Source organism: Vicugna pacos, chromosome 10 (genome assembly GCF_048564905.1).
Source record: "Vicugna pacos chromosome 10, VicPac4, whole genome shotgun sequence".
In the NCBI taxonomy this organism is placed as follows: Eukaryota; Metazoa; Chordata; class Mammalia; order Artiodactyla; family Camelidae; genus Vicugna; species Vicugna pacos.
This window is the reverse complement of record NC_132996.1, coordinates 34,651,761-34,929,663: the sequence shown is the minus strand read 5'-3', so window position 1 is coordinate 34,929,663 and position 277,903 is coordinate 34,651,761. Positions and strand designations below refer to the sequence as shown.

General features: G+C 41.1%; 2 protein-coding genes, 2 long non-coding RNA genes, 1 other non-coding gene and 1 pseudogene across 7 annotated transcripts; 2 read left to right on the top strand and 4 right to left on the bottom strand.

Moving 5' to 3' along the window:
- Positions 1-29,697: 29,697 nt before the first annotated feature.
- Positions 29,698-40,304, bottom strand: LOC140698719 (uncharacterized). Its single transcript, XR_012076579.1, has 3 exons — positions 40,186-40,304; positions 37,948-37,994; positions 29,698-30,111 (listed from the first exon to the last, which is right to left on the bottom strand). It is a non-coding gene; the product is annotated as an uncharacterized lncRNA (long non-coding RNA).
- Positions 40,305-63,187: 22,883 nt separating this feature from the next.
- DKK3 (dickkopf WNT signaling pathway inhibitor 3) lies at positions 63,188-104,672 on the top strand. Of its 2 annotated transcripts, none has more exons than XM_072969510.1 (8): positions 63,188-63,355; positions 63,943-64,175; positions 70,247-70,384; positions 72,933-73,016; positions 99,889-99,981; positions 101,088-101,232; positions 102,172-102,328; positions 103,162-104,672. In XM_072969510.1, the coding sequence occupies exons 2-8, from the start codon at positions 63,963-63,965 to the stop codon at positions 103,379-103,381; spliced, it is 1,050 nt and encodes a 349-aa protein (XP_072825611.1). In that variant the 5' UTR covers positions 63,188-63,355; positions 63,943-63,962; the 3' UTR covers positions 103,382-104,672. The 2 variants fall into 2 exon arrangements, with proteins under 2 accessions (XP_072825611.1, XP_072825612.1); XM_072969511.1 differs by having other exon boundaries at positions 63,194-63,322.
- Positions 104,673-111,865: 7,193 nt separating this feature from the next.
- On the bottom strand, positions 111,866-224,271 carry USP47 (ubiquitin specific peptidase 47). Of its 2 annotated transcripts, XM_006203535.4 has the most exons (28): positions 223,987-224,270; positions 175,970-176,173; positions 173,208-173,321; positions 171,652-171,790; positions 166,961-167,057; positions 162,689-162,834; positions 162,064-162,143; positions 159,862-160,011; positions 143,282-143,377; positions 143,047-143,199; positions 140,788-140,955; positions 138,847-138,978; positions 138,330-138,406; positions 137,701-137,756; positions 135,453-135,565; positions 134,659-134,763; positions 132,033-132,240; positions 130,105-130,220; positions 127,975-128,094; positions 125,401-126,181; positions 120,622-120,797; positions 120,183-120,263; positions 118,612-118,727; positions 118,137-118,255; positions 116,131-116,261; positions 113,467-113,514; positions 113,247-113,377; positions 111,866-112,421 (listed from the first exon to the last, which is right to left on the bottom strand). In XM_006203535.4, exons 1-28 carry the CDS (start codon positions 224,023-224,025, stop codon positions 112,247-112,249), a joined length of 4,071 nt encoding a protein of 1,356 aa, XP_006203597.2. In that variant the 5' UTR covers positions 224,026-224,270; the 3' UTR covers positions 111,866-112,246. The 2 variants fall into 2 exon arrangements, with proteins under 2 accessions (XP_006203597.2, XP_072825610.1); XM_072969509.1 differs by lacking the exon at positions 127,975-128,094 and having other exon boundaries at positions 223,987-224,271.
- Positions 217,580-217,654, top strand: TRNAG-ACC (transfer RNA glycine (anticodon ACC)). Its single transcript has one exon. It is a non-coding gene; the product is annotated as a tRNA-Gly (tRNA).
- Positions 224,272-258,080: 33,809 nt separating the features above from the next.
- On the bottom strand, positions 258,081-262,259 carry LOC116282024 (ferritin light chain pseudogene; annotated as a pseudogene).
- A 6,792-nt stretch (positions 262,260-269,051) lies between these two features.
- On the bottom strand, positions 269,052-272,403 carry LOC140698973 (uncharacterized). The gene is made up of 2 exons (XR_012076982.1): positions 272,168-272,403; positions 269,052-269,122 (listed from the first exon to the last, which is right to left on the bottom strand). It is a non-coding gene; the product is annotated as an uncharacterized lncRNA (long non-coding RNA).
- Positions 272,404-277,903: the final 5,500 nt, after the last annotated feature.

Genomic DNA, 277,903 nt, shown 5'->3' with positions numbered 1-277,903 from the left:
TTAATTCTGACAATGGCTCTGTAAGGTATGCATTTTTATTATCATCCCTGTTTACAGATGTGGAAACTGAGGCTCAGAGAGGTAAAGAAACTTGTCAAGGTCATATGGCTAGTAAGTTTCAGAGCCTAGATTTGATTCTGGGTTCCAGAATCTACATGCCTCACCACTGTGCACTGGGGCCTCTGCAGCTCTGCTCATACCTCTAGAATACCTCACAAGCCAGGTGTATGCCTGAAGGAACTGCTCTGGGGCCTGATCCATCCTAGTCCATCCGAACCTTCTGTTGAGCTCAGGCCTGGGCACAGTCAGGGACAAGAGATAAGACCAGCATGGTCTTGCCTTATTTATAGAGTGACATATAGGAAACAGCATTACCTCTGCCCCTAGCCCAAGTTCTCACTGGACACAGGCCTCTTGCCTGTGGCCTGGGCCTGAGACTCCCATGCTAGGGATGGAGGTGGAGACAGAGCCTCATTCATTTCACAGATGCTACTGTGAGCTGGATGTGGTACTTGAATTCATGTAACGTTATTCAGCTGATAAATAATCAGAAGTACACAGTGCCACGGGAGCTGTATTCTTTATCACCTTCATTTTTTATAATTACCATCACCTATCTACAGCACATGTTCTCCAAATTAAACAAATTTAACACTACTTCAGGAACACTGTGGGCCCACCAAGTCCTACAGAGATAGCACTACTCAGCATAGAAATTCTAGCAACTCAAAAACTAAAACTTATCAGTGTGTTCCTAGGACCTCTGCCTCCTCTCCCCAACACTACTCCCAAGTAAGAAATACCCCCACTAGATGGGTCTGAGGGCTGATGAGTGAGCTTTTCCTTGGATGGAGGGCAAGCTGAGAGCTGGTGGAGGCTGACTGCAGGAAGGGAGATAAACGTTGAGAACTCTTGAACCTGTGGTCTCAGCACTTTGCCACCACGTACAAGTCACCCTTGCTGGCCATCTCCCTGGGAGGTGGAAAAGAATGAGGACAGAAGATCACAACTGCCACTGCCCTGGACAAAGTAGTAACCATCAGATATCCTGCTGAACTCTGGCTGTGTCTGTGGGTTTATACAACTAAGACCTTCAAAAATAAATCATGATATGTTTGAGTGCACTTAAAGGAAATATTACCTAAACCCCTCACTGAACAGATAAAAGAAATTTTAAAAATTAATGGAGCCTCAGAGAAGAGAAGGCACAGAAAGTCACAGAGTACAGAAGTGGGTTCCAGGTCTCCAACACCCCTGCTTCACTCTGAGCACGTCAGGCAAACTCAGCCTCCTTGTGCCACGGCTCAGTAGTCTATATTTAATAACTATCTCTCCCCAGCCCACTCTTCTGGGGTGGTGAATGTGTGCCTGTGAAGGTTGTCTGGGAGATGCAGATGGCCACATTAGCATCAGAGGGAGGGAGAGAAGGAAGGCCCAGATTCATCCCTAAAAATATCTACATCTCAGACTGGAAGCAATGGGTCTCAACAGCACCATGCATGCCTCTTCTGAAAGAACTCCAGGTGATGATCTCCATCATCCTGGGCCGTCCACCTGGTGGTATTCCGGGAGGCTGCAGGGGTGTCAGGCCTGGCTTCTTTGTATTTCCAGCCCAGCAGTTGGCTGGAAGAGAAGTCAGAGTTGAACTAAGTGGATCCCCCATGTGGAGATTTTCTGCAGGGACTCCAGGGTGCATCTCACTGAGTTTGAATGACAGGGAAAAGAGTTACCACCTGTGCCTCCTCCTGCAAATGAAAAATGGTCTGTGCCCTCAGACCCCCTCCTTATGTGTAGATGTTCCAGGAAGGGGTGAAAAAGTGAGTGTGTCTCACCAGCCTCCTCCTCAAGACACTATTAAAGGGCTTTGGAATTTCAGAAGGAAGAGGAAGACTGGTATCTATACAGAATCTGGTGACCTTGTTAAATGATGAGAAAAGGCTGATTGGCCCCAGTCTACTTTGGACGCTATTTTTGGAGAAGGGCTTTCTACGCCAGGAAGTGGAAACGTTTGTACCTCCCTTAAGCGGACTCAGGAGTGTGCAAGAAGGAAGATTGCGGGGGACTTGTTCCAGCCCCTTATCATCCTGATAGGCCTCAGAATGCACTATTTTTCATGGTTGAGTCATAGACAAGTTTTCAAGGTCATTAGAAACTCATCAGGCCTACCACACGTTCAGTGGATCTTCCAGAGACAGTTTGGAGAAGAAATGGCACCTGTCAAAATCAACAATGCCCTCAGAGCCACTGCAGCACTTTGGGGAATGTGTGCATTTGGCTGCAATGATGCAAAGGTCCACAGGCAGGAGGTGACATGACAACCGGAGCAAACAGAACAGATGTGCAGAGGAGAGGGGAAGAGACACAGGGTCACGAGTGGTCTGGCCCCAGCGCCAAAGAGCCTAAGAGATGGAAAGGGCAGAGGTAGAGGTATACAGACACATACTTAAAGCCAACTGTGAAATCCAAGGGCATGATTCTAGTCCTCAGAGACACAGGAGACTAAATAATAGCACAAAACCCTTGATTTCTCTCTCTCCAAATCCACATTTTCTTCTCACCTGCCAACTCTGCTAACCGACACAACTTCAGGCTCCAAGTAGACACCGAGGCAACAGCTTTCCCAGACCTCTTCAACAGCTTCCACAACTGTGTGAACACTACTCCCTATAAACATTCCTTATTCCATATCACAGTAAAGTCCTGCTTCTCTGATCCAACCCTCACGATACAATAGGCAAATAAAACTGCTTCTTCCATGGGCCTACATTGGGCCCGTGTTACCTGACTAATCTTCACATCATCCATACAGGATTACTTCTGAGAATTACGGGCTGAGATGGGTAAGCCAATTTTACACTTGGTGTATTAGTCAGGGTTCTCCAGAGAAGCAGAACCAGTAGGAGATGAGATATAGATGTAGATAAAGACATAGACAGATTGATTATGAGAAGTTCGCTCATTTGTTCTGGAGGCGAAGTCCCACGATCTGCTGTCTGCAAGCTGGAGACCCAAGAAAGCCAGTGGTGTAGTTCCTTACGGAGTTTAAAGGAGTGAAAACCAGGGGAGCCAATGATGTGAGTCCCAGTCTAAGGGCCGGAAAAGACTGAGGTTCCAGCTTAAGCCATTAGGCTGAGAAAGTGAATTCTCCTGTCTTTTTGTTCCATCGAGGCCTTCAGCGGATTGGGTGGTGCCCACCCACACTGGGAAGGGCCATCTGCTTCACTCAGTCTACCGATTCAAAAGTTAATCTCATCTGGAAACATCCTTACAGACATTCTCAGAAATAATGTTTAACCAGATATGCTGGCACCCTGTGACCCAGTCAAGTTGACCCATAAAATTAACCATCACACTTGGAAAAACCAAAGATCAGGAAAGTTAAGTACTGTGTCCTAGTATCTGGCAGAACTAGGATTCAAACCTTGGTCTGTCTAGCTCCTGAGTGTCAGCTCTGGTCACCTAGTCACTCTGAGGCTTGCCTGAAGCACGTACCTCATTAATTATAAAAGCACTGCAAATGTGATGTATACTTACCAGAAATAGGGAAGATTCTTAGACATGTCAGTTTAAAATGTAAGGATACCAAAGACATGGCAAAAAAAAGGGACGGATATACCCCCAAAAGACATAAAAACACTGGCAAGAGGACATACATGATAGATCTGTTGGTCACCAAGCAAGTTGCACGTTAGGCAACCTGGCTCAGGCCTTGTCTCATCTGAAGGGGCCTGATCCCTCTCTGCACACGCATGTTTGGAAAAGACATTTGACTTTTGGCCCAAAGAAACACAATCATTGTTTCTCTGCACAGTTCACCACTCAGCACCCTCCCACTGGCCAACAATCCCTGACAGTTCAACTGGGAGAAAATCAAAGAAGTGATTGAGTGAGGGCTGCTCTGGGCTTGTGCCCGAGAGTCACAGGATCCCAGGACAAAGCAGGAAGCCATGGCCGCAGCGGCCTTCTAAGAATGCCTGAGAGGCCAGCCCTCGAGGTTTTCGATTCCCCTGAGGACTGAGGAAAGCATCTCAGAACAAGGCTGTGGCTGCCCCATGGACAGTCTGGAGCAAAACAAATTTATGTTGCAGGGTTCACTCAGGGCAGAGTAAGAACAGAGGGACCTGGGAGGGGGGCAGAGGGAGGCCCAGGAAAGAGGCGCCATGAGAAGAAACATCACCCAGTTGTATTCTGACCCCATCCCTCCTGGCCTCGGGGCTTCATGCCTGCTTTTCTCCCTCTTCCTTTTCACCTCGAATTACTGTCACTCCCTTGCAGACTGTGCTCTGGGTCACCACCTTGAGCAGTCTTCCTTATTGCCTTGGTGCTTCATTCTCCTTCAACATTCTGCAGACTTGTCTGTGCCTCTGTGAAGTTTTACATCCATAACATCTCCTTCAGAGAAGTACCTCTAAAATCTGTTTCTTCCTTATAAGAAAAATAGGTTTTATCTTTCTTTTTAATAAAAACTGTACCCAATCAAAAGGAAGAATATAAACTATATAATCTCATCACCCAGAGATTTGTACCATCAATACCTTGAATATGGATCTGTTCATACTATCAATATATACACCTACAAAATCGTGTAGCTGTAGAGGCAGTATAAAAGAGAGGTTAAGGGTTTAGGCTTTGGGAGGGGGAGGGGAGAGGAAAGGAGGGGGAGGGGAGGAGAAAGGAAGTGGGGAGGGGAGGGCATAGCTCAAGCGGTAGAGTGCAAGCTTAGCATGCATGAGTTCCTGAGTTCAATCCTCAATACGTTCTCTAAGAATAAATAAACCTAATTATCTCCCCCAACAACAATAAAAAAATTTTTTTAAAAAGTTTGGGCTTTGTAGTAAATCAGCTTGGATTGGAATCTCAAATCTAGTTGTGTGATTTTTGGATAAATTAATCAATCTTTCTGAACCTCAGTTTCCTCTTGTGTAAGATGGGAAAAATGAAGTACTTATAAAGTTGTATTAAGGATGTTTTTAGGATTAAATAAAGTGATCCACATAAAACCCACTAAGCAAGATACATAAAATCACTGTGTGCGTGTGTGTGTGTCTGGGAAAGGATGGACATTTAAAATACACATAACAAAAACTTCACCACTTCAACCATTTCAAAGTATAAAACTCAGTGGCATTTAGCAAATCTACAGTGTTGTACAACTATCACCATTCTCCAGTTCCAGAACATTTTTATCACCCCAAAAGGAAACCCCACACCCATTAAGCCATCACTCTCCATTCCTCTCTCCTCGGCCCCTGGCAATCACTTATCTGCTTCAGTCTCTGTGGCAAATCACTTTCTCTTCAGCCTTTCTCTCTTTAAATTTTTTCCTGACAGCTTGGTCACATGTCTCTCATCAACCAAATCAAACTTAAAAAAAAAAAAAAGAAACAAATAAATCTAAATAAAAATAGAAAACTACAAAAACAAATATATAAAAATGACTTGGCACAGCTCCTGGAGCCACAGCCCTAGAAAGAAGTCTCATCATAAAATCTGAAGAGTGATCCGGCCATGCTTGGTCTGTCTGCATCCTCCAGGGTCACTCACCCTACACCTTATAACCTGGCTCTTGCTGGAGTGCCAGGGGCCTCCCAGTTGTCAAATCCATGTTCTGTTTCCAGCCTTCACCCTCCTTAATATTTTGGCACCACCTGATGCTATGGACCAGCATCCTTCTTCAAACCCTCTTTCCTTTGATTTTTAAACACTCCCATCCATCTCTCTGGATGCCCCACTTCAGCCTCTTCCTGCTCTTCTGCCTCCACCTCTCTCCTTGGGCGCTCACATCCGTTGTCCCTTCTTCCCCTATCACATAGGCAGTAGTGACTTCGAGCTCTCTCCTGAGTTCCAGGGTCATATATTCATGTGCCCATTGGACTTCCTGGATGTCCTCGAGACATCTCAATTTCAACATGTCCAGAAATTGTCCAAAACCCACTTAATAATCTATGTTCCTAATCTCACTAATGGTATTCCAACAACCCAGTCTCTCAAACAAGAATTTTCAGAGTCATCTGTGATTCCTCTCTTTTTCTAAAATGTTTTTCCTGTGGGATAACAAATCCTGTTTATATTCAGAAACATCTTTTGAGCACCCCCCTCCTATTCACTCTTACTGCCACTTAGTTCAAGTCTCCAACCTCACTTCTTTCGACAACTACACTAACTTTTTCAGTCTCATATGTCTTTTTCATAACTATCAGAGTTATATTCTTAAAATACATAAGTGATCATCACATTTTCCTATTAAAATATCTCTAGCTCCTTAGAAAATGTAGTTAACCCCTTCACCCTATCTGGCTCTGACTGCCTCCTGACCCTTAGCTCCCAGAACATGCCAGGACCTGCCACAAATCCTCCACTGTCCACCACGGGCTTCTAATTTTTTTTTTTAATTTTTATTTCTTAATGGGGAGGTAATTAGGTTTATTTATTTAAATTGAATAATTGATTGAACCCAGGACTTCATGCATGCAAAGTGTGCACTCTACCACTGAACTATGCCCTCCCTCTACCACGGGCTTCTAAATGAAGCTGCCTTCAATTTCTGGACCCAGAGGTGGGACACATGACCCAGACTGAGCCATTCAGCAACCTCTACCTCTCTGGCCCCAGTAATTGGTTCTGGCCCAAGTCAGAGCCAATGAAAAGCAATCTTGGGCTTTTATTTGAGCTGGGAGGAAAACAGACCTCTTCTTCCCACTGGACATGAAGAAAGAAGGTACAGGGACCAGAACTGCTGTATCTTGCAACCAAGAGGAGCCTGAGAATGGAGCCATCACTAGGGAAAGGAAAATCTCACCCTGCTGACATCTTCTGAGATATCAATCAAACCCTACTCAAAACCATATATCCTTTGTCTCTCATTCCTTTTTTTTTAATTGAGGTATAATTGACATGTAACATTGTATTAGTTTTAGGTTACAACATAATGATTGATTATTTGTATATTATGAAATGATCTCCACAATAAGTCTACTCAACATCTGTGACCACATATAGTTACAAAAAACATTTTTCTTGTGATGAGGCCTTTGAAGATCTACTTACTTAGCAACTTTCAAATGTTATATGGTATTATTAGCTATAGTCACGATGCTGTACATTACATCCCCATGACTCGTTTATTTTATAACTGGAAGTTTGTACCTATTGCCTTTTTTAATGTAAGCCAATACGTTCAGCCGGCGCCCCTCCTTCTTAATTTTGCTTAGGGTAGTTTGACTTAGGTTTTGTGTTACTTGCAAACCAACTCATGACTCTTTAAGCCCATACTTCCCAAATTCTGCTGAACATTAGAATCACCTGGAGAGCTTTTAAAGTTCCCAGTGCCAATTAAATCCTAATGTCTGGGGATGGGAGCCAGGCATCAGTCATTTTTTAAAGATCTCAGGTGATTCCCATGCAGCGTGAAGTGTGGGAACCACTTTGAGCAAAGCAAGTTGCTTCCTCCATGCTTCCCCAGTTCCCCATCTTCCAATCGACCAGAGGTCTTCACACCAGATTAGTGGCCTGCCTCCCCCTTTGGGCTCTGAGCAACTTAATGGCAGATTCATGTCTTTCATCCACTCTGCCTGCCTTACTGGTAGGCCCTCAGTAAATGTTAAATAATGAACAAATGAGGAGGGAGGGTATAGCTCAGTGGTAGAGTGCATGCCTAGCATGCACGAGGCCCTGGGTTCAATCCCCCATACCCCTATCAAAATAAATAAATAAACATAATTACTTCCCCTGAAAGAAAATGCACAAATGAGTTAATGACATCTTCTTATTTATTTCTTTCCTTCAAGGCACTGTGTACTGGGTACAAAATATAAGAAAGTTCAGGCTCTGGAGCAAGAGTGCCTCTGCCTAAATCCTGGTTAGATGTGACCCAAGGCAGGTACTAAACTGCTCTGTGCCTCCTTTCCTCATCTATAAAATGAAAATAACAATAGTGCTTACATCACAGTGACGTTGTCAGGAGTTCAAGGTTAATACATGTGAAATCCTTAGAACATTGCTTGGTAGACAGCAAGTACACAGTAAATGTCAGCCTTTATCTTCATTCATTCATTTTTCATACACAGAGAGCTGGGTCTCTCTCCAGGCAAGAGAAATCACAGAGAGGATGGATGCTGAGATCTTCATACCTGAATGCACTGTGGAGGTGGTTTTGCTTTGCATACACGCTGTCAATAAAGATGAAATTTATTCAGGTGACTGGAAGTTTACTATGTTGGGGTGGAGAGCAAATTACTGCTTGGTGGCAGAACAAAAGACTTGTAAAGTTCTCACTACTGCTGGGCTTGCCCGGCACACAATGCCAACGCATAATCAGGTTTTTTCCAAGCCACCCAAAGCCTGTCATTTGGCCCAAGGCCAAATGAAGGGCTATTGTTTTATATTATTCATCTCAGGGAATTCAGCCTGTTTTAAAGTAACTTTTTATGCCTAAGGGAAAGAGAAAGCACTTCCTTATGATAGAACACAGCTTTATAATAGGATTTCTTGTAATAGAACTTTACCAGTCTAGGCTTTGTCTTTTTATTTTTTAGCATTTCATTTTTTTGTATTTTGTTTGTTTGTTGTTGTTGTTTTGTACGGGGAGGAATTAGGTTTCTTTATTTGTTTTAACGGTAGTACTGGGAACTGAACCCAGGGCCTCATGCATGCTGAGCATGCACTCCACCACTGAGCTATACCCTTCCTCCTCTAGCCTTTGTCTTTAAAAACTTACATGCTGATCAGTTTGTTAACAGAGTGGTTGCAGGGCTCTTTGCTGTTTTAGGGAAAGATAGTAAGCTTTCAGCTAAGGATGTCCTTGAAAACATCACTCTCCATCTCTTACTGTCAGCCTTCTTATCTGTAAAAGGAGGGGGTGGGCTGCCTGCTTCCTCCCTCCCTCTCTCCCATCAACTTACATTCATTGAGCTCCTATCATATGCAGGGTACAGCTGGAAGAGCTGTGGGATACACAGAGATAAACAAAACCCTATTAAGCCATTGTCTCATCCTCTGTTAATTTGCAGTTTTGCAGGAAAACTGCAACCAAAAATCATTATGTTGTAGTTAAGATTTTCATCAATTCTCATTGAAACATTTCCAGTGGTTTTCTAACCAGTCTCCCTGCTTTTGTTCGGGTTTTTCATCCTCTACCACGGTCAGAAGGTCCTCTCTGAAACACATGTCCTGTCAGGATGCTGCCCTCCCGCCCCATGACACAAGAGAAACTCCATGCCTTGTTTTCTCTACTCATGCTATACTCTCCTCATCCCCTTTGTCTTGCAAACTCCTAGTCAATTTTCAAAGCCCAATTTCTTGCTTTTTTCTGTACCTATCCCCTTGGCAGAATAAATTATGAATCTCTCCCTCCTACTGTGTTATCCCACACATTTTTTTAAACACACTTCAGTTTTAGCGTTTATCACAGTAAGATTCCCTCACCTGCCTGTCTCCTCGAATAGCCACAAGCTCCTGTATAGAAGAGGGAGAGATCTTAATTTTTGTTTCCTGATGTATGGCACTGATCTGGTGCTGAACTGATGATTTGGAAGGCATTGAACATCACAGGTGAGAAATGTGTTAAGGAGATGCATAATCTCTAGGAAAACTGCTGGTTATAAATAGAAGGGCAAAAAACATTTCTGCCTTTTTCTTTCCCAAGCCGTAACCATGCACTGGGGGAAAGTTGGAGACCAGGGACCTAAGGGCTTTTCCCCTAATATTCCAAACATAAGGAAATAAAGTATAACACCCCAAACACTCATGTACCCACCATAGAGCCTTAGCAAATCTTATTTTGCCTTACTTGCTTCAGATGTAATTTTTTTCTTTTTTAAAAACAGAAATATTACAGTAAATGTTAAAGGGATCCTTTTCCTATCCTTATGAATGTAATGTTTACCATTCTAATGTATGTTTTTACACTTTTACTACATAGGCATTTATTTCCAAACAACGTTTTGTACTGTATTTCATATTTTAAACATATTAACTTGATATAGACTCATAGTATATGGAATTACAGTTTGTTTTTCCCTGCAACATTATGTTTTTGAAATTTATCCTCGTTGATATTTGAGATTTACTCATGAAGATGTGCTAACTTGTTTCAACTGTTGAATAGCATGCCATGGAGTGATATACCATGTTTTATTTGCTCATTCCCCTGTTGATAGATTTTTTTTTTGCTATTATAATTGATATTGCAAGACATTTTCATATGTCTCTTTGTGTACACATATGAGAGTTTTCCTGTGTGTCTAGAATTGGTTTTGCTGGGGCAAATAAGAAATATCCATTCTCAACTTCACTCATACACATTGCTCTCCAAAGTGATTGCATCATTTATTCTCTCATCTGTGCTGCCCTGTCTAGCATGAACCACTGCCGTCCACACTTGGTATTATCAGACTTTAAAGGTCTTGCCCATCTGATGGGGATGGGATGATACCTCGTTGTGATCAGAATTTGCGTTTCTCCAAATACGTGGAGGTGAAGCTTCTTATGTTTATTGGGTCCTTGGGTGTCATTTATTTGTGAATTTCCAGTTCACACCCCCTGTTGATTATCCTCCTGGGTGGCCTTTTCCTTACTGATTGTAAGAGTTCTTGGTATGTTCTGGGTATAGTCTGTGACAAGTTTTTCACTTGGTTTATCGTTTTTTTAAACAAATGTTGTAATTTTAATTTAGGCAAATTTATTGTTTCCTTTATGGCCTGTGGGTTTGTTGTTCTTGTTATTCTCTATTTAAAAAAATATTTCCTTACCCCAATGTCACAAATCTATTCTTTCCTATTTATAGTCTCTTCCAAAAAGTCTTACATTCTACTATTAAAAAATTGTTTTTATTTTGCATTCCGTCTTGAATTTTAACTTTTCCATATGGATAACCAGTTACTTAACTATTGGTTATTGAATGGTCTATCCTTTCCTTATGAGTGTCACCTCCGTCATATGTCAGGTATTCGGATACCTGTGAGTCTATTTTGGTGCTCTGTCCTATTCCATCCATCTATTGGTCCATTCCTGCACTAATGCCTTTATATCAATGGCTTCGTAATAGGTCTTCATAACTGGCAGGGTGAGTCTTTCCTCTTTGTTCTTCTTCAAAATCATTCTAGCCATGCCTTGGCCCTTTTTCTTCCATATGAATTTTAGAATCAGCTTGTAAAAGTGTAGGGAGATCCCTTCTTGAGATTTTGACAGGAATTTCATCAAATGTATGTATTAATTTGGGGACATCTTCATATTTGTGGTACTGAATCTTCCAATCCATGGGCCAGCTAGAGTTCTCCACTGATTCAGGTTCCCTTTTGTGTGGGATGTGGCAATCCAACCCTGAGCATCATTCCCAAAGGAATTCCCAATGGCAGTGTAAAGAGCCTCTGAGAAAGCTATCACTGCGTGGGAGCAGAGCCAAGCCAGCAGGAAATGAAAGTAAGCTCTTCAAACCCATTGCCAAGATTTGGCTAACCCAGGGGCCATACACAAGCTCCTGCTTCCTAATCTCACTGTGCCAGGGGGTCCTACTCCATCAAAGCAGGACCCCCTAGCCTGGGGCTTTCAGCTCTCTTCCTAACCTGGCCCTTTAGGCAGCCTGCAAACTAGAACTGGCATGACCAGTGAAGCCAGCCTCAGCCTCTCTAACCAGCAGGCATTTTTGGGGACCCTGTGACAAGCCAACACCGGTGGCTCTGCAGGCCTGCACAGAGCTCTGAGCTTGCTGTCTTCCAAGACAGAAGGGCAGGTGCATCAGATGTGTGACCTCCTCCTGTTTTTAGAGATTGCAACCGCCCGGAGAAATGGTAGATTTTAGGCAAACCAATTAGCTGAGCAGACTGAATGGATATATAATTTGCCACAGGGTCTGGTTTTGACTTCATTCCAGCCACCAGGCTACTCTGTGTTGTTAACGCATGTAGAAGCCCTTGGAATCTGGTCCCTGAGTCCCAGGTAGTGGAAAGCTACTTAGTTTCCTTACACGGTTTATAAAAACAATCATTACATGACATTATGATGAGATTACAACAGAGGCTTTTTTGAGGGTCTTCTCCTAGCTCCCTTCTGCGCCCTTTGCATTTGGCTCACAGTAGGTGCTCACTGCTTATGATGCAGATTAGATTTCTCAACATCCCTTAAGCATCTCTCCAATGTCCGGGCTAGGGGTTAAGTGCTTAAAATATCTGAACCCATTCAGTCCTCACCTCCGTGGCACTATCATCTCCCCAAAGGCTCAGGGAGCTACAGTGACTCATCCAATCAAGGTCACACAGAGTCAATGACAGAATTGTGAGCCAACCTCTGTCTACCTGTGACTGTGGAATCCGGGTCCAGTGCCATGGACTCACTTTTGTGATGGGAGGGAGGAGAGGAGGGAGGAGGGGGAAAAGGGAGAGACAATGGGAGGAAGAGACAGGAAGGAGGAAGTTGAGAAAGGAGGAGGGAAAGCAGAGGGAGGGAGGGAGGCGGGTGGAGTTGGAGGCTGCAGGCCTGCCTCCTCCTCCCTTTCCTGGAGTCTGTGTCCTGGGGTCCTGGGAGTCTAGAAGCCCCACTGCAGCAGTCTTGCCAGAGTGCTCTTGTTTGCCCTTGGAGGAAGGAGAAAGGAGGGCACACTTTCACAGCTGAGGATCGTCTCTGAAGAGGGAGGCACGGTTCTTTGGGGCCTAGTGGATATAGGGCTAAAGGGGAAAATCCTGAGCCCAATTATCCTTTAAGATGGGGATAGAAAAGCCGTATCAACCCCGTGACCTCTGTAGACTGGGAGATGGGCTCAGCTAAAGACCACGGGGAGCACCAGAGAGATGATTTGAACAATATAATTTGGTTAAACATTATTTTAAAAAAAAAACCCAAAACAGAAAACCTCTTCTGGAATATAGAACTCAAAGGGTGGAACTCCTGAAATTTTCTTTCCTCTGTTCAGATATTCTGTTATATGCGCATATTACAGTGGATTTAACTCCCTTTATCTTGCTTGACTTGCAGGATGTTGTTCAAATATGACCCCACCTCGCAGTGGACGGGCGGGATGGGTGTGTATTGCAGTGGGTGTGGCTGTGGGCACAGGCAGGCCTCTGCGGGGAGGGGCTGGCCCTCCTGTGAGCACAGACGGAGGATGAACTGCCCGTTAGTTACGTAAGACGCGTTACCTCAGCCAGGAAGGAACTACTTTGGATTTTTGACTTCACTTTCACCTTCCTCTTTGCTGCCCCCAGCTCCCCAGAACTCCACCCTGTTCTGAATGAAGGCTGCTGAAGGAATTCTGTGCAGCCCGCTCTTCCTCCAGGCTCTCCAGGGTATGCACCTAATTAAAAACCAGTCCAGTTTACCCCTCAATAGGAAATAGGGCAGACAGGAAGTTGGTGCCAAAGCAAGCCAAAACCCCAGTCAACAGAGGAGGCATCCGCATGCTTCCTGTGGTGACCCGCTGGGCTCAGCTGCAAGGCACATGGGACGGGATAGAAGGACCTGGGCCCTCAGGGCTGGTAACGACTGGCCGTAGAGCTGGCAGGGACTCTGGCAGGGACTCTGGCCGGGGCTTGAGTCCTTTGTCCTTAGGTGGGCAGCAGCACCTCACTTCTGAGGGGACTTTCTGTCTGAAGTAGGAAGTCATTTTGGATTCAGGAACAGGAGCCAGTCTACAAGGGGACAGATGGGAGAAGTGAGCAAGAGCTTACAGTCCCAGCCAAATGGGGCCCAGAGGACTCCCTATTCACTGGGAAACTGTGAGAATTGGAGCAAAAGCCTGGTCGCTCAGATTGGGCTGGTAAGGGCTGGAACTGAGAAGAGAGATGGGGGCCCCAGGTGGCGGCTTCCCAAGTACCACTTGAGTCATGAACACAGATTTGATCCTCCCTTTCCCAGTACACAGAGGGGGCTCTTACTACTGAGTCAGGCCTGGTTTCACTGAGCGATGGGCCTGGGAGAAGCTAAACAGAGGATGTCCAGGCTCTGCAGCTGGGCCTGACATCTTCGGCCTCCTCATTGTATAGGTAATAAGTTGAGCATCTCAACTTGAACCTGTTAATCGTCTGATTTTCCCCTCCGTAGCACCTGGTATTGACAAAGCACTTAACTAGCATTGACTCTATTCATTCACTTTTTAATTTAGACAGTTGCATTTCCTCATTCCCACACTGAAGAGCCCTTAGGAAAATGAAAGACAAACCCTAGGTACAGAAGGGTTAAGTGTACCAGCGAATACTTCCCAGCTGGGCATGGTTTGGGGTATTTGTTACTTAGTAATAGATCGCTGGAACACAAGTAGACTACCCCAAAATGTATGACTTAAAACAACCACCATTTATTATTTCTCATGTGTCTAGTTGCCCACGTGTCTTCAGGTAGGTGGCGGGGGGCTGGCTGCTCTGCTGTGGCCTTAGCTGGGACAAGTCGATTCTGCTCTATGTGACCTCTCACTCCCCAGCGGCTAACCCAGGCCAGTCTCAGGGCGGTAGCAGGGGCTTAATAGACAGAGAAAAGACACAAGACTTCTTAAGACCTAAGCTTGAAGCTGGCATGCTGTCACTTCCACTAAATATTGTTCAAAGCAAACCTGAAGGCCAGCACACGTTCAAAGGGTGGGGAAACTCATTCCATCTCTTGATGGGAGGAGCTACAGTAGGTCGCATTGCGGAGGGTGTGGATACTGGGTGAGTGGAGAATTATGTCTGTTTTGCAGTCAGTCCATCCCCATATCCAATGAGGATAATAAGAAGTTTGCTAGAGGTTATGAGATATAAATCCCTCCTTTGTTTTGACGGAAGTCTTTAGCTAAATCTCCATGACTCAATATTACTTTTCATTATTTTAACTTTCCAGCCTCTACATGGAGGTGAGGAGAAAAGGGAGGAGTAGCATTGGGGTGGCCAGCCACCCTTGTCAAGGGCTTTAGATCTGTGGTTTTCAAATGGTGCTCTTTGAAGCCCTGGGGTTCTCTGGTGGCTTCTCAGCAGCATCCACGAGGGGAGTGCATGTGCCTAAGTGTGAGGTCCCCAGCTTGACCAGGGCAGCTCTGCTCTGTCTTGTGATTTTCTTTGGAGAAATGTTATGCAGCTTTGAAAAACACAAAAGAAAAAGATTTAAAGTTCCCATTCACTGAACTAGACCAACCTCTCCATCTTATGGAAAAACAAACAATCTTGGTGAAGTCAAAATGTCTACTCCAAGTTACTCAGCAAATGAGTGTCTTGGCTGGTATTAGAGACCCAGTCTGCTGATCCACCATTCAGTCCAAAGCTAGAACTCCTAACTGTTTTTCCCCTCTCCTTACTGTGTTCAAGATAAAAGAAGACTGCAGTAACTGAATGGATAAGGGGGAAACTGAGGCAAGCAAAAGGGATATTCCTGACATGTTTTCACATCTCTACTTCCCCACCCTGTGAGGTCATTCATAGTCCTTGAGCTCTGAGTCTCAGTGACCCCCATTACACACATACACACACACACACACACACACACACACACCCTCACACACACACACCCTCACATGATCCCTACAAGGCTTGACCCCAGAACCACAGACAATTCAGGGCATCATATTGGCAGGTAGGCAAGGCTTACTGGTCAACCTCAGGGCTGAGCAGTGTACTCTTGGTGGAGCTAACGCCTACCAGGGCAGATAGAGCTCCACCTAATCTAGGAAAAAAGCTCATTTCCCAGGAGACATCTTGGTCTTGCTTGGAGCCTGTGATCTCCTTGTTCTCCTTCCAGTGTGTTAATTCCATTTCTTCCTAAGTTAGATTTTTTAGGACATGGGCTATTTATAGCTCCTCTGAATCCCTTTCCAGTCTGTTTCCTGTTCAAGTACTGCATTAGTCACCAGAAGCTGTCTCAAGCAATCTCCGAGTCCCTGCCTGATCTCAGCAGCAGGAAACAGTGATGCTGATCAAACTGAGGGTGGTCCTGGTGGTCCAAGCAGGAGGCAGGAGGCAGGAGGCTGGGCAGGGAAGCAGAGGGAGCATCTCTTGTCCCCCATCCTCTGTGGAATGAAGCTCTGAGTCCTTATGGCTTCCTGGAGTTTACTTAGCCCTTAGAGACACAGAAGCCCTTCAGAGGCACCTCCATTTAGCTGCATATTTTTGCCATTACTTGATGACCTATTTGCATGCAGCTCCTTGCAGAGAATTTCCTCCCAAGCCATATACGGTGATTTCGTTGCACCACAATCTGAGGCTTCTATTTGCAGCGATAGAGGCTCCTTCCTGACTTCCTCCTGCCTGTCCCCACATCCCTCTTTCACACTGTAGCCTGCCTAGACTACTCGGAGATTTCTCCAAGCTCGGGTCTCTCTGAATGTGTTTGGGTCCAGGAGTGTACCAGCTGCCTCCGAGGGCAGGACCCCTGAGCTTTTGTATCCAGAGACCCAGGGAGCAGTGAGCTCTGAGGCCAGGGGAGGAAGAGGCAAAGGGAGTGGGTGAAAGGGGCAGCATCCAAGCCTCCCATGTCTTTTCACCTGTGTTCACATGGTTCCCTTGCCAGGAATGTGTCGAGGTGACTGTGTCAAGGGATCTAGCACTGGAAATCTTCAGCAGGTCACCATCATTCCTGGAAGCCCCTGGCTATCTTGAATACTTGGATCGACCTCTGCAAATCCCTAATGAAGGAGTTGAGTGTGGGGTTTCCGACCCTACCTTGCTGGGAACTTCCCCTTGAGGGAAGTGTGAACTTCTATTCACATAGTAAGTCATCAGGTGACCAGCATCCCGGAGACTAGGGTCTTTCCAATTATAGCTTCACCACTCCCCAAGCCCCAAACCAGGGGATTCTTGTGCCTTGAATAAAGCTCCTGGGTTTCACAGGTGACTCAATCTAAGCTGTCCTTGAGGGCAGTAGCCTTCTCAGTCCCAGACTCAATGTTGCCCATCTCAGAGCAGCAAAGAGTCACCTACCACCGCAGGTCACTGAGCACCTATTTCTTTATGCTGAGCTGCCTGGTGAGTGCTGTGGAGAAAAAATTCCGAATGCTCAGAAAGGGTCTTGATGAGAAGGTGCCTGAGCTAAACTCGACCCTCCTGTCTCACTCAGAGAGCAGGCATGCACACCAGCCCCCTGAGTGGAGGAAGTGGAGGAGGAGGATGAGGAGGAAATCAGACCAGAGATGTGCATACCAGGCGGCAGCCCAGGCCAGGCATAGCAGGCTGCTCCTCATCTGTGATGCACACCAGCAATCTGGCACAACTATTTTGATTTCCGTTCAGTTTCCATCCTAGGAAATGCATTACAGACTGTCTCCCACAGAGCACACTCAGTTACATCCTTGGGATGTGAGAGCCCAGAAGACGCAATCAGGGACGGCTGAGTCAGGCTTAGTCAAGGATGAGATTGCTTCTGCCAGTGCTGGTGGTCTTGGGACTGATTCCCAGGAGCAGGGCGGGGACGCAAGGACCACGCAGGGATGACCCTCCTCTAGGACCATGATTGTGGGTTCTGAAGCAGAGAGCATCAGAGGGTAAGACCCTCACTCAAGGTCCTCTTAAAACAAGGCTCTTTCACTCTTTTTTTTTTATAATGAAATTAACATACATACAGAAAAGTACATAGAACCTTATACATTCTAATAAATAACTATAAAGCAAACGCCCATGTACTCACCACTCACATCAAGAAATGAAACATTGCCAGCCCTCTGAAGCCCCTTGCATCTGATCACACCCTCCTTCTCCCTTAGACTTGTATGGCGTTTACTTCCCTTTCTTTGAGTTTTACCACTTCAGTTTACGTTCCTAAAGAAAATAATTTTGCCTGTTTTGAGCTTTGTGTGAATAGAATCTTCTTTGGGGTGTTTGTGTCTGGCTTCTTTTGCTCAGTTGTGTTTATGAGAGTCACCCGTATTGTCGTGTGCCGCTGTAGTGGCTCATTTTCATGGCTGTATAGTATTCATGGCTGCTATATGGGAATGCCATACTTATTTATCCATATGACTGCTGATGAACATTTGAGTTGTTTTTAGGTTTTGACTATTACGACAGTGCTGCAGTGGGCATTCTTGTACATGTGTCCTGGTGGCATGTGCATATATTTCTCCAGGGTTTATACCTCAGCGTGTAATTGCAGGGTTGAAGGATGTGCATGTCTTCACCTTTCTGAGGTGCTAACAAATGGTTTTCCAGATGGTTGCCCTGCCTCTGGCTCTCTTCTGTTGCACAATTGTAGCAGCTGTGCTGAGGGAAGAAAGCCACAGGGTCAGAACTGCTGGTCCCAAGAGATGCTCCAGAACAGAGAACTTCTGTTGAGAAATCAATCTGTGTGTGCCTTTGTTTCTTTCTCATTTATGGGGCCTGTCAACCCCTTCCTCACTGTCCCAGCCCTGCTGTTACAACTCCCCATTACTCCCCTGACCACAAATTCATTTCACTGTGGTTCCCAGACTAATCTAGTCAAGGACATGGAGGGTAGTTGTCCTCTGAAGGTTATTCCAAGGGTAGTGGAACCCCTGCCACCAGATAGGGAGCCAGGGCAAGGGTTTAAGCAGGGCTGGTGGCAGAATGGCATTGTCATGTCTGGAATCTGAGGGCTGATGGTTTCTCGTGGCAGCCTGGGATAAGCAGAGAGCAGGAGATATTAGGTCCCTCACTAGGGCAGAGACCTGGCGCAGATTCTAGGCCTGCCTTCAGCATAGCACATCACTCAGGAGTCTTTATATTGCAGCGAGGAAAAACAAAGCAAAACAACAACAACAACAAAACACTTGAATACTCTTAAAGCAAAAGGGGAATTTATTGGCTTGTAACAAAATACAGTGATAGGCTGCCTTCAGGAGGAGCTTGATTCAGAAGCTCTAGCAATGTCATCAGTGGAATATCTTGCCTCTGGTTTAGAAGAGTCAGTAGTTGCTAAGACATGGTAAGAGGAAGCTCCAGAGAAAAAAGAAGTTTCCAGAACATGAATGGAAACCAGTGGCCCTGGCTGAGGCCAGGTCTTGGCAGGATCTATAACTGGAGACAACTTGGGGAGTGATCCCCCATTTCTAGATAGCGTGAGTGCCCCCAGCAGGCTCCTAGTGCCCAGGGAACCATTCTTAAACTTGGGGATCGGCAGACTCACACAACCCTTTAAAAGCATGTTTGCATCTTCAGATTCTCAAAAAAAATTAATGTACTGCTGCTATTCTGAGCACCTGGGAGGGTGCGCTCAGAGAGGAAAGTGAATGTTCTTACTGGACTTGAAAATTTTGAATATATTTTCTATGCTAGAAATTAGGAACTGAGGTCTGATTTTGAGATTTGGCATGACTTTCAGATACGTGAGGAAATTTTGATTCTATCACGCTATCAGAATTTCTGGGACATTTCTATGGTGTGTGAGACCAAAGGGACAGAGTATTTGAACTCGGGGCTGTCTTGGAAATCTTAGAGGTACAGTAGGTACATTGATTTTTAATAACATTTATTATTATTTTTAAAATACAGAAATAAACTGCAAACCAACTGATCCAAAGTTCCATTGATGAGACAACCATTTGGCATTTTTCAAAAATCACACCACTGCATGCTATTTACACAAAACAGTATAAAATGAAAAAAATGAAATCCTCTTCCTTAGCCTCGCCTACCCACAGGGACCCTCTAGTGACAGTTTCTTATGCAATTTTCAGAAAATTATTTCTTCAGCAGTCAGATCCAGAGTAAGAAGGGTTGGAGACCTGCTCTGTCAGCTGTCCCACATAAATGAGGGGCAACCCGAAGCATTCCAGGCCCTCTGGCCCACTCTCTAGTGGGCCTCGGGGCCCTTGTTCTGGGTGATGGATTCAGCCACCTGGCTCCCGGAAGCCTCCCCTAAGGGCTGGGGTACACCGGCCCTCCTCCCATCCTCCAGTCCCACTCCTCCCTCGCCCACTCCGGCTCCATCCCTACTCTTCACCAGGGCATCCTCTCCTGAGGAAGCTCACAGCAGGAGAATATTAACTGAATGAGAACACCCTGAAGGGAAGGATTTTCCTGCTGATTACATGTCTGGCTCTCTGGAACATCTCTGTTTTTCCCACAGTGATTCATCAGGGATGATCAGAGACAGGCCTGTGGGGGAGATGCCACTGCTCCTCCCCAGCTTTGCTCGGGGCCACACACTAGTGCTGCCTTGTGCTTGAAGCCTCCTACCTTCCCCCTGCCGCTGGTCCCCAGAATTTAGGGAAGAAGCCTGGGCAGTACCTGCTTTTAGTGTGAAATCCTTTTCCTTAAGCATCGCGTCCTATGTCTCTGTGAATATACCTTTGTATGCCATTGGGCCTGGAAGTGAGGTTCTCAAAAATTCTCATTTACTCATTCATCTGTGACTGCTGAGAGTTTACCATGTACTAGGCACGGTGCTAGACCTTCAGTACCTTTGCATCAGGCCTTAACAGATAGCCAGGTTTTCTCGAGGCTGAGAGAGAGGGGCAGGCTGATCAGGCATAAAGAACAGTGTGCTCAGAGATGCAAATATCTGAAGGTAAATACAACCAACTCCTTATAATTAGATTCTAGAGGAAGGGAAGGCCAGTGGCAAGAACCAGGCAGGAAAGGTAAATGGGGGCTGGATGACGAGGGATCTTGAATCCCGGGATTATCAATATGGACTTTATTTTAAAGGCGGTGGGAACCTTTGAGTAGCAGAACTGAATCATTCAGGGACCCAGCAGAACGGGCTGGCACGCTTAAATGAGGATAATTTGAGGAGTTCTAAATGGAAAGGCTTTTTACTCAGGTTTGGGCACCATGTGCTAAAACCACAAGGTATAATGCTCTACCTGAAGCAAGTAACAGGAGAGCCATGGTAGGAAGGGGTGAGGGGAAAGAGCATTGCTGGGACAGTCATGAGAAGGTCACCTGGAGAGGAGCCGTGGCCTTAGTCTAAGGTGACTCCGCAGTGAGGTGGGTAAAGACCCAGCCTCACTCTCTTCCCCCTTTGACCTCCTGCTGCTGCTCCCCATTGGCCGAGTCCAACCAAAGCAGAAGCCAAGGGAGGTTATCACTGTGGTCCACTCAGGTCAGCCCCCAGGGCCAAGAGCGGGATAGAAGCGGTTTGCAGGGGTAGATGCACAGGGTGGGGTGATGAGATAAGCAGTTCACCAAGACCACTTTGAGTAGATGGAGGATGAGTCAGAGGCAGAGGGATGGGACAGGTAGAGGGTTGCAGAGATGAGGAGGAGGAGAAAGATTTGAACAATATGGAGGAGGTGGAAGTGTCATGACCTGTTGACAGGGACGAAGTGCTGTGTGCACAGCGGGGTGGGCCGGTAACACAGGTTGGTAAGAGAATTTACCAGAGGTTAAGTATGAGAATAGAAAGGAGTTAATTAGGGTACACTGTCATAGGAAAGAGCGGGCCACACGGGTGAGGGGTGCCTGTGTGAGCACTGAGGGCCAGTTATTGGGGACTTTGATAAAGTAGGGTCACAAGATACCTGATCAGCTTGTGTGCAAGGCTCTGACTGGTTGCAGGTGAGGTAAGAGGTTTAAGGTCCAGGAAGGGTGGTGGGGTCTATGACTCTGATGAGGTGGGCTGAAACAAGCCAGCCGAGCTATTGTGAGATTAGGCATTGCCTAGGGCTATTAGTTTGCTAGGGGAAACGTGCCCAGCAAAGAATGTCAGACATCTGAGAGGCCAGGGATGGGGGGTCCTTGGACTTTGAAGAACGGCAGTGAGCCCAACACTGAGCACAAGAGAGGCGTCTGGAGTAGCCTGGGTACTTCGGTGGGTGGTGACACCATTACCTAGGAGAGGGTTCAAGTTCAAGGGCAGGAGCTGCTACTGGAGAAAAACCACCCTTTCCTAGCAGCAAAAGCGACTGTGGACAGAAGTTGTGATGGCCCCCTGGGTCCCTGCTCTGGTCAGAATCACAGTGGCTTCTGGCATCCTTCTCCTTCCGTTCTGTACCCTTTTCCTCTACCATCTACAAGCCCCCAAACACCCACTGTCACGGAGGTCTGCCCTTCTCAAAGTGTCCAGGTTGCAAATCGATTTCTCTGACTCCACTGCTCTCCTGTCTCCACTGGTCAAAAACCAGTCCTTATTATCAGGGAAAACAATTGCAGTAAAAGGTGACTGACTGCTAGCTCTCTGTGGAGATAGACACATATTGTTAAAGGATCCACTGAGAGAAAAAGAAGACATGCAAATAGCCAATAGGTATGTGAAAAGTTGCTCAACATCAATAATCATTAGGGAAATAAAAATAAAAATTTAAAAAGCCATTAAAGGATCTACTGGAATGAATTTCTAATTAATAGACTATGCGGGAGAGATTTTTATTTTTGACTCTGGCCCCTCCCAGAAACTCTCTGATACCCCAATTCCACCCGGTCCCCCACCCACTCAAAAGAACAAGGTAAGTGATTTAGTGCTTCCTCTACAATGCTGGCAACCCCTAATCTGGCATTATGTATTACTAAGGACTTTCAATGATGGTGCAGATTTTCAGTTTGGCTTCTAAGAAATATATGGTATGTTTGGGGTTGGGTAGACCTAAACATATTTTAAAACAACAAGGCAACTCTGGTAAATTTTGTGAGTAGGATATCCAGAGTCCCCCCTCCCTCCCACAGTGAAATCCAACTGTCCTGCCCTCGGAGAGCTGCCTTGAAGAGGAAAGCAGTAATGGAAGGTGGGAGCCAGGGAGGCAGTGTTGCTAGGCAGCCGGCTGCTCTCCTGGGTTGCCCTGGTGATGATGGTCTGTGTGTACCAGGTGGGTGTTTGTGGATACTTGCTGAGTGTCTATATAAGCAGGCTGGACGTTTTCACCACAATGTATTCCTGGAAACCATGTCGTAATGTGGATTGTCAAAATTTCCCAGAGGAACAGCATTTGTTCTCCTTGAAGGGTTGCATTCTCGATGAAAGATGCAGCCAGGGATAAATCATAACTGTGATCAACAATCTGTCATAAGCAGAAGGTACAAGTGCCCAAATATCCTCAGTGAGTTCTGGGGCTAAAATTACCCCACAGGCTTCACCACAAAGCCATTACATGACTCTACATGCATCCCCACGTACCGTGCCCATTCATTCACTCATTCACTCGTTCGAGGGCTGCAGGGGTCCTTGTGGTCCACTCCCAACACCAGCTGCACTCAGATGATTAGTCTTATAAGCCAGCGTTATGAGTTGCAGTCCCCCTCAGAAAACCCCTACTACCTCAGAATGCGACCTTATTTAGAAATAGGGTTGCAACAGAGGTTGTCAAGTAAAATGAAGTCATTAAGGTGGGCCTTAATCCAATATGGCCCATGTCCTTATGAAAAGGGGAAATCTGGACTCAGAGACAGACATGGACAGAGGGAAGACAATGTGAAGACACAGGGAGCAGGCCAGTGAAGACACGAGGTTGGAGGGGTGCATCTACAGGCCAAGGCGTGTCAAAGACTTGGGGCAAACCACCTGAAGATAGGAGGAGGCAAGGAAGGGTTTTCCTTCAGGTTTCGGAGAGAACAAGGCACTGCCAACACATCGATTTAGGACTTCTAGCCTTCAGAACTGTGAGACAACACATTTCTGTTGCTTTAAGCCACCCAGCATGTGGTATTTTGTTTTGGCAGCCGCAGGACACTAAAATGACCAGCCATGGCAGTCCCACCCTCTTGGCCCAATGCTGGCCAAGGAGCTCTATGGGGAAGACTGCTGGGCTGGGTTCTGAGAACAGTTTCTGCTTCTCCCTCTACAGGTGCCTGGGTGTGGCTCTGAGACTGGCTGCCGTCATTGTACTGCAAGCCTAAAGGGCCAGCCCTCACTGAGGAGGGCAGAGAGTTGACGGTCAGGACCTGGGACGGGTGACCTTGTTGAGTTGCACCTTTGGCCAAGCTGGAGCAAGCCCGACCTCTGCAGTTTCGCCACATGAGATGATACATTTCCCTGCAGTTTAAGACAGAAGGTGAAGTCAAGTCCCCTCGCTGACCCCAGTGTCCTCCATGTGTGGCACGTGTGGATTGACTGTCATGTGTGCTCCGCATTTCTCCCTGCCACTTCCCTCATGGAACTGAGCCTCCAGGCCCCTCCTCACCTCTGTCCTACATCTCAGTACTGACAGTGGTGGGTCATTTGTGAAGATGGCTGCAATAATTCCTCCTGTCCTGTACTTTGCAATGCAACTTTGCTGTCCCTCCTATCAAAAGGCAGAGTTTATTTCTCCATCCCTTAAATCCAAGCTTGGCCATGTGACCTGCCCTGGACAACAGAAAATAATAAATGAGACACAAGCAGAGACTAGAAGTGCTTGTGAATTAGGACTTCTCTTTTGGTAGCACCTGGAACCCTGGGATGGTGATGCAATTGGGCCTGAATAAGTCTTTAGGATACAGCTTCACCTTCCTTGTTGATTCAGTTCCTGCTTCACAGGTTTGCTTTGTTCCCTGTCAAACTCCATGTGAAAAATACCCCTACTACACGTACATTCTGCAGATCAGACACACAGTGGGGATGAAAGCAGAAGGAGCTCTGCATTGGTTTCCTATGGCTCTGTAGCAAATAGCCACACACTTAGTGACTTAAAACAACATAAATTTACTCTCTTACAACCCTGCAGATCAGAAGCCTGAAACGAGTTTCATGGGCTAAAATCAAGGTGTCTACAGGGCTGCATTTCTTCTAGAGGGTCTAGGGGAGACTCATTCCCTTGCCTCTGTAGCTTCTCTAGGCTGCTTGCATTCCTTGCCTCTATCTTCAAAGCCACAGCATCTTTAAACCTCTCTCTGATTCCCGCCACCCTCTTCCACTTCTAAGGACCCTTGTGATTACACCCAGGTCATCCGGTAAACTCTCCTTATCTCAAGATTCTGAATCACACCTGCAAGGTCCCTTTTACATGTCAGGTAACAGATTCACAGATTCTAGATATGAGGACATGGACATCTTTGGAAGGCTGTCGTTCTGCCAACCACAAGCTCTCTGAGGGGCCTCACACTTGGGTGAGGGTATATATTTATAGCAGACACTGCTACCCCTCACCCACATTCGTCTTACTGGACACACACTTCCTTGCCTTGTATTCAGGTGACAGTCATGCAATTGAGTTCTGGCCAATGGGATGTAAGCAGAGGGCACTGCTTACAGGCTGGGCCACAAAACCCCCCACAGAGGCTCCTGGCTTTTCCCACTTGAGCTGAGTGACAATGACTCCGAGGACCCAGGGGAAGGTGGAACTGCAGGGTGGAAGAAGGCAGAAGCCCTACATGACAGTAGGACTGTCTTCCTGATGACTCACACTATATTTGGATATACATTAAGACACTGAAATTTGAGGGGTTTTTTTGTCACAGTGATTAACCAAACACCGATAATGCACAAATACTTTTAAAGAACTATGGTATTGAATTTCATAAGGAAATATCGCATTTACTTATTATAATAAGTTGATTTGTGACATAGACTGAACAAGGTTACTTGCTAAACACACACAAAAAAATGAAACCAGGAATTATGTGACTCAGCTATGAGCAGCCCTCTGCATCTGACTTGTTTCTATGATTTGTGTTGATATTGACTGGGTGTACCTTATTGAACAAGTCTGATTCACACTAATAAGTAACTGCAAATGATAACCAGTATATTTCAACCTACAGAAATCTCCAGGAACTCTTCACTAAACAGAGACCTCCAGAAAAGCTTGATTCCGAGGTCAGCAGAGAAACTTTTTACTGCGTGACACAAGTCAATGTTTTGAAGAGCTTCTACACCGATTTACTTTTGTGTTGTTTACTTTCCAAAGACTCAGAGACAGTTTCCCCAAAAGCTGCAGGATAAATGAAACCAAAACCAGGCAAACAAGAACAACAAGATAGGAGCCCAGTGGTCAAGCAACTGGAGTTAGAGATTTCACGGGTGGAGAAGCAGGGGAATGTGTGTGTGTGTGTGTGCGCGCGCGCATGTGCACATGGTGGGGTGGGGGACAGGAGTAGGCAGAAAGATCCTGTGACCTTGAAAACATGTGCCTCTACTGTACAAAATGGTCCTTCTGGGCAAATGACAGGAGGGTCCCATGTCTAGATGGTCCTGTGCCTCACCAGAGTAATGAGCTGAGGGTTCCTATAGTTGCTTGAACAGAGAGCAGAGCCTGGGACCCCCAGCACTAATGTACACAAATATTGATAGAGGCTGGGGAGGGCCTGGGGCCCCAGAGTGGTTACATCTAGGCAGTGGTCAGCATCTCGCCTGTGATGTATTATGGGAGATTGGTTCTGTGGCCTCACTGAGTGGGAAGTGAGTCCAGGGAGCCCCTGTTGCCTCTGGCACCAAAAGAAGTAGAAAGCTCTGGAATCCAGCCAACAAGCAGACAAGGCACTTATAAGAAGTGTCCCCATTTGGGAGCCCAGGACTGCAGGAGAAGGCAGCTCCTCCCAGGCCAAACTGGGAAGCCTGCACCAGGAAGAACCCGCTGGGGGAAGAACGCTCCCATTGACAGAATACACATTCTGTGCCAAACTCTATGCTCTGCCCTTTACATATAGTTCAGTTGAACGACAGCCCGGGGTGGCAGGTACTTTTAATTCCCAGTTTAGAGATAAGGACGAAGCTTAGCAAGACTAGGAAGTCAGCCCCGAGAGCACATGGCAGAGCTGGCACCGCAGCTCAGTGCTGCCGGAATCAAGCCCATGTGCTCAGACACCTGCAGGGAGGGGAGGGCTCCGGCTGCACACATGCCACCACTGTGGGATCCCTTTCCTCTTGAACTTTGCCTTGACCAAAATAGACCAGGAGAGGGAGGCATTGTGGCCCTCAGCACCACAATTAAAGCTGTAAGTGTTACCAGGGGTTACCACTGACCTTGGCCCACACAGAGGGAAACAGCGAGCTGCAAAGCCAGGGTACACGGCGTGCACTGGTAGCGCTCACCCCAGGCATCGGGGCAGCAGGCACAATATGCTCCCATCTTCCTTGCCTTTCGGGCCTCAGATTTCACAGACTCGGTGACAGACCTTCTGGAACAACTCAAGGGCCCTCAGAACACTCTGAACCGCTCATTGTTTACAGAACAGTGGCTGCTATGAGCATCCCAGGGTTAACCACTCTGTAACTGCCCACGTTAGAAGTGGGGAGGCTGAGGCACAAAGAGGTTTGCGCCTAAACTAGGATTCAGAAACTAGTGAAAGCTGATAAACTGTTTGGCCGTGGTCCCCAAGCATGTCCACCGAATATCTGATGCACCAATTGTGGGCTCTAATTAATAGTGGTTCATGGGAGTAATAAACATCTTCCAAGTAAAACATTGGCTTCACCTCTGGGTAGGCCCTCCCAGGTGTGGACCAGGGGAGCCGTGGGGAAGTCAGGGGGTTGACTGGGATAGAAAAGACTCTCATCTACACCGCAAGTCTAACAGTTCACCCACCAAAAGACACCTCACACACTCGCCTGGTCGCGTGTGCAAAGTGGGGCTCCTCTCTTCCTTGGGACGGCAGATGCCGGTCCTCACCAGCCCCCAGACAACCTGCCTCCTTGGTTTTTGTTTATTGTGTGTTTGCTCTGTGACACGGTGGGGTTGTAAGTCACATTTTCTCTCTAACAACGTTGACAGCTGCCTGAGTCCTAGCAGTCCAATCAGGGTCCCAGGGATGATGAAACCCATTCTGTTCTTTTCTTTAATAAAGTTGTTGCCCAAACCCCTTTTCCCTCCACACTTCCCTATAAAGCACGTCAAGTCAGGAGGACTTTCAGAACGATGTTTATGTGCAGAGACTTGCCATGAGAAACGACTTGGGGACATTTAATTAGACTGGAGATTGATTGATGAGAATGTGGACTTTTCTCTAAAACTCTAATTTTGGTACTTTATTATTAAAAAAAAATTTTTTTAATTAAATAGCATTTTACATAGTTGTCTTTTCCTGGGCATTTAGTTTTCTTGTTGAATTACTTATTTATTATTTATTTTTATTACTTATTACTTAATCATTTATTTAGAAATTTCCACAAATTCCTTAGAGACAGAGGGTGGGGCTGCAGGAAAAGGGACGGATGAAGAAGGAAGTAGCACGAGTCCTGGCTGCGGTGGGCCCAGAACACGTGTTAACTGAGTAAGTGATGGATGGATGACTGAATGAACGAATGAATGATATTTTCACCAAGCAGTGGATCAAAGTGACCCTTGCTCCTCCCTTCCCTTTTTGTCACCTGCAAAGTAGTATCCAGAAGTCTTATGTACTTCACCCAAACATTTACCTGTTCAGGCCCCAGGCCCATCTTGAAGGGTTGGGGACTCCCTGGGGCCCAGGCCAGAGCAGTAGCTGACATGGGCCAGTTGCCCCCGGCAGCCACCAGCCCTTCCCTGCCTGGGTTACCAAGCCCAGGCATGTGGTTCCCTCCTGAGTTCCCAGAACACCCTGCCAAGAAGGCAGAGTGGGGTTCACCTCTGTTATGCACTTGGGGTCCAGTACCTGCAGTCAAAAGTAGCCAGCAGGGGAAGTGCCATCAGGATCAACATACCAGCTGGTGAATGTGGGGAGGCCACCCCAAGCTCGAGGGAGTGCAGTGGGTGCAGAGTCCCAGCCAGTTTCCCCACCTTCACAAACTCACTGCTCAACAATACTTGGGCACTTCATTTTCTCTCCCCACTGGCAAAAAAGTGTGTTGAACTTTGACTTGTAGATTAAATCATGAGAACAATAAGAATATTGTATATCCACTCTGAAGTGCAACATCCCCTTCATCTCAGACTCTGGTATTGTCCCCTAGGGGGCCCACTTCCCCATATCTCCCTTAGGTGAGCACTGCCCTTGATGGAGGGCTGGTCCCCTTCTCTGCTGCGTGAGACCACGCAGTGCAATCTGCCTTCAGTTCCATACCCCTCACCCTGGTCCTAAGGGTTATGGGGGTGGGGGGCAAAGTCAGTAGAGCCATGGGCCCCCAAATCTGTCCCAGGCTGCCACAGCTGCTGTTCACTGGAAATTTGAGCAAAGGAGCAGAGTTGGAATTCTGTTAAATCGATCCTCGGTTAAATACACTGACTCTACCTAAAAACTCTGAGAATGAAGAAGTAATCTGAATGTTTGTTGGGGGAGAAGGGTCTCAAAATCTGCAAGCTGCCAGGACTTGCTAAGGGTCTCAAAAGAGTTATCCTAACGTATTAAGGGACAGTGACCCATTAGAGCCCTTTGGAGGAGAATGGCTAGGATAGCACTGATGGGTGAGAGACAGCCAAAAGAAATGGTGACATTCGCCTTGGAAAGCATGTAAGTGACCACTGTTTTCAAATCTCTGAACAGCTCCAATGGGGAAGAGGAGTGGGCTTGTTCCTAGGGGTTCTACAAGTGAGGACAATGGAGGAAGGCCACACTGAGGGGGGGTGGCAGCAACCTGAGGAAGCACCAACAGTCAAGAGCTACCCAGACATAGGACAGACTGGCCTGTAAGGCGGTGAGTTCCCCACCCCCAGGAATATCCAAATATCCCTTCTTTCCTTTCCTCTGTCAACATATATGTATTGCGGTCCAGCAATAATTAGAGTGCCAGACAGGCAAGGCTCCTGATGTCAGGGAGCTTACATTTTAGTGGGAAAGACAAAAAAAATTTTTAATAATAGCAAAAAATTAGAGTTATGGAAGACTACATTCCGGGTGTCTCCTCTGGATTCAGTCAGAGGGGTGAATGTCAAGCTGAGGCAGAACGGCCTCTTAGCAAGGAAGGTTAAGGGAGTATCAGGTGGGTGCCTTTAAAATCCCCTCCCTTCTGCGTCCAGAATCTCACATAATACTACTCACCTGTTCCTTCACCAATGACACCAGGAGATCCTCCCCAAAAGGCAGATGTGGCTGAAGGAACCTTGACCCGAGCCCCCCGCCCCAACCGTGGGTACGTGGCTGGGGCCGGGGTCCCAGGCACAGTGGGGCGGTGGCTTCCAGTGTCTCCATCTGCCGCCTTCTCACCGGCTTGATTGCATAACTGCTGGGCTTGGTATGGAGCTTGTAAATCTTCTCTCACATCATGAAATGCCAGCAATTTCACAGCCAGGGATTCCTGTTCTCATAAAGTCCCCACACCAGCAGCCTTGCGTCTAAAACTGTCTTCTGGACTGATGGATTGATGTCAGAGCTGCTCTGGAGCCAAACACGGAGCAGGCAGCCCCTGCCACCTGCTCAGCTCCTCTGAAGCCCCAGAAGTGAAGGTCGTGATTGCCAGATTCTGTTGCTGGGGCTCTGCCGGCAAAGCGCCCCTCGGTCACAGCTCCTGGGGAGCAGAGGGACAGAAACAGAGGCCCTGTCTTGGGAACCAAGGCACACTTGTGTTCAAGCCTATTTGAGGGGGAGACACACTTCTAAGCAAATCTTCACAGTTGTAACCCATGCAGGGAGACATCCACTTCTATTTACATTTGCCAGTGACTCTCAACTCTGGCTCTCATTAAGGTGACCTATGGGATTTTAAAAGATAGGTTTACAGAGAGCCAGTTCCCACTCAAGGAGATTTGGGCCCAGTAGAATCTAGACTCTAGAAAGGGTCCCCTGCATCTGTTTTTTCCACAAGTAAAGATTCACCACCTAATTCATAAGAAAAACAGAAAATGAGCAAGGACATTGTAAAAACCTTCTGAGGTGGTCCTTGATGATCCTCACCTCCTCAGACTCATATGCTTGTGGGATCCGCTCCCCTGAGAGTGGGCTGGACCTAGTGACTCACCTCTATGAATAGAACAGGGAGAAAAATAACGGAATGTCACTTCCAAGACCAGGTTACAAAAAGACTGTGGCTTCTGTGTGGGCACCGTCTCCCTGACTCTCCCTCTCCAGGCAGCCAGCTGCCATGTTGCAAGTTGCCCTGTGCTGAGATCCATGTGGCAAGGAGGTGATATCCCCAACCAACAGCCAGCGAGGACTTGAAGGCTGCCAACAGCCACATGAGTGAGCTCAGAAGTGCTTTCTTTCCCCATCAGGCCTTGAGATGATGGCTGTCCCACTGACATCTTGATTGCAGCCTTGGGAGTGATCCTGAGACAAAGGCACCCAAAGAAGTGCTCCCTGATGCCTGATCCACAGAAACTCGGAGATAATAAATACGTGTTGTGTTAAGCTGTTACGTTTTGGGGATACATTTTTATGCAGCAATAGATAACCAGTACAGACGTATGTGACAAAACATTACTGGTGGCTTATCTCAGGTAGTAGGATTGTGCCTCATCTGTATTTTCTCCCTTTTGCTCACCTAAATTTTTAAAATCATCATGGACTATTTTCAAAATGAAAAAACAAATAAAAATCATTTTCAAATGTTCAAAAAAACTTCTAGAGGAAAGCATGGGAGAATATCTTCATGCCCTTATGTTAGGCAAAGATTTCTTAGACAAGTCACCAAAAAAGGTGATCCAAAAACAATAAATTGGACCTTGCTAAAATTAACACTTTTGCTCTTCAACAAACATGTTTAACAAACATCATTTAAAAATATGAAAGACACGCCCCAGATCGGGAGAAAAGATTTATAAATCATATAGCTGATAAAGGACTTGTTTCCAGAATATATAAAGACCAACAATAGGAAGACAAACAGGAGGGGAGGGTATAGCTCAGTGGTAGGTTGTGTGCTTAGCATGCATGAGGCCTTGGGTTCAATCCCCAGTACCTCCATTCAAATAAATAAATAAACCTGATTACCACCCGCCTCTAAAAATGTAAAGAATGAAGAAGGTTGGTGAGAGGGGAAAAGAGGAATAATGTAAAATAATAAATAAAAAAAAAAGAAAAGAAGACAAACAACCCAATTTAAAAATAAGCAAAAAATTTGAATAGATGTTTCTCCAAAGAAGACACAAATGGCTAATATGCACATGAAAAGATGTTTAACATCTTTAGTCATTAAGAAAATGTGGATTCAAACCACAAAGATATTAACGCATAGCTATTAGAAAGGCTATAATCAAAATGACAAGTGTTGGTGAGAATGTGAAAAAAAATAACCTTTATACTTTGCTAGTGACAAGGTAAAATGGTGTAGCCATTTTGGTTTTCTTTACTTTGTTTATTTTATTTAATTTTTATTGAAGTATAGTTGATGGACAAATTATATAAGTTACAGGTAGTGTGGCCACTTTGGAAAACAGTTTGGTGGTTTCTTAAAAAGTTAAATATAAATTTACCATAGGGCCCACTCCTAGGCTTCTACCCAAGAAACATTGGTAAAAATATGTCCACACAGAGACTTACAGGTAAATGTTCACAGCAGTATTATTCTTAATAGGCAAAAACTGGAAAATATCCATATTTCCATCCATAGCTGCATGGATAAACAAAATATGGTATATCCATATAATGAGATACCACTCAGCATAAAAAAGGAACAAAGTCCTAATTCATGCTACAACATCACTGGATCACAAAAACAGTATGTTAAATGAAAGCAGCCAGGCAGAAAGAGCACATATTGTATGATTCTGCTTATATGAAATGTCCAGCAAAGGCAAATCTCTTTATAGAAAAAGTGAATCAAATCAGTGTTTGTCTAGGGCTAGAGTTGGAGTGAGTTTGAGAGTAAATGAACATGACAAAATGCTTTCAGGTGACAAACATATTCTAAAATTGGATTGTGGAGGTGATTGCATGACTATAAATTTATTAAAAATCATTGACTTTTACACAATGGGTGCATATTATGGTATGTAAATTATACCTCAATAAAGCCATAAAGCCTGTTATGTTCATAACCTTGAACCCAGTAATCTCATGCCAAGGGAATAATCAGAAATGTACACAAAGTCTTATGTCAAGTATGCTCATAACAGTGTTTCTTTTAAGTTAATGAAAAACTAGAAAAAAAACCTGAGTGCTTAGTAACAGATAAATGATTAGTAAGTGATGATTCACTTGGTAGAATAGTATGCAGCCATTAAAAATAGTATTTACAAAGAATGTTTAACAACCTGGGGAAATGCTTAGGATAGAGTACAAAAATTGTTCTTATGGCCAGATTTCTCCAAAAGGAAAATGTATAAATGTGTATATTTAAAAACACAGCTGAATTTGTTCTGTGAATGTATATGTCTATAAATGCAGCATAACCAGATGCATATATGATCAAAGTTTTGTTTTCCTTCTGGGTATTTATAAAAAAGAAACTTCTGGTGCCTATAAGTCATTTCTGTTTTCTTCTTTGTCCTTTATTATCTTTTCTGGTTTTTTTTTCTTTTTTCAAAAAGCATGTATTCACTGAAAAGAAAAAAAAATATATGTATGTATATGTATAACTGAATTGCTTTGCTGTATGCTTGAAATTAACATTGTAAATCAACTACATTTCAACAAAAAAAATTGAATTTAAAAAAAGCTATCAAATTGAAAACTGAAAAAAAAGCATGTATTTATTTTAAAATCTTGAGAAAAAAATTGTTTAAAGAAAAGAAAGCAACAAGCCGCTCCTTGCCTGATGAGAGAAGAGGCTGAGGTTTCTTGAGTGAGGGGTACACCCTGGCCTCAGTGAAAGTGTTCTCAAGTCAAGCCCTGCCCTGTTCTTGCATCTCTAATAAGTGGATGAGTCCAAGCGAGGTTGAATGGGACTCAGACAGCTGTTTTCAGGTGTGCTCACTGCCATTTATACCTGTAGCTGCTGATAAGCCCTCTATATCATTTCACAGCGTGGCCGGGATATTGGGTGACACTCCTGACTCTGAGGGGCATAGGAATACTGCTGCAGAGCCAGCCACCCACTGTGGGCAGGATGAGGGAGATGGGTACTAGGAACCCACTGACAACCAACAAAAAAACCCCTCAGTGTGGACATCTCCCACTGCCTCACTGCCCCCATCACAATGTCTGACACCAAACACCTTCCTCATCCCCAGGGAAAGGGTCAACACAGCCCCTCAACTGGCAGAGAATAATTTCCCTCGTTTGGCGAAACATGTCTTAGAATAAAACTTATTTCAGGCAATGGAAATGAGTTAACAGACTAAAATTTGTACCTGCTACAGCCATACACCATACACAGTGTTACAGTCAAGTTTGACAAATCTACATTTATATACATTGATACCGACATCCCTCAACTCCTTGTCACGTGCCACACTCAGGCTATAATCAGTCGGCTGGGGCACCGTATCTAGCAGTTGCAGGGACAGAGCATGCACTCCAGAACAAGGCTGCCAGGCTTTGCCCCCTAATGGCTGTGTGTTCTTGAGCAAATTACTTAACCTCCCTGGGCCTCCATGTCTTTATCTGTAAAACGCAATAACAGTCTTAATATCTCCCCTGTACCATTGCTGTGAGAGCGAATTAAACCTGGCCCACAGTTACGTGTTTTTATGCGTTAGCCATTGTTGTTGCTCTTTGTGCATTTAACCAGAGATTGTATTTGGTACTTACTATTTTATAAAAACCAGTGGAAAATAGAAATGTAGAAATGTTAATACTAGTGATCATTAAACCGTGACAAAGATGGGAAATTTTCATTCTCAAATGAGTACCCCCTGGATTTGTTTGTCACATGTAGGTTCAACTGTTAAAGAAAAGAAGAGACGAAAGAAAACCATAGAAAATCTAGAAATGTAGCGGAACAGACCCTATCGGTGCCCCAACACATCCGCTCCACGTTTACCGCTTCTGTGCACTCCAGCCTGGCTTCCCACCCCAGCCGCCGGGACTCTGCCTCAGTGCTTTCTCTGGGACGCCCCCTCGGGAGTAGTCACAGCCAGTGACTGATGGGAAGTGGTGGATAAATACCCCAGCTTCCCAACCCCTCATGAGAGGAGTGTTCTGCACAGTTTACCAGGGCCCCTGGGGAAGGTAAGCTCCAGTTACCCACTGTGGTTACTTGCTGGAAGAATCACCCTTTCTCAGCTTTCTGTCCTTCCCTCTCTCATTTCCCTGCCCCTCTGTACCCATTAGCATCTCCTGGGGTCATTTCTCAAATAAACTACCTGCATTCAACTTTTTGTCTCAGGTGTTACTTTTGGGGAAACTCAACCAAGACACATTATTAAAGACCATGTCTACAAGGTTAGGCACATGTGGTGATTTAATAACGCTTTTAACCTGGGGAGCAGTGGGGACTATAAACATCTCTCATCACTTTAAAAGCTATTGTTTTGAAAAATAAGCAGGTGTCCAAGTTTCAAACGCTTGACATTTAGATGGATTTCTGGGAACACTCACTGTGTATGAAAGCAGAGGGCTGCTGTGATCAGTCACTCCTTCTCTTGATGGACATTTGTTTTATTTTCAGCTATTGCTGGAACAAACAATGCTTCCACTAACATCCTTCTGGCAAAATCGGTGCACATACCCTTGATTTTCTCTTAAGCGCAAATTTCCTAGTGTGAGACCCTGGGTCAAAGGTGCTGTGTTGCCAAATTGCTCTCCAGTTATTCTCCACCACTTCCCTAGGACTGGTTTCAGAAGTGTTTTCTCAACTCAATTCTCTGTTCGCTGTGGCCAAGCAGACACTGCCTTTGGCCCCAGCTGAGGACTCTGACAGGCAGGTAGGCTGCAGGCTGCAGGCAATGAGCTCTTATACAGTGGAGACCAGGCAGGGCCACAGGTCTGGGTCCTGCCCCAGGGTTAAGAGACTGAGTTGAGTAAGACTCAGGGCTGAGAGTCAGGTCAAGACTGACCCTGGGAGCAGGGCTGTAGCTACTGGAGAGCTGAAACTTTACCCAGGGACACAGAGGGTGAGTCCTCGCCGCATGGGTGGTGGCAGCAAAGTCTGTGTCCCCGGGAGCCAGAGCAGGACCTGACTGGCTCATATGGCAGCTTTGTGCAAAGGAGGAAAAGATGTCTCTTCTTCAGGGTAAAAACAAAAGACTGGGAGGGGCTGCAAGATGGCAGAATAGAAGAGTGCAGATCTCAGCCTCTCCCACAAATACATCAAAAATACATCTACATGCGGAACGATTCTCACAGAAGACCTACTGAACTCTGGTGGAAGAACTTGCACAAGTGGAACTACAGGGAAAATCATCATAAAATGGGAAAAGTAGCAAAATCTTACTGTATAGCACATATAAAACTATATTCAATACCTTGTAAATAGCCTATAACAAAAAAGAATATGAAAAGGAATATATTTATACATTTATCTACATATAACTGAGTCACTATGCTGTGCACAAGAAATGAACAACATTGTAAATCGACCATACATCAATTTAGAAAGAAAAGGTTGAGTTAGTGTATTACTGCATAACCTGAATGGCTCTGCCTGGTGGGCAGCATCCCTGACTCCATGTGCACCCACACCAGGGGGGCACACATGTACGTGGCTAGCAGCACACACACTGAGTGCCTGTCTCCCCACCCCCAGTTTCAAAGGCTCAGAGGCCTGGGAATCAGGCATTAAAAGGCATCAGGTGGCAAGACTGCAAAGGGCAGCTGCAGTGCAGGTGGGACAGGATGCACATGTGTGTGCAGAGGGTGTGCACAGGCCCAAGTGCCACTGTGAATTCAGGGCAAAGGTGGCTCTCCCCTGCTACGTGTCTGGAGACCCAGAGTCTCTATGCATCAGTGTGCTCTCAAATTAGGGTGTGTGTCTACCACGTGGATGACGCCCCTTAGATGTGGTGCCCTTGAGCAGTGCACAGCATGAAATCCTGAACATGGGCCACAAGGCTCCATCCATTCTAGGTCTGTGAGCTGTACCCCACCTGGTGGTGGGTGGGCTCCTCAAGAGCTTCTGGCCTGGCTCCGCCTAAGCTCAGGGATGCAGCAGAGACTTCAGATCTGAGTAGGGAGGGGCTGAGGAAGTAGAATCCAACTCAGGCCTCAGCCATCTCCCAAGGTAGTTCTCCAGGCTCAGGCTACCAATTAAAGGCCTTGAAGATGAAAGAGGAAGGCTTCGGTAAGCAGCCAGGCAAGACGAAAGCCAAGCCCAGGTAGTGCTTTATGGCCTCCTAGTGGGAGGATTCATGTTCTCCTTATTATGCTCAATCAAGAGCTTGTGATTACAGAAACGGGGGAGAGTCTAACCAAGGCGGCCACCTGGCCCTGGCTTTCACTCCTGACTCACTTTGACAAACCACACATTCTCATCTCCCCACCACCGAGCATCTTAGGAGTACGCTAATTGCTCCAGGCTTCTGGCAGCAGGCCCCACCCACCCTGGACAGACACTACACCCAAGCCCCCTCCCCGGCCCAGGAGCCTGAGCCTCCGCCGCGTGGCAGACCAGCGCCTAGAGGTGCTGGGGGCAGAGCAGCCTGGCCCTTCCTTCAGCTGGGCGCTCGTGGAGGGGCAGGAGGAAGGGCGGCGCCCCTGGCTGGGGGTTGGCAGACTGACAGGCCGCATCCAGCCCGCCGGGCCCCCTGCTCCCTTGACCCCAGCTGTGCTCAGCAGGCTGGCTCACCACCCCATGGACAGGAGCAGAAATGCCCATCCCACACTCCATGTATTTATTTCTTTATTGTCTGTCTCCCCCTATAAGAATGCAAGCCCCATGATGAAGGGCTTGTGTTAGTCATCCTCCTGCTGCTGTGACAAACTCCCGCCAACCTGGTGACTTAAGATTTACTATCCTACAGCTCTAGAGGTCAGACACCTCACTGGGCAAAACTCAAGGGCAGAGCTTCATTCTTTTCTGGAGCCTCCAGGGGAGAATTGGTTTCCTTTCCTTTCCCGGCTTTTAGACGTGGCCCACACTCGTTGGCCTGTGGCTCTTTTAATCGCTTCCCTCTGACCTCTGCTTCATCATGTGTCCTTTCTGCCTCTGCCTCTCCTGTCTCCCTCTTCCACTTTCAGGGACCCTCGTGGTTATGCTGGGCCCCCCGAGTGATCCAGGTTGGTCTCCCTATCTTCTGGTCAGCTGATTAGCAACCTTAATTCCCCCTTGCCATGTAACATAACACGTTGACCAGTACTGGGGTTTAGGATGTGGATGCCTTTGGGGGGCCCTCATTCTACCTAGGGTGCATTGTCTCTTGTTCACTGCTGTGTTCTCAGTGCCTGAACAGTATCTGACAGCTGTTGAATGAATAAGCAAATGAACAAATTATTAAGAACAACATTTAATAACATAGGAAACAGTAATTGTGCTTAGTAAGTGCCAGGCACTGTTCGAAGTGCGTTATGTGCACTTATACGAACTCACCTAATCCCCAGCAGTTCGGTGAGGTACACTTGACGACTGCCTCCGTTCTGCAGAGGAGGAAATGAAGGCACAGATGAGTTGCCCGCCCCGGGCTACACAGCCAGTTAGTGGTGAAGCCGAGATGTGATCTCAGATTTATTAAGCACTTACTTTGTTGCTGGCCCTGGCTGTGCTTGTTACATTTCTGATGTCATTTCATCCTCATGAGAGGCCACAAGGAAGGTGGGCAGAATGTGAACCCTGGTCTTAACGGACCCAGAACTAAGTCACTGGTTCAGCTGGGGGATTCGGAGGGGTTCTTCGGCTCAGTTGAGGCAATAGATTGCATGTTGCTTCCTGGGTCTCCTTACATTCTAATCAGACCCGGACATGGTGCTCAAGTTCCCATCATGATGCGGGGCTCCTGCCTTGGACCCTCCTCTCTAGTCCTGCTTCTATTCTATGCAATTAGTACCCAGACCAGCAGCAGGCATGCAACAGACCATGAACTTCACCTGCAACTGGGGCTGGCAGCTCTGCCTCCTAGAAGCCTGTCCTTCTCCAACGACACGAGCCTGCTTCCAACCACACCCAGAGTGAAGGCTGCATTGCCCATTTCCTTGATGACAACTCTGAGGACCCCCATAGCTGGGCCCCATCCATGTTTTGCACATGCTGGAGCTGCTTGCTCTCTGCATGCTAGCCCCTGTCACTGGCCTCTGTGACGGGCTCCTCTACCAGAGCCTTCTCCTTAGCTGCCCTGATTTTCCCTGCCAGCCTGCTCTTCAAGGCCAGGAGCTCTCGGGCCGGTGGGAAGCCCCCAAGGACTGCCTCCGCTTCCCTGGCTCTGCAGGGAGAGGGCCACTCAAGCAGGGAGGCGGCCCTGCCCCCAACTCACTTGCATCTTAACCTTTGTAATCAAAGCCAAGAAGAGTGAAACTCACTTGTGCCTGCCAACATAGCGGGGCATCGCATTTTCTGTTCCTGCCAGCACATTTTTCTAGGTCAATGTCAGATCAGGGAAATCCAATGCCGCATGTCCCAACTTTCTATTTGCAAACAGAGAGAGGCTTTCCAAAACAAATAGTGTTTACAAGCAAAGCCTGGAGACGTTTCTATCAGAGACACACTCAGTACCGCAGCAGGACAGATGCTTCCTGCCTTGGCTGCTGTAAATCCAACAGCAGCCCCAGCTCCAGCCCTAGAAGGATAGGCTGGGTTGAGGGAGAAAATATGTATATACACTTATGTGTTGATGTGTGCCTGTACAGATGTGCATATGCATGTTTCCTTAATGATCTTTGGGTGTGTTTAGCATGTGGATGTAAATTGAGGGTTATGCCTACGTACTTGTGTATATGTATATGTGTATGTATACAGGCATGTGCACATGCGTGTACATGTGTTTCTGCCTAATCATTTTGCACCCAGCCCTGTTCCTCAGACATCCAATCCTCTCTGTAGACAATTTCCTCTTCTCACTGCTACAGTCCAGCCCTCATCCTGTTCTTTTTCTCATCTGAGTGAGGAGCTGAGGCTCAGGGTCTGATATGCTGTAAATGCGTTTCCTCCATCCTGTTTCTTCTCGATGTCCACCTGCTGCCTGCTCCTAGTTAGATGTGGACATTCTGTCCAGGGCAGCTGAGTGCCATTTCTGCTTGCCACGTTGGGATCCAGCAGTCTGAGCTCCCAGCATGTTAACACCTCTTGGTAAATGGCACCTCGTACTGTCCTAGGAAGGCCTCTGTGTCACATCTCACGGACAGTCACCCTGATATCAGGATGTCCCTCACAGACTCTCTTCCTGGCGCCACCAGCACAGTCTTCCCCCAAGCACTGCCGATTTCTCAGCTCACAGCCCCACCTGCCTGGGAAGCACCGGTTTCATCCACACAAGCAACTCAGCCTGGCTTCCAAGAGCAGAGTGATTTTCTTAGCAAACCCTCCTGGTGCCTCCAGGAAAATCTCGGTAGGGGGGCTCCCTCGTGGTGCGTTAGCTCAGGCCCCTCCCTGAGCCCTTCAGTCTGGTCCTCGGCCACACCTTTCTCCACTGCCGCTTCTCTGCCATCGGCCCACACCCCGTGCTGCCCACACCCCGGCTGCCTTCCAGACCAGCTCCACGCCCGCCCCACCCCGAGGAGGCCTGCTCCCAGACACCTCCCGCCCCGCGGTGCCTTTCCCACCGGTCCTGCCTCACTGAGTGACACGCTGCCTGTGTGTTGCCCAAGGATTGTTTTCAGGTTGCCTCACAGCACTTACCTCGCCCTCCCACCTAGATTGCAATCTCCTGCTAGAGTCAAGGCCTCCGCTCCCTGTGAATAAACCATGGAACGCGACACAGGTCTGGACATGGTACAGACCCGTCTTACCACTGTGGCTCGTGGGTGAGTGGATACAAGTAGACAAGGCTGGGGTGGGGGGTGTTCAGGCCATAAAACTGCGTGCCAGGCATGGCGTCTGGTGACTCATCGGCCCTGCCTCATTTAACCCTCCCGATAACCGTGGGAGCAGGGTAACATTATCCCCATCTCAGAGATGAGAAAACAGAGGCTGAGAGAGGCCACACAACTAGCAAATGGCAAAGTCAGGACTAGTCCTAAGTCCGTCTGACTCCACTTCCCTGTTACCTTGAGATGACCACAGCAGTGGTAGGCAGAGTTCTAGAGTCCAGAGCTTCCTGAAATTTTAAAGCACACCCTACCAGAAGAGATTAGAGCAAGCACTAGATTAGCACTATCCAATAAAACTTTCTGCAATGATGAAATGTTTTTCTATCCTGTCCCATAGGGTAGCCCCCAACCACGTATGGCCACTGAGGACCTGAAATGTGGCTAGTGTGAACTGTCTAGGGAACTGGATTTTAAATTTTATTTAATTTTTATTAACTGAAATTTAAATAGTCCCCCGTGGCTAGCGGCTCCATGTTGGGCAGTATAGCTCTGTGCAACTACTTCCCAAGCATGTTCATGCTGAGCAAACAGAAAATAACAGTAGTTGTACAATGAGTGAGGCTGCTTGTTACTGGGGGCCACTGGCTCAAGGAGTCCTACCCTCTCGGTCCTACCCAGCCACCCCAAGGGCTATGACCCTGAGGGTCAATGTTGCGATCAACGTGTAACCCATTCCAGGCATACCAGCTCTTAATGATGGCAGAGTTCCCTGTCAGCTCCAGCCTCCAAGCCCAGGACACTAACGTCATAGTGATGATGAGAAACTCAGTACAGGACGTGCACGGGACCTGTCAGTCCTTGCATGGCCTCCTGTCCCTCCATTCACCACAGTCAGTGCCAAGCCCTGGGCTGGGGCTGCAGCACAAAGGGTGACTCAGAGCCCAGCTTCACTGAGCGTGGGGCAGCAATGATGACGAACCAAGCAGCCTCCCTGACCTTCACCGTCAAGGAGCCTGTGGCCCCATGGTTGTCAGAGAGCAGGACGCTGGTGGGCTCTGGCCCTGTGCAGGGGAGCCCAGGTGCCCGGAGACAGGGATCCAGGCGCCCACCAGGCTATTATTGGCAGCACTTTGGCGCCACCTCCTGGGCAGCTTGGAGAGTGCCAGTGGGTACAAGCTTGCCCAGAGGAAGGGAGGACGGGCCCTGCCCACCAAAGAGGGTTGGTTGTCAGAGACCTCTCAGGCCCCACCTGGCAGCTCACCGAGGCCCGCAGGGCACAGCAGCGGGGTCAGCTCTCTTCCTATAGGGAAAGGGCACCTTGGATGGAAGGAGGGGTGAGGCCAGCTGCCCTGGGGAAGGAGACGGGGAAGGGAGGCAGCTCAAGCTCTGTGTGAGTCTGGAAGGAAGACATTTCAGAACCCAGGACCTCGTTCACACCTCCATCGTACAACAGTACCAGGCCCTGGATATACTGGGAGAAACCTGGCAGGAGCTTGGAGGTGGCCAAAACGTGACTGTGGGAAGTAGGCTGAAGGGCGTGATGTCTGGGCAGGTCTTAGAGGATGAGAAGGGTTGGCTGCACTCAGAGGAGGAAAAGGAACTGAGTTCACAGAAGTTTGTGGCAGAGGGAGCCGCCCCAGGGCCCAAGCCTGGAGGTGAGAAGGGGGGAGGGCCTCTGGGGAAGTGAAGTGGCTCCGGGAGGCCAGAAAGTGGAGACTGTGGGGGGAAGGGCACTGGAGCTGAAGCAGCTGGGGTGAGGCTGCGGGGGCAGCGCGGTCCAGCTCACCCAGGGCCTTGTTTTCTGCAACCCCCACCCCCTCTGGCAGACCCCAGGGTCCAACCCCCAGGGACTTCTGAGTTTGAGTGGTTTTCTCCGGGGCTACCCAGAGCAGACCTGGGGCAGCAGGTGCAGCAGAGGAGCTGCGTAGTCTGGAGATGGGGGGAGGGGAGGGGACAGCCCCAGGCTGGGAGACAGGAGACTCTCCGCTGACTAGCCCTGTCACCTGGCAGCATTCCTCCTCTCGGGCCTCAGTTTCCCCGGCAGAAAGGGGTTGCCTGAGGGTCTCCATCAACACTGCTTAGCCAGTCTGAGTCCCAGAGTGCAGGAAGGGAGTGAGGTTTGGAAACATCTGTGCTCTGGGGAGTGTCCCCTGCCCCACAACGGGGTGGGTGGGGCGCTCTTCAGCCAGGCCCCAGTTATGCTCAGATGCTGAGTGGGGCTTCTTAAACTGACTGAGTCTTGAGTTCCCTCAGTGGGGGAGCAGGGGGAGTGGGGCCCCCATGGAGGGTTAGATGCCAGGCTGAGCCTCAGAGGCTTATGGGGGAGGGGTCTCTTGGTCAGAGTTCAGCCTCACAAGTTTCTTCATGGCCCCCACAAAGGGCCATGGAGGCCATGCCGGGGGAGCCCGGGGCTCTGTCTAGCTCCAAAAGTCTGAGGAGCCCACCGCAGTTTCTCCCCAAGAGATTGCTGGGGGGCAAAGTAAGAAGTCCCCAGCTGAGACTGTGGAGTCCTTTTCTGGGAGCTGCAAAGTCAGCAACATCTTAGTACTGAAGTTTCTGGGTGAGTGAGTCAGGAAGCTGGGATGGGAGACAGGGCGTGAATGGGGGACAGGGAGGGGGACAGCCAGAAAAATGGAGGGGGAGGGTATAGCTCGGCAGTAGACTGCATGCTTAGCACGCATGAGGTCCTGGGTTCCATTCCCAGTACCTCCATTACAAATATAAATAAATAAATAAAAATAAACCTAATTGCTTCTCCCTAAAATAAAAATTAAAAACAAAAACCAGGCATGAACAACTGAAGTCCCTGGAAAGCACACTGAGCCTCTTATCTGAGGGAGGCAGGGCAGGGTTAGGGTGACGCCTCATTTTATGACGGTAACACTTCCCTCAGGGAAGAATGTCAGAGGTCAGCAGTCCAGCCCAGTAATTCACAGAAAAGGACATCAAGCCGTACATTAGAGAGTAACGAGCACTGGGCCAGAGGGTACATTGGTGACTAAGTGACAGAGAAGTAGCTCCTTAGGGGAGGGACCTGAAGGTTCCAGCAGGCTTTTAGTGCCAAAGGGCAGAGGGAGGCATCCTGCAAGTGTGAAATACACACAGAATTTCAGGATTTAGTGCAAAAAAAAAAAAAGATATGGAATATCTCATTACTGATTTTTATTTTAATTATATGTTGACATGACAAGATATTGGATATATTGGGTTAAATAAAACATATTAAAAAGTAATGTCACCTGTTTCTTTCTCCTTCTTTTAATGTGGCTGTGAGAAATGTTAAGATAAATAAGCGGTGGGCATCTGTGGTGTATATTTATTACACACCAGGCAGTGATTTCCAACGCTGGCTATGCCGGGTTGGTTCATTGCTGTCACCCCCAGACCTAGTCCACAGAGTGGGAGAAGGTGGGGATAGACAAGGGAACCTTAGAGGACTTCCTACGTGCGAGGCACTGGGCTAAAGTTTAGCATCTCACTTTGTCTTCAGAATCCCCAGTTACAGGAGTTCATCCCTCCAGCAGCCGGCCCTTCGTGCTGGGACTCCCCAGGCCCTGCTCAGGAAAGTGACCCCAGGAACCACAAGGTGGCGCTGTTCTCACAACCGTCCAGTCCCCTGAAACCTCCCGGCACCTGAGCCTAAAACATACTCCAGTATTTGGAAGAAGAGGCTTTCCCTGGACCAGTTGTTGAATTCTTTCTCGGCCTTCAGCTGCCAAAGGTTGTTCAGACTCAGGAATGCGGCTACGAAAAACACTCTGCGCTGAGTGCAGTGCAGGCTGCAGCTCCTCGCCAGTTCTCCTCTACAAAGGAATTCAATACCCAGAGGCCCTCGGGCACGCCTAACACATACGGAAGGAATGCGTGCACGCTAAGCAGTAGCACGTGCGTCGGCGCGTGCGTGAACAGGGCAGCCAGAGCCAGAGGACGCTGGTGTCAGATTGTTTAGCAGTGGGTTTTATTTTCCTTTCTGTTTTAGCTTTAGATTTTCTTAGGAAGGAAGGAAGGAAGGAAGGGGGGGGGAGGGAGGGAGGAAGGAAGGAGAAAGAAGAAAGAAAGAAAGAAAGAAAGAAAGAAAGAAAGAAAGAAAGAAAGAAAGAAAGAAAGAAAGAAAGAAAGAAAGAAAGAAAGAAAGAAAGAAAGAAAGAAAGAAAGAAAGAAAGAAAGAAAGAAAGAAAGAAAAAGAGAGAGAGAGGGAGGGAGGGAGGAAGGAAGAAAGGAAGGGAGGAAGGAAGAAAGAAAGAAAAAGGAGGGAGGGAGAAAAGAAAAGAAAAGAAAAGAAAAGAAAAGAAAACCTACATTTAAACCAAATACGTAAAATTAAGGGGAAAATTTTAAAAATTGTGCCTGTTCCAGTTGCAGGTGTGGAGGCAGAAGAGTCTCTCCCCGGTGAGTAATTGTCTGAAGCATCGTTTGAAACCCACCAATCTAATCCCACAGCCTTGTTTCACGTATGAGGAAGCTGAGACTCAGGAAGGAGAAATGACTTGTTCAAGACCACACAGCTACTTTTAAATGTTTTTATTTTAAATCTAAGTCCCCAGGGCAGGGGTTTCCGCTGAGAAATAAAGGCAGTTTCTGCTTTCTCTGACTTCTGCCCAGATTCTCTTCCAACTGTGATGACAGCCCAGGGGAGAATGATGGTCATGCATGACACGTCCATCCAGCTCTGTTCACCACGAGCCTTTTCAGCAACTGTGGTCCTGCATGACGCTCACACTGTCCCTGAGAGTCGGGAAAGGTAAGAGGATACCCCAGGGATCTGAGAACAAACCAAGGCACAGAGAGGCCGCCTGACTTACTCTGGAGCATAGAGCGAGTGAGCGAGTGTCAATTAAAAAAATAAAGTAGAAGATTAGCACCCAGGTCTCCTGCGACAATTCTACACTTGTAGTCTAGAGCTGAGTTTATTCTAGGCTTGGTGGGAAACACTTTAAAAAAATGAAGGAGGAGGCTGTTAGGTATTGGTTCCCAAGCTGATGGAAAAAAAAAAAAGTGAGAGCAAGTCTCTGTTCCTTAAGAATAGGACCCTGACTTCCTCATTTTTATATATTCAGAGCCAGGCGTCATGGCTGGTCCATTGTAAGCCTCTTAACTCTTCATTGACTGAATAAATACATGTGACACAGACATTGAAATAGATACGCTTGGTTCCTGAGACAAGTAATTAAGATGCTGCAAATGTTACTATCATTTCCAAAATCCACATAGACAGAAACCCTGGGCAGATGTCTTGAGAGGAGGCAAGCTGACAGCACACAAGGATTCGCTGGTCTTTCTTTCCTGTCACTCTGAACGGTAACCCTCTAGGGGAAAGCAGGCTTCCGACAGTGCTGGGCTCCTGGCAGCATTCTTTTGGTTGGAATCATCCATTTAGCTAACATTTCCTACCTACCTACTAAGGATCACTGCACGTTAGGTCCTGAGGCATATGGAATGGATAAGTTGGATAGCATATTTAATAGTATAATATATCAGGAGTTAGATTTAAAACGAGAACCTTTAAAGGGAGCTAGCTGTGTGATCTTAACAAGCGCTGACTCAGTGTTGGTGAGAACAGGGGAAGCAATAATTAGCAATTCAATCTAGTGGCTATTTTCTAAACTCTAATATGCCCAAGAACGAGTGCTGGGGACTTGGAGAAACAGGGATGAGCAAGACAAGCCACTGGAGCTCTTCAGATAGACGGGGCAAGCACAGAAATAACCACTTAGCATCAGGTTTATCCATGTTGGAACATGTATCAAGACTTCATTTCTTTTTATTGCCAAATAGGATTCCATTGTATGGATATGCTACATTGTGTTGATCATTCATGGTTGCTAGACATTTGGGTTTTTTCTACATTTGGGCTGCTATGAGTAATGCTACCACGAACATTGATGTACAAGTTTTTGTGGGAACATATGTTTTTCTTTCTCGTGGGTAGATACCGACCTAGGAATGAAATTGCAGGATGATTTGCTAATGCTATGTTGAACCATTTGAGAAACTGAGACACTCTTCCAAAGTGCTTGCACCATGTTACATCCCCACCAGCAGTGTGTGCAGGTTCCAATTTCTCCCCATCCTCTCCAACACTTGTTATTATCTGTCCTTTTGATCACAGGAGCCCTTTTGAGAGTGCTCTTGTCAGATATTTTTCTCCTGCCTTCTGTGGGGCTGGACGCAGAGGAGGGACCACCAGCCAGCAGGGGGAGAGGTGGCTCTGGAGAGGGACTGTTCATGGGGTCCCAGTGCAGGTGGTCAGTGGTGCAGGGCACGAGGCTGCACTTCCCGGCTGGGTGTGGTCCTGCCTCACCTGTGAATCACGGCAGCCTGCTAAGCCCGAATGACGGGCATCCTCACCTGTGCTTGCAGCACCCAAAGTGCAGGGGCACAGGTAGGCAGCTGACGGAGCAGAGACTGGGCAAGACCAGGTTCTGGAAGGTGGACACTCTCAGGCAGCCGCCAGAGTGGAAGAGATCTTACTTTCATTGCATGTCTGCTGCGTGCCCACGCCTCCCGTTATCTCATTTCATTCTCACAACAGGATGAGGAAAAGGAATCAAAATCTCCATCTTAAGACCTGTAGATTCTGACTTCTTTACCTGCTCCAGGGTTTCTCGGGCTTTTTTGGTAAGTGTCTCCCCTACAAGCCCTTTTAGGCAATGTTTTCTAACTGCCTCCCCCCATAAAATTTTAGTACCACATATCTGTTTACATACTGTATGTACATCTATGCTTTAAATATAAACATAAGAATATTTTTGTCCCCTAAGACCAACTCTTGCCCCTTAGGGATGACACTGCCTGTGGGGAAGCCTTGGCCTCCTGCACAATGGACTGAAAAATGATGATAAGACAATGCACCTGCCTTCAAGATGTCGTGGTTCACTGAGGATGATTCAAAAGTTACAAACCAAGGGACAAAGCCCCAAGCACTGCAACAGGAACTGACAACACAACGACCATGTGTGCTTGAGGTAAGAGGCTGACACGCCAGGGGCTGGGCAGAGGCCACGGACCTGCTCTCTTGGGAGCTACCTGAGTCATCCAAGGCTGCATTCAGTGCATCTCTCCTGATCTTCTCCGGTCTGCTGCCGAGCTGCTGAGTAAGCCCCCCTTTCAGGTGACTCCCAGGAAACTGGTTTAGCAGCACAGCAGAAAGTCCAGGCAGCTGGGGGGGGGGGCAGGAAGCAGAAGATGGGCCTCCATTCAGAAGCCGGCAGCTGCAGGAATCTTTCGCTGCACCACGAGGCTCGTCCTGTCCCCTGACCTTGGGCTCCAGGAGTGCATCCAGGCTGGGCAACAAAGAAGGGCATGCCCCGTAAACTTGAGTTGATTTTAATGTCAGCTGGCTTGCTCAGTCCCTCTTTAAAGGAATTTCATGTCCACCTGGCCACAATTTGGTTTTACTCCTGTGTGTGCTGGTGGCTCAGGACGCTGGCTGTGGCCACCTAACCCGGCCGCAGAGCGCATCACGACAGAGTCTCTGATGCATGAGCTCCCCTTCGCCGCGCGCAGAACTTCAAGGGCTCTTCCAGCCGTGCATCTAGCAAAAGTAAGAAAGCATGCTTAGACCCAGGGAGCAAGGTTTAAATTGTGTTTTTCTTGCTCTTTCTCTTTCTTCTTTGAGGATCTGCCTAATAACCTGCAGTACCATGGGAGATACATATTTGGTCTTTGCCCCCAGTTCCTGGTACACATCTCCAAAAACTCTCAGAATCTCTGAAACGATGAGTGTCATCTTGGTATAAGATGACTGGTGGCTGGGGGTCCCTAGACAGCTACCGGGTGGGAGCAGGTCACCAGAAAGACCAGGGCTTGATTAGAGGGTTGGAGCTTTCAACCCCACCCCCTGACCTTCGGGGAGGGGAGAGGCTTGGATGGAGTTACTCATCAGTGACCATTGATTCAGTGAATTGTGCCTCTGTAGTGAAACCTCTGTGAGAGCCCTTCAGTGACAAAGTTCGGAGAGCTTCCCAGATGGTGAGCACCTCAAGGTGCTGGGAGGGTGGCCCGCCCAGAGAGGGCTTCACACCCCTCCCCACATACCTCGCCCTGTGCGTCTCTTCCATTGGCTGTTCCTGTGCTGTTTCCTTTATAGTAAACCAGTAATAGCAAGTAAAGCTCTTTCCTGAGATCTGGGAGCTCTTCTGGCAAATTGTTGAACCTGAGGGTGAGGGTCATGGAGCCCCAGGTTATAACTAGCTGGTCAGAAGTAGCTGGGACTCGTGACTGGCATCAGAAACGGGGATGGTCGTGTGGGCCTTGACCTGAGGGTCTGCACTAACCCCCGGTGAATAGCATCAGAATTGATCTGAGTTGTTGGACACCCAGTCAGCATCCAGGGTGTTGCAGACTGGTGGCTGGTGTGGGAAAACCCTGTCAGAAGTGTCAGAACCACTTGTACGGTTCATTCACTGTTCGCAGTATCCCCAGCCCAGGGCCCTTTACCCGCACAATCTCATTAACGCACCTGACAACCCCAGGTGGTAGGTACTGTCATTGTGCCCATGTTACAGATGTGAAGCCTGGGGCTGAGAGTAACAGAAGCTGAGAGCTGGGATTTCAACCCTGGTCTAACTCTGAAGTCAACATTGTGTTTTAAAACAACTCATTTGTTTGCTTTTAATTTTTTGCGTAGGTACTACGTCTACAATTTGCAAATTTCACCAGGTACAGAGGGTTAACACGGGACAGTCCTCTGCTGACAAACGCACGGTGCTGTGCGCACACTGTTTTGCACTTGTTTATTCAGCAAGGATTCGTTAGGTGCTCCCACGTGTGAGGCTCTGTTCTAGGAGCTGGGAACAGAGATGATCGAAACAGCAAAGCCTCTGTTCATCTGTTTTTATAGAGCTGACATTCTGGAGGGCAAAGAGAGACCTTCAAACCTACACACACACACATACACATACATACACAGAGGGAGAGAGAGAGAAAGAATATTCTGTGTATTTTAGGAGGTGATAAATGCTATTAAGAAACCAAAGCAGAGGACAGAGAATGATGAGGAGAGTTGCTATCTTAGATGTGGTTTGGAGATCCCTCAGATAAGGTGACATTTGAGAGACACGAAGAAAGTGAAGAAGGTACCTGATAAGGGTGTAGCATCTGGAACAGGTAAAGGGCTCTTCTAACTCAACAACAAAAAGACAAGCAGCCCCACTTTTAAAAATGGGCAAAGGACTTAAATAGGCACATCTCCCAAGAAGAAAAACAGTCAACAGACATGTGAAAAGACATTCAACAGTTTACACCTTACATCCAGTATCATCAGTCACTGGAAAAATACAAATCAAAATGACTTCACCCCCATCAGAATGGCTATAATAAAAAAAAATGGAAAATAAGTATTGGTGAGGATGTGGAGAGGCTGGAACCCTCCTGTGTTGCTGGTAGGAATGTAAAATGGTGCAGTCACTGTGGAAAACAGTTTGGCAGGTTCTCAAAAAGTTAAATATAGAATTATCATACGACTCAGCAATTGCAATCCTAGAATTGAAAACAGGTCCCCACACAAGTACGGGTACATGTATGTTCACGGCAGGACTATTCGCATCAGCCAAAAGGTAGAGGCAGTTCAAGTCATCGGTGGATGAATGGAGGAGCAAACTGTTGGGTATTCACACCACGGAGTATTATCAGCCTGAAAAAGGAACGAATACAGATGCATGCTACCACCATTCGTTTTCTTGAGATCTTTCACCAATTTCTCCTCTCTTGGTTCTCAGTTTGAACCCAGTCAAGAAAATTTGAACTCAAATTATTAAAAAAAAAATGTTTGGTGGTGGCTGCTGGCAGAAAGTAAAATACAAAACTCGGAAAACTCTTCAGTTTTCCGTTTGATTTTAGCCACAGTCATACTGTCTCCTTCGCTTGGGCTGGGGTGCTACCAGCAACACTGCCCCGCCTTCTGATCTCCGGTGAAGCTTGGTATCTCCCCCAGCAATGATGAAGGTTTGGTCCCTGAACAGATAGTATTCGGGTCACCCAGGAACTTGTTAGAGATGCTGAGTTGAGGGCCCCGTCCAGGAGCCTGTGTTTAAGACCCGCTTCCCTGCCCCCTGCAGTTCGGACGTTTGCTGAAGTTTGAGAACACCAGCTAAAAGGTGGTGAGTGCCGGCATGGGCTGCCCGGCAGTGTTGGTCAGCCTCCCGGCCAGCGGGTGAATCTCCAAAACAACACAATCAAACTAGCAAGGGTCTTGCAGGGATAGTAAGCAAACAGACCCACTCCACGTGTTTGCTTTAGACTAAGAAAGAGCAGACACAGAGTGACGATGACAGAGGGATGTAAATGAAGAGACACAATTCTAGCAGTATCTATCCAAGTTGCTCCCAAGGTAGGACGTCTTTCCCCTGTTAACAGTGGGGCTTTGGGTAGGTCCCTTCATTTGAATCTTGCTCATGTATCATGAGGGGCTGGATGGAAATCATACTGCAGGAAGGGATGTGCAGACCATGAGAAAGAAAGGAAAAAGAGCTTAAAATGTGACAGCCTCAGCAGCAGGACCTAAGTGTGGATGGGAGCGTGCTCTGGGTACAGAGCGTGTTTATTATGTGAACTTCTTCTGACCCAGCCGTGCTGGCGACACTGCACCGAGGCAGACAAAAGGTTTGCCTTCGTAAACAGAGAAGAGCTGTCTGCTCAAGACCCTCCATCACCCTCCATGTCTAAGCAAAATTGCCAGGGACACTCCCCTCACCCAGCCTTCCCTGGAGCCCCAGCTGAGTGCACACAAAGGGAGCTCTGTTCCCTGTCCGCTTTGCAACAGCTTTGTTGGCTGGACCCTGCAAGGATGCGGAGGCGATCATACCATAATAGCTGACACTCCCTGGTGCTTGCTCCATGCCAGGGGCTCTGCTAAGTGGCTTAAGGAGCTATTCCTTGTAAGACTCACAACAGTCCTGGGAGGTAGGTGCAGTTCCTGCCTTCCTTTTATAGATAAGGAAAGTGGGGCTCAGAGATGTGGAGAGACTTGTCCCAGTCACCTGACTGGAGAATAACACAGAGCTGAGGTCATTCCGGGGCCCCTGCCCTTTATGATGCCACGGCAATGCATCTCACAAAGGAGAGATTGGTTAAAAGATGAGAAAACTAGAGTTTAGAGAGAGAAATTAGCTTATCTAAGATTATAAACCTAGACGGTAGCAAAACCATGACAAGAACACAGTTCTTTTGCCCACACCATGATGCCCCCACTGCAGGCTTCTTAATCTGATATTCCTGACCAAGGACAGAGCGTCTCCCGGGAGGTGACCCTTCCCCTGCAAGCTGCCGAGGTTCCCGAGGTTCCTGAGCCGCAGGCTGCAGAGCAGCTCAAAGTCTGGATTCAGGAATCCCACACCCCCACTTGAATCCCTGACCTAGACCTTGGGCAAGTTATTTTACCTCTTTTTCCCCCCAATTTCTTTTAATTTAGGTATAATTTACGTGCATTAAATTCAGCGTTTTTAGTGGACTGTTCTACAAGTTCTGACAAATGTATACCAATATTGTATGTCTACCGCCACAACCAAATGTCCCTGTGCCCCTTTACAGCCAGTGCCTCCCTCCGTCCTACCCTCTGGCAACTAATGATTTGTTTGTAGTCCCTTTAGCTTTGCTTTTTCTAGAACATCATATAAATGGGATCAGCATATAGCCTTCTGAGTCTGACTTCTTTCACTTAGCATAATGCATTCAAGATGCATTTTTGTTGTTGTGTGTATGTTCATTCCTTTTCCCTGCTGACCAGCCAGGATCTCAACATGGCAAAAACCGACAGTAGCCACCCCACTTTAACTGGAAACACCCCGCAGGCTGCTGAAATCTTCACACATTAAGTTTCGGCTCATTATCTTCAAGATGACACAACTCTCTAGGAGACAGTGGTAGTGGACTGGATTGCAGATGCAGATACATCCCTTGGGGACTTCCCAGATTATCTTAGTGACAGCAGGTGCGGGCAAAGAGCCCTGTGGTTTAGGCAGTAATGTGCCCATAAGCTAGAGAATCCTGGGATATTCAGGTCATGGCAGTTAGGGTCAGAGCCAGAACTCAAACTCAGGACCATCCGGATCCAAGTGCAGCCTTCCTCTCTCCAGCAGCTTCCAGCCACATCATGGGGACGCAAGTGTTGCTGGCTGTTGCACAGGTCAGGGGACAGGCTGATGGCATGAGAGGAGAGCTTTTTGGTAAGCCACGATGCCAAAGCCAAATGACAAATGAATCCTCAGTAAAGCTCATTGCAGAATGTACCCCAAAGTGCTCCCTCTCCTACCTACTTAATCAGCATGTCCAAAGGGCACCCAGGCATCTGCATTGTTTAGCAAGCTTCCCAGGTGATTCTATTATGAAGCCATCATTGAAAACGGCTCCAGGGAAGAAATAAACACACCACCCTGCCCCCGGGCCATGGAGAGAATTGGGTAGAAATGCATTTCTAGATGTTCTTCCTCTATAGTTGGCTAATAACAACAATTCTTCACTCACTTTTGGCACTGGCTCTACCAAAATTCTCTTGCTCCTGAGTCATCCTCCACTTCAGATACACATGCAGAAATTAACAGAGCATATGAATCCACCTGCTAAATTCGAAAGGAAGACAGCTAGGCTCGGGGCTTATCCCTCAGGTGCTGTGTTCCAAGGATGATGGCCAGGATATGGTCCTCTGGGTCTCTTTACCCACCCACGGAAACTTGGCAATTGAAATGTATGTTTTGGATATTCAGGGGCAGTTACTCATGGAAACCTTGAATCCACATGAACACTTTCCAAAGCCAGATGGAGTTTCCATTCAGAAAAATCTTGGCATCCATTTCTTCAGAATAATCACAATTTGCAGGCAGGAGCTGGGAGGTTTTGATGAAATTGGTGGCTGGCACTGCCGGTCAGAGGTCAGCTAGCAAACGAGAGGAGGCCCCTGGCTGACTTGTCCCTGTCCTGTCGGACCTGGTAGCCTTCTATTTCTAATTCAATTTCTAATAACCTCCTCTAATGCAAACTTTCCTTGATGAGGATTGCCTTGTTAAAATATAGGCAGACTCACCCCAGACATTTAAGGCAGCCTAATAGCTAGTAACAGAAACCCAAAGGGAAGTGTATAAGAAGAATCCCAAAACATCTCATGGAGTCTCAGGGCAGACGAGGCAGCTGGGTCTCGGACGCATGAAAGAGGAGAACCAAGAACCAGAGTGACATCACGCTATGAAGCAGCTCCTCTCTTCCCATCACCCACCTCTCAGGCTCATAGAGTCTCATTTCTCTAAATCTCTCTCCATCTCTCTCATTAACTTTCTCTTTGTGTGTTGGCTTTTGTCCTCAAGCAGCTAAACAGTGGTGTTCCCAGCCTAAAAATCCAGGAAAGAATCTGATGGGTCAAGCTTTAGACAGGAGTCCATCCTGGTCCAGTCGAAGGGGTGGGAGAGATGGGCCATCCATGGGGGTACCACAGGCTCTCCTGCTCCCACAGCCAATTGGATCGGCAACAGACACTGCCCTCTTCCTACGGACATTCTAAAAAGAGTCATCCTCTTTTGTCTTTTCCTCCGTCTTACTGTCCTGGCTTCATCTGCTTGCTTCTCTGTTTCTTCATACGCTGGAGATTCTTTGTGGGCAGGGACCCCAGCCCTTAGCTGGCCTGCATTCATTCAGGGTATCCTTACTGAGTGTGAACTCCCTGCAGACCCTGGGCTGGAATGGACAGGAGATGGTTGCAGGGACAGGTATCTTGGGCCATCTCATGGGGCCTGAATTCTAGCAGGGAAAACAGATACCAAATACTAAATAGATACTAAAGAGCTGTGCAGAGACATGAACTCTGAGCCAGCTCTTCACGTCTGTTTCCAAGTTATGTTCAGTGTTGTCTAAGATGGAAGGAAGAGAAAAAAGAGGAGTGTGTAATCAGTCCTTCCTTGGCCTTATTAATTATTTTGAACGGTTAAAGTGTGAAAAATTGGTACGTAATAGTCACCTATACAGACCTGTTACCGAGTTCAAACTCATTCAGCTCACCACACGACAGGCCAATAAGTCGGGAGACGAGGTGTTGGGGCAGGGAATAGCAACTTTATTCGGAAAGCCAGCAGACCGAGAGGATGGCAGACTAATGTCTTGGAGAACCATCTTCCTCAAGTCAGAATTCAGGCTCCTTTTATACTAAAAAGGGGAGAAGGTGTGGTTGGTTGTTGCAAACTTCTTGGTGTAGGAATTCTTTGTTATTGCAGCTGTCTAGCGGGGTCAGGTCATGGTGCCCCTGTGAAACCTCTATAAGACAAGTGTGATTTTCTATTCTGCAGCTTATCTTTATATAAGTACAAAAGAGTTAATATTCTTTAAGGTCAGAGCCTTGAGAATAGGCTCTCCTGTATATTTCAGGCTAAAGGCAACATTCTTTTACAAAAGGTGCAGAGCTAGCAAGGCTAAGCCTGGAAAGCAGGGTGCACAGTTAAAGCCAAAGAAACAGATTTAATATGGAGTCAGATTTGTTCTTTACTGTTACAGACTGAGCACCTCTAAGTTCTAGATGCCTACAGTTTCCTTGTTTGCAAACTGATCCCTACTCTGTAGTAGTGGTGGTGGTGGTGGTGGTGGTGGTGAGGTGGGGCAGAGGTGACAGATAAGCCCCATCCCTGCCCAAATTACCTGGCTCCAGCTGCCCTACCCTTCCACCTGCCCCAGGAGGAAAGCACCCAATCATTGGTGTAGGACAGAAGGGCCTTTTATGAAGAGAGATGCCCCGGGCCAGGCCTAGTGTGAACTGTCCACTCCTCCCTCTCACCTCACAGTGATAGAGAGCATTTCTGCCAAGAACAGATCTAAGAAAAGTCTGTTTGACTTTAAGAGGTGTTTTGTTACGTTTTATTGTGGGGAGGCATGGGATGGGGTGGGGGGGGCTTGCCTTTTTCTTTTTTCTTTTTTTTTTGGTTTTCATTTATTCACAAACTATTTGAAATACACAGAAACAATACCAGGCACACACCCATATACCCATGTGTAGTTAATCAAGTGTGACAATTAAACAGATGTGAATCTTTGGGCACTTGTTCCTCAGAACTCCTCTACACTGGTACATTCTCTTTCTTAAAGAAATAAAATGTTACAAATACGACTGAAGACTGTCCCCATCTCCCCACCCCTCTTCCACCTCAGGGCCAGTTTGCACGCTCCTGCGGTTTTTACTGTATTTGTAGCACCCATGAACAGTAGATACTGTTGTTTTGTGTTTTTAAAATAAGCACAAATAGTAAGTGCGGTGCCAGCTAGTGCCTGCCAAGGCCCTGCGGCCCCCAGACTTCCAGCCCTTAGGCGTCTGCCTGCTCCTCTTTGGAAGATAAAGTCCTGAGGGTGTTGGCCTTGGCAGAATGAACAGCTCTGGGAAGTGACTGGCCTCGCCATAGCTCAGGCTGACTTGTCTCAGCTCGCTTTCCCCCTTACCGGAGTCATCAATTTCTTGCTTGTGTCAGCCCATGTCTCCATCTTACTGGAGTCGTAAATCCACTATCCTCCCGTGTACCAAAGCCCCTTTCCTCACTTATAGCCGATCAGAAATCTGCTCCCTCATCCCTTTGTGTTCACAGCCCCTCCCCTAATAAAAGACCCTACACATTCACCCCAGCGGACACGCAGGTGCCTCTTAACTTGTGTCCTGCCTGTAGCAGCAAATTTATTAAACTTCCCTTTGTTCTTAAACTTCCCCTTGCCTTTGGTAAATTCTTTTTGCCAACCCTCATCACCGGCCACCTCGCAAAGTGTCTCCCAACAGTAAGTGCATCTCATTTTGCCAATTGCCACATTACTTTTTTTGAAATTTATACTTATGTTGCCTAGAAATAGTGTCTCTTTCTTTAACGGCTGTATTCTACTGTTTCTGGAAACCAGTTTATCCATTCTTCTGCTGAAAAAGTCGTTTTCACATTTTTGCTTGTGAGTCTTCTGTAAACATCGTGATACTTATCTCCTCAGGCCCATGGCCGTAAACTTCTGTAGGACAGACAGACCTGGGTGCGTGATAACTTTGTAGGTAATTTTCAACAGGTTACAACTAATTTGGGGCCACTTCCTCAACGATGAAATGAGATTCCGATAGAGAAAATGTGAGAACTTAGAATTTTTGAACGATAATTCCAGGAATTTCTTCCAACACCCTAAAAGAAAAAGAAAATGTCCTTAGTGGGTACAGAGCTTAGATTAGTGTATGATGGATATTGTGGCATTTTAGAAAGTTCCTGACCCTATTGGATGATTGATCTGGATGGCTCTGGATGACTGTGCCTGCTCTGTGTGCCCCTGGGCCTGTCTGCTCACAATGACCACCCAGACTGTGACCCTTTCTCAAGTCGGGCCCCAAACACAGAGGGTTTCCCTGTCTTCCCTGACTCCTGCCTCTAAACTTGTTGGCACCCAGAGCATGTGTGTTTGGGGGCGGGGGAATCTGGTTGAGCTCCATCTGCTTGTCTGTGACTGCCTCAGGTATGAAGCTGGGCGGGGGATGCACTTGTATTTGGGGACTGTAGATTTTCTTATCTTTCCTTTCTTTCATCTTTTTTTTTTATCTCTTTCTTTTTTGCTAGCTTCACTTAATAATGGCACTATTGATACATTCTGACATTTAGGAGTACAGAATTTAGACACACCACTCCCCCAACCCCACCTCCACGGGAGAAAACACGTAGCCCTTCACCCATCACTTGGGGCAGCTCAACATTCTTCTTTTTTTAAAGTTCAGTCTGAAAGTCAAGATCTCCAGACTTCAGGGCAAGATACAAGGTAGAAGTCTTATTCAGGGAAATTCCCTGGTTTTTAAGCCAGCAACGTGGAGGAATGGAAGACCATGGTTTGCTCTGTAAATCTGCATCGTTGCAACCCTTGGCTGAGCCCCAAAATGCGCCCTCTGGCTGCAGCCTCCATTCTGCTTTGGTTTCTTTTTAGTGTCTGTGCCCAGAGTGGCAAGGTGGGGTATCTGGAGATTCAGCTCTGGGCTCTTTGCATGGGATTAGCCATGATAAAATAAATTTTCACATATTGAGGTATGGGGAAGTCATTATGGCTTATACATGAGTTAACTTGAATTTTATGCTAACTAAAACAGCCTGTTTGTGGCTTATCAAACATACTTTGTATATCTGCTTTAATTATTAAAGAAAAGGGCACACTGACCAGAAGTAAAGAATGTCCATGTTAAAAATAAAGATTAAATGCCTCTCGTATTGGGACGCCAGTGCTGGTCCTCCTCTGATGATAAGACTCCCTTCCCAGGTGCCAAGGCCACATGGCATGTGCTGGACGTGTACCTGTGGTCAGGTGTTTTTGAAACCTTGAAGAAATGTATTCCTGACTTGTTTGTTCTGACAAGATATAAAAGTGTGCCGAAAACCCTGCTTCTCTGGAGCAGTTTCTCAGAGGAACCTGGGAATCGGGCTTCCAGGCTGGTCCTCAGTTTGGCTCAAATGAAACTCTTTTCTATTCTTATTATTGATTGCTTGTTGATCATTTTTGTCGACAGCCACCCCTGGAAAGCTAATGAATAGCTGAGCCAGGTCTGCCAAACAACCAGGGGACAGAGCAGGGGATGTTGGGAGTGAGGAGGCTTTCCCTGAATTTTTAGGACGGCTTGGCCCAGAGACCCAGAAGTTGAAGAGAACATGGCTAGAAGCCACATCTTGGTGACAAACGATGATTTTGAGAGTTCTGGGGGCAAAAAAAAAAAAAAGGCAGTCACGAGAAAGAAAGCGTGAGAGCACTGGCTTCAGAGTCAGCCTCACGCGGAGTCGCCTCCCAGACCCACTCACCTGCTGTCTGGCTCTGGGCAGATGGCCTAATTTCTCTGAGTCTCCATGCCCTCGCTATAGATTTGGGGTTTGCACAGTGCCTGATTCTAAGGAGGCCCCCAATATGCTTTCTTCTCCATTGACACTTTGCTGTGGACTCAGCTGTATGAAATACGACAAAGAGGCCCCTGCAGGGGAGGAAAAATTTAGCATCTCCAGCTGGGCCTAATAATTAAACTGACACAAGACAGAGTAACAGGAGAAAAACATCCACGTTTTGTTAAAATTTTATGTGTACATGGGAGCCTTCACAAGAAAATGAAGACCTGAGGAAGAGCCCAGGGCAGAAAGCTCATACACCTTCTAGACAAAGGAATGATAAATTTATTAAGAAATGACAAGGCAAAGGGGTGGAGGTAGGGACAGTGAATTGTAGGGAAGTGACTGGGTGCTAAGTAGGGGAAACTAGTAGAAGATACGGGTTATTTTAGTAAGTGTGTTTGTACAGATCCGTCTTGGCACCGACTCCCCTCTGGTGATAAGGATGTTCTCTTCCCGCTACAGGGAGGGCACCTCTCTCTTGTGGGAAATTTTAGGGCCTATTTTAAGGTAGAAAAGGGCAGGTCAGAGAGCCTTTCCTGCATCTGCTGTTTCTCAAGTGCCTTCAGTTCAAAATCATCAATATGCCAAAGTGGCATACTTTGGGGGTGGCCTGTCCTGAATTCCTTCCCCAAACACATGTCTTCTAAGTGGTCACCTGCAGAAATTGCTTCTCATCCTCCCAAGTCATTTCATAATTCCTGGCCAGGTTGATAGCAGAGGAGTTTGGCAGTGAAGGGTCAAGGCTCTGGAGCCAGATTCCTAGGTTCAAATCCCATTTCAACCACTCAGGAGGTATGTGAAACTTCCTTGGGGAAGTTTCCTTATTGTGAGCTGGGAATAAAGGTAGTAGCACTAACCTCAGAGGTTGTTTGAGAATTAAATGAGTTAATACCTGCTCCTGGCACACAGTGGGTGCTCAGTCATGTTACTGCTATATTGATATATCAATAGCAATGGATATAAAGAACAGCCCAGCCACTTCTCAGGGGCCCAGTGTGTATTATAATGGAGGCCCTGATGACACAAAGGTGAGCATGTCAGCCTCTGCCTCTTAGGTGCTCCTGGTTGCTGGGGGGAAATAGGCCAGTGACTGGACAGACCATGGCAAGTCAGGGCTGCCATGGGGAAGCATGTGGTGCTAGGGAAACCTAGGGGAGAGATGGGATGGAGTGGGAACAGGTAACGAGAGACTCTGAGTCTTGAAAGATGAGGTGGAGTTAGCCAGGCCAAGGAGAGGAGGGAGGGCTGTCCAGACAGAAAGAGGAACAGGAAAAAATAGGAGTTTTTGACAAATAAAACACAGGTTCATTCAGAAATTATCTGAGTGCTCCCTGTTCTAGGTACTAGGAAGACTGCTGTGAATAGACAAAGTTCTGCTCTCATTACGACGGCTAACGTTTATAGCCCTCTTATCACATGCCCTACGCTTCCCTGCGTGTGCTATGCTCGTGACCTTCGAGGTACCCCCATTCCTTGTCGACTGAATTAAAAACAGACAACATGAGAGCTGTGAGTTGCAATTTTACCTGGGGACTTGCTGAGAACTATAGCATCTCAGAAAGCTCTGAGGAACCTCTCTAAAGAAGGGGGTAAGATCAGTATATCTGTGACTTTGGCAAAGGGGTTACATGCAACCAAGCACACATTTCCGTAGGGAGATGGCTGCTAGCCATGAGGAACAGATACCTTGCTTAACGGTTTTAGTGCTTTTCCAAGCACAGGAAGATGCAAGAGTTTGGGCTTGTATAATTTTCTCCTGAAAATACCTAACTATCTGAAGGGCCTGCCTGCCAGTTTTCCCAGAGCATGAGCACCTCGTTCCTGATCTCTGCCCGCACTCTGCCAGGTGTGTTGACGGTACGCGACTGCAGAGTCTGACTTCGTTCTTGTAGAACTACACGACAAGCGACATTTTTTTTCATTCTTTTTTTTTTTAACATTTTTTATTGATTTATAATCATTTTACAATGTTGTGTCAAATTCCAGTGTTCAGCACAATTTTTCAGTCATTCATGGACATATACACACTCATTGTCACATTTTTTTCTCTGTGATTTATCATAACATTTTGTGTATATTTCCCTGTGCTATACAGTGTAATCTTGTTTATCTATTCTACAATTTTGAAATCCCAGTCTATACCTTCCCACCCTGTACCCCCCTGGTAACCACAAGTCTGTATTCTCTGTCCATGAGTCTATTTCTGTCCTGTATTTATGCTTTGTTTTTGTTTGTTTGTTTGTTTTTGTTTTTTAGATTCCACATATGAGCGATCTCATATGGTATTTTTCTTTCTCTTTCTGGCTTACTTCACTTAGAATGACATTCTCCAGGAGCATCCATGTTGCTGCAAATGGCATTATGTTGTCAGTTTTTATGGCTGAGTAGTATTCCATTGTATAAATATACCACCTCTTCTTTATCCAGTCACCTGTTGATGGACATTTAGGCTGTTTCCATGTTTTGGCTATTGTAAATAGTGCTGCTATGAACATTGGGGTGCAGGTGTCATCCTGAAGTAGATTTCCTTCTGGATACAAGCCCAGGAGTGGGATTCCTGGGTCATATGGTAAGTCTATTCCTAGTCTTTTGAGGAATCTCCACACTGTTTTCCATAGTGGCTGCACCAAACTGCATTCCCACCAGCAGTGTAGGAGGGTTCCCCTTTCTCCACAGCCTCTCCAGCATTTGTCATTTTTGGATTTTTGAATGACGGCCATTCTGACTGGTGTGAGGTGATACCCCATTGTAGTTTTGATTTGCATTTCTCTGATAATTAGTGATATTGAACATTTTTTCATGTGCTTTTTGATCATTTGTATGTCTTCCTTGGAGAATTGCTTGTTTAGGTCTTCTGCCCATTTTTGGATTGGGTTGTTTATTTTTTCCTTATTGAGTCGTATGAGCTGCTTATATATTCTGGAGATCAAGCCTTTGTCGGTTTCACTTGCAAAAATTTTCTCCCATTCCGTAGGTTTTCTTCTTGTTTTATTTCTGGTTTCCTTTGCTCTGCAGAAGCTTGTAAGTTTCGTTAGGTCCCATTTGTTTATTCTTGCTTTTATTTCTTCTAGGAGAAAATTTTTGAAATGTATGTCAGATAATGTTTTGCCTATGTTTTCCTCTAGGAGGTTTATTGTATCTTGTCTTATGTTTAAGTCTTTAATCCATTTTGAGTTGATTTTTGTATATGGTGTAAGGGTGTGTTCTAGCTTCATTGTTTTACATGCTGCTGTCCAGTTTTCCCAACACCATTTGCTGTTGGGAAGAGACTGTCTTTATTCCATTGTATATTCTTGCCTCCTTTGTCGAAGATGAGTTGACCAAAAGTTTGTGGGTTCATTTCTGGGCTTTCTATTCTATTCCATTGGTCTATATGTCTGTTTTGGTACCAATACCATGCTGTCTTGATGACTGTAGCTCTATAGTATTGTCTGAAGTCTGGGAGAGTTATTCCTCCAGCCTCTTTCTTTCTCTTCAGTAATGCTTTAGCAATTCTAGGTCTTTGATGGTTCCATATAAATTTTATTATGATTTGTTCTAGTTCTGTGAAATATGTCCTGGGTAATTGGATAGGGATTGCATTAAATCTGTAGATTGCCTTGGGCAGTGTGACCATTTTAACAATATTGATTCTTCCAATCCAAGAGCATGGAATATCTTTCCATTTTTTAAAGTCTTCTTTAATTTCCTTCATCAATGGTTTATAGTTTTCTGTGTATAATTCTTTCACCTCCTTGGTTAGATTTATTCCCAGATATTTTATTACTTTGGGTGCTATTTTAAAGGGGATTGTTTCTTTACTTTCTTTTTCTGTTGATTTATCGTTAGTGTAAAGAAATGCAACTGATTTTTGAACATTAATTTTGTAACCTGCTACCTTGCTGAATTCTTCAATCAGCTCTAGTAGCTTTTGTGTAGACCTTTTAGGGTTTTCTATATATAGTAACATGTTGTCAGCATATAATGACACTTTTACCTCTTCTTTTCCAATTTGGATCCCTTTTATTTCTTTCTCTTGCCTGATTGCTGTGGCTAGGACTTCCAGGACTATGTTGAATAGGAGTGGTGATAGTGGGCATCCTTGTCTTGTCCCAGATTTTAGTGGGAAGCTTTTGAGTTTTTCAACCATTGAGAACTATGCTGGCTGTAGGTTTGTCATATATAGCTTTTATTATGTTGAGATATGTTCCCTCTATACCCACTTTGGCGAGAGTTTTTATCATAAATGGGTGTTGAATTTTATCAAATGCTTTTTCTGCATCGATTGAGATGATCATGTGGTTTTTGTCCTTTCTCTTGTTGATGTGATGTATTACATTGATTGATTTGCGTATGTTGAACCAGCCTTGTGTCCCTGGGATGAACCCCACTTGGTCATGATGTATAATCTTTTTTATGTGTTGTTGGATTCTATTTGCTAAAATTTTGGTGAGGATTTTGACAAGCGACATTTTTAGTTGTCATACTATAACCTCTATTTTGCTTTGGGGTTAACTGGTGAACAGACAAATCTGATAACTTGGTCAGACTGGTAAAGTCCTAAGGAGCAGAGCTGGGACTGACACTGGGCAGTCTGGCCGCAGGTGTCTGGCTGGTCTTGACTCTGTTACGCCCGTAAGGAGCTTAATATTCTGCGGAGCTACAAGTGAGTTTTCTTGGCTGGAGTATGGCGTCAACCATGGCAGACAGATTAAGGCCAGCCTGTGATGGGCCTTGAATGCCAGGTTAAGGGGCTTGGATTTTATCCTGCCTGCTGGGTAGAGGACGCCTTGGAAAGAGCAAGGTGGAACACAGGAAGAACACTTCCCCCCGCCTCCCGTAAACTGTGGCAAAAATCTGGGCCAGAGATGATAATGGACTGGGATGCGGCGGGGCAGTGGGATGCGGGGAAGGGGACAGCTTCGCGTAGGGCCACGCTCGGTGGTTTCAGGAGGCCGGCCTGGGGCGGGAGGGCGCCGGCGCCCGGGTTGGCCAATGGCGGCGGGCTGGGCCGGGCCCCTCCCGCGGGGCGGGGGCTGGCGGGAGGGCGGGGCGAGCGCTGCGGGCTCGTTCGGGTACCAGTGCTGCCGCATCCCCGCCGCGCTCCCCGCACCGGCGGCCAGCCCCCAGCTCGGTTCCTGCTCCGGCTGCGTAGCCCCGCGGCGACCCGCCGGCGAAGCCTAGCAGGTCCAGCCCGGAGGGCAGCTCGGCCCAGTCTGGGTGGGTGAGGGGCGGCGGCGGGGAAGCGGGGTGGCTCAGCTCGGTCCTTCCTGACTGGGTGAGGGACCAGGCGCTGGACTTGGTTCCGACCCTGCGGGTGGGGGTGGGGGTGCTGACCCGTTCTCTGCCCACCCCATATGGAGGCTGGGATAGAGATAGGGTGGGAGTAGGTTGGGCTTCAGAACTGTGCTCTGACCCGGTCCGGGGGGGGGCAGGGCTCGAACCCGGGACCAAGCCGGGCTGGGAAGATAGTGGTGCTACAACCGTTAAGGGGGGGAGGGGTGTCCAGGTTCTGTTGCCCTCGGAGGGGTCCATCCCTTGGTGAGGGGGTCAGAGCCCAGCCTGTGCCCAAGAATGGTGGTGGGGGTGCGGAGGGGATTCTGGCGTGGGGCTGGAGCGGGCAGGGGGCTTCCCTGTCCAGAGGAACTGCGTCCGGAAGGGACTCGATTTCGTCCCATCTGGGGGTGGGTGCGGGGCGCCAGGGGCGGGTCGGAGCTCAGAGTGCCCGGGGGCGGTGGGCGGGGCGGGGCGCCGGCGCGGGCGAGAGGGTGGTCGGCGCCCCTGTGACAGCATTCTGGAACGCGCAGGCGGCGGGCGCAGAGCGGAGATGCGGCGGCTCGGGGGTACCCTGCTGTGCCTGCTGCTGGCGGCGGCGGTCCCCACGGCCCCCGCGCCGGCTCCAGCGGTGACTTCGGCTCCGGTTGAGTCTGGCCCGGCTCTCAGCTACCCGCAGGAAGAGGCCACCCTCAACGAGATGTTCCGCGAGGTTGAGGAACTGATGGAGGACACGCAGCACAAACTGCGCAGCGCGGTGGAGGAGGTGGGTGCGTCCCAAGGGCCCGCGCTCCTGGGAAGCCGGAGGCTGGCGACCGCGGGGGCAGGGGAAGCAGTGCTGCGGGGGCTGGCCAGGGTCCTCCGGTCTGCGACGGGCTGGGCAGGGCCGGCAGCAGATTCCGAGAGATCTGGAGCAAGGTGATCCCAACTGCCACCTCATTCTGCCTTCCTGCCAAAAGATCTAGATCTGAGGCTGTCCATCCAGGGACTCCTCTTGGACCCACCCACGGGCAGCTGGAGGTACCACCTGCCTGCAGGCTGACCGCCATCACCCCACAACTATCTTCAGGTGTGCAGTTGGCCTCATCCTATTTTAAATGGATGCCTGTAAGGGCCCTGGTAGTCTAGCGCTTTGGTTTTGCAGAGGAAGCTCCAGGCATCTCAAGTTCTAGCTTGTCTGTTGGGCTTCGAGCTTGTCATGTTCCCAAGAAACAAGGCGCCATAAGGCGACAAAGAGCCCTGAGCTTGGCTGGGTAGTCTGTCTGGGCTTTCTCAAGTGCCATGTGGGGCTGAGAAGGAAACTAGGAGCCCCAAAGCCCAGCAGTGTCAATTGTTAGAGGGTGGGTGAGAGGAGGAGGGGCAGTGTGAAGGGCAGGCCCCCAGCCCAACCCCACCCCAAGAGTGCTCTGGAGTCAGTCCTGGGCTCAAGGCCTCCTCTGTCCCTCAGCAGCAAGGTGGCATTTGGCAATTCCCTTAAGATCCTGTACCTCAGTTTCCCGTGAGAATTAAATCTACGATATGTGTGGCCCCTGGCGTATAGTAGCTGCATGATATACAGCAGCTGTTAGTATCAGAGACCAGATACCTTGGGAAAACTTTGCCTGGCTTCTTCCTTTCATCGCCTCCCAGGTGCAAACACTACAGATGGTATCCTCTAGGGTGGGCACCCACACATTGCCAGGGCTGCTTGCACAGGAGGTGTAGCTGGCCCAGCTCTTGCAGCCAGGTAGCCCTGCTGCCTGGGGTGGGTGGGCATGGCCACCGTTGGGCCTGGCTCTGGCTACAGCCTGTCTTTGGAGAGAAACCAGCCATCCTAGGGAAGGAGTCAGTGAAAGACCAGATGTCCAGGCTGGTAGGTCAGGCACCTCCACATCCCTGCTTCTCCACGTTGCATTTGGGCAGAGCCTCAAAGCTGGCTCTGGTCAACCAGGAGAGATGACTTTCTTCCTCCAGCCCTCTATCGTTTGGGGCTATTTCTCCTTCCTTCCCACAGCAGTCAACCCAGTGGACACTAGTGAAGGGGACACTAGATTGGGAGGCAGTTACGTGGGCAGCTGTACCTGAATGCCCACTGGGCAGGCCAGATTCCAAAACCCGTGGACTTTGTTTCCTGTGAAAGCAGAAGAATCATGACATGGGACAATGAAAGAGGTGGGGGAGTCAGATAGGCCCCAATGTCTCTTAACTCTGCACCTTCAAACTGAACTGAGCTCATGAGCCTTCTAGTCCCAGAGCAGGTCTCTGCTTTTCTTCTCTGGGTTCTAGAACTTTCCCTGCTGCACATGGATTCTTAGACTGACCAAGTCACCTCCACATTCTTACTCAGTGTGACCTTGCCCGTGCAGCATGGTTCTCTGCCGGCAGCCCCCCGTGAGGGGGATGGGGGAGTGGCAGGAGGCTCTTCAGCCTCTTCGTTGATCATAGCAGTTTGGGGCCCAGCGGGACATGGGAAGTGGTGTCCACTCCGAGGGAGTTGTCCGCGTTGGCTATGCCTGGGCTCCGGCCTTCTTTCTCCAGACATGGCTCTGCTTGACTTGTGCAGATAGGCTGGCTGCAGTTTGCCACGAGGGGAGACATTGTCTGCTACCCCTACCCCTACCCTGTGCACCAACCTTCCTTTATCTTATCCCAGCTCTGCCACTTACTAGCGATGGGATCCAGGCTCTAAAATGGGAAAAGTGTACTCCTAGGGGTAAAGGGGAGAAGTAAATGAGGGGATGCAAGTAAAGCAAGTTATCTGACCATCTGAAATGGGGTTAAGTAAAATTGGTGTCGTGTAAGTTGCCCGCTTGTGTGGTTGTTATAAGGACCGTGGGAAATTGTTGGTTCTCAGTAAACAATGACTATCATTATCATCACGTTAATAGTACTACTATGAATAATAAAAAAGGACCAGCAGGGTCCAATATATAATAGATTCTCAATAGATCACGGCTATTACTATTAATTTTTTAAAAAAAAGACTACCAGAAAGCCCCTTAAATCTCATAAACACAAGATAGTTGCTATTTGCTTGTCATCCCTGGGAAGAGCCAAGAGGACCCACGGCCAGATGCATTAATTGTTTGCATAGTTGCATCATGAATCTGCTTTCAAGTAACTTCCTGACATTTAAAATATTCAGCTGACTCAAGCTGTTGATTTCTCTTAAGGGGAAAAAGTTAACTCTACTTGTAGCATCATTATTGAAGGGAAGCAAATCTTTAAATGGTGTGGTTTGGGCTCTTCCTGTCTTCCTGCTTTATTATTCTATGTGTTATTGATAAATGTATTTTGAGGCTAAAATCACTGCCCCCTCCGGTCATTGCCTTATCTGTAACTGGCATATTTTGGAATGCTCTGCTCACCCCTCCTATGTGAGGAAGAACCCCAGTTACCTCTCCAATTTTTCTTACTGTGCTTCTTTAACAAACACAGATTCAACCAACCTCAGATGTTATTTTAAATAATATTCACATTCCTTCTCTATGAAACAAGTCCTATTGCTTCAGGCTTAAGTTTCTCCTGCTAGTGGCAGTAATAGTTGTGGTTGAAATTTCCATTGTAAACTGTACTTTAGTTCATGGTGCCTTGGAAGAGCTGTTAGCTCATTCTGTGGAAATAACTACTGGTTAAGAGAGAGATGGTTTTCTATAAAGACTGTCTGCTCAGCCCTGAGCAAATTCCAGATTTGGTAACTTGTCAGTTACTTGAAAGCCGAACTGCAGGATTCCGATTCCTATGGGAATTTTGAAAACATTAAAACACTCCCTTCTCCTTCTGGATATAGCCCCCCTCCCCAGCATCTCCAGGCTGCTGTTCTTTTCCAGCTGTATCTTTTGTGTTGCTACACATGCCAGGATCTCTTGCTTAAAACAAATTTAGAAGCCCTTTTCCTAGTTTTAAGCATCCAATCTTAGCTTCATTCCATTTCTTAGCAAGCCCTTCAAACACACGTTATCCACTATGTCCTCTTTCCACTTCTAATCGAACATTCCCTGGCAAACTAGCTGCTTCTAGAACCACTTTCTTCAGGGACTATATTATGCAAGTAGCTATGCACTGCACCTTTGCTGGGTGGCAGATACTGTACCAAGCACTTGGATTTCGTGGTCCTCAATCTTACATCTGCTCAACAAAATAGAATCACCCCCATTTTACAAACAAGAGAGCTGAGGTTTAGAGAGGTATTTGGTGTCTTGCCCAAGGTCACGTGGCTACTTTGTGGCAGAGCTGGGACTTGGCCCCACGTTCCCTGACTCTAAAACCTGGGCACACTCTACTGTGCTGCCCTCTGATGAGGCTGGGGGCGACTTCTTGCCTTACCTGGTGGCCAGCTCTCAGCGGCCCGGTCCTTGTAGATTTACTTGGAGCCTTTACCACCTAGGAGGCCCCTCCCCAGATATAAGCTCTGACACCCAGCCTGCTTCTAGCCAGTCCCCTTGCTCTGTTCTCTTCCTTCCTTGGACTCTGTATTGTCTCCCAGCTAGTCTTCAGAACTTGCTGCAACCCCCCCATGGCTTGGTGCAGAGTTTCTTACCCAGGGAAGAGCAGAGGGGAGGGAATACTTCACAGTCATCTGGGAAACGCACTGGTATGTGGGGTCCCCCCTGAAATTGTAATTCAGCAGGGCTGGAAGGGATCCAGGTATGTGTTTTTTCTCTCCTCCCACGTTTTGGGCAAGTGTTGATTGGGAACAAGGCCAACACCCTCTGCTTTAGAACTGCCTATGGCTCCACCTGTCAGCCCATCTCTACTTCATCAGCCATCACTTTATCCAGTGAGGGTCCAGGGTGTACCCCCTGCCCTCGCCCAAAACATACCGTTCTCATCCAGGTGCCACAGTTTCGCCTCCTCTGTGCTCTCCTCTGTCCAAATCATTCCTGTCCTTTGAGACCAGTCTAATCATGCCTCCTCCTCCACCTGGAAGCCTTTTTTCTCTCTTCTTTGAACCCCTGACTTGCTTCCAGAGACTGTCATGATCATCCTCAAACTTGCTTGCTTGGGGCTGTCCTATTTCCCCAGTAAAAACATGAGCAGAATGATACACTGGGATAGACACGTAATTTGGAGTCAGACTGCCCTGAGTTCTAATCCAAGCTTCGCCACTTACAATGTGATGACTTTAGGCAGATTCCTTAGCCTTTGTCAGCCTCGTAGTTTTCTTCATCTGCCAAGTGAGAGTAATAACACTTCCTGCTGTGAGTAACTGAGGAGATACGGAAGGGTCTGGGGTAAGGGCTCAGGCATAGGTGACGCCCAGGCTCGGCAGCTGTTGTGATGAGAATGGGGATCATGGGGACGGAGCCAGTGATCAGGCTTCAGACATCTCAGGAGGTGTCGTTGGGTCAAACCTGGTGGTTGCTGACCAAGTCCTCATTTGGTTATCTGAGCCTTCATGCTGACCAGACTTTACTAACACTTCTTTGTGCTACACTGAGATGTGGGAATTCTTTCACCATGTACACCCCGCTCAGCACATCTGGTTGGGAAAGGCAGGAAAAGAGGGGCCTCCTTTTGTATGGAAGGGAATTACATTACATACGACAGTGATTTTTTTTTATTTAAATAGGAAAATATTTTTGAGGATTCGTTTTAAGGAATAAACATAGCTCAAAGATCACCCTGTTGGAAAATCGCCAACCACCAACTACCAACTACAACTTCTCTTTGTGTCTCTCATTTTAAATTCCTAGAGAGAGTGTCTAGTTGGCTCAACTAGTCCATGACGTGGCCTCTGTTTGAGTCCAATCAGCTATGACTGGTCATGTTGTCACCTGGGCATTCCTCTGGGCTTGGGCTGGGAGATAAATCCACAGCAGGACATTGAGTGCAAATTCGAGTGGACTGACGTATCGGGGATAGATGTCATGGAGGCTCAGGAGACTGACGGTCTGAAGACAGTGGCCTCGGAAACCTGCCCCAGGAAAAGACACATGGGCAGGAAGAGCCAGAAGGAGGGTGCACCCTGGGAACTAGTCACCTGACCCTCACAAGGGTCCCTCTTGTCCTCGGGGGTGGGTGAGGAAGGAGACATAGCTGTAGCCCTTCCTGCAGGGAGGAAAGGGCTGTCTTAAATTGGGTCCCCTCCCCAACCTGGCCCTGCCACAAGGATGTGGGTGTAAATACTTTATTGCGATGTGATCCCAGAAACACTAGGAGGAAGTAGGAAAGTGAGATGGAAGAGAAGACGAGCAGTAAACCCTGTGCTGATGGACAGATTACTACTTGGGACAGCTAGGGCTCCATCCTGCCAGAGGTCCTTGGAGAGAGGCTATCCCACTGCGAGGAGAGGGAGCCCCTGTACCTGCCCTTCACTGGTTGAGGGTTGTTCCTGGGGTGTTCAGTCCTTGACCCTCAGGTCCTGTGCAGACTGAGCACACTTGCACAGCCAGAGAATGCCCTCAGAGAGAGATAGGGTTGGTTGTTGGCACGTAAGGGAATTGAATGCAGGTGACCTCCCAACCAGACCATGGGGAGATGGGTGGGGCACCAGGAGAATTCATATAGGGGTCAAGACTGTTCAGTGGAAGCTTCTCAGATCCCAGCTCTGCCCTTCACTGAGAATCTTTGAGAAGTTAACTAGTTTTCCTGAGCCTCAGTTGTCCCATTTGTAAAATGGGGACATTAACACCCACCTCATAGGGAGGTTGTGAGATTTAAGGGAATGTTTACATAAACATTTAGAACAATGTCTTGTCCTACTGGGTACTCAAGTAACAGTACCTGTCATCACCACCACCATTACTTGTCACTGCAGAAGAGGAAAAGAGACGTGGTTCCTTTTTTTTCTAATGGACTCTGATTTGTATCAAGGGAAAACAATATTGCTCAATATTAAATTCATTGATTTAATAGATGGAGGCAGAAGAGGCTGCTGCTAAAACATCATCAGAAGTGAACCTGGCACACTTACCTCCCAGTTATCACAATGAGACCAACACGGAAACCAGGGTGGGAAACAACACCATCCACGTCCACCGAGAAATTCACAAGGTAAGGGCGGTCGTGGTCCTCCTTTCTGCCGCGCCTAGTCCCACCAGAGGACTAAGGTCTTGCTTACATATTTGATACACAAGCCAAAAATACATGTGGAGATGGTGAAATACAGGTTAAAAACCAGAAGGAGTGAGGGAGCTATTTAAAGGGGAAAGATATGTATCCAAAACATAAATTGCTTTTGCATTTAAGCAATAAAGTTGATTCTGATCTTCCTGCTGATCCAACTGAGGGCTTTTTATCATCTGAAAAAAGGAACAAGTATCTAGAGTGATACTTTTCTAGCACTGAGTTTGAGGAATTTATCTCACAGGCTTTTATCTATATTTCAATAGAGAGTTGAAATAGAGATCATGTTGTGGTGAACAGATCTTCACGGTTTCCTTAGGAGGAACTCACATGCAATATACTCAGTCCCCAGAAGGGAAAGCCTCTGTTGCCTCAAGATTAAACATTCATCCGTTTGCTGGTTATCCATTCAAAATTCTATGGCGGAGTGTTTTCCAGCCCACCACGCGTCTAAGTGTCTCTTCATCCAGTGTCCTGTGCAAGGGACAAGCAGATTTGTTCTGTCTAGAGGAACGTGGCATTAGCGTGCCCTGGTGTGAGGTGTCTCCTGTGTGACTCTGGCAGGACTCTGAGTGCAAGCCGTGCAGCCTGTGTTCTCTTGGAGAGAGCCTGGCGCGCGGATGTTCAGGGTCATTGCTAGAGGCTGTAGAGCTGACCTTCTGTTGTGCCAGTCAGGGAGCTTGACCTCTGATCCCATCTCAGCTCCTCCACGCAAGGCCGCAGTGGCTCTCACAAAAGAGTCTTGCTTTTGTTCAAGTGCCCAGGTAATGACTGGGTTGAAACAATAGCATTTCTGTGCCGTAGAGGATAAAGGGGTCAGTTTTCAGGGGCTGCTGCCTTGACTATAAAGTAGCCTTTGTGTGGCTCTCCTCCCACTGCATGCTGATGGGCCCAGCTCCAGGGCGTGCCCTCCCCCATCCACCCCAGATAAATGAATGAGTCACCTGCCAAATAGGATCCTTTAGCATTGCTCATCGGAAGCCTAGAGAATGTTTCCAAAAGTGATTGCCTTATTCTTGTCAAAACCAATCTGAAGTCATCCTTTCTGACAGTAATTAGCTCACAGGTTCAGCTGCTTCTTAAATCTGCTCCCTGTAGATACCGGAATACCCAAGTGTGAGTCCTACCAGTAACTGATTGTGAAAAATTATTTCAGTTTCATGACCGTCGCTAATGAAGTAGGGATATCAGCCCCTATGTGACGGATTCCCGAGGGTCAGACAACTTAAGGTATACGAGAGTCATGTAAACTGTGAAGTGCGATGCAGCAGCAAGTTGTTCTCATTATTACTGTTGTATTATGGTGAAGTCATGTTATCTGCATGGTGTAGTAGCGGGTTCAGTGGAGCGTCTGTCCTCTGCGATGCCTTAGGAAAGAGGGGCTCAGTGGTGAAATGTATTTGGAAAACATTGTACACAGTTCTCTTCCTAGACGCACAGTATAATAAAGACATAGTATAATGCTGTAGGATTGTAAAGGCTCTGAGGAGTTCTCATTCCTGTACATACAGAGCTGGACAATGAACAATATATATAACGTTGGCCAGTCCTGTAAGTATCTGGCATAAAGGAAGAAGACATCTCTTTGCTGGAGAGAGGAGTTACTTAGATAAAAGATTTAAAGTCTGTCGCTGACAACGTGATGATTATCTCCTCGGAGCTGGAGTTAGAGCTGGAATGTGATCCACGGTTGCACGCTAGGCTGACAGTTTCCACTTGGCTTTGGCTGCAGGCACTTGTGATATTAGGACTGGCAGGAAGTTTAAAGATGACCTAGAAATGACAAAGCTGTGAATCAGAGAACAGAAGTGACTTGTTCCACATTACATGCTAGACAGTTGTCGGTGTCCGAGCCAAGGCCCGGGGAACACAGATCACTTAGCTCCTGGGCCAGCGTTCTTTCTGTTGTTTTCACCAACACAGACATTAGACATGGCCTTGGATGGAGTGGAATGGCCTGGCTTCCACCCCAGGATTCTGAGGTTCAGCTTTGTGGTGCCTGCTCCTGATCGCAGAATCTGAGGCAGATAACCGATAGCGGAGGAGGGGGCCAGGCCTCCCCTTGTATGTAAGCACTTTCTTGATGAAATGAAACTGTCCCCAGAATCAGGAAGAGGGCAGCTGTGGCTCAAACCTGTTTTCTTCTCCTGAATGTCATTCGATTCCATACCCAGACCTGGAGTAGTCCAAAGGAAAGTGGACGCTGAGTTTCAAGTGAATGGGCCCCAAGAGCAATACAGGTGCTGAGTATTGGCAGGGTGACAGGCCGTGTGCTGCATGCCTCGGGGTGCCCCGTGCTGTGCTCTCGTGGCCACACCGCCGGTGGAGCTCAGGGAGAGGGGGAGTGGGCATTCTGCCTATTTTAGCAGATGCTCCTGCTTCAGCAAATGGAAAACACCAAAACAAAAAAAAACCAACTTGTGGAATTTGCTCAGAATTCCTTCTGTTTCACTTTCACTGTGCGGTTCTCCTGCAGATCACCAACAACCAGACTGGACAGATGGTCTTTTCAGAGACGGTCATTACGTCGATGGGCGATGAAGAAGGCAAAAGGAGCCACGTGAGTCGTTATCCTCCCTGCACCCACACCCGAGGCTCACACTCCTGAGCTCAGCCTGTCGAGGGCGACCCAGACTGCGGGCCGCGGCAGGAGGGAGCTGGCTCCCGTGCACCTCTCCTGCCCTGTTTCTGCCAAGGTTCCCCAGTTCCTCCTTTTCTGGCCAGACAGATGCAGCCTGGTAGCAGGCTCTGCCTCCGTGCAGTCGGCCCCAGAAATGACAGACACATTCAATTCCACTGTCATTTGCATAGTTGCATCTCAGCCTTGGGAGGGGAACGCGGAAGTGCCGGGCGCATTGTTTGAGGTCCCTGGTAACAAGAACTGGTGAGCCTGGACTGGAAATCCCCTAAAGCCTCTGGCCTGGCCCATGTCATTTATAACCCCAGCCCCGGCCTGGCAGTTTGAGAGCCAGAAAGGGAAAGGGGCCTGCTACTCAGTGGCCTGTTGCTCAGTCCCAAGGCTGGCTGGTTTTCAGAGAATGACAGATTATGAACGTGGCCAGGGGTGTCATTTCACAGACAGAAGGTCTGGCATGGGTCGGGGGCTTACCCAGGCAGGATCACTGGCCTTCAGACTCCCAGGCCAGAGGCAACTCAGTGGACCTTCATCTTTGCAAAGGGGCCCAGCTTTGGTTGCGGAGACCCGGTGAGACAACGACCAGGTGACCTGGTCCACTGCAGACAGTGCCTCCTCTGTGGGGCCTGCAAGGGCCGGCCTCTCTGGGCGCAGGTGCCTTAGGCAAGTTTCCAACCACAAGGGTCCTCCCCTCTGAGGTGCAGAGTGCGTCCCCGGCTTTCTGAGGGGATCAGGGGTTTCCCCTGACCCGCTGGGCCTTATTGCAGGAAGAGAAGCTGCGTACCTGTAACCCTGAGGGTGTTGCCGTGGCTGGCAGTCGATGGGTTCATTTTGCTCGTTTTTGGCACTTTACTGACTTTACTGCAGGCTGGGGCGGGGGGAGTCCAGTCAGCTGCATGTGATGGTGGACTTTCCATGCAAGGGACCTCAGGGGTGGCAGGGGGCAAGCCATGTGGCGAAATGGCAAGAGACCTGGTGGCAGAGGCTGGAAGCATGAGTTTGTCACTTATAAACTAGGTCACCTTTCAGTTTCCCCATCCTGAAATAAGACAGTGGCTTTTGCCATCTCTCCCAACTCCGAAAGTACAGAAGCCCATGAAACAAAAATAGACTAAGGGCAGGAGGGAAGAGAGGCTGGCTTTTGAAGGTGGGAAAAGAGAAAGAGAGAAGAAGAAAAGGAAAAGAAAAGCCCAGACAAGCAGAAGGTGTCAAGAGGGGAAAGCTTTAGAGTATTCCAGATTTAAGTCTCCGTGGAGGGGCAGGGGAAACAGCTCTCAGGGCTGTGGGTTAGAAAAAAAGCCTTTGTCTTCAAGTGAAAGGAAAGAAAAAGGTGTGTGATTGCTCAGTAGTATAGCTGTGCTGGGGGCGCCTCCCAGAGCCTGGACGGCAGCAGCCCCGCTGTGAGGGCCAGATGCACATCCCGGGCTCCCCCTGCCCTCCAGGTGAGGTGGCTGTGTCACGTGTTGAGCCCTGAGGTTGGAGGAACCAAAGCTGTGAGAGTGGCAGGTGGGCGAGAGACAAGATCTCAAAGACTCCAAGAGTTTGCGAGGGTCAGGGAGCAGCTGCCTGCACTTGTGGGCTGCAGCCTCTGTGTTTGCCCAGTTTTGCCAAGTCTGCGTGGCCCGTGTGTCTGTGCCCCAGACTTGGCCGCAAGGCCCAGAATCCCCATGTGTGCCCACACAGGCACATGCGTTCATCATGAGATGGAGGATGTAAGTGGCACCTCCGTGCAGTGCAGAATCTGACCCCGTGTCGATGGTCCTGAGAATGCGAGAGGTTGACCCAGAGGGCAGAGACTCACCAAGTTTTTCCAGATTCCTGCTCAGGCCCTTGGTATATTAACTCAAGAGAGTTTTTCTAGGAGAATAAATTCCAGTTCGATTGTCTAGGAAGGAGACCTGGGGCACCTGATGCTTGACTGGCCAGTGCCCAGTGAATCCCATGGGTCTTTAGAGAACAGACTGGAGACTTTCCAAGCCACCTATGAAGGATGGCAGTGGGTCACAGGGCAGGAGCGGTGGTGTGTCCCCTCACTACACAGCCTCGCTTGTTGTCGGGGCGCCTTGCCAGGAGTCCGAGAAGCGAGGTCTAGTTTCAAATGCCCACAGAATCCTTCCATCCGACTCCTCTGTGGTTCCTGGGTTACCATTGTCCCAGCACAACTGAGCAGGGGCTCAAGCATCATCTTTACAGAGTCGTGGGGCTCCTTTTTCTGAGAGGGAAGATGTAAAGGCTAGATTGCCTTCAAAGGGCTGAGGACAGTCGGACATCGTCACTGCTATCCCATTCTGTGATTTTACAACTTAATGACTTTTACAGTTGGCTCTGAAAAAGGCGTTTGGTGCCGATGAGCCTCTCTCTTAGGTGGCAATGGGAGGCTTGCCGTTCAAAGGGACAAAATCATATGCTGCCCAAACCTTCTGCAAATGGCAGCTAAATTTTCGGGATTTAAAATTCCCAGGTGAAGTCAATTAAAAATAATCACCAAGTGCCCCACATTTTCCTTTCGTCAAGCGCTGGGATGTGTATGCATATGTATGGTAACCGGAGGAGGCCCACGGCCAGTCGCAGGCAGTAAGATGATAAGCCCGCCTGGAAACCTCGCTTGGTGCGTGCAGGGCGCTGGTCTGTTTTCACTTTCACGTGCAGAGGGGGAGAGGCCGCGGCAGCCTGTTATTTCACCTGAGCGCCCCGGCGACGGTGATGTGGCCTGACGTCCTTCCGTGAGGCTTTTGTGCGGAGCCCTCGGCCTGTCTGCCTTCACGGGCCAGTGGGTGGGCTGACTGACGCCGAGCTACTTTCGTGCAGGGGGTTAGGAGGAAAGTGGCGGGTGGGCAGCCTGAGAGCAGACGAGCCGTTATGCACACATGGGAGGCTTTTGTTCATAACTGTGTCCCCAAACAGGAAGCATCTGACCCAGTTAGCCACTGCACCATTTTGAAGGGACTTGTCCTCTAATTGAAATACAGCTCGGAGCTACCGAGCTTAGCATGTTGTGCATTTGTTGTCTTCTCTGTTTTCACATTAGAATAGGATCTAAAACAGCAGGTCTGTTTGCTTTCCCAGCTGAACGTACCTCTCTTGAACCTATAGATTCAATCACATGTAACCAACTCCAAGGTACCACTCAAGGCAGCATCTACTTCTGAGGGCACAGGCAGACAGATTTCACTCCCGGATTCAAGATGGCAGTGATCTGAGTGACCCGTGATTCCCTTGTCCAGGAGAATGGTCAGAGCAGGCAGCGCACTGCAGACAGTGGCGGTGGAGTTCTCCGCCAGTGCGAGCCCAGCGTCTTCTCTGCTGGGAGGACGCTTTGGCTGTTACTTGTGTTGAAGTCTCGGGGAAGTGGGATGGCAAACTGTGCCGGCTGAACTTGAGGATTTACTTCTTTGCTTCCCATTGAACCGTCAGCATCCTGTCACTTCGGAGCCCGAAGAGGCCCAGCAGGAGTGTGGGCAGAGGAAGCGGGTTGATGGCCTCTTCCCCTGTAGGCCTCAGGGTCTCCTCTGCCCCCAGCTGGTTCGCTCAGTACGGAGTAAGCTTTGTCTGCTCCCTCTGCTCTGATTTCTGAGGCTGGAGCCACCTTTATGAACCTCACGAAATTGCAGAGGGCACAAAGCTCATGAGTCATTGGGTTTATTTTGGCAGAAATGCACGAAGGGAGGACACGGGTCCAAAGGCCCAGCCTCCTGGAGAGTCCTGCTGGGTGTGTGTGTGTGTGTGTGTGTGTGTGTGTGTGTGTGAAGAGGGTGATGGTGAGGGGGCCAAATCCCAGGAAATGCAGCCCTTCCCTGTCTATCTGTCTGGGGGCAGGAGGAAGTCTGAACAAGGTGTGAGGCCCACCTGGGTTCAGACCTGCCCTGACTCTTACAAGCTCTGTGATTCAGCTCGCAAAACTGAGTGAGAGTCTAGTAAGGCGCAGTTTATAAAAGCTCTTTGTGTAAGGCTCATAATTATTGAAAAGTAATTAACACTGACTTCTGATTGGCTTCTCCCCTGGTTCCCAGCAACCTACTGCAAAAAGAATGGAATTTCCCTGGAAGCTGAGGATGTGTTTCAGGACTCCAGGGGCCTCTTCCCACTGTTTGTGGCCTTGGGCTAAGTTCTCCAGAGCCCTGCCTCGCCCTCTGAGTAATGCGCTTGGCCGGAAGCTCTGTGCTCTGAGCCTGAGCCTTGAGCTTGACTCACCCTGGGCGTCTTGTCCTCTCGAGTCCTGCGTGTCTGGTCTTGTGCTGGGGATACAGAGGGAAAGAGGGGCCTAATGAATGACAAGAAGCACAGGGGGTGGTCATGTGCTGACAGGTTACAGGATGGGCCTGGGTTGGCAGGACGTATACTGGTTTCTATAGAAACCAGCTTGCAGATCTAAGAGTGATGACAGTCTTGTGTGACTGTGTGATTCCACAGCCTATAACCAGACATGTGGGTACTTTTGTGTTTCTAGATGTGCATTGACTTTGTAGTTTCTGGCCAAGTCTCATACCGTAGTCCGGTCAGAAAAAGTTACAGGGAAAATGGAGAAGCTCTGGATCATTCTGAGAAGTGGATAAGCATTCCTCAAATAAATACAGTTGATGTGGGTAAGCGGTTTTTAAGGAGTAAGCATTTCTTTTTGAACTGTGACCTGGCTATATTAAATTGTACTGTCTTCAACCTAAATATCCTTCAAGAAGGAATTAATTAAATATACATGATTCCACAAGCAAAATCAAAACACTGTGAAGTTTGATAAACGAGTTTCGTATAAGTTAGTATAAAAGGACATCTTCAATAAAATGTAAAGTGAAGAAAAAGCAATTGCAGAGCCGTGTTATTTACTATATAAAGTATATGAGGTATACTTTATATGCTTTATACACTGTATAAAAATACCTCATTTTTAGAAAAAAAGTATGCATAGAAGAGCTTGGCAAAATGTAAAAAAAAAAATCATTACTAGTAGATATCTCTGGAGGAATTGAATTTTGCAGACCTTTCCTTTACAGATTTCTGTGTGTTTTGAATGTTTTAAAAAGATCTTATGAATTATTTACAATTTTGCTATAGATATCTATCTATATTTTTGAGCAATATTGCAAGTGTTTTCATCATGTAAAACCTGGAAATCAAATTGCTCTGTCAAAGGGTGTCCGTATCCAAGATTTTGAGAGATGTTGCCAAATTTTCCTCCAGGAGGTTGTACTAATTTTGCTCTTAGCAGCGGTTTCTGAGATAATTTCACCAACCCTCCCTCACCTACAGTGGGTAGTGGTGATCACCTCTGTCTTCTCTTTGCTTCTGTTTCTTTGATTATTAGTAAGATCAGGGGGCATGGCTGTTTGAGAATTGTAAGTTGTAGCAAACATAGGGTGCTTCACAAATAAATCTCATCCTTTCCTCTTTTTCAGAGAGAAAGGTCAGTTTTGCATTCCAGGCTGTTCCCGAAACCAAACACCATCTGGCTCAGCGTGGGACAGATTAGGAAGGTGTGAAGTTCCAGTGGGAACTGTCTGAGTGTTCATGTCCGTGGAGGTGGCTGATGGGCTGTGAGTCACATCAGGGAGTAGGTGATGGTGACATGCAGGCCACTGCCGCCACCCACCCCAGTCAGCACAAACAGGCACTCCCTCCTTCCTTCTCTGGCCACTTCCACCAACACTCCAAACCCAAGCTTCGATGCCCTTGGAGAGGAGGGGCATTTAAGTGGGCGGCTATGGCTCAGGTGCAGGCAGACCCAGTTCAGGGTGCTGCTGTGTTGCTGTTAGCCATGTGGCTGGTTAAATCCCTAACTGCTCTAAGCCTCAGTTTCCCCACATGTAGAGTGGATTCATCAAAGTACCTTCCTTCCATAGAGCGTTTCATGAGAATAAAATGAAGCAATCCAGATAAAAACCACCATACAGCACCTTGAACACAAGAAGCAGCAGTGAGTCAATGTCATCCCTGTGTTGTTATGATTATTTGATTACCCCCAAACCATGGCTGTCAAAATTCGGAATTTTAATTATTCAACTCATCCATTTCCATTTATTTGCATATTGAGCATGTAATGTGTGTCTGGCAGATAAATGTAAAAGACAGTCCCGAACAGCAGAGAGGACCCAGGCTAGCAGTGGAACAAAAAAGTAAACAGGTCATTACAACGTGGATTCATATTTCCTAAGGCAGAGGTGGACAGGGCATGGTGGGAGCGTTGTGTGGCTTCCCAGATCAGGCAGCCAGGGAAGATTTTGTCGATCCTTCTTGCTCTCTGGAGTTTCTGCTTGTTTTGTAAGCAGAGACATTAATTGCCCTTTTGTTCCAGACTATCTTTCCAAGGATGTTTGTACAGCAAGCAGCCTTGGAAAACAGAGATAACACTTCCTGCCTGGCAGAAGGCAGGTTCATTTGCAGCCCATTATACAACATTTGGGTGCTTGACAGTTCTCAGCTGTGATGCACATACTGCACACACAGCATCCACCTAGGTCCCTCCACGTTGTCCCCTGGGACTTGGGGGCGAGGGGAACTGTCACAGACATGAGGCTCGTGCTGCTTTGGTGCTGTCTCTGACCCGGGAGTCTCAGGTCTCTGCTGGCATCCAGGAAACTGTGGAAGGCTCACTTGTCACCTTGCAAATAAGGTCTTGGACCCTTTAGACTTCTTGGCGGGCTTCCTAGAATAGGTGGCGGTTGAGCTGTGTTTTGAATGGTGTCTAGGAATTCTAGTTATGGGGAGGAAGGGCATTCTTTGCAGAAGCATTCTTTGTTCAAAGTCAAGGAGGCATGTGCAGCTAAGAACATGTTTGAGGAGCACCACGTAGTTGAGAGCGCCAGGGCTGGAGGTGTGCTTGGGGGAGCAGAAGATGAGGCTGGGGAGAGGCAGGAATCAGATCAGGAAGGGCTCCGAGAGCCCCGCCAAGGAGCTGGAAATACACACTGACTTAGGAACATACCCTGCGTCTGAAAGGCTGTGTGTATAGCGCATCAAGGCTCTCTGCCATCCCAGAGGACACAGCTGGGAAGACATGGTTTGGATGGCAGAGACGTTGGTGGGGACAGGGTTTTGCTTATTCCTGCTGAAACTCTAGGCTGAATCCTCTGTGCTCTGCAAAAAGCCTGGCTTTGGGGCTTGGAATCTGGAAACTTTTACTTAGAAACGGAACACACCTCTTCTGCTCGGTGCTAGTAGGCAGGCCAGATAAATGACAGTGATTGAACTTGAAATTTCATTAGGCTGACGGCTGCAGAACAAGCCATTTCCGTGGTTTCAGGGTTGCCCAAGCATGTCAGGGGCTGAAGAGCTCCCTGTGCAGGTGGGTGGCTGTCCACTGCTGTTAGGGCCTGGAGATCCTTCCAGACCAGCCTGGGGGCCTTTTCAGCCTGTGGCTCTGCCCTTCCTGGACCTTTGGCATAGTTCTGAGAAACTCCCAGGGCTCGTGAGTCCATTTTGTTTTATTTTTAAAATAACATCGAGGACCACAACGCTCCCTCATTTGGTCACTGACTCGGAAAGTGACCAGATTACCCATCCTCTCTCCAAAGCCACCGCCACCTGTTTCTCCTTCTCAGAGTAAATCCTGCAACAGTTCAGACCAGCTCATCAGTGCTGTGATACGACTGAGTGCTCAGTGATAACAAGTGGCCATGGTGACAATGCTAGTAATAGCCGATGGCGAACGTTAAGAGCTGCCATTTATGGGGCCCTTGCTGTGTGCCAGGACTGGGATCTCACCAGCTTCCCTTCACATAATCCATGTGACAACCATTTAAGTCACATACGCTGTTGATCCCATTTTATAGATGAAGTAACCGAGGCTCAGAGAAGTTCAACAGCAGAGCTAGGTGGCAGAGCCTGTACCAAGAGAAAGAAGCAAAGCAAATTGCCTGGGTGTTGTCGATTACCAAATCTCTAAAACCCATGCTCTTAATGGAACGTTTTTAAAAATTGTGTTGAAATATATATACATAAAATTTGCCATCCCAACCATTTTTAAGCATATAGTTCAGTAGTAAGTACGTTCACATTGTTGTGCAGCCAGTCTCCAGAACTCGTTTCATCTTGCAGAACTGAAACGCTGTGCCCATTAAACAGTAACCCCTGTTTTTCCCTCCCTTTGGTCCCTGGCAACCGGTCTTCTGTTTTCTGTCTCTATGAATTTGACTGTTCTCGATCCTTCATATGAATGGAATCATACAGGTTTTTTTTGTCCTCTTATTTCACTTAGCATAATGTTCTCAAGGCTCACTCACGTTGTAGCACGTGTCAGAATTTCCTTCCTTCTTCAGGCTGAGCAGTATTCCATTTGGTTTGTGGAAACTACCTTTTGTTTGCGTCCATCTGTCGGTGGACACTTGGGTTGCCTTCACCTCTTGGCTGTTGTGAATAATATTGCGATGAATGCGAGTGTACAAATCTCTCTTTGAGTCCCTGATCTCAGTTCTTTTGGGTATATACAGGCTGGAATTGTTGGATTACATAGTAATTCTATTTTGATTTTTTTGAGGCACTGCCATACTGTTTCCTACAGCAGCTGCACCGTTGTACACGCCCACCAGTGGAGCACAAGATGGGATGTTATGTTACCCCTTGGCATCCATGACTGTAGGCACTGGGGGACTCAGGGTCCAATTTGAGCTGAAGGGCTGTACAAAAATCCCCGGACTCAGGTGGGAGGATATAGCTCATTGGTAGAATGCAAGCCTAGATGCACAAGGTCCTGGGTTCAATCCCCAGTACACCATAAAAAATAGTAATTATAAATAAATAAATAAGTAAACCTGATTACCACCCCCCCAGAAAAAATCCCTGGGCTCTGCTGCCCTGGGTCCAGGCAGTGCCTTCCCAACGCAGGTCCCAGTGATTGCCTCTCCATTTCGGCAGCCACAGCCTCAGAGGGTGTCTCTGAGGTGTAAATGACACCACTAACCGGAAGTGTAACTAAGTAGTAACTCACGCCCCGGCCTCAGCCAGCATGCTGGAAACTGCCCCCAGGCTGGGTGTAGGCAAGCTCAGGCTGCGTCTTAGATGTTCACCTCCAGGATCCAAAGAGGTGGTTTTCCTGATTGTTAGAAATCTCCGCCCCCTCCGCACCTTCCTTTATGAGATCCCCCAGCGTGTCTCACAGAGAATCCCAGTGGCGTCAGGGAGCTTCCACATCCCTGTCAGGGCTCCACAGACTCCTAGGGGCTCGGCTGGGCTACGGCCTCAGGGAGGGGGCTTTGTGGTGGTGGCAGCAGTTTTTAAATCCCCACCAGTGGTCAGGAGGGCTTCCTGGGAACAGGGTCAAAGGACAGTGCTTTGGTCATGCCCTCCCTTCCTCTGGGGTCAGGGGCAGAGCCAGTGCAAGGGAGCTGGGTCGGGATGGGGGGTCGGGATGCAGAGAAATGTATCTAATGCCCTCAGTCATGCCCTAAATCTGATGAGCTGAGCTGGTCTCCCAAATAGGCAGGAACATCTACTCTTGGTCCAATCCCCAGCAGACTGTAGAAAAAAATGATGGATGGGGATTGAGTCATCTAAATGTTTGTCCAGATCTCATCGCTCTGTCTGGATGCTCTGTCCATTTCATTTTTCACCTCTACCTCCTGGAAGAGAAAGAATAAACAAGGCATTTGGGTTCATTTTATGGGAGCACAGAGCAGTGGGGTTTGGAGTCTGAAGTGTTATGAGTTGGAATCTCTGCTTCTTGGGCAACTTCCCCCAGCTGCTCTGAGCACTGGTTCCTGTCCCATGAAAGGAGGGTTTAGTGACTGCCCAAAGTAAGAGACAATGTATTGACAGTATCTGTCACTTAATAGATGCTCGGTACATGTAAATTCTCCTTTCTGACCTAATTTCCTTGGCCTCTGGGGCAGGAAGCAGCAGTTTACTGAATATGAGTGGGATAAATTAGTACATGTGTTTATTTTGTTGTAAGGTTGCTGTCCCTTGAAACCCAGTAACTGAGAAAGTTTCTCAGGTGATACTGGCTATAAGGTCCTAGACCAAACAGATGTAAAAGCTGTTGTCTGGAAAGAAGGTCTTGTGCCAACGATAAAGTAAAGCAAGACTTCACCAAGTCACAGAATTATAAATGGCAGAATTCACAGGGTCCTTTGAGCTCCTGTATACCAGGGTTTAAAGCATGGGGCACATACACTACCACTGTCCCTACCACTGTGCTCATGGCAGACATCACTAATCAACTGTTGTTTCCTAATGAGCCCAGATAGAGCTTCAGAACTTGAGATAGCACAGCCCTTCAAGCAACCACTGATTATCAACTGGAAAAGCACTGTGTTTGAAATCCATTTCTTGTTCCTACTCTAGACCAAACCTCTCATTTTACAGATGGAAAAACAGAGATGAGGGGCACATAATGTTCTCCGAATCATGCAGCTGTTGAAGTTGGGACCTTATATCCAGTTCAGTTGGGTTTTTAATACACTGTGGACTTGGAGTTTCCTGTTTAGGAAGCAGGGCGGTGGTGCCACCGTTTTTGTGACACCTTGTAAGTTTGGTAACTGGGCAGGTGGTCTGTCTGATGCTGAGAAGACGGTGACCGCGCGTGGGGTGGGATGAGGCTTCTCAGATCTAGGGGGCAACACCGGAAGTTGGTGAAGTGGCAGCAGAAGTGTCTGTAAGACCGTGAGCCCTGGAAAGGCAGGGGCTTTGTCATGTTTACCTCTGTATCGACATGAGGTAGGTGCTTAGTAGTTTAATGGATACGTTGAATGGATAAAACTATTGACCAGGGAGTAAACTGGGGACTATAAATAGAAGCAGAAGTCCCTGAAGATTAGATTCAGCAAAGGGCTGCCAGTACAGAGATGAGTTTTATTTGCTTGAAAGAATGGCCTCATTTGTTCATCTGATTATTGAATACCTACTGTTTGCTGGGCTCTATACCAGGTGTTTTTATGTGCTTTATTTTGTAATCTTTACAAAACTGAGAAGTAGATATTATTTTACAGATGAGGACACTGGAGTCTGGAGAGGTTAAATTCAGTTAAATTCCCAAAGTCATGGTAGGTGGTTGAATGGTTCATATTCCTCTGAAACCAGATACAAATTTTTCCCTTTTCAGGAAAAAGATATATTTCTGATAGAAGTAGTCATGGAAGTTTGCAGCCATAATTTTGGGTGGTTTTGAACCTTCTGCCACCTGGCTACACTCCTGTCATTTATATTGAGTCATTGAACACTCCCCCGCCCCCCACCAAAAATGCTCAAAATGAAAAAACAAAATCACCAAAAGACCACTGGGTAGCAATAAACACAGGCATCTTTCCCTCCCAGGGATGGTGGAGCCCCTGGGGTCACCAGGGGAGGCTGTTAGGGTTAGGGAGCTGTGGAATCTCTCACCCTTTTTCTTTTGCTCCTGCCACTGGTCATGTGAGACCTGTGCCCCTGAAGGGGACTGTTCCAAACCACCGAGGAGGGAGGGGCATTTTAAGTGGGTGGCAGGCGCCCGTATCTGAAGTTTAGCCACTGACACATTTCAATGTGATGTGGAAAATACAGCCACAGGGAAACAGCCCAAATTTTCCAGTCTCATAATCCATGGCCTCCAGGGAGAGGAAGCAGGTACAAAAGGCAGGGAGAGCCCACTGCCTGGTGAGCTGCAGTCAGGGTGGAAAAACATCTTGGCTCGCAGATGGAGGAGGCCTGCTCCCCAGGCCAGTGGGTCCCCGGTGGCTCGAGGTGGGCTGGGGCCAGCAGACTCCATCCGTAAGTCAGCCCCAGAGGCACAAGTGCCCCCACCCAGCAGCCTTTTGCTTTTCCCATTGCTTTGAGGTCCTGTTTTGCCCCATGAGGTCTGCAGGGACCTCTTTCCGCGGAGACAACACACACCCAGCAGCAGAAAGGCCAAGTCAAAGGCCAGTAGTCACACCTGGGCCCGCCTTGGCAGGCCTGTTCCCCTCTCCCTGACAGCTTCGCTAGGATGTGGAGGGTGAGAGAAAGGAAAGAGAACTAATATTCACTGAGCACCTACTATGTGCCAGGTACTGTGGACCACTTCATAGAAGCTATTTTCCTTAGCTCTTACCAAACCCACCTAAAACAGGGGTACAGCCCCACTTAAAGAGAAGGAAGCATAGAGTGACTTGCCAAGGTTGGAAAGCTTGTAAGTTAGGATTTGGAATCAGGTCTGTCTTACTGCAAAGCCTAGCCTTCCTCCTCTGTTCACTGCTTCACAAAAGGGGCAGATGAGAGGTCACTAGTGGTAATTGAATGTCTGGTCCATGCTGTGATGTGTGGACACACTTACCACCCTTAATCGTCCAAGCAACATAATCCCATTTTACAGATGAGGACACTGTAGCTCGGTGATGTTAAATGATACCCAGCAAGGAGCATTGAGAAGGAATTGGACCTGGGGCTCACGGTTGGGCAGGTGGGTCCTTTTTGTAGCTGGTGGCCTGGGTCTCAGCTTGGAGAGTTGGAGCAGACCTGGTGGTGGGGTGGATCCCTTGGCACAGGCGCCTCGGCGGGCAGCGCTGGGGTCATTGTGATGATGGGTGTCTGGGCAGGAAACCTGGGTGTGCTCAGACCACCCTCCCTAGATTCCGGCCCACGGCCTCCTCGGAGCTGAAGTTTTGTGTCCCCTGCCATGCCACGAAGGTGAAGCCAAATAAGACATGGCCACTTGTGAGCAAAATGAGGCCAGAGTATGTGGTTTTCCATGACCAAAACATACTAAGGTTTCTTCCAAGCTCATTAGCACAAATCGTTCAGCCTGGAAGGTTTAATAATTCCACAAGCCCCTTTTTAAGTCCTCACTGTGGTGAACTTTGTGGGGAGGGTTGGAGGAGGGAAAGCTTAATTGCTGATGACAGGAAAGAGGCCAGGACCCAGGGGTTTGGAAGCCCATTGGAGCTCAGGGTGCCTGCCCGGCCGCTTCCCCACCCAGGGGCCTGGCAGTCCTCTGGGGACGTGCCTTTTTTTCTTTATGGAGGGAAACAACTCTGTTTTTGTTTCCTATGGCTTTCCATTTTCTTTTTCTATTTTTTTTAAAGGAAGTTGAAGGAATTCTTATTTTTCAGAGAGGGTGCTGGATGGGAGACACTAAAGCAGTGGTCCTTAACCTTGGATCTCCATTAGTGTCACCTTTGTCACCTGAAGAGAACTCTTGGGGAAGGAAACACACCTTTATTTTCACCAGCTTTTAAATCAGGGTGGCATTTGCTTCAACCTTGAAAGCAGGCGACCAGCCACAGGCTCACTGGCATTGCCCTCGTTCCGACAGCCACCGCGGGTGTTTTCGTGCCTTCTGGCCTCTGTTGCTGATGACTTCAAACAGCATTTACGCTACTTAGAAGTTAAGGTCATTGTCAGACTGGCCGGTAGATTTTACTGCTCAGAGTGTTGGTGAAGAAGCCCATAAAACCCTGTATCTCAACACATTTTGATCACTGTATTTCAGTGCAGTCATTGTCCTTTGTAATCTGTGTTTTCCTTTGCTCACTTAATGCATTATTCCAGGAAGGGGTCTGAGAAGGGGTCCGCAGCCTTCATTAAGCTGCCATAGAAGCTCATGGTGTGAAAAAGTTTAAGACCCCTGTTTTAAGAGAAGGCTGGTGGCCAGTGCCCACACTGTCGTTCAGATTTAGATGTGGCCTCCCCGGCAAGGGGGAGGCTGTTGAACGAGCTCTGTCTGTTGCATTCCCTGGAGCAGACACCTCCCACCCACCCCATTGTTGGCGGGGCCTGACCCCCAGGCCCCGAGTACCGCCAGCCTCCCTGCAGGTGGTTTGGATCCTAAGGACTGTGCAGACTCATTTGCAGGAAACTGAAGTTTGAACAAATCCTGATCACCTGCTCCCAGAGGCTCTTGGAAATGCAGGGTTAGGGTCCATCTCCAAGTAGGAGTGTGCAGGTGGTCCCAGACCTGCTGTCTGACCCTGGGTGGGCCAAGTGGGGCGTCTGCAGACTCCCGCAGCTCGGAGCCCCTGGCGGGTGCTGATCTTCCTCTGGGGGACCTGAGCCCCTGGCTGGGCTCGGCAGCCTGAGCTCCCTCCTGAAGTGTCTCCTGGCCTCTCCCCCTGCGGATGGTTTCACCAGTGGCTCAGCTTGAAGACGCAGACTGGACACCCCGCTGGAGGGTTCTGGTGTGTTGGAAAGAGTCACACACACCCCGGAGTCTGCTCTTCCCCAGAGAAGTCTTCACCCGCCCCACCGAAGACTCAGCCCGGAGCCCCCAGGGTGAGCAGAGAAGAGAAAGGTGAGCTGTCTTCAGCCCCTCCAGTTCCCTCCAGCACAGGTGCCTCGGGGCGGAGCCTCAGAGAGCTCTCCTCTGAGACACCCGATCTGGGACAGGCATCCTCTCCAAGGGCCAAGAGTGTGAAGGGACTGGACACACTCAGGACTTTCTTCTCAAGGCAAAGGAAAAACAAAGTGAAGGGGTTAGGTTAGGCCGAGTCAGCTCACTGACTGACGTGCAGAGTTAGAAGAGACCAACTGAGTAAATACAGAGAAACTCCATCCCTCCCCAGTGGCAGAGGGAGAGTCTTAAATAGAATCAAAATGTAACAGCAATAAAACATTGTCAGAACCTGCTTAGCATAATTACTGCAAAACCGAGGCAGACACTGGTACCCTCTCCCTGAAACCTATTCTGTCCCTGCTTCATCCCCCGCACTGCTCTTCCCGAGTCACACAGCCCGCACCAGGCTTAGCCGGGCGCAGCCCGAGGGTGTGACTGCGATTAGGTTTAACCCTTGTAATTGCTTTGTTCGAAAGTAAGGTGGATTCAGTAGGGTCTGTGTGAGGAGTTGTCTGAGGGTGGGGACATGAATCTGCGGCCCTCACAGGCCCTGATGGGACCCTGCCCACCACAGTCACGTGGGAGCATCACCCTGGCCTGTGACTGGCCCTGGCCCTGGCCTCCCCTGGTCACAGAAGCATAAAGGCCCAGGACACCTCTTCATGGCCTTGGCTCTGCTGCCCTTCACGGCTGAACATCACTTTTCTGGGGCAGATGCCAGCACTGAGGGGACCTCTGATGCTGGTTGCAGGTGTCACAAACAGGGACGAAGCCCTGGTAGAACTCGAGGCAAGAGGATGCAGAACATCCGTGAGATGTGAGCCACACGGCTCCTCCATCCCTGAACCAGGAAAGGAGGAAGAGGAAGGTGACGAAGATTTGCCCACCACAGCTAAGGTTGTGGGTGAGAGGCCAGGAGGGGTGAAGCAGAGGCTTCCCTTTGGACCAAGTGCTGAGAAGCTTGTGGAAACAAGAACCAAGACACTCCTTCCTGTAGACACCCCTGTCATGACTTCCTAGAGCCGGCTCCTCAGAGACCTTCCATGACACCCAGATCCCTCTCCCTGGGCAGGCCGTCCCCTCCCCTCAAGGAGGGCTGGTCACAGTTCTCTGAAGGCAGCTCTTCCCGTGTCTGCTTCCAGGCCCCTGACTCAGTGGAGTCGAGGAGTGCTCCTGTCTCCTCAGACACAGCACAACCCTGGAGGACCCGCCATCACGCCCCAGGCATTGCTTCTGATGCCACCATTCATTGCTCAGAATGTCTTTGTTAAAGAGAAATTGTAAAGACCATCGCCATGGACTTGCCTCCCAGCACCAGGGCGTCAAGCTGGGGACTGAGGGTGCTCCACCTCGGAGACCAGCCAGGACCACAAGAGGCACCGGCAGCAGCTGACTCTAGGCTCACCATCAACAAGGATTGCTGTTTTATGAAAACCCACTTGGATTCACTGGACTCCTAGCTCTGCCAGACTCCTGAACAGGGAGGGGAGATGTCCAGCCAAGGAAAATGACATCAAACCTGTCTGGCTTGGAGAGCAGCCAAGAAGATCAAGGAGGTCACAGCCTGGCCAAAGCCAGAGAGAGTCAAAGTGGAGGTGAGAGAATTCATGAAATCAGCCACCGAGCAGGCCACCGAGCAGAGGCTTGTGGACTGGCCTCCTTGCTCTGAATGACTGCCCAAGATTGCTGAGGACACAGTCTGCCATGCTTCCTGTCGGCCTGCAGGCAGGGGAGTGAGCCCATGTAGGCACCCCATGCCCACGGAGCCACAAAATCACCACCTTCAAGGTGCCAGGTGGAAAGACTGGCAAGGCCAAGGGCAAGTTTGGGATGCACTGTGCACTGGCTGTCCGTTACTCCAACCTCAGTGATGTAAAACACACATTGCTATGCTCCTGGATTAGGGCGAAGGATTTGGACAAGGTACAGTGGGATGGTTCGCCTCTGCTCCAAGATCTGAGAGCTCCGACTTGAAGCCGGATGACTCAGTGGCTGAGGCTGGAGTCATCCAGAGGCTTTTCACACGCATGCTTCTGGCCGTTCGCTGGTGTTGCAGCCTCTCCGTGGAGCCCTGGCTTCCTCCCAGACTGGAGCCTTGGTTCAGAGGGTGAGCATCTGAAGAGGGAGAGAGTCAAGCCAAAGCCGTGTTGCCTCTCATGACCCAGCCTTGAAAGTCACGCAGCATCACCAAGTGAGCTAAGTGCTCTCCTAGGGTGGATGGGATGGTTGAGGGACTGTCCTTTCAGTCCCTCTCACTTCCAATCTCTAGAAACAATCCAAAGATGCGTTAACTGCTCTGGTCAGAAGAGGCCAGTGACTCAATGAAAGGTCTCGGGGGGCTTTAGGAATTGAAGCAGGTCCCACCTTGAGACACCTATGACCAACCAGCCACTGATCACCTTGGCTGCTGCTGGACGGTGTCCCCTCAGAGGGAAAAGCAATTACAGACACTTGAAGCCCCCCAACCTGTACCTTAATTTTCCCACTGTGAGTCTAGGCCATTCTTATAAATGCCTGTGATCTTTGGAGTCCAAATGTATTTCTCTCCTCACTCGGTGTTCACTGGGGTGGATACTGAAGGCCAGGGGTACCAAGACAAACCCTCTCTGCCCACTGGGGAGAGTCAGGGAAGTCATTAAGGAGGCTCCTTAAAGATGAGTTGTCTGAGCGGGATATGAGGGCATTCTAGAAGCAGGGACCAGAACTGGGCTTTGGGGGAGGGGTCAGGAAGTTGGACTGGAAAACAGGTTAGGAACTGACCACAAAGGGCCCTGTGTGCCGTGCGGAGATTGGACTCAGCAAACGGTTGACAGGGAAGGTGGAAAGATGATGAGCTACAAGGTAGTGTCCTCAGGGTGAGGGCCTCACAACCTGGGTAAATTTGCTAGAGTCCAGGACCCCGAGCCCCGCAGAGCCAGACCCTGGACGCGCTTGGCCCTCTTGCTGACTGAACTCAGACTTCACTGATGGGTAGGTTATGAGTTTGCAGGGGTGAGGAGCATCTTTTTCCAGAGGCAGGAATGTTGGGGCCCCATCTGGAGTCAGGACTCCCGCTATCTGGTGTCAGGGTCCTGGGGAGCCAGGTGCTTGTCTGAGGGTTGCTGGCTGAGAGAGAATTCCAGGCAGGGGAGGGCAATACTTGGGGGCAGTGTCTGGCTCCAGGAGCTGCCTGGTGCAGGCAGAGCAGAGAGTTCCCTGGTGACGGAACCCCAGGCCCCCTTCCCTCAGGTCACGGGGGACACGCCTGTTTTTTTCCACCTCCTCCCTTGTCACACCATGTTATTATGCCACTAGCACAGATGCAGTCTAGCTGTTCCCCGGGCCTGGAGGGCCGCCTGTCTCCTGTGATTTGGCATTGATTGAATTAGTCCAGCCTCATCCGTCACCAGGGCCCTCTGCTGGGGCCGCTTTCAGAGCAATTATGATTAGACTCCTGATGACTTGAATGGCAGGTACCTTTTGCGGATGGAGCACTGTGTCCTATAAGTGTTTGATGAAGGTCAGACCCGGGGGAGGCCCCATGGCTCCACCCCACCCCACGATCTGCTGTCGGAATGAGGGTGAGGGCCCCACAGACCCAAAGCCTGGGAAACATGGATGGGGAAAGGATGGAGAGGGCTCCCTCCACTGCTTCTAACCCAGGTCGGTGACAGCACTCAGTTGGTCAGAGACAATTCGGGCCCGGGAGGAAGTTTCCTTTGGAGTTAAATATGGGTATGATTTTCCAGAAGAAATATCACTCAGGCTGAAAGAATGTGCTGGAAAGTTCCGTGAGTGTGGGGCTGGCAGTCTCTGGCCCGGCAGTGGAACAGGCTGTTGTCCGGGGCACCCCCTCTCCATCCTGAAGACCTGTGTGTGTGAAGGTCTCCCCAGAGGGCCCTGGGTCTGGGGCGGAAGCAGAGGAGAACTGCAGGACTGTTTCCTCAGGGGTCTGGGTGCTGAGGGCCTGGAAGGGCTGTTCTCTACACCTGGTGTGCTGAGTGCGGCTGGGTGCATCCTCCTTCTGCGGCCTGTGTGTCTCGGGGGGAGACTGGCGGGAGCAGACCCCGAGCCCCAGGCCTTTGCAGGTGTTGGGCTTCAGGAGAGTGACAGCTGGCATCGGCCCCTGGCTCCAGCCGGGGTTTTCCACAGGGTGATCTGTGCATCGTGGGTCAGGCCAGAGGCTGGGTGAGGTTTGTGGCCTCTGCCTGCCCTGAGCTGGCGCAGTTTCCAGGGCAGCGTCCAGGAGAGGCTGGGGGCGCCCTGCTGTGTTCAAGACATACGTGCATGAGTCTCACAGGGTTCTGCAATTGGCCTGGTCTTAAGTTCAAAACAGGACTCCGAGGAATGGAATGGGGAAGGTGACTTGGAAACCCTGTAGAAGGGAGGGGAGGCCGCCTGCCACTCTCCCTCAGTTCCTCTCCTGCCCTCCGGGTACCTACACCAGAGGCCTAGCCCAGGGACCCTGCCCTCCCTTGGAGGCAGAGCTGGCAGCTCCCAGCCTCCTCCGGAGGCCTCCTGACTCCCCCTTCTCCTTGCTGCACCCAGTCTGCCCGCTCCCTGGGGTGCCAGGCACACTGGACTAGGGCCCACCCTGGTCACTTACACCTGCATGACCCTATTTCTAAATATGCTGAGATACGAGGGATTGGGGCTTCAACTTACGAATTGGGGGTGGGTGTGGGGAGCGTAATTCAACCCGTACCTGGGCAGTTGGAGGCAGCGGAGTGCAGTGGCAGGAGGGCACCTCGGCCTGGGAGTCTGATGGACTTGGGTTTACCTCTTAGCACTTCCAGCTCCACTGGTGACTTTGGGTTCTGAGCCTCAGTTTCCTTATCTGCAAAATGGAGATTGATCAATGGTTCATCTGTCCGTCTATTCGTTCGTTCTTTATTCTTTTACTGAATGGCAGCTCTGCGCCAGGCACACCCTAGGGGATGTGAAGTCAGCGGCTGACCTCCTGGCGGCCGTGAGGGTCAGAGAGGGCAGAGGAAAGCCCGAGCGGTGCCCTCTCCCCCACCTGCAGTGTGCACCGCCCTGCGGGCCGGCAGGCGGAGGGCCCTCGGCCTCTGTTTTGTGTTCCTGGCTTGTCTCCCTGAAGATGTTCTCAGAGCCCTGGGCTGGAGAGGAGGCTGTGGACAGCCCAGGCCCGGCAGGGCCCAGGCGGTGGCCTCCTCCTTTGGGCCTCACAGTACAAGAATGTCTGGGTTCCCGGGGACTGTGGGTGGCATGCCCCAGCCAGTGTGGGAAGCGCGGTGTGGCCACAGAAGGGCCACCGAGAAGCCGAGCCCCCCTCGCCCACGCAGAAGCCGTGGAAAGCCTTGCCAGTTCGGTCTCGTTTTCTCCCCCTTCCTTTGCCACCTCTGATAAACTCTGAGATGGAAAATCAAAGACGTAGAATGGCTCCTTTGCCGTTTTCCACTATTTCATGATTGTGTCGAAGCACCAAGGCCATTTCCAGGCCCAGCATCCTGCCAGGTCTCCAGCGTGGTCCCCGCCAGCCCCACCTCCCCACCCTCGTCTGAGCAGAGTGATGTTCTAAATATAGCACGTCCTCAGAACAACAGGGACCCGATCTTCTGAATGGCTTCAGCCCTGACAGGCGCCTCTAGGCTGATTGTCAGCCTCCCCGCCAGGATGGGAGGGAGGAGCAGGACAGACAGGCAGTGGCCAGGATTGGAGAAGCCTCGGCAGTAAGTGGCATTTGAGGCCCAGACGCCCGCAGGCCATAGCCTTGGCCTTGAGTTCCTGCCTGCTGTCTCCAGGGGTGTGTGGGGCCCGGGGCCCTATTCCCAGGCGGGCTCTGCTAAGCTGGGGCTGAGGGACAGGAGACCGGTTAGCACTGAAGAGAGAGAGAAACTCTATCTTCCGAGGAGGAGCCGGGAGATGTTATGTTTAGGGTCAGACCCACTGGCGTGGACTCATGACTCCACCTCTCCCCCGGCGACTCGGGGCAGATCTTTCACTTAAATCTCAGTTTCCACATATGTGAAGTGTGGACAATAAGGCCTGTGATGGGGGCATTCGAGAGGACTGGTGCTGAGTGGCGGCTGCAGTGGCCCCGCCTGGCTGGGGCTGGGTGTCGGGATGCTGGGGAGCAGGGCTGTGGGAGGCTCTGCCCCGGGGACGCCCAGCTTGCCATCTCATCCCAGCACCTCACCCCACCTGCTCTGCGGTGTTCAGGTGACCCCAACATTCCACATCTTTAATTTCACCTCAGGGGTGTCCCTCCTTCTATCCCAGTGGTCGGAGAGGTACCTTGAACCCAGGACCTCCACGGCCCTTTAGATGGGGATGCAGCCAAGCCTCTCTCCCCGCTCCCAGGCCTCTCACTGCAGAGCTCACCTCCTCGGCCCTCTTGTGTCCAGCTGGGTGCTGGGACTCCTTTAAAACCTCTGCCCAAATGTGAACATGTCTGTTGAGCACAAGTGAGAGCAGCTGGAATTATTGAAAAGAATGAAATCTGGCATTTCTCAACTCCAGGCCAGGCTCTGCTCAGGGGGCACCATGTCCTCCCTACCCACCCATTCATTTCAGGTTAAGGTGAGAGGACCTGACCTGTTCGTAGGTCTCTAACACCAGGAAAGGAGGGACCCTGTCCCCTACTACTGAGGGGTCCTTGAGAAAGGCCCCGAACTAACAGCCTTACCGTATGGAGAGCCTGGTCTTCATACAGTGAGAGGTCACCCTGCCCAGGGACTTCACTCCTATGGGCGTCCGGGCAGCTGCCCATAGTTGGTGACACTCTCTGGATGGAGACAGGTCAGGACTAGATTTGAAAGCGCCAAGTGCTGGCAGGGGTAGAGATGGAGAGTTGTTGCTGGAGACATGAGCCTCTGTTGTTTAGACTTGCCTTTCTGCTGACAGCAGGCCCCTGGCAGGGGGCTTCCCGGGGAAATGGGGCACTAGACAGAGGTGGGACGCCCCGCGCTCTGTTGCTCTGGCCACCGTTCAGAAAGCGGACTCAGCACCGCAGCCCCGTGAGAGAGGCCACAGCCACGAGGTGGCCAGACCAGGAGTCAGTTCGTGCTCTTTTGTTTGGCCTTAGGGTTTCTTCACGCTTTGGAGTTGCTGGGTTTCTGGTATGATCACAGCTCTCAAAGAGCCCATCTGGGGATGTGCTGGGGATGCGCGTCCACAGCACACGAGCTGGCAGACTGTTAGCACAGAAGCACGAGGCTTTCTTGGGGGGCAGTCATGCTGAGCTAACCTGCCAGAGCTCCTGCAGGAAGCAGAAACATGCTGGCAAAGGAAACCATCGCGTTAGTGTATTTGGAGTTTTTAAAATTGTTTGGCAAGGTTCCATGCTGAAAATTTTTCCATATCTAGAAAAAAAAATAATTGCTTCACGGTGGCTTCGCAGGGAACGCTTTGTTCTGCGCAGGGGTCAGCTGAGGGGAAGGGAGATATTCCTGAGGATGGATGTGCTCTTGTCTTTGTGGAAAACTGTGCACGGCAGGGGGTCTTAACACGTACCTTTGTATTTAAAGATCTGGAAGAGGATGTGTGTAGTGAAAAGTCTCAGGTCTACAGAATTCTTGGGGAATGAGAAGCCGAAATAATAGAACATGCGTATTTTCTTGCTTTGGTTCCCAAATCATTGCTCATAACAACAAAATCATTTGTTAGCCCTGCACCAGCACTAGTGACGTACAAGGGGTTTCACCCACTCAACACAGCTCCGTTGGTGCCCCTACGTGCCAGGCGCCGTGCTGGGCCCAGGCACATGTCGCACGTGTAGTTCTGCTTTACAGAAGTGGGACTACAGGCTTCTTCCACTCGCTCATTTTACTTACTGGTGGATTGTAAACATCATGATGCAAAGAACTACCTCATTCTTTTTCGTGTCTCCCTGGTGCCATTTTCCCATGAAATGATTGTACAATAATTTAATCAGTTCCCTCTTATTGGACATTTCCACTATTCGTGGATTATAAATATTATACCAATGTAGCCCAAAACATCCCTGCACTTGGCAATTTGCATGTATGGACAAGTGTTTCTGAGGATCGCCACCTGAAACGGGAATGACTGGGCCAGTGGCTCTATGCATTTACATTTTGGATAGATGCTGATCAATTGCCTTCAAAGAACATGTACCTCAATTTAAATTTCCCCAAATTACCATCTGGTAATGCTCCTCAAGTCCCTACCAACACTGGGTAATTATACTGGTTTCCTATTGCTGCTGTAACAAATTACTGCATATTTAGTGGTTTAAACACAACGAAAAATTAAGCAGAAAGCATTCTGAAAATTTTTATCTGAAATTCAAAGTTTATTAAGTGTCTTGATTTTGTCTGAGAATGCTACTCTCTCCCTACCTTTTTTTTTTAATTGAAGTATAGTCAGTTTACAATGTTGTGTCAATTTCTGGTGTCCAGCATAATGTTTCAATCATACATATATGTACACATATTCCTTTTCATATTCTTTTTCATTATAGGTTACTACAAGATATTAAGTATAGTTCCCTGTGCTGTACAGTATAAACTTGTTTATCTATTGTATATATAGTAGTTAGTATCTGCAAATCTCAAACACCCAGCTTATCCCTTCTCACTCCTTTTCTCCCCAGGTAACCATAAGTTTGTTTTCTGTGTCTGAGTCTGTTTCTGTTTTGTATGTCAGTTCATGTGTGCGTGTGTGTGTGTGTGTTTTAGATTCCACTATGAGTGATATCATATGGTATTTTTCTTTCTCTTTCTGGCTTACTTCACTTAGAATGACGATCTCCAGGTCCATATATGTTGCTGCAAATGGCATTTTTTATTCTTTTTTATGGCTGAGTAGTAATCCATTGTGCAAATATACCACAACTTCTTTATCCAGTCATCTGTCAATGGACATTTAGGTTGTTTCCAAGTCTTGGCTATTATATATAGTGCTGCAGTGAACACTGGGGTGCATGTGTCTTTTCGAATTAGAGTTCCCTCTGGATATATGCCCAGGAGTGGGATTGCTGGGTCATACAGTAGCTCTGTTTTTAGTTTTTTAAGGAATCTCCTTACTGTTTTCCCTAATGGCTGCACCAAATTACATTCCCACCAACAGCGTAGGAGGGTTCCCTTTTCTCCACACCCTCTCCAGCACTTATCAAAACAATGCAGATGTATTATCTTACAGCTCTTTAAGTCAGAAATCCAACAGGAGTCTCACTGGATTGAAATCAAAGTGTTGGCAGGGCTGTGCTTCTTCTGGAAGCTCTGGGAGAAATACTGATTCTTGGCCCGTGGCCCTTGTGTTTTCAATGCCAGAGAAGTCTGGATGACTAGGGTGGGAGGGTGGTGCGGAGGGGTAAGTGTCGTCGTTCTGACGCTGACTCCGCTACTCCCTTCCGTCTGTGAAGCCCCTTATGATTACACTGGGTGCCCCTGGATAATCCAGGCATCTCTCCTTAAGTCAGGTCAGCTGATTAGCACCCTTATTCCCACCTGTGACTTTACTGTCCCCTGCCGTGTAACATGGCACGTCCGCAGCTTCCAGGAAGGAGGGGGTATCGACATTTTGGAGCAGGGCTGGTATTCTGCCTACTGCAGATAGTATCAAAGTTCTTGTGTCTCTTCTAAGTGAAAACACGGTATCCTGCTCTTTTAAGCTCATTTTCTTGATATTGGTCAGGTTGAACATCTTTTCTGAGTGAAGAGACAGTTTCTCTGTCTATAAGTTGTCTGGTCATTCTCTTCACCTTCTTTTCTGCTGTGATGCCCTCACCCTTTTTTATTTTTTTCAACTGAATGATAAATTCCTTGAGGGCAAGGGCTTTCTCATACTCCTGTCTGCATCCCACTGCTTCTATACCTGACTGGGCTCAGAGAAAGGACTTGATGCCTGTGGGCCCTCCCACCCGTGCTCTGGCTGTTCTATTTTGGAAGAAACGCCAGGATGCTTCCGGCTGAACTGGCTGAATTGTCTGTGTCCAGGAAGGCGTGGTGGCTGAGTGCTTTACTTACAGCCCCGTGGGCTTTTCAGGCCATTATGGACTCTGGGGGCAAACAGACTGAGTGCCTGGCCCCAGCTCAGCCCCCAAGACTCAGTTTTCTTGCCGATGAGAACGGCGATGGTGGCACCCTGACTTTTCAGGGTTGCTGGCTTGGGACAGGGACGAGATCCACTCCTTTCGGGAGGGCAGACTCTGCTTGCTGAGCTGCTGTGCCTGCCATGGTGATGGAAGCCGAGGGCAGAGCTGCGGGAGGGGCAGCTGGGCTGGGATGGAGTGGGACTTTGGGGAGACACAAGGAAGAGCAATTTTTGGTCATTTTGCAGGGTGTTGGGCAAGATGCTCTTCTTTTGAAACCAAACTTGAATCTGCTCACCAGCGCGCAGTAACGCCAATCTACTGACAGCAGGTTGTGGGGAAGCAAAGTGCAGCGTTCACTGCAGGGAGAACGGGTGGCTAATGGTCACAAGCCCCAAACTCCCCCGTGGCTCTGAGGGAAGGCTTCTGAAGGCAGGGTGAGGGAGAGGGTTGCCCAGTGCATGATTAGCTCATAGACATTTTTCTGATTGGTTGGTGGTGAAGTAATCAGGAGCCAACATCATCAACCTTCTGGTTACAACAGACCTGGGGTCTTCATGCTTATGGTCAGCATACAGTTAACTTCTTCCACTTGGTGGGGATTTCCATATTTGCAAAACAGCTCAAGGCTATGCCTCAGAATAAGAGCTATAGCCCTTCAGAGGAACTAAAGGTCCTTTACTTGCTTAATAGCTAAACCAGTATTATTTTGTCTTGCTTGACCATTTTCTATTTTCCTTCGGCTCTGCATTTTCTCACTTCTCTGATTAAGTTTTTTCTTTGGAACTCGGGGAATGCCTAGGAGGCTAAAGCTTTTCTACAAACAAGAGGCAGGAAACACGGGGTGGGGTTGGGGGTGGGGGTACCTGTCCCAGGAAGGCCCCATAGGGTCCTGTTCAGTTACACTTTGAAACTTTTTGAGAAGTTATAGTAGAGGTTTAAATTACTTTTCAGTTATTCTGGGTGCCAGCCCTGGTTCCTTCTGGAGCCCCTGGTGAGCACAGAGCCTGGCACTTGGGGGTGACCTGTCCCACGTCTTCAGGTTGGCCCCCTGTCATCCTCAGAGGGGCGGGTGGTGTCCAGTGGGACCAGTGGTGTCTGGAGGGACCAATGGTCTTCCTGGCTGGGCGAGCCTTGCTTGATGAGCAGAACATGACCTGTGCTCTGAGGTGTGCCAGGCTAGGGGGCAGTGCCAGGCTGGGGTTACAACAATCCTGTGCAGAGGCCAAGGCTGCAGCTGCCCTGAATCAAATGCTCATCTTCTCAGGCTTGCAGTGCTGGCTAAGGGACACCAGCCACTTCCCAGGGACAGAGATTTGTTCCCTAGGCTGCCTAGCCAGAGCCTCCCTGCTGACCCCCAGGCCTACACCCATGCTCTGGCCCCAGGGGTCCCTGGAGACCCCATTTACAGTCTCCTGTCCATATTCAGTAGCACTGGGGCCTCAGCTCACAGAGCAGAGGTGGGGACAGCTGGGGCCCCTTAGGCGGGGGCCTGCCCAGCCAGGCCTCACTGGGTCTGGCTCCACACTTGCTTTCAGGATGGAGCTTGCCCAGGTCCTCCCTCCCTGAGATCCTCCCAGAAGGTTTGCTCTGAGGCCCCAGAACACCTGCCTCAGGAGAGGCTTTCTCATCCTTGTGTCTCTGACGGCCACGCCTGGAGCCCTTTCAGCCAAGGGCCGGTGGTGGAGAGAAACCCCTGCCCCAGACTAGCTGTACTATCTTGAGCGGCCCCTTGGCCTCTCTGAGCCTCGGTTTCCAGGAAAGTAATCCCTTCCTGCTGCCTGCAGTGGGAGCACGAGGCAGCTCGGGGTGTGCAGCCCGCCGGCGCTGGCACCGGCAGGGGCTGTCGTGCCTCCCGCCTCTCCAGCCCTCTTTCCCTCTGAAGCTGCCAGTCCCGGGCCTGAGCCGACAGCAGGTCTGGCGCCGAAGCAGCCCTGCTGTGATCGTGGCCCGGCCACAGTGGCCTCCCTCTTGTGGACCTCAGGATGGACAGACCACTTCCCTCCCTCTGTCCCCCATTTCTCCAGCTGAGCAGGGCTGTCAACTTTGCTGGAGGGCTGAGCGCCAGCCGCGCCCTCCTCCGGTTTCCAAGTTGGCAGCTGCCTGTGTCTGGCAGCCCTGGACCCCAGACCAGGCCCTCAGCAGGCCCCCTTGCTGCCGCTCAGCTGCACAGCTCTGCAGCCCTTTTCCCTCCCTGTCAGCCCGGCCTGCTAGGCCTGGACTCCAGCCCCTCCTGTGCAGCCGGCCCCGCCTGAAGCTCATTAGCTCTTCTTATTAAATCCATCTGCTCTGTGTTGAAGAATGGCCCGGGTGTGTGAGGGGGAGGGCTGCACACAGAGGCGACTGTGTGCATGGGTGTGGCATCCTGCTGGGCAGAAGCCTGGACATGCTGGGTAGATGAGGGCCCTGCCAGCCTTGGGGGAGTGGATGCTGAAGAGAGCCGGGTGGGCTGGGAAGTGAGGGGGTCTGGAGGCTGTCCCTGGGGGCCAAGACTGTGGGGTGAAGTGGGGCTCGGCCCTTCCAGGGCACCGTGGGTCAGCTGGTCTGCCTCTCACTGATGAAGCTGCTCCTCCACCCCCTTCTCCTCCCAGGAGTGCATCATTGATGAGGACTGCGGGCCGGGCAGGTACTGCCAGTTTGCCAGCTTCGAGTACTCCTGCCAGCCATGCCGGGACCAGCAGACAGTGAGTGTGCCCAGGGGCCCCAGGGATGCAGCACCAGGGCCATGGGGGCCCAGAATAAGGGGCTTGGGAGAATACCAGCAGCCCACAGTTCTCAGCTGGACTTCCTGGAAGCCTCCATGCATGGTGCCCAAGGGGGTGACTCCTGGGGTGACTAGGAAGCCACCTGCAGACCTGCTGCCACCTCACCTGCCCAGTGACCTCTGGCCTTAATGCCTGCCTCATGGATAACAGAGATGGAGTGGGAGGGCAGAGGCCCCACCCTGTCCCTTCCCCTGGGAAGGACCATCCTAGTAGACACAGCCAGGACACCACAGCAGAACCTCAGGCAGGGATGGGGCAGCCTTTTCCCTCCCGGCCTGCTGCCCACTGCCCAGATCTTTCTCCCAGTCTCTCAGAGAGGGCAGAAGGAGGCCCCAGAAGAAGTCAGAGCACGTCCCATATGGCGATTCCACAGAGAAGCAGAAAGGCGGGGAGGAGACTCTCCCTCCATCCAGCAGAGGTTTTGGACAAAGCCATGTAGGCTCATAGAATTTTCTTGTCCTTTTCACTATTAAGGCGATAACAAGTTAGGAAAATAGAAGGCTTCGTACTGCCTACCCAGCCATACCTGTGGTTAGGCAGCTCCTGGCATCCCGGTGCCACTGCTCCCCATGTGCGACTCCAGGCCTGTGGCACCCAGGGCCCTCCCCCATTCACGTGGCTTCCTGGGCCTTAATTTAATCAGCTGATGAGAATCAGGCTGCTGTCTGCGTCTGGAGGCCATAGGCCATCTTCCTTCCTGACCTTTAATTAGGGACCTAATAAAAGGGAGGCAAGGCCCAAGTCCATGGGGGAACCGTGAAGATGCAACCATCCTTTGTAAAATCTCAAGCTGTGTGGGACTCCCCCAGGTGCCATTTTTCCATCTCACCTGCCCAGCTGCCATCTCCACCGCCCTGACTTCCCTTAGAGCCCCCCAGGTGTAGGAGGTTGGTTTTCTCCTGTCTGTAATGGGAGGATGTGGGTTAGCCCACCTGCGCTATCTCCAGGCTTCCTGGAGTCGGGGCAGGCTGGGTTCCCCGCGGTCCGTGAGCTGGCTGGCTAGTGTGTTTCCCCTCCCTCTGCAGCTCTGCACCCGGGATAGTGAGTGCTGTGGAGACCAGCTGTGCGTCTGGGGTCACTGCACCAAAACAGCCACCAGAGGTGGCAATGGGACCATCTGTGACAACCAGAGGGACTGCCAGCTGGGGCTGTGCTGTGCCTTCCAGAGAGGTGGGTGTGTTCCCCACTGGGCGCAGGGCAAGCCCTATCCCAGGCTCCACCACTGGGCCTCCCGGGGCCCTGTCCATGCCAACCACACCTTTTCCTAGGCAGAGTCCCCCAGTGCTCATGGGTATGTCCCAGCCCCACAGCCTCTGCCTGGGGTGGAAGACCATCTTTTTCTTTTTTCCTTCCCTGTGATGCCTAGAAATTAAATTCCTTCAGGAGGCATGAGCCCAAGGAGAGAGGAACACCCCTCCCCACCCCACTCCCCTCATTCTCCAGGCCTCATGGTAGCACCTGGCCCAGGTCCACTTTCCTGTGAATGGCTCCCTTCTACTGCCCCTCCCAGGTGAGGTCGGCTCAGACATGCTCCCCATCTACAAATGTTTTTGAAACCCTCCCTTAGCCTCCTCTCCCGGCCCCTAGTCCACCTGGTCCCTGCTGCCCCAGCAGTCTTCCTCAAGGAGATGGCTCTCTGGGTATCATTCCTCTGGGAGCTGCAGTTGCTCCTGTCCTGTTGCTTCAGTTAGACTCCTCAGTCCATCTTCCAAGGCCTCGGCCAGTCCTTTTCTCTCTACTCCTCGGCCTATTTGGGAATCTTACTGCCCCCTCCCCAACCCCCAACCTTTCTCACTAGCCCAACCCCAGGCCTTAGTGGTTCTGTGCTCAACCTTGAACACCTTTCTCCATTCTTAATCTCTCCAGATTGCTGGCCTCAAAACCCAGCACAAGCCCACCTCTTCCAGGCAGTCCTCCTACTCTCCCAGCTCATGCCTTCCTGAGCCCATGCTGCCATTCTTATTTCCCGTCACTCCACCTCTTCAACTCTAACCTCCACGTTGGGGTTCAGGGGGGAAGGTGGGAGGCTGCACCCCATTTCTCTGCTCCCTCCCTGGTGCCTGCTTGCCTGGTGCTGGGCGCACAGTGGGTGACTCTTGCTGCTTCTAGGTCTGTTGTTTCCTGTGTGCACACCCCTCCCCGTGGAGGGTGAGCTCTGCCATGACCCTGCCAGCCGGCTTCTGGACCTCATCACCTGGGAGCTGGAGCCCGATGGGGCTTTGGACCGATGCCCATGTGCCAGTGGCCTCCTCTGCCAGCCCCACAGGTGAGGTCTCACCTGTCCTTCCTCCTGGGGGCCGAGAGCAGATGAGGCACTGCCCAGTGGGGAGCCAGGAGCAGGAGCGGTGGGGAGATGTGGATTTAAGATAGATACAGTTTGAGGTGTCCTTGGGTCTTCCAGATTGAGGGACTGTAGGACTGAGGTTCGGGAGGTGTGGCCAGGGGCATGGATTTGGGTCCATCTAGAAGCAGGTTGAAGCCTCCTGAGTAGATGAACTTGACAAAGATTGGGTGTGGAAGGAGCCCAAGCCCATCACAATGAGAGAGCAGCAGAGAAGGCGGCAGCCGGTGCCTTCAGAGAGGTAGGAGGGAAGCCAGCAGAGGGGCCCCCAAGGGGAGGGCAGAGCCAATGGAGCAGAGGCTGCAGAGAGACACTGATGCGCCAGGCCTGGGCCGAGGTGCATTTCTCTGCGCAAGTGTCCCTGGATCCCTCAGCAGCCGCTACTCCGCCCTCTCTGCCAGCAGAATCCAGGGTGGCTGGGTGGCTGGACAGAACCCTGGGCCTGGGGCCCAAGGCTCCCCTAGGGGCTGCTCCAGGCTGGAGGCCTAGGTGGGCAGGGCACTGTCAGACCCCAGAGTGCTCAGGGCTGCTGAGAGGCCCAGACACAGGGGGACAGCCCTGCAGCTAGATGTGAGGGGGCTGCCCTTTGAACACATTCTCCTGAGCATCTGTTTGAAGAGGACTCTTGAGATGTCAGGAGGTTCTGTGAAAGTGAGATGGGGGACAGTGGCAGAGGCCGTGCCTTAGCTTCGAGCCTGGGCCTTGCCTCCCTGGGGAGACATGGGCCTCGGCTGAGCCGCAGCCCTGTCCCTCCACAGCCACAGCCTGGTGTACGTGTGTAAGCCCACCTTCGTCGGGGGCCGTGACGAAGACGGAGAGAGCCTGGTGCCCAGAGGGGCCCCTGACGAGTACACAGATGGTGACTTCCTGGAGGAGGTGCGCCAGGAGCTGGAGAACCTGGAGAGGAGCCTGTCGGTGGAAATGGCTCTTGGGGAGCCTGGGGCTGCCTCTGAGCTGCTGGAGGGAGAGGAGATTTAGATGCAGGCCTGTCCTGTGGGTAGACGTGCAATAGAAGTAGCTAATTTATTTCCCCAGCTGTGTCCCGAGGTATGGGCTCACCAGGCTTCTTTCCACAGCCTCTTTCCAGTACATTTCCCTCTGGCTTGAAACACCATGAGGGACTGCACCCTTGTCCTGCCACCCCCCAAGCCCTAGCCTGTACACCTTGCATCACAGTTCTGGTGCCTGGGGAAGACCGCAGTGTGGGAGGCTGAAGGCAGAACAGGGCTGCTAAACTGGTCCAAATTACTGGCTGCTTTGCCTCTGCTAGTTGGCAGATGGCACGTTTCATTTTGTTCAACATCGCTCACCTCGAGAATCCTTGGAGGGGAGGGCATGGAAAAGGATGCAGAATTTCCCCCAGGATGGGTTTGGGGAAATGCTGACTCAAACACGTGGGGAAGAATGCCCTGCTTTGCAAACATAAACCTGCAAAAATGCAACAGATGAATTTTTTGTGCCGGCCCCTCCATGGGTACAGGCGGGCGCTGCCCTCAGCGGCTGCTGGGGAAATGTCCTGCTCACCGCCCGTCGCCTGCATTCATCCTTTCAGCAGTGTTACTCAGCTCCTACCTCCGTGCCAGGGTGGCAGCTTTACGTCCTCTTACCACAGCCTGGTGGAGGGGGGAATAAGTCTCTCCGTCTGTCAGGACGTTGGAGGCTCAGAGATGTCAAGTTGCTTGCCCGAGGCACACAGCAAGTGAAGACCAGAGCAGGATTTCACCAGGTGTGATTCCAAGCCCAGTGCTCTCCCCACTGCTCCCCACCAGCCTTGGTGCCACCAAAAGTACCTGAAAGTACCTGCTATGAGGAGGAAGGCTGAGATTTTTCTTTTTTTGAGGCATATCTGGAACTAAGGTCAAAGTTCACACACCCCTGGAAGATTAAACTTCTGTTAGCAATACAGTGTTCTCCCCAGTGCGCAGGGTGGCCATCATTCTAGTGGGGACACTCTCCTGTGGCAGTGCTTTATCGGTAACTTTGAAGGTACTTGACTGGAGCATGATGTGTACGTTAACTTGCCAGAAATAGAACTTAGGTAATTGTAGGTCCAGGAGTATAAATGAAATTTGCAAAATCACTTACCAGCAACTGAAGACCATTATCAACTCCATGGAGAAAATCAAACCAAGTAAGGCTCTGTGAAATACGGTTGTAATACCCAAGCTGAGAGCACTGAATTGTATGCTGTTCCATAAATGTTATTTTCAGGTGCCATGGAGTGTTTCCATCATGTATTCATCCAGAGTTATTAAATGTTAAAGTCACACACACTTGTATAAGCATGCTTTCTTTGAGTTTTAAATTATGTATAGACACATACGTTGCATTTAGAAATCAAGCATAAATCACTTAACCTGCTCTTTTGTAGTTCTTGGACTTCTTTTTCCCTTTTGACTTTGAATAAATATAAAGCCCTGTCAGCCAGAGAAAGTAAAATAGAAATAACTGGCATTGTCCAAAAGAGAAAACCTCTTCCATAAAGCGAATTTTCCAGACAACTGAAGCATACCTCTTTTAGCATCAAAATGTTTTAGAAATGTTAACCATTTTTTGGGTGGTAATTAGTCAATAAGACTGTCAGCAAATGCAGTTCTGGGCCAAACTAAGATCTTGAGGGGCCGTACTCTTAACAGTAAAGCTGCCATGCATGAAGGTGATAGGTACCAGGTCAGGCAGTCTGCCCGTGTTAACTCAGTCTGCATTGACTCTATGAGTATTTTCACTGATGAAGAAATGGAGACTCAAAAAGATTAATAGAGCTAGAAGCAAAAAACAGTATCTAGTACAGTATGCCCTGGATATAAAAAAAAAATGATAAAGACCGAATATAGAGCTGTTCTCTTTTCAGTATCAAAAACCATCAGGACCACCCTGCAGCCTTATTACTCAACAGATGCTTGATAAGAGCCTGCTCAGGACCAGGTGCCGTGCTACGTGTGGGGCAGGGCCGGGGGCGCCAAGTGGATCCAGTTAGGGTCTCTGCAGCCGAGTGAGGGAGATACACTAAATGCAGCACAGAAAGAAAGGAGTCACCCCAATATCTGAACAGAGTGTTATGGGAGCCTCAAAGGTGCATGCGGCCTGGGAGAGCTGGCATGGGAACTGGCTTGTGAAGATGCTTGATAGTTTATCAGGAGGACCAGAAGGACTAGGAAAGGGTATTCTGGGTCACAGGCGGAGGGAGGGGCAGGGAGGGATGGTTCTAGGGGAAATTGCAAGTAATTCACAGTGGCTGGAAAGGCCAGTTAAATTTGAGCAAGTATTTGGAGAAAAGGCTAAAAATTATTTAAAAAAATGTATTAAGGGGGGAAGAAAATAACTCATTGGTAGAGTGCATGCTTAGCATGCACAAGGTCCTGGGTTCAATCCCCATTAAAAAAAATTTTTTATTAGTACCTACCATATGTCAGGCCCTATATTAGGTGCCAGGGAGACAGTGGTACATGAGATAAAACGAGGTCCCTTCTTCATGGAGCTTATATACAGGTATGTTATTTTGCTCCACTTTCTCATCATAGCCACAAAAATGGAAGAACATGAGAGGCTTGGCAAAATTCTTGGCTGAAATTCACACATAGAGTAGCTGGTATGCCTCCTCGCCTCACGACTCTAGGAGTGTGGTAAGGGTTAGATGGGTTTGGTACTACAATCTTCCTGCCTGCCCTTCCCGGAACCCAGGGTTCCTGCCAAGGAAGCCACAGCTAACCCCAGCCATCTTCCTCTGTCCTCCCACCATCACAGAGGCTGGAAAAGCTGGACACTTGCTTTCCTAGCACCCCCTGAGCTAGAGATGGCCATGTGACCCACTTCTGGCCCAGGAAATGTAAGGGGGAAGGTTGCCAAAGAGCTTCTGGGAAAGATTTTTTTTTTTACCTGAGTGACCAAAAGAAAGAGGCATACAGGAAAGTATGTCCCCACCCTCCACCCCTTCCCGGGCTGCCTGCCTTTGAGCACAGGTGTTGCGGATGTGACATTGGCGCTGCAGCCCACCCTGGGGTCATGCTATGAAGGTCAAGGCTGTCAGCAGGGCTTCTTCCTCTTGGAGGCTCTGGGGGAGAAACCATACCCTTGTCCTTTCTAGCTTCTAGAGGTTGCTCCCGTTCCTTGGCTCATGCCCCCTTCATCTTCAAAGCTAGCAGTAACAGGGTCTTTTGGTGCCATCTCACTGCAGCTGGGAAGTTTTCCGCTTCTAAGGATTCATAGATGATCCAGAATAAGCGTCCCACGTCAAAATCCTTAACCATCACATCTGCAGTCGCTTTTGCCATTTAAGGTAAATAGTCACAGGGTCTGGGGTTTAGGACATGGGCATCTTCGAAGGGCCACTGTACTACTTACCACAGGATAAACGTCCGAGTCCTCGATGGTGCTGAGGAAAGTAGTCCTGCTGTCAATTACTTCTGAACTCCTTCTAAAATAAACCATTAACACGATAAATTTGAAACCAGAAACAATAGTCAAAAGGGGAACAAAGTGCAGCTTTATGAATCCTAACCCACCCCTTTTCTCACCCTCAGTGGGAAAGCAAGATTAGAAAATGAAGTGTTTGGGCGTGTGGTGCTGGCTCAGAGTCCGGGCCCCACCTTCCGCACAGATGAGTGGCGGTCCCGTCCACCCACATAGCCTTAGACTGAACCGGAAGAGGAGTGCGATGGGACAAAAATAATTGCCGCCGACTCCCCCCAGGGTCCCCTCTTCCTGTTCTGTTCCTGCTCCCTCTTGTTACCCCTCCCAGGGTCTGGCTTTTCTAGCCTCTGGTTCTTTGGGCTTTTGCCACAGTCAGGAGAAAGGGGTGCAGGCAGAAGGATGAGCGCTGGAGGGAAGCCAGGGGGCGGCTGCGGTGGAGGGAAGAGTGGGACCAAGGGCAGTCAGTAGTCCTGTGGGCTGTGCGTCCCCCTCAGGTAGTCAGGAGGTGCAACTCCATTAGAGATTGTTTTAGTAGCCAGACTGGGTTCCTAAGGCCAGAGAGCCAGCAGCTGTGCAGCTGGGCACCTCCATGCAGGGCTTGCTAAGAGGTGGGCCTGCAGCAGCAGCAGCTCAATTGCCCTATACAAATAGAGGTGGTAAGAAGTCCCCTTTTGGGAGGTCAGGGTTTGGAAGACAGGTTATTTTCCTGGGGGGTGGAGTGGGGTGGGAATTAGACTTACTCTAAAGGAGGGAGGGGGGAAACTAGACTTTTTCCTTTGGCTAAAACCTACAGGAGGAACTTCTAGAGAAATACTCATAAACTTTGTATGGGAGCTATTGACATTTCAAAGAGGGGATGACTGTGTAGAAGCTGCAGGACTAATACAGGAGGAGCATCAGGAACAGATGACTGGATGGAGTAGCGAGGCAGGGGAAGGCAGAGGCAAAGAAGATGGATTACTATTGCACCCACAACTCCAGACGTGTAGGCAGGGAAGAAACAGGAAACTAAGGGCTGAAGACTTGGCAGGGACCAGTGCAGCCTGGGATAAAGTGGTACACATTTCACAGGAATGTCTCTCGCCAGCAGGAAATTAGGAAAGGATAGTCAAGTTTTATAAGGGACCACCAATGCTGTTAGGAGTTGAGTGCTTGGCTGTTAGGACCTGTAGGGTGTTTACCTTCTATGAGTTAATGGTGATCAGGCAAAGGGGGACAGTAACCTCACCAGCACCACCCAGCAGGAAGCTGCTCTTTTCCCTAGTTCCTTACCTCTTCCATCATTCATAGAGCTGGTGCAGAAAGAGCCAGTGGGGAGATCTCTGACCACAGCCTTCTACCTTCTCCAAGCACATCCAGTAGGCACTGTGGGTGGTGGGGGGAAGAGCTCTGAAATCAAATGACTGAAAAACTTTTAACAAGATCAGATTGTTTGAATAATGCAAAGTGAATTAAAAGTTATAGGGTTGCACAAGACCTTGAAGAGAGTTTGCTTCCAGTGGGAAACTGCATTCGCCAAAACACAGTTGGCAGAGTTACTAGAAAAACAGAACCACTGCTATTTGTATCTCAACAAGGTGATACTTCTTAAACGGGTTACTTTAAACACTGCAAAATGCTGAACATTAAGTGTGCCCTCTATACCAGAGGAAGGGGCAGGCTGGGAGGAAAGAAAGCAGGAGGGGAGCATGGAACCTACGTTTAAGCAAGACTATTGGGTCCACCAATAATTCCCCAGCCTGGTAAACTCCCAGACTGACCAATCAGAAGATCAGCTTCTCCTGGGCAGGTTAGCAGGTGATGGGAGGAAGGTGGTGGTGCTATCTCGGGGAAGGGGCAGAACATCCCTCCCCAGTGCTTTTTTGCCCTCCTCGCTTGGCCCCTAGTGATTGTTTCATTCTTCTCTAAATGGTCACACATGATTTAATGCACTCTCAATTTTGTCAAGTGTTCTTGTTTCTGAAAGCCAATTTTTGAAAATTAAAACATCTAATCAGAGTATCATAGCGCCCTTTTCCCCACATAAACGACATTGAAGGAGCATCTTGAACACTAAGCCTAGGTAGCTACAAGCTTTATTTGGGCCACGAACCCCTTTGCAAACCTGATTTAAAAAAAAAAATTTACTAGCCCTCTAGATAACCATATCCACACACAATTTTGCATTTGACTTAAAGACTTGTGGCCTTATAAAGCTTCTGACTGCTAGTGACCAAAATATTGTTTCTGTTTTGCAAAAATTACACATAGTTGTTTAATGGAATACTTTCATTTAGCAAGCAAAAACTTGCTAATTCACATGGTCTCTTCCATATATTCTTGACTACAATTTGCAAGTCATAAGTGCAAGAGTTGGTTAGCATCTTGTTGCTAAACAAAGGGACAAAATTCACAAGGAGAACTACAGTAGCCAGTTGAAAAGGAGATATTAGCAAGTGAACCAGAATGAAAGGTTCTGTGTGTTCCATACACTCACAGGCCACTTCCAGATTTAGTGATCACGCTGCAGCACTCTGATGCTGTGCATGCCTCATCTTGGGGCCATGTTGGGGCAGCTCTCTCCTCTCTCAGCCTAGATACCATTCCTAACAGTGCAGCCTGGCAAGCAGTAGCTTGACTGTTTTCTAGCTGTGGCACAGCTCACCCACGTTTCCTCAGAATTTTAAAGTACTTTCCATTCCACTACAAAAGAGATCACCAAGCACTGTAGTCGTGTAGGGCTCCTTCTCTCACTATTTTTATCTACTCATGGCTACTATTCCTTACTTACACTGCTTAGTTTGAAAAACAGATGTTCCTCTAGCAAACCTGTACAGATCAGCCAAACAAACACTGTACAGACCAGCTAAACAAATAAGGTATGGTCCTGAAACCGGAGCTCTTGCTTCTCTGGCCAGAATGCATGCACCCCTGACCTTTTGCACCTGCCTCAGAAATGTAGGTACTTGGTTCTCGGGGCACGCCTGTGACACAAACTCATCTGCCCCACAGTAAAAACTTCAAAATCTTGGCATGACCCAAAGGGAGCAGGGTCACAATTGAGCATGGCCTGCCTCAGCCTCAAAAGATTCAGCAGATGAGTGATCACCAGGTCCCAGTGCCCCTGGGGTTGGGGTGCTTGATCCACAGTTAGTGCCCTGCCTCTCGGCTTAGAGGTGCTCACTTGACTCTCTGAATCTGGGGAAGGCTGGCACATTAATCTCCTTTCTGCAAATCACCATTCCCATTGCCACAAAGCTACTTTGAGAAGTTCAACACCCATTTACTGAAATTATTAAAGTTCAATGTTGTGTTTTCTCTAGACACTGAAAAGCAAGAAACTTTAACTTTTTCTTTTCTATAATGAAATATATACTTTCTTTACTCTTGGTATTCATAATACGCCTGCAATTAGAAGCAGCATACATGAACAACAAAACAGGGCAGAAGGCACAGAACGAGGAGCAGGTATGAGGATTCTACCATTTGCTATTATAGGAACACCAAACCAAACAAGGCTCAAAGCCCGTTTTGTTTACAAATCGGCCTCCTCTGCTCCACAGAGTCCGTCTTAGAAAGCAGAAACCGCACTTACTAACCCCTACATCCCAAGCTGAGCAGGCCTGTATCAGAACCAAAGAGCTACCATGTTACACCAGAAAATCTAAGTGATCTGAAAGACAACTCATCACAAATGCTTCAAGTTCTCTGAGACCACCACCAGTTTCACTAATGCTAACTCAGAACAGTACTTCCTCAAATTTAGCAGAATGCTACACAGTTTACACGGAATAAAAAATAGCCAGAAAACACCTTAGAAAACTTGTAGACTTCTAAGATACTATGAAATCTCAGTCACTACATTCACACTGCAGCCACATTTGCTAATGATATTTTCTAATTCTTTCTTAAAAGAAAAAATGAGTCAAAACTTGATTTTGAAATACTGACAGGATCCTCCAATGGTTAAGTACTAACATCTTTTCATCTCTCTCATGAGAATTTTACTGTAAACATAATATAGAAATGAGATATTCAACACACGTTGCAAAATGTTGTATTAAAGAAAACAGATCTCTTCTGAACCCAGGCTCTCATCCACAAAAGTTTAATGACTAAAGTAACACAACAGAATGAACAAATGTTTTATTGGCATGTTCATTGTTGTAAACAGCATCTGGCATGAAAAAGTTTTACCAAAACCTTTTTATTGATTTTTATAAATTAAATGGTATTTTCAAAATTTACGTAGAATTGTGTTCATAGAATAGGTGTATTTAGCAAAGCAAAAACTTGCCAATCCTAACAGACTCTGCAATGAGATCATGTTGACTGCGTTAGCCTGTGCCATGAACTGACATACTAGCAAGTTTATTCAACACGATGTTAAGACGCTTCCCCAAAGTTAAACTACATGTAACTACATATCAACTCCAAAAATTAAGGTGGGACTTATAAGGGTTCTAGAAGATTCAAACTTGAAGTAAATCTTCAAAAATAAATGTACAAAAGGAAAAAACTCAAAGCCGCTGAACAGAAAAACCTCATTAACAAGGGCAAATCCAATCGTGTGGGACTCAGCACTGAGGAACCTCACTGAGGATTACATTTACACGGACTGCTATACTTTTCAGAGTACACAGATGTACGTCATGAATGATCTGTGAAAGGAATATCCATGGGAAATAGCTGGACTGCAATTATGATAACTCAATAGGATCAATTTTATTTACATGCTGAATGAACGAGTAAAACGTATTCTCTACATCCATAACTTACGTACAATCAGTTATAATTACAATACTGCAGCAATTTGAGCTGCCACCTGCTAGGAGCGGTCTAGGGAAACGTTTTGATGTTCCAGAATCATGTTTTTAATACTCTGCAAAAAATGAAACTAAATAAAAACACAACTTCACAATTCTTTACTGGGTTACGGCTGGTTCTAAGAATTTCTTTCTTCAGCTCCTGTTTTTGCTGCTTTCCAAGAGTCAACACACGTTGCATTTACTTTTGAATTGTCAATGAGGTAATGTGTGTATCAGTGAAATAAACAGAAAATTCATTCATTCATGGCCTTTGCACAGCTTTTATTATTAAGCTATGAGCATCCTGTTTGAGGCTGGTTTTACTAGCGACTATGTGCACATCTGTCCGCAAGAAAAGTTTACTCATTCCCCTTCCCCCTTTTCTAGTAGCAGGTTTTGCTTTTTGTTTTTATTTCTTTGCACGTCCCTTTTCACTTTACAGTACATTTGACTATAGTGCACAACATGATTCCAAGTCAAAACAGTGGCCCACTGGGCACTGAGCTTCTGATTGGTGAAGGGCAGTCCAATCAGTGCTGGTGTCACTGGGTTACCCCTAACCACGTCCGGCCGTAATGGCACTACACAGTAGCAGTGACCCATTTAAAACCAAAAATCCCCCAGCGAAAATGCTACACTAGCAGAGTCAGTCTTGAGTCAGATCTTTATTTGGTGCTCCATCCAGATATATTTTTAGTGCTTTCTCTTTCCGAGGTGAGTATGTTACACGATGACCCGTCTTCTGGAGTCGACTGCTTTCTTTTTTCATCAGTTCATTTCTTTGCTCATCTGTCAACTCCATTAATTCTTCTGTTTTATCCCTACATTTAAAATATTAATACATATTAGACCAGTCTAGTCATCTGCCTCCTTTAATTTATGCTTAAATGCCGTAATGCTCCTCAGTGAGAAAATGAAATCTAATTGTCACCACTGAAGTTAAATAACCTCATCTATTTCTAATGTGCTTGTTCTATTAACATAGTACACACTTCTAAAAATGGCACAGAATAATTTCCATGTTACTATTAGTATAATAATGGCTATCATTAATGAACATCTATTTTTAGCAGGCACTATACCAGTTTTTTAAAAATGCAATAGCCTAACTCTCATAAAATCCTGTGAAGTTGACATCATTGTCATTTTACAGATGAGGACCTAGGTAAATAACAAAGCTAAATCTGAATCCATATTTGCCAGGCTCCAATGACTATCCTTTTTCCTCTGTATCTATAATGTCCAGTACGGTAGCCACTAGGCACACTTGCCTACTGAATGCCTGAGATATGTCTGATCCAAATTGAGATGGGCTGCAACTGTAATATACACACAATATTTCTAACTTACAAGAAAAAGAATGTAAAATATCTTAACAATGATTTTTATATTGATTACATGTTGTAATGATATTTTAGATGTACTGGGTTAGAGATATTTTATTAAAATTACCTTCACCTTTTTATTTTTTAAAATGTGGCTCCTAGAAATTTCAAAATGTAACATGTGGCTCTCACTATATTTCTACTACACATCTGGGCTGCTGTGTATCATAACAATAATAAAGCTATTTATGAAAAAAAAGAAATATATGTACAACAAAAATGCTACATCACTAGGAAGAACCAAAACACTGTGAATGTTACCTATAAAATATGACTGCACCATCATCACAGATATAAAGGGGCCAGACATTCAGGGTAGAAACTTTAGGATTCCAGTCCAAATCCTGATGAATATCAAGGACAGAAATATCGCAGGGAAAAGTTCCTCTACCCTAAGGAGAAATAAATGAATGAATAAATCATACCATTAGCCGTGTTTACTGAGCCTAGCACCCAGACGCAGACGTTCTCAGGGCCTTACCTTGGCAAATTCAATATCTTCCAAAGGAATTCCACTGATTTCACAAAGCTGTAAAAGGAAACAATCTACATGAGTTCATTAAAAAAAAATGTGCTTAGACAAGTTATTTTCCTTTTGCCATATAAACACAAAAACAGCTTTATTTTTTCAAAGAAATAATATGTTTGATATAAAATGTTTTTAAAAAGCAGGAAGGGAACACTCTCTTCTGTCCACCTGCAAATGCTATGTCTCAGAGATAACAATTTAGTATATTCCTTCCAGACCTTTTCCCTATGCATATATAAACTATATGAATTGAAATCATATATTCAAAACTACTGAATTCTTAGGTGTGGAGCTGCACATCTGAAATGCTGATAAACAAAGTCAAACTACCCCTGAAAATATTATGTCAATTTAACCACTTATCAAAGGTGCATGATATTGCCTGCTCTACCCAAACCTTGATGACTCTAGGTATTTTCTGATTTTCTAAATTTTTACCAATTTAAGAGTTTAAAAATGCTATTGTTTTAACTTGTATTTCTTCTTCTATTAACGGCCTATTCATGTTCTTTACTTATTTTAAAATTAGACTATCTAGACAGCAGCATGTAAAACAATGAAGCTAGAACACACCCTTACACCATATACAAAAATCAACTCAAAATGGATTAAAGACTTAAACACAAGACAAGATACAATAAACCTCCTAGAGGAAAACATAGGCAAAACATTATCTGACCTACATTTCAAAAATTTTCTCCTAGAAGAAATAAAAGCAAGAATAAACAAATGGGACCTAATGAAACTTACAAGCTTCTGCAGAGCAAAGGAAACCAGAAATAAAACAAGAAGAAAACCTACGGAATGGGAGAAAATTTTTGCAAGTGAAACCGACAAAGGCTTGATCTCCAAAATATATAAGCAGCTCATACGACTCAATAAGGAAAAAATAAACAACCCAATCCAAAAATGGGCAGAAGACCTAAACAAGCAATTCTCCAAGGAAGACATACAAATGATCAAAAAGCACATGAAAAAATGTTCAGTATCACTAATTATCAGAGAAATGCAAATCAAAACTACAATGAGGTATCACCTCACACCAGTCAGAATGGCTGTCATTCAAAAATCCAAAAATGACAAATGCTGGAGAGGCTGTGGAGAAAGGGGAACCCTCCTACACTGCTGGTGGGAATGCAGTTTGGTGCAGCCACTATGGAAAACAGTGTGGAGATTCCTCAAAAGACTAGGAATAGACTTACCATATGACCCAGGAATCCCACTCCTGGGCTTGTACCCAGAAGGAAATCTACTTCAGGATGACACCTGCACCCCAATGTTCATAGCAGCACTATTTACAATAGCCAAAACATGGAAACAGCCTACATGTCCATCAACAGGTGACTGGATAAAGAAGAGGTGGTATATTTATACAATGGAATACTACTCAGCCATAAAAACTGACAACATAATGCCATTTGCAGCAACATGGATGATCCTAGAGAATGTCATTCTAAGTGAAGTAAGCCAGAAAGAGAAAGAAAAATACCATATGAGATCGCTCATATGTGGAATCTAAAAAACAAAACCAAACAAAAACAAAGCATAAATACAGGACAGAAATAGACTCATGGACAGAGAATACAGACTTGTGGTTACCAGGGGGGTAGAGGGTGGGAAGGTATAGACTGGGATTTCAAAATTGTAGAATAGATAAACAAGATTACACTGTATAGCACAGGGAAATATACACAAAATGTTATGATAAATCACAGAGAAAAAAATGTGACAATGAGTGTGTATATGTCCATGAATGACTGAAAAATTGTGCTGAACACTGGAATTTGACACAACACTGTAAAATGATTATGAATCAATAAAAAATGTAAAAAAAAACACACAAAAAAAGAAAAAAAATTAGACTGTCTAGCTTATTAATTTGTAGCTCCTTTTAAATTATGGACATCATGTTTCACATATTTTCAAATAATTTTTCCTTCTTTTTTTAGTTTGATTCATGGGTTGCTTAAAAAATCTTTTTCTTCTGGCTATGCACTAGTTTAAACTTTTATGTTGTCTATCTTTTTTTTTTTTTTTTTGGCTTTTGGTATTATACTTATAAATATCCTTCCCTCTCTGGGATTATAAAAATATTTTCAATATTTCTAAAAGCCTAAAACATTTATCATTTTATTGTATTTTTAGATATAAATTTAATACATTTAGAATTTATTTTTGTGTTTGGTGTGAAATATGCAAATAGATGCCAATTGTCCTAGTACCACTTATAAATAATTCACCCCTTCCCCAGAGATCTTCAGAATTCCCACATTTAAAATGCAAAAGAGATCTTCATCTGGATTCCCTACTCAATTCTACCTCATTTGTTTTTTAAAATACATATACAGCAATTTACTCTAGTAAGTGTAACTAATCCTAACTACTTAGGACAAAGTTGATGCAAGTAACAGAAAGTGAGGATCCACTTCTGGATGGCCAGAAGCCAATGTCATTTTTCAAAGCATCAGCAGCAGAAACAATAGTGCGGCACAAGGTATGACAGAGACAAAGAGAGAGAGGTTGCTGCATCAGTGTTTGGCACTCACTGCCTAGAGTATCTCTTACGCAACATAGCGAAAAACTTGTATTAGTTCATTTTGTTTAAAATGAACTTACCTTCTCTCGCAACTCATCAACACTACTGCTTTCCAACACAATCTCCTGGAAGGGATCCAGCTTCATCTGTGAAGGCCTCCACCGTCTGGACAAAACTGCAAGTTGTGACATGGATTTCATCTTCTCCACCCCTGAGAATATGCAAGATTAGGCTGTCATTCTATTTACTCCACGAGTTCATAATTTGCCTCTTCTTGTACTGCCTGACTAAACAAAAAGATCTACTTTAAGCATTATTCTTATCACTCCCTTCTGATTCCTGTGTGAAAATCATAATCAAATCATCTTCACTTTATCTCCTTTATTTCACTCAAGCTATCATTAATTCTTCTCTTTTCATTTACTCCCAAATTTACTGATTATTCAAAACCCAGCTTAACTGTCACCTTTCTCTTTAATGTACACAGGAGCCAACCGTACTGATTTGGTCCTCAGTACCTATCATTTTGGAATTACAGGTTTGCACCTCTGGTTCTCCCACTGACTGTGCACCTGGGGGGCAATCACTGGTCTTTATTCATTTTTGGAGCATCAGGGATCAGCAATGTCTGGCAAGTTACAGGTCCATAAATGTTTCTTGGATTTAATCCAATGACTTACTTCTTATTCAAGTATTTTGATGCTAAAATATATACTGAAATGATACTGATGCAAGAACCGACCATCCAGTGACATGTTCTGGCTAATCCATCTCTGCTAATATACTCAATCCTTCCTAATAAGGGTGACTCCTTCATCTCTCACTGGCCTACCCAGACACAGTGATTATTCTCTAAGGCCCCAGACATCAGAGAAGGAATTACAATCCGGAGCACTTGCCTACAAATCATCTAGATGGTGTCCTGTTTGTTCCTTGTCTCCCCAGTTAACATGTCAATTAATCAGAATTTCAAACACTGAAAATTTAAAGCAAATTAGACCTGAAATAGCCTGAAATAAGTGAGCTATTAGTATTATCGAGCCCTCTGAAAACTATCATAATCTTACATAAAAACATCCAGAACTTAAGATATTTTAATTTTTACAGAAAAAGGAAAATAAAAATCTTTCTAAGCAACAGCACTATGTCACAAAAGAATATAGAACCAGTTGTTTCCCTTGATATCTCCCCCAAAGCCAACTTTTCCTCCCCTAACTCCTCCAAAAAACATTACATCAAATGCGCCACTGTTGATAAAAACCAGGAGGTGTGACAAACACAACTGCTCTTCTAAGTCACTGTTACACTGGTACGGGTTGAGTGGTGTCCCCCTGCAAAAGAGCTGTTGAAGCCCTGACCCCTAGTACCTCAGAATGTGACCTTATTTGGAAATAGGGTTGTTACAGTGGTTTTCAAGTTAAAATGAAGTCATTAAGGTGGGTACTAATCCAACATGACTAGTGTCCTTATATTATAATACAGGAAATTGGGACACAGATAGGAAAACCCACAGGGAGAACAGCATGTGAAGATGAAGGCAGAGATCAGGAGGATGCATCTACAAGCCGACGAACACCGGAGCCTGACAACAAACCGCCAGAAGCCAGGAGAGAGGCATGGGGCAGGTTCTCTCTCTCAGCCCACAGAAGGAACCAGCCCTGACAGCACTCTGATCTCAGACTTCTGCACTCTGATACTGTGAGACAGTCAATTTCTGTTGTTTAAGCCACTCAGTTTATAGTACTTTGTGGCAGCCTAGAAAACTAATATAATTATTGTTATAAAAATCTCTGAAAAATTACTTTTGGCACAAAACAAAGTAAGTCATAATGGAAAAAGAGACTAATAAACATGGCTAAGAAACTTTTACTTTCTGTAAGAAGTACTAAAAACACAACTTTGAAATTGCAACTTCCCTGTAAGAAGGAATGCATATTCTCAAAATTATAGAAAAGAAGAAATATTTAAAAGGCAAATGGGATCCAGAGGAAAGAAAGAAGAAACTCATTATTTGATTAAAAACTACAGGCTTCTATTATTTTGAGAATTTCTAACTGATATGTTCCCACAAAAATATAGATAATACCATCAAGAACTTCAAGGAAAACCTCCCAGTTGCTGGAAATATTAATATCTTCTTCATAAATATGATAATCCAAGAAGACAGTGCCAGGATTCTTCCATGTTTTTTTCCTTAGACGAAACCTACAAATGTGATAAGACATTTTAAACTACTAACTTTGAAATTCTTCACTGAAAAAAAATGACATTAATCTGGCATCAAGGAAAAATTAACTACATTCAAATATAAAAGTCAAGTGGTTATTCATCAAAATTTTGGGAAAATATAATGAAATGCTCTTAAGACATCAAATCTGGTATCCTGCAGAGGAAGCACAAATTCTAATACTTCTGCTTAGTTCTATTATATTAATCTACAGTACTATTTCTGAATAGTACAGGAATTTTTAATTCTTCTCATTTTAGAAAATTACACCAGTTCACACCAACTGACCATACAGTCTTTCTTCGAAGTGCTGATGACACTAGTTTTACTTTACCTGTCAATACTGAGCTCTAAACCACACTGCTCCCTGAGCTGAGGAATTAACTCCTCTTTTGATTGCCGTACAGTCATTCCTTTAGCAAACACAGCATCTAGCAGGAACTTGCATGGCTAAGAATATAAACAAAAATAATTAGAGCTTGAATCACACATTAAAATAAGGATTAACAAGATATTTTATTTATACTCTATAGTGTGACAATTACTGGACTGGGTTTAAGAGTCTATCATCTCCCTAGGTTTAAATCTTGGCTCCACTACTTACTAACCCTGCTACCTTGAGCAAGTCTACTTATAACATTTCTGTGCCTCAGTTTTCTCATCTGTAAACTGGGGACAGTGTCTTCCTAACAGAAATTCTGTGAAGGTTAAAAGAGATAATACATTCCTATTTCTCTTCTTTTAATACAATGATCATAATTTTGAAGTAAAAAGAATGACCCTTATGGACTAAAGTGAAGGAAATGCATACTAATTCTCCAAATACATTCACTAATTATCTCAAAAGAGACATGGTGTCCACCAACTCCAAACTCAGAGGATTTAAGTCAAAATGAGTGTAACAGATTACATAAGAGATATGATTAAAGCCTAATAAAATATTGGTTAAGCAAATAAAGGCCTTCTCTGAAAACTGCAAACTTTATCTCCTCATTTGCTATTTGTTTTTCACGTGTCTAGGTCCTGAATAAGATGTTATAAATATCTTAAAAATAGTCTTTACCTTATTCTTCTGGGTATTTGCTACAACCTTATATATCACAGGAACTAAGATATTTTATTACTCTCCAAAATGCACAGCCTGTTTAGATCCTTAATCTACCATTTACAAGTTATATGACCTTGGGCAAGTTACTTCTCTGTGCCTCAGTTTCTTAATCTATAAAGTGGGAATAACAGTACTTATATGACAGGGTTAACTGATGAGGATTAAAGGAGTTACTATCTGTAAGCACTTAGAGCACAAAGAAACACTAATGGGGGAGGGTACAGCTCAGCGGTAGATTGTGTGCCAACCATGTATGAGGTCCTGGGTTCAACCCCCAGTATCTCCACTAAAAATAAATAAATAAATAAGCCTAATTACCTTCCTCCTCAAAAAAAAGATAAAAAAAAAAAGGAACACATGATAAATACTCGTTAAATACTAAAAATGGCTCTGTGAACAAAAAAATACCATATACTCTACAGGTCAACTCGTATCCTTCTATAGCATATATGATCGTTTCCAGAAAACAAGCACAAACAAATACCCTTGTAAAAGCAGGAAAAGTCTGTCACTCCAGCATTTGTAGCAATACTTTAGACCAGAGAGATAACAAAATGGCCTGAGGGTCACATTCATCTGGTGCCTGCCTGTTTTTGTAAATGAGACTTTCAGTGGCAGGACTGAGTAGGTGTAACAGAGACAGTATGGCTTGCACAACTAAAACATTTCCTTAAAAAAGCCTGCCAACCCCTGCTTTAGAGAGATAAAGAGAAGTGACTAGTAATAAAATCTGTGCACTGTATGGTTTTAGTAACTACCCAAAGTGACCTTACAGTTCTCTTGAGTACACTGCTTACCTCTTGTTCATTGACTAGAAGCTGGTACACTTTAACTCTGTATTCTCCTTTTTTAAGCGCTCTTCCCAGTCTAATGGTAATCTATAAATTAAAAACACTTTTTTTAGATGTCCCGTCTCAACAGAATAAACTACCCATTCTCACCCCAATTGTTTAGTTTTTCCCTCAAATTCTCTAGAATTATGGGCTCTTTGAGAAGGGGTGTATCTTTTACCTCTGATTCCCCAGCACCTAGAACATAACTGACACAGCCAACTTTTAACAGATGTTTCCTAGGTAAGTGGAGAAAACAATAACAGAAAAGCTAATAACCACTAACCATCACAATTCAATTTTACCCTTTTAGGGTGTCTATTTCACCTTACTTGAAGTAGTGCAAGATGTTCTCAAATTTATGATTTAAAGCAGATTCTAATTATTCAGAATTATTTTAATCAACCTTATTGTCATCTGAAAATGACGAAAGTGTCTCATTCAGCCGGACGCTCTCAAACTCTTGATTGCTGGCGTACACGCGAAAGACCTTGAAGTGAGAGGACAAAACTCCAACAAAGGGCTCTAAATGTTGTTTGAAAGCAGCCAGAGTAATTCTTTTATCAACATGCACCATCAACCCTAAGCACAAAAACAAAACGAACAGAAACAAAAATGTAAAAGAAACCTCTTGGACTGTAGCTGAAACAGATCATGTACTTTTTATTATTCTGTAAGCTGGAAAAAAGTACCCCTTGCTAGTTATTTGAGTTTTAGCTAATATACTATATCGAACGGACAAAAAACATGAATGCTGAATATATGCTAGCTTTAAATGTTCTGAGATATTCAAGCGCTTATCTGCTTATTTATTTTGGCTGTTGAATTCAAAACCAAACTTCTAGGAATTCTTTTCAAATACATACCTTTCTAGTTCTACACAGCTATCAGTGTGGGCTCTGGTTAGGTTCCAACCCTGCCTCTTCTTCCTCACTAGCTATGAGACACAGAGCAAGCCACCAGCCCTGTACCTCCATTTCTTCATTTGAAAAATGGAGATAACAGCACCTGCCTCATGGCATCTCACTGAATTCAATGAGGTAATACGTTAAATATGCTTTTAGAATAGTGCCATATAATATATGTAGTAACTGCCTCAAAAACTGTTAGTAAATCCAGTTCTGGGATTTCTACTAGACAAAAATGTCAAGACTAGCATACGAAGACGTCTGTTTTATCATGTGGTTGGACTGTAACAGGAATAGTATCTAAATGGATCAGAAACTCCCACCTCTCCCAGGCTTCAATTTACGCTCTCTTAGCATTTTAATCAGACTTTCTTCGAGGAGCTTTATTTTTCCCTAATGCTTACTATTTTAATCTTTTGTCCTTTATTTTATAAGCCACTAATGAGGATAATTCTGGAATATTTCTGTTTACTCTAATCTTCATCTTCTAGTAAAGGGCAAAAACCTCACTCTCTCTCTCTCGTAATAAGGCAGTGCAGAATACAAGAGATGCCATGCTGCCTCAGGCCCGCGGTCTATATGCAGCTCTAAGGCTCTCTTGAGGGCAGACTGGTTTTCTGTGAAATTTATATCAAAGGTCCAGGATGAAACCCTAAAACACTCCTAGCTTACATTCTCAGGTTATCTCAACTCTTAGGTGGATCAATTTTTCTAAACTGATTTTTCAAATAAGGCCCATTTACTGTTTTTCTGGTTATAAAATACAGGTTCACTATAGAAAATGTGACAAGTATGCATTAGCAGAAAACATAAATGGTGATAGACTTTATTTACCGTATATACCATTTAAGGCATTTCTTTTGTTTAAAACGTTCATTTCTAAGCTTTAATGAATACCTCTAAATGTTAACAATCTAGCTCTTGGTAAACAAGCCTCTATTTATGCAATCCAGTGAGGTATTAAATTTCTTGAAAGAATGGTGTAATGAGGAAATTACTTGGTTAGAAATGAGAAGCCTATGTCTGGATTTCAGTTTTGCCACTTGAGTCTGATAAATGGCTGTCAGTCAGTCAGTCATCCAACCTCTCTGAGCCCCCGTTTTCTCATGGGATCATTACACCAGGCTCATTGATTACTGTTATGACATATGCAGTAAATTCTAAAGTACTGTCAAATATAAGCAATCACTGCCATTTTAGTTTCTCTCATAACTTCTAGTAGTGATGTATCATAGGAAGACATAAATGTTTACTGGTTACTGATATAATCCAATGTGGTGATTAGGACCCAGTGGTTCTGGAGTCAGGTGGCCTGGCCTGAATGAAGCCCTGGTACCTCCTCACATGTTAGATTTGTGACTTTGACTTCTTAACATCTCTGTACTTCAATTATATCTATTCTAAAATGACGATAACAGTATTTATACCTCAGTATGTTTTTGGGTCAATATATGTAAAATGCTTAGCAGAGTACTGGCAAAGTGTTAGCTGAATTGATGAGCTGTAATTATTTTGTAGTTGTAGAGAATACCATCATAGAATTTTTCCTATCTACTGCTTCAAACTGAAGAGTGTAGTCTCTTCACGGTGCAACCTCAAAATAGCCTCAAAGGCTTTTCTTTTTTCTTTCCTTTCTTTTATGTATTTCTTGAAAGAGGTGGTAACCAAAATTGTACAAAGAAAGTACAAATACAGTACCATTTTTATTACCGTGGCCTTCCTCTTTATATCCCAGTGCCTACAGACTACAACAAGGTCACACTGGGACAGCATTTTCAGAGAAAGGTCTATAATTAACTCCCTGAAACAATTCCTGGAATATAATGAATTGCTTAAAGGCCACCATTTAAAGTGTTGTTTGGTTACTATCTAAATGAGTTGCCTGCACTGTCCAGATTATACCACTCTTCAGATATCAAAGTCTTTGTTTACCTATGATACTTTGCCACTTCATCACTATGAAGAACCTATATTATTACTTATTGTCCATGTTTCCCAGGCACCTATCTCAGATTCCTGTGGAACTGTGATGAAGCAGTTTTAGTAGAGACTCCTGAAACTGTTGGCTGCTGGCTATCATCCCCACCCCCTACCCCTAAGCCAGTTTTTTAAACATGAAAAGGTATTTTCAGAGTTTTCACCTTTTATTTTCAAATAAACCTTCTCTATGTCTTTCAAAAGCCCAATAAATTGTAGTAAATGATTCCTCTGCATCACATGTTTACTACTTCAATGGAATGCTAGTAAAGTAGCCCACGATGAATTTCCAAAAAGGTTAAAATAGTCAGCAATTTCCTTTGTAAAGATTTCATTGGCCATTCTAAGATGGAGATGAGACCCTTCAGACTATAATTCTAAGTATTTCCACTGAACCCTTCTTAAGATTGAGACTATCATGTAGTCAAGTTTTCAGCACATCATTTTAAACAAATCCCTTAAAATAAATTTCTAGCCTTTTCCTAAAGAGAATCTATCTTTAATTTCTCCAATGCCAATGTCTTTGAAGGGTTAAGTACGGTAAGGAAGCACAGTAGCTACTAGCTATCTTTCCATTACTCTCATGTGAGGAAAGTAAGTTAACAGTGGTAGCGGCTATAGCAGGGTGAAGAATGAGTACTAAGCTTACAATCAGAATTCCTGAATCTGATCCCAGCAGTGTGACCTATTAACTGTGTGACCTCAGGAAAATTATTTAACCTGTTTGAGCCTGTTTCTTCATCAGTGAAAAATGTCTAACAATATCAATTTTACACAACTGTTGAGAACTAAAATGAGATAACGTAAGTTAATGAGTTATAAGAAAAAACTCCATAGCAATTTAAAGCATTACTATAATAGAGTTTCTCTATCTCCATTTTAGCCCACCAATTCACATTTTCCCACTTCAGTTTCTGCAAGATGTAGGTATGGATGTCAAATAATTACATTGTTATTTGGACCTAATTAATTAAAAACACAGATCTATGTATTTTTACAACTGATTTTATAATTTCTACCACTTCTTTTTAAAAGACCCAATTTTGAGACTACAAGCATCACAGCATTTAACTCTTACAGTGGCTGTATATGCACCTTCTCCCCATGGGATGCAGCATAAGGCTGTACTCAGTCTTATCTCTACATCTAACAAACACATAGGCCTGGCAAATAGTATGGAGTCAGGAAATAATAATTGTGTGGGTGGATAAATGGACAGATGAAGAGTGGGACCCTCTTCCAGAAGTAATGGAGGCAAGTGCACTCAATCAGAAGCCTCAATTTGTAGGAATGGTTACACAACTTACTAGCTATGTATGTATTTTGGGGCAAGTCATTCATTCTTTATGAGTTTCAGTTTTCTTATTGATCAAATGAGGATATCAATGTTTGCTTAATTAATTTCAGAGAAGCTTCAAGTGAGAACAAAAAAAGTGAAAACTAAAATATAAAAATATTAAGGGGTAATATTAATATTTGCCTTGTTAAAGACTAATGCAAAGTATTTAGGTTTTCAGCTATTTCCCTTCTGTACTTGAAGATTTTGTATCTTCAACCTGGTTGCCCTGCTAACTCTCTGGCTGGTTCTAGTCTGGTATTTTATGAATTCTTTTATTTTAAATCTCACACCATGTTGGTAAGTTTTTCTTGTTGCTTGTCCCAAATGCCCAAACTGAGAGATCTCTCATCTTTCTGAGATAATATAATTTGGAATTTCTAGTTCATCTCTTGTCTAGAGCTTCTTTCAAAGAAACTTGGGGGGAAAAAAAGACCCTTTCCTTTCTCTGACATTCCCAGTTAGTCACAGACTTTTTAGGGGGTGTAGGAAGGGCACTATTTACATTAGGTGATGGAAGAAAGGAAGGGGATGCAAAAATAAAAATTTTTCTGGGCACTGAATATAAAATTTTGCAAAGTGTCTGGCTTTTTTTTTTTTTGCTACATTAGTTAATTTTTAAACTATTTCTCTCTCTCTCTCTTTTTACTTAGTACTGTTATAATCCCTTCCTTTAAAAACATTCTTAATTCTTTTCTTTCTTTTTTAAAAAAAAATTATCTCACCAGAGTTCTGACATCATTACTGTCATAGGTCTAATGCACAGGTCTAAGAACACCACTCACAACAGCATCAAAAAGGAAAGCAAAGGTGACACAGAATAATCTTGTAATTCAGGAAGTTACAGGTAGTCTTAGAACAAAGTATCTAACTTTTAGCTGATTTTCTTAACTAAAAATGTAAATAAACTGATAAAAAAAAACTGAGGATGTTTCAAGGGGCCTTTTTCTTTTCAAGTACATACATTTGTGTCCTTCCCCAGAACCTTCATCTGCAGCATAGGGTTCTGCTTTGAAATACATGTACTGCAGTTCTCCCCTACTCTTGCCACTCTCATCATATTCACTATCAGTTCCGGAGTCTTCTTCAGCTGTATCCCAAGTCTCCTTTTTCCCTTCATTGGCTTTAGTTCTTCTGCTACTTGTGATGCTGTGAGAGTCAAGTCCATTAGCCAAAGGGATCTGAGCATTATCTGCATTGCACAAAGTGTCACTACTATGACTGGAGCTAAGAATATCACTGTCCACTGAACTTGTACTCCTGTCATTATTCACATCTGAGTCTGATCGTTCCTCAGACTGAAAATTTTCAGGATCAGAAGTGTGAATATGCTGCTCAAGTTCTCTATTATCCACCGATGCTGAAGAGTCCCTCTCGTTGAGAGGTGATTCAATGTTCTCAAAGTCACTTGTTTCAGTACTTTTGCTGCTGTCCCCATTATCTCCCTCCTGCTGCTGCTGCTGCAGCGACAAGCTTTTGAGTTTTTCAGTGCTTTCTTCTAGAATAGCTTCCACAGACTTAAGGCTCCCTGCAGGTCCTTTGACTCTTTCACAGTCATCATCCACATTACCAGAATCACCCCCAGCTTTCTGGTATGCTGTCCTTTTGGAATAAGATCCTGGGGATTGTTCAGGTAACAAAACAAATAATCTGATTGTATTTGCATGCCGATCCAGGAGTTTCCATAAATGAGAGTCTGTAAAGGCCATCTGGTAATCCAAAGTCTCAGAACTTTCAACAAACACCTAAAGAGTAAGTCAAAGAATTTTTTATTACATCATTAATTTTGGTGACATTCTCATTCATCATAAGATTAATATCACATCAATATAAGATAGTGCACAGTAAGTTATGAAATCTGAAATGATAGTGTTTCTAAGGGGCACATGCATTGCTTTTGGAGACTAAATAAAATAAACATTATGTTTATATGTCTTTGTAATTAGCCATAAAAAAACCTGTGCTGAGACAGATCACACACACACATACAGACACACACGCACGCAGATATTTTGTTTATTGGAATACGTATAAAAACATGTTGGGAATGCAACACCAAAATCCAGATTAAATAAAAAATCTAATGGACAAATAACTTGATTCTATAGGAAATAAACTGTAAGGAAACAAAAAACACGTAGGGGAATCTTTAGATTAAAACAGACTAGAGATATTATGAACTTTATTTGGATCCTGACTTGAACAAACAAATCTTATTGGAAAAAAATTTTTTTAAAAACAAATCTTATTGAAAAAAATTTTTTAAGATAATCAGGGAAATTTGAACATTGACTAGACACTGTTTGATATTAAGGCTTTTCTGTTAATTTTTTAAGGTGTAATAACGTAACTGTGGTTATGTTTTTAAAAAGAGTTCTCATCTTTTAGAAATATACATTTAGAGTTTTTTATAGATGAAATGATAAGATGCTGGGAATGTTTTCCAAAAAATCTGGAGGAAGTAGTTGGTTAAATATACATGAAACAAGACTTGATAATTACACAAGTTGGGTGATAAGTACATAAGGCTTCATTACAACATTCTCTGTACTTCTTTATGTTTGAAATTTCCCATAATAGTTTTTTTTTAATGAAATGCATATACATAAATCTGGCTATTAGGAATAGCATTTTGAATTTTGCATGAAAAGATTACATACATGTTGTAAATCAGGACTATCAGTTAACCATTTAAAAAAAAAGTTCCCTCCTGCTCCTTACCCTAAAATAGGGTAGATTCGAGATTTTAATGTTACAAATATCACACAAAAGTATTAGAAGAAACTAGAAGTAAATAAAAATTACACATTGGAATTAATAAAACAATACCAAAAAAGGTTAAATGAGATAAAAGACCAGACTGCACTAAGATGAATGAGACTGGAAATAGTGATAAATAAAAGATGGTAAACAAGGAAAATTTTGGATGCAATTTATTCAGAATGAACCCATGGCATTAGGAACAAAAACAGAGGAAAAATAATAAATGACAAAATGCATAATGATACCAAGAGATGAAACAAAAAGATCAACATGAACTTTCTCTTTTCTTACATACATAAAAGAGTAGGCAAAGGAGATAATGTTGGGTGAATCCAACATAATTTTCTCTGTGCTAGTCATGCTTTCACCACGAATACTGCTTTATGGGAGAAGCTCAAGAATGAACAAAATCCAGAGGACACAATCATTGTGACCAGAACTAGTCACAAAGGCTCCACCAAAGAGGCAGGACGGATCTGGGGCTTGAAAAAAAAAAATGCAGGGAGAGGGAGAACAATACTGCAGGTGAGGGCAGCACATAAACAAGGCAAAGAGGAGAATCACCAAGACCGATTCAGAGGACAGAAAGCAGCTCGATTTGACCTGACGACAAAGGAAGGTACTGGGAGGATGTGAGAATTTAAAAAGTAAATTTCAGACTGGTGAATATTATTCAGGTGGTGAATATTTCTAGAGGCCAGGCTTATAATATTAAACTTAATTTCATTTACTATTTGTAGCGTAGGAAATAGTAGTGAAAAAATAAAAAACACACCTTGTTACTTCTAAAGAAACCTTCAGCTTTCAGGGTTTTATTGGGCACAGTGAGAAGACGCAAATCATTGTAGCAGCGTTCCAGCACAATTCTCATTGTTTCAGCAGGTAAATGGATGGCCTACAATGAAAGTAATCTGATTAAAAAGTACTCTTTCAAGAATAATTCTGCTTGACTTGGAAATATGGGAAAATAAGACACTGCTGAGTTCTTAAAAACAGCAGAAAGAAAATTAAGAGAAAAATAATCTTAGTAGAGGTTAACAAATTTTTAAAGAATCTATGGGAAAACTTATTAGTCCCAAACATTAATTATGCTGTAAATCAGGAGAACAGAGTATCACTTATAAATGTATGCTCTGAAACTATTCTTTTACTAAATCAATTTTCTTCTGTGTACAATGAGATTAAATTAATAGGTAAACTTTAAACTTATTCTAACGTTCAATGTCCTTAATTTTGGTGTCATTTTAGAAATTTCTCATGAAATGAGCAGGTAAAAATTATTTAAATTTTACAAAATATGATTTGTTTTGCCATGATAACCAGTCCTTAGGAAACCTAGGAATACTTTAAACACTACAGTTCTTGGCTTCCTGTTTTCTGACTGTCTTTATTCTCTACAGACATATTCTGCCCGCCCCACCCAAAATGATCAGCTTCTTTTTTCTTTCTTTCTTTCTTCCTTTTTTATTGAGTTATAGTCATTTTACGATGTTGTGTCAATTTCCAGTGCAGAGCACAATTTTTCAGTTATAATGATCAGCTTCTTCAGGTGAGGAAATGCATGTGGTTTTTTGTGTTTTTTTTTTTGTATTCAACCTCAGTGCTCATATTCTAGATTAAGCTGTAATACAAAGTGATCACATTAATGTAGTCTTTTGAGTGATTTAATCATAAGCGATGCCTTCACAATATTATTTGTTTCCTCCAATTATTACTTTGGCAAAAGTGTTAGAAGTCACTGCTTTTTTTAAACATAGTAATTAAAAATCAACTTCTACATAATAGTTCATAATTTTTTTTCACAGAAAGAGCATTTATTTGTTTTACTCATGTTCACAACAACCCTGTTAAGACAGACATTAACAAACCCCAGATGAAGTAAAAGACAAGACTACCATAAAATGAATGACTGGAAATTACTGGAAACTGGACTCAACTTCTTGACTTGTGATCACTGAACAATTTCTACCACAAGGGATCTTAATGTGAGGTTTAGGAATTCTGGAAAATTTTGCCTATGTTCCATAGAGTACAGGAGCCCTGAAAGGATAATAACCGTTTCTCTGGAGTGGATTAGTTTTTTTGTCCAAGGAAATCTGAATGTTTTCATCATATTTTTCCAGCTCAAAAATTCTGAATGAGCCTATGCTCTTTACCACCAACTCACACAATACGGTCAACATTTAATGCGTCACCCTCCCTGTCAAATCTGCTCCCCAACCTTATTCTTCTATTCATATAGAATATGACCTTTCATATAGAAAGTGACCTTTCTGGTCACTCCAGTGCGAAACTCCTCAGGTCCTCTGTGCTCTGGCCTTGCTCCAGTGTTCACCAATCACAAGTGCCGCCAATTCTATTTATACATTCATTCCTACAGTCTCCACTTCTCTTAATTCTGGTTATATGCCTTCACCTGAATTACTTCAACAGCCTCCTCATCTATGTTTCTGACTCCTCCCTCAGTCCACTGGGAACACAGTCTAGTGCTGCCAGAATGACCACCCTATAGCAGAGCTCTCATCCTACCACTGCTGTACTTAGAAAAACAACCTACTTCTTACTGCCTACATTAAACAGAGTCCAAACTTTTGTGTGTACATTTTAAAACCCTCCATGAGATAGAGTGAAGCTGTATTTCCAGGTACATAAACAATGATTCAGCCAAACACACACGTCACTGCTACATGTACTTGCTTCACACTTTCTTACCTCCACACTTAGGTCAGCCTGTTTCTTCCATCTGAGGCATCCTTCTCTCCTAACCGCAGCTGTCTCTGAGCTATAAATATTGGCTCCTTGAGGTAAATATTGGCCAATTCCTGTATTTTACTCATAACTATCACACAGTGCTTTGTACACAGTAGGCACTCAATAATATTCACTGACAAGTTTGAAAACTTACCTTTGAAATAAGCTGTTTGAACTCTGTAACTGTTTGATTTAAGTAAGCGCGAACAGTGATAGGAGCAGCTACAGATTCTGCCTTTAGATCAACAACGTGAACTTTCACCATCACTTCTGTCACATTTGAAAAACATAAAAACACAATTGGAGGTTATTTAAAAAAATGTCTTTCATAATGTATCATGCATATTAAAACTTCTCTTTCACAGTCTATCACATTACAAACATATAAAGAAACAAAAATGAAGCTAATAAAAAAGCTCTCTTAGATCTCTTTAAAAAAACAACAAAAGGCAAAATGTGATTCTTAAATATACATGCTTTGTTTCCTTATAAAACATAACACGACTGTCAAATTTATCAAACATTAAAAACTACATATCCGAAGTTCCAAAATACAGACTAAAGCTACAACACTAAATAAACATAAATAATTAGAGAATGCAAGACAATTACTACAGGGGACACAGCAGCCCTACTTGCTTTTGACAAACTTCACTGAACAATTCGACTTTGTTCATAATCAAAGACCTCCTCTCCTCAAAATAATATTCTCTATATCCTATGGAAAATTCGACAGAAGAGCTTTTGGTTTACATGTTTGTTTTCTGATTTAAATTCTTCATGTTACAATTTCATGCCATCTTCTCCTCTCCTGTTTCCAGGAGATCATGGATAATTAAACTTTCAGTCACCAGAAAAATAAATGATCTTCAAAAACCACATTCAGTAGATAGTTGTTCTCTAGCTTAACTGTTCTAATCTATTACGTGTAGTATACATCAATCCTCTGTTTTTTCCCTATGTTGCTAATCTAGTCTTGATTATTAATGAATAAAGGAGATTACTTTGTAAGTTTTACAGTTCACAGTAACAGAGTTCTCTTTTTAAAAAGTGGCTTTATTGCTGACTCATGTTATACTTTCGTCATAATTTTTGCAATCTAATTCAAAAATAATCTGCAAGAAAATCCTCCAAGGAGACTCTTTACAGATAGAGCAGTATCTGACTGAAGGAGCCCTTGAAAGAATACCACACTTACTCTCCTTTGGAAAGAGGAACCCTCATTAAAAAAAGGAGGTGTATAGGATTCATAGAGGAACAGAATTTGAAAGGGTAGAAGTGTTTTGTAAATTCAATTTTGAGGAATAAAAGTGGAGAACTTAAGTCTGGACTCTGATTAATAACCAATGCAAGGGAGCTAGGTTCAAGACAACAACAGCTAAAATTCTGTAAAGTTATTCAAACATTTTAAGTTTCCCCATTTGCTATGGTTTACATATAGTGATTACGATAAAACTTCGGACATAAGAAAGACCAACTAACTGTCTTTAGGGACTACTTTGGGCAAAGCTAGGGGCATGGTATTTGGCTTTCTATAAAGTCTCAAACAAAGGGAAAAACCCAAGATACTGAGGAATGTGGTAGGTTCAATGAAAACAGAAAAAGCTGAAGTCCCTAGGACCTATAGAAATGGAAAGGATGAAGAAAAATTTTAAATGTTGGCAGTGATGGGGTTATGAAATTGTGTCTTCAAGGAGACGCTGAAGAAGACTCTACTTCTGAGACTTAATGGGAATATACTTTTTTGGACCAGAGTCTTCTCTATAAAAAGAGAGAGGCAGGGGCAGGGGCAGGGGCAGAGGGAGGGAGGGAGGGAGGGAGGATGATTCAGTATTAGAGAAGAGAAATCCCACTGAAGCCTGTAAGCTAGAAGTCTTGTCTGCTTCCTAAATTGTGTGTGTAGTTTTTTTAAAGTAATCTAGAACTTAATTCCAAGTTTGTTGCTAACTATATCCCAACCTATCAAAATTATTCTACATTTTAAGAACAGGTTAAAAAAAATTTAAATTAATTTCTATAAACAAAAGACTTTCTTAAGAAAATAAAGTCCATTACAACCCAAAATACCATAAAATTTCTTACCTCCAGGTTTATAAGATTGGAAAACCTGGTCAGGTCTTCTTGTTTCCAACAGCAGGTCAAACATGTATGTTGACTTGACGCCACCTAGCAAAAGTCCCATTGGCGTATCTTCTTCTCCTTCGTATGATCGTTCAAGATAATCATGAAATTCATCATACTTAACAAGGCGACAGCAATCCATGGGTATTACCTCTTCTAAATCCATCATCTAAAAGAATATGATACCCGAGAAAAAAGAAACAAACATATAAGATTTTAGTCTGATGTGTAACTGTACTACCTAACAAACAATAAAATCCATATATTTATGATTTGCATCAAAGCTCAAAGACACAACTTAAGTGGTATTTTGAAATACCCATACTTCATTATCCCTCAGATTATACACCCTATGTACAACATGTTTTAAAGATATTTTTGGTTTTTAAAAAAGTTAACATTCTAAACTTTAGATGTACTCAAATTAATGCATTATAAGCTATCGCTCCATTACCACTAAGCTGGAAACGAAAGGGGAAAACAGCCAACTAGATACGTATCTTTTGTTATCTTAATCCAATTTGGAGAAAAACTGGTAATTCATGTATCTAGTAAACTATCTTCCTAAGCACAGGAGGACAGCATACCTTGTAGAGCCACCACAAAGGCCAAAGCTTCTATGTGTCCCAAATGCTAACCCATTCCTCTCTGAACCGTCCCCTTCAATCTTAGCCTCCAGAATACCAACAGCTCAAGGTACACAAATTTCTATCAAACATTTTCACTCTTAGTCATGTCACTAGTACATGGCGTACCCTGGACACAACACCCCTCAAGTGGGAACTGAGCCTCCTAGAGAAACATAGTCAGACTGCTCAGAAGTATTCAATACTCATCTAAGGTTTGTGATTATGAGTTTAAAGAAAAAAGTGTAAGCCTTGGTATGTCCCTGTTGACCTCTACTCATTCCCCACTCTTGTCCCCAGAAATGGAGCTGTATTTTTGTTACATAAGATTGACTTTCTTCTCTCTTCTATTTGACTCTTTACATTTGTGAACTTACACTTCCTATTTTTACGGCAATATTTTTTTCTTCCTACATTAAAAACTGATGGAAAATACTGCCATCACTGATTGACCTTACTGTGTAAAACTGTTTAGTTAAGACATTGTCTCCATTTTTGTCTTGGTTTCACTATTGCTTTGGAAAGATGATGCTTGCAGCCTACTATTATGTTTAAAGGATTTTTACTTTAATCAGGTGAACCCAGAGCCATTCATCCATTTTATTGTTTGTTCATTCATTTACTCATTCACATACCCATCCAATTTTGACTTTCTCTTTACCAGGCAAAAGTGGTGGAAAGGCAATTGTGAGCAAAATCGGAATACTCTTTACTCTTGTAAGTGCTTACAGATTAGTGATGGACAGTAATGTTAATTAAAGTCACACAATTAAATGTAAGTTTTCAATACTGATAAAAGTGTTATGAAAGACCAGGTACATAATACAAGTTCTCAAACTCTGTATGTCTAAAAACCACTTAAGATACTTGCTTAAAATTCATAATCCCATGTGCCAACACATAAATTCAGATTAATTTGTGGGAATTAGTTTTTTAATAGGAATGTGATTCTGGTGCAAGTTGTGCTGGCTCACACTCTGGGAAACAATGCTGGCTATTTTGTGTATTATTTTTACTTCTTTCATTGATTGGTTCTATACATAATTATAAATGAAATAATGTAGTATATAATTTTTTCTTTAGGTAATTCCTGTTCAATTTCAGACAAATGATGCTAATGTTTACATGGAAAAGGCAAAAAGTTTTAATTTCTCAGGTATAGTAGATGACATTTAGAATAATCTGATTAAGGAATGCTTCCTTTTCTATTTACCTTTCAAAACCCACTTATAAATTTGCATTATTCTTAGGATAAAATGCAAACTTCTATTCTTACAAAACCCCTAATTTCATTTTATGCTACTCTTTTCTCATTCAGGATGATCTAAACACAATGCCCCCCTTTCAGTCTCTTCATCATGCCCTTCCTCATCTCAGGTTTTACACATGCTGTTATGTCTATTTAAACTATTCTTCCTCAACTTTTTGCACACCTGTCTCCTTCTCATGGTTAAAGTCTCAAAACAAATAATCTTAATACACCACTGATTTACTTTACAGCATCTAGACAATAAGATGCTTGCAAATTGTGATGTTTAAATATTGTCTGCTTTTTTTCCCCCAGTGGATTGTAAGCTTCACAAAGGCTTGCTCACTCTGGTATCTCTAACACCTCATGTTGGTCGTCTTGCTCACTCTAGCATCTCTAATGCCTCACATAGTAGACACTCAATAAATAGCTGCTAAATAAATGTAAAGAATAAATATTTTTGTTTCTAATTCTGAGTTCTAGAAAGCTTAACTGGCTTTCAGAGTGAGAAAATTCTCAAAAGCAATGGAGTACATTTCAAAGAAGAGGTATAAACTACACTCTTTAAAGAGATACGTGACTTAAGTGGGCTATCAGAGCTATTGACAAGTGCTTATATTACTACTGACTATAATAAAAACTTTGGAAACTATGTTAATACTGCTACGTAAGATTATCAATAATTAAATGCCAACAATGCAATTAAACATACCTTATAAGCCATTTCTACTGCTTCCTTTAAGGTCTTATCCTTATGAACTTCCAATTTATTTTCCATCATTACTTGTTTCACAGGATGCAAACAGAATAATTTTATCTAGAAAATGTAAATGTAAAATATCATCATCAACTCAATAGGTCATGAGTCAAAGCTTAATTCTTTTATAGACAATATTTTTTCCTAATAGTCAAAATAATTATAATTTTCAAAAAACCTAATTGGAATCATTCTCTCTCATGTCTGTTCTTCTCACTTAATAATCAATTCTATGTCTCATGGTATAAAAAATACAAAATCACTAATTTTAACAATTGTATGTTTCTTGATAAGCATGTATCACAATTTATGTAATCATTCACCTACTGATACACATTCAAGTTGTTTCCAGTTTTTCTCTAGTTGTGCGTGGAGAATGTACTTGTGGTCCAAATTTTTACATCTGTAATTATCTCATTAGGTAATATTTTCTTAAGAGAATTATATAAAGACTGCTAAAGACTCTTGATAAATTCTATTCAAATTTCTGGGCAGAAAGTTTTATCAATTTTTGTAGCAGAATGTGACAATGTTCATCTCACTGTCACCTCACCAGCACTTAGTATCACATTAGTTTTTTATGCATGAAATAAAATCACCTTACCTCAGTAATACAGTTGGTTACGCTGCTTAGTGATCATGACAGCATAACTGTCTACAGAATCAACCCAATGAGTTAGTTACAAGAACTGCAGTTAAGCAAAGTTCAAGAGCACTTTTTAATTAAAAGTAAAATTATGAAATCAAACCTTGCAGGTATTGCGCTCAATTTCTCGTTGCCTCTTTTCTTGTTCTTCTAATTCTCTCTCTCTCTGCACCAAGTTTTTAATGTGTTCTGGATATTCATCTACTTCTAGAAATTCTATTAACGTAAAAACAGGGTAAGACAGTGCCACTGAGATTGAGATTCTTTAATTTTGTTCTATCATGTTCCCACAGTATATACTTCTACTATAGCTGTTATCAAAATACATCTCAATTACATCACTCTCTCAGCTTGGAACAGGAGCTTCTTCCAGACAAGCGTGAAGAGGTAGTTGATACTGACACATGGTTAGGTCTCAAAAAAGCCATATATTTGTCTGTATAGTGCTTGGCTCCAGACAACTGTAGTATGGAAATTAGTTAAGATGTTTAGAATGAAAAAGTCTCCCTTACACTTGAACATAAAGGCACTTCTGATTTCAAATAGTGCTATCACCATCAAATTGTGTGACCTTTGGCAAGTTTTTCTCCAGACCTTGGTTTCCTCAGTTTATTAACAGCACCTACCACACAGAATTACCACCTGGGATATAATGAAATGTAATAATACGTGTTGATGCTGCTACTACTACAAATGCTATTTATTTGTTTATTATTATTATTCACTAATACAATTTTTCCTTTGTTCTCAAAGCAGTCTTTTAGCTGTCTTCTAATCAAAGAACTTCATATGTAACTCAAAGTACTAAAAGTGACAATATGAGATTATGACACTGTTTAATAAAGCCAATGATTGTTAGGCGTTAAGTGGTGAGAACAACTTATATTAAAAAAAAATCATGCCTCTGTGAAAGTTAAAAATCCACTATTTTTTGAAATGAGCTCTAATTTTAAAAACATTCCATATCATACATACAGTAACATACATACAGTGCCCTCTGGTGCTTGATCACAAAACTAGAGTGATGGTGGGGTGGGCAGAGGATAAAGGAATGCTAAGTTATTGCACTACTGGAAATATCTGGAATGCTGGGTGTCACAGAGTACATATAAACTACAGTCCTGGCTCTGCCTCCAGGTAGCTCTGACCTTGGACAAGTTACTCTTTAGGGTATAGTTTCTTTATCTGTAAAGTAAGAATGATTACTTCTACTCTGAAACCTCTGTTTGGAAATGACTTGTTATAATTTCTTTTTTCTTCCCTAAAACTATACAGTAAATAATTAAATAGCCCCTATATGACAGACCTTGGATTATATCATTGGTGAAAAGATAAATAAGTTCTAAGCCTTGCACCAACTGAATTCACAATCTGACGAGGGTTTACAAAAATGTAAACAAAAACATTAGACTGCTTAAAATAGATTTTACTCATAGTATGACAGTTTGTAAACAAAGAAAATATGTTGAAATCAAAGATAATGATTATATTAATTATGAAAAGATTATGAGCATCACCTGTGTACATATCTGCATGTATACACACACATACCCCTATTTGCAAATGCTGCTTTTGTCAGAATCAGAGTCAGCAAGGAAACACAAGAACTGCAATTTTTTAAAGTAATAATTACAGAAAAAAAGGGGCAAGTCCACATGGATGGATGGAAATATATATTTACATAAAGGATTATTTTTAGGATTCTTAATAAAATTAAAATCTAGTAAAGGATGCATACTCAACTCATAAAACTTTATTCCTTTTTAAGCAAATAAGCAAGGATATTTAACTCTAGTACTTAAGAACATTTCTAGAGCGGCAAGCTGGAAGTGTACTTTATCTACAGTTTTCATTCAAAGCCTTTAGATATTAAAATAACCAAAAAGCTTATAATAGAAAAAAAGCAATTTAATAACTAAATTTGAATTTTTATTATGTACTAGACACGGTGCTAAATGCTTACAATTTTATCTCACTTAATTTTTTATAACAATCCTATAAAAACTGTAATTATTCCCATTTTACGTATGCAGACAGTAAGATTTAGAGAAGTTAAATAACTTTCTCTGGGACATGCAGCTAGTGAGCTATGACTGCTACACAGATCTGGGGGTTATCATCACTGCACCAAACTACATATAATACAATCTTACTGCAAATAAAGATCCAATTTATGTAATGCAGAATATATTAAAAAACAGTTCAACTCTTTTCCAAGTGTTTTTACCAGTTGGTATTATCTCATAACAGTCTTTATAATAAATTCTTCTAGGCATATCTTGTTTTGTAAAACTTGCAAAAAAAATTAGTTTATCATACAGATAAAATCAAGTAACCATATGTAAACATACTTGCATTTCTTGCTGGATCCTTCAGTCTGTATATCAGCATATATGCATTTGTGGAGCTAGTAGAAATAAAAAAGATTAATGGGGATAAAAAGCAGATTGTAAATATTCCACTTTCCTAGCATTAAATATTTTTCTAGATAGTAGCTTTTTGTTGTTTCAAACAATTAGAAAATCATGTAACTGTTCTTGGACAGGTTCAAATTAAAAACATTCTAGGAAAAAAAGGAGACTCTATTCTGCTTTTACTGACATATTAATGAGAAAATTCCCTATCTTCTCTTGGTAACAACATAGCAAAATCTTCAAAACACCCGTGTCCTAGAAGGACTACTACAGTTAAGCCTAGAGTTAGCAAATTTTCTCAAGAAAGGGCCGGACAGTAAAAGCGTTGGGCTTTGTGGGCTGGATGGTCTGTGCCGTCACAGCGGGAAGATCAGCACACATACTTCAGCAGATGAGTATGGTGGTGCTCCAATAAAATTTCCTTTCCAAAAACTGGGGGCAGGCTGAATTTGGCCCATAGGTGATAATTTGCTGACCCCTTGCTGAAATCTTTTTAATGGCAAAAAATGTTAAAAAGCTGTAATTAATTCTAATTTATAAACACTAAAAATTAGGAAGTTATTTACCTCGCAAAAGCACTGGAGTAATATCCTCTGCTTCCTGAAGATCCACCGTGTGTTTTCTTAATGTCCTCTTGTGTTATCTAAAAAGTTGTTACATTACTTACTTTCTTGGGTAAGGTCTATAATACCATTACCTTTATGTCAATATGTAACCCAAGTTTCAACCTCAGAGTGAAATGGACCACATAGATATCAAGTCACAAATGAGACCATAATCAGTGCTGCTAACGGCTGATCTGCTCCAGTGAGTGCTCTTTAATAGGAAGCCCACCAGGGCAAGAAGAAAACCGGGGGTCTACCTCTACAAACATTCAGCGAGCCCAAAACAAAACAAAACAAAGAAATAACAACAATAAACAAAAGAAATTTACTGACAGCAAAAACAAAAGACGTGGCATGTGTCTTAAAATGCTTCACTGGACAGACTGAGTCTCCCATTTTTAATAAACCCTGCTGTTGATAAGAAACATACTCTTGTTTTTCAGAATAATAATCTTAAAAAAAAAAAAACCCTCCTTACCCTGCTGACATGTTGATCATTGAAGCTGTACCACTGCTCATCACTGAATGACTTTATACAAGCATAATAATGACCACCAGCAGCACTCCCTGAATGAACCATAACGGAGAAGAGCTCATAGATCAAGGAACTCTAAGGAAAAAAATTAAAGTAACTCAGAGCAGAGGAAAAAGCACAAAGCCCTTATTTGTATATTTCATATTCTCTACTAAAACTTAGTGAAGGAACATGTTAATTGTCCTATGTATTAACTGTAGGTCAACTTTCTCTAAGATGATTAAAATAGTAATTCACCACATAATTTTATATACCACAAGTTTCATTCAGTGTATTCCTTCCCATTTTAATTAGGCTTTAACCTCTAGAACTATGCATATCTGAAATATAAATTTATATATTTATATAAAAAATAATAGACTGAAATTTTAGAAGCAGGTGCTAAACATGAGACTGTTCTGATATGGACATCAAAACCAATCAATCCCAAATAACATTTTAAAAAGTTCAAATAAGACTCTATTTTCTTTATAAATGAGCTGAGGTATATAATGATTCAAATATCTTCTAATATATTTATATAATATCTATGATTTAGTGATCTATCGATTTGGTATCTCTCAGGTATGCAGAGCTGGTTCAACATTAGAAAATCAACATATGTAACCCAGGCTAAAGCAGAAAAATTACATGATCAATTGAACCAGAAAATACATCTGACAAAATCCAATCTCATTCATGATAAAGATTAACAAACTAGGAAGAGAGGAACCTTCTAAACTTGATATAGAACATCTATAAAAAAATCTAGAGCCAACATCATACTTAATCATGAGAGACTGTACACTTTCCTCCTAAGATTGCAAATAAGGCAAGAATGTCCCCTCTCACTACTCCTTATTCAACATTGTATGGGAAGTCCTATCCAGTGGAATAAGAAAAAAAAAAAAAGACAGACAATTGTCTCTGTAGAAAAATAGGCAGAGGGTTGGATTTGGTTTCTGAGCCACAGTTTGCCAATCTTTGCTTGAAAGCAATGTTCCTTATACTAAGTTATAAGGTATCCACTACACTATTCATTACCTAGCAATTCATATTCATCTATCTGCCCTGAAAAAAACCAGATAATTTTAAAAGGTAAAGGGTACTAGAGATGGTGGTAAGAATAATGGTCTTGGTCTAAAAAACAGATTTATGCAAGTGAAACTCCATTCTTGAATATTGCCTAAAAAATCTATATTTAATATGACTGTGTAAGACTTGAGCTAGAGATCAGTCTTCATGCTGGTGATTTATCCACACGAAGACATGCTCAAGACATTTGATCTGTAATTCTCCCCTCAGTAAAGCAAATCATACAAATGTGAAAGAAATGGTTTGATAAGATCTTAAAAATCACTGACATAGCAACAAAAAATATTCTATCATAGATATTATCCACTCTTGCAGTTTTCAAATTATAATCCATGGAACTATATCGTTTTTTGAAGTCTCTTATAAGGGGGCTGTCATGGGGAAGGGGATGGACACTGAGGGGACCCCTAGCTAAATTATTAACTGTTTCATAAAGGGTACCATAGCTAGAATTTTTAAAATTAACAGATCTAGTTTAATGCTTTCATTTTACTATATGAGAAAACCCTGATATAAGATTTAGAGGCCTGCTGCAACTTTAAAGGCAGAAATGACTTCCTGACTACTAGGCACCCTTTCCATACCACCACCTAGTTTGCTTCATAGTTTACAGATCAGCCTCTCAGAAATTAATGCTCTCAGCTCTAAGTGTTTTTACCTAAAGTTTAATTATGACCACATATATGTCTAAGAATAACAGCAGTTAAACGTCTTTAACTATTGGTTACAATAGCTATAGAATTATATATCAGCTCAGAGATTACTTTATTTATTCTCTTTCAACTGAAAACCACAAACTATAAAGAGTACCTTTTCAAGTCCAGGTTTTGAAATCTTTTCAGTTCCACTATTGCTTTCAAGGCAGATCCCTTCATCAACACCATCATCATTGGAGAAGTCATTGCTCATCTGATCACTGTGACAACTGCCTTCATTTTCTGCTCCACTGTCAGTGCAACTTTCAGTCTGAGGAGATTTCTTAATAAAACAGAATTATCTTACAATTATAAGCTAATTAAAGGGAAAATATAAAACTTTTAATCTATATGCTGCTTTTTCACATAATTTAAGATGCTATTGTTAATTAAAATGCTTACTTTAAGCAAATTTATTTTCTCTTAAAAAGTGAGATCTTAAATAAAATTAAACAAAAAAGTGCATTTTAAAAGCGTATCTACTAATATCCTTAAAGTTCTAGCATAACAAATTAGTTACTCAGAATTCTATTAAACTCTATTAACGTTTACAGTTGCAAAGTCATAATATAAAATTACCATTTCTTTCATCAAAATTCATAAAAGCAGAGAACTTAAGCTCCAAAATGAGCTTCTGTGTTCTCAAATTCCAAAAGAATATCATCTTTTCTTTTTTTCTGATTAAAAACATCATCTCTTTTCCTGAACAAAAAGTTCAATTCAGTTAATCACTATGCTAGGTTTTATAGACAATTGGAAAGAAAAACAAGACACTGTATCTATCCTCAAGAATTTTATATTCCAGTTATAGCAGGCGAAAATGTAACAACAGTGAATCATACTTTCCTATGCTTTTATAATTTTTAAATCTCTTTCATGCGAATTGAATTTGAAGAATTCTACTTCCTAGAAATCCTCACTCTTTCCCCTTTTTTAAAAAATGTTTTAAATATGTACCTAAAGTTTTTTTATTTAAATAGTTTGAAAATTCTTCTCTAAGATGTAGGCACTTGATATGTTTAAGGCATCACATAGAAGTTCCTGAATTAACCAAGCAGTATGTAATAAGTACCAATTTTTTGCCAAGAACTTTGTTGTAAGGACTGTATCTAAATATACAGTCTTCATCCCTCAAGAAGGTTTGAATCAAGGAAAAATGCAGCTGGAAACCAACTTGAGAACGGTACACGAAGTCCAAAGAGATCATTCCTGTAATTCCTTTTGACTAAGCGAGAACATTTTCTCTTCTCTTCTCCCAAAAAAATGGACCTAGAGCTTTCTAAAAGTTCCTTTCCAACTTTATATCTGTTTTCTTTCCTTGGGAAATCCTTTTCTTTGTAAGAAATACATTAGAGATATACAGAAGGCCAATTTGACACTGATCTCTGAGTAGGAATCTCCTTTGAAAGTGTGATATACCTGGGGTAGATTTCCTAGTGTTTGAGATATTTCAGATTAAGTCTTTCAAAATGTTACCTGGTCACAGGTACCATTCAATAAACATCTACTTTATCTACGGTACTCACTTACAAAAGCTATGAAAAGTAATTACCATCCTTACTTTACAGACAAGGAAAGTGAGGTTCAGAAAACATTTGCATCTTAGTACTTAAGAGGATAAATAAAACTTGAGAATGTTTAAAATTATTTTTGAGCTTCTAGGAAAAGGCATTTTTAACTATAGTGATGAACTCCAATCAGAAAAAATGCTTCAAGGCAGTTTTGAGAATAAGAAAGATATATCACTCTGTAACAACTATGTTAAGTGACTGTAAATACTTCCAATAATTAAGTCAGAAGAGTTTTCAAAAGAATAGAGTGGGGCACCATGAATCCTTTACTGGATAAGGATAGAGGAACCAGAGTATTTGGGAAGGTCAATGAGTGGAAGAAATTAATGAGCATTATCTGTGTCCTTCAAAGTCCTATTCTCAAACTATATTTAAATACTTTAAAAGTTTTTATGGAAAAAGTTTTAATTTAAAAAACTAATTATAAAAGAAACACAGAAAAATACCTTTATTATCTAGTTTTCCAATCTAGCCAGTTTAAGAGCTGGTAAAGCTTAAGTGAGAATAACCCAGAAACTTTAATGCTTGAAAACGACACTAAGACAAACACAAAAAATTAAGGCTATCCTACCAGCTTGTTCGCTCATTCAGTGTATTTGTTCTGTGTTTATTATGTACCGGAAACACAAGTGCGTATCTTTAGACTGGTATGTTTCAGTAACTAAGAAAGTTATAAAACATAAGATTATCCCACAAATTAAAGAAATAATTCCAGAGTTTGAGATCCTTTTTGTCTTTCAAAGAATATTTTAAGTTACTCTGATCAAAGAAAAATATTTGAAGTGTAATTTACAAATATTTACCTCATCTTCAACATCAATAAATGTACTCATATCTAGCTCCTCAGGAAATGTCATCCGGTCATTCAGTTTAATCCTGTGCATGGTTGTATAATCAAAATCAAACCTTTTCAATTGTAAGGTCAGCAGATAAGGGAAATGCAAAAACCGAAGACCCTAAGAAAAATGAGGGGGGGAACCTATTAAATATTGAATATTATCTCTGATAATTAAGTATTAATTTTTACATGGCATCTACCTTTCGTGCATCACATTTCTTCTTACAACGTTCACAAAAATACTGATTTGGGCCATCCAGGATCTCTGGCTGAATAAATGCATGCAATGCTTCTTCCTAGTCAGAAAAAAAAATTATTCTATAATTATTTAAAAGTAGCATGTTAATGACAAAACCCTGAATATAGAAACATTGCAGTTACCAAAATACTTTTAAGTAGAATGGATAGAAAATTGGGGACTCAAAATGCAAAATTGGAAAAAAAAGAATCAATAGCAAAATAATGTTATCAATATAAAATCTGAGCAAAAAATTACTTTATTCCATTCTGTATGAGCTCTGCTTTTCCTAGTATTGCATAAGACACTTAGTCATTTCTACCTTATTATCACAGACTTTATTTATCCTGTAGTTTTTGGCTAAATAATCTAACAGAAATCCTTAGTCTTTAGATTAAAAAAGTAATTCCTCAAGTCTTAGAAAAGCAGTTGCATGTATCAAGGTACCCTTCTTGTAAAAGGAGACAATTTTAAACCGTACAGTAACACAGTACTCTGAAGAATTCATACTACCTGTACATATAAAAAATCTAATAATCATCCTTAATCACTACATTTAGGGTCAGTCAGTAATCCACCATTGTACTAATTTTAAAGATTGAAAACCACTGTGTAAACTTCTCTGCCTGTCAGATACTGTTCCATTTGAAAATGTATTGAGAGCTCCTGGACTGTTCACCTCATGGAACCATGTAGTTCTATTTTCTCCACACAGTCTTTCAAGACAGAAGCAAGAAACTAGTATGAATATTGTTAAAGAATTGGTGGGCATAAAATTAATTTTTATTTTAATTTTTCACCACAGATTTTTTTTGCAATTAAAAAATACTTAACACGACGTATGAGACTGGACTGCACAATCTTAAATTTCATTCGATGTCATCACTTCTCTTTACACACAGTCTAAGCAGAACTACTAACAATATTTATTACATATAAAAAATCGAATCATTAAGACAAACAAAATATCCTCAAAAATTTTTTTAAAAATAGAAAAAATTGCTCCTCAAAAGATAAAGGAGCTTGATCTGGCAAAATAGACTTAGTTGTAAAATAGCTAGCAAGGTATATAAAAACTACTAACCACATATTGCTTGGTATAGCTCATTTTAGAATAAGATAAAAAAATATGAAAAAATATACAAAATGCTTCTAACTTCATCCATCTCCTGATTTGTCCTCAGAACACAAGGAAGCACCAATGGGGTGGGGGTGGGGGTCAAATATCTGTTTTGTTTCCCCCACATAACCGAGCACTTTACAGGAAATCATAGGAAAGAACAAATTTTTTCCCCTTTAAAGCATATTTTAAGCATGAAAAAGGCAAATCCTGTAAAGACACGAGAAAAAAAGCTTTAAGAGAAATCGCATCTATAGTTTAACATAGACTGATACCATATCAGTCAAGCTTTCCAAATGGAAATTGAACTGGTAAAACACCCAGTATCTTAAAAAAGGGGGGGTGGAGGGAAGGTAAGGGGGGACAGTGAGAAAATTAAGTAACTCAAATTCTACTTTACTAAACTAAGCTATATGTATGTCTTGATCTCCAGCTTATAGTTACGGCCAGAGCTTTTTTTTTTTTTAATTTAAAACTTGGAAAACAGTTTAAAGAACAGAAAATTTTCTTAAACTCTTTACTCAGACTCACCAACTTTTAACATTTTGCTACGTTTATTTATTTTCCCACCCACATGCACATTACGTGTTTTTCTGAACTATTTGAGAATAGGTTCACAGATGCTTTTTCCTCTTAATACTTTAATGTGACTTTTTAAGAAAAGGAACATTCTTACATAAACATAAGAATTATTAAGCTATGGAAAATTTAATATTGGTAAAGACTTTTGTCAGTCCATATTCCAGTTCTGTCAATTACCCTAATAATTTTCTTTATAGTGTTTCTCCCCATCCAGTACAGAATCGAACACAGGATTACAGATTACATCTGGCTGGCTGTCTCTTCAGATTCATTTTATTGGGAACAGTTCCAAAGCCTTTCTTCCATGACATTTATCATTTTTGAAGAGGCTGGTTATTTTACAAAATGCTCTGTAATTTGGGTTTGTCTGATGTTCCTCACGGTTACATACATTCCTTACTAGACTACTACCTAAGTAATGATGTGTTGTTCTAAGGGCATCACAGTCAAAGGGCATGGTATCCCTAACATCTTTACTGGCGGTACTAACTTCAATCACCTGGTCAAGGTGTTGTCCAGGTTTTCTACTATATGGTTATTTCTTCCTCTTAGAGCCAGTAAGCAATTTGTAAGGAGACACTTGGAGACTATAAAAAGTACTGAGCATGCATATTAGGTGTTGATTGTCGTGAGTCGTCAAGTAAAAAAAAATAAAAAAGTACTGAGCGTTAACAAACTTTCTAGTTTAGCATCCACTATTGGATTCTTGCTTAAACCAAATTTTAATATGTTTATGAGCCAACTTGAAAATCTTTTACTTTTAATAGGCAATTTAAGCCCATCTATATTTAATATGACTGGTTTTATTTCATCTCAGATACTACTGTATATTTTAATCACTCTATTAAGTAATATTTACCATTCTTTTTTCTACATGGGGTGTTTTCTTTGCTTATTTTTCACATTTTCTTTTGGTATTTAGGAAGGCTAGTAATCTTGTTCTAGTGCATTTATATGTATTTTGTAAGTGCCCTTTACCCATCCCCCTGCTTTCCTTATTCAAGCTTTTAGCATCTGGATTTTAAATATCCTTGGTCTCTCACCTATTTAACAGTCTATAATCTCATTCTACTTTCCCTTCTCACCCTCTTCTCCTTTTTTAAGAGTGGTATTTTTTGTACTCTGTCTAACATACAACATTTCATACTTCTACCCATGTCCCCATCCTTGTTGTTTTACATAGTCCTTAATTTTACAGTTAAATATATTGAATGGCTCACAGTCCTTTTGCTGAAGCTTTCCCAGTGATCTCTTGGTTGAATGGAGCTCATCTTCTAATAAACTTAAGGGCTTATGGATACAATACTCAATGAATTCTTTAATATTTAAAAACTGACTTTCTATTGCCATAGTAATTAAAGAAAAATTTGGCTGGATATCAAATCCTTGGCCTGTACTTTGTTTTCTTAAGTTTCTTTAAATTGCTTTTCTCTTGCCATGATTCGCATGTTGCTCTTCAAAAAAAAAAAGGTATGATGTCAGCCCAATTTATCCTTCAAGTTTAACAGCTTACAAAAATATGTCTCAGAGTTGATCATTCCAGGTCCATATTTCCAGGTACACTGTTGAGTCCTTCAAAAGATAGATTTAAATTTCCCCTATTTCCAGAAAGTTTTCCTGGATTAGTTTACAAGTTTTGTTCTACTGTGTTTTCATTCCTCACAGACTCCAATTTTGTTGGACTTCCTTTGCTAGTCTTCCCTTTCAATCACTTTCTCTGAGATTCTAATTTTTACTTCTTTATCTCATTTTCACTCTATGTTCTCCCTTAGATTTTCATTTCATTCTATTTTCTCGTGAGCATTTTATAATTTACTATTCATTTCTAACGAAGTTTGCCCTTTTCTTCAATTTCTGTCCCAAGTTTGATCAGCTTGCATTGCATTTTCTTATTTAAAAAAAAAATCCATTTCTCTCCCTAAATTTATGGATACCAAGTTTTGTTTTGTTTTTTGAGAACACTTAATTTAGTCTAGAGTATTGTGTTACAGTATCCTACTTTGTGGTTATTTTTCTGAGGTTTTCTTTTTTGTGGTTGTATGTATATAGATTTTCACCAGCTGAAATGATTTAATACATATTTTCTTGTTTTCTTCCAATAGTAGTGCCCTGGAAGTTTGACTTTTCCTCCTAGTGGATAGCATTCTTTAGTTCATGAGTATTTTCTGTCAACTTAGTGAAGTGTAGTTTCTTGAATGGCTAATGGGAAAAAAAGACTTTGGTGACTTCCTTCATTTTGCAGGACGCTTTACTTTTCTCTTCTCATTTTCTCCTCACTGCTCTGACTCGGAGACATCATCTTTCTTTATCTCCTTTTCCAGAAGCAAAAGTCCTCCAACGTTGCCACTTCTAATTCTGCTCACTCTAAAACTCCTTCCCTGTAGCTGTTGCTATGAACTGCCAAGTCCCAGTCTGTGTTCACTGTTTTGGCACATTCTCTTTTTAAGGATGATTTTGTCTTCATTTTGTTTAAGTCTTTCAATCCCCTCTCCTCTATTTCATAGTCTCTAAAGTGTCCCACTCCATACTCTTCACATATACAGACTTGGAGTAGCAGTGGAAGCTCTGTTGGAACTTGATTATTTTGCTACTTCTGGGTAATTCAAAGTTCATGGTATTCTGTCTCTCAGCAATGCAGAAGCTATGGGTTAGCTGCGTTTAATTTCTGTTCCTTTTAGTCTATGGTTCTGGGAGAATATGTGGAGATACACAGATTCAGGTAGTCATCATTACCCTTTAGACTCAGAAGTCAGTTAAAGCTATACAAATAATTTTCTTTAGTTTTCTATTCATTTTTCAAAAAGTTACCAGAATAACTATAAATAAAGTTAGCCAGTTACAAAAATTAGCTTCAATTCATCCATTCATTCAACAAATAAATTATGTAAATGATGGGCTAATGTGGTTATATACATTTATCTCCACTTAATGTGATGTACAAGATAACTAAAAGTCATGCCAAACTATATTTTACATATTAAAAAATGTTATGTATTACATAAATGGAACAAAATATTATAAACATTGTGCTATTATTAATACACACACACAAAAACTGTACTGTTTACCATGAGCTGTCCTCTTGAATATGTTACATTATTCTTTTATCATATTTCCAAACTAATTTTGGGTTGATTGTGATTGTTTTTCATCATTCCAGAGTGAAGATAATAGTTTTATTTTCTAGAGCTTGTACCTCATTTATTATAAAAATGTCATTTTGCACAGTTTTTGAGACTGTAATTTTCAGAGTTCAAAAGAGAACATAGAGGACTTAACATCCTTAGTTCTCTGAATAAAAACCTACGGAAAATCTCGGTACAGTCCAATCAAAAGACAGAAACAAGGAATGGTATTGTCTATAAATTTTATCTCGCTCTCTCTCTTTTTTTTTTTTACTCAACCTATATATAAAAATTTTCTTCATCATTCAATGTCAGTTTTATTTTGAATAAAGAAATGGATGCTAAAATATGACACTTTATTTTTCAGACTAACCCATAAAAGATAAATTAGAACCATCACAGATAACTATTTCTAGTGGATTTGATGTATTAGCCATTCTGTGCTACTGATATATAGTAACATGTCTTCCTTACAGATATATTCAGTTGTCTTTCCCAGAATACATACTTTAAGTTTTGTTTTTAACTAGGAAAAGGACTCTAGATACTTTTACCTAAACCATGTACTTTTAATTGCTATTTTTGAAATAACTAAAGATCCATATATAATTGTAAGAAATACAGAGCCCTTGTGTACTTTGCCAATTGGTAACATTTTACAAAACTATGGTATAATATGACAACAAGGACACTGACATTGATAAAAAACCAAGACATTTACCTAAACAAAACAAAACAAAGCTTTAGAACTAATAGTTGGTTTAGATGGTAACAGGTTATAACATAAACAAATAAAAATCAATTGTATTTCAAATCATTCCAATTTTCTCAGTTTCAGTGTACTCATTTATCTGTACATATGCATGTATTAAGTTCTATACAATGTTATTACCTGCAGAGGCTCATGTATCCACCACCACAGTCAACAGACTGAACAGTTTCTACACCACAAGGATCCCTCATGTTGTTCTTTTATAGTAACCACTTATCCGTCCTTCTCTACCCTCACCAAATCTATAAGCTCTGGCAATGATTAATCTGTTCCCCAGTTCTAAAATTTTGTTGTTATCAAAAATGTTATATAAATGGAATCATATGTAACCTTTTGAGATTGTTTTTTGTCACTCAGCACAACTCCCTGCAATTTCATTCTGGTTTGTGTATCAGTAGTTTGTTCCTTTTTATTGCATTCTATGGTTTGTATGTACTACAGTTTGTTAAACCATTCACTTGCTGAGGGACATCTAAGCTGATTCCAGTTTGCAGATGTTAAAAATAAAGACACCATGAACATTTGTATACAGGTGTAAGTTTTCATTTCTCTGGGATAAATAACCAAGAGCACAACTGCTGGAGGTAATGGTAATTTTTTGTTTTGTTTTACAAGAAACTGCCTCTAACTTTTCACATTCCCACTAAAACATGTGAGATCCAGTTTCTTCACATTGTTGCCAGCTTTCTGCACTGCCATTATTTTTTATTTTAGCTATTCTGTTGGTAGAGTGTTATCTTCATTATTGGTTTGAAATTTGCATTTCCCTAGTGATGCTGAACATCTTTTCCTGTATTTATTTAACATCTGCATGTCATCTTCAATGAAATGTTGTGTATGTCTTTTGTCAATTGTCTAAATGGACTGTTTAGATGTTTTGAGACATCTTTACATAGTCCAGATAGTAGTCCTTTGTCATATTTGTGGTTTCCTAGGTATGCTTCCCAGTCTGTAGCTTTTCTTTTTATCTTCTTCATATGGGCTTTCAAAGAGCAACTGTTTTTTAAATTTTGATAAGACACAACTTATCAATTTGTCCCTTTGTAGATTGTACTTTTTGGTATCAACTCTAAGAACTCAGTGTTCAACCCTAGATCTAGAGGATTCCTTCCTATGTTTTCTTTCTAAAAGTTCAAAACTTTACATTTTATGTTTAACGTTTTGAGATACATTTTGAGTTAATTTTTGTACAAGCTATCAGGTTTAAATAGAGGTTCATTTTTGTGTATATGATGTCCAATTATTTTAACATCATTTGTTGAAAAGACTATCCTTCTTCCGTTGAATTGCACTGTGCCTTTCTAAAAAGTTACCTGGGCATATTTGTGTAGATCTATTTCTGAATTTTCCATTCTGTTCCACTGAGCTATTTGTCTATTCCTCCAATACCATACAGCCTTGACTACCATCGCTAAAATTGTTGAAATCAAGTAGACTCATTTCTTCTACTTTATTCTTCTTTTTCCAAAATTATTTTAGCTATTCAATTTTTTATGAGTTTTGAAAATCTTGTCAGATAATTTGAGGTAGAACTCACATCTTTACAATGTGAATCTTTCAGTCCATGAGCAGGTTGTCTCTCCATTTATTTAAATATTTTTTCAGAATTTATGCTTTCCAGCATATAGATCTAGTCCATATTTAGTTAGATTTACACCTAAGGGTTTTTTTCCTGCAACTATAAACTGTACTGTACTTTAAATGTCACTTTCTATATGTTTTTTGCTAGTATTTTGAAATACATTTGATTTTTATTTGTTTATGTTATAACCTGTACCCATCTAAACTCATTTATTAGTTCTAAAGCTTTGTTTTGTTTTGTTTTGTTTTGTTTAGGTAAATGTCTTGTTTTTTTCTATACAAAAAGTCATATAATCTAAAAATGGTTGGCTGGGGAACAATTTTATTTCTTCCTTTTAACTGGTATGCCTTTCCCCCACCTTCTTGCCTTATTGTATTAGCTGCAACTTCTAATACTGCGCTGAATAAGAGTGGGAGCAGACATCCTTGCCTAGATAACCCTGATGTTCTAGGGGGAAAACATTCAGTCTTTTACCATGAAGTATGATGTTAGCTGTAGGTTTCTGAATATGTTACCAGGTTGAGAAAATTACCCTCTTACTTTCAGAGAGTTTTTATCATGAGCAGATACTGAACTTTGTCAAGTGCTTTTTCTGAGTCAACTGATGTGATCACATGAATTTTCTTCTTTTCTCTGTTACTATGGTAGATTACACTCATTGATCTTTTTGTTTTTGTCTTCTTTCTGTTTCATTCATTGATTAAAAATTTTGTTTTTCCTCTTTCTCTCTAATATTCATTTTTTTAAAAATATTGACCATACTTGAATACCTGGAATGAACTCTTCTTGGTCACGGTATAGAATTTTTTTTTTTTTTTTTGTGGGGTTGGTAATTAGGTTTGTTTCTTTCTTTTTATACTGGAGATACTAGGGATTGAACCCAGGACCTTGTGCATGCTAAGCATGAGCTCTACCACTTGAGCTATGCCCTCCCCCTTAAAATTCTTTTACATATTGCTTAATTTTACTTGCTAATATTTTGATAAGGATTTTCCTATCTACATGCTTTAAGGATACTTGCTTGGTTATAGTTTTTTGTTTAACTGTCTTTGGCTTAGTATTAAGATAAGCCTAGTTTCATAAAATACACTTGGAAGGGTTCCCTCCTTTCTATATTTTGGAAAAAGTTGTGTAGAATTGGGGTTGATTGTTTTAAAATGTTTAGTACAAGTCTCCAGTGAAACAATCCCAACTTATACATTTTCTTTTTAAGAGATTTTAAATTATGAATATCTTAACAGTTATAGGGCTATTCAAATTATCTAAACCATATTAGATGAGTTATAGTTTGCGCTTTTCAAGGCATTGGTTCATTTCATCTAAGTTATCAAACCTACGTGTGCAGAGTTGTTCACTGTAGTCCCTATCCTTTTGATATCTACAAGGTTTGCAGTGGTAATAATTTCATTCTTAATACTAGAAAATTCTGTCTTATTTTTTTTTTCCTTTTGTCAGTCTTGCTATAGGTTTGTCAATTGTGTTGATTTTTTCAAATAATTAGCTCTTACTGATTTTCTGTTTTCAATTTCACTGATTTCTGCTCTTTATTATGTCTGTCCTTCTGCTGCCTTTGGGTTTCTTTTGCTCTTTTTCCAAGTTAGGTGGAAGCTTAAGATTATTAATTCAAAATATTTCCTCTTTTTTCTAATGTAAGAATTTTTACCAAAGGCTAGCATTTAATGTTGTAAACTTCCCTCTCAGTAGTATTGCTTCAGTTGTGTCTCTAAATTTGTGATATGTTATATTTTCATTTTCATTCATTTCAAAGTATTTTTAAAAAATTTCCCTTGAGACCTTCTCTTTGACTTACGGATTATTTAGAAGTGTGTTGTTTATTTTTCAAATGTTTGGTGATTTTCCAGTTATCTTTCTGTTACTGATTTCCAATTTGATTCCAGTGTGGCTGAAAAAGATATTCTCCATGATTTTAATTCTTTTAAATTTGTTGAGGGTAGTATGACCCAGGATATGGTCTATCCAAGCCCATGGGCAGTTGGAAAGAATCTGTACTCTGCTTTTGTTGAATGGACCATTTAATAAATGTTGATGGCATTGTTGAGTTCTCTATCTTTGCTAATTTTCTGTCTAGAGATTCTACCTATCAATTATTTAGCAAAGCACACTGAAATCTCCAACTATAATTGTAGATTTGTCAATTTCTTCTTTCAGTTCGGACAATTTTTGCTTCACATATTTTGCAGCTCTGTTATTTGGTACATTCAAGTTTAAGATTGTTGTCTTCCTGATGAACCAACCCTTTTATCATTAGATAATGCCCTTCTCTGCCTCTAGTAATCTTCTTTGCCTTAAAGTCTACTTTACGGGGAAGGAAAACAGTTCAGTGATAGAGAGTGAACATACTCAGGATGCATGAAGTCCTGAGTTCAATCCCCAGTACCTCCATTAAAAAAAGGGAGGGAGGACCTTAGAAAAAAAGCCTACTTTACCTGATATTAATATAGCCATTCCTCATTTCTCTTGATTAATATTTACATAATATATCATTTTCAGTCCTTTTACTTTGAAACTGCCTATACCAATATATTGAAGGAAATTTTCTGTACATAGCATACTGTTGGGTCATTTTTTTTAAGCTAATATGTTGACTTCTGCCTTTTACTTACTATAATCAGAACACTTACATGGAACTAAGCCTGCTATTTAAATTTTTCTGTTTGTTTTCTTTTTTCTGTTTTCCTGTGAACAACTTGAACATTAAAAAATTTTTATTTTGATTTATCTTTTTGAGTTTATCTCTTTTTCAGTGGTTGCACTAGGTATTACATTACATACACAAAATTTATCAGTCTGTTTGGCCTCACCCTTTTACAAGCTGAAGTATAGAAACCTTACTTGGCGGGGGGGTAGGTAGAGTTCAGTGATAGAGTACATGCTTAGTGTGCATGAGCTCCTGGGTTCAACCCCCAGTACCTCCATTAAAACATAAATAGACCTAATTACCGCCCTCCTCCAAAAAAAGGTAGGAAAAAAATTAAAAAAAAAAAAACTTACCTCTGTATCTGTTTACCTTCTCTCATTTATAAAATAATTGTTTTACACAGTTTCTCTACATATATTTAGAACCACATCAGACAGTTCTGGTTCAACTATCAAACATAATTTCAAAAACTCAGGAGAAGGAAAGCCTACTGAATTGATTCAGATTTTTGCTTACCATGTTTCTTCTTCACTTGTAATGTTTCAAGATGCTTTCCTTTTATCATTTCCTTTCTGTTTAGAGAGGGTTTTTCAGCTATTTTTTTAAGATAGGTCTGCTCGCGACAAATTCTCTCAGTGTTTTCTCATCCAAGAATGTCTTGATTTCCCCTTCATTCCTGAATAATATTTCTCCTGGGTATATGACTCTAGTTGACAGCTGCTTTCTTTCAACACTTGAAAAATGTGCCACTTATAGCCTGCATAGTTTCTAATAACAAATCTGTCATGAAGAATCAGAGTGCTTTTCCCTTGTAAGAAGAAGTGCCTTTTTGCACTCAGTGCTTTCAAGATATTTTGTCTTTGGTTTCCAGAAGTTTAACTATAATTGAATTTGATGTAAAGTTCTTTTGGCTTATCTTACCAGTGGTTTGCTCAGCTTCTTGGACCTGTAAGTTCATGCATTTTGGCAAATTTGGGAAGTCATCAGCCATTATTTCTTTGAGTATTTTTCTAGCCCTGCCTTCTAAGACTCCAATGACACAAATGTTAGACCTTTTGTTATAGTCTCATAGGTCCCCAGTCTATTTTCTCTCTGCTATTTAGATTGGACAACTTTTATTGTTCTATCTTCAAGTTCACTAATTCTTTACATTTATTTGTCTTTTCCATTCTGCTGTTGAGACTATCCATTGACTTAATTTTTGTTCTTGCATTTCTCAGTTCTAAATTCCCATTCCATTTTTCTTTATATCTGCTGTTTCTTCCCCAAGACTTTGTATTTTCTCATTTGTTTCAAGTGGGTTTAAGATCTCTCACTGAAGTATTCCTATGATGCCTGCTTTAAAATATTTGTCAGATAATTCTAACATCTGTCATTTTGGTGTTTCTGTCTATCGATTCTCTTTCTCCATTCAAAATGAGATTTTCCTGATTCTTAACATAATGAATGATTTGTTTACATAGAAACCTGGACATTTTGAATACAGTGATATTCTGGACCCTATTTAAATCTTCTGATTTAGCTGGCTTCTTGACACTGCTTGATGTGAGGAAAAGGCCCCTGCCTCATTACTGCCAAGTGGGAGCAGAAGTCCAGGTTTTTCACCCGGCCTCTTTTGATACTCGAGGTGAGGAGGGGCTCCTCATTACTGCTGGGCAAAGGTAGGGACTCTGGCTGCTCAGGAGGCCTCCTAGGCTGTGAGAGGCAGGAGTATCTCATTACTGTCCCCCCTGTGGCCTCCAGTGATACCACAGGTGGGAGAGGGATAGCCTCCTTACTGCTGGGAGGTGGCTGAAAGTCCTGATTCTCACCCAGGCCTCCTCTAACATTATTCCAGTCGGGAAGGAAAGGAAAATTTCCTTACTGTCAGGTAGGAGTGTAAGGCCAATCTCCCCACATGGTCTTTAATGACAGTGAACCAGGGGAAAGGGAGAATGGCTGTGGGGGGTTCAGTACTGCCCAGCAGGGAAGAGACTTTTGGCTCCCTACTCAGTATTCTCTGAAACCACCGTAGCAGGGAGTTGGAAAGCCTTGTTATACCTTCATGAGGTTGGAAGTCTAGGCTCCCTCCTCAGCCATGGCTGGCATGGATTAGGGTCGGGGCCATAGTGTTTCTGCATTGTTTGGCTAAAGCACAAAGCGGTTACTGGCCAAGAGTTCTGCCTTGCTAGGCTATCCCTTTCCTGGCCTTTTGGCTAGAGAGAGCAGGCTTTATTAGTCTGTGCCTGTTGCTATTTCCAGCCTGCCAGCTTCTTCAACTCCAAGTTTGGGATATATTAGGCAAAAAGAAAACCCAGGGAACTCACCCCATGTCATTCCTTGAGTCCTGAGGTCCCTAGTCTTTATGCCTTTGCTCCACCTTTCAGAGTCTTCTTATGTTTATTTTATATATAATGTTCAAGATTTCAGTTGTTTTAGCGGGAAGAATAGGGCAATGTACATCTACTCCATCATCCTGAAAGCAGAAGTCCCCACTTTTTAAACTGGTTCCTACTGTGTTCAACCACACAAATTCCTGGAAAAATGAGGGTAGAGTCTGTGGAAGAGATTTTTCTTTATGTGATGCTTATATATTTGGACAAATCTGGACTATTCCACCATCCAAATGAGTTATAAACCTAAGCCAGTCATATAAGAACCTCCAAATTACCCGTTAAATCAGGGTAGGACTTAGGATACACACTTGTGTATACTAAACACTTGAAACATTTATGATTTCATAAATACTTATGAATTAACAATTTTTCATTCAAAACTTTAAAACAATCATTAAATTGTGTTTCTTAGGGAACAAAAGTCTTACATAATGTGATCTTTTCAAAGACACTATAGGGAACTATATAGGTAAATCCAATCTCAGACTTTTGAACATATTTTGTCATAATAAACAGATATTTAAATGTACTTACCCCAAAAGAAAATAAAACTACCCTAGTAGAAATGGCCTAGCGTAGTGACTGTCACAGACTAAGCAACTCAATAAATATGAGAAAAGATACCTTTAAAAATAGTATTTCAAATATACTGTTAAGTAAAAATGCTTTTCCCTAGTTAATGCCAAACATATGAGGCTATATAATTTTTGTTTAGTTTATGAAATACACTTTCATAATTAACCAGAAAAACTGCTTCCAGTTTTTATATATCATTAGAATGTATTTAAGACTATCTTCTTATGATAATACATTCTCAAACATGCTTGGCAATAAGCAGATTCAAGGTTTCTTTCATTATGAAATTCAGAGAGATTGGTTTTATGTAGACAGCTCTAATTAGTGAAAGTAAAAAGTTCTAATTACTAATAAATCACTGAGAATTAAGTTTTTAAAAAGACTAATACAAGTAATTTTTCAGTTGATACTGATTTTTCAGGATTAATAACAAAATATGTAAAACAAATGGGAATTATAACATATATTTTAGTATTCTCACTCCCCCTCAACATCCCAAAGACATAAATGTTAAAGTAACAAAGCAGAGATTTCCTTGAATCACCTTAATCTAATGCAGAGCTTCACAAAATAAGTTCCTCAAGAATCTTAGTGGCCCTTGAAATACTAACAGATGTCCCATAGAGAAAAAGAACACATTGGTTAAACAGAGTTAAACAAATTTCTCTACTATAGGAACACTCAGGGCATTTAAAATTACATATACACTGTGAACTTCCCAAAGAGAATTACAGTTACACAGTTTCTCAAATTTACTTAATCAGAAGTCTTCTCCCAAACATCTATTAAATCCCACTGGAGACTAGTGTTGAACAGAACTCAATCTGAGAGACAGAATGGCAGAAGAATCCCTTTCACGACTTGGCCAGGAAAAATGAAGACCAAAAATTTAATACATATTCCAGCTGTAATAACTAAGAAATGATTCCATAAAGAAAATATTAGGATGAAAAGCTTTTTTAAAAAACTGTAGACAATTCTAGCACTTATTTAAAAAAGTCTATTAATCATGCTGTAAAATAACTATCAAAACTGATTACAGATAAAATAAAAAATTAACTAACTTCTAATTCCATTCTTACTCTTAAGTACTATTCTCAAGTTAATGTATTTAAACATAAAGATAACTCCAGAAACTGGATGTTTCAGATTAAGTTTCAGGGGGAGGATATAGCTCAAGTGGTAGAGTGCAGTCTCAGCATGCACAATGTGCTGGGTTCAATCCCCAGTATCTCCTCTGAAAATAAATAAATAAATAAATAAACCTAATTACCTCTTTCCCACCCCACTCCCCAAAAAACTTTCATTTTTAACAGAACTTCACACTTAGTTACCTGAAATTAAACACAATTATTAACCTCACTGTACACACATTACTATCATATTGTGGCTCGCTGTACGGAATACATAATAAACAGAACATATAACCATCACTGTTGTACGTGTATGTAAGTATGTGTGTACATATGTGTGCATGTATTCATGTACATTTTTGTGTGTATGTATATATAGCCAATAAAACAAACATACCAGAGTCCACTAATAAAAGTAAAAAAAAAAATTTTAAGAGTTCAATTCAAATTAAGGCCAAATATTATAATCTGAATGAGATTTTATAATGCTTCTTTTAACTAGATTTTTACAATCCACATTTACACCAAATTCTTTTTAAAACACATACACTAACAAAATACACAATGGCAAGCAGTGACATAACACTAAATTTAGATGCTGTATGATGATTTTTACAGTTTAAGAAGTGTAGGTTATAGGTTTGAATTCAGAAAATAAAGGGAAATCACTTACCTCTAACTAAAGTTCTCTGAAGGTAGTATCCTCCTTAGAACCCCTATCTTGGGTAGTTTCTCCTGCTGTAATTTCCCTCATGAGATTCCAGAAAAGTCTAGGAAGTTTTAGGTTCCCTTCTGCAAGTCCTAGTAGCGCATGTGTGTTATAAAACTGCTCACATACTGCTTCATAGTTGTATCTTCCAATTCTCATTGAATAATCATCACCACCACCACCACCACCACCACCGTCCATGTATCAATGTAAGATATTACCTTTGGAGAATTCCATTCAGAAATGTTACTTTTTTTACTTCTCCAAAAGTATCCTCCAAATCACTCCACTGCTGTGTCTATAATGTACTTAAAAGAGTGGTGACAATTCAGCAGGTGAATAAATAATGATGTAAAGATTCAGCTATGCAATTATGGTTGCTGACTACTCAGATATTAGATACCAACATAACACAAATAAAACCAGCTTCCTCAACATTCAATAAATATGTAAAAAAACTAAACTCAACATACTCATGAAATATCTTACATAAAAAATACTTTCATAAACACAGAAGAAAGACAGTGTACATCAGTTGGGATTACTAAATATTTCCTGAGTATACTATGTTAAAGAAATGCCAATATTTAAAAATGAGTTAGAAGAAAAGTCACTGAAAGACAAGCGTTAATAATTTTTCAGTGTGTCACTGCTACCTTAAACTGCCAAAATAAAAGTAAAAGCAAAACAAAAATGAAAAATAAAACTAGCCATTCAAACCAAGGCCAATCTCATATACACAGAATGGCAGTTTATAAAGGGTACTATTAAGCATTTAACACAAATTTTCAGATCTATTCGGGAAGCTGACTGAAAATAGTGGAGCAAAGGAGATCCGATCTTCCACTACCCAGGAAAGATCTTTTACTTTGGGTTCCCACTGAGGGATTCCATAACTTCTTGCTGATTTTTTCTTGACAGTCATATAAAAGTAGGAGAAAAAAAAGCAAAGGCTATCAATTGTCCTAGAGGCCAGAGTACTAAACCATACTTGTAGCACTATTTTAGAAGCTAAAGTATGGACTAGCTTTAAGAACACTGATTTTTAGCTACAAGCCACCATCAGCTTGATTGCAGCATAAAAAAGATCCAAAATAACACCATAATGCAATTCTACTTTTTAGATGCCTTAGTTAGCTTTGAAAGTTTCCCTGGCTCATAATAGGTTCAAATAGATGTCTCCGAATATTCCAATTTTAAATATCAACTTAACTACTTCCACGACTCTCCTTTTGTATAAGCAATTAAACACACACATACAAAGACAAAAATGCAATAATAAAATTATCAAAAAGTAGTTTAAAATAGATAAGAGGAGGAATGAGAAAATCTTAATCTCTCAATTAGATACTCAGTATATATAAATAACTAAGCTAATTATATATAGTTCTGAGTCTTTAAATTATCTGTGTTTATATAATGCCTGGTGATTTTAAATTAAATTTTAGAATAGGGATGGGCATTTAAAAATTGTGGCCTCTGTCATAAAAACCAGAGGTACTTTTCCAATTTTAAGTGCATGGAACAAAATAATACCCCTCAAACAAAAAAGTACTTTCCAAAGCAAAAAAAAAAAAAAAAAAAAAAAGTCACAAAGGTAGCATTTATAAAATAGATTATTTAGAGGTTTAAAAAAAAAAGATAAAGTGAAACAATAATCTAGTCTCCTTAAGAAAGAATAAAATACTGAGCCATGAGGCAGTACATTTGCATTCACTTTCTCTCTCATACATGCACTATCAGGACTCACTGAAGGGTCAAAGTCTTCTAGATCTTGCTACTTTAAATGCAGGAATGACAACCCAAGAAGGTGTATCTAGGATGATACTTACCTTAGGACACATTATACCACTTTGCTATTATGTATTCTGTGCATGGATACATAAGCAGTCAGCTGAAAGGTACACACCACACTAGCAAATGCTTGGCTGGACCCATAAGGTCGGATGACCAATGGAATATCAAGGTATGTGTCGATTCTCCAGCCCTCATAACCACATTCCAGACATCTCACGTAGTCCTTCAGCTTGCCTTGATACAGTTCATTTATAAGATCAGCCTAAAAATAAAAACATTTGCATTTTTAATGGGGTTCCTTAAAAATAATTTACCAATATTTCACACCTTTAGAATGAGTTTCAGAAGGATACTGATTCTTACTGTTGAAGTTTTAGAAAGTTTTAATTTATGATTTATCTAAAATTCTACAGAAAAAACCAAGGCTTAACAAAAACCAATAAATTAAGAATGTATAAAAATTAACTATTTCAATTCTCATGTCACTAAAAATCTCACTATTAAAATGTTTTGTTGAAATCAGTTATCAATTTTTTTTTACTAATAAGCCTCATATTATTTTTTCATTAGGATGAGAATACATCATTTTAGGCATGTTGATAATCACAAAGCTAAATAACTTGCTATTTTTATAGCTTCACATATATTTATCACCACTTTCACAATAATCTACTCTGATTTCTAAAATCATATCTTCTATCTCAAGGTGCAAATGAAACTTTTTAACTCTGTTATACACATAAAACAATTTTAAGGAAAAATATACTTTAATTTTTTTTTAATGTACAGAAATTGAAAAAATAATCTTAAACGCCACCTCCCTCAAAATATCCTCACCTAAAAGAATGCATCTCTCATCTACTTCTCAAACTTAGCCAACTGGGGGGCTCTTCTGCCCAAAGGAGGCAGGTAACTTCCCTAAGTAAGAACCTTCCATGTGAATGTCTTGCCTCAAGATTCTTGTACCAAAACTTGGAAACTCAGAAGGAATGCCCCAGCTGATCTTAACAGAAGTGTTGACCCACAGAAGGATGTAATGAGGAGGAAGGGCACCTTCACACCTATGAAGAAGAAACAGTCCCTAATACCATCTACATAAAGAAACTAAAATACAATCCCATAGATTATGCAAAGAAACTAGATCACTAAATGAACTTAATTTTTTTTCAATAATTTAAGGAAAGATGAGAGGAAAAGGATATTACAGTTTACTTTTTTCATAAATTTACATATCTTCAAATATCTAGGACTTATAAATCTTCAAATTAGGATCCACCATCACTGTCTACACTAATACTGTATACTTAATGAAACCTTCTTTATTCACCTGCCCAATTATATCTGATTATGTCTTCTGTGTCTGGGAGGGCCTTTCTAAGTCATTCAATCCAGTATTTTTCAAAACATTTTTGATAGCAACTCATAGGAAGGAAACAACTTACACTTTTTACCCAGTACATATAACTGTAACCAAAGTTGCATAAAACAAAACTTACCCTTAATTATGTAATGCTCTCTTATATTTTTCTATTTTATTCCATTTTTTTTAAGTGCTGGTGTAGATTCACTAAACTGATTTCATAACCCATGAACAGACCACAATCTCATTTGAAAAACTTTAGTCCAAGCCATCATAATAGTTCCAATCAGACAGTAGATCTTCCAGCATACCTTCCAGATTCTTCCCTGTTTTTATCCCTAACGACCTTCTAACACTACACGTAGCATGAATTCTCCTCTGTACCGAGTCTTGAGTCCCATCCAGTTCAGTCTTATCCCTCATCCCAGTGACATATCTAATGTTCTCCCCACTTCTAACTTGTTCCTCCTTCCGATGGATAAGAATAGGGTCAGATTAACAAGATTCTAAAAGTCAAAAGCATATGACCTCAGTGGTTAAAAAGAAGGTAATACTAGATGAATGTACTTTATAATGTGTATTTTATACTTCATAATGTGCTAGATAAGACATCTAATCTACTTAGTAAATATCTGAAAATACTGTTCAAAAATCATCCCCAAAACCATACACACACACATACATGAATTATACAGTTTTCAGCTAAAAAGAGACCATCTAGAGCCCAACTTCCTTATTTTAAAGATGAGAAAACCGAGGTCTAGGGTGGTTTAATGAGGATGTTCATGACTCAGTTAATGGCCAAGTGAGAAATCGAGTACTGTAAGTTTCCAGATTCAGTACTTTAACGACTGGACTAATGCCCAAGTTTTATGACATTCCAAGAGAATAAAGTCAGTTTAAGGTAATGAATAATTTATTAGAAAACACTCCCCTCAACTTGAGATAAATTACCTGTTCTGTTTGTTTCCATTTCTGTTCCAAAGCATCAAACATGACTCTGCAGAGTTCTTGCACATCATGCTGTTGCCACGCTATTTTAAGATAAAATTTCATTTTAAAAAGCCATAAATTTAGTGTAAGAAAACACTAATTTGTTGTTTAAAAGCAAATTGTCACAAACATGGAAAAGCTTACACAAAATAATGTTAAACTTAAAAAGAACATAAAATATACACTACAGTCATGAAAAGGCAATCACAAGGGAAAAAAACCAGCAGAGACTAGCATTTTATAAATAGCATATGCTTTATGGTGCTACAGTATTTGCTGTTTTTGTTATTTTTCACTGTAGAGTTAAGAAATGTGTTAACAAAAACCTAAGACAACACACTTTTAAAATTTGAGTTTAAGTACATAGAGCATAATCAAACTTACTTTATAAGAAAATTTTAATTGATCAAAAATTTAAGCCTTAGAGCTTTGTAAAAATAAGTTATTTTTAAATGCCAGCAAAAAACAATAAAAAGGTTTAAGCTAAAGTTAATTAAGATGTTAATAAGCATTATTTGTTTATAATATGGTCTCCCAGAATTCTTTTGACTACTAGAAATATTTATCATCATAAGAGAATTAGTACCCTCACTACTATCCCATCCAAAGCTCCTTGTAACATCTGTGGTTTCAATTGCTCTCTTTTTGCTCGTTTGTAACAAAACAAAAAGCCTTTGAAGCTGATATGGGATACTTGTCACTGGATCTTCTTCAGATTCTTCAAATTCCCACCTATTGAAATGAAATGTTTGAAAGTTATTTATAAAATATCTTTATTCTTTAAAGCATAACTAATATTACCATCATAACAAATGTGAGATCTCTGGGGGCTTTACAGAGTTTGGATATTAACTGAAGCTATTAATATCTAATGAAACATTAGTCCTTCTCTAATTCATAAATTCAGAAAAAATTTAGGCTTTCACAAGAGAAGGCATAAGAAGGCAACATGAATAAAAGGCAAAGGTAGTTTAAATGTAACTGTTGAACTTGAATCTGGTCAGGATTCTTGTCCTAATTATTAACTCACAAAAAAATACAGAGAACAGAATATTAAATGACACTATGTCATTCAACCATCAAAACCCAAACTGTGGAAAACTACATGACAAATGCCATTAGTTTCCAATATACGTATTTTCAAGGAATAAACTGCAAGGAGGGAAAAAAGATGTAAGGGGATTAAAATAGATTAAATAGGTTAAGAGTCTTATTAATCAATTTCAATGCACAGATCTTGTTTGGATCCCAATTTGAACAGACTGTTTTAAAAAAAATTATGAGGCACTCAGGAAAATCTTAGCACCAACCTGAGATATAATTTACAGATGATATGATGGATGTGTGCTTCCAAATAATCAGAGTGGAGGATTTTAGACAAAAAAAGATTGATCATGAGTTGATATCCAAAACTGGGTGATGGGTACAGAAGGATTCATTATACTATTTCACTATTTTTTAATATATTTGAAATTTTCCATAGTAAGTTTTTGAAAGAGAAGTAAATTAAATAATCTAGATGAGATTTTTACCCTCACAAACTAATGATAAACATCAGTCCAGCCCTAACTACAGGGACTATCTCAATAGCAAGCAAATTGCTAAAGAACTTAGATATCATGGGAAAACGTCAGATTGGGAGACTAGAGTTGGAATGTACCCACAAAGGTCCTTAAAACAATTTTATACTCAATAAAATAAAATTCCAAAGACAAAATAAGATAACAGCAATGATTTTCTTAAATTGGCAATCAGATTATTAGTAGTTTCCGCTTCCTCACTGGAAGCTTTTTAGTTTTCAAAAGGAGTCTGGAGTATTAATTTTCCTCTGCTGCAGTTTACAAACACACTAAAAGGCTTTTCCTCCCTTATTTCAGTATGGCCCTTTGTCAAAGCGTTCAATGCTTTCCTTATTTTAGGGCTTAGAAGTCACAGCTCTGTGATCCTGCCCCTCTTACACTAGAGCTCCCTTCTGCCTTGCAGACGTCAATAGAATATATTTCACTTCTTCTCAAAGGTTCCCTGCAAATACCTGTACTCATTATGTGGCATCTGCTTTAACTCTCCACTCTTCTATAGTCAATCCCTAGCTCTCTTTAATTCTTATTTTCCTCAACAGGAGGGACATATAATTGACATTAAAGATCTAAACTTCTCCCAGTAGCTATAAAGGAACAGTGAAGTCAAAATAAAGAATGCTTAAATTTCTTGCAAGGGAAATTCACTAGCAGGGAGGAACTACTGTAATATAGTACCTTAAAAAGTTTTAAATCTTGCTGGTTCTTTCTGTTATTCTAGTCACCTAAGTTAGAAACTTTGGTGCCATATTTGATCCTTCCCTTCCCTTTACTCCTAAATAAAATTAATTAGTCACTAAGTCCTATCAGTTTTCTACCTGAAATATAACCATGGCCACCATCTTCATTTTAACCACCAACTATCCATGCCTGCTTTAATAACAGATTCTTCCAAGGACCCCTATCTTTCAAATCAATCCTGCACACTGTGCTATATAAGCCTCTCTAAAACAATATATAGAACACATCGCTTCCATGCCTACACATCTAAAGTGGTATTATATAACAAGTGAAGAAAATAAACAAATAGAATCCTATCCTTTTACGCTAGCTGTACCCTGTCTGTAAGTCCAGTAAGGTCTAGCCTTTTTAAGGAGCCATCCCTTCCTTAGTTCTACATTACGAAACATCATCAGGCTCTCAGGCTTTGTTTCACCACTTGCAATAAGCTTCATTCTCCTTTCAATGTACGCGCACACACACACACACACACAAAACATCCTCTTTAATCTTACGTCTCACTCAACCTCCACTCACTGGGCTCCAGTCACAAGAGATTTTTTTGTTCCTTAAAGGCTTTTGCACTGCGCTATTCTTCCTCAGATCTTCACAGGACTGGCTCCTATCAAGTCTATCCACATGGTATTTCCTCAGAGAAGCCCTCCCTGACAACTCACTCTGCCTCTTGACAGTTACTCTTTTTTTTTTTTTTTTGACAGTTACTCTTTCCATACATGACTGCAAAGTGAGCTCATTTCTATAGGCTGACCTATGGAAGGTCTAAGGAGGGGCGCTTTGTCTTACCACTGTAACCTCTGTGCCTAAAAGATGTTTGGCACACAATAACTATGCAACATACGTTTGCTGAATCAGTAGTCTGGGCTATGCTCTTACGCTTCTCTGCAGTGGTATATATTTACAGACCACTTGCAGGGTGGAACTCATGGCTAATCAAGATCCTGGGATCCCCACTCCTAAGCAATACTTGCCAAAGCAGGCACATTGCTGTGGACCACTGAGCTTGTTCTAGTTTTGAGGGCAGGCTCTAGATTTCATCTGTAACCTCATCTTCCAGTACTCTGACAAAAACTCTAGTTAAGTAGATTTCCTGGAGGCCCCTGCAACATACTATACTTACTGGCAGCAACTACAACCCAAGGAGAATAGGGTAATGAATTCTGGCAACTACTGAGTTGCTACTTCTAGTAGTGTGGACTCTGGCAAACAAACCTCTCTGTCTTCTGTTATTCCCTTTGTAAAATGTAGATAACAGTATGTAATTCATATACTTACCATGAGAATTAAATGAGTCAATACGTAAAGTGTTCAGAACAGTACCTGATACAAACTGATAATAACTAACACTTAGGTAGCACTTACTGTACTGTTTTGCTCTTCAAAGTCCCTCCTGTCTACAATGCCCCCCTTTTCTTCTCACCCTAGCCAAACCATACCTAGCTTCCTGACCTATCTCAAGCTCTACTTTCTCTGCTAAGCTACTTCTCCAAGTTTCATTAATCTCCCTCTTCTCTAAACTCTCACGGGTATTTAGCCATCGTTAAATGTTATTTAAACTATTTTATACATACACATATTGCAACTGTAAACAGATCTGTAAATTACTTTAGAACAGAGACCTTATTTCTAACTTCATCTGTATCTATCAAGTGCTTAGCATATAATCACTACTGAGTAACAAATACTTGTTGAATGAAAAACATGTCAACTTTTAAAAGTAAATTCAGATGAGCTTACATATGAATATAATGGTAATATAATGTCATTTGAACATTACAACCAATAATATTAAAAGTTCCAAAAATATTTTAAACATATTTTACAGCAATTTCACAGATGTAACTCAAAAGTAACACAAATGGAGAAAAAAATCAGTTTACTTATACTTGAAAATGTCTTAAAAAATAAAAATTATGTATACTGTAAAAAAAATACACAAAGCAAGAGTATATTAAAATAGGACACTCATAAAAGTGAATGTCAGACTTTAGGGTTTATTTAAATATGAACTTCCTCCACAGAGCATTTTAAAGTATCTCCTACATACCTACAGTCTTTAAAAAAGACAAACATGCACACATACACACACATAACATAGCACAGCTGCATTATATTTTAATTAAAAACAAAATTTGCAAGAATAAAAAGACAATTCTTTCTTAAATTAAGAGATGGAGGGAAAGGAGAATATGATTTACGTATTCAGGCTATCTCCAAAAGCAGATAACATATTTCTTCATAAAGGCATTAAAGATAAAAGTGAGGGGAGCTTAAATACAATAATTTATCTTAAATGTAAATTTTTTTCAATTTTATCCTTTTGCTGTCTATGCACTTCAGATTCTCTCTCCCACAAATTTTTCACATGCCAGTCTCTCATAAGATCTTTTTCTTATATACTATTCAAGCAGGTATGTTTTATGAAGTGAGAAACGCCCCAAACTTAACATATAAGTACAAAAAGATAAATAGATTTAATACGTTAAAAACTATATTTTCATTCTTAAATCAATGCTATTTAAATAATTTTTTTGAATACTCACTTATATAATGCATTCCTAAATTCAGGAGTCATAAAAAGTGTTTGCAAAAGGCTATTCAAATAGCAAGTCATTGCCTGGTTTACTAATCCCACATATCCTTAAAAACAAAAAAACACACACAAGTATATATAAATAAGGATTTACATTAAAAACTAACAAGAAAACTTATAAGAATTTAATACACAGTGAAAATTGAGAGGTTAAGGTTATTACAGTTGGAAATTATTTCATTTTTTCAACAGCACTTAAAAAAGCCCTTTTGCTAATATGTGCACTATGTAAACTTTATTTCTCAGAAAAAGTCAGGATCTATAGACATCTTGTTGTATGTCCAGATATGCACATGGATATTACACAGCATTTAATAAAAATTTAAGAGGAACATGTTTAATGTACTGTATTTTTTGAAAAAAAAGTTATGCATTAAGACGGAAAAGTATAAACATATTCACTTTAAATATCTTACACCCCAACATACGAAGACAGTACTGAACCAGGTATCCCTGCCATGAGGCCAATAAACCAATTTCCAACAAGAATTAATAACATATGAGATAAATTCATTGCATGCAAACTCAGAGTGACTTCCTCTACTTTAATACACCCATGAAGTATGAAATCCCACAGATCAGCATGCTATGCAAGGAGTGACTGTTATAGTAAGGAGAGAATGCAGAGATGGGAGTAGAGGATAACAGTGGGAGAGCAAAAGGAAAGGGTTATATGCATTTAAAATTCAAGTGAACAATTTAAGTACTTAGCTTTATATACCTAATTGGTAATGGCTACCACTATTGAGAACATTTTTAAAACTTCTCCTTCAGGTAGAGGTAGACTTCAGGCCCAATTTATGAAAAAAAGTCAGCCTCATCATTTTATTATATCTCGTCATTTGAGCAAAATCTGGTAAACATATTGCTTAATAATTAAACTTATTTACTGCCACTTAATATTGAATGACTTGGCTGTCTCAAAAAAACTTAAATCTTTTCTCAATACATGCTGAAGGCGTTCACTGAAGCTTTTCAAAATACTTTTCCAATTTCCCAACTATCAAATATATCTTGAGACGGTAAACTCTGTGAATAATCTATATTGCCAAAGAAGGTGATGGAAGGACCAACAAATGCACAATAAACCTTGGTCAACTGTGGAGAAGAACAGATCCACACCACCTGCACTTGTACAATTCTAAGAAGGTATCAAGCAGCTATCCTAGCTTACACTCTGGACTAAGGTTCAAGCTTTGATGTCTAATGCCTTTCATCTTTAAGAACTCTGTGTGTATCTGTTTATATACTTACATTGTTATACAGTTATAAACTACTCCAATTCCTAACCAGCCCAGCCACCTGAGTCGTTGCCACAGCACCTCTGTCTTTAGTCCTTACCAGCCTTTATCTCACTGTTCTGTAGCTGTCTATCTACTTGTATATCTTCCCCATCAGACTGTGAGGGGGATTTCTCTCTCTATCCTACCACTTAGCACAGCAGCAAGTGCACATGTAGGGGAAGTGCAAATGACTGACAAGTAACACAAATCTGGAAGATATCTGGACTATTAATAATGAAAAGCATTATTTCATTCTTAGGTCATGTGAACAGACTCCCACAAACAGCACTCCAGCAAAGAGACCAGGTTGTTCTGTACCTTCTTCTCAGCTGAGGCTAAGGCTGCCTGGGATTTCCCTTCTCCATCTCTCCTTCCCCCAATTCCTCAACAGTCAGGGACAACCACTCTACCTGCAGCCTTAAAAGGTAAATGAATACTACTGCTGTCCTTCGTGTACCTTAAGATCAATCCAATCATTTATTTGTTACTTTGTTTTCCTTCCCTCAGCTTAAAAAAGGATGGTATAATAGCAATTGATTTCTGTCATCCCTCTTTATTTCACTACTAGCAATAAAAACCATATAGAAACCTACAGTATTTTCTACTTGATTTAGCACCATATTTAAACAGGATGAACAGTGTCTCAAATAAATGTACTACTGTTTTCCAAAAGTATAAAGATTTTAGAGAGACCAATAAGATAAAATGCTAGAGAACTAATAGAAATCTTTTATCCTTATGCATTGTCTAAATCAACACATTGCAAATGGTAACTATTATCAAGTGGATTCTCTATCTAAAATAGTTATGGGTCAATATGGTAAGCATACGCCAGTAAGGGAGAAGAACATAAGAACATATGCCATTCTGTAGAGGGCAGATGCAGAAAGAAATCCTGAAGGAGGAGACTCCTCCTGAATGAACGAGAGCTCAACTAGGCCAAATGAAGAATTAAACTGGACAACTCCTAAAGTAGATAAAATAAGAATAAAAGAATTGTTAAAGAAACTGGCCAAGGAAAGATATCTTGGATTTAAATGACGAAACACCTCAGTCACATGGTTTCTAATCACCTGGGAGTCCACATCAACCTTCAACCCACTCCTTATTTCTTAAAATCTACACCCCATCCCTAAACATCTCCTAACAGTGGCTGGCTACCAGAAGGAGTTGGTAGGTTAAGAGAGACAGGAAAGAATATGTTATATCCTCAAACTCATTGCATTATGAAGAAGTGTGTTTCTAGAGCCCTGTTTTGAAATCATGGGAGCATTTTCCAATAAAAACATTTTGCACAAGATTTATAATAATTTCTTAAGGAAAATGCAAGCTCTATAGTCACTAACAAAATAATTTTGGAAACACATTTCTTTTTGATGTGTATAGACTATTTTAATTTAGAAAGGCAGTACCCCAGAACATTTGAGGAAAATGTACAGGCAGGGAACAGGAGTAGAGTAGAGGTATGTGAATAGCTGGGAATGAGGACTATGCTTACATGGCAATGCATATCAAAGTCCTCTAAAAATATTTTTAATAAGTTTCAACTTAGTGATCCAACTTCTAGGAACTTATCCTAAGGAAATAATCACAGATGAAAATAAAACTTGTGTATAATAATGTTCATAACAACAGTAATAATTATAGTTTAAATATCTAAATCATACAATGAAACACTATCTCTCAGCCATTCAGAACCCGTATTAAAATACTATTTAATAACAATGAAAAATGCTCCTCATATACTATTATGCAAAAAATATAGACTAAAAATCTGCATAACATGATTTCTTCATTTTCTTAAAAGCATTCAGATGAAGGAAAGATAAGACAAAAATAAGCAAAATCATTAGTTTCTGTTCATAGTACTGTCAGTGACTTCCAGTTTCTTCATTTTATAGTATGACGATGAATGTGTACTACATTCCTATCATCAGAGAATATTTTTTAAAAGTATGCTTTAGTCTGTAGGAATTACAGGCATTAGAGAGCTATACAGTACACAGCGCAAAGTAGGAGTTCGGCAAATACTTCCTGTGTAAGGACTGAACTGGTTGTCAGAATACTCAGCAAAAATTTCAAGAATCCTGATTTGTTAAATCTGGAACTTTCTCAAAGTATTCCAACTATCTTACAAAATGCAATTTATACAGCCTGTTCCCGAGTAGCCAAATTAGTATTCTGGGGAGCAATGCCTTGGAACCTACATTTTTAACAAGTATCCTGAAATGATTTTTAAAGAAATAAAAATTAGAGAATCACTACATTATCCAGCATTAAGAAGCAGCTTTATATATCTTCTAGTATCTGAAATAGAAGATAATTTTACATTATTTTATTGGTAGTTTGCTGCAAAAAGATGTATTGATATAAATGATCCTAAATATCAAACATGACCAACCTTTTCTATTTCCAGAATAAATACACCATTAAGAGTGCACAAATGACTAGCTATGAGGAAATTATTCTAGATTTCAATCATCAAATACAATAAATGGAAGATTACAGATCACATTAAAACAAAATCTGCAATATAATTCTATAGTTTTCTTTTTATACTAGATATTTTAATGTAATATTTACAATCATCTCTGTTTTGAAGTTCTAAGGGTAAACATTCTGAAGCCATACCTAGCATGAAACACCATTAACTAGCTGTACAAAGGCTTCTCTGAGCCCTAGTATCCATTTCTTTTAATGTGAATACTACCTAGCAAAAATGTTTGTTTTAAGATGAAATAATATGTAAAAGTATCCAGATTATATTTTTTGGCAATCAATAAATCATATATAAAAAATATAAAATTGCATAAAACAATTTCACTAGCTCAATAAACAGAAAAAAATTTCAGAAATATAGACGTAATCATATTCAGAACAAAGCTAACAGAAATTTTAAATTACACGCTTAATTTCAAACATGTGATTATATTAAACCAGAAGGTAACACAGTAGGCCTAACAAAATAAGCCTGGCCCATCTGTTCCAAGTGGAAGTATCTCCTGTAGTCTATTCTAATCCATATGGAGATAACATTCCTTTCAGAGGAAGTCAACTTCAAAAACTTAAGATTAAATTCAAAATAGAAAATTATCAAAGAGAAAAGTCTTCTTTCAAAATCCATTATTTAGTATTTTTTACTTTATTACTAAATAGTGGCAGTAACAATACAATAAAAATAACAGTGGGTTGAGGGAAAAGGAACCACATTCTTGTTCTAACTTTGCTTCTGCTAACTAGTGATCTTGCTCTGAGTCTCAGCTTTCTAATCCATAAAATGAGAACTCTAAGATTACTCTGGGTCTAAAGCTCAATGATTTTATGAAAATATAACAACAACAATAATAACAAATCTTACCAGTTTCTGATTTATTCAAAATAGATGAATAGGAGTAGCTTTGGCTGACATAATCACTGGTAGAGCCCACAGAACCTTCTCTTGGAAGTGGACCTATAAATTTGTCATGCACATTGTCATCCCCAGCACTGGAATCCTCCTAAAATGCAGCATAACCAATATTTACTGAATGGTAAATGATGCTGAAACAATGAAAAAAGATATACTAATTGCTGAGGAAAAAAAAGATGAGGCATTACTGGTACCACCAAGACATTCAAGTACATATCCTCATTATTTCCTGGAGAAAGGTTGAAAGATGCCCAATATAAAACACTTTGGAGAGGTGCTTATGCTTCCTTCCAAAGTTCTTACTTTCTCAATTTCTTTCAATTCTTTTTCAAATTTTGTTTACATGAGAGAAGGAGATATTTGGTACTAATAAATCAAAATACAACTGTGAACTCCTTGATGACAGAGTCTGTCATTCATTTTTATATCATCCTTGCTAAGAAGGACTGGAAGGCAGGGGATACTCAGTAAGTGTTGAATGGAATGGATAGTTTTCTACTGATATTATAATAATAAGAAACTTCCTATTAATGAGAAAGATGTCAAAAGGAGTAAGGGATATAAAATCAGCATAAGCAACTAAGCCAGAGCTCAAGAGTAATTAATATGCATTTTGAAGCATAAATTCCCAAATTAATAGCTAATCTAGTTTAATATCACCCAGACTAGTCAAAAATCTCATGATGTGATAAAAATAAATGATGAGATTAAGGAAGGTCAGAACATATTCTGGTATTGCTTCAGTATGGATGCCCTGTGTTTAATTACTGTCTACTGTCCAGAGAGGCATTCTAATACACAACAGACTTCTAAATGACAGCATCAAACAGAAGAACTTTTCCTGAGGAAAGTTTCTGAAAAGTCCATAAACTCTGTGAGCCTTAGTTTCCTCAGTCTGTAAAATAGCTAGGTAAATCAGACCAAGTTTTTTCAATGAATGCCTCAAATTGGGAGTTACTGGATTCGATGATCACTAAGGCCACTGAACCAGGAAGGAAAGCCTATTGAAATACCAATTGTAGCAAACACTGAAAAAACAGAAATAAAGTATATAATTTAGAAACTAGTCATCCCAAAAAGTGAGGTGGGAGGGTGGGGAGTGGGAGCAAAAACGGCAGGGTACGTAATTCTGAGGGGGTCTGTTTCCCTACAGAAATACAAAAAAAAACCTGGGCAAAACTGCCAAAGATTTACAGCAACCAAGTAAATGTTTAACCAAAGAAAAGGCCACTGAAACACAGTAGGAGATCTTATCCTAGACCCACCCCCATCTCTGTTGTAGTGTGAGTCCCAGAATGGCAAAAGACTATATATACACAAACAACAGTGCTATGGATGCCCAGTATAATCATGTTAACATACATACTTAAACCAACAGAAAACAGAAAAATAATTTATTATACATAAATTACAAAACATCTCTCTCCTCCTTCCTTTGGAAAATTGCTTCCCAATAGGTGACAGTGCAGAAAAATTAAGAATATAAGACTTTCTAAATAGTTTACCAGCAGTATTTGAGGCTGTTCACCATCTTTATCTGTCAAATGCAGAAAGTTCTTCTTTCCTGGCTCAAAATTAGCATCAAGAAGAGACTTGTCACTGGTATGATCCAGTGGAGCCTACAGGCATAAAATAAAATGTCTCAGATTATAAGCAACATTAATTGTAATAATAAAATACAAATAATATATAAATAGATACATATCTACCAATGTAAATAGATTCATATCTACAATTACTAGGTTCAAACAGTATTTTTTAAAATGAAGTCTGGAAAATTCCGTTAATCTAGGCTTGGAATTAACTCATCTATTCATGAACTGTATGGCTAAACCGAGTGACAGGGCATATACTGACAGGTATTCCAGATGTTCATATTTCCCAACATCTAAAAAACTGAAGGAACATTAAATACCACACAAATAAATAATTATAAACATTTGCATTTTGATGTTCTTTAAAATGTAGGCAGTACAGTATTCAATGGGTTTTCATGAAAAGCAATTAAAGATTATTTTATATAACTAAAATTGTAAAACACATGTTTTGATATAGGAATATAATGAGAATTCCCACATAAGGAAACACACTAAGCAACCCAACACAAATAATACACAATATAACAAAATGGGCACCTTCAGAAAGACCCCTGAAGGAAAAGCCTGTCCTAAATACTGATACCTATTTCAAGTCCACTGCTAAGATCTAGAGAATCCCGGTAGAGATAGAAGCGATAACTCCTTTGAAAATTAACTATCTAACATATTTAGTCTTTACCTCTTTTATCTGGTAGACAATTTAAACCCTGGCTGTCACTCTAACACACTCTAGTTGGTGGATGATCTTCGGGCAGGAACCAGATCTCTCAGGATCTCTTAGGCATAAAAGATCAGATGATATAGCTAGAATACACAGAGGTTTTACCTCAGTATATGTGTCTGTTATGTATGATATGGTAGGTAGATAAATGAATTAGGTTTTTAGAGAAGCACACACACAGGTCAAAAAGTATACTTGTAGAAATGTCCAGGGGCCAAATAAAAACACAGAAATTGAGTACTTAAGAACAGTCATGGCTGAAGAAAGAAGAATAGCTATTCCTGGCATACTGCTATTTGAAACTACTGCAGATGTTCATTTCAAAAACATTTTTTGAATGCCTAGGGACAATATCTATGGAGGATATAAACCTAATACTACAAGGTCCCAGCCATCAAAATACTTACCTTCTATCAAGTGAAAAGACACAAATAAATAGCAACTATAGTAAAAAGAGACTATGATGAATGGCATAGCAGAAGAAACAGTGCAATAGGAGGACCGAGAGAAAGGTTACTCTTAAAGTGGCATGAGGAAACACCAAGTAAGGCTTCTTAAAAGTAAAAGAAATAGGACTTAGGCAGACATACATGACTGTACAGAACTATCCTTTAAACTGAAAAAGTGGCAACGATAGAAGTTACATGGTAATGTAAAAGAGAGTATTCAAAGTTTCAGATTAAATATTGGGTCTCTTTGTATAACTTGTTGGGTCATCAATTTCACTAATAAGTTTCAGAGGTGGGAAGTTGGCTAATTTAAAACACTAGTTCTGTATTTTAAAAAACCCACAAATACATTATGGAATAGAAGGCAAAATATCATACTCTTAACAGCAAACCAAGCAACACAAACACCTTTGATTCTTCTATAGAGCGAATTACTACCATGCCCTCCAAATATCATAGGGATACACATTCAATTTTGTTTGCCATTACTTTCCTGGAAAACTTAAGAGCAGCAATGGTATAGGACAGGAAGAGGTAACATAAGCAAAAACATGGAAATAGAGAAGTATGAAGTTCTGTGTTAAGAAAATAAATTACTCCAATATCTCCAAGTTAAGATTACAAAGACTTAAAGGACCAATTGTCTTGAATGCTAATCTATGGAATATGATTTTTAATCAGTGGGCAATGATCAGTCATTAAAGGTTTCTAAACCAGAAGGGGACAAGAGTACTATGATTTAAGATGACTAAAAACCATTCTAACAATCATATACATGGTGAATTAGGACTGAAAGACAGGAAAAAGAAAAGACTCTTAGAGTACTATTATAATGTTAGAGATGAGCTCTAACTCAACAGTCTCCTTTGCCACTCTCCCATGCAAAATTGACCAATGCCTCCTTTTTGCACTCATAGCAAACACAAATAATACAGTACTTGTTAGTGTAATTATTTTTAGATATACCTGCCTCTACAACTTTACTGTGAGATCTCTGAAGCAGAACTCATGGTATCACCAACTTTCCTGATCAGGGTTTTACTACTCTATCTGGTACATAATCTCTATTAATACTAGGGTGTAATTCCTATATTCCTTTTTCTATAAACATTTTTTCTTCTTTGCTAAAAGTTAGATTATAAAATACATATGATTTTATATCCTGCCTCTTTCATTTAAATGTTTAAGATGAACACCATTCCATTCAGTAAATGTTGGAAAATTTTCGGTTGATGACAGTCATCCTACATAAATTTAAAAAACTAATGAAATGACACTGTGCAATCTTTAAGATAATCAAATATGGAATCCAGAATGAAGGCAGAGAAAGGGATGACGAGGGTTCCAATTACTGAGTTGCACACAGGCTCTTAATATTTATTATAGTTTTGCTTATATTAAAAAGGATTCCAGGACTTAATATACTCATTAATAACAACAATAATGACTATAATATTATTAGCAACTTAAGAGAAGATTCTTTCAGTCTAGAGTTTTACCATATCAGCAGTATTGATTCCATTTCCCCACACCAAATCAAAGGTTCCATTTATGTAGCCCACTTTGTTGGCCACATCTTCAAAGAGCTTTCTGAGTGGAGTAGAAGCTGGTAAATTTAAAGTGATCCGTTCATTCACTGTCTTTGAATTAGTAGTATCTTGGATTATACATAAGACTCTAGGTTCTTCAGCAGCATTTTCTATCTGAAATTAAGAAAAAAAACAAACACCAAATATTATTTATCTTTAAAGGAAAACAAACTATAAATGTTTTCTATTAAATGCAAAAAACCTACAAAATATTATTTTTTCCGTGCTAATATTACTGCTTTATGTCTGAAATACATGCTACTGAATATGCCAAACATATAAAGCACCATACATGTTTATTTGGAAAAACTGGAACATATTTAAGAATCAACCATCGTTCTTGTGGATACCTGCTTTCACCTTGTAAGGCTGTAAACCAACAGTCACCAAGCCCATGAAGACAGTATACTTGAGCAATTTTCAGTTGAATGTAACAAAATCTGATCCTTAAAAATGTGTCACTACTGAGCTAGCACAGTCACATCAAGTATTTCTGGATTTCCTGATAAAACAGAAAGGGAACTATGTAGAAACGCAATGAGGACTGTCAAAGACTGCAAAATCCATACTAAAGGACATGCGCGATCAGGTGTCCTGACCTTTTACACTGTCGTATCCATAGACAAAATACCCAAAAGCCCCGTTTATCAGTGTGTTAGAAGTTGACAAGCCTATCCAAACAGATTGGCCAGCAGAGTAAGGAAAAGCAAGGAAAACAACTTTTCAATTACCCATATATAGGGTCACAAATCCTCTTTTATTCTTTTTTCATCTAGTACATGAATTAGACAAAAAGTTTTTTAAAGGAGACTTTCTCAAAGAAGCTATCCCTTCCCTTGAGCTGTTAAAGGACACTTCCTTTTTCCTATTTTCCATAAGGGTAGCAGGCTACATCAGACAATTCAGTGAAAGAAGTTCTTTCTCTCCTTTTCCTGTAATACCCAACTCAATGAATGGTACCATCATCTACCAGCTGTTGAAACCAGAGAGCTGAGCAACTTCTTCATCACCTCCTGCTTCTTCACTTCACATAATCACCAAATTCTATCATTTCTACCTTCTGGATACCTCTTAAACTATCTTCTTTCTCTTTATTCCTGCCTGTAGCAATCAGAATCTTACACTACAATTATGGCAAAACTTTTTCCAATCTTATCTTCCTTCAATTTAGAATAGTATTTCAATATGCAAACCTGATTATGAAAAAGTCAAGGGCAGCAGTGATTTATTTGAGGGACCTCTCACCAGCTCCGTAACAGGCTTTGCAGAAACATGAACTGTACAAACTGGAGCTGTATACAAGTATGTATTTATCCTTCTCTCTTTTTTTTAAGACACGATATTATCAACCCTAACCTTTTGTTGCTTCTATATTATCCATTTTCGAGTAAGAATTGTTATTACGTTATCATTGACTAGTACTGAAAACAGGACAGCCACAGGTTTTGTTTGTTTGTATGGTGGGGTTAATATAATCTGTTTCTGCCATATACAATTTTGGGTTTGTAAGAGATTATTTAAAGTTACTCCAATTAGTTTAGAACAGAAATAAGTTGCTATAAAAGAATAGCGTTTAAAAAAGATTAGCTAGAACTATGTTTCAGACAAATCAAGATATTTAATTACCAATAATCTAGTTAAAAACAAAACATAAATTTTTTATAAAAATAAAAAGCATAACAAAAAAATAGCAAAAAAGTCTTCATCTATAAACTTAAAGCGTTGTAGTAACACTTATAATAGATGGTTTTACACATTTTAATCTCAAACTGAGAAACATAAAGTAGACTTCTTTGAAACTGTTTACAGTAAAAGAATGAGCAATTCAAAATAAATTTCAATTACAACAGTTGAAGCATAGTCGATTTACAATGTTGTGCTAATTTCTGGTGTACAACATAGTGATTCCCTTATATATATCACCATTCTTAATGTGTACTGCTGTGTCAGCACTTCTGATTTCTGAATTCTTAGGCAGGGTCCTGTTCCTAGGACCATTGCCTCCAATGTATCTGAAGCTTTAAAATCTGGCCTCTGCAGTGTTTTTCACCTGGAAAACTTTTACCTCTGGAAATACCCTATTGAAACTATGAAAGTGTATCTTTTGTAATTTAGGTGGGGAGGGTATAGTTCAAGTGGTAGAGTGCATGCTTAGCATGCATGAGGTCCTGGGTTCAATTCCCAGTACCTTCTCTAAAAATAAATAATTAAAAAAAATTCATTCTATCAATTTTATTTTACTGACCTTTAGGCTAGACTTCATTTTTTTGGAAACGAAATTATGATTGATTAATTTACATAAAACTACTTTATACATTAATGAATAATTTTTCAAACTGTTAAAAAAACAAAGTCTGAAGCTGTGATCATTGGGATTCGTGGGATATGGTTTGCTCCTCTATCACTTGCTTCACAATTTCTGCCAGTTTTAGTCGATCTACTTTATCTCTGAATCCACGACCATTCTGGCTAAAGCTTTGCAGAGTATCTCTTTGGAGTCCGCATTCTTGGTTATACTTCCTAGCCTCCTGCACTACTTCACTCAGCTTCTCGTCTTCATTCTCTCCAACCTGTGGGAGAATACACTGAGCAATCGCATCTCAGAGCTTTTTCTTAGCTCCATTCTCATGGTAGGCTAGACTTCAGAAGTAACTGTGTGATGAATACCTGTTAAAACTTTGTACACTTTTCTGTTTCCTTAAGATTCCCATAGAAGAATTTCTGAGGCCAATCACATACTACTCTTGAATTCAACTCTAGGATAATTTAAATAAAAACAAAAAGCTTTGATCTTCTTTAAAGCTCTAAGGTAGTCACATGTAAATCCTATTACTTTACACTCAACTGTGTGGCCCATTTTTTAGTCCTAATTTAATCTATGTGCCTATCATCCATGAACTACATCCACTTTAAAAATATTTTTTATTTTCTTAAAATTTGTATATTTAATATTAACTATATTTTAATATTCTGCATGCACCTCTTTACATATAATCAAGTGTGGCCAAACTAAAAATAATGTTCAAATTGATCATAACTTCTACGTAACCCTGAGAAATAAACGTGTTACAAGAAACAGTTAATTTTTAACACAAATTTGCAACATTAATTGATTTTTTAACACAACTTTACAGCATCAAATGAAAGTCACTTCTACAGTAGCATCAAGGTAATCTCTGCATTTTTAAAAATCTTAATTTCTTGTAACAACATATAATGGAAAAAAATCTGAAAAGAAAAAATATGTATGTATGGGTATGTATAACTGAATCACTTTGCTCTACACCTGAAACTAACACTGTAAAGCAACCATGCTTCAATAAAAAATTTAGAAAAAACAACAACAAGCAGTCTTAAGACCCCACTCCACCCCGTGCTTCTCAGCACCTTTCTTAAATTCATTCAAGAGACTGCCTTCAGGACAAACAAAAACAGATTTTGTTTTTTGCATTTTTTAAGTGGTGCTAAAAATTCATGCTTTCAACAGATATTTAGAAATGGCCAAAAGTGATTTCAAAATATTTTATGTACCATTTTGGGTCACAATTGATACAAAATGTAAGCACTAAGGAATTTCTTTTGCATGTCTTAGAGTTTTGTTCTGAAGGAAAAATTAAGAGTTCCAAAATCATTCTAGATATTTTAAAACATACTCTAATCTTACAGTAAATTATTTTAAGTAGAAAATTCAGTGTGTACATATATATATATACACACACACATATATAGCTTATGAAATACTTTATTTAAAATAGCTATATTTATGCTATTCTTCATACATATTTTAAACTAAGACTATATGTTAAACATTGTTATCATGGTAAAATATGTATAGAATATACAGAGATATATATTTGTATTAGTTGCATAACATTGTAACACTACAAGAAGATCTGCCTTCATTTTAAGTTTCAGGACAAGGTATGTGGTTAAAGGAATAGACATTTATATGAGGTCACAAATAAAGTACTGCGATTCAGCTCTCATCTTCTTTCTATAAATAAAAGAACAAGAATGTAAAAAAAATTGGGGGTGAGGAGGTAACTAGGTTTATTTATTAATTTTTTTTAATCAAGGCACTGGGGAGTGAACTCAGTGGTACAGTGCATGCTTAGCACTCTACCACTGAGCTATACTCGCCCTCCCCCTAAGTTTTTGTTATCACTATTGTCAACACTAATTATACAGAGGCAAAATCTCTTTCCTTCCCCTGCCTCCCAATTTGGGAACTAATAAGAAAAAAAATTGTTTTCAATTCTAAGATTTCATCAATAAGGTGTTTCATTATGCTTTTAAATAATTTTATTATGCTTTTCAAGAAAAAAATAACTCTACAATGTTATATTAAACATATAGGTTTATAAAATGTTTAAATGTAAAACAGTATTTCTTAGAATTGGGAGAATAGACTAACCTTCCTTCTTAATTTCCTGCAGTTCTACCCTGACTGATCTTACTTATGCCCAAAGCGAAAAACATCATCTTGAGGCGAATTAAAGATGGCTAAAAATTCTTTACCACTTTTTGCTTTTCCTCTTCCCATGAACCTGGGCTGGCCTTGTGACCAGCTAGGACCAACAGAATGTGACAGAAGTGAAATTGTATGATTTAAAGCAGGAAACTTTTGCTTTTGCACCTCTTGGAATGTTCCCTCTTACAAGCCAGCCATGCAAAAGAAATCCATTTACCCTGGGACCAACATGTTAAAACTTTATCAACCCACACAGACAGAAAGTGTCCACTTAGTGGAGCACTGGAGTGCCTGGTAAGTGAGAAAAGCCTTCTTGGACATTCCATCCAAAGCCAGTCCCAGACAAATGCAGCCAAGTAATAATCCCAGATGATGCATGTGGAGCAGAAAAACTGTCTGGCTGAGCCTTTGTCCAAATCCTATCCAACAGAAATGTGAGCAAATAAACTGGTCATTTTAAGCCACTAAGTTTTGGGGTAGGCTGTTCCATAGCAATAGACAACAAAAACATATCTAAATATACTTAAGCACAGGCAAGAGCTAGTTGGGAAGAATGGAGTGATGACGGTATTAGTAGTGGGAGGTGAGTGTCTGTTTAGATACTACACCCAACATTAAGGTAATGCATCTGAACATACATCATAATTTAGGGAAGGGAGCACAATTTTTGAGTCAAAAAAAGTTCTATGATGTATTGGAGAAAACCAGTAAGAGCAAACAAGTGCAAAGTTATAGAAAAGCCTAAAGGACGTCCCACTTGGGAAAACATTTATCTTAGGTGAGCTATTAGAGAGGCACAAAGTTCTCTACACAGAAAAACCTAGCCAATTACAAAAAAGGTATAAAGTGTAAAATTAAAACTACTTATTATATGGACAATTCGCAGCAATATTACACTTGTAAGAATAAGGGAAAGTCAACAGTAATTATTTTAACACTATATGCTAAGAGATTGGCCTGTTAGTGCTCACTGCAGAAACAAAGCTAGATTTGCTAGTAAAATTTGAAAAAAAGGAATCACTCAAAAAATAAAACAAACAAAAATGACAGTTTTATTTACAAAAGGTAAACATATTGGGATTAAAACACTGAAAACATATTTTTTCTTTCAAAGACAGGCTCAGTGCTAGGAACATCTAGAAGTGGTAGACACAGATGGTTCTTCTGTCTAAGGAATCTCAGAACCTATTAAAGGCCAGTGTGTCTCTTAAGTCATCTTGTCTCCTTTTCTTGACATTCCGAACAGTTCTAAGTTCAAATCTGAGTTCTCTGAAGTTAACATCATAATTTTTGTTTCACACAAAATATACTTCCTAGGTGTTTTGTATTAAAAAACACAAAACAAGGTGTATAATTGATATGTATATTTAGAATGGCATTAGCATGTAGAAAATGATTTAATATCAAAGTCCAAAGTTATCAAGATTAACATTTTTCTTAAAAAATTAATATGAAGGATTTTAAAGCATTACAAAGGGACTTCATCACCTCTAAATTTAATAGTCAACCCATTTTCTCTCAAGACTTTCTTCCTTTCAATGGTATTACAAATAATAATGTTATGGCTGCAAACTTACACACACACACTCAAAGTCCATTTTATCTACTTTTTGGTACAGGAACTGTTATGAGCTAAAAAATTAGGCCTTAGAACATTACCCTTCTGGTATTCACAGTTCATGGTTAATATACTGCTATAGATTAAAAAAGAGGATTGAAGCATTATGCTGTACACCAGAAATTGACACAACGTTGTAAATTGACTATACTTCAATAAACACATATATACAAAAAAAATTTTTAAGAGAATTGATGGTACAAATATTTTTGCTGATTTATTAAATTTATCAGCCTCATTCAGATGGTGCATTTTTACCTTAACAAGCAACAATTTCTGGGATAGTACTGGGGGTCCTAACTTACATAAAAAAAAAAGATTATTTTAAAGATCCTCCCTCTACGCCACTCCAACCTCCCCAGCAAACTATAATGTTATATAATTTTTTTCCTAAGTGGTCTCTTGCCAAGGATCACGCGGAGAGGACTAAAAGGGATTAAATAAAGAACCTTGAACTTGGAGGTAAAGAAACTCAAGGAAAATAAGCAAGGTTAAATGGGATGCTACATCACAGGAATGTTTAGGCCTGTAGTGCATGCAGGCTGCCAGGACGGTAACAGCTTTATTTCATTCTTTAAATAAGATTTCTGGGTTTTGACTCTAAATTATTAAATGACTTAATCCTAGCACTATTAATATTTCAGAAAATAAATGTATCAGTAAAAAACAGATAACCACCATTCCCAAAAGTCAAAACAAAGAGTTCCATAGTTTTTAACAAGTTTTCCACTTCATTCACTTGTTAACAACAATGGACATATATATTCACTTAAGGTGACTTCCTCATTATTAAAATCAGGTAGAAATAAAACAGCCAACAAGCATAAAACTTAAGACATGCCTTGTTATTAAATAAAAATACTAACATGCTGTTACTTGCTCTGCTGATTATCACACTAAAGCAATTACATCAGCAGTCTACCTGTAAAAATTTCTTCTTCATTTCATCAAAGATATTTTGTCTGCATCTCCAAAACACATCCTACGGTATATAAGAACAAAATCAATTACAAATTATTTCTTTAAAATAAAGAGGTAAGAGTGAAATGAGAACAACTAATCTAAAGACATTTTTGCAACAAAATATGTAAGAATTAAAGTATGACTAAATGAGAATTGCTCAAGAATTGTGTGTAAATCAAATATTCTAAGTCACTTATTTTCCCAGTTTTATTGAGATATAATTAACATGTAACACTGTAATAGTTTAAGGTACAAAACTTAATGATTTGATATATGTATATTTGCAAAATAACAACTTAGTGTGGTAATTAATTAACATCCATCAACTCAGTTACAAATTTTTTTCCTTGTGATGAAAACTTTTAAGTTCTATTCTCTTAGCAACTTTCAAATATACACTATTGTTAATTATAGTCATCAAACTGTATCTTACACTCAGAATTTACCTTATAACTGGAAGTTATTACCTTTTTAGCCACCTTCACCTATTTCCCTAATCCCCATCCCCTTCCTCTGGCAACCACCCATCTGTTCTCTGTTGCTATGAGTTCAGTTTTTTTAGATTCCACATATAAGTAAGATCATAAAGTATTTGTCTTTCTGTTTCCAAGTCACAAATTATTTTGAGAAGATTAAAGGAACTCTGCGAGGAAACCAAAAGATCCCTGATTTTGCTAGTTTATAAATTTGGATTTTTCATATGATATTCTTAAAGTAAAGCTGCTTAACATTGCTTCCTGCAGTTATTTTCTTTTAATATAAATATCTTCCGTATTGCAAGATAAGCCTACTTTAGCAATTAAGAAATACAGAAATATATAAAAGGAAATAAGGATAATCCATAATCAAGAGATAATCTCCTGAAAAATCTTGGTTTTATATTCCACACTTTTTCTGTACAAATTTTGTTTTCCTTCACATTCTTTAATTAATGAAAAGAGAGGCCAAAATACTGTTTTAAAAAGGTGCTTTTTAATATTCATTGTAGCTTGGATACCATTCTACATCAATATAAAAAAGTTATCTGCTTTTATAATAAAAATATATTTCTATTATAATAGTACTACATAGTTTTTTTGACAAGCAACTCTAAAATAACCTAGAGCAATTATTAACAATTTGATATACACCCTATCAGATCCCTCTACATTCTAAGCAAATATAGATTCTGTGCATAGATTATTAACCAAAAACGATCATTCTGTACACCATTATTTGAATTCTGCTCCTTTTCCTTCAATACTCACTCACCTTTCTGGGCCGAAACATTCAGTTTAAACACTAAAGTGTTCCACTATATAGGCAAACCATAATTTATTTAACTAATCTGCCTAACTAATCTGCTATTAATGGGCATTTAGACTTCTTCAAATTTTCACTACAGCTTTTTTTATTTGTACAATTTTTTCCCTGAAGATAATTTCACAAAGAAAGAATTACTAGATCAAAGGTTATGTACCCATTTTTAGGATTTTTTGATACATGATGCAGAAAAGTTCACTATCTTTTCCACAAATAAGAATTAAACTACAACTATTTCTCAAATACTGTTTTAGGTGCTGAGAAAACAGCAGTGAACAAAAGCCCCTGCCCTGAAGGAGCTGACAGTATATAGATGGAACTCAACCAAAAACAAATCTAAACTATAAGGTACCCACCAGCCTCAGAGTCTTTGCTTTTCTGTACACTGCCCCTGGGGTGTTCTTCCTCTAGACATTCTTACCTTCTTTTTTCAAGTATCATTTTGGTGGCTTTAAAATAGGTCCACAAAATTTTTGACACGCCTCCCAAGAAGAACAGAAGTCTAATTCCAGTCCCTTTCAATATGGGCCAGTCTTAGTGACTTCCTGTGATACACAGCATGACTTTCAAGGCTGGGCTAGAAAAGTTAACACAGCTTCCGCCTTGCTGTCTCTCAGATGCTCACCCTTGGAACCTGACCACTATGCCATGTAGGAGCCAAGCAGCCACATGGAAAAGTCATGTGTAGATGTTCCAGCCACAGCTCAAATGAGATCTCAGCTGGCAATCAGCACCAGCCAGCATTCCTATCGGGAAGTATTCAAATTATTTCAGCCCCTAGCCTTTCAGATGTTCCAGCTGATGCCTAGCAGAGCAGAAATAAGCTGTCCCGGTCCAGCTTTGCCCAAATTGCACATCCGTGAACAAAAGTCATTAAGTTTGGGGGCAGGCTGTTATAAAGCAAAAGATAATCTGAAAATAATCAATTTCTCAAACTGGTCCTCCTCTCACCATTCTATTTAAAATTGCAGTCCTCTTCATATCCCTTCCTTGCTTCAGGTTTCTGCATAGTACTCAGAGCCACCTGATGTATTTGTTTATATTCTACTTGTTTACTGTTAAATCCAAAAAATTTCCATTTTGGACTTAATTAAGTTAATTTGAATTTGTGATGTGATTAGCCCATCAGAGTTTTCTTTTGTTCAAAATGCTTATAGACATAATGAGCTAAATGTCATGCATATTTGTGAAGAAGCATCCTGGAATGAGAGGCACTCCTTGATCTTTATGAATGAAAGTTACTGTTTTGCCTTACTGCTTAATTTAATGTAGTAAAATAAAGCAGACAAAGTTTGAAAAAAACCAAACAAACCAGAACTTCCATTATGAGCCAAGATGAAATGGCAGACTGGATTACCCTGCCCACCTTAAACAACTATATATGAAATACATGAAACAATGGTTTCCAAATATTAACAGGTAACACAGGACAGTGATCAGAAACAAACAAGGTAAGCTACCTTCCAGTCTGCAGTGCAGGAAGAGAGAACCCAGGTAGAGATCAGCAATCTCCCTGAGTTAAAGAGATGAGGTTGGAAGTTCAAGTGGGTCAATTTGGCCAGAATTTACAGAGCAAAATAATGAACACAAGAAAGCTGTGCAAATAGCAAGCTCGAGACCTATAGTGATCCTCCTTGAGTATTCAGCTGAGTATTCATCAGCATATGCACGTGAAGAAACCATCTGAGGCAGGGGGAAGAACTACAGGAAAGAATCCCTGGAGTTCACTTCAATTCCCACCAGCCAGAATGAAAAAAAATCTAATACACAGGTGTCAGATAAGAGCACTCAGAAAAGTACTGTCTCAGTAGTGGGACCAAATTAGGCCTAGTCTAAAGGCTACTCTGGTTCAATCTTACAAAGCCTTCTAAAAGCAAGCCTCCACAGGATCAAGATGTTTGTAAGAAAATTAGCTTTATCAGAGAACAAAGATCAAGAATATTTATGGAAATAAAAAATACCCAGCACCCCTCAATGTAAAATTCAGTGTTTGACATCCATAGGCATGCACAAAAGTAGGAAATGATGACCCATAATGAGAAGAAAAAAATCAATGAAAACCAACCCAGAATGACACATGACAGAACTGGTAGGCAAGAATATAAAAGGTTTTAACTATATTCTATATTTCAAGAAGGTAGAGGAAAGTAAGTAAAGGAAAAATATGGAGGATATAAAAAAGATCCAACTCAAATTTCTAGAGATGAAAAGTACAATATCTGAGATGAAATATACAATGGGTGGGATTAACAGATTAGGTACCACTGAACAAAAGATTAATGCACTTGAAGACACAGCAAGGTAAACTATCAAAAATGAGATAGAGAGGAAAAATTTACACACACATAAAAGCAAAGTAAGTGGGACATCTTTTTTTATCAGAAACCAAGGAGGCCAGAAGGGAGTTGCACAATATTTTTCTGGTGTTCAAAGGAAATAACTGTTAACTCAGAATCCTATAAACCAAAAAAAAAAAAAAAAAAAAAAGTCCTTCAAGAATTATTACTGAATGCAAATTCATGTGCCCAAGTCACAGTGAGGCCAAACAAACGGAAATGCTGGAGTCTGGAGCAGAGAAAGGTTTATTGTAGGGCCAAGCAAGAAGAATGGGTGCCTCGTGCTCTAAATCCCTGAATTCCCCATGGGGAGAAGTTTTTATAGGGAAAATTCAGGGTAAGGGCTACAGAGTGTGTGGCTTTCCTCTGATTGTTCGGTGGTGAGGTAACAGGGAATGCTCTTGTGCTTAGCCAGAAGTTACCATCCTCCACCTGGGTAGGGGCCTTAATTCGTATAGAAGAACTCGGAAGTACTAATATGTATATTCCTTGATGAGGAACCTGTCCCATGGCTGCGCTATTGTTTCTTGACTGCTCCTCCTCTCTTTCTGCATTACCTCCCTTCGCTGACTAGGAACTGCTTGAATCTGCCCTTTGAAACTCAGGGAAGGTCAAGGAGGCTAAATGACGCCTATTTCCTATAAAGAAGAAAAGGGGGGAACACGGAAAGAATGTGTACCAGGGAGGGCCCAATGGGTTCTTCTGTTTCAGAATAACAAAGAAATTGCTTTCATAACCAAGCAGAATTCAAGACCTGCTTGGATAAAGGAAAGCTAAAAGAATTTGGCTCCAGTAGAACTACCCTAAAGGAATGGCTAAAGGAAGTTCTTTAAATAAAAAGGAAAAGAAAGAGGAAAAATGAAAGATTACCCTAAAATTAACTAAAACAATTAGACTTTCAGTTGATTTCTCAACAGCAAAAATGGAATCCAGAAGACTGAAGCATACCTTTAACGATCTAAAAAATAATAAACACTATTAGCCCAGAATGTTGCACACAGCAAAAATGTCTTTCAGGAATGCAAAAACAGATTTTTATGACCAGTAGATTCTCATTAAAGAAACCCTAAAAAAGGTATTTTCCTTCCTCTTCTTTACCAGTTTTTATGCTTAGGCACTCTTTTCCTGTCTAAGAATCTTTTCTAAGGGCTAAAATCCCTTAACATCTGTCCATAACCACATGAGAGAATTTAAGTGAGAAACACTCACTTGAGAAAGGTCAATTTCTGTAAAAGGTTTGTATCCTCATCATCACAAAAGGCTACAAAAGCTTGAGACATATGCTCTTAGAACTTCACTGAAAGTTCGTGACGGAAGAGAGGATATTTCCTCTTCTGTCTTCCTGCTTATATTACAGAAAGTTATATTTTGCAGTAACCTCTCAAAAAAAAGTACATGTGCAGAAAGAAAAGTGGTCCTAGAGGAAAAGTGATGAATTCTGATTTACCCATCTAGCCTGACGACACCGAGGCATATCTGATTTCTACTAAACAAGTACCACCATAGTGTCATAATCATGTGGTGCCATAATCATGCCCACCATGAAGAAAACTTTCTGGAAAAACCACCACCAGATCTAGGCATATGCAATGGGTAAACAATGAGTTCATATACTGTCAGCTAATCATAAACATGGAGAGGTTTTGCTTATCTAATATGGAATAGAGACTGTTCATGAATTCTAGCTTTAAAAAACCATATTCCCTCTCCTGAGCCTTGAGTCACATCCTCTGTACTGAACCTAGTTCCCTCCTTAATAGAAACATTTTGACTCAGTGTTTAAACCCAGATCCCAAAGTATTTATTTTGTCTTTAACAAAGGAGTGAGATACAAAAAGAAATGAATCCCTACAAAAGTTAATTCAAAATGAATTAAAGACCTAAATTTAAAGGCTAAAATTTTAAAACTATTAGAAGAAAACACAGAAGGAAAGCTTCATGAAACTGGATTTGGCAATGATTTATTGGATATCATACCAAAAGTAGAGACAATAACAACAATAACAAAATAGATAAATTGGACTTCATTAAAATTCAAATGTTTGTGCATCAAAGGACAACAGAGCAAAAAGGCAATCTATGGAAAGGGAGAAAATACATGCAAATCATGTATCTGTTAAATGATTAATATCCAGAATATATAAAGAATTCTAACAACTCTCCCAGAAATAAACCCACAGACCTATAGGCAATTAATCTTCAACAAAGGCGGCAAGAATATACAATGGAGGAAGAGACAGTCTCTTCAGCAAGTGGTGCTGGAAAAACTGGACAGCAGCATGTAAATCAATGAAGTTAGAACACTTCCTCATTCCATACACAAAAATAAACTCAAAATGGCTTAAAAACTGAAATATAAGACAAGACATGATAAATCTCCTGGAAGAAAACATAGGCAAAACATTCTCTGACATAAATCTTATCAATGTTCTCCTAAGGCAGTCTACCCAGGCAACAGAAATTAGAGCAAAAATAAACAAATAGGACCTAACTAAACTTATAAGCTTTGCATAGCAAAAGAAACAATAAGCAAAACAAAATGACAACCTACAGAAGGGGAGAAAAATATTTGCAAATGATGTGACTGACAAAGGCTTAATTTTCAGAATATATAAATAACTCATATAACAATAACAACAAAAAACCCAATCCAAAAATGGGCAGAAGATCTAAATAAGTAATTCTCCAATGAAGACATACAAATGGCCAATAGGCACATGAAAAAATGCTCAATATCACTAAAAATTATCAGAGAAATGCAAATCAAATAATGAGATATCACCTCACATCAGTCAGAATGGCCATCATTCAAAAGTCCATGAACAATAAATGCTGGAGAGGATGTGGAGAAAAGGGAATCCTCCTATACTGCTGGTGGGAATGTAGTTTGGTACAGCCATTATGGAAAACAGTATGCAGATACCTCAAAAACCTAAAAATAGACCTACCATGTGATCCAGCAATCCCACTTCTGGGTATACATCTGGAGACAACTCTAATTTGAAAAGATACATGTACACCAATGTTCACAGCAGCACTATTTACAGTAGTCAAGACACATGGAAGCAACCTACATGTCCATCAACAGATGATTGGATAAAGAAGTTGTGGTATATTCATACAATGGAATACTACTCAGCCATAAAAAGAACCAATTATGTATATGTTATCACAATTTTAAAAAAGTGAATAGCAAAGAATTATAAATATGTGGGTAAACTATAAACAGCAATGTCTTCTATGCTTAAAAATGAAAAGACAGAATTAGGATGCTCCTGGGGTCTCCCTCTGCTCCAGCCTTTAAGGCTGCTTGCTAGGATGTCGGTGCCCCATAACCCTGGACAGACTTGCACGATAGACAGGACAGTGTGACGCCTCTCATTCAGCAGAAAGTAGATACAGAAGAAGAGACCTTCACCCCTGTTTCAAAGATTTGTCATTGCCAATCTGTTAGGGGGAAATGTGGGGCCAACTGACGTCCTTCAAAGTACCTTCAAAGTCCAATGACCCTCATTCCTGGGCTCTCGGATGTCTGCCAGTGATTCCTCAACAGATAAAGTACATTCTTTACTGGGTGTGTTTGCCCTAACAAACTAATAGCCCTGGGTAATGCCTAATCCCACAATAGCTCAAGCTGGCTTGTTTCAGCCCACCTCATTAGAGTCATCACAGGGCACTAAACTTCTTACCTCACCTATAATCAATCAGAGACTTGTGCGCAAACCAATCAGGTACCTTGTGACTCTGTCTTATAAAAGACCCCAACAACTGGCTTACAGGCATCTCTCTGTGTGGTCCGCTGTTGTCTACGGCAGCGTAACCTAATAAACTCCTTTACTATTCACCTCAAAAAAGGGAAAAAAAAAAAAGAATTGTATAACAACTATACCATATAAGTGAGGGTGTTACTGGAATTACAGTAATCCTTACAGTATTCAAGAGGAAATTAAAGATAACTAAAAGTTTTACACTTTGGTAAGTGTACATATTAAATTATTTCAAATACACTTACACTAAAAGAATATACACAGTATATAACTTCCACACCAACAGAACAATTAAAGTGGAATGAAAAAATAATTTAAATCTAAAGAAGCCAAGAAAGAAAAGAAAAGAAAAAGAAGCAAAAATAATAGAATAGGTTAAATCATGTCCCCAAAGATATCAGGTCCTAATCCCAAGAATTTATAAATTTTACCTTCTATGGCAAAGACTGTAGATATGATTAAGCAAAGGATCTTGAGATGATAGATTACGCTAGATGTGACAGTTTTAAATGTCAAATAAAATAGCTCTGAAATAGACAAAGCAAAAACTGATAGCACAACGAAAAATAAACAAATCCAACATCTTAGTTTGAGATTTTAATATACATCTGTTGTTGTTGACAGATTTAACAGACCAAAAAAACACAAAAAATCAACAAAGATACAGAAAAACACACATCAAAATTAACAAGACTGATCCAACCGATACATGAAAAACTATACTTAACACCTGCAAATATACATTCTTTCAAAGCACACACAGAATATTTGTAAAAACTGACTTCATATTAGGTTTTATTATAAGCCAAGCTTCAACAAATTTCAAAAGACTAGTATCATATAGAACACTTCCACTATAATGCAAATGAATTAAATATCAATAACAAAAATATAAGTAGGAAAATCATATATAATTACAAAATTAAGAAACACTAATTCATGGGTCAAAGAAGAAAATAGAAGATATTAAGAATCAAACGATAATAAAAATGTATCAAACTTGTACAGCATACTGGGTGGGGAGGGGAAGCGGGCTTTTCTGCAAAATAGGTGAGTCTTTGTGGGACTAGGCAGAGGTGAGATAATGAAGAGTGAAAAGCCAGAAGAACTACAAAACCTAGAGCTGAAAAAATAGTTCTCTGCTACTAATGGTGTTTGGGGCTGTGGCTGGTCCCCAGAGAGCTGAAAACAAAACCAAAATCTGTTATCATGTAACTGAAGCACCAAAGGAGAAGAAATAAAAAGGTAAAAGCAGAAATTAATGAAATATAAAATAAAAATACTATAAAGAAAACTTTCATTGCCAAAAGCTGCTTCTATTAAACAACAAAACCTAATTAATTAATTAATTAATTAAACAAAACCACTGGTAAGATTAATCCCCAAAAAAGAGAAAACACAAAAACATTAAGAAAACAGGATGTAACTATTAGATACAACAAAGTAAAACATAAAAGAATGTCACAAGCAAATTTATGTCAACATATTTGAAAACATAATGGAATGGATAAACTTTCAGAAAAATAATACTTGTCAAACTCAAAGGAAAACAAAAGAAAACCATGATAGTCCTAAAGTTATTAAATTGAGTCAGTAGGTAAAAATCCTCCAATAACAACAGAAAAATTCCAGGTCTGGATGATTTTACTAAAGATTTTCCAAATATTCAAAGATAATACAATTTTTAGAGAAAATTTTCTCAGTTATAGAAAATGAAGAACACTCTAAATCATATTATGAGGCTAGCATGTGATATTAAACTCTAAAAAGATAACATAAGAAAGGAAAATTATAAATCAGTATCACTCACAAAAACTGTAAAAAATGTGAAACAAAGTACTAGGAAACTGAGTCTAGCAATGTATTAAAGCATAATATCACAACCAGGTTCATTTAACATTGGAAATGTCAATTTATATAATGCCACATATTAACAGATTAAAACAGAAAATTATGACAATACATATAATACAGAAAATGTATCTGAGGTGGGGAGGGTATAGCTTAGTAGTGAAGTGCATGCCTAGCATGCATGAGGTCCTGGGTTCAATCCCCAGTACATCCATTAAAAATAAATAAACTTAATTACTTCCCTCCTTCCAAAAAACCGAAACCAAACAAAAACAAAACAAAACAAAAAAGAAAATACATCTGAAAGTAAACATCTTTTCATGATAATGTATAACAAAATATGAAGAATATTTCCTTAACTTGATAAAGTGCAACTATAAAAACTTACAGCAAATATATTTAATAATGAAATGCTGAAAGCTTTCACTTTAGGAACAAAACAAGGGTGAACACCAGTCACTACTTCAAGTCAACCCTGCACCAGAGGAACAGTGCAATAAGCAAGAAAAAGAAAAGCAACCTAAATGGATTAAAAGTGCAGTCATTATACAAAGATGTCATGACTGTCTACCTAGAAAATCCAAAAGATCTTACAAATAAATTATTACCATTAACAAAAGCTTATCAAGGTTTCTATGTATTAAAAACCCAATAAACCAACAACAGATTAAAAACACAATGAAAATACTTACAATAGCATCTTAGAATATAAAGTACTCACGAGTACATCAAACCAAAAACTTGCAAGCCTTTTACGGAAAAACTATAACATCTCTTTTTAAGAAATTTAAAAAGGTCTGAATAAATGATAAGATAATGAAAGACGCAAAATGTTCATAAACTGGAAGACGATTTTGTAAAGAAGTCAACTCTCCTAAATTAATCTATAGATCCAATATAATTCCAATAAAAATTCCAACTCTGTGTATGTGTGTGTGCACGTGCATGTGTGTTCTGGGAGTGGAGGGGGGACTAAAGGGATGATTCTCAAATCTGTATGAATATACAAAGCTACAAGAATAGCCAAGACACTCCTGAGCAACAAAAAGTCTGAGGCATTTGTACCAGATATCAATAATTAATAAGAAGCTATAGATAGGAATTAAGATAGTGTGGTACTGGTGCAGCAAATTATCCCCAAAGCAGAACCAAACATATATATAGAAACTTTGATTAGAGAAAAGATAAACTTTTCAGTAAATGGTCTTGGGATAAGGAGATACACATAGAGAAAAACACACACACACATTTAGTGCATATCTGATAACCATACATTAAAAAACAAACAGTTCCAGGTGAATTAAAGACCAAAAGATGAAAGCCAAAACTGTTAAGTCCTTTAAAAGGTAATTATTATCTTTAAAATTTTAGAACATAAAAAAAATCTCAAGTTTATAAAAAGCACAAAAATGAAAAGAAAAACAGTGGTTAAGATCAGATCAAAGTAAAGCCTTCTTGATTTTACAAAATTAAAAGGGTGAAAAAATAAGAAACAAACTGGGAAAGGACATTTACATCAATTGTAACAAAGGCCTGGTATCCCCAGAATAAAAGGTAAGTTCCGTAAGTCAGTAACAAAAAGAGAACCCAATAGAAAAATGGACAAAGATATTGGCCGTTTTCTCCTATTCTCCATGAATAAGAGATTCTTAGAAAAGAATGATAAGCTCACAAAGAAAAATTTTAAATGTACATTATTATTAGTAAGTGAAAAAGATATACTTCAAACCAAGAACTTTCACTCACTGTTAATGGAAATGTAAACTGATACAACCTTTTAGGAAAAGTTTGATATTACCTATAAATCTGAAAATATGTTTATTCCACAATCCACCAATCTCACCACTAAGAAAATCTAACCATTTATCTACCTATCTGACAAACCAACCATCCATCCATCCATCCATCCACTATCTCCTAGAGAAACTCTCGCCCCAGGTAACAAGAGACATGTACAGAAATACTTATAGTACCATTGTTCAAAATAGCACAAAACTGTAAACATCCCAAATGAGCTTCCATGGATAAATAAACCGTAATATATTCACAGAGAAGAAGTTCATATAACAGTGAAAAAGAATGAACTACTGTTATGTACCATCAACATGCATGTATCTCAAAACCAAAAGTGAAAGAGTTAAGTCACAGCAAAATACATGCCACAGACCAACACCCACAAAATGATTCTACTTGCATAAAGTTCAAAAATACAAAAAACTAACCATTTTATTCTTTATGAACATGGTTTATTGTGGTGAAACAAAAAAAAAACTGTTAATATATTATCAAAAATTAAGAATGTGGGGGTGGGTATAGCTCAGTGGTATAAGCTTAGCATGCATGAGGTCCTGGGTTCAATCCCCACTACCTCTCTTAAAAAATAAATAAAATTTAAAAAGGTTAATCTTAAAGGGAAAAAAAAAAGATTCAAGAGGAAAAAATTAAGAATGGGGGCAGAGGCAGGGATACAATTGAAGAAGGATTTATTAAGGATTTCTGTTCTACTGGTAATGTTTTATATCCTGGAAAAGATGAGCAAGTAATTATTTTATTTTGATTTAAACTGTACATATTCATTCACTGTTTTGTATGCATCCTACACATCACAGTAAAATGAAATCAAAATGGGAAAAAAGCACAGATGACTAAGCATCAAAATTAATTCACTAAGATTAATGCATATCTTATTCTTGATAGTATTAGATTGATATATCAACAAATATGAAAACCAGAAAGTATCGTGATATTAGAAAAGTGCATTTAATAAAATCATCTATAACACTGATATACATAAAATGACAAAAATGTGCCTACAGAATTATAACTCTTAAAATTATGCCAAAAGATTACCTATCTTTGGCCCATTTTAAGTGTTTAGACAAAGTTATGAAAAAAAGAAAAAAAAGATGATCAAATTTAAAGAAGAATCTAAGGAGCAGTTTAGTACAATAAACTATCAATTTCAAAACTACCTCAATAGACAGAACCAAAACAAATATGACATTTACTGACAAGGGAAAATATCCCATATATATTGCTAAGAAATAATGCTGGCCTTAAAACAAGAAACACAGTAACATTTTTTAAAAAATCTGTATTGGAAAGGAAAAGGAGGAGAAATGTACAAAATAAAAGAATTACATCAAAGTATTAACAGTATTGTCTTTGAGGGGTAGAATTAGAGGTGATTTTTTTTTCCTTTATGCCTTTCTAGGACTTCTAAGTGTTTGGCACCACACTGACATTTTTTTAAATTTTTAATTTAATTAATTAATTTAGTTAATTAATTAATTTTAAAATTGGGGCACTGGAGATTGAAACCAGGACCTTATACAGGCTAAGCAGGCACTTTATCACTGAGCTATATCCTCCCCTCTATCACACACTTATGTTTGTTTTTACAATTTAAATGTAAACAGTAAGAAAGAATCTTGGCAAATTTAGGTAACTCCCATATAAAGTAAAAATGTTTTAAGTGTTAGTCTACTCCTACACTCTCAATCAAGAGATCAAACAACCAAGAAATATTCAATAAGATACAGTAAGAAAAAATGAAAGTAATTTGCCTGGGGCAGTGCATCAAAACTGGGGAGACTTCAAGGACTACATTCCTAGCGTGCACAGCAAATAGCATGATGAGTCTACAGAAAACAAACAACAAAACCAGCAAGATCAAAATCCAGTAATATTCATAGACGTTAACATACAGATAATGGGCAGTTTGAGAGTAGTACCTAAGAAAATAGTTGAAGGAACTAAGGATATCTAAAATAGAGAAGGCTTACGATAATAAACTTCAACTTCTAGGATTCCTCTACTTCATATAACACATATTTGGAAAAACAGAGGGCAGAAAAAAGGCTAGAAGCCTTTAAAAGGAAATTAAAAAGAAGATATCCATCTAGATAGTAGTTAAAAAGAATTAATGTCATTTGCAGCATTAGAGCTACACACAGTATCTTTAAAATATCTAATACTTTCATTTCTGGGACAAGAGCGAGTGTATGAGGGGGAAAGGGTTGGGGGTGAGAAGGGACAGACCGGGATTTCAAAATGTAGAACAGATAAACAAGGTTGTACTGTGTAGCACAGGGAAATACATACAGGATCTTGTGGTGGCTCACAGCGAGAGAATGTGACAATGAATGTATGTATGTTCGTGTATAACTGAAAAATTGTGCTCTACACTGGAATTTGACACATTGTAAAATGACTATAACTCAATAAAAAAAATGTTAAAAAAAAAAAAGAGGAGGGAGTGTATGGACTTCTCCCTATTCCTCCGGCTAAATACAACTGAAAACATTATGTATAAAACAAAGGTAAGAAGACATTGGAAGGTGGAGACGAAGCCGACTGACTAGGGATCTCAGGACCCAAGGAACAAAACATGGTGGTTAACTATCCAGATTTCTTTTTACCTAATATATCCTAGTCTAACTTTAAAAAAAGTCCAAGAGGCTGATTTTTGGTAAAAATGGCAGAGTAACAGGATAACAAGCTCGCCTCTCCTCAGGACTACAACAAAAACACAACTGACTGATAAACAGCCACCAAAAAACAAAACAAACAAAAACAAACAAAACCCCTGGAACCTAGCCAAAAAAAGGTCTTCCTTGACTGGAAACATAAAGAGGGAACCACAGCAAGATAATAGAAGAGGCATGTAGGTGATATAACTGGGCCCCATAACCCCGGGTGCACAACCCACAAGCTGTAGAATAATTAAGTTGCAGAAGCCCTCCCACAGGAGAGTTCTGAGCCTCATGTCAGGCTTCCCAGCCTGTGGTTCCAGCACTGGGAGGAGGAGACCCCAGAACATCTGGTTTTGAAGGCCACTGGGACTCAACTCCAGAAGCCCCATGGGACTGAGGGAAACAGAGACTTCCATCTCTTGGGAGGCATACACAGAATCTATGCACAGGGGATCCAAGGGCAGAGGCAGTGACTTCATAGGAACCTCGGCCAGACCTGCCTGCTGGTTTTGGAAGTCTCCTGGGGAGGTAGGGGACACCTATGGCTCATCCTAGGGACATAAAAGCTGGTGGCAGACATTTGGGGAGTGTTCATCTGCAGGAGTTTTCCTGGAAGATGACATCTTGCCTGGGTTATTAGCATTAAGACCTAGCCCCACCCAACACCCTATAGGCTAAAGTGCTGGGAAGCCTCAGGGCAAACAACATACTGGGTGGGAATGCAGCCCCACCCATTAACAGACTTTCTGAGCCCAGTGCCACCTCTAGACACTCCCCAAGGCCACCAGAGGGCCAGGAACAAGCTCCACGCAGCAGTGGGCAGGCACTGACCCCTCTGCCAGGAAACCTGCACAAGCCTCTAGTCCAGCCTCACCCACAAGAGGACAGATACCAGAAGTAAGAAAACAATAATCCCAAAGCCTGTGGAAGGGATCTGCAAACTCAGGCCAGACTCTACCCTGGAACCAGCTGGAGCTGGCCCTTGGGTGACAAGAGAGGAGCGCACTGCGAGGACGCATAGGACGTCTCCTACAGAGGGCCACTTACCCAAGGTTTAGAAACATAACTACCCTACATAAAAAGTACAAATAGAAATTTAGACAATATGAGGTGGCAGAGGAATATACCCAAGGCAAAGGCACAATATAAAATCCCAGAAGAAGAAATAAGTGATGAGGAGATAGGCCATCTATCCAAGAAAGAGTTTAGAGTTATGGCTGTGACGATGTTCAGAGAACATGGGAGAAGAACAGATGCAGAGTGAAGTTTTTAGCAAAGAGTTAGAAAATATAAGAAATATTCAAACAAAATTGAGTAATACAATTACTGAAATGAATACACTAGAAGGAACCAAGAATAGACTAAATGAGGTAGAAGAACAAATCAGTGAGCTAGAAGACAGATTAGTGGAAATCACTACCACACAACAGAAAAAAAGAAAAGAGAATAAAAAGAAATAAGGATAGTTTAAGAGAACTCTGGGACAACATGAAACACACTAATATTCACATTATAGGGGTCCTAGAAAGAGAAGGGAGAGAGAGAAAGGACCTGAGAAAATATTTTAAGAGATAATAGCTGACAACTTCCCTAACTTGGGAAAGGAAACACTCATTCAAGTCCAAGGAGTACAGAGAGTTCTACGAAGAGGAACATACCAAGGCACATAGTAATTAAATTGACTAAAATTAAGGATAAGGAGAAAATATTAAAATCAGCAAGAGAAAAGCAACAAATAACATACAAGGGAACTCCCATAAGGTTATCAGCTGATTTTTCAGGATAAACTCTACAGGCCAGAAGGGAGAGGCACAATATGTTTGAAGTGATGAAAGGAGAAAACTTAACAACCAAGAATACTCTATCCAGCAAGGCTCTCATTCAGACATGATGGAGAAATCAAAAGCTTCACACATAAACAAAAGCTAAAAGAATTCAGCACCACCAAACCAGCTTTACAACAAATCTTAAAGAAACTTCTATAGGTAAAAAAAGAAAGGCCACAACTGGAAACAAGAAAAGTAATCGTGAGGGGAGAAGGGTACAAATGCAGGGTATCTAAAATGCATTGAAATTAAGAGATCAGCAACTTAAAACAATCATGTATATAGACAGACTTCTATATGAAAACCTCATGGTAACCACAAACAAATGCAACTTTATAGTCATCAAACCACAAGATAAGACAACAAAAAGAAGGAGAAAAAAAGACCTACAAAACCAAATCCAAAACAATTAACAAAATTGCAGCAAGAAAATACATAACAATTAGTTTAAATGTAAATGGATTAAATGCTCCAACCAAAAGATACAGACTGGCTGAATGAAAACAAAAACAAGACCTCTATATATATATATATGTATATATGCTATCTACAGAGATCCACTTCAGAACTAGAGACACATACAGGCTGAAAATGAGGAGATGGAAAAAGATATTTCAAACAGAAACCAAAAGAAAGCTGGAGTAGCAATATTTATATCAGACAAAATACATATTAAAATAAAGGCTTAAAAGAGACAAAGAAGGACACTATATAATGTTCAAAGGATCAATCCAAGAAGAAAATATAACAATTGTAAATACATATGCACCCAACATAGGAGCACCTCAATATATAAGGCAACTGTTAACAGACATAAAAGGAGAAATTGACAATAATACAATAATAGTGTGGGACCTTAACACCCCACTTATATCAATGGACAGATCATCAAGACAGAAAATCAACAAGGAAATACAGGCCCTAATTTACACATTAGACCAGATGGACTTAACTTACAGAGCATTCCATCGGAAAGCAGCAGGATACACATTTTTCTCAAGTGCACACGAACATTCTCCAGAATTGATCACATGCTGGCCCACGAAGCAAGCCTTGGTAAATTTAAGAAAAATGAAATCATACCAAGCTTCCTTTCTGACCACAACAATGCTATGAGGTTAGAAATCAACTACAAGAAAAAAAACTGCTAACACGTGGAGGCTAAACAATATGCTACTAAACAACCAATGGATCACTGAAGAAATCAAAGAGGAAATCAAAAAATACTTTGAGATAAATGAAAATGAAAACACAACAATCCAAAACATCTGGGATGCAGCAAAAGTAATTCTAAGAGGGAAGTTTATAGTGATACAAGCTTACCTCAGGAAACAAGAAAAATCTCAAATAAACAACCTAACCTTACACCTAAAACAACTAGATAAAGAAGAACAAACAAAACCCAAAGTTAGTAGAAAGAAAGAAATCATAAAGATTAGAGCAGAAATAAATGAAATAGAGACTAAAAAACAATAGAAAAGATAAATGAAACTAAAAGCTGGCTCTTTGAAAAAATAAAAAAAAGTGATAAACCTTTAGCCAGACTCATCAAGAAAAAAAAGGGAGAGGACCCAAATGAACAAAATCAGAAATGAAAAAGGAGAAGTTACAACTGACACCACAGAAGCACAAGAGGCTACTATGAGCAACTATACACCAATAAAAAGGACAACCTAGAAGAAATAGACAACTTCTTAGAAGGGTACAATTTGCCAAGCCTGAATCAGGAAGAAATAGAAAATATAAATACACCAATTACCAGTATTGAAACCAAATCAGTAATTAAAAAACTCCCAACAAACAGAAGTCCAGGACCAGATGGCATCACAGGAAAATTCTACCAAACATTAGAGAAGAGTTAACACCTATGTTTCTGAAACTATTCCAAAAGGAAGGAACACTTCTGAACTCATTCCATGATGCCACCATTACCCTGATACCAAAACCAGACAATAATACCACCAAAAAAAGAAAATTACAGGCCAATATCACTTGTGAATATAGATGCAAAAATCCTCAACAAAATAACTAACAAATCGACTCCAGCAATGCATTAAAATGATCATACACCATGATCACATGGGATTCATGCCCGGAATGCAAGAATTTGTCAATGTCTGCAAATCAAACAATGTGGTACTCCCAATTAACAAACTGAAGAATAAAAACCATACGATCATCTCCACAGATGAAATTTTTGATAAAATTCAACATCCATTTATGATAAAACTCTCCAGAAAGTGGGCACAGGCAGAACATACTTCAACATAACAAAGGCCATATATGACAAACCCAGAGCTAACATCATACTCAATGGTGAAAAACTGACAGCATTTCCTCTAAGATCAGGAACAAGACAAAGATGTCCACTCTCACCACTTTTATTCAACATAGTTTTGGAAGTCCTAGCCACAGCAATCAGAAAAAAACAAACAAAAAAAACAAATAAAAGGAATCCAAACTGGAAAAGAAAGAAAACTGTCATTGTTTGCAGATGATATGATACTATACACAGAAAATCCTAAAGAGGCCACCAGAAAACTACTAGTGCTCATAAATGAGCTTGGTAAAGTTGCAGGATACAAAATTAATACACAGAAATCAGTTGCATTTCTATACACCAACAACAAAATAGTAGAAAAAAAATTAAGGAAACAATCTCATTTACCACTGCATCATAAAAGAATAAAATAACTAGGAATAAACCTACCTAATGAGGCAAAGGACCTGTATTCTGAAAACTATAAGTCACTGATGAAAGAAATTGAAGATGACACAAACAGATGGAAAGATACACCTGTGTTCCTGGATTGGAAGAATCAATATTCTTAAAATGGCCATACTACCCAAGGCAATATACAGATTCAATGCAATCCCTATCAAATTACCAATGGCATTTTTCACAGTAGAACAAAAAAATTTTAAATCTGCATAGAAACACAAAAGACCCAAATAGCCAAAATAATCTTGAGAAAGAACAGAGCTGGGGGAATCATGCTTCCTGACTTCAGACTATACTACAAAGCTTCAGTAATCAAAGCAGTATGGTACTGGCACAAAACCAGATGGGTCAATGGAATAGGATAGAAAATTCAGAAATAAACCATGCACCTATGGTCAATTAAGCTATGATAAAGGAGGCAAGAATACACAATGGAGAAAAGACAGTCTCTTCAATAAGTGGTGCTGGGAAAACTGGACAGCTACATGTAAAAGAATAAAATTAGAACAGTCTCTAACACCATATACAAAACTAAACCCAAAATGAATTAAAGACCTAAATGTAAGACCAGCTACTATAAAACTCCTAGAGGAAAACATTGGCAGAACACTCTTTGACATTAATCGCAGCAATATTTTTTTTGGATTTGTTTCCTAGAATAATGGAAATAAAAGCAAAAATAAACAAATAGGATCTAATTAAACTTATAAGCTTCTGTTCGGCTAAGGATACCATCAATAAAATGAAAAGCCAACCTACAGAATGGGAGAAAATATTTGCAAATGATGCTAATGACAAGGGACTAATTTCCAAAATATACAAACAGCTCATAAAGCTTAATATTGAAAAAAAAAAAAAAAGCAACCCAATCAAAAAATGGGCAGAAGGCCTAAACAGACATCTCTCCAAAGAAGACATTCAGATGGCTAACAACCACAGGAAAAGATGTTCAACATTGCTAATTGTTAGAGAAATGCAAATCGAAGCTACAATGAGATATCACCTCACACCAGTCAGAATGGCCATCATTAAAAAGTCCACAAACGATAAATGCTGGAAAGGGTGTGGAGAAAAGAGAACCCTCCTACGCCGTTAGTGGGAATGTAAATTGGTGTGGCCACTATGGAGGACAGTATAGAGGTTCTTTAAAAAACTAAAAATAAACTTTCTATTTGATCTAGCAATTCCACTCCTGGGCATATGTCCAGACAAAAATACAATTCAAAAAGACACATGCACCCCAAAGTTTGCAGCAGCACTATTTACAATTGTCAAGACATGGAAACAACCTAAATGTTCATCAACAGATGACTGGAAAGGAAGTTGTGGTATATATATATACAATGGAATACTACTCAACCATAAAAAACAAAACAATGCCATTTGCAGCGACATGGATAGAACTGGAGATTGTTGTTTTAAGTGAAATAAACCAGAAAGAAAAAAAACATAAAATATCACTTATATGTGGAATCTTACAAAAAAAAAAAGACACAAATGAACTTATCTACAAAACAGAAACAGACTCACAGACATAGAGAACAGACTTATTGTTACCAATGAGTAAAGGGGGTATGAAAGGGATAAATTGAGAGCTTGAAATTTGCACCTCTTGGGAAGTGATGGAAATGTTAGGTATCTTGATTGTGGTGGTGGTTTCACAGGTATATACATCTATCAAAATGCATCAAATTGTACATTGGACATATGCATAGTTTACTGTACAGAAATTATACCACAATAAAGTTGTTTTAAAATAAATAAAGCCCAAGAAAAGACTGCCTTTCTCTATCTAAAGGATCAGGAAAGGAGCAACTTGACAAAACAGGAAATTTTTAGACAGTAACCACACCTCTCCAGCCAAACATCACAGAAAAAAACTGTTGCCCTACCTCTACTCCCATCATTGAACTCCAAGACAGAAGCCTAGATTTCCACCCTTGCCTGGCTGTAACAAGGCACACTCCCCCTCCTCACCACCCCCAGGATGGTGTCAAAGAAGGGGACTTTGATCACAGCCCAGTGGTAAGGAGCTTTTCCTCACTTCTGTTTCAGTGGAGGCCACATGGGGAGGAATAACAAAGTGCTCCTCCCACTCCCAGCCAGGTAGTGTCCATAGAAGCTTAAAAGGAGCCTCAACTTCACCCCAACTAGGCAATAACAAAGTATCCTTCCTATCCTAGACTGTAAATAAAGGTGGGTTGAGGAACCTGGATTCCCATCCCCACCTTAAAGTAATGAGAGTGCCCCCTTTTCCCTACTGGTGTGGTATGAGAGGAATTCTGTTAAAACAGAAGATTTAAATAAGACCCAGAGTCTCAAAACATAATACCCAAAATGTCTAGAATATAATGAAAAACCACTTGTCAATAACTAAGAACCAGGAAAATCTCAACTTGAATGAGAAAAGACAATCAACAAATGCCAACACCAAGATGACATAAATACTGGAATTATTTTAAAGTAGCCATTATAAAAATGTTCAGCAAGCAATTATGAACACACATGAAACAAATGAAAAAACAGAAAGCATCAGCAAAGAAACAGTAGATTAAAACACAATAACCAAAATGAATACTCGCCAGGTGGCCTTAATAGCAGAAAGACGACGACAGGGCAAAGAATCAGTGAACCTGAAGATAAGAATAATAGAAATCTTTACCTGACCAATAAAGGAAAAAAAAACAGACTTGAGAAAAAAAGATTAGTCTCAAGCATCTGTAGGACTATAACAAAAGATCTAAAGTTTGTATCACACAAGACGTAAAAGGAAAGAAGAAAGAAAGTGGGCCTGAAAAAGTACTCAAATAAATGATGGCTGAAAATATCCCAAATTTGCAGAAGACATAAAACTGTAGTTTATGTTTTCAAGAAGCCGAGTGAATACCAAATAGGACAGACCCAAAGAAATCCACGCATCATTATCAAACTCCGTGAACACTAAAAGAAGACGATTTTGAAAGTAGTGATAAAGAAACAACATCTATAAGGGCAAAACAATTCAAATGTAGCATATTTCTCATCAGAAATTACAGAGGCAGAAGTAAGTGGCACAATATTTCCCAAGCATTGAAGAAGAACTGTCCACTCAGAATTCTACATTCAGCAAAAATATCCTTCAGGAATGAAAGGGAAATCAAGATATTTTCAGATGAAGGAAAACTAAGATATCTGTCCCTAACAGATCTACCCTAAAAGAATGGCTAAAGGAAGTTCTCTAAACAGAAACTTGGTAGTTTTTCTTATTAGAAAACTATTTAAAAATTATAGTGCTTATTAGAACACTAAGAAACTACTTTGTATTAAAAATGAAATATGAATTTTATATTGTATGATAATGCATAAATACTATTTGATGTAAGTAATTAGACTATTACATGATTACACACATGTAAAACTCTGCACTACAAAATAATTTAGAGTTGACTCAATGTAGTTTTTGGATTGTTTCCATAAAAGCTAGAAATCATGAAATCTCAGTCAAGTCTACAACCTCTTGTTATAGCACTCTCTATGCTGCAAAATCAAGTTCAACTTTCATCATTTCAGTTCACAAGTTTTCCAAAAATGTGACCCTCTATGAGTGTTAAAACTGCCTACTGATTCGGGAATTTCACTTCTGCCTACCTAACAAAAAGAACTGAAAGCAGGGACTCAAATAGATTCTTGCACACCTATGTTCATAGCAGCATTATTAACTATAGCTAAAAAGTGGAAACAATCCAAGTGTCCATTGATGGATGAATGGAAACAAACGTAACACACGCACACATGCACATGTGCACACACACAGGAATAATACTAAGCCTTTTAAAAAGGTAATTCTGACACATACTACAAAACGGATAAATCTTGAGGAAATTATGCTAAGTAAAATAACCCTGTCATAACAGGACAAATACTATATGTTTCCACTTACCTAGAGTAGTCAAATTCATAGACACAGAAAGTAGAATGGTAGTTATCAGACTGGGAAGGGGGAGTGGGTAGGAGGATGGAGAGTTATTGTTAATGCATACAGTTTTGCAAGATGAAAAGATTTCTGTGGATGGATGATGATGAGTAAACTCAATGTAAACATACTTACTACCCTTGAACTGTGTGATGAAAAATAGTTGATGATAAAATTTATGTTATATGTATTTTACTATAATTTTTAAAAATATTGTTTTTAGAGAGAATTTATGATCAAATTTTATGGAAGCAGCAAAATTGTCTGCAAATTGGGTCTCCAACTGTTCTGCATTACAAATACACAATATGCATAAAAATATATTATGGGTATATGTAAATATATGTATAAATGCATGAAACAAATTTCTATTTTTTCTTGTAAAACAAAAAATTTTAAATCTACTTATTTATTAAGGGCTTTCAAATGATTTGAGTATATAAATGCATGTGTGTAGAGAGAGATAAGACATAGAAATAAAAACAGATTTCACATTTATATATGTGTGCATATGTTTTCTACCTTCTTCCACTGAGAGGAACTAGAAGTAATAATATCCCGTAGCAATAAACACATCTAGTGCCCAGATCTTGGTTTCTGAATACCATTCTACACAAAAAGGATCCATAGGTCTTTGTAGAAATGACCGACCATAGGGTTAAGGCTGGGAAAGTACAGAAGAGTTTGGAATGTTCTGCACCGCCAGAAAGTAAGGACATGTTCCAACAATGATGCGATATATTAAGAGGACACAGGAATAGCTGAATAGGCTCTCACTGGCCATATATGGAAAAACTAAAATATCGAAATAATTTAATTTAAAAATTAATATTAAAAAGATTACTACATAGAATGGAAAGTAATCATATGATTAAGAATGTATATACAGGTAGTCTGGAAATTTTAATAGCAAACATGTCCTATTTCCTGAATATTGTTAAAATACTGATGACAGGCAGTAAGGATTTAGAGAATGGCTATAACTGGCCTAATACATCTTAGGGAAACCAGAAAAATTTGTTTTCAGTATTTAAAAATCACTTTGTTCACTTAAAAGCTGAAGTGTTAGCTACGGAAGTTAACTGCCAGGAAGCCGTGTTCCTAAATCAAATATCAAAACTTTGATCATATTTTTAAAAAATCTGATTGTGAACTTTCTATTCAGCATATTTTAATTATTCAATTTAGAAACAGATGAGTATGTAAATAAAAGAGAATTAAGGGCACAGGCATTATCATCAAATTTTATGAATCAAGTTAAAAAAATTTTTAGCACTTATTTGGTTTTTAAATTTTTGAGAATTAAGTCATTTACTCTTTCCATATTTGTGATTTCATGTTTTAAATGTTTCCATTTCAATGAAGAGGAAGACTGAAGTTAAAGTATATCACTTAAATAGATCATATTTCCCATTCCCATTTCTGTTAAGCACTCCTAAAAAAATCAAGCCTTTATAATAAAACATCTCCAATCATTACAATCAGAAAGTGATACAAACTATATTTTACTAACAAAATTCAAGACTTTACAAGTATCCACTTTAAGTCTATCCCCACTAGTATCCTCTATAACTTCCCCCAAATGACCCAGTCTTCTTAAACACAGCTTTTCATAATATTTAGTTTTAAGATCAAATCTCTAAAAAAATTCTTTCACATATTTAGGATTTGTATCAGTTTTCTAAAAAACAGAATTTAGCTCATCTTAATATACTCAAAACAAGTATGCCCAAGGAACTGAGAGATCAGTCAGAAGTACATAAATACTTCAGAGAAAGCATAAGGATATAATACGAACATGAATAAGGACCACAACAACTATAAAGGAAGAAACATAAGCAGATTCGTATATGTGATTCTGCTTAGCTAAGAAATAAAAATGGCTACTTTACAATCTTTACTACTGAAAACAAACCAGAGAAGTAGCAAGTCTAAGTCCTTTAAGGAATTCTGTAAACAAAATATATTCATTCAGGGAAATAATCTCATTATATATTATACTTTTGGAAGCATAGTGTGCTTTTAAAAGTTCTAAGGAAATTTTTAAAAACTGACTTTGAAACTCTGAAAAGTTTCCAAACTGATTTTAAATTTTGAAATCTTTTTTTACTGCAAGGACTTTTACTATTTAAAGGAAGTTTGATAATAATCACTCCCTACTTTAACCTGCTTTCTTCATATATATTGAATTTCTTCAAATTCAAATCTTCTCATAGAAATTTTCTATAAGATGACATTGCACCTGTTCTAAAAGCTTAGCTCACTGCATAAAAAATTGTAAGTACATTCTACTTCACTATTTTAATTAAATACAAATTATGTGATAAACTAATTTACAATGTTAACAGGTACTTATTTAATATATTATGCTACAGATTTTCTGAATGTAAACTAATATGGAATATGTTATAAAATCAACTGCCTTTCAATATATAACTTTTATTTGTTTTTAAAATTTTGTAAAAATATATATTTTCATATCCTTCTTTCTTATGGGTGAGTTGTATTCCATTACATATATATGCTGCATCTTCTTTATCCATTTATCTATTGATGTGCACTTAAGATGCTTCCGTATCTCGGCAATTATAAATAATGTTGCTGTTAATAGCGAGGTGTATGTATCTTTTTGAATTAATTCATATTTTATAGTGGCTTTATTCCTCTGATAACTATGTAAATTTAAAAAGCTAAAGCTCTAAATGTTCTTAGAAACAATGAACAGTACCTATATGTGTATTTTTAAAACATATGTGCAGTATATTGTGTATATGTATTTACATGCAATATACTGTATGTGTGCAGTCAAATTGCAACAATTCTACCTAATAAAACTGAAAAATGAAAAAAAAATTTTCATACCTGCCTTTGTGCTCTAGTATTAGGATGCCCCTCAGATTCCTGCGTTCCATTTTCTTCTAAAATACCCATAAAACAAGCTCCCAGAACCCCCATAATATTATAATTAGAAAACTAAATATATAAAACTCTTGGAAACTATGTAACATTTTTTCTTATAACAAATTACATCAAGTACTAATTCGATTAGCAGAAAAGTAACAATGTAAAGTTTCATCGCTTTAAGTGAGTAGTTTATGATCTATTCAACTATGATCAACATATTTGACAGTTAAGAACCAATCAAATCTCATCCCACATGACACAGAATTATAATACATATTTAAAGATGGATGGACCTTTGGACATCAGATCAAGCTCCTTATGTTACAGATGAATAAGAAGACATTCAGAAACCTGAAGTGACTTGCCAAGGTCTCATATGAGCACAGATCTCCTAAGAAATATAGACTTTCTGATGACTTAATAATGTTGACCGACATACTTGTATCATTAAAATTATAATGATATTTTTCCTCTCACTTCTATCCTAACCCTACTCCCACTTTTGCTATACTACTTTTAATAGTTGTTCTACTCCTGGTAATAAGTAACCCACTAATGTTTAGGTATCTAAACTTAGAAACTAAAACTACTCTCAGGAGATACAATATGCCCTTTTCTATTCCTGTTATCTTTATTTTTGATTGCAGCTAAGCTTTCTTCTGTGAGTAGGCTGTTGTTCACAAGCAGTGACTCAGCTTGTGATACAACTGACTTGTTTACAAGTCTTGAATGTTCTACTGCATTATTACTAAATCAAAGAAGCTTGTTTATACGATCTGTTACTATGCTTTTTATTTAGAAGCATGGATAATAATTTTAATGTAAGAATGTTATATTTTATAGTATTCTGAATATGAAATTATACAACTACAAAAAAATGTTAAAGTTATTTAAGACTAAAGATAAGTTTTTTCTGTATAGCACAGGGAATTATATTCAGTATCTTGTAACTACCTTTAATGAAAAAGAATATAAAAACAAATATATGTATGTATATGCATGACTGGGACATTGTGCTATATGCCAGAAATCGACACATTGTAGCTGACTGTATTTCAATTTAAAAAAAAAAAAAGGCTATTTATTTCCTATTGGATTGTCTACAGTGCAAAGAGCAATGCACTGCAGAGGCAAAAGATGTAGGCCAGAACCTCAGGTCAAAGTGGCTACTTTTCTTTCAGCTGTGTAATCCTATGCAAGTCACTAATCTTTAACTCCCAGGGTCCACAGAGTTTTTCTGAAGATCAAAAGAGAGGATAACTTAAAAATGCTCTATGAATTATAATAATAACAATAACATACAAGGAGTATTATCATAGAACTATCAGTTACTCTCCTTATAATAGACTTAAGAAATACGTAATTCTCAACCATAATTAAGTTTAAAATATAATTTATATTACTTAAGATTTCAAAAGATGATCTTTTTTGGGTAATAGAAAGTTCATCAAACAGAAAAAATCTGCAAAGGTCTTTTGTTTTTTGATTGTATGGCTTATTATAAAGTTTAAAAACCTAATACTAAAAAAGTACCTACTAAATACTGGGGGAAAAAAGACCTACTACTAAGAAATTTATGTAGATTTATAATTCACAGACAAATCTTGTACCTTGTCTGGTCCAACACCCTTATTTCACAGGTGAGAGAAGTTAACAAAAGAAAAGCCAAGACAGGTTAAGCAACTAATAAGGCAAAAGCAAACCAATGAGTGTTCTGATTCCCAAGCCATTATCCTTTTCACAAGACAGCTATTAATACGAACCCCTTTCTCAAGGAGCTCATCAAAATTATACCCACTACCCTTTAACACAATTATCAGTTTTCTCTATGTAAATAATAAGAAAATAGGTACTCTTTTTACTTCTCTATCAGTACAAGCAAAACTTGAAACATATAATACTAAAATCAAATATGATTTTTAAAATCAGGCTCAATAAAAAAACCGCAAGCACATGAAAAGATGCTCTATATAATCAGTCATTAAAAATGCAAATTAAAACCACAAAGAGATACCAATACACACTTACCATAATGGTCAAAACACTAAACTGAAAAATACTGACATTGCCAAGTACCAAAAGGAGGCAGAACACCTAGAATGCTTATACACTGCTGAATGGAAAGCAAAACGGTACAGCCATTTCAGAATAGAGTTGAGCAGTTTTTTAATGAAGTTAAACATTCACTTACCAAAAGAAAACATAAGTGTACCAAAAAAGAGGAAAAAAGTCGTACAAAAGTATTTGTGAGAGATTATTCAGAACCACCAAAAACTCGAAACAACCCAAATGTCCATCACCTGGTAAATGGATAAACAAACTGTGGCATTTGGCAATAAAAAGGAAGCCTACTGATACATGCGATAACATAGATAAACCTCATGGCTTTATGCTGGGTGAAAGAAGTCAGACTCAAAATGCTGCATACTTATGAATTCCAGTTATACAAGGAAAAGACAAAAACACGAGGGCAGAAAACAGACCAGTGATTGCAGGGCCTGGAGGCTGCTTACAAGGGACATGAGAAAAATTTAAGGTGATAGAGATACTCTGTATCTTGATTGTGGTGGTGGTTATACAAACGTGTACGTTTGTCAAAATTCATAAAACTGTGTGCCTTAAAGGGGCAAATTTTACTGTATGTAAGAATACTTCAGTAAATGACTTTTTTCAAAGAAGTCTCATTCTAGCTCTTCTACTCCCTGGGACATTGAGTAAGTTACGAAGATTTTATGGCCTTCGTTTTCCTCCCCTATAAATGAAGGAGCTGTAATACCTAACTACTGCACCCCTTCCAGTGTTAAATCATATTACTGCATTGCAGGAATATTTTCTGCATCATGTCTATTTTTCTTAAATTTTTTAAAATTATATTTGTGTTATGTTAATGGTAAATAATGTAATAGTAAATAAATACTTCAAGACATGAATATAAAATGTCAAAATTAAAGCCATAATATTTCTTAGGTGTCTTTTAATAAGAAACTTCATTGTTAGCTATCTAATTTTTCACCAATTTCCTTTCATTACCACAAAGTACTATAAATAAAGTAATGAGCTATACAACTTGGTTTAAACTTAAAATTAAGGGCAATAAAATTAAAATACCTAAACACATTAAAGGGTAGACATTTTATATCTATAAACTGAAAGAAATGTATATTAATTCATAATTTATTTATGCTTACTAAAGTAATACATATCTTTTACAAGATAAGTCATAAAAAAAATTCTATTTTCCAATGTAACCTGGAACTGTGCGTTGTAATCAAGAGCTCCTCTTGGTTAAATATTAAAGTCAATTTTATTTGGAGCACTGGGGAAATCCTTGGGAAGATTTCATTAATCCCCTAATTAAAAACATTCCTTGCGGTGTTTTCAGTTGCTGCCACTACTGCGGCAGCCGTCACCAGACTCATCACTCTTTAGCATTACCTCTTCTAGCCTGCTAAGTTGCTGAAAAGAAGGTTAAACAGGGAGTTCTCTACACTACAGTTGCTACCAAGCCAATGCCTGTAAACAGTCAGTGGTAAAGCACTCAGTAAAGCAACCAGCTACAAGTCACTCTCAAAAATGTGCCTTACACTGCAAAGGTGAAGAAACCAAATCATCACAAGCCTTGTATCGTGTGTCTGTGAAAATCAGAAGTATACTGAACTTCCTTCTCACTTGAAAACTTCCCTTCTAGCGTCAAGTGTGAGAAACTGCCCAGGACTTCAAACCAGATCTACACTACCAACATGTAGCTACTGGCAATTTTCTGGAGGCAAGTGAGGCCTATCTAGTTAGCCTACTTGAAGACATCTACTTGTGTGTTATCCATCAAACACATAACAATTATTCCAAAGGACATCCTGCCAGCACGACTCATATGTGGAAAAGGGAGTTAAGATGCACTATGATAGGAAACATTTCATTCTTTAAAAAACAACCAAAAAAAGTACCTAATTATTTGATTTAAAACAACAACAACAACAAAAACAAAAAACCCCAGGCAGGTGAGAGAATAAGGTATTATAGCAAATTCCCCCTCGCCCTATTTTCACTTGTGTGTAAATACTAATGTGGTGACATAAAACAGTCATGCAAGTAAACAATGCTTCAGTGAACAAGTTTTGGCAATTAAACTTTATAACAACTATAAGCTAATCTGTGAGTTCTTCTGTGGAAAAAAAAATACTTCCCTGTCCCCTAATGTCCACACAATATAAATCTAAACTCCTTTTAGGTATACAAAGCCTTCAGAAGTTTAAGACACAAGCTGCCAGAACTATCTTCTCTCACTCAACCCCAGGCACCCCATGCACCCACACCAAACTTTTCACCACTTTCTCAAATGCATTACAGACTTTTGTGTTTTAAATGCTATCTCTCCTAACTAAAAGCTCTCACCTCCTTCTTTACCTGGCAATTGAGTCATCTTCTGTGACCTAATTCAAGTACTACATCTCACAAAATCCCCTAGATAAAACTGGCAGCTCCTTCCTCTATGGTCTCACTTTACTTCCACAATATATACTTGTCTCATTACATGTCTGTCTGTCCCAGACTACACTAGCATCTAGAACTAGGTCAGATTCCTTATTCATCTTTGATTCTCTGGTTCTTGGCAGCTACTAACTCAATGCTTAACTTCTACACTACCAGGAGCTGTGGAAATCTACATTAAGAAAAATTAAAGTATATTTATGATGAAATAAGAATAGGTAATATCTTTTGAAACAAGAAAAAATGTTCAGTCAAACTTCAATGCTTTGGTTATACTAGAAAACCTCACTTAAGTGATAAACAAGGTTCATGGCTTTCTTAAAGCTAAACCAAGAGGTATTGGACTCAGTGTATACAGAAAGATTTAAATTCCAAACCTTTTTTCTAAATTATGTCACTTACAGCCTTTAACTTTTCTCTACTGGAAAGCCACTATATTTATGCCAATATTTGAAAGACTCTAAGTATCATAGCAGTCAATTACACAGCATCAAACCTAAAGCACAATCAATAACTGACAAAAACAGACATTTTAATTGGTTTTTCTATCCATATCACATCCATATCCATAACTCTGGTTATATTCCAAAGTTTTAGAAAATCAGAATTATCAAATATATAAAGTTCTCTCAGAAACTATTCTTAATATGGATCCTGCTTTAAAATAACATTTCACACAATCTTATAAACAAGTAACTTGTTGATCTAGTAAGTTTTTTTGACAAATAGACTAAGCCAATTTTTCTCAGGATCTCATTAGACTCAAAAATTTATTTTTAATGATTGTATTTTGTTACATGTTTCAATTCTCAAAAAGCAGTAAGAACAGGTCTTACTTGATGATATAAAAGAAACTGTCAAATCTAACAATCATTTAGGATTTATGCTGACAGGACATAAGCAGATCTGTAACTTCAACTAAACATATTTAATGACTAAAATATGACTTCATTTTTTATTTAATTAATAAATGTTTATTGGACAACAACAATTTGCAGCACATTGTGCTGGCCCCTAGGGAAAATACAGGATGAAGGTGATAACAGTAATGAAGGTAGTAACATTTATTATGATAGGCAACATTTACAAAGTTTATTATGTGTATTAAGTCATTTAATGTTCTCAATAACTCTAGGAAGTAGTTACTAGTATCCTCATTTAACTTAGGTACTGAGAGGTTAAGTAACTTGCCCAAGGTCACAAAGCTGGTAATAGGCACTCTGACTGTTGTGTCCCGACTTTGAAGAGCTCCTAATCTAATAAAGGTATTAACTTACAATAAAGGAATATACTTTTTCAAATGCCAAAAGGTACAGTGTTATGGGATTTCAAGGTTAAAATGCTGCACTTAGTAAGAAGGGCTAGATTTTGCTGACTAGATAGGATTTTAAGAACTTGTTTTTAAAATAAAACTCAAAATTCAAGACGTACATATCACTAATATTTAGAAAAACAGCAATGTCTCAGCCGTGGGTTGCAGCATCAGTTTTATGTCAATGACAGTGTTCATATCCATGGCTACTTTAGGTATGCTTGGTTCAGTTTAGTTCCACTAAACAAAAGGATAGGGCAATTATTATTGCTCCCAGACCTAGAGACAAAGTAAACAGAAGTATGCTGTAGGGAAGAGAGGAGATATCTGTTTACTTACACTACACCTATATCCATTCCTTCTTTCATTACACCAATAGAAAACCAGGCTCAGAAGAAATACACATTCTTTAACAATACTGGTATGAGAAAAATTACATTGTTTTTGCCCATCATCTGTCATCACTGCCAATCACAATCATTTTCCCAAAGACTTTTTAAAATGGAGAATGTCAGTACAAAAATTAGACTTTAAGCAGCAATATCTAGACAGAACACTTAAAAATCACAGTAATAAAACTCATAAAAGAATATGCCTCTGCATATCATGACATTTACCATGTTGCCTGAACTGAAGAAGGTCCTTAATACTAATGAATAAGTTTTTAAAGCAGATGTCTTCTGGAACCCTAATTTACAATAGGTATTTAAATACATTATTTAACTCTATGCTTTTCACAACCCCCTATTTTTAATACAATCTTTTCTTTCAACTTGGGCTATGATGGTGATGGTACGCTAATACTCTGTAAATGTACTAAGCCTCTTCTATTTCGGCAAAAAAATTACAATATCTGGCTGTAAGCCGCAAAACATTTATGCAACTAATCCAAAAAACTGGAAAATAAAAAAGAGGCAAGAATCCTAAAAAAGTACTTAAGAAGGTACTTAAATATTAGTTTTCAGGTAAAATCAAAGTTCGCCCACTTAAAACTTCCTAGAAACCAGATGTTAAAAAAAGATTTCATATCACTGACTCAGGGCAAGGGCACAGAAGTAACATGTGAAAGCATATAGCACGTCAGGGAACAGCAAATAATGTAGTCGAATGTGGCTAAAACAAAATTGGCTTGGAGCAGAAGACAACAGAAACATTAAGAATTTCTGGTTAAAGAAGACAGACTGAATACAAGCATTTAGCTCTAAAGCTTCCCCAAATACCTCTGAAACAGGAGGAAAGAAATTTTTTAAAGAGCATAAATCTATAGGAAACCAGAAACAATTTTAGAATCTGGAAACAGAACAAGAGGTAATAACAATTACACCTGAGAAGGTTGAAACCTACATTAGCCTAGATTAAAAAAAACAAGACACCTGGTTTATATCATTTACATTTACACCAAAAGACCCCTAAACTTTTTGGAGAAGTGGATGATTGCAAGGTTGGGGGCAAGGCAAATACAAAATGTGTTGAAGCATTATGTGGTGCCACAAAGCAAGGAAGTGCTCAAAAAGCAAGAGTGAGCCCAGACACTAACCAGAAAGAGCTCCCCCTGGCCAAAATAGGAACAGTTTGAGCAACAAAATAAATAACAAGAGTATTGGGTTATAATCCAAAGAATAAAATAAATAACCATAAGTCTATAATGACATAAATAAATCAGAAAATAAATGAGGGAGAAGGGAAAATTCTTCCTCACAAAAGAATTTCAATTAATAAATGTAGAAATAATGAGGGAAATAGAAAATCACTCTTCAAATGCAACAGTAACAAGAACTATAGATGGATTCTAAAATTAGTCGGCAGAAGTTCAAGCAGAAATAGGATATCCGCATAGTATCAAAGTACAAAAATTAGTATTTATTAAAGAGGAATATGGTAACTTTACAGTGGAGAAACCTAGCAGAACTCCCTGAACTAAGTGATCAAAGGCTAGCAGCACCAGCAGTACACACCAGCATCATGTCCTCCCACCCCCTCCAAGGGATACACTGAGAAGGACAAATCACGTCTGTGATATCCTTCTCTTTAATTCATAACTTCAGTTAATCATGAGAAAATATCAGACAAACCCAAATTGAGGGACATTCTACAAAATAACCAACAAATACTGTTCAAAAGTGTCACGGTCATGAAAGAAAAGTCTGAGAAACTGTCACAGATAAACGCAAACTAAGAAAACATGACAACAAAATACAATGTGGAATCCTGAATTAATCCCTGGGTTAAAAAAGAACAAGAACATTAGTGGAAAAACTAGTCAAATATGAATAAATTCTATACTATAATTAATAGTATTGTACCAAGGTTAATTTCTTCCTTTTGATAGGCATTCCATGGTTAAATAAGACGTTAATATAAGAAGCTTGGTGAAGAGTATATGGGAACTCTCTATTCTTTTTGCAAGTCTTCTATAAAAAAAATTTAAAGTAAAAAGAAAATAAAAAACCTAAAAGGCTCAGGAACTAGTAGTTTCAGATACTCTGGGAGCAGGGATGGATCCAAACTAGAATAAGAGATTGAAGTCTGCTTAAGAAGCAATTAGAATCCTCCGATCCTCTCTCTTCTACTCTTTGATCCTTCCTGGCAAAAGATTAAACAGTCTAAGGAGAGCATAAAACAGAGTATTTCTGGACTAGAGGACACCAGGTTTAACTGAATCTGAGGGTTGCTATACTGAAAACTGGGGAATTAAATAAAAGTATATCATGTACTTTATGATGAAACCCATATTCCTTTTTCCTACTCAGCTCCCAAGCTTGTTCTCTCCAAGCAAAAGACTGGAACTCTTTTCTGGGAAATCAATCCAGCACAAAAGATTCTAGAAGAAAATTATTCAGACGTAACAACATACATGGGAGCCCATAATAACCCACTGGCAGAGCTTCCACTCAGCTTTTTAAGGCCCCTCTTTTAAATAAGCTGACTTTCAAGGCTCACCAGACTTATAAGGAAAGCATCTAATATGAAAGACAAAGTCCAAAGCAAACAAACAGAAAAAGGAAATTTGGAGGAAAGAGAGAATATGCAGAGATGAAAACTACCAATAATTTCCTAAGACAGTTAAGACACTGCATCCATAAAACAAAAATAGGATATTATTTAATAAAACTTCAGGAAAAAAAAACAGTACTTGGAAATTACAAACCTGACAGCAGAAATAATGCATTAGAAGAATTGGAAAATAAAGTTGAGAAAACTCTCCCAGAAAGCAGGAGAAAAAGAAATGGAAAATAGATACAAACACAGAAGAAAGTTAGAGAAACCAGTCACTAGGCCTTATACTTAATACCTCAACAATAGGAATTCAAAAGAGAGAAAAGAGAAAATGAAAGGGAAAAAAGCAAAGAAATTATTTAAGAAAATTTCCCAGGACTGATTAAATAAATTCCAGATTGAATAAGACTACCCCGAACCTAGCAGAAATGGATATAAACAGAACTTCTTCTCACATATTACAAGAATTTCAGAACTCTAGGGAAAAAGATTCTCTAAGCTTCCACAGAGGAAAAATAATATTCAAAATAGTGGAGGGAGGGTATATAGCTCAGTGGTAGAGTGCGTGTTTACCATGCACGAGGTCCTGGGTTCAATCCCCAGTACCTCCATTAAAAATAATAATAAAAAATAAATAAATGAAAATAAACCTAATTACCTACCCTCCACCAAAATAAAAAATAGTGGAAAAGAACCTTCTAGGTATCTGATGTCTCAACAGCAATACTGAAAAAAAAGGTGACAATGGAGCAATGTTTTCAAAATTCTGAGAGAAAAGTATTTCTAACCGAGAAGTCTCTGTCCTGCCAATTTATAAAGCAAGAGGGTAGGAAAAACATTTTCAGACATGTGAAGTCTCGAAAAAATTATATCCCATCCATAAAAGCTACTTAAGTGGTCCTCCAAAATGAGAAAGCAAAGAAAGATGAAGACAGATCAGATACAGAACCAGGAGCTCTAATACAAGAAAGAGCGGAGGGAAATACTAAAATGATTGTAAAGGCAAATTTAAGACAACAGTTGCAATTCAAGGAAATTCATCAAAAAGTTGGCAGGTTTGAACATAATAAGGAAGAGATTTATACACTTGAGAGTCTGAACTAAATCGGGGTTTCTCAACAATGGAACTATTGACATTCTGGGCCACACAATTCTTTGTTGTGGGAGGCTGTCCTGTGCAGTGTAGGATGATGTGTGGCAGCACAGCTGGCTTCTGCTCACTAGATATCAGTAACACACTCCTGTCCTCCCTCACCCACCAATCATCACCAATATCCTCTGGGTTGCCCCGAGCTGAGAACCACTTGGGCTGTATTAATGGTTAAGTACAAAGAAAACTAAGCAAAAGCAAATTTTTAGAAAATATTATCTAATGGAAATCAAAACGCTATACATGAAGGGAAAACAATCACAGCAAACTACATGGCTCAACTATGAAGAGTTTATAGTCACATTGATACAAATTTTGAAAATCAATGTATCCAAACAACTTGCAATGTGACTGTTGGAACAACTGAGCAGAATTGAGAGGTGTGTCTGTGTGCTTGAGAATAGTGGTAAATTGAATCTTTCACTGTAGGAAATCAGTAGAGAACCCCTTAAACTGAAAGAGCAAGAAGGAAAACCATAAGCATACTATTTTGAGATGCAGAGATAAATATCAAAAGAATAAATTGAAAGAGGTTGCCTCTGGAGAGCCAGAAATGAAGGGGAGGAAGAATCTGCAGAGGACTCCTGTTTTGTAAATAGTCCTGCAGAGCTCTTCAACTCTTAAATATGTGCATATATAACTTTGACAAAAGTTAATTTTTAATGATCAATTGAGGCTATATTATGAAGGACTTTCCTACTGGTTAAGGCCACACTCATTTAGAATCAAAAAGCTATACAACTTTGAGCCAGTTACTTACTCTTTAAGCCTTACTTTCTTCACCCACAAAACAGATAATGAAAGATAATAACTGCCTTAAAGGGCTCTTACAGACATTAAATGAGATAAGTGTATAAGTTGTTTAGCACAGTGTCTGGCACACAGTGTTTATAAATAGTTCCTAGCATTCAATTTGCCATCAGAGTGTATCAATTATACACTTAACACAGGTAGTCATAATCTCAGGTGTTTTAGAAAGCAATGGCAGTTGTGAGGAGGGTAGCTAGGGAAAAAAAAAGAGCTAGATGCACAGAGACCATTTAGAAGGGCTACATTTGAATGAGACAATAGAGGTACAGAGAGAAAGGCAAGAGTACAAGAGATATTTTCCAAGTGATGATCTAACTATACATAAGAAAAAGGGGGAAAAAAGTTCCATGTCAAGCAAATAAATAGCCGGTGATGACACTAACTGAACAAGAGAACACAGAGAAAGATGTTGGGAGGAGGACATGAGAATTGAGAGGGGAAAGAAGAGAAATGAGGTTGATATTACACATTTAATTTGTGGGTCCTAGAGTACAATGAAGTAGAGATATCCAGTAAGCAGGTGGAAATTTGATACTAGAAGAGAGGTCACAGCTGAAGATATAAATGTGTAAATTACAATCAAAGGTTAAAGCCATACAAATTAAAAGAATATTTCAGTTGACAATACTATCAAAAAAAAATACAAGAAGGATGAAAAACAAGATGTTTTATGTTTTGGGGGCTCTCAGTATCAATGGCCCTTATATAGTTATGAGGTCATTGTGAAGTTCAAATGAGCTAATCACACAAAGCATATACAACAGTACCTGACATATAATAAATGCTCAATAAATTTTGGTTAGTACTATCATTAGTTCCAGACGAAAGTAGTGCTTATTACATGGAAAACAAAAGCAGAAAAAAATCCACTGAGATAGGGAACTACATATTCTTTCTTTTTCTTTCATTTTTCCATCCTCTCTACATTTATATATTCCTTGACTGCCACTTTGAGTACTGTAGTGAAAGTATTACCTTAAAAGCATTAGTAATATGTATACTATCCTTAATTATACAGTAAGATACTAAAGGGAAGAATGAATTTTTCTATTTCTTCTAAGTATTCCTTATATGGCAGAGAACAATAATACAGTCAGTATTCAACAAATATTAATGTCACAAATCCTTAAAAGGAAATAGAATAAAAACAACAAAGCAATAAATAAAATTGAGATAATATTAAAAGCAAGAGATCTCAAATATCAATATACAACAATTTAAAGACATGTAGAGTGAAAAAGTGAGGTGAAAAGCTTTGTTGTTAACCACAAAGAACAGATCACACTCTCTTTGCTCTTCTCTGGGTACAATTTAGAAGGAATACTAAAAACACTGGATTATGTTTAAAAAAGAGCAACCGAGAAACAGTTAAAGAACTAAGGATGCTTACACTGTACAACAGAGAAGGTTGGCCCTTCTGCTCCCCTCCCCTCAACTTCAACAATGAAAATAAGGTATCCTGTGGAAAATGATTCAAGATTTCTCTGTTGTCCAGAGGCTTCTATCAAAAGATGGCAGCTATAGAGATCTAAACGTCTTTCCACTCAGAAACTTAAAATAACAGATCTCTTCTAAGACAAAGATGTTATCAGAGATTACTCATGAAGGTATTCAAGCAAAGGCTGGAAAACAGCTTGCCAAGGATGCTGTGAAAAATATTCAAGCAGGGATAATTGGTTAGAATTCTAAGTTTCCTTGAAACCCTGTAATCACACCAACAAATATTACTGAATATCTGCTTCAGTAAGGACACTGTCCTAGACTTATAATACATACTAAAAAGAGAGAAACAAAGATCTCTGCTGTCAAGAAATCCATAATGAATAATAATAAAATACAGTTTGAGACAATAATAGATATCACAAAGCACTATTTATTAATTGCCAAATGAATTCTATTCATATATAAAAGTCTTTTAAGAAGGCGAAATCCTCAAGGTTAAAATGGTCAGAAAAGGCTTTTTAGAATAAATGATGAGGGACTTATGGAAAAATGTGTATAAAGGTTCTGAATTGATGAACAAGAGGAGGAAAGAGTAGACAGCACAAATAGAAGTGAAAAGCAAGTCAGAGAGAAACCTGTTTGGCTGCATTAAAAACTTGTTTTGAGGAAGAAGAGAGAAGCTGGAAGGGTGGACTGTGAGAATCAAACTATACTAGGCCTTGAACACCAAGCTAAGTAGTTTCAAATTTATCCTGCATATAGCATCTTTATCAACTACTCAGCTCTGCTGTAGCCACAGACAATAGTAAATTAATGGGCATGGCTGCATTCCAATAAAACTTTATTTATCAATACCAACATTTACATTTCACATATTTCCATGTGTCACAAATTATTATTTTGATTTTTTTCCAACAATTTGAAAACATAAAACTCATTCTTGACTCATGGGCCATACAAAACAAGCTGTGGGCTGAATTTGGCCCAGGGACTGTAGTTTGCCAAGCCCTGTATTACACTAAGCTGTCTTCTTCAGCAATTTTCTAAGGTACATTTGTCCTTGAACTTCAGGAATAAGAACAATATATTATTCATTCAACTTCACATACTTAACCAAGATCTAAATTTACTAGGGGTCAGATGTTCCCTGAAGGAAAAAAAAAAAAAAAAAAAAAAAAAAACCTCCAAACTGTTGATAATAAGCCATTAGAACAGAAGCAAGATTTTTTAATTCCGAAATTTATTTTCACATAGTACGTGTATTTAGTTACAAACTATTCTTACAGAGCCTCTAGGTTACATGGAGGGATCTGAAAATAGAGTATAATTAAGATGATGTGAGTTCTAGTCCTAACTTTGTCGTTTACTCATTATGTGACCCTGAACAAGTCACTTTCAATCCTCTGGCCCTAATTTCCTCATCTGTAAAAGTGAAGGGGTATAAATCACTAGATGATCACTATGAGCTCTTGGTGTTAGTACCATATGATTCTACTCCTACTTAAAAAGGCCAGGAGTTGACAAAGAACAGGCAAAAGTGATAATTAAGGACACAGAAATGAGAAAGACATTGACTAAATGAGGGGGCAGAAAGGACAAACAGGTGGGGAAAAAGGCCTCAAAGTACACAGTATTATTAAAATCAAGGATTTTTTTTAAAGTATCAAATGAAAATTCAAGGAAGAGAAGCAAGCAAGAATTCAAGAAGAGGATAGCCATCAAAAAAGAATGAGCTAGTTAGCTAGTTAAAAAAGGCAAGGATTTCAAGTGACTGACTTGAGATTTTAGAGTACTATACATGCTTCCAGGTATCATGAAAGGAGCCAGGGAAAAAAAATAAGACTGAAGACGAGTCTAGGGAATAGAAAATAAAGGAATATGGTCCAGAAAAAGGAGAAAAAAAGATGAGCTTAAGCCTCAGGTGAGGGAGTTAGTCTTAAAGGAGAGGCATTTAACCTTTAAAATCCAAAAGGTAAAAGCAACACTGCAGTATTGGTTTTTACACAATAAATATATTCTTGTAAAGGCGTAAACTCATATTATAGTCTATAAGTCACATTATTAAGGAAATAAATCTAATGTTGGGTTTTCTTAAAGTTCCACCTATATTTTCTAAAGGTCAAAAAATTAAGAAAGGACTGACTTTGTTTTCCATAGGAATGAAAATCAACACTACGTAGCTCTAAAAGAAAATGTATGTTTACATGTCTCTTACAGCACCTATCACTTCCACCCTTGTGTGAGAGTTACTTATGCAGAAAAAGTACTTAGCCTCTAATTGGAGTTTGATGAATACTAGTGTTATCTTTCCTAGTAGCTCTGAAAGCTCCAAACACAAGAATTCTGATTAATTCATTTGTTTATTTTATTCGCTTTGCAGAGCTGGTGATGCTTGATGAATAAATACAGACCCATGATAACTGAGTCTTTAAAAAAAACTGTCCTTGCAAAACAATCATCTGATAAAGTTGGGAAAATATTCCTATCATGTTATACAACTCCAGTATCACTTTTGCAGTGTCAGAGTTTGCTCAAGCCACAACAAATTGCTACAAAGTAACCAAAAAAAGCAACAAAAAAATTAAGAGTTTTTAATGAACATCACCCATAAACATCAAGATCCAACATAGCTAATTTCAACCGACACCTGCCTCTATAATTTAAGGTATATGAGAAATAAAAATCCAAAGCATTCGCCTGATGATCAACCAGTTAAAAATACACGTTTGGATACGCTGAAGATATTTATAAAGCTAACAGAGATACTATTAATATATTGAAATTCACTGGCTAGTGCTGGATTCTACCATTAATCTACTACTATTCAAGAGAAGCCAAGAAGTCAAGGTTTCTCATATCACTTGCTTTTAAGAATTTAAGGAGTCACTGAAACTGGCATACACAACCCAACTACAAAAAGTAGTTCAGCTCTCCATATGGTAATGCTTCCCTATCTCTTACCTTTACGTGAAAGTCATATTCACTACTTTTCAGCGATCTTCGGTAGGCCCCACTGAGGAAGGCCCATAGTACTACCAAGTAAGTAACAGTTCAAAAAAGTCGTAACAGTTAACTGCCCTCTCACAGAGCTCAAGTTGGGTGTAGATTTCACAAGCCCTGAAAGCTATACACTGCCACTGTCAAAACCAGAAGCAGCACCGTCACCCTGTCGTGCCCATCAGCAACTGTTTTAGATTTTTTTCTTTGAAATTGTCTATCTTGGCCCGACATGTTAAATAAGTACTTAAAAGGCCACTTTCTCCCCCGAAAGCAGGACCTGATTCCTTCCAGTCCGCGCCTTTATTTCTCCAGCCCCGCAAACCCGAGGGGAGAGGTCTCCGCTGCCCTGGCCCCCGCAGGTCCAGTCGAGTTCCCCAACTGCTCGCCGCACCCACCATGCACCCCCCCACCACACACCTCCTGCTTCCCCCACAGGCGGCCCGGCACACGAGCTGGGCCCGCAGCCTGCCCCTCGCCCCGGCCTGCGCTGCGTGGAGCGGCCACAGGCCTCGGGCCTAGCCTCCTCCGCCAGCCCCTCACCTCCTTCGGGACCAGTTGGTTCTCCTCGCCGGGCACCATCGCTCAGACTCCGGCCGCTCCTCTCCGCCCTGCGGGGGAGGGGGAGGGTGGCGGCAGCTCTCTAGCTCAGGAGAGAACGGCAGCGGCAGTCATTCTCTCCCGTGCTTGCGCTCGGGCTACCACGGAGGCCTCAGCCTGGGCCTCAGACACCAGCGCGCAGACACCGACCCAAAGCTCCGCCGCCGCCGCTACTGCCGCCGCCGTCGCCTTCGTCGTCGGCCCCTCCCCCCAGCCCGCTGCAATCAATGGAAAAATGGCGGCGGTCGCTCTCGCGAGAATTCGGGCCGTCGGGCTCCGAGCCGGGCGCTTGGCGCCCAAGGTGCCGAGACAGCTGCCGCTCGCGTCAAATTATCTCAGCTCTTACTCAGCCTCTGGATGTGTAAGATTTGTTGAGAGGCCAAGCAAACGCTGATCGTCAAGGGATCTGGACCGTCCATCTCGGGTCTCCCTCCGCCGGCAGGGAAAGGACCAGGCCTTAGGGTGCTCCATGCCTTGCGGGGCTCTTCCCACTGGGGAGAGACGCGAGCCTAAGGCCGCCCCTCTGACCCTACCACCAACACTGCTCTCCCTTCCCGTTAGAAAAGCGCCTGCACTCATCCCCTCTTCACAGAGCCGCAGCCTCTGCCTGGAAGAGAAAGCACCTCAGGCTCCTTCCCGGCCTCCGCCATCAGACACGGTCCCGGCTAGAAAGGACTGCGTTTTCCGGTCTTCCCACCCTCCTGACGGCCCCGGCTCGAGGGACCTCAAGGCCCGTCTCCTGCTAGGGGAGGCGACAGCCCTGGGCTCAGGGAAGTGGTGTCACACCCCTCCCCCCCATCAGAGCAGCACTCTTCTGAGCTCCTTTGGGGAACTTCCTTCTCCGACAGGTTTAAGTCTGGGGCTGAGATAGCTTCAGACAGTAGGGCTGCAGCTTGAACCTAGGATCCTGTTTTTAAAATATTTTTAGACTATTTTAATCTCCTCTGGCAATAAGCATTGTTCTCTGTCTTATACGAAACAAATTTTGCAATAGTTATTTTTCCAAATCCTACTCCTTCAAACCTTCCTTTACGAAAACTCAGTGGGATATCCTTCATGAAGACTTCCGTGGTACAGCGATTTTAGAGCATGCAGAGATAATATAATCCTGACATGTTCCTAACACCCACAGCATTAACTACCTATACCTGTGCTCTCCCAACGTTTTTTGATTGCACTGCCCTTTTACCAAAAAAAAAAAAAAAAGTCTATATACTTATGTAAGTTATATACATGTTCTGTTGTGTATGACATAAACATTTTTAAAACATAAAAAAGATAAGATAAACATTTAAAGTAACTGTTAGAGTTATTTTCTATATTATCTTTTAAAAATCCTTGTTATCCTCACTAAAAATATTTAGTGAAAGCAATATGATTGACTATGTTTCAGTGATTTAAAAAAATCTGTAATACTTTGCGAAACAGTTATTAAAATGTGTGATTCAACGTTCAGGTTATTTCTGTACTTTGTTTTAACGGCTGTCATAAGTTTAAAAAGATAACTCACCAAGATACGTAGATCCTAATGGAAGAAGTATATCTTTGGCTGCTCTTACTAAATGCAAGAATCCGTTTTTATCACTTCCATCCCCCAACCATGGAAAGTTTTTGTTGAAATTCAGCTAGTAACTTTCTATCTTCCCTGGTGTCATCCAGAAGATGTTGCATTTTTAAATTTTTTCTAAACTCTTTGAAATGTGTTTCTTGGAAGATCTTTTTTTAATGAGTTGGAAAATTCTGTCCTCAAGTTTTAGTATACATGCATAATTTCTTTTTAGAGTACTGATTTTGCTTTTATTTAAAATGTTGATATTTTTGTTTATCATAGATTTTTGCATTGGTTTTGACTTTTTAAGATATTGCATTAAGATATTATTTATCTTGACTACTGAGTCTGGGACATCCCCTTAAATTTTTTGCCTGAGGTGAATGTCTCACTTGCCTCACTGTAATCCCAGCCTTGGATAGCACACATATGTCATCTTGCAACAAAATCATATAATGGAAATATTTCCAAATCTCTGATTTCAAAATGTCATGCCCACTGCTTAACAAGATGGCTTCCATAGAGCTCATGCTAGAAGCAGACATGTCATCTCCACTATCATCTTTTTTACTTATGCTTGCATTATTATCTCCAACTCATGTTTTCTTTCCAGAAATCTTTTTTAGCTACTTCCACTTTAGTGGGGGTTAATTTAATGAAATAATAATGCAATTGGTAAATTTACTTAACCCAGCACACATAAGCTGAAAGAAATCGCAATATATTAAAACAAAAGAAAATGAAGAAACCTCCAAATATTTCTCCATATCGCCTAAACTGCACTATTCACTCATTAACAGTGAGATACCAGGGTTGATCTATATAGTATATGGAAGACTTAATTTTTTTTCTGTTTTTAGATAAAAACAAGTATTTTTTAAAGTTTCAGTATTTTCTTCCCATGACCCCCCTTCTCTTGTTGCACACTCTTCTTTTTAGAGGCCATTGGTGTGACTGTACTAGAGACTGTATTAGGTTGGTAGGTATACAATAAATATTTGTGGAATAAGTACATGAATGCATGAATTGATTAATAAATAAATGAATGAGTAGAAATATATGGCTACTCTTTCTAGTAAATTAAGTTACAGATGTTACATATACATGTGTTTATTTATTTTATATACGAATTTTATGTCTCCAGCCCTAACTTTTCCCATGGGCTCCAAACTCATAAATCCAATCTACCTTTCTGATGACTCAAAACTTCCCAAATTTAATTTGACCTATACAGAATATTCGCTTTCCAAGTGTCCCCTACCTACCTCCTGCAACATATACTCTGTCAGTTCTCCCCACCTGAGTATATTACACTGCCATCAGTTCAGTTTATCAAGACAAAAACTTGAGAATCTTCATCTTATGTTCAATTCATTACTAAGTGCTGTTGCTTCCTCCTCCGAAATATATCCCAGTCCAACCACTTCTCTTTATGTCTACTGCTGCTCATCTCAATCCAATCACTATATTTTCTTGCCTGGATTACTGCAGTTGTCTCCTAACTCCTGGTTCCTGGTTTCTACTCTTATTCCCCAGCAATTTATATTCCACAGAGCATCCAGAGTGATCTTTTAAAAATATATCAGATTATGTTCTTCTCTTAGTTAAAACCTGTCAATCTAAATTAGTTTCCTTAATGCATCCTCTGTGCCTGGAACCACATAGTAGGTGCTTCATAAATATTTGTTGAATTAATGACATTTTCCATGTGTGATTCATGTTAAAAAAAGAAGTCCCAGGATTGTTTGTTTTCCTTATAACTTTTTTGGATTATTTTTCTTTTTCCTTTCACTTTAAAATGTTCATAATAGAGTCCCAGTCAAAACATGACAAAAATATGAGAAAAACCCAGATTGGGGGACACTCTACAGAATATCTGGCCACTATTCTTTAGTTAAGCTTGAGATAAACAATGAAACACTGAGAAACTGTCACAGACCAGAGGAGACCGTGGAAATATGACAACTAAATGCATTGTGGTACCCTGGATGGGATCCTGGAACAGAGAGAGAACATTAACGCAAGAACTGGTGAAATTCAAATAAAACCTGTAGTTTGGTTACTTATGTTCCAAAGTCAATTTCTTAGTTTTGATAAATGTACAACGGTAACATTAGATGTTAACCATGGGGGAAGCTGGGAAGGGTACATGTGTACTCTCTGTCTGTCTTAGCAACTTTTCTGCAAATCTAAAATTATTCTAAAATGAAAAGTGTATTTAAAATGTTCATGGTAATACCTAAGGTATTTCTTTCCTCTTTTATATTTCAAGACCTTTTGTGAAACATTTCTATGTTTTAAATGACTTTTAAACAGCCATATAGTCAAAGTCATATGATACAATTTAAGAGCTAGTGATATGTAAATCAACTACACGTCAATAAAAAATAAAATTTAAAAACGAAAAAAACATGAGTTAGTAATAATGTTTATCACTATAATTGGAACTATTAGTAATAATGTTAAATGCATTTTGTAAATGTTGAGTAGAGGTTTTCACCATGACTATGTTTTAATGAGGTTAAAAGAAGATCTTTAGTGATGTGGCTTTGGAGCCAGACTGACCTGTTCTGAGATCCAAGCTCTGCCACTTTCTCCACATGAGACCTCTCTGAACCTCTTCTTTCTCAACTAGAAGATGGGAGTAATAAAGTATGACTTTGGCATTTACCAATTTAACATTTGCAGCTTTGACCAGAAAGTTTTATGATATGTAGCATTCTATAATTGAGCTAAAGACGAAATCTGAATTTTATACTTTAGCTGGAGTATAGGGGACTATACAGCTGAATGACTGAAATAATTGGTTACCTGAATTTGAATCCTACCCGAGTTATTATCAACTGTTTGGCCTTCCTGGATAGATCTCTTAAATTCACAAGCTTTAGTTTTCTTATGTGTAAAATAAGGATGATAATAGCTCTATCTTACAAAGGTTGTATTAAATAATAAAGAAAATAATAATAATCACAAAACTAAAACAGCTAAGATCGGTTGAATATATATCTCCAACACTGTTCTAGGCGCTTTATACAAATTTCATTCAATTATCTCAACAACTTTATACATAACCATTACTATTACCCCCCTGTTACAAGTGAGGAAATTGACATAAAGCCTTGAAGCACACAACACACTGCCTGGTATACACTTAATCAATATATGCTGGCTACAGTTTTCCCAGGACTAGTCTGAGCTCCATGAGGGACTACGCATCCCTAACAATGCCTGGCACACAGTAGGTGCTTTTAAATATTTGTTGGATAAATGAGTTAATAAACTAGTATTTTAGCTACTGAATAAATCTTCTTGATCACCCAGCAACTATACTTTGACATAGTTTCATCGTTGCCTACTCTTCTCCACCCGTGTAGTATGTCCATGAACATGCTTAATATTTTCTTTTATTTTGCAAATGGCTCTGAAAAGAAATCCAACCATTAGCAATGAGATTGAAGTAACTAATAAAGAGATAGGCTCTCTGGCTAAGTTAGAGTGTGAAATGTAAAATTAGTCAATGGCTTATAGTGATGGAAATGACAACACCAATAAAGAAACAAGAAAAAACAATTTGGGAAACTATTTCAGTAAGTGCTTCCACCACTGGGGGGAAAAAAAGTAATCAACTGAGTAGGAAATGTAGTAAACACTGAAAAGATTACTAACTTTTGGTGTGAAGATAAGAACAGGAAACATGATACTCAAAAAAATGTAACCCAGGAAAAACCTAGGAAGATACACAAATATTTTTATGAAGCAATAGAGTGAAGATGTTAGTGGAGCTCTCAACCTACTTTGACCTCAGAGAAATATTAGTTCAAGGGCCTGAAGTAGCATTCTCCATTAATATAAACTGAAAAAGAATCATTGCCACGGAAGTGCTTCCCCCTTTCTAAGCTGAAGAAATCCATAAAACAAATGGTTTATAGCTCAGTGTGTTCAACAGCATAAAAAGGCTCACGTTAACAGGAAATATGGGGTTGGGAAGGGAAATAGCTCAGTGGAAGAGCGCATGCTTAGCATGTACAAGGTCCTGGGTTCTGCATATGCTCAAATTTCAAGGTCCAAGAATAAGGAGGAATCTAATAATATAAAGTTGGGGCCATGGCATTAATCTTTTGAAGTGGTTCCGTAAGATCTTTGCAATAGAGTAGTATTTATAAATTTCGTGTTTGACTAGATCTCAGTATTCCTTGAGAATCTCGGGGCTCGTTGTAATAATTACTTTATAGGATTGTGAGGATTGGAAATAATGTACACAAAAGTGAGTATTTTCTAATAATTTTGTCATGGAACGAAAACAAAACTCAGAGGTGCAAAAGAAAAATGGTAATAAAAATTGTTTAACTTGCACATAGCAAAATACTAATATAAAATCAAAAGACAAAATATCAGCTGGAAGAATACTTGCAACAAATATGACAAATGGCTAATTTCCTTAATATAAAAGAGCTCTTTTAAATCAATAAAGAGAAGATGAACAACCCAACAGAAGAATGCTTAAAGAAGATAAATTGGCACTTCATAAAAAATGAAGTACAAATTGACAATAAACTTTTGAAAAAATGCTCTACTTTACTCATTATTAAAGAATTGCAAGTGTAAAAAAACTTCTATCATTACTCTCAGATTAGTAAGACTTATGGGGAAATAAGAACTCATTTCAATTTTTGTAGAGGAGGAGGATGTAGCTCAGTGGTCCTGGGTTCAATCCCCAGTACCTCCTCTAAATAAATAAATAAATAAAAACCTAGCTATCTCCCCTCCAAAAACAATACAAACAAATACTTTGTGGCATATAATTAAGGTAAACTTCTTCAAAGGCAATATGGCACTATATATATCAAAATGTATACATCCCAGCAATTCTATTTCTAAGATTATCTTACAGCACAAATGAAAAAAGGTATATACATAATGATGTTCATTACAGTATTGTTTATAATAACTCAAAACTAGAAATATTATGAACATTTGCCAAAAGGATTATGTAAATTATGGTGTACTCAAACCACACGTAGTATGTAATACTACATAGTTGTTAAAATAGAGTGAGATAAAATCTTAAAACTGATATGGACTAAATGCAGCATGGTGTGCTGGCTTGGATTCTGAATAGAAAAAGACATTAGTAAAAAAAACTAGGGAAATCTGAACAAAGACCAGAGTTTAGTTAATATTAATGCACCATATTAATTTCTTATTTTTGCCAAATATTATATAATATTCTCATATTACATACTTCATGTTTAATATTATATATTTCACATAAGCTCATATTATAACTTCCTATAAATCCAAAGTTATTCCAAAATGAAAAGTTTTTTTTTTAAAGTGGTATAGAAAGAAAATCAAGATATAATAAATGAAAAAAAAGCAAGTTGCAATATATCATGTACAGCATTTGTGTACTAAAAGATAGGGGTCATCCATAAATGATAAATGCTTGAGAGGCTGTGGAGAAAAGGGAACGCTGCTACACTGCTGATGGGAATGTATTTTGGTGCAGCCATTATGGAAAACAGTATGGAGATTCCTCAAAAGACTAAAAATAGACTTACCATATGATCCAGCAATCCTATTCCTGGACATATATCCAGAGGGAAACTTAATTCAAAATGATACATGCACCCCAATGTTCATAGCAGCACTATTTACAATAGCCAAGACATGGAAACAACCTAAATGTCCATCGAAGATGACTGGATAGAGAAGATGTGGTATATTTATACAATGGAATACTACTCAGCCATAAAAATAATAAAATAATGCCATTTTCAGCAACATGGATGGACCTGGAGGAGGTTATTATAAGTGAAATAAGCCAGAAAGAGAAGGAAAAACACCACATATCACTTATATGTGGAATCTAAAAAAAAAAAAAAGACAAACAAATTTATTTGCAAAACAGAAACAGACTCACAGTCATAGAAACCAAATTTATGGTTACCAGTCATGGAAGGGGGTGGGAAGGGGTAAATTGGGAGTTCAATATTTGCAGATACTAAATACTATATATAAAATAGATAAACAAGTTTATACTGTATAGCACAGGGAACTATATTCAGTATCTTGCAGTAAGTTACAGTGAAAAAGAATATAAAAATGAATATATGTATGTTCCTATATGATTGAAGCATTGTGCTGTACACCAGAAATTGACACGACATTGTAAACTGACTGTACTTCAATAAAAATATTATTTTAAAAAGATGGAGTTCATATGTAGAGAGAGAGGCTGTCAATAGCAATGTCAAGGTTAGCTGGGATGTTCCATTTTTCATTTTCACATTAAATCATGCTATGTTCTTTTAATTTTTTTATGGGGTGAGAGGCATGTGTGTCATAATTTTAAAACAACTGATTAAAAAATAAGGTATGGAAATTGACTAACATGGTGACTGAAACTTTGTAGATGCGCAATACTTGGAAACTTTTATGGTCTTTTATTGTCTGCTTTGGTTCATAAGTTCTTTATTGTAACTCTAATAACAATAGCAAATGGTTATTAAGTATTTACCGTGGTTTCCAGGCTTTATGTTAAACATTTTACACATAGTGTCTCATTACTCCCCACAACATTCTGAGTTGATACAATTATTATTTTGCAACAGGGAAACAAGAATAGAGGAGTTAAGTAACTTGCCAAGGTCACAAGGCTAATAAATGTTAGAGCTAGGATTCCAACCCAAGAAGTCTAACTCTAAATTAGTCTTTCAACATAGGTAAAACCTTGTTTGCTTCCATAGATAGTATAGAAAACATTTTAATATATAGAAATATTTCTATATAATACTTTTCAAAGTTGTTGGTTAAATAATAAGTATAGTTTATCTTCAGTGGACGAAAGCAATGACTAATCACTTTTAATTTTTAACTAAGATGGTGATTCAAAGTCTTTGGGCCTTTCTTTTAAAATTTCAGCAAATGATGTTTGCTGCTTGACCTTACATATTTTAAATGTAATAACTGGTCTTTCAGTTATTTGATGATTTTCGCTAGACTAACAGATCTCACTTTTTTTTTTTAATCGCTTTTTAAAGATTTAGTTATTTAATCCTTATTGTTGCTCTTTTCTGGAAGATTATCAATCCCTTCCTACAAATCCTAAAAGTAAACCTTTTCTTTCAAAAGATAAATAGCAGTTGTTATTCCTTTCCTCCTTTCCCTCCTCTTCCCTCTTTTTACAGAGCAGGCAGTTTTTCGTCGAAACTTGTCTATCAAGACCTTTCACAGACCAGTACAAATGAGTAAAGGAATATTTTCTCATTGGTTTCCCTGAGTCCCCTAGTAGGAAAAATTGAAATTGACACTTGGATGCTAGTTGTTCATAGAGTTTTCTACATGCACAGATAATTATGCCATGTTTTTTAACTTAAAAAAATTCAGAAACTTCAACTATTATCTCATTTACTTATCTGCAGGCAGAGTGTAAAATTTTAACTCCAATCATCATCACAGTTCTTGTCAATAATCAACATTTATTGGGTTCCTGCAGCATAAATGGCACTGCTGTTTCTGACAAATCATAAATTCTTAACCAGACTCCATGTCTTATTTGATTTAACTACAAAAACTTCAAAATTTATCTTGTGTGAGTACTACAATCATACACGCTCTTTGGAAGATAAAGTATAATAAATAAAACTTGGAAAGTAGATCATAAAGTAGATTTTAAAAATGTAACGAAAAGAACAGAAAATAAGCAAGGATCATTTATCATAATAAATTAATCGCCACTAAATATCCCTAAAGTGTTTGATACTGTGATAGATGCTTAAGAGAGCATATAGTCAGTGTGGTGACTGATTTCCTGCATAATTGAATAAAGAAGATTAAAAATGATGGAGCATATAAGAGTTTTATGTCTGAAAATGTACTCTGAAATTCAATTCAACAGATATTTATTGAGAGTCTTCTGACAAGGCATCTTGCCAGGAGCTGTGCCAGAGAAATGAACAAGAGTGTTCTCTGAGTTTGGGGAGCTTGCTCTGGGGCTCACCGCTTGGTGAGAAGTGCTTGGGGGCAGACTTCAGCCTCATTCACCCTTAGTCAGGCATCTGTGTGCATTGAACAACTTGCACAATTTCATGTGGCAACCCCGTCCATAATTAAAACAAATATGTTTAAAGGATATAATAGATGTATGTGTAGAGTCCTGAGTGTGTAGGGAAATAGCTTCTATCAGGTCATGGCATTTGAGCCTCAGATGATTGGTAGGATGCATGACAGTGACAAAAAGGAGCCTCTTTATCTGTGGTTGGCTCAGACTGCGTCGCATGTCTAATGCAATGGGCAAAGATGGAACTGAGTGCTGAGAACCCAACAGAGACCCCAGGGAGAAGAGATCCCTGGAAGGCAAAAGCAACAGGGAGCTGAATAGGGTCACAAACATCACAGAAGATCCTAAGTGCCATGCTAAGAAGTTAGGCACTTCGAGGTTGCGGGTAGAGACACAGAAATAAATTTTGTTCTTTAACTTTTCCTTATAAAATATTTGATGGTAGTTTGGGAAATTCCAACATTGTTTAAGTCTAGAGGTAATAGTGGAAATTTTTATCTTAAAACTATTTCATGTATGCAGTCTCATTACCTAGAAAGTAACCACAGTGAACAATTTGGAGTGTGAGCTTCCAGACCCTCACGGCAAGTTGTTTAGCTGTTTGTCCATCTCAAGGGCAGTGGTCTCCAATTTTTTTTGACCAGGTGCTTATTTAATAAAGCACTAATATGTGTTGATACTTGTTTATTTATTTATTTACTTACATCCTAATATTATTGGCTAATATTCCCAAGACCTAAATAATTTAAGGCAAATTTGATCACTAAGGATAGTGAATGCCCATCTGTATTTCAAATACCTTTGATGATCACACTGGTCAGACTTTTAGCTTCCTAAGATGTCTGTCTGAGGTGTCCTATGAAGAAGAGGAAGAGCAGCATTTCTTCGGGCCATCTTCTTGTTTCCTGGTGCTTCCGAGTATTACATTAAAGTTAAGAGCACAGACTAGAGGCAGACTGCCTGGGGTGACTTGAGGCTCTGCCATTGACTAGCAATTTACTTAAACTCTCCATGACCCGGTATTTTGTTGTTCAAATTTTAAATAGGAGTAAAAAGAGTCCATTCCTCCCAGGGTTTTGGTGAGGGTTAAATGAAATAATGAAACACTTACGGCAGTGCCTGGTGTGTACTAAATGCCATTAGCAGGCATTATATTCCAGCTGCCGTTTTTTTAAGGAATCTTTTGAAGCCACTTTTCTATTTTGTGAGGGCAAGTTAGTTAAAAACCAGATAACGTAATCTGTAAATGTACCTCACTGAACCCTCAGTGACCCCCTCTTTGCTGTGGAAACTCCTCTTACCCTTCCCTTCTAGTGACCTGTGCACAACACATGCCCAGAGCCATCAGACACGCGCGGCAAGTGGAAGTGCTGTTGTCACCTACACGTGACATGTCAGTAAATCTTAATTTTTCTCATTTTTTGGATAAAAAGTAAATGTGTGTTTGTGTGCGCGCGCGTTCTAATGCTTTCTTCTTACACCTCGGGGGGGTTTCTGGGGGTTTTCTAGGGTATTCCCTGGGATGTTAGCGCCTGCCGTAGAGAGCTGACAGCTGTGGCAGCAGGACCTGAGCAAGGCTGAGCCTTGGGATGGCGTGAAAGGCCAGGCAGAGCGGAGGGAACCTGGCCAGAGCCTCAGAGTCGGATTTGAGCAGGTGGTGCAATTCTGCTCTGAAGGCCTTTCCTGAGCAAGTCTGCAAGGCTGTGGAGTTTCAGCCCCGGAGTTTTGGCCCCAGGGTACTCCCACCGCTCAGAGCCCGTTGAGGACCTGCTAGGGGGGGCCTAGCACTGTGCTGCCGCCTGAAGGTAAGTGGTCACTTCTGCAAGTTTACAGTCTGATTGAGATGACCAACACCAATGTAGAATTTCAATAGGAAAGATTTATGTCTCTTCATGTGTGAATCCACATATAAGTTATGTATAAATCGTATAGCACAAAATGCTATAACTTACTGAAGAAGAAACCACTCAGCCCCACTGGTGTCTTCAGAGAAAAGGCTTCCGGGAAGAAGGAACTTCTCTTCATTAATGTTAAGAAACAAAAACAAACAAACAAAACTTCTTTGAACAGTTTATTAAAGATGCTATCGCTAATGACCCAGGATTTGGATAAAGCCACTACAGACACTAGAATCTAAATTCCACTAGGATGTTTGTTTTTGTTCACTGCTGTGTGCCTGATGCTACGATAATACTGGCACGTAGTGGGTTCTCATTTGTCAAATGAATTAATGAATGATTAAAGAAACGTGAAATGTTAAGTAGGAGGCCTCATGCTCTCTCTTTGAATCATAGAATGAGTACTATGGGGATACCAGACATATACTTGTCCAAATCCCACAGCTGAAAATCAAGGCCCAGAGAGGCCAAGTAATTTACCCAAGGCAGTCCAGGACCAGGTCTAGAACTGGAGTTAGAACTCCTATTTCCTAACCCCTAGCCCAGTAATTTCTTCATGATCCAATGGCACGTCCCCAGAAAGTACCAGATGGCCACAACTCATCTTTCACTATTCAGACCTTCTCAAGAGCCAGGAAATTCTAGTTCCAGAAGGCTGAAGGAAATGAAGACAGCTAGAGATTTTTCTCTCCAGCTGCTCTGTCTGTGTCTGGCTCCCCAGGAAACTAATGGTTTCAATTGTTGTAAGTCCCTCTTCTCACAGGAATGAAAAAGAAAGAGTAAATTTAAATTATGTAATAGAAGCAACTTCTCTGACTATATCCATTATTTCCCAGGCAAACCATCTGGGTTGAGTAGTCCATTCTGTGTAGCTTAGAGTTCTATAAGAATATGGCCTGAACATCTCATAGCTCCTAATTTTCTTAAGGGCACATTTTGAATACACATATATTTATAAATAGAAAATGAATATGCATTCATATCATAGATGAAGATATATGAAATGAATGTGTAATCTATAAATGATTACATTTTATATAAAATATTTATATTTTATATAAAATAAAATTTATGTGTATAAAATCTGACCTTGCCAGAGAACCCTTTAGTCTCTGCATAAATGTTACCATCTTAAAGTAAACTCTGCCACCCTTTCTAAATAAGGATGCCCCTGAAACTTATTAAGATCTTTCCCTTTTTAAACTTGAAACTTACACTTAGATATCTATTACTTTGAGTTTTTAGGCCTTAGTTGTCAGTTCTACCTCCTAAATATAACTCAAAACTGCCCAGTTTTCTCCATCTCCACTGCCACAAGCTAGGCCAACCCACTATCATCTCTGTTAGAACGAGTGAAGAAGTTTCTTGATTCTACTGCCTCCTTGCAATACCTTTCCCACCTAGCTGTTAGAATAATCTTTTGAAAAAAGAATCATGTCACTTTTTTTTCTAGCAATCTTCAATTCTTCCTGCAGCCCAGAAGACAGAGATAGGAGTCTTTAGCATGGCCAGCAGGCCCCTCATGATCTGGTCTTTGCTTGCTCACCAACTTCGTCTTGGGCATTCTGTTCATAGATCTTTGCATTTCAACCACAATCTCTCACTTCCTGAAAGGAGTCAGCTTTTCCCTTCCCCAGGACCTTTGCATATGCTATTTCAACTTCCTGGACTGCAATCTACTCCCCCACCCCATATGCTTCTCTTACCCAGTTATTTTCTGCTTACTCCTCTGAGTTTAGCTCCATCAGGATACCCTCAAGGAAGACTTTCTCCCTCTTTGGATGAAGTCAGGTGCCATGTCATGTTCTTTCATATTTTCTCCCATTTTCTTCTTTTTTGGCACTTAATATGATTGTAATTAAGTAATCATATTATTAGCTGTTTTGTGTTTATTGATCCCAATACATATAACTTCTGTTAAAGCTGTTTTACACTTTATTGTCACAATATTGGCAGGAGTAAATGCCTGTTGAATGGATAAATCAGAGTAATTTTAAAAATCAAAAATGCATATTATAAAAGGGCAAATTCAGTAACAAAAGTGAGTTCATATTTTTAAGTGAACATACTACAAATAGATACTGAAAAACAGAACTAGACACTGCCCTCAATTAAAACACATGCACACAGACACACACACTCATACACATACACTGCTCTCAAAAAAAAAAAAAAAAGAGGATGAAGAGAAAACATTTGCTGCTCCAATGAGAGAAATCTTTCTAGGAAGGAAGCAGAAAATATCTTTGCAGATGAGTGAGTAGTTGAGGGCCTGGTCACCAACCAGTTGAGGGAGACGCAGCCTCATCTTAGCCTGGTACACTGGGGCTTCCCTCCTCTGGAGGGTCCTCCATGCTGCCTCTGGCGGAAGAAGAGAGACTGTGAGCTTGGCTGACACTGAAGGGGCAGAAAGGCAGATAAGCCTCTCTGGGACATTCCAGGTTGCTGGGATCAGGGAAGCCCAAGGTTCTCTCCAGATGAGTGGAGAAGCTGAGCCTCCATCAAAGGTCTTGGATTCTGCCCCAGGGCAGCACTGTGCTGTGGAGGAGGTAGGCAAGGGCATTAGGCAAAAGCAACGTGTAGGGTCTCTGGCGGCTGTCAGTGCCCAGGGGTTGAGCAAGGGGAGATTATGGACACCCCTCCTTCAGCTATCACTGTATGTAAGCTATCACTAGATGTTCATTGATTGTCTATGGGATATTAGGGGTTTTACAGTAGAAAAGTATACAGATAATTATTTATTAGGTATTTACATTTAAGGAAAATACCAATTGTCTATCTTTTTATGGTACTTGATGTCATTTTTTAAAACCTATGATAGAAGTGGGGTCATCTGGCTTGGTAGATTTGTAACTTAACTTCTGTTTAACATTGAATACTCATCCTGGTTGTGCTAAGATCTGCACAACTACGCAAAAGAAAAGATTGATTACAGTGAAGATTCTTGACCAGAGACAAATATTCATAGGAATATAGTATAGGGCTTGAGAATTTACTGTTTGCAGATTAAAAGTTAAAAGACATGCACAGCAGCTGATTCACAACAGAGCATCCAGTGTTCCCTTCTGTGGAACATCTTATGCATTTCTGCCAGCGGGCAGTGGAGCTGGTGGGAGGTGAGAGCCCTCTTTAGTGGCTCAATGCAAGAAAGGAGAGGAGGGAAAGAGAACAAGTTCTTGGGGAAACCACAAGACGCCCTCTGGGGACTTGTAAAATGATTGGGGAGAACCTGGGTAGGGCTGTACTTTGGAGAGAATGGTTACAGGAATTGGGGGAGGGCTCGATCAAGAAATATATTGCTCTGAATCATGTATGTTTTTGTTTGTTTTGTTTATTTTTATTTTTCATATTTTACTTTAAACTGACGTGACCTGAAAAAGACAAGCTAGCTAAATTTATACTCCCCATTGAGTCTGGATAGGCACGTAGGTGCTCAATGCATGTTTGCTGACTTGAAATGCTTAGAACAGTAGAAACAGTTTCTGTCTAGAATGTTGAAGAACACATTCTATGTACTAGATCCTATTAATTGGACTACATATTGCAAATGGTGCTATCTGCTCCACACTTAATCCTCATAGGTAACCACAGGTGAAAGTTTATGAGTTCACTGTTTTACAGGTAGGATACTGAGGCTTAGAGAGATTGTTGTTTGTCTAAGTCACATCCAGTAAATGGCGGAGCCAAGAGTCAAAGTGAGACATTCCCGATTCCACAGCCCCTGTTCCACTTTCCCATGCTGCTCTGCCTTTCTGCATTCCTGAGTAATCAGAACTAAGATAACTTTCCTGAGTGACAGTAATCACATTTCCTGCAGAATTTTTACTTATACATCTGTCTTCTCTGCTAGTGTGTGAACTCCCAGGGTGGAGAGAGCTGTCTAATTCATTGTTTTGTCCCCACTTCTTAGCACAGTGACTGGTACATAGTAATAATAGCATTCATTGAGTATTGGGTGTTAAATGTGCTTTATGTATATTAACATAATCCTTACAACTTTACAAGTGGAACACTATTATTATCTCCATTCTGTACATTAAGACATGAAGCCACAAAGGCTTAAGTAATTTGCCCAAGATATCACAGAGGCTTTTAGTGCTCGTCTTCCTTGTTCTCTTATGTTTCTAAGCATGTGGGAGAGTCATTTTCCTACCCTCTTGCAGTTAGATGGCTTTGTGACTAGTAAGGGTTAACAAGTTGAAAAGAGAACTGCTGCCTATGGGTCACTTCTCTGCTAAAGTATTTAATTTCTGATATGAGACCCTCCAGTGCTCAAAAAGCTGAAGTGCATAGACAGCTAACAAGATGCCAGAATCTCCTTCACTCTGTATCTCTGAGTGATTATGTGGGTACAGCTCCTTCTGGCTCACAATGGACATGTAGTATGAGAATAAACCCTGATGATTTAAGTCACTGAGATTTTAGTTTTATTCCGTTACCATTTGCTGTAGACTGATACTGGTAGCCCTCCTACCGCAATTTATATATTGAAACCTAATCCCCAGTGTGATGGTATTTGGAGGTGGGGGCCTTTAGAAGGTGATTAGGTCACGAGGGCAGAGCCCTCATGATAGGATTAGTGCCCTTATAAAAGAGACCCCTGTGAGCCCTGTCATCCCTTCTGCCATGTGAGGCTGCAACAAGACAACTGCTGTCTATGAACCAGTTAGTGGGCTCCCACCAGACACTGAATCTGGCAGTGGCTTGATCTTGACTTCCTAGTCTCCAGAATTGTGAGAGGCAAATATCTGTTGTTTATAAGCTACCCAGTCTATGGTATTTTTGTTATAGCAGCTAAAATGGACTCAAACATCAAAGCAAACCTAACTTATCTTGACTAATACATGGGATCAGAACTCTAGCAGGTGATGGGATGGGGATTTAAGCCCAGGCAGCCTGGCTCTGAAGCCCATGTCATAAATCACTACCCTATAAATGATTAGTAAATGTTAATTGATGAAATGGCCTTTGTTATTCATTCACACTTAGTGATCAGGATCCAGCTTTGGTGTGGGCTGGATGCTTTCCTGTTTCTAAGAATACCATCTCATTTTCATCTTGAAACGCTGGACAATCTTGATATTTATAGTGAGATTAATATATCCAGTCACCAGAACATTCATCTTGACCTTGTCTTTTTAAAGTATTTAGCTAAATTAGAGCTTTGAGATCTCATTAAAATGGAAACATTTGGTTGTTTCCAATTAGTCATTTTTGACTGTGTATTTAAAATAACAGTACTACTATCAATTGAATGAAACATCAGTCACAAGTGGAATCTTCATAACTAACAGAAGTAACAGTCAGTTTGGTAATAAAAGACAGTTTCACAGAAGATACCCAGAGGCACTTTCAAATTTATTTTTTAAACTGTAAATAATAAAAAAGAACATCTAGCAACATTTCAGAAAATAAAATGTAGGGCAAAAGTGACTCATGTTTCAAATACCTATCACTCTTCTCATTTTTACATTATCCTTATAGTTTTTTCTGTCATTGTAATCAGAGTATGTCTTTTTAATTTCTTTTTTACTTTGTATTATATCATGAGTATTTTTCAAAATTTCCTAAAACTAGAGTTCTTAGTTTTGTACTCAAAGCACATAATTTAATTCATCAGTCTCTGATTTTTGAACATCTTTGTAGATGCCCTGCTTTTCTTTCTTAACTTGTTAAAAACAGACTGACATGAATATATTTACCATATAGTTTGCTAAAGAAAACCCATGACTACTGCATGGCATTGAGGAAGAGTCTAATTTATTTACCGATCAATTATTATTATTTTGCAGTTTATGGGATGGTAAAAATACCTAATTAGTTCCTGCTGCCTTCTACACTGACAAGTCATGAAAGGAGGTATAGTCCTAGGATCAGACCCAGCTTTCCTGACACCTGATTGCACTCTGTGTTCTCACGTCTTAAGGGTGATAGCGTGGGGCCTATCAAAGTGCATATCAGTCAGCTTGGGCTGCCATAACGAACTACCGTAGACTGGGTGGTTCAAACAACAGAAATTTATTTTTTTCATAGTTCTGAAGGCTGGAAGTATGAGATCAGGGTGCCAGCCTGGCCGATTCTGGGGAGAGCTCTCTTCCTGGCATGCAGACAGCTGCTGTCTTGCTGTGTCCTACATGGTGGAGAGAGAGGGAAATCTCTCTTTTCCTTTTCTTACAAGGCCACAGTCCTTTGGGATTCCCCACCCTTATAACATCATTTAACCTTAGTTCCTTTTTAGGACTCTACCCAGATACAGTTACACTGAGAGATTAAGGCTTCAGCGTATTAACTTAGCGGGGACACGATTCAGTTCATAGCAAAGTGCCATTAACGAGACAGTCTAATGGTCTTAATGGTCAAGGAGAATGGGATGTGACTCATGTTAAACAGGTTTCTGAAATTTAACAGTTTGTTTTACTTCAGAAACTCACTCACATTTTCTCCTTTCTGATGACAGTTACTGAGGTTATCAAGTTTCCCTCTGGGCCTTAGTACCAGGGAGTCCAGATCCCTGGCCCCATCCCAGTAACTAAAGTGGCCCCTATTTTTGGAATAGTTGCAGTCTGCCCTTTCTTTTCCTTGATTGTTTCCCCCATTACTGTATTTGTCTCGTTTTGTTAGCCAGTTCGTATTTCTTTTCCAGGAAGATATAAAGTGGAAATTAAAGAAATAGACAGTGATTCCAGTCACTAGCTTTTGACTTCCTTTTTCACATACCATCAGTTTATAGTGGTACTATTTGTATTTTTTCACAGGAACATATTATACTTAATAACAGGGAAACAGTGACTGAACAATGTTTCCTTCCTACAGGAGCTTAATATGTTCCCCATATAATACATATTACACAGTGTCTGAGGATTTTATCTTTTCTAACATTAAAATAACCTTAGGACTGATTGCTTTATCAAAGTTAAGACATTCATATCCTTTTGAGTAAGAAACCAAAATGAATGTAATCAATTAGCCAAAAGAGAGTGTTGAACTAAGTTAAGTTGTAAGGTCCTGAAAATACCAGATAGTAATGAAAATATCTCCTTATCCATGACTGCAGTGGTTAAAATTTAATGCAACATTAACGGTGAAGTATGGCTCTTCTAGTGGTCTCTGCTCCTGCTTTGTGAAAGCTAAGGTAGGATTTACGCTACCAACAGGAATCTGTATGCATGGAAATATGCAGCTTAGTTTTTAAATATCCCTAACACATAAAAAGGCTGTTTGCTCTGTTTTGTTTTCATGTATTTATTAGTTCATAATAATAACCATGACCTCCAGAGGCTGGACATTTTCTGGGAGCTAATGATCTGTCAGGGTTAGAGGCCTGAAGGTTCATGCTGAGACCATTAATCAGCCTACCAGCCTTTAACTTTCAGGCAACACCCTCTTCCATCAGTCATTGTGACTCAGGTCCTGCAAGCCAGAGCATGAAGTTTGGAAAGCTTACACCCTTTGGCTGACTTTGCAGAACACCACAGCACACTGCTGTCCTACCCATGTAAACCAGTGTCAGGAACTTCACACCACAGAGGACATATCTTCTATGACTGTCACTCTTCAAAGGCCTTGAGACTGTGTCTCAAAAGATCAGAATATGGAATGGATCCTCATTAACTCCCTTTTCAAGCCATTGGTCAAGCAGTATTAAAAAGATTTTAAAATGTCTTCATGGAATTGAACTCTATTAAATAAATGTTTTAAATAATGTAAAAACTATGATGGAGTTTGTGGACAGGAAAATCATGAAGGGGCCAAACATACCATTGTTTTTCTTACAACTCTATTAAGGTGAACTGAACTTTAGGGCGGGTTATCTGTTGATAGCACACCCAGCTCCTACGTCTTTCTTTCTGGAAGGTCTCGGAACACTAAAGCTGAGAAAACCAGAGGACTTTTCCTCTTGAGTCTGCGCCCCCTAGTTCCAGCTTAGGAACTCAGCAGCCTCTTTAGGGGGTTCATCCTTCAGGATCTTTCTATGGCCTGTTGATCACCTCCTCCCTCTGGTCACTACTGATGGTAGCACCAAGCACTAGTGTCTCCACTTGGCTTCAGGACCATCTTTCTTTCTTAGATCTTGCACCTGTTTGACTACTCCTTTCCACCTTCCCTGTTTCCTCTCAGTCTAGTCATCCTTGGTGTTGTCCAGGGTTTGTCTTTCTTCTTCCCTCTTGATTTTTCTTTTTCTGGCAGTGTCTAGAGGTACACTTAACACACCACAAAAAGCACCCATTTTAAGTGTACAGTTTGATGACTTTGGGTAAATGTGCACAGTTGTGCATGCACCACCACAAAAAGTTTGGGAACAGTCCCATCATCATCAAAAGCCCCTTCCTGCCCCATCTGTAACTCCAAAACCTCTGACCTGCTTTTCGTTGCTATTGTTTCGCCTTTCCTAGAATGCCATATAAATGGAATCATTGAGTCTGTTCTGTCTTGTGTCTGGCTTCTTTCACTTAGCATGATGTTTCTGAGATACATCCATGTTATTCAGTGTATCAGTAATTTGTTCCTTTTAATTGTTCAGTAGTATTTCATTGTATGCATATATCACTTTCTGTTCCATTCATAGGTCTTAAACTTTTTACCCACGCTGTTCCTCAGTCTCCCAATTTGTAAAGTGGGCACAATACTGGTAACTCAGAACACAGTCTGGCGCCTATGAGGTTCTCTATTAGCTCATATTATTATATTTAATTATCTACTCATGGGTGGTACAAAGGTTTTACCATAAGGGGCTGAAACCAAGAACTTTCAGTGCAGATTTTGACTTTCTGTTTGTCAGTACAGCACCAATGGTAGGGCTCTGTGCATCTGTCCCCTGGGCCTGGAGGCAGGAGGGGAGGCGCGAAAGTGCGGTGTATCTGGGGAGTGTGAAGCGGTGCTGGGAGAGGGGAGTACTGCAGGGTGGGAAGAAGGAAGATGGGTAGGAATGGGTGGAAGAGAGAACAGAGTGGCAAGTAGGGAATGGGGAGGGAGGGGCTCTGGGGTCTGGGGGCGGGGCCTGGAGAGTGGGCGTGGTAGGGGATGTCTGCCCCCAGGTGTTTTGGCTCAGCCTCCTTCCCTTACCCAGGGAGCCCCGGGTGGAGGCAGAGCCCCAAGATCATTCTGGAGGCAGTGCTCTCCTTTCTTGTTGGAAAGGCGTGGCCGAGTAAGCGAGATAGGGGTGTGGCACGGGTTGTCCGACCCTACGCTGCTTCTCTGCCCACTGGTTCTAGGCCTATCAAGCCCAGGCCGCTGGATGGCTCTGATGAGCAGAAAATACAAAGACAGCCAAGTTCTGTGTACAATTCCTCGCTCTCCGCCGGAGGAAGAAGTGGGAGACACGCGCTCTGTTACAGCTTTTTAGCAAGTAAGGGGACTATCTAATATATGGAGTGCGGTGGGCATTTAGTTTTCAGGGAATTATTTATTAAAACACCAAGAGGAAGAGATAGAGTCACATCCACTCCCAGGCCACTTCCTCAAATACACAGAAAGTATTTAGATTTCAAAAACACCCTTCAGTGGAAGTGGTGCTAAGCCGGGTATCGAGGTAGTCCACACTCTTATCTCCAGGGTCCCTCTGTTACCTCAAATGAGTCATTAACTTTCTGGGCTTCCCTTATTGTGTCATCTGTAGAATGAATGATCTCCAAGACTTCTCAGTTTTGTAGTTCTCTAAAGGCGGTCTGGTAGAGCTGAACCGCCTCAGTTCGTGCGTGCTTAATCACATGTGAAAGCTGCAAGCCTCCGTCCCTTCAGCAGCAAACGGTTACTATGGCAAAGAGAGTTCCAGGTGCTCGGGGTGCTGCGGTGGTGAGACAAGCCCTGTGCTCAGGATCTCCCATCAGCAGAGACTGGAGAAGCAAGCCCACCTTTTCTTTCCTGACCTCAGGGTCAGGGAGAATGGATACCAGCTGTGTAGTATCCGGGGCTCTGAGCAGAGGAAGGAGGAGGCTGTTTAGAGAAGCAGTGAGGGCTCTCAGACTGGGAAGAGGGGACAGAGTGTGCAAGAGCCAGCTGGTGTGGCAGGGGTGTCAATGGGAGCAGTGATGCAAGCATATGACTCACTTCTATGGGTCCAGGGAACAGACATTAACAACCGTTCTGGGGCCAAGTCAAACACATCTTCCTGAGGGGGTCCCTGTCCCCAGCCAGTTGTTCCAGCATGGATGACTAATACAAACCTACCTTATCAAAAAGCCCTGTGTGATTGTGATTTGCCTGAAGGGAAGGGGACAAGGGGCAGGCCATAGTATGTGGACCCTGTATCTTACTCATTTGTTTCTTCAGAAATCCCTAGCAGAGAGGCTTGAACATTGCTGATTCTCATTTGCATTTTTATTTAAAAACTAAAAAAAAAAACTTTTCTTTTTCATTTGTGTTTTTAAATTGAATTAAATTTTAAATTTAATAAAAAGTGTGGTGAACTCTTCTCCACCTGCCTCACAACCACCCCCTTCTTCAAAAAACAAAACAAAACAAAACACCCAAACCAAAAAACCAAATGAAACTCTGATAACAATAACAGAAACTTCCCTTGTTCATTTGATCCTTGGTGCCTTTTAATATAGACAAAGGCTTTTATTCCATATTTAGGCCATTCCTGCAATATTGTGTTCCATTCTGGGCAACACTTTTGAAGAAGGACTTTATTGAGAACTGCAACACATCCAAGAGAGGATGAGCAAGATGATTAGGAGCCTATAAATCATGTCATATGAGGAGCACTTGGGCATACGTGAACTGTGGGGACATAGCACTCAGTGGGGAGGTAACAGCTGCCTTCAAACGAAGTGAAAGGCTGCCCGGAGGAGGAGAAGGACTTATTTTATATTTCTCAGGTGAGGAGAAACTGTAGGGGGCTAATTTGGGCTAGCATGACTGAGAACCTTTGAATGATTAGAACAGTCCAGAAATGGAATGAGCTGCCCCAGGAATCCTTGATTTACAATCAAGAGAGGTGTTTACTCAGAGGCGGGAGTCTGGTGTGTGGGGATTATTCACAGGAGAATGGGATTTATATTTATTTTTTTCTGGAATCAGTTCTGTTTCTGGAGAGGTGCCACAGGACTTAGTGAGTATGTGGGTTCATAGCCTGCTCCCTTTCTCCTTCCTACCAGGTCCTTCTTGTAAGCCACACTCTATTTACTTGTGTGCCAACCCTGATGAGTCAGAGGGGCAGGTTTAAAGAGGAGATGATAAGTAGTTTAAATTAACCTGTGGAATCTAGACTTGGGTTCTATTTTTATTGTGAGGTCAGTGGGGGTAGGTTTGGTTCACATACCCAGTGTGCTTCTCTCGCTTTGTCTTTTAGTTGGTTTAGTTGTCAGCCTTATTTGATTTTGTTTAGATTGGAGCCCAGCTTCCTAGTCTGGGGTTTATCTTCAATAATACAATGTGCTAAAGACAAAGTTATTCCAGACATTTCCCCTTTCATTTTATATTATGGCTGCACCTGGCTCATTGCATCGCATCCTTTCTCATTTATTGGTATGGGATGTGGAAGCATTTTGAAAGCGGAAACACATTATACAAGCGTAAATTACTATTATGGATAATACGCAGTTCTTAGGGGAAAGTTTATGTAGATACTTACTAGTACCTTTCCAGTAGAACATGGCTCTGTTGGTTTTATGATATGGTATTAGATGCATACAGCTGTTATTGTAAATTGGCACTTTTAAGTTTTGGTGACTTGATATGTCTGTAGGTTTAAAAGGGGCTTTTATCCCAGATGCAGATGAAGTTTCATTGTTGATCTTCTGCTTTCTTAATCAAACATCACATACCACTTTGATACACTTTATCAAATGAAAGCATTCTCTTCTTTAAACTTCACTAAGTTGGCAAGTTGACAATAGAAGCTTTTTTTTTCCCTGCACTTTGGCGAGCACATTCTTAGGAAAGTGATCATTTCTATCTAAAGTACATGAAGTTCCTACCCATTCCAGCTGAATCATCTTAACAGTGTTGCTAGACATATCCAATACTGCTTACACTGCAATCAAATTATGTAATGTGCACTATGTGTAATATTACTAAAAGAATACTAGTGATTTACTTTGAGATATAGCTATCTTTAGTCTTACCACCAATTATGTATTTGCTCATTTGGTGCTTGGTTTTTTTCTTTTCAAGGACCTATATCTCCCCCTCACTAACAAACCTCTTTAAGGTATGACCATAGCTAATACTAGTGTAGGTCTGTCTGCATACAGTGACCATATAAATATTTATTATATGGATGAGTGGAACTAACTGTTGTCTGCCTTATTTTAAGTATCATCAGTTGTAACCAGATGAACACCAGGTTCAAAAACTGGTAATTATAAAGGAAAATTCAGAACAAGTCATCATTAAAGAAAAGATATAGCTAGAAAATTGAATAAGAAATGGAAGACTCCCATGAACCATCAGAATGTGCTTCAGCTATGTAAGGAAAATGAAGGCATGATGTTATATTCAGAAAACCTGAATTTTTTTTAAAAAAATCTCTAACATCTTCCAATGCCTTGTCTTGTAAAAAGAGTAAAACTAAAAACAAACATTCTAAATATGACAAAAAGTTCTAGGCAATATCAAACCAATGAAAGATTATATTTATCAGAACCTTACCTTGTCTCTTTCATCTTCATTCTTGCCTGTTATTGACAAGAAAAGAAAGAAGAGGAAAACACATTTAAAAAGTCTTAGCCAAGACTCATTGTCAGACATAACTTGTAAAAGCTTTTGTAGAAACCTCATCTCTCCCCAGAAAAGTGAAATCAAGACAAGGCCAAAAGAGCTGTAAATGTTCGTATGTTTGTCTGTCCAGAGGAAGGCAGTAACCACCAGGTTGCCAGGATTTCTAGAGATAATTACAATAAAGATCTTAAAACTGCTTCATACTGTTTTGCTGATAGGATCTTAGTAGATTCCAAAAAGCAGAAAAAGACACACAAGGAAGCCATTGTGGGCCTTTTGTATTAGGAGTTGCCATCCCTGAAATACACAGCTGCCTTCATAGCACAGAGCTTCCTTTGTCATCCAGTCCATCTGTGCTGGAATTGAAAACATGTAGCTAGAAGATGAATTTTGGATGGAGAACCTGAAAGATAAGAGGGCTTCTCAAACCCTGAAAAGACAGGCAGTAATTTTGATCATAGTCAAGAGATTTTTTTCTAACTCAAAAGATTAAAAAAAAAAATTGGACTTGTCCCCAGTAGTCCTTGTAATGGTTTGTCCTTAACAACTTCCAGACATGTCAGAGATGGACTTGAGGAAGGGAGTCACCATTTCATGATTCTACAGAAATTGGGCAGAGGTCTTTGCATGGAGAAGCAGTTCGACAGTACAGCCACCTCGCTCAGAGCAACCTAAGATCCTCTAGGAGAGTCAGAAGCCATGTGGGCATCCAAGAGAGGGCCAGTCAGACGGAAGCTTTCTTCAGTTCTTCGGCTAACTATGGTTCCTCCTTGCTCTTCAGAAAGAAAGAAAGTAGGTGAACAGCCTCTGGTTTGAGTTTGGCTGGAAGAAGCAGGTCTTGGCTAAAAAGGGCTGAGTGTGTTTTGTAGCTTGCTGGATGCTAGCAATGAGGGTCATATGATTCCTTAGAATGTTTTGGAGGCAGTGAGCCTTACTGATGGCAATAATGAAGACTCAGGTATAATGAATAAAGTCCTTAGTGATTATAGCCAGATAGGAAAATGTGTTTGCCGCAAGTTGCAAACAACAGATGAGATAAAATCTATTCAGACAAAATTGAATTCATTCTGTTTTCTTAAAAAGCAAGTACGATATTAATATTCCGAAAGAGCCTTTAATGAAAATAAAAACAGAGACAAAGAGAAATGTTTAAGTCCAGAAATTACCCAGGAATATCAACTAATCCAAAGTGCAAAGCAGAGTTTTTCAGTTTTTATGTTTGTGTTATTTTGTACTAAGAAAATAAAAAATCTTAGCGTGATACACATAGATGCACAAACATACATATGTAATTTTGAATCTTGCATGTTTTGTTGCTGTAAGTTGAAGGAAATGGGCTAAAGAAATAGGGAAACAGCAGTTTCTTGGGATGTTAACGTTGAATTATCAGCATATCTAGATAAGACAATGTCAAATGAACTCCATTTTGACTAAGAATAGAAAATAGTAATATTGGTTGTCTACCTTTCTAGAAAAAAAGTTTTTTTTTAAAAAGCATATTAATCCTCAGCATAACTGTCTATTTCTAGGAAACAATTAAGTGAATAGTAACATTTATTTATTAATGGTTGACAATGAGGAATTTTTGGCAAATATAAAAATGACCATATTTTGTTTATTTTTTCCAAAAGTTTTGGTGTCCTGTAGACAGTCTATGTTTAGGTTTCCTTATCGTATGAGAAGTAGTTATTTAAACAAAACTTCGACTTTGATCCTTAGCTGCTGAATTAAATACTGTGCTTATTCTAAAGCATTATGCAGTTTAGAAATATGAGCACCTTTAGACAAATAGATGGTTGCTTAAATTGTGATCACATCACATAGGCTTTTCTTGCTATTGTTTAGGCAGTAAAATTTATGTTACTCCAAATATTTTTTAAAGATTCAAAACTCACTGTTTGGGAATGTAGGGTCTTAAATATTATTTGTACATTGTTCATGCATTACAATGAATAATATTTTGTAGTTACCTTTGACAACTGTGAGAGTAGATATATCATGGTATATAGTCTAAACTGTTGTTGGAAAGTTATTATTTTTTAAAATATTGTTTTTATGATTTCCATAATATGCAATATGTTTCTGTTTGCATTCATAAACACTAAGGCAGTTTAGAGGTGTGCACAAATGTTCCTTGCCTGAAGTCACTGGAAAACGGACTAAAGCATTTTCAATTTGTAGAACGTACTCCTTGTCAGATGTTTTTGGTTCTTCATGCAATTGAGAAGCCACTCTCTGATTATGCTAAAGGTTAATTTCCGAAAGTTTGGTAATGACGTTCATTGTCACACCTCATTTGAAGTGAAGTTTGTGAAAGAAATAAAGTTATGGGTCTTTCCTTTTCCTCTACAGTCATTCCAAGGTAGAAATGCTTACTACCCCTGGACTTCCACTTGTCCATGTAGCCTTTGATTCCTTTGGTGTATATGGAAAGGGAAAGGCTGCAACCAGTGAAGCACATTTTAGGTGGAGGTCCTTGGTCGTGTGTGTACATGCCATAAACACTGAACAGTGGCACCGAGATGCTCTTTCTGTGGCTGCAGGATTGATGCTGCCAATGTGTCAGCCAAAAGCAAGAGCAATGCTTCACCCTTTGAGGCCCCGCTTCCCTGGGTAGACAGTTAGGGCTTATCCCTTCTGTCTATTTTGCAGGCCTGGGCTTTGCTAAAAAGCATTTGAGGAGAAGGAGATCTTTTCCTACTGACAAAGCTGTATCATCCCCTACAAATTGCACCCTGGATTGGCATAGTCACGGGTTCACAGTAGAAAAACACAGGGAAGGATGGGGTGAGAAATGTGTGAAGCTCATTGGCATAAGAAGGTACCATTTATCTGAATAAAAGTCAGGCCTTCTCTTGGGGATTACTTTTTTTCGTTTCCTTTGAAGAAAAGTTGGTCTTTAGGAAGTGGCCTTCCTTTTTATTCCAAAGGACAAAGGAAAGTTCCAGTGCAGAACAGTCTGCCGCTCCTGAGCTCCGTGTCAGAGTCAGTTTAGGAAGGTCAGATGCAGTACTTATGGTCTAAGACTGTTTGGGGGAGGAGCTGAGGTGGGGAGAGTGGAGGGAGGATGTGGAAGTCACAAGAGAACCACCCCCTGCTCACTTCTCTGGCTGCCCAGAGAACCCCTCCTGCATGGGATGGCCCTCCTCTGTGCAGGGGAGATGGCGATGCCACGGGGGTCTGCACTTGTATGGCCAAGAGTGCCTCCTTGGATCTCACTTAACAGAAGTCATGCATGCACATGGTAAAAATTCAAATGATATAAAAGATATGCAGGGAAAATAACTCTTCCTCTCACTCTTTTTTTTTCTTCTTTTGTTTTAAGCAGAGAAAGATTTACTGCAGGGCCAAGCAAGGAGAATGGGTGGCTCATGCTCAGAAACCTGAACTCCTGATGGTCTGGGGGGAGTTTTTATAGGCAAAATTTGGGTGAGGGCTGCAGGGTGTGTGACTTTCTTCTGATTCACTGGTGGGGAGGTAACAGGGTTTTGCTCCAGGAATCTCAGCCTGAAGTTGCCATGCTTCACCTGGGTGGGGGCCTTATTTCCTACAGAAGAACGTAAAGACACCATTATATACATTCCTTGAGGAGGAACCAGGACCCTGCCCCCAAGCTACACTGTTGTGCCTTGGCTGTTCCTCCTTTGCTTCTGCATTCCCTCCCTTCCCTGGCAAGCAACTGTTTGAACCTGCCCTTTGGAACTCAGGGAAGGTCAAGGAGGCTGAAGGAAGTCTATGTCCTACAAATAAGAAATGGGGAACACGGAAACGATTTGTACCACGGTGGACCCCACAGGGTCCTGCTGTTTCAGCCAGATCTGGTTAATTCAAACTGCCAGCTCTGATTCTTTCACCCTCTTTTCCTGTCCTGTCTAGAAACCTTGCCATGCACGTAACTCCCATCCCGGGAGTCTCAAATCTGCAGAGACAAGATAAGAACTTGCCTCTCATCAGGCCCTGGGACTTTCCCTGGCTGCACACCCAGGTGAATGGTCAGCTGGGATTGCCCAGCATTCCCTTGTCTTGGGATCGGAAATCAAGACTTTAAAGTTTTTCTCCAATGTCTCCCATGGGCTTGCTAAACAATCAGACTTCAGGAACTTGCCAGAGCCTCCTGGAGGTGGCCTCCTGGCAGGGGAATACTTATAACAGCAGGGTAAATGGGTCCTGCTGAGTTCAAAGCACTTTGGCCCCGGTTATCTTGTTATCATTGCAAAGGGCTTTCGGCATCTACTTAGTATCTTGTAGACTCTGAGACTTGAAGAAGGATAGAGACATGTTGTGAACTTCCAGGGTGTGGTGGGAATGGTGAGAAAAGGGTTTTGGGGCCAGTGAAACTGCTCTACAGGAACACAAAGCAGGATTGTTGTGTATAATGACAACCTTTGGACCGGAATGGGCTCCAGGTGAGGCAGGTCTGGTGATTTTAATCTCCTTTCAAGGTTTAGCTGCTCTGAGCTCTGTGAATTTCAAATAGTCTAATAGTCAGTTTGGCTAATACATTTATTTACTTAGAGACTTTCAACATTAAACCAGTGAAGACCTACCGAACACCTACCATGTGCTAGATACCATGTTAAGTGCTGTGGGAAATTCTGAGATGACTCACGGTCCCTGCCCTCCAGGAATTCATAGTCTGGTAGGGGATATAAGATATATAGATCAATAACTGAAATAGAAGGTGGAAAGTGACAATGATTCAAGATAAATATAAATAAACTGTAAAGCAAATTCAGAGGAGGGAGAAATATGCAACAGCCAGTGAAAAAATCTGGAGTAAATTTTTAGATTAAGACATACTTGCACTATACTTAAAGGATTAGAGATGCAGAGGGCATGCCAGGTGGAACTGTGGCAGAAAAGCCTGGGTGTGTATAGAATTGCCAAAAGTTTGGTTTGGCACCCAAAGGAGATAGGAAAGATAGACCGTAGGGGTCCTTCCTCTTTAGGCAATGAGCATCGCAGCAGCAGTGCAGTCTGATGGGATGAATGTTTAAGGAGGAGCCAGGAGCAGAATGTAGGACAGGAGGAAGGAAAGGACAGAATGTGGAGGACATCGGGCAATTATTAGGTTTGTTCAGGCAGGTGGAACAGAAGGGAGTGGGCAACCTAGATAGGTGTTTTAGAGTAGAATTAACACAACTTTGCAACCGATTATAAAAGGAGGCAAAGGACAGGCATGAATGAGAAACACTATGAAGTTTCTAAGCCATGGGTGGCTGAGGAATTTGTGGGACCAATAGACAGCAAAGCATATTTGGAAGTAAATAGGAGGGGTTCAGGTTTGGACAAGAGGAGTTTGAGGTGGAAATTCAGGCTTAGAGTGTGGAGGGAAATGTGTCTGGAGATATAGATGACCGTCTGTGTTGAGGAAACAAAGCAGTAGAATTCTATAAGGTTTCAGAGGAAGGAGGAAGGTCTATTGTCTACAGAGGAAGAATGAGCGGAGGTGTGAATGTGGCTCTGGGCTCTGAGGTCAGACAGACCCGATTTGGAGCCCTAACTCTGCCACATACTTTCTGTGTGACCTTGGGCAAGATACCTAATCTCTCTAAGCCTCAGTCTCCTACCTGTAAAATGAGGTAGAAAATAGTCTGTTTCTTGGAGGAGATGCGAGGAGTCAATAAAATGATATATGTAAAATGTTTAGAATGTTGCCTGGCATATGCTCAGTAAAAGCTAGTTATTTCAAAAAAATGTATCACCACTAATAATGGAAGTGATTGTGGACAAAAACTTGGGGGCACTGACCTTCTTTGGGCATGGGGGAAGAGAAGTCAGAGAGGAAGACAGGAAGAAACAACAGAAGAGGATCAATAGACTGTAATTTTGCAGCATAAGGAGAGCATTCCACAAGGACTTGGTGGCCATGGTTATCAGTTAAAATGAGAAGTTAAGTTAGATAAGTGTAGAGAAAACACCATTAAATTTGGAAGAGGAAGATATTAGTTTGCTAGGGCCTTTATAACAGTACCACAAACTAGGTGGCTTAAACAGCAGAAATGTACTATCTCACAGTTCCAGAGACTAGAAGTCCAAGATCAAGGTGTTGGGAGGGCTGGTTTCTTCTGAGAGAGTAAGAAAGGGTTGATTCCATGCCTCTCCTCTAGCCTTTGGCGGTTTCCTGGAGATCTTGTCATTCCTTGGCTTGTAAACACAACACCCCAATTTCTGCTTTTGTCCTCATGGTGTTCTACCTGTGACACCAGTCATATTGGGTTAGGGGGCCCACCCTCCTCCAGTATGATCTCATTTTAACTTGTTATATCTGCAACAACGCTATTTCCAAATAAGGTCGTGCACTGAGGTACTGGGTATTAGAACTGCAATATATGAATTTGGTGGGAACATAGTTCCACTTGTGACAGGGAAGGTGGCCTTCGAAAGAACAGTTTCTGCAGAGACCAGATTATACACCAGACAAGAGAAGTCAGGAAGTGGAATTCTGAGGTGGAAGGGAAACAGAAGAACATGGGACAAATTGAGGTATATTGACCATGAAGGCAGAGAGGAAGTTTATATTGAGGACAAAGCAAAATGGATGTATGAGCAATGATATGTGCCCATGTTCAAGTCCAGACAGTGGACTTTTCTGCACCTTCCTGCCAGGCCTCACACTCTTTTCTTTTGTTTTTGCCCAACTTAAATGGTGAATTGGTTTATCTTTCCAGTTTGCTCATGAAAAAAAATTGACACTGAGAGAGAAAGCAAGCAAGCATATGCAAGCAACCCTGATTTATGTTAGTCTATAGAAATATAATGAGGAAAGGAGGAAGGAAGTCCTCTTTTGGGTATAATCAGAGCATATGTGCTCACAGAATTTCAGGATTTCTTTTAAAATCCTTTTTTTTACCCCGAAGAAGATATGTAGCTTAGAATGAAGAATATTTCCTTTGAGAAAAAGCTTTAAAGATAATACTAATCTTAATTAAATAGTCTTTCATATTCAGAAGGGAACAAAATTATAAATGTACATGCAACGTTCTCAGCCATACATTCTTTTTAATGATATTAATATATCCCTAGAGATAACAGTAAAGCTTCTTTCTAATTAGGTAGTATTTTATTAAACTGAACAAAATTTTATGTTAGTTTGAATACCATTTTCAAGAATTAAATAGTAATCATATCCTCAGATAAGGAGGGTTTTGCTTTCCTCCATGGAAATTATTGGTGCTGGTCAAAAACCAGTTTTAGGATGATGGAAACAATGAGTCTGCTTGTTAAATGAAGGCAATTTAAAGTCCCTGAGATCTTGCCAAGTGTGACTATGTTATTGATGATTCTACTTATGCCAAGATAGCTATTTTAATTAAAAATTATAATAATTTAAACTCTATAGAAATCGAGCTTTTCCAATGGACTGATTGTTTTAATCAAATAAGTCAAAATAATTTACATTTACAGTAAATTAACCTCTTGGGGCATAGTATGGAGCAGTGGCTTGAGGACTTGGGCTGGAAGCAGAAAGACTTGAGTTCGAATTCTGGTTCTATAATTAAAGAAAAAAGAGGGAGAGCACAAAGTATGTAAAACTGGAAATGATAAAGATTAAAATAATGTACATGTAAATCCCTAAAAGAAAGAAACTGAAGTGATAAATATGAATGTACCAATTACCACATAAGGTGTTGGAAAGGTGATTAAAAAGCTATGATTGAAGGAGATCACAGGACCAGACAGATGCACAACTGAGTTTTTTCTCATTTTTAAAGAACACATAATTCAGACATTTTATAAACTAGTCTAGGTCACAGACAATGATCACATATGAATGTAGATGCAAAATTTCTAAAATATTAGCAAATGGATTCTATTAGGGTATCTACTAGTAGTAAAGCAAGTACAGTTTATTCCACGAATGCAAATACAGTTCAATGCTGGAAATCTAGCCTTTCATCAACAGACTAGAGGAAAAAATCAACACGCCAATTGAAAAGATATTCAATTAAATTTAGCAACTATTCCTAAAAAAAAAAACTCAGTAAAATAAAGACTATTTATCAGAAATGAGTAGCAAATATTATCCTAAATGGTAAAATAGTAAAACTATTTCAATCCAAAACCAAGAACTAGACAGGAATGCCTACTCTCCCCATTATTATTTAACATTGTCTTGAAGGTTCTTGCAAATATAATAAATAAATAAAATAATCAGTAAATATACCAGGAAAGAGGAGAAAAATCATCTCTTTTTTTGACCCTATCATTAAATACATGGAAAATCCAGGAAGCCATAGAAGAAAACCTCCTTAGAATTAAGTGTCTAGCTGCAAGATAAATATATGAAACTTCGCAATTTTTATCAGTTATAAAAACAGATAGATACAAATGGAAATGTTAAAACGTATTCAATTAATAACAGTAAATTTATAAAATACAAAGAAATTTGACAAGAAAAGTACAAAGACTTACATGAAGAAAATAATTCATCAGAAGTTGTGTGTCTTATAAAGGGACATAAAACAAGATATAAACAAATAGAAATACCGTGTTTTTGGATGGGAAGACTTGATATTAAAATGATCAATTCTTCCAAAATTAATATATAAATTTAATGTAGTTCTCTATTAGGATCCCAGTGGCTTTGGAGTGGGGAGGATTCAATACAATGATATTAAAGTTTATAAAGAAGAATAAATGACCAAAGATGGCCCAGAAAAATATGATAAAAAGACTAGTGGGAAAGGATTTACAAGATGTCAGAACATGCTATAAATTAAATATTGTATTGACATAGGAATAGGTAACTAGATTGGTAGACTGGAATAAATAATCTGGAACTAGATCTTGGAATATATAAGCATCTTCTATGCTAGAAAGTTGATAGTTTAGTGCCATGGGAAAAGGATGCATTCTGTAATGAATGATGCTGGCAAAGCTGGCTATCCATTTGGAAGAAAAACTTGAACATTTATTTTATGTATATTCAAAAATAAAGAAAGATGTAAAAACTAAATGTAAGAAAATTAAATTATAATATCTTGCAAGGTAATCTGGGAGGCTACATGTTTAGATTTTCTAAGAAGTGAGAGTGATGAGGAAAGACCCTTTAACCAGAAGCTTAATTGTATTTAATTATATAAAAATTCATACTCTTGTAAGGCAAAGATATCATGGGCAAAGTCAATAATGGTGAATTGGGAAAAAAATGATTGCAATGCAGGTGACAGAAGATTTGTAATGAAAATGTACCAAGAACTCTCACAAATGGCAAGCAAAAGATAAACTACCCAATAAAAAATGGCCAAGTCATACAAATAAGTATTTTGTGGAAGAGCAAATTCAGTTGCCAGTAAACATATGAAAATGTGCTCAAATTAATTAGAAGTTAGAGAAAAGCATATTAAAGTACTAATGAGTTTATTCATTACCTCTGACTATTAGAAAGAAGCAGTAGTGCCAACTACTGATGGGATGCAGAGAAAACGGTGCTAGCATCCTTTGCCAAAGGAAATGTAAATTATTTCAGTACTTTTTGGAAAGTGATCTGGTAACTTCTTTTAAAAATAAAAGTATATCTTTTCTTCAACCAAGCAATTCCTCTTATGATTTTCTCTTATACAGATGAATCCATTCTGATTTGAAAGGATTTCTGAGGGGAGAGGGTATAGCTCAGTGGTAGACTGCATCCTCAGTACTGCCAATAAAATAAACTTAATTGCCTCCCGCCCCCAGAAAAAAAAGGATTTCTGTAAGGTTTTTTTTTTTTTTTTTTTTTTTTTGGCTGCAAAAAAGCATTACTGTTCCCATTTGGTCCAGGGGAAAGGGCTCCAGGGTGGTTAAAAAAGCTGCCTAGTGGCTACAGAGAGAAGCTTCACCAGTGCAGTGGGGCTTCTCAAAGGCAGCTGGTTTCCAGAGGTTTCTAGTCGTGCTTGAGGGTGAGCCTTTGGGAGAGATAATTTCCCCGCCCAGCCTCGGGACTAGCCAGCCTGCAGAGGTTGGTCAGATGTTTGCCCATCTTCTTGATGAGTTTTACATCCTCACCCAGGAAGTGGCTGTCCAGGATGTCACAGAGGTAGAGGTCCAGGCGGGCAGAACTCAGGGCATGCAGATCCAAAAGGGCCTGATTCAGGTTTTCCTTCATTTGAATGGCGGCTTCCACAGGGTCCTGGGTTTTACCTCCCTCAGATTGAGATGGATTCGGCATGTCCTGGAAGCGGGCGTGGCCACTATGCTGGTTTTGCATTTTGGAGAGAGGCTGGGTGCCCTCGCGCGTCTCTTCGGCCAATTCACGGGAAAACTGACCCAGGCTGTCCAGAGCCGCATCACCGCAGTGGAAATAGAAGCCCACGGAGAGGTAGGTGTAGGAGGCCTGTGAACACATGTTGACCAGGCGGTTGACAGCCGCCTCCACCTTGGTGGAATAATTCTGACGAATCTGGGAAGCTCATGGTTGATAGGTAATAAGGAGGTAAGCTCAAAAAATGGTGTTGGCTGGCCCCAGAGGCTGAGGTTAGCTAAGTGGCTGATTCCGAACGTTGCGACTGGAAAAAAGTTTGGCAAGTGGTCAGAGGCTGGAGGAAGGGGCGTCCCTGGATCTCTTCTGGCCAAAAACTGTTGAAGCAAGAGACAGACTGTGAGACTATAAGATATTCTTAAGTGAGAAAAACAAGATGCCAGGAAATGTAGATAATATGATTCAATTTTTAAAAGAGAAACAATGAAAAACTTCCCCTAGTATGAATATGAATATGGAAAAATATATGGACAGATACGTGCTAGGTTATTGACATGAGTTTTCTGTGGTATTAGATGAGACTGACAGTTAATAAATCTGATATAATTTCTTCAATAATTTTCTATGCAACATATTTATTTCTTTTTCCAGTTAATATTTTTGTTACCAAAATTAAAAAAATTAAGGTCAATTTTTTTCATATACATTTTTTGACAAAGACTCAACTAATTTAGCTTTTTTTTTTTTCCTACCTAGCTTAACTAGTAACTTTTGCTACTGTGAGTTTTGTTTTGGCCATTACTTTAAGCAAGTACAATTCTCCTGGATTAAATGATCAGATCAAAATTTTGGGAAGAAGACTATTTTTTAATATAAAATTTTGAGCTCAAATTTTGCTGTTTTCAATAATACCTAAAAGATGATTCTTTAAGTCATTTAAAAATCAATAATAGATTTTATTATTTGAAGCTTTTGCCATTGCAATTTTTGTTCTATATAAATTATTTCTGAAAGTACTATTTATTATGAATTGGATGTGCTAATGAGTTTATTTTTGTGGCCCAGAAAACAAAGCAAATATATAGAGCAAGGATGTAAGATCTGAATGCACAATGGGGTGAAAATATCTTTGAGGTCAAAAGTTAGGGTCAAAGTGCTCTCCTTTGTGCCTGACATAGATTAACTGCTTGGTAATTATTTGCTAATTATTATTATTACTTGGTAATTATTTACCAATTATTATTATTACTTGAAAGTGTAAATAATCCTACTCTATTTAGCCACCCTACTCTCTTACAAGGCTTTGCGGTTGAAATTAGGAAGACAACGGTTCGTGTAGAGCTGGAGTCAGGGGTCAACAAGGTAACCTTACTAAGTGAGGCAGGCCAAGCAGGAGATCCAGTGGGGACTGGGAATGTCAGACTGGGGGAGCCCTGCCCAGGCTAAAGGGGCATTTGCTACTCTGCTCCAGCTAATTGTGGGTCGTATGTTGCCATATCCTTAGTTTTTTGTTTTTGTTTTTAACCAATCTGAAAGTCCACATTTTAAGGTGAAATCGGATATTCAAGCATTGGTGGGTGATTTGAATTTTATGAAACACCGTGTGGGTCAACAGTATGTAGTTTTAACAAAACTATATGCTACTTTTTGACTTCCGGTGTGGCTCAGTCCAGGGCTGTGCTCATGTTCCCAATGTTGGAAAATGTGACCTATTAGGAAAATGTCATCTTCTGTCTGTAAAGTCCCTCTGCCGAGAAAATTTGTCTGTCTGTGACCTCAGGATCAGATAAGTCAGGTGTTCCCTTGGTTGAGATCTGAAGGATGGAGATTAAGGGAAGTGTGCTGGGGAGGGATTTGTCTAGATGCACCCCATAGAGTCCCCCATGTATTTCAGAGCATCCCCTTGAAACAGTGTAGGATGTTGGCTGTCCAGCAGCAGGTGGCAGCATTGGAACAGAGATTGGCCATATTACAGCCCATGATAGTTTCAATTCCTTCTCTATTTGTACATGAATATGGGAAGCAACAGATTTCTCAGATCAGTTTTAGAGGAAATAGAATTATTTGCCATGCACTTTTAATTTAAAAAAATATTTAAGCCCCTACCTTGTGCCAGCCTCTGTGCTGTGCATTTTCTCAATGGTCTCATCTTGTTTAATCTTTACAACCTGAGATGTGAACAACTATTTCTCCCAGTTTAAAGATGGGGAAATTGAGTTTCAGAAGGCTAAAGGAATCTGTCCCAGGTTGTACTGTTTCTAAGAGGCAGAGTTGGGTCTGGAACTATTAGATCTTTGACTCTTTTCATGGAATCACACCTGTTACTACCAGACTTGCTGTCATGTTGCTGTCTCACTCTGTTGACATTTTGCCTGAATGATGTTCTTAAGAAACTCAGACTGTATGCTGGGGCAGAGAAAGCCAGCAGGGCAGATGACATTTGCCCCAGATGCTGGCCAGGTGATTGTGCCCCAGATCTGGTGATTGAGAGAAGATGGATGCTATTTTGCAGAAACAGCACACTTACAGTCTGGAGGATGGATGTGGAAATTTGATGTGTTTCTCTCTCTCTTTCTCTTTTTTATGTAACAATTCCTGTGACAAGATTACCTTCTCCTCTATTTCTTATTGTTCAAAGTGTTGGCCTAGAAAATAAGTTATCTAAGAACTTTAATATTTCTTGTGATAAATACCGTGGTGCTGGCCATCATTCTAGTCATTTGATAATTAAGGCTGGAGGATGTTTGCTTGATAGACCTACCCTCAGCTCTTTTGTATGATGTCAGACTGTGTATTAAAAATGATTAATGTCATGATTTTGCATAAATAGCTTAAGTCTGTTAAAAAATTTGCAAAGTAAATTAGATCAACCAGTAAGATTCAGAATTTCTTCCAGCTAAGTAGTGTTGGGTAGAGAGCAGGTACAGCACTATTCCCCTCTTCCTGTGTGACCTTGTGAAAGTAATTCATTCTTCATCTGTAAAGCAGGGGAGGGACTGAGTGACATCACAAGTTTCTTCCTGCTCTGCTCATCTATGACTTTGTGGAGTCTCCATGGATCAGTATGCGAACAGAACTAAGCCCCCCTCCATGCAAAGGAGCTCCAGAAGTGGGCACACAGATTAGATAAGCCCTTCCACCTTCACAGGAACAATCCCAAGTCAGGACCCTTAGTTAGGAATGAACTAAAAAGAACATTGTTATATGGAATTTAGAGAGCATGGCCTTGGAATCAGACAGTCCTGATCCAAATCCTGGCTCCCCTGGTGACTAGCTGTATAATCTTGGGCAAAACCTGAACCTCAATTTTCTCAGTGGACAGTTTTCTTAGAAGATAGATTTCTTAGATTGCTGTGGGTTTTAAATGAGTCAGACTTTATAATGTGACATGATAGTTACCCAATAAATGGTAACTATTTTCACTAGTCATTGTTGTGGGTTAAATTACAGCACCTGAACATTCATGTTTTGAAAGCCTAGCTCTCAGGACGTCAGAAAGTGACCTTATTTGGAGATACGGTCTTTTCAGAGGTAATCAAGTTAAAACGAAGTCATTAAGGGGGGCCCTAATCCAGCATGATTGGTATCCTTCTAAAAAGGGGGAATTTAGACACAGAGGCATACACAGAGGAAAGATGGTATAAACAGACACATGTATGCCTAGGAGAAAGGCCTGGAACTGAGTTTCCCTCACAGCCCTCAGAAGAAACCAACCCCGCTGACACCTTGAATCTGGGCTTCCAGCCTGCAGAAATAAGAGCCAATAAATCTCTGCTGTTTAAGCTGCTCCGTCTGTGGTGCTTTGTCAAGCAGCCCTAGCCGACTAATACAGTTGTTTTCAGTCAAATAGCCATTTACTGCCATCTTCCCCTACTCTGTCTGGACTTTTGCCCTTCAGAATTGTAAGAAAATAATTCTTTTTGAACATTTTCTTGGGTGAGAAGAAATTAGGTTTGTTTGTTTGTTTATTTATTTATTTAATTTTTTAACGGAGATACTGGGGATTGAACCCAGGGCCTCATGCATGCTGAGCACATGCTCTACCACTGAGCTATACCCTCCCCCACCCCCATTTTCCCCAACTCTGAATGCACCATGCATTGCACACCTATACAAGAACAAATCTTTTTGTTGTAGCTTTATGTTCGCTGCCTCAGCTGCTCCTAACTGGTCAGCCAGCCTTTGGGATGATATTAAAATAGCTCACATTTGTTGGTACTTTTAAAGCACTTTATGTGAATTCCATCGTACAAACCTCAGAGAGTGTTGTGATCAAAGATATTATTTTCACCATTTTACACACCAGGAAATTGAGGCACAGATAAGGTACAGTAACTTATGCCAAGATCACACATCTATGATGTGGTAGAACCAGGATGTGGGTGGACCAGGACAATCTAACCCAAGAGTCCCTGCTTTTAAATCTTACGTGAGCCCTTAGCTACCATGCAAAGAAGCTTGGAGGTGATGAGGCTTGAAAGAAGAAGTCTGAGCAGCCACCTTGCATCAGCAGGACCCCTGGAAGCAGGAGAACTGAGAGCTCTGTGTCCTCAGCACCGGCCTCTGAGTATCTTTCTCATCACAGCTGAGAAAGATGCAACATGCTGGCACAGTGGTGCCCTCTGCCTGTAGATCACCAAACCTGTAAGAGGTTCTGTTGACCAGAGTCCAGAGCTGTTGCTCTTATTTTAGGTCCTGGACCCTTCATCTTTCAGGCTTCACCAAATCTGCCATTGATGAACTTTTTGAACTTTTGCCTGAGGATCTGTTGTAGAAAACCGCTATGGAGGGGCAGAATGCCATAGTGGCTAAGAGCGCAGGCTCTGTTACCAAATGCCTGGCTCTGTTAATTACAGCCTGGGTAAGCCTAGGGTGATTCATTTAGCCTCAGATCCCCACCTATAAAGTATGAGTACGACAAAAGTACTTGTCTCATTGTTGTGGCGAGGATTATTACTAATGCATGCACACATCTTGGACCATGCTGAGCACTTAATGCATGTTGGCGCTTATTATACAATGTCAATGGAATGGGATGGAGTACTATAATGGTGACTGCCTAGGAGTGCATCTCTTCCAGAAAAACGACTGACTCCATCCAGACTGTAGTAACAAATTCATAAAATTTCAATAACCTGCCATCTACACTGCGGTAGAAATAGAGAGCTGGATGTGGATGTAAGTTATTTTAGGCCTTTTGCAATTTGGTAGAAAATGTGCATGGCACATAATAAATATTTGTTTAATGAATGAATGAAATATGAGGTGAGCCCCTGATGTTGCAGGAGGTGGGGGAGCACAGGCAGGCAGGAGGATGCCTGAGCAGCTGTGATAAAAGTCAGAGTAGTCAGTTGTCTAAATCCTCAGTTTTGGAGGATGAGGTGAATTCTGATCCATCCAAAATAGCAGGTAAAGAAGTAGGCATCTCAGGAATGTCAGTGGGCCCACTGGTGGTGGAGATGCTGGGGCTGAGGCTGGGCTCAGCTAGAGGAAGCAGGGCTGGGAGGAGAGGTTAGAAAAAGGCAGAGCGATGGCCAGCTGGGTTCCCTTCCAAGTGGGAACTGGAGAGAAAGCCAGGGACCAGGACAGAAGCCTGTTAGACAGAAAGACTGTTCTGTGGGAATTAGAGATGGCTTTGGCTGTGTGCTCACTCAGGGAGCCCCAATCACTCACAGAATCTCTGAAGACAGGCCCCAGGAGCAGCCAAAGCATTGCAGACCCTGATGGTCATGTGAGTCAAGTCTGCTTCCTGTTCACTGAGGACAGCTGGCAGCTAGGAGGGGTCCGAAACCTGGGCTGAGAGAAAGTGCTGAGAAGTGGACTCCAGGCTGCATGTTGCAAGACATGGAAACTGCACCCAGTCCCAAAGAGAACTCCCACTCCCAACCTGAAACTTACATTGAGACCCTCCTGCCTCCTAGAACTTTTAAAGTGGAGTTGACTGATGGCTTTCCAGATGCCATGGTAAAATTTGCATTGTGTTTGTTAGTGTCAAGTGTAAATTGTTAAAATCTTTTTGGAGGTTAATTTTGCAATATTATCAAAATTTAAGAGATGCTCATTGCAATATTGTTTGTAGTAGTGAATAAGTGGAAATTCTCTAAATGCCATCAGCATAAGACTGGTTAAATAAATAATAGTACTTCTTACTATGGAATAATAAGCATTAATCAAAGATGATGAAGTAAACACCTAGGCATGGGTGTGGAAAGATGACCACATACTAAATTAAAAAGCATGTTTCAGAAGGATGAATCAGTGTTGCGCAGTATGTATAAAAAAATCATATGAAATCACCTGGCCTTGCATCTAGCATATAGTAGGTAGTCCCTAATTGTTAGATCAGAAGAAATCACATTAAATGTGTGTGTGTGGGGTGCACAGCATGCTCATTCTTTGCGTTTGTCCCCTGTTTTATGCTCCTCCTTACATGGCACCAGCTCTTTTCTCTGAATTCCTACAACCTTCCTTCCCCTTTTGTAATAATTTACCTTGCTCTGAGCGCACACTTCCTTATCCCTTTGTCAAGTAGGTTCTTTTTTTCTATGTGTGTATCTTCCCCCCACCAACCAGACTGCATATTTTCTTGAGGTCAGAGTCTGTTCTCTTCTTCTAGCAAATGTATGTTCTAGATTTTACAGGCCAATCCTACCTTTAAGCACTCTGTTATATAGACCCATAAACCCTGGGATAGCACGGAAAATCCAGTTTGGCATCCGAGCCACGTCTCCCAGAATGCTCTGGCATGTGGAAGTGGCACAATTTTCTTCAGCCTCGGTTTGAACAATATAATCCCTCTCTCTTTTTAATTTTTTAATTGAGAATATAATTGATATATAACATTATATTAGTTTCAGGTGGTGATCTCTTTCAATGTTTCATGAAAATGCCAGTTGCTCAGAAACATCCCATCTGTCCCCCACCACCCACATAGAAATAGAATGGGCGGCAGGTGAGCCTCCATCCTAATTATCTGGCCGTAATTGAAAGGTGCAAGTTGGCATTCTCAGGAAGGTGCTTCTTCAAAGGCACTTGCTGCAGAAGCCAAAGTCCAAATTAAAATTGATTCACATCCTCATAGAAGCACCAGCTATTAGAGAGTAGGTTCTGAAATGGTGTGCCTCACCAGAGAATGAGGTCAGGTATGGGCAGGGAAAATGTCTTTCAGAATTTCAGCATAACTTAGACCTAGAGCTGAATTTATATGTTGGGTTTTCACTACAGATAAGATGTAATAATGTTCACAACACCCACTTAAAATTGTTGACCTTAGTTTTTGTTTTTGTTTTTGTTTTTTATAGTGAGTTGGTACTTAGCGGAGGAGTAAAAACAGAAACCAAGAATCAGAAACATTTATGGAGGTAACAAATTTCTAGAGCAGTTGTTTTTAACCATGCTTTTGGGTCACAGGGTCCTTGGAAGATGTGTTGTAGGAGAGATGGTACAGAGAGACTCAGTAAGTTGTGCAACTGACTAGCTGAGGTCTGAATGCAGGTTTGACCCCCCTCACCAAAGTGCAAACTCCTTGAGGGAAGGAACCATGTTGTATCCATCTTTGTGGCCTTAGTGTTGAACACAGGTGGCTCTTGTTATAGTAGAAGTCTTAACCTGGTGACCTTAGTTGGGCTTCAAGGGAGCCTGTAAATCCCCCCAAAGTGATATGCAGAATTTTGTATGTCTGCCCTTAACCTGGTTTTGTCCCTTCTTTTGGAGCCAGTAGCAGTAGCTTCCAAGCTGGTGGCCTGTTGTTAATTTCTCCATCCTCTTCATGGATGAGCTTTGATCCTTCTAAGGCTCCTTCATCTAAGGAAGGATCTGATCACTCCTTTCTTGAGAAAGCTGCCATGGTGCTTTTCCAGCCCCTGCAGAATAAAGACCAGATTTCTCCCCATAGCACCGAAGGCTGGCCTCGTGGGTCATTATCCATTTCAGCCTCATGCCCTATCCACCCTGGTACGAACCATGTGCTTTATCAACACCGAACCCCTCACTGTTCCTTAAGTAAAGCTCGCATTTACAAGCTCTCCTGGCTGCCTCATTCTGCACCCCCGTCCTGGAGCACCATTTCCTGTATTATCCATCTATTAAATCCTTCTTATCCTCAAAGAACAAATACCTCCTCACCCCAATTCAACAAGTCAGAATTAATGAGGGCTTTTTGAATCTACATTTAGCACTTAGTCTATCCTACCTTACAACTGTGTTATTGCCCATGTCCGATTCCTCAAAAGACCGTAATTTTTTTGCGGAAGAGTTGCATCAAATTTATCTCTGGGATTTGGAGTTCCTGCTAGAGGGATGGCTCGCTAGAGACTGAATTTGTGCATTTTTTTCCTCTTCTTCAGTGGGAGAGATGCAGAAGACCATCTCTGACTCTCTGAGGCTGGCATTCCTTAGTAAGGTAGCAGTGGAATCCTCTGGAATCCTTCTCAGGAGGGTCTTCCTGAGAATGGCAAAGCCCCTCAGAATCACTAAAGATAGATTTTGTTTAAAGAGTAGGTGTGGTATGGTTGAGGGGAAAGGGCTCAATGAAACCCTGTGTGTCAGAGTTCAAAATAGAAGCTGCTCAGTTCTTGAAGATGGGTCCCTGGAAGGAAGAGGATGGTGACTCTGGGTCTAAGAGGTGGGCAACCCCAGAACCAGTCCCTGAGCAGCTCATTCCTGAGCTGGGCTTCAAACAGAAAGATGTGTTATATAAGGACGGTGTCTGCACTGGGCTGAAGCAGGAGCAGAAAACCCACCTCCGCCTCTGGGCTCCAGCCTGGCTTCAAGAGAGGCCTCGTGCCAGCAGGCACACCCTCTGCCCCTCTGGAGGCTCTCCTCTGCCAAGCCCCCAGGCTCACCCCGTGCCCAGAAGCTAGAACTTTCCTTCCCCGTGGCTTCCATACCCATGTGGAGCTGGGAAGTGAGACAAGGTTAGCCTGAGGGTCCTGAGGGTTCTTCTGGGCCCATTAGATTAGCTTCCGGTGGAGAGGACACCCTAAAACACACAGCTGCCACTGGAGCTGAGGACTTGAAGCCACTTTTGTGGGTGGAAGGCAACGCCACAGCAGGAACTTCTGATCAACCACCAGTGCCCCCCCCTCCCCCCCCGCCGAACTCAGAACAGTGAGGTGGAGTCAGGGTGGTCTGGGATTCTCCTAAGCTCTAAGGACTGCTGGGAACATTACCAGTAGGCTATGATTATGGAATTGACACTATTGTTGTCAGTGCAACCTGGGGCATCCTAGTTGGACCCCAAACAGGGAGAAGGAAAGTCCTGCTCCCTCTGTATCCCCAGCATTTGAGGCCTTGTCCACAGCAATGCTCATGGAATTAAAATCCAAATGCTTCTTAGCTGGCTCTGAATATTGATTCTGCTCTGCAAATGTTTCTTCCTATTCTCCACAATACTTAACACCACTGTTTTGGTCCCTCTCCAAGGTCTCTGTCTCTAAGCTCTTAATTAGAGAAAGGAAGGAGTAATTATTAAAGTTATTAAAATATAGAATATTTCAAAGAAACGGATTAGAAGTCTCCACATTAATCCAAATTGTGCTAATGTTACTTTGATTCTAGCAAATGCAAACCCACAGAGGAAGATAAAAGCTAGGGCTTGATTTCTAAGTGGAGGGTTTAGCTTATTCACTAAGCCAGGATTCATCAGGCATTCACTGGGAGTTGCAAAGGAGAAGCAGGAGGAGATGAAAGGAAGAACGATGTACACACGACAGAAAAGATGAGGTGGGTAGGGAGGAGAGCCATGCTAAGAGCGTCAACCCAGTAACTGTGATTCATCAAGTTCCTCCCTCTGCTGGGAGCTATGGGGTACAAGGAGTGCCTTTTCTACCCTGTGACTTCAGTGACTGCATTTGGAAGATGCCCAAACCCTCTATTCAGCCCAGACATGTCTGCAGGTCTAATTGGCTACTGGACATGGTCACTTACCACAGAGAAGGATGTATGTCAGCCAGCAGGGTCCTCAGAGCTTTAACAGAGTTACATCCTTGTCCGGGAACCTTCCTTGGCCTGGAAGGTTCCACATGCATCTCAAATTCAAAACATGCCAGACTAAGATGAAAACTTACGCCCCCACCTGCTCTTCTTACTAGGATTCCATCTCAGTCGGTGGAGACACCACCTACTCAGTCTTCCAGGTTGAATACCGAGAGCCCTCTCTGGTGCTCTTTGGTGCTCTTTAGTGCTCCTCCTCCTCATCCCTCTCTGGGCTAATAACCAATGTCTTTTGGTTGCTAAGAACTAATGATGCAACCTCAGAAATGTCTCTTACCTTCTTTTCTTCCTTCTTACCTTCAGCTTCTCTGCTCTAGGTCAGTTCTTTGTCATCTTTTCCTGTCCTGCTTCTCCAATCTCTTCTTCTGCCACTTTTCCAACCTACCATGTTTCAGCCAACCCAAACTTCTCACCATTCCTATCTCCATGTATTTCCCTCCCTGGACCACCTGCAAACTCTTTCCTGTCCTCCAAGGCAGAGCCTAGAGTTCACCTTCTCTGGCTGTCTAGTGTAGGTTCTCACAGAGCTCTCGGCATTGTGCCATCAGAGCCCTGTCCCATGGCACTGTCACTGTGGACAGTCTGTTTCCCTTGCAGGCCAGGGACTGCATTCCACAGTGACCCATCCCAGGGGACTGGCAGAGTCTTGCTTGCACACAGTAGTACTTAGCATGCCTTTATTGACAGAACATTGGTCCTGGAGAGTGATGTCTGAGGAGGCAAGAATCACGAGTCTGAAGGGAGAAGATAAAAACATTGCATTTGATTATGTCGGCTTGTTATGACTTTACTGTATTTCATAAAAAAAGATCTCGGTGGTGCTAAAAATCTTTACCATAGTTAAACTGGAAAGACTTGAAATAAACATTTTAGTTTAGAAGAACAACCACTTACTGGACACTGTTCTGATACTGTATTTTACATATCTTATATTTAAACCTAACAATTCTACATGTTAGGTATATTTACTCCTATTTTATAGATGAAGAAATTGAGGCTCAGAGAGGTGAAGTAATTCACCCATGGCCACATGGGTATAAAGAGAATTGAATAAGGATTTTCTAAGATTTGTAATGTAGATCTGATACTAAAACTTGATTTCTTTGTACAAAACTATGTTTACCCTGGGAAGTGGAAATATACTCCCTCTCCAGAATCTATATATGAATGAATCAATCATATCTTCAATGTTTTCTCTCATCAAAAGTATTATAGGATTAACAATCCCTGATAAAGTGGACTGAGGTTGGTGTCAATATGCCCTTCTTCCCTTCCCTCACTTCTGGTTGGTACCAAAATCGAAAAGAAAATGGACCCCAAAGAAGTAGACCAAATGAGGGCAGGAGGAGAAGCAAAATGCCCCAGCAGTCCACAGACGACTAGCAACATCTCCTTTTGTACCTCCAATGTGCTTTTCAAAGACATTATTCTATTTACTTCTCCTAACAATCCTGGGGATATATACCATGACTCTCATTTTCTAGGTGAGAAATGGAGGCTTGGGAAGACTGAGGGATTTGACTAAGTTAGAACAACTAAGAAAGGGCAGAGCTAGAACTGAAATTCAGTGTTAATTCTCCCAAACCCACTTCTGTTCCACTGCACAAGGTGTGCCCCCTACCCAGCTCACAGTACACTGCATGGCAAACAGTAATGTTCAAATACACGAACAATGATGAGAATAACCCATTTTTATTGTGCTTACAATGTGTCAGGTACTCTGCAAAGTGCTTTGCATAAATTACCTTTTTTTAAAAATTGAAATATAATTGACTTAAAATATTGTATTAGTTTCAGGTGTACAACATAGCAATTCATTATTTCATACATTTCAAAATGATCACGAGTCTAGTTACCATCTGTCACAATACAAAGTTATTACAGTATTACTAACTACATTCCTTATGTGGCACGTTATATTCTCATGACTTATATATTTTATAATTGGAAATGTATGTCTCTTAATCTCCCTCACCTATTTCACTCATTCCTCCATCTTTCTCCTCTCTGGCAACTGCCAGTTTGTTCTCTGTATCTCTGAGTCTGTTTCTGTTTTGTTATATTTGTTTGCTTTTTTTTTTTAGATTCCATGAGTGAAATTATACTATATTTATCTTTCTTTGTCTGACTTATCTCACTTAGCATAATAACCTCTAGGTTCATTCATGTTGTTGCAAATGGCAAGATTTTCTTCTTTTTTATGGCAGAGTAATATTCCATGGTTATTTACACCATATCTTCTTTATCCATTCATCTGTCAATGGACACTAAGGTTGCTTCCATATCTTGGTTGTTGTAAATAATGTTGCAATGGACATCAGGACACACATATCTTTTTGAATTAGTATTTTTGTTTTCTTCAGAAAAATACCCAGAAGTGAAATGGCTGAATCCCATGGTATTTCTACTTTTAATTTTTTGAGGAAGCTCCACACAGTTCTCTACAGTGGCTGCACCAATTTACATTCCCACCAACAGAGCATAAGGGGTCCCTTTTCTACACATCCTTGCCAACAGTAGTTATTTGTTGTCTTTTTGATAATAGCCATTCTGATAGATGTGAGGTGATATTGTGGTTTTGATTTGCATTTCCCTGATAGTGAGAGATGCTAAACATCTTTTCATGTACCTGTTTGCCATCTGTATGTTTTCTTGGAAAAAAAATGTCTGTTTGATTCCTCTACCCATTTTTAATTGGGTTGTTTGTTCTTTGATGTTGAGTTGTATCAGTTCTTTGTGTATATTAGGTATTAAACCTTGATGGAATATATCATTTGCAAATATCTTTTTCCATTCAGTAGATTGCCTTTTCATTTGTTGATGGTTTTCTTTGCTGTGAAAAACCTTTTTAGTTTGATGGGCCATTTGTTTATTTTTGCTTTTGTTTTCCTTGCCTAAGGAGACATATTCAAAAAAAATTTTTGCTAAGACCAGTGTCAAACAGCGTACTTCCTATGATTTCCTCTAGGAGTTTTGTGGTTTCAAGTCTTACATTTAATTACTTAATCAATTTTTAGTTTATATATATGGTGAGAAAGAAGTCCAGTTTGACTCTTTTGCATGTAGCTGTCCAGTTTTCCTAGCACCACTTATTGAAGAGACTGTCTTTTCCCCATTGTATACTCTTGCCTCCTTTGTTGTAGATTTATTGACCCTATAAGTGTGGGTTTATTTCTGGGCTCTCTATTCTATTCCATTGATAGATGTTTCTGTTTTTGTGCCCAGTTTTAATCACCATAGCTTTGTAGTATAGTTTAAAATCAGGGCATATGATACCTCCAGCTTTGTTCTTCTGTCTCCAAGTTGTGTTGGCTATTTGGAGTCCTTTGTGTTTCCACATAGGTTTTAGAATTATTTGTTCTAGTTATGTTAAAAATGGCATTGGTATTTTGATAAAGATTGCATTGAATCTGTAGATTGCCTTGGGAGTATGGTAATTTTAACAATATTAATTCTTCTAATCCATGAACATGGTATATTTTTGTCATCTTCAGTTTCTTTTATCAATGTCTTAACTTTTCAGAGTACAAGTCATTAAGTTCCTTGGTTAGATTTATTTCTAGTTCACTCTTGGAGGTGGCAGTAGCCACTGATGACTTGATGGCCACAGCATCTTTTGTTTACTGATATGGCTGGCAATATTTTTCATTCACAAGTATGTAACCTCACATCGCCTTTACTTACTTGAATCTTGAGCTTGCTGTTCCTTCCTTCAAAATGACAAATCATATCATTTATTAAAGCCTTATACTGTGTTAGGCATTGGGCTGAGTGCTTACCTATATTATCACATTTAATTCCCCAAAAGGTCCAACAGGATAAGACTTTGTATTTCCATATTGCAGACGAGAAGACAGCAGCTCAAATTACATTGCAAGAAAGTGTAGAAACTGGGACTGGAAGAACTTCTGATTCTTAAGTCTCGACATTTGTCTCAACCACACTTCTCTGAGGGCTGAAAGTTTTGCTGTACTTGGCTGAGCTCCTGGAGCAGGGGAGAAGTTGAGTCAGATGCTCTTGTTTGGTTCCATCTCTTTTTATGTCTGAATATTCTAGTAGTTGCTGGGTTACATTTGTCAACAGAATCTGAGAACTTTGTTCTTTAGAGAGAAAACAGCCCTTTGTCCCTTTTCTTCTAACCTCCTCCTCAGTTCTCTCTACGAGAATGTGCCCTGTAAAGCCCACACCCTCCTTGGGCACGTGTGTTGCCAGGTAACCCGCACATCATCTCCAAACCATGATTTTTAGTGTATTGCCATATTTTGATGTATTTAGTGTATTTTATACCAATTAACAGAGTCTCTACCTCGTGCTCTTGACAATGCATGCCTGATATATATGACAAGGTACATCTCAAGCCAAATGTCAGTCCTTCTCAAGGAGGCCTTCCCCCGCCATCCAAAATGAAGGTGCACCTCCCTACTGCCCATCTGCTCTATCATATCTCTCTGATTCATTTAAATCACATATTTATCTCAAATTGAAATCATCAGTGTGATTCCATTTATATGAAATGTTCAGAAAAGGCAAATTTATGCAGACAGACAATTTATCCATTCTTGGTGGCCTGAGGCTGGGAGGTGGGAACTGGGATTAACTGTAAATGGGCATGAGGGATCTTCTTATGAGGATGAAAATGTTCAAAAACTGATTTATGGTGATTGTTGTACCACTCAGGGACTCTACTAAAAGTCATTGAATTGTGTACTTAAAATGGGTGAATTTTATGATATGTAAAATATACCTCAAGAAAGCTATGAGGAAAAAGAAATTACTTTGTTCAGTGTGTTCACTTTATTATGGTCATATACTCTTTAATTAGAGTGTAAGCCTCCAAGGGCAGGGCCCTTGTCTGTCTTGTTCACCAGTACATCCCCAGCATCTGGGCCAGCACCTGGCACATAATAAGAGTCCAGCAAGTATTCGAGGAACGAGTGAATAAACGAGCCAGCCGTCTCTAACTTTTTGCAAGCACTCAGTGTGGAAGGAGGGAGACTCAAAATGGAATCAATAACAAATTTCAAATCTACAATTTGCACACCAAGTATAAAGAAACTGGCAAACCCCCTATCCTCAACAGATCATCTGCTGTTAGCTCTGCAGCTTCTCTGTCTGCTTCTACATTATCTTTATCATTACATCATCATTACAGAGAAGTCTGCAAGTACATGTCTTAGAGTTCCTTTCTGGAGTGGTTCTGGGTTAGGTTCTGTAAATTCATGTGAAAGTTGAAGGATGGCAGGGCAGGAGAAGCCGTCATTCTCTGGCACAGTCATGGGCAAGTGGGAAGGGGGCAGAGACGAGGTTTACACAAGCTTCCAGGTGAGTTTCTGTGATCCACCTGCTGCAGGTAGCAGAGACTGAGGCTTCTCTGTACTTCCTGAATTCTGCAGCACCCCTGGAAACCGCCCGTGTCACTTGCTTTGGACTGTAGGCAGCAGAGATTGTCTGAAGCCACTTCCCTGCTCTGGTCACTTCTTATTTCATGAATTCTGGCAAATGCTGCCCTGATCTTTGCTTCTGTTTGTGTAGGTATCTAATTCCCCATGTTAAAACCTTCCCTATTTGGAAAACCAGGGGAATCTTTTTTCTGGTTGAATTCTAACTGATACAATGGGAGTAGAATATAATCTTTAAAAACTCAGAGTTGGATGATAGCGGGAGGAGGGAAGGGTAAAGATTCTCTGTCCCTTTTTCGACTTTCATTGGCTGCAAGAGGCGTGCACATCAGTAATTCCTGGACACCTTGCATCTTGAACGAGACAGTCTTCTTTCCTCTTCTCATCATGATCTCTGTCCTCTCTTTCTCGTACTCTCTGTGTTGTGGTCATTACACATGCTTTCTTTCCTCCTCCCTTTCCTCATCTACGCCCAGAAGCCACCAGCACACCTTTCCCCAGAGCACTTATATATGGAACTTGACCAGCTTTCCTGCCTTTGCAGTCTTGATAAAATCAGCTGGTTGCTTGGTTACACTGAGGGAGCATAGCCAACACCTGGCAAGATTCCCCAAAGCAAGACACATCCAGCCCACTCACCAACCTCCCCAAACCTTGTGTCAGACACTTAAGGAGTCGAGAACTTAGATGTGCTGCCTAGAAAAAGATACTGTACAACCTACTCTTTTCCCTCAAATTATGAAGAAAGAAATCAGGCCAAGATCACATTTTAATCATCATTCTGCCAGAATGTACTGCTTTGGTTCAATTTGAGCCTGCAGTACCATGCTCTTGGTAGAAACTGGTCAGAGAGGGACTGCAAGTTTTTCACTGCTTGTGTCTTGGCCTCACTCAGCAACTCTTACCTGCAGGTCCAAGGACCTCCTCAACCCCTAGCCATTCCTGACTAGGACAGAGCTTACATTAGTAGCCTGACAGCCATCCCTGGGGGGCCTAGAATTAAGCCACACTCCCACACTTGATGCTTGAAGGGCAAGGATGAGCTCTGCTTGTTTGAGGGGCCACCCAGTGGCACCCAGTCCAATCCTTGATTCAGTATTGGACTTTGCCAGACTGGGCCTTCGCCAACCTCTGCCCTGTAGTCACCTGGTTGTCATGCCCTGTATTATAATCACTCTCTGTGACTGGGGCCCAATTTAAACTCTCTCTGTGGTTGGGACTTACACCCAGTTCACTTCTTCCCCCTCAGCTGGGGATGATGGTAGAGAGGTGCTGAAATCTCCTTCCTCCCAAGTTACTGGCTGAAGTCCTGCTGGGAATAGATGGATCGCTAGAATTGCCATCCCCTGTCTGTATGCAGCTCCCCCAACACTAAGCTCATCCATTTCAGCACTCATCATGCCCTGTCCTCTCTCCCCAGCATCACACCCCACCATAGCTTGGCTTTGCCCAAGTCAGTGCAGAACAAACTGTACCTGTCAGATCGAGTCTTGGAGCATCTGATGGCTTTTGTTAGAACCATCCCCTTCAATTGAGTTTTCTGAGATTCAACAAGCATTCAAGGATCCTTTACTAGGTCCTGGAGGATAGAGAACAAGTAAGTCTCTGTTCCTACCTCCATGAGCTCACAGTGCTACCTGCAACAGGACTTGTCCCTCTGCTGGCTGGCCCGCAATACCAGGGGCCCACAGTACATCACATCTGCCTATGTCTCCATTCTAGTATGGTGGAATTTTTCATTGTCAGAGGGAAGATTGAAGGCAATGTAGAATGAAATCTTCATGTTAGTTCAGGCAAAACCAACCCTGGAGTCTGAATTCTCCAGGTGATAATATTTTCATTTGTCTGGGGGAAATCGATGGAGCCTTGGAATGTTTTTCTGTTCACAAAGGTAGAGGGAGTTCTTCAGATCTCTGGAGAGTCCTAGTCTGATAGAAATAAAAATGCAACAATGATAATATAAGATCCACTATAGGTTTACTGATAACTTAGGGAGAGCCTTGAAGGCTGTGCATTTTTGATTGTTTATTGCTTTAGGCAAAAGGAATGTCTCATCTAGCAGGCATGGCAATAATCGCAATAGCACTGGAAAGAAATCTAGAAGAAAAGCAATCACTTTGCTTTTGAAATGTGCCCATCACTGTGGAAATGGACTTGTCAAATACTAGGAGGATTTCCTGCTGCAGACCCCAAAGACCCTGGGCGTGGGTAGGATAGTTTGTTTCTTACAGGGGACATAGGAAATATTTTTAAATCACTCCCAGCTTCAAGTTTTCTTTTTTCTCTGAAAAGCTGTAAGCTTTTATGCTATAAGCTGCCTTTTCTTTATAGAACTATGAAAATCTTCTTCAGATGCAGTCAAATTTTATTGCCAAAGAAAACAGAGGATAAATTGGGGATAAACACACAGCTCTATTCATTAAAAAGTGCACTCCATAACATGGGGTCTACTCTTCATAAACATTTATTCCACCAGCCCTGGAAATGGGTGAAAGAGCGGGTGTGTGTACCTGGAGACGCCGCCACATGGAAACAAGACCAGGAGATGGTATGTCCGGTCCTTGCTCTCCGGACTGTGCTCCCGCAGTTTTCCCACGGGGACCGATCAGCCCAGTGATGAGTTGGAGTGCCACTGATTGGACATGTGCGCGAAGCACCCTGGATATCTCTGAAGGAAGCGATGCTAATTTGGACTGAGCTTCTCATCGTTAAGCTTAAAAAAATGGCAGAAAGCACAGGGCTCAGTGGGCTCATAGTTATTTTAAACCAGCAGCATGTTATCAGCACATCTTGCAAACAGTAACTTTCAGTCCCATAGGTCCCCACGGGCATGGCTAAGGTGCTTTATTGGTACAAATCCTCTGATTTTATCTTCACTCAAGACACCAGTTAAGGTCTGTAAGCAGCAAGAAGGGTCTCCCCTCCCCGCCGGAGTAACTTCTATGCGTCTAATCATTCAAGACTGTCTGTAAATGAACAGTACAATTCTCAGAATAGAGACGTGGTGGTCTAGAATCTGCTCAGATAAGATTTTCAGGATCTTGAGAAAGAGAATTCATTCATTTATTCTGAGGAAATCTGTCATTTTGGAAAAAATTACTGATATTTCCCAAGTGGCATGTCCTCAATGCCAAGAAGCTAACAGAACTTCTTGGACGTGAAATAGCCATGTTCTTCAGAGAAACTCAAAAATTGCTAGTTAGAATTCTACTGTTATCCTGTCCAGTTTCTCATGATTTATTGATGAATGGCTACTGGAACATTTCTTATAATATAAGAATTTAGGTTCCCATCAAAAGAACAACTTGGGAGTGTTTCTCCTTGGGAAACATTTATATACAGTGAGCCCCCCACCCCAGAAAGTGTAATTCTGTCCTGAGAAGGTAGAGAGCCAGGAGGAAACTCACAACGAAGCAGAGTGGTGACTCTGCCCGCTGACCAATGTCCTTTGCATTGGAGCCTCCTCTTACCACAGACCAGTGGGTAGCTCGTCGGGAACTGAACAGCTCAAAGCTCGCTCTAGCACTGCCATCTTCACTTAGTATCCTTGGGGTCTGGCCCACCCAGAGGAAGCACCTGGGCCGCTCAGGATCTTTTGTGTGCTCTTGACTGCTGCTCGTGCCCGGGGCTTAGCAACAGTAGCAGCCGGGACAACAGTAATGATCGCTAACACTTCTGAAGCACCTGTTACATGTCAGGTGTTGGGAAAAGTGCTTGTCATATTTTATCCCATTTAATACTCACGATGACAATGGGAGGCAGGCATTATTTTCATCCAAACGGTACTAAAGAGAAAAGGGAGGCACAGAGAGATGAGAAATGGAGGCACAGAGGGATAAACAATGAACAACTAATTAATCCTGGGAGTCAAACAAGTCTATCAGAGCCTGCGTCTTCAGCACTCTATTTTCTCTAAAATTTTGGCACCATTTGGAAAGACAATTCTAACAAACAAATTTTGCTCTTTTTTTGTTGTAAAATTTATATTCATCATAAAAAATTAGGAAACTAGAGAAACAGAAAGTAGAGAGAAAATATGACTGCGGGGCTATAACAGAAACATCATGGACTGAGTGGCTTAAACAACAAACACTTATTTATTTAAGTTCATGGTTC

Bases quoted from the DNA above. Each gene is read 5' to 3' on its own strand.
- DKK3 (XM_072969510.1), top strand. From the start codon at position 63,963: ATGCGGCGGCTCGGGGGTACCCTGCTGTGCCTGCTGCTGGCGGCGGCG. The intron at 64,176-70,246 runs GTGGGTGCGTCC...TTGATTTAATAG, and splicing joins TGCGCAGCGCGGTGGAGGAG to ATGGAGGCAGAAGAGGCTGC. The intron at 102,329-103,161 runs GTGAGGTCTCAC...GTCCCTCCACAG, and splicing joins CTCCTCTGCCAGCCCCACAG to CCACAGCCTGGTGTACGTGT.
- USP47 (XM_006203535.4), bottom strand. From the start codon at position 224,025: ATGGTGCCCGGCGAGGAGAACCAACTGGTCCCGAAGGAG. The intron at 135,566-137,700 runs GTATGTTTACAT...TTACGTTAATAG, and splicing joins GGATCCAGCAAGAAATGCAA to AATTTCTAGAAGTAGATGAA. The intron at 113,378-113,466 runs GTAAGGCCCTGA...ATTTCTCCTTAG, and splicing joins AAGATATTGAATTTGCCAAG to GGTAGAGGAACTTTTCCCTG.